General features: G+C 39.3%; 1 protein-coding gene and 1 long non-coding RNA gene across 8 annotated transcripts; one reads left to right on the top strand and one right to left on the bottom strand.

Moving 5' to 3' along the window:
- The first annotated feature begins 14432 nt into the window (after window positions 1-14432).
- On the top strand, window positions 14433-42059 carry LOC130541861 (uncharacterized). 2 transcript variants are annotated; one of them, XR_008955931.1, is made up of 3 exons: window positions 14433-14645; window positions 18431-23181; window positions 41713-42059. It is a non-coding gene; the product is annotated as an uncharacterized LOC130541861 (long non-coding RNA). The 2 variants fall into 2 exon arrangements; XR_008955930.1 differs by having other exon boundaries at window positions 14459-14645; window positions 41762-42059.
- On the bottom strand, window positions 32956-232981 carry FGD4 (FYVE, RhoGEF and PH domain containing 4). 6 transcript variants are annotated; one of them, XM_057303253.1, is made up of 19 exons: window positions 232368-232971; window positions 187105-187272; window positions 184626-184721; window positions 95192-95344; window positions 89012-89195; window positions 83847-84357; window positions 68757-68846; window positions 66360-66505; window positions 65753-65909; window positions 60826-60964; window positions 58332-58390; window positions 57853-57999; window positions 51924-52096; window positions 47980-48010; window positions 47657-47749; window positions 47211-47336; window positions 42783-42923; window positions 40039-40179; window positions 32956-38604 (listed from the first exon to the last, which is right to left on the bottom strand). In XM_057303253.1, exons 1-19 carry the CDS (start codon window positions 232528-232530, stop codon window positions 38347-38349), a joined length of 2976 nt encoding a protein of 991 aa, XP_057159236.1. In that variant the 5' UTR covers window positions 232531-232971; the 3' UTR covers window positions 32956-38346. The 6 variants fall into 6 exon arrangements, with proteins under 6 accessions (XP_057159236.1, XP_026357917.3, XP_044241492.1 ...); XM_026502132.4 differs by lacking the exon at window positions 187105-187272 and having other exon boundaries at window positions 232368-232981; XM_044385557.3 differs by lacking the exons at window positions 184626-184721; window positions 187105-187272 and having other exon boundaries at window positions 232368-232883.
- Between the last annotated feature and the right edge of the window lie 11131 nt (window positions 232982-244112).

Below are 244112 nucleotides of genomic sequence, written 5' to 3'. Positions count from 1 at the left end.
TTTAGATAGATCGTACCTCTCCTCTACTCTAAACCTCCAAATGTTTCTTATCTCGAAGTAAAAAAAAGGTGACATTTGAGCAAAGATCTAATGTAGGTGAGGAGAGGCGTGCCTGGGTGGCTCAGTCGGTTAAGCGTGTGCCTTGGGCTGAGGTCATGATCCCCAAATCCTGGGATGGAGACCCAAGTGGGTTTCCTGCTCAGTGGGGAGTCTGCTTCCTCCTCTCCCTCTGCCCCTCTCCCCAGATCCTGCTCGCGCGCTCTAATAAATAAAAAATATTTTTAAAACATTTTTAAAAATAAAGTGTGTGAGGAGAAAGCCCCTTTCACTTTCTTTATTTTTCTCCATGGTATTTATGTCCTCCTTGTAGGCTACATAATGAACTTGTTTACTCTCTCCTCTTGCTAGATTATCAGCTCCTAGAAAGCCAGGGATTATTGACTGTTTAATTTACTGATGCATTCTTAGCCCCTAGAAAGTGACAAGATAGGTACAATCACAGCCCCATCTGAGTTTACAATGTAACAGGATGACACCTTTATAAATGGGTAAAGTGTTATGACTGGGTATCATAGAACACATAATAGGAGCACTTTTTCTACTCTGAGGGAAAAGAGTGAAAATTCCAGCAAGACTTTCTAGAAATCACCAGACTTATTCTCCGGGAGGGTGAGGACCACCTGCCACAGAGGAAGTTGTGCACTACACAACTGCACTGGGTACCGTTCACCTGCACAGCCCTGCACCGAAGCGCTGAGGAACATGCTCGATTTGTTCAGCAGGACCCACGATAATTACTGAATGTTTGGGGACAAACGAATAAAATATCATGTAAGCTAAGACCTGAAGGCCCACTAGTAGTGTTTTGGCATCTTACCAAGTTTTATGAACATTCCCTTCTCTTTGTTTTAAAAAACAAAAATTTCAGAAACAAAGCCAGACAAAAATTTCAGAACCCAGAAAACAAAGAGCAGACAAGACGTTTATTCCAAATCCCCTTATTTTCTACCAAAGACAATATAATAGTCAGATTTTACCCCCTTTGCTTTTCAGTCCTCTAATGATAGAGATTTTCATCTCTTTTTCTCTGAGCAGTCCGTATTCCTTCCAAGAAGAAAAAGCAGACAACGAGCCTCATGGAGAAGCTCCGTGGGCATAATCAGTAACTGCTTCAGAGGGGCAATGTGCCCGGGGGCAAAAATGATGCAGCTACAACTCTTTTTACCTTATTTGTGGCACCAATAGACATAGTCCTTGCCTATCAGCAAAATTAAAAGAACAAACAGATATGTATTCCAGGAAGACAAACGTCAGGGATTTTGTGTGGCATTATATATTTTCATTTAAATTATAAAATATCTCTTGGGAGGGAACATCCAGAGCCTTATAAGGTGCTTCAGGAATAACAGTGCCTGCTTTTTAATTCTATCTTTTTTCTAGGAGAAATGACCACGTGACCAGTGCTTAAAAGTCCTCCTATTACCACCACCACCAGTTAGGTTTAAGCAGCTTTGTCCAGTACTTGTCTAGACTCTAGAGCATTGAGTTTATTGGGTGCAGAGGAAAAGAAAAGTGTTTGGGACTGCAGAAACAGGAAGCGGTGAGGCCTTGAAGAAGTGTGGCTCTGTTTTGATAACAATAACAACAGCAATAAAACGCAAGGCAGGATACTCTATGTGCAATGTGTTTCACCAGAGACAAACAAAGCAAACCAATATGGGTTTTAACATTTTAAATTCAGAATATTCTTGCTTGTAGGAGAGCCACTTAGCCAATAAATATGACTTTCCTCATCTAAAGTAGGATACTGTGTTTCTCAGTGGGTTGCTATGAAATCACATTAAGCCATTATCAGCTACTGTCCCAAAGGCTTTTAAAAAACAAGAATAGGGGTGCCTGGGTGGCTCAGTCGTTAAGCGTCTGCCTTCGGCTCAGGGCATGATCCTGGTGTTCTGGGATCAAGCCCCACCTCAGGCTCTTCCGCTGGAAGCCTGCTTCTTCCTCTCCCACTCCCCCTGCTTGTGTTCCCTCTCTCGCTGGCTGTCTCTCTCTCTCTGTCGAAGGAATAAATTAAAAATTAAAAAAAAAAAAGAATTTAAAAAAATAAAAAACAAAAAAAGAACAAAAACAAGCAAACAATTCTTCTCCTTTGGCCATCCCTCACTTACCATAGGTTTATGATTTGGGCGGGATTGCTTGGTTGCAAGTCACAGACATTTAACTCAAACCAACTAGCTCAAATAGAATAGATTAGCTTGTATAACCAAAGGGCTAGCATGACTATGGCCTCAAAAATAACTGGAACTGGGGGCTCAGGTAGCATCAGAATTCCCGCTGCCTCTTCTCTCTGCATTATCTACTTCATTGTCCCATCAGGGTATCCCTGGGGACCGAGGAGCAGGCACTGGTGGAAGCTAGAGGGAGCACACTGAGCACGTCGCCTCAGGGCAGATGACGTTGAGCGGACACTAGGTTTCTACCGTTTCCCTAGTGTATGAGTTCCCTATTGCTGTTTAACAAATTGCCACAAACATAGTGGCTTCAAACGACAAAAGTCTGTTATCTGACAACTCTGAGGTCAGAGGTCCAACATGAGTCTTACCCGGCTAAAATGAAGATGTCATCAGGGCTGCACTCCCTTCTGGAGCTTCTACAGAAAAGTCCATCTCCTTGCCTTTTGCCGATTGAGAATGCTCATGTCCCAGCTCTTGTTCCCCTTCCAGCATCTTCGAAACTAGCAATGTCACATGTCTTTGACCCTTCTTCTGCCATCACATCTCTGACTACAGCCAAGAAAGTTTCTCTGCTTTTAAGAACCCATGATTAGATTGGCTCTCCTGACTCACCCGGGACAATCTCCCAGCACAAACTCCATACCTTTAGTCATATCCACAAAGTTCCTTTTGCCATGTAAAATTCACGGGTTCTAGGGGCTATTATTCTGCCTACCATTTCAGGTAGCGAGAGCAGAGTGAGGGAGACAGCATGAGCAGGGGGAGGGGCAGAGGGAAAGGAAGAAGCAGACTCCCCACTGAGCAGGGAGCCCAATACGGGGCTCGATTCCAGGACCCCGGGATCGTGACCTAAGCCAAAGGCAGACGGTTAACCGACTGAGCCACCCAGGTTCCCACCCACCACCCCCCTCAGAATTTTTTAACTTGAGTTAACCCAAGGATTTTCTCTCACTGGTTATGGAATTTTAAGGATGTGAGTCACTGTCTCCAGAGATCATGTTTCCTACCACATGGAATAAATTGGTTTTGGAAAATAGATCCCTTATTCACCATAAAAAAATTCCCCAAATCCAACATTGCCCCATACTTCTAAACGTACGTATATAGACATAATCTAGGAATTCGAATCCCCATATTTAATCACTCCTTTTCCTCCTTGCCCTTTTCACATTATATTATTAAACATTTATTGACTGCTTGCTGGGGGGAAGCAGTGTGCTAAGCATTTTGCAGTTGCTTTGTGGGATTGGTGTACAGAGGTGGCAATCCAGGCTTCAGGGCTTTATTTATAAAGTGATACATTTACAGAGCTAGTATGTAGCAAAACAGGCCATTTGGGAGACTCCTAACCTTTACGCATACTGCGTAGTTCCTTCATTCATTCCCTCACTTATTCAACACATATTTATCACGTACCTATTAGACATAATGGGTCTTAGCCAAGCACTGTATTTGGTAAAGGGAGGGGGTACTGTGGACGTGTCAATAGCGTGCTCTTTCCGCCAGCCATCAGTGAGCTCAAGGAGGGCAGAAGTGTCTTATGTAGCTAGTTATCTCCACTACCAAGTATGATGCTTGTTACATTGTATCACGCTAGTGAAGGGAGGGGCGTTCCTTTTGTTTTACTTGGAAAGCCTGGAATAGCAAGGATTTAAGCAGGTCTGAATTGGTCGAATTGCAATTAGGATTTGCAGTTAAACCCAGCCAAAACATATGAGGCTGGCCTGGCATAGGACTCATCAGAATAGCTGCCAAATTATTTTGCTAGGGAGTAGGCTAGCTTTGTTCTAACTTAATATCCCTAATGAGGGAAAGTTTATTTTGAATTAAATAACTAGAAATTATTTTAACCGCTCTTGCAGATCATCCAGACTTTTTTAATAACATAATTGTCCAGTATCATTTTATGCCCACATTTTGGTCCTCAATCATAGCCAAGCTGCCACTATCCATGCCTTCAAATCCCAGGGGAACACGCAGATCTAATGTTAACATAAAATACACAACTCTGATGGAGAAGCCTCTTTGTTATAGTTTGGAAACTGCCTGTATTTTGCAAAGATAAAGACGACAGCTTTAATCAATTTGCACTACTCCCTAGGCCTAGAGCTTAACACATACTTTATCAGCAGGTGCAGGAAATTGTCCACAGATGGTGGGGCCGGTCAGGTGGTTCAACAGCCAGGCTGTGACAGCCCAGTAGAGGGCAGTGTGACAACATAATTAAGAGTCATAGAGCCGACTCCTCTCCTTAGCAGATTGTCTTCTCTTTCTCCATCCATACACCAGTGGAACTTGGCCATTTTTTTTAATCCTCCCACCCTCAAAACGTATATTTCACTAACCGTTTGAGATATAGAGTGACTTTCCATCACGGCAATGCCAACAGCTGAAAATTACACATTAGACATCCCTGCTCTTAAACTATCTTTCTTACTTTGTCTATGGGAATTTCTCATTGGCCTCTTCTCTTTACAACTGCAATCCAGGATCCTACAATGTGGTTTGGCATTCTTAGAAGCTCTGTAAATCTCCTCTATCGTCTGTTTTTAGGGCTTCCTTTGTGTCCTTCCTACATCTTAGTTCACACTTTTTTGGTGAAGAGAAATCTAGCTTTTCGGCCCTTGGTTAGCTACCTTTGCAAACCCAGAGGCTCGCTAGTACACTGTGGTAAACAAAAGGGACCTCTACTCTGAATTTCTTCCATTAGTAGCCAGGCGTACTATAGACTTTGAACATCTTTCCTTTCTAATTGCCCAACCAGTCCATCTGACCAGTAGTGGGTAGCATGAGTCAATTTGAGTTTATAAGATCCAATTTTCTAAATATGCCACACAATTGAGCTGGATGATAAAACATCAGTGACATGATTAGTAAAATCAGCGAATAAGACAGTATATCATAAAGTACTAAGTACACTATGTATAATATGTATAAAGGTTTATCCAACAGTTAGACTTAATGTTTCTTTCTGATGGATTTGATTCTAATTCTTCTTCAGTTACTGAATTTTGATGAAATGGATGAATGAATGATTGAATAGATGTTTTGCATATTAAAAATACTTCATCGGGGCTAGTCAGAGCCTAACAAGTTATTTTAGAACTAGTACAGAATGATGAAGTTCTGAATTAATCGACCTCTTAAAAAGTTTTACTTACTCCCAACCCCTGACCTATGACATAGCAGTAATAAATATAACTACTAAGGATGTGACCTACCACCTAAACAAAGTGAGTTTTTAAACAGAATTAGCAGTACTAGTAAGTTAATGGAAAGATACAAAACCCAGACAGCAGTTTCAAATGTGTACCACTATTCACACCAGTAGCAAACACAGAAGCAAACAAAATAAAAATTAAAACAAAAAAAAACAGCTATTAAATATTATTTTAGGTACTAAAGATACAAAAGTGAGCAAAACATATCCATTGGCATTCCTCAAAACTCCCCTTTTCTCTTTCCCTCTCCTTAAGAGGCCAGAATTCATCTGAGTCAGCACATAGGAAAGAGACCTCACCCGGGCTTCCTGGATGGAAGGATGAATAGGAGTTGACCAAAGAGGAAGAGAAAGGACTTCCAAAGAAGCAGAAGGAGCAACTCGTGCAAAAATGAAGAGGAAGGAAAGCACATGATGCATTCTCAGTGCTTTAAATAGTTCCATGGGGCTAAATATAGGGCATGAGGGTCTCTACCAGAGTGCTGAGTGGCCAGACTGATGGTTCGTCAGTCAGAAATGACCTCATGAGAGTGAGGAGCTAGAGATGAAGCCTGAAGGTAAGGGAGAAAAGCAGAAGACTGAGCAAAGAGACACATTATGTTATGAATTTTATAAAGGTCAGCCACATCCCACTGGACTGGGATGAGGTAAGTGAGAATGGGAAACCAGATAGGGAGTGTTACGGTAATCCAAGTCAGAGATGATGGTAATGCATACTAGGGTGGGAATAATGGAGGTGGGTTGGTGGAACTGGAGAAATTTGGCATAGATGAACTTGTCCAGATAATATAAAGAAAACAAAACAGCCAAGGGCAGAATGGGCAATAGGAACATCTAAGAGGAGCCAGAAGGATGTCAAGAAACCATAAAATAGTGACCAAAAAACATAAAAGGAAAAATAAAAAAGAATGGCTTGTTCAAAATGTATTTTAACCTCCTTCTTGTAGGCCTTTCTTTGCTTCCGAAGCTAAAAACTACATTCCTCAATATCTTGACAACTCAGTGTTCTATATGTAATTTTAGTTCCATAAAACAGGTGCATTCACTCAAGGCTTAAATTCTGATCTAAATTATGAGAAGATGGACAAGTTACACAAGGCACCCATTTTGCTCATGCAGATATGGGAGGCATGACATGGTTCTAGAGTTAATGGTTCTGATGATGTTTTCTGATTCTCAGATTGTGGCTAAGGTGAGGAGATCCTGAGAGCCAGCTCCTAATTGTGGTAAATGTATCAGTAACTCTTGGTGCCCCAGTTTTTCGGAGTAATTCCTGGATGTCTAGCCTAGAGCTCACTTTCAAGTCATTCTAGCAGATTCATAAACATCTAATTCCATGCATTAAATCTCCTTCTGCATAAACTTGATAGAGCAGTGTATCCATTTCCTAGGGCTGCCTTAGCAAAGTACCACCAACTCATTGGTTTAGGAAAAGAGAAATTTGGGGCCCCTGGCTGGCTCAGTTGTAGATCACGTGACTCTTGATCTCAGAGTCATACGTTTGAGCCCCATGTTGGGTGTAGAGTTACTAAAAAAAGAAAGAAAAATATAAATTTATTGTGTCACAATTCTAGAAGCTAGAAATTCAAAATCCAGTTGTCAACAGGATTGGTTTCTTTTAAACGCCTTGAGGGAGAATCTGTTCCATGCTCTTTTCTAGCTTTTGGTGACCCCAAGTGTTTACGGCAACACTACTCCAATCTCTGCCTCCACCTTCACATGGCAACCTGCTTCCCATGTATGTTCACAACATCCTCCTTCTGTGCATGTCTGTCTCTGTGTCCAAATGTCCTCCTTTTATGAAGACACCAGTCATTGCTGGATTAGGACTCACTCTAATGACCTCATATTAAGAGGTGTCTGGTTGGCTCAGTTGGTGGAATGTGAGACTCTTGATCTTGGGGGTTGTGGGTTCGACCCCTACATTGGATGTAGAGATGTAGAGATGTAGAGATTACTTAAAAATAAAATCTTTAAAAAGAAAAAAAAAAGAGATGACGTAAGGATTTTAACTCAAAGGAATTTTAATTTGATTACCTCCATTAAAAACCCTATTTCCAAATAAGATCTTATTCTGAGGTACTCAAATTAGGACTTGAACATATCTTTTTGGTGGAATGCAATTCAATCCACAACAAGGAATATGACAGGAACATTTGGTGTTCATTTAATATTCAATAGTTCTTGTATTTCCCAGCCTCCTTTGTGGTACGCTTGGGGCCTGTGACTACTTCTCCAAATCGCTGTGAGCAGAGGTAGCGTGTGTTTCTTCTGAGCGGGGTCAGTGCAAAGCCTGGTTCAACCTTCCAGCTCCCTTTTCCTGACTTGGCAGTGTCTGAAGACAAATGTTGAAAGAGTGATTTACCACAACGGTCAACCCTTAGTCAGCCTGGGTCCCTGACTGTCTACATAGAATCAAGTCCTCTGCCAAAACGTATTAGACATGTAATGTAAGCAAGAAATAAATCTCGTGGTTTACAGACCCTCATATTTAGAGGTCTGTCGCAGTAGTTGGTGTTAATTATCCTCATTACAAAAGCAGCCTAACCTTGATGGGCACGCTATTGGGAAAAAGTTTCTATCCTGGGGTGCAGCTTATGTCCTGAAATGGGCTTTTTAAAGCATCTGCAAAAAAGGGAAGGGGGCAGGCGCCTCTCTCAACAAAGAATATCCAAGGATAAGAGTCTAAAAATCTCTACATATCTGTATTAGTCTGCTCAAGCTGCTAAAACAGGATACCACAGATTGGGTGGCGTAAGCAGCAGACATTTATGTTCTCACAGTTCGGGAGGGTAGAAGTCCAAGATCAAGGCGCCAGCAAGACTGGGTTCTGGTAGATCTCTATTCCCAGTTTAGAGATGGCTACCGTACTGTGTTCATGCACAGCCTTTCCTCTGTGCCAAGGAGAAAGAGAGAGCTGTCTGGTGTCCCTTCCCTTCTCATAAGGATGCCAGTCCTATAGGATTAGGACCCACCCACATGACCATTTAACCTTGTTACTTCTTTTACAGGCCCTATCTCCAAATACAGTCATATTGGGGGGGTTAGGGCTTTAGCATACGAATTTGGGGCAGGTAGGGACACAATTCAGTCTATAATAATATCATTGAATAAATAATATAAAATATGAAGAACTCCTCACCTCTTTTTTTTAAGATTTGTTTTGAATTTATTTGACAGAGCACAAGCAAGGGGGAGAGGCAGGCAGAGGGAGATGGAGAAGCAGGCTCCCCGATGAGCAGGGAGCCCAACTCGGGACTCGATCCCAGGACCCTGGGACCATGACCTGACCTGAAGGCAGACGCTTAACTAATTGAGCCACCCAGGTGCCCCTCCTCACCTCTGATCTTACTCTCTAGATGGGAGAGTGAATAGATTCTTTCTATTCTTCATAACATTTTACTGTTCAGACACAAACATAAATTAGATCACACTACATCCATAGCTATTTTCTCACTTATAGTGGAAAATCTCCTTACGATTTTTCTTCACTTACTGCTATATTACAGATCTCATCCCCATATCGGTACATAAAAATCCCAAAATATTCTTTCAAACAGCTGCAAAGTATTCTCTCATAAAGATTGTGATAAGTAAGTTTTTCTCTTGACAAATGATAAATCAGTTCAAATTTCTTATTATGGTCAATGTTGCAGAAGACTTGTGAGGATTTAAAAAAACTCGCGGATGAATCGGCTCCAGTCACTAGCAAAGACAGGATTAGAATTCAGTTCTCAATTTAGGCGGTCCTATATCCTGGATTTAAAACCAAACAACAACAACAAACATCATACATTTTAAAATGTGTCTTTCTGCAGAATTAAAATTTGAAAGCTTTCTTATCAGGCTTTCACAACTATTTTATGTCCCGAACACCCAGCTTCACTGCTTGGTCAATCGTGAACCCAAGCCCTGAAGCCAACTCAAAGCCCCAGGAAGTAGCATTCCTGAGTTTTGCCCCCAGACATGAATTAAATTCACGTAGATAATCAAGTCCCGGGATCAGCCACTCAGAGCTGACCGTGGCCTGGAACCTAATCTATCCGTTCTCCAAAAGCCCCTTTCCTGCCCTCCCCCCACCCACCTTGCCAACTGTGTGTTGGGGATTGCACATCTCACTCTCCAGATCCCATTATAAAACACTGGCATGCTGGGGCGCCTGGGTGGCTTAGTCGTTAAGCGTTTGTTTTCAGCTCAGGTCATGATCCCAGCATCCTGGGATCTAGCCCTGCATTGGGCTCCCTGCTCAGCGGGGAGTCTGCTTTGCTTCTCCCTCTCCCCCTGCTTGTGTTTCCTCTCTCGCTGTGTCTCTGTCAAATAAATAAAATCTTAAAAAAAAAAAAAAAATCAAAACACTAGCATGCTGATAACTTTTAGACTACTTTAATCACACCCAAGCTAGATTTTTTTTTCACCTCAAAGAAAGGGTGGTAATAATTTTGAAAATAATAAAGTGTATAAAAGGGAAGGTAAAAGTCACCTGAACTCTGCTGGCACCTCATCCAATCCCTTGCTCTAGAGGGAACTACCATAAAGGTTTCTGGTGTGTGCTTTCAGAAATTTCCCACACATATGGGAGTAGAATCATACTGTTATATAATTAAGTTAAAGAAATGTTTTCGTTTTCACTTCTATCTTGTAGGCATCTTTCCAAATCAATGTATGTAGCATTATCTCATTCTTTTTAATACCTTTAAACGTATGCATATATGTAGAACACAATTTATGATTTGGTTTGCTTTTTAAATTACACTGGTGCCTCAAAGGCACCACACTGAGAAAACTTGAAAGCTACTGGTGGAATGAGTACCAGTAAATGTTCCTTGACTAACGTAATCCATGTTGGGGGAAAGATGTGTGGCCTTAGATAGGTTACCTATACCTCTGAGCTTCAATTTTCCCACCTGCAGAAAGGGACCAGCACTTTTTGCCAAGAGGATAATGGTAGCATTGATGAGATAATGCATTTAGGGCTACCTGGTGAGGTGGAAATGGTGTTTGGGGGGACAGTATACTGTATTCTTTAGAGCATGGGTTTTTTAGGCAGAAACAACATGTTTGAATCTAAGTTCTGTTTACCAGTTCTAACCTGGAATGAGTGATGTACTCTCTCTGAACCTATTTGCTCATCTACAAAATACATGAGAAAACAGGGGCACCCCGGGTGGCTCAGGTGGTTAAGTGTTCTCCTTTGGCTCAGGTCACGATCTCAGGGTCCTGGGATTGAGCTGGTGTTGGGCTCCTTGCTCAGTGGGGAGCCTGCTTCTCCTCCCTCTGCCATTTGCCCTCTGGCTGTGTCTGTCAAATAAATAAAATCTCAAAAAAAATTTTTTTTACTTGAGAGCAAGAGATAGCTAGAAGAGCACGGGCAGGGGAAGAGGGAGAAGCAGGCTCCCTGCTGATGCTGGGATATTATGACCCAATTCAAAGGCAGACGCTTAAGTGACTGAGCCACCTAGGCACCCAAACAAATAAAATCTTTTAAAATGCATGAAAAAATAACTGTGTGATTCAAAACAAAATAATGCATATAAAGGGCTTAACAAAGTGTGTTTTTCATTAAACGTGCTCAATAATAATGGCAATTACTATCAAGTGTGACCACTGAAACCAGAGAAATCTGGGCTTAAAATCCACCTCCGGCCCTCCTTAGGTCCAAGTTCCTGAGCAGGTCTCTTCAAGTTTCTCAGCCTGACTTTTCTCATCCTACCTTATAGGATCCTGAGGATGAAATGCGATGCTTAGCGTCATTCCCCAAACATGGTACATACAGGCACTTACCACTGTGTTCCGGTCTTTGAATGGGATCACATATGCCGGGTCCTTCCCAGCTCATCGTGCACAGATGAGGTGTATTTATATTTTATTTATTTGTTTTGAAGTAGGCTCCACACCCAACATGGGGCTTGAACTCACAACCGTGAGACTGAGTTGCATCTCTAGGAACTGAGCCAACCAGGCACCCCCAGCTGAAGTATATTTAAACTCCAGGGTAGCTGTGTTGAAGATGAGTTGTTTTTTTTTTTTTTTTTTTTTAAGATTTTATTTATTTATTCGACAGAGATAGAGACAGCCAGCGAGAGAGGGAACACAAGCAGGGGGAGTGGGAGAGGAGGAAGCAGGCTCCTAGCGGAGGGGCCTGATCCCATAATGCTGGGATCACGCCCTGAGCCGAAGGCAGACGCTCAACTGCTGTGCCACCCAGGCGCCCCTGAAGATGAGTTTTAAAGTCAAAACCGTTGCGCCCTTTTGTCATTGTTAAAGTCCTTTAAAATGCTTAAAGTCCTCTCTATGGGCTCAATCTTACCCAACAGTTCACAGGAAGTGTAATGAGATGCAATGAATAGCGATAAAATGTATTCAATCAGAATGTTAATCATGTAATCATTTAAGCACAGAGGACTTCTTTCAAGGCATACATTTTCTCAGCATATTAATTTCTGAAGTTACCAAATAACTAACACCAATTCTATTTCTCTGTTGAATTTACAAGTTCAATAGAAACACAAACTATAATGACATGTGGGGGTGGGGAGTGGGTATGGGAGACTGAAGCAGGGCCCAAAGGAATGCAAAGATGAGAAACATCCTAAGAAGATGTTAAGCTAGAGAACTAGAGATAGCTCTGAAAGACAAGTTCAGCAATCATAGTTCAAGGCCACTTAAGGACAGTGACTTTTAAATTCTGCAGGTCACAGGTCACGTTCCCAGCCCACTAGGAGTTAGGCTATTCATGTGTCTCCGGGAGTTCCCAGTGTTCAGAGATGAGGTAAGGAGATTGCTCCAAGAACCTTATTACTGAATACCACCTATGGACTGAGAACATAACGAAACTCCTCAAGGCCACCAAAGCATTCTGGTTAGATCCTATCTTTCCATTTAGACCCAAAGTGATAGAGCATTGGACAGGGGGACAGAAGAAAAGAGGAGAGCGTTTTAGGGAAGTAAAGGCTGTTGAGCAGAGCCTCTCCGCTTCGGCACTGACATTCTGGATTGGAGAACTGTTTGTTGTGGGGTGCTGTCTCGTGCACTGCAGGATTAGTCCCAGCCTCTAAGCATCAGATGCCAGTAGCACCATCCCTCTCCCAGTGGTGACAAACCGAAAAGCTCTCCACACTCTGCCAAATGTCCTTGCTGAGGGAGGAGAACAGGGATGGAAGACCAGGCCGAGACACGATGTTCTTGGGTGTGAGGAAGCAAAGACTAGGAATATAACCTGGGCATCTGCCTCTCCCTTTCCTCCTTAAAACAAAACAAAAAAAAACTTTCTCTTCTATAAACATTTTGCCTTTTTAGAAAGGCTTTTTATGGATTCCTTAAAAGATCCTTTATGAATCTCTTTCATCTGGAGAGCTATCTCTGTTTTCATCCTAGTCACCCCACGACAGGTTGCGACTTACCCAAGACACCGTTGGTGAAGCCATGGGGCATCTGGGAGAAGAGCGGGAGGGCACAGCGCGCAGGTCGGAACGTAGGTCGCATCGGGACAGGGCTTGTGGCATTGAGTCTGAATGCAACACCGAAAACTAACCTTCTTACCTCAATTTTGACTATCACTGTGGTTCGTTGGTAAAAATGGCATTGAGCAGGTAGAGGAAGGGGATGAATCAGAATCATCTGGGAGAAAATTATAGAACCTCGCCCGACTACAGGCCTGTAGCCCCAGGCACTTCAAAGTCCCAGCAGGCGCATGCGCGGGCTGGGTGTCCGTGGGATGGGCGTGCCTGTTTTCAACAGGCATTCCCTGCCGTTCTCAGGTGTTACTTCTTCCCCCACTCTCCTCCCAGAAGAACCACCTGCCTGAGAAGTTTTCTATGAAGTCGAACCTCAGTCACAGGTGGGCTCTCAATAACAAGTTAAAGATGTTCCTTGGGGTCCCTGAGTTGGAAGAGCATTCAATGCTTGATCTTGGGATTGTGAGTTCCCGCCCCACTTTGGGTGTAGAGATTACTAAAATAAATCAATAAACTTAAACAAAAAATAAAGATGCTCCTTGAAGCATTATCTAAACTAGTGAAAAATACGAAGTAGATTTGCTAAAGAAGTTGTGGTGGAGTATAACTGAAATAATTCATATGAAGTTCCTAGAATAGAGCCTAGCACATAGTGAGCCCTCAAATGTTGACTATTACTATGAAAAACTGCTTTTGAAGGTAGAGAAGTGCTTAGGGTATGATACTGAATGAAAATAGTCAAGACCCCAGGCTACAAATGGTGGATCCTTATTTTTTAAAGAGATACCTATAATTTGGGGAACCAGACTGAGCTGTGACAGTCTCTCCCTTGGATTTCATTATGCCTGGTGGGGAGACACACTTGAAGAATTTCCTCTGATGTTGAGGAGAAATAAGAGAACAGAGTGGAGGGGGCAAAGACAGCTAACTGGGAGGATCACAGGGCGGCTGTGTTAGGGACTGTCCTTCCCAGGAGCGCTGGATTAAGGACCGGGCAAGCAGGTGAGCCCTCCATGTCGCCATTGTACAAGGGAGGCTAAGGTATCGGTGAGCACTAGCCGTGGTGGAAAACAGTGTTTTGGAGAAAATTGCCTTTACCAGAACTCTCAGAGTACAGACGTGGTTAAAGTCACTTGTCACTGTTTGAAACCCCTAGGCGGCGCTCGTGAGTAAATGGCCCTTACACTGCTTTTAGTGAAACTGGGTCCAGCTGATTCCTGTCTTTCATTTTGTGAATAGTTAAGTATATGCAACCCTCTTGCCAGAGCTAGAGAGCCCAGAATACAATAGAAGAGGTTGCCAGCTGCCCCCAGAAGTCTTACTTCTCTGCCCTTCCTCCTTTTTCTAAATAAATGTTAAGCAAGTATTTAAGTAGTATTAGTTTTAAAAGGCACAAAAATATTACTTTCCCTGGAGACTGCATGTCCCTTCTGGCCCTGATCCCAGCCCAGCCCCTCTGGCCTTCTTCCGAGCTCGTAAAGAGCATGATTACTGGCAGAAGCTGAAGAATTTTTATTTGTTGCATTTCGGTTGTTATGTTGGCCAAGCAGTCTGTTGCATACTAAGATCTGAGCAACGTGTTCCCTGTAACTGGGGCTTAGGTGACAAACACTATTGCAAACTGTGGGAGCTGGGGACTCTCTCTCCTGTGTGGGCCAAAGTCACTGCCGGATAAGACCCTGAAGCGAGAGGAAGCTTGGATCTGCCTGGCTGCCCTCACAGCCGGCAAACTGACAGGTGACTGCTACTAGTCGTTGTATATTCTTAGGTGGACGGCAGCAGATCCTTAATAATGGCATGTTTCTTCTTAATTTCTGACTCTATTTTTAGACTTGAGCAAAAAATGAAAGATACGGTGAAGAAAAGTTAAGATGAAATTAGCCAGTATCCCATGGCTTTAAACTTACATTGATCTTTCTTTACCTTGGTTGCTTGAAGTCTGGACTTTGTGCTCTAATTCCATATTGGTTTGATGGTTTTCTTGCTTTGGTTTCTGAATCCTGAAATGTACGACTTGTCCTATTGCACTTTTTCTAATGTCGTTTGAAGACAATAGAAGCTCAGAGCCTCTGGAATTTGGCATTTTAAGAGTAAATGAAATGTGTTCACGGATGTCATTTATGCAACCTCTTGGTGTCTCCATGAGAGGCCCAAATGCACACAGGAAGGTAGAAAGGTCACAGATTTACTCAGCTTGTTATCTCTTTCCCTCTCACACAGTTTGTCCTCCTAAAAATCTATTAGCATTTTTTGGGTCCCTTAAGTAAACCAATCATTAATATATAGCAAAGCAATACTTTTAGTATCAATCCCAGTTCTTTTTATTTGAAATATTGTGTAATTTGGGGCCCCAGGGTGGCTCAGTTGGTTAGGAATCTGACTCTTAAACTTGCTCAGGTCTTGATCTCAGGTCATGAGTTCAAGCCCTGTGTTGGGCCTAGCATGGAGCCTACTTGGAAGAAAAAAAAGAGAGAGAGAGAGAGAAAAAATGTATAATTTTATAACATTCCAGATATTGGTTGGTACATATTTCCACTGTGCTTAAAATAGGATGCTTCTCCTGTTTTTATTTCACTTTATAAATATTACATTAGGTTGAACCACAGCTGACACGTGTGGGGTCAAAACTTTTCCTTACGAATGTTGACATATACACATTTTGTGACATTACAGCTTATGTATTTTTAAAAATTCAGGGCATTTTGTTTACAAGGAACATATCTTCTGATTAGAGGAATGACAAAATATGGGGATAGTTCTCTGTGTGCTCGGAGAAATTTAAAAAGAAACCTGTCAGTATATTCAGAGTAATCCTAGACTTTAATATTGATACAAAAACCAACTAGCATGTAGAAAGCACTCAATTAATATTTAAGTGTTGAATGAATGAATGATTCAAGATAAACTATTTCTTGAGACTATTGTTTTTCCTGGGACAACTTAAAGTTGTTTTATCTTTATATATCTCTATGAGACTATTTTTATTTGTATGAAGAGAGATAAAGAAAAAGAAGGTTGCAATATGTAGGTTGACAAACAATTCTGGAAAATAAAGCACTAGGTTAAACTCCATAAAAATGTTAAAAAAATCTTTTTGAAATACATGTAGACTTACAGAAAAGTTAGAAACGAATTACAGGAACTCTAGTTTATCCTTCATCCAGATTCTCTAGAAGCATTTTATTTCATTGGCTTAATCCCTCTCTCTTTGACTTTCTCGTCGCTGAGCCATTTCTCATTATGTTGCATACATGATGCCTCTTTCCTCTCAAATACTTGAGTGTGTATTTTGAAGAGCAAGGCTATTCTCTTACATAACCACATTGCAATGACTGAAATGGGAAAATTAGCACATACAATATGATGATCTAATCTAAAAACGTTAATTTCTCACCAATTGTCTCAGTAATACCCTTGATGGTAGGAAAAAGATATTCTGGCCTAGGTCCAATCCAGGATAACATACACCTTGCATTTGGTTGTCCTAACTCTTTAGTCATTGATTCTGGAAAAGTTCCTCAATCTGTCTTTGTATATTATGACCTTAACATTTACATATAGACCAGGCATTCTGTAGAATATTCCTCAATTCATGTGTCTGATGTTTCCTAATGATTAGATTACGTTCTGCATTCTTAGTAGGACTACCATAGAAATGATATTGTGCCCTTCTTAGTGCTTCAGATCAATAGGCCCATGATACCAGTTTGTCTTCACTGGTGATATTAATTTGGTTAGGGTGTTGTCTCCAGGTTTTCCCATTGTAAAGGTATTTTTTTTTTTTTTGTAATTAGTAAGAATTTTGTGGGTACAACTTTGAGACTGTATAGATATACTTGTCCTCAATAATTTTTTACCCATTAGAGTGTCCATGGATAATTCTTACCTGAATTATTATTATGCTTTGTGTCAAATACTTTTTTTTTTTTTTTAAGTAGACTCCACGTCCCACATGGAGCCTAATGCTGGGCTTGAACTCACGACCCTGAGATCAAGACCTGAGCTGAGATCAAGAGTCTGATGTTCAACCGACTGAGCCACCCAGGTGCCCCAATGCTATTTTTTAAACTTCATTATTCCGTCTAAATTCGTTTGCATTTTATTGTAGGGAAGAAATTTCCCTTTCTCTTCATTCATTCATTAATATCAGTTTGAATTTATGTGTTCCTATTTTATTGAATGGACTTTAATCCATTACCATAATTTCCCGTGGCCCCCAGGCTTACTGAGGTAAAATTGACATATCACTGGGGCACCTGGGTGGCTTACTCGGTTGAGCGTCCAACTCCTGATCTCCGCTCAGGTCTTTATCTTAGGATCAGTGAGTTCAAGCCCCATGTTGGGCTCCACTACTTTAAAAAAAAAAAAAAGTTAACATATAACTACCGCCATTTTTATTTTCATGTTTGACTGTCCCAGATTTTGCCAGTGGGAGTCTCTTTCGCTGACTCCCGGATCTTCTGACATGTCCCCATCATTCTTTGAACACTTTTCCACTCTCTGGCACAATATAATATTCCAGCCTTATTTTGAATGTTCTCTGCCCCAGCCCTGGAATCAGCTAGTTTCCTAAGGAGCGCTGGTATCTTTTAGTGGAAAATGGTATTTAGAAACCAACATAGATATGCTCATTATTACTGGGGTGTTATTGCTTCTAGGCCCTCACAGCAGACAGCTAGGAAATACATGAACACACACAATCTATATCTATACACATCTATATTCTCAATATCTATATAACTATACCCACCTCGCTAGCTAACTTTATAAAACCATGTATTCATACTGATTCCTGCAATTCTAGTCCAAAAAACAGGATTTATTTTCATGTTCACCCTTTCCATACTGACTTTTCTGACAGTGAGAAATTTAGCTTCCACTATCCTCAACATACTACTTATTTGCTCAGTTCTAAAACTCAGCAAAAGTAATGTTAGAAATGTGAAGCCATACCATTGGGAAAAAAGACCTAGAATTCAATATTTGTTTGTAAGTCTATTTGTCTTTAGTTTAAGAATCAATAGTTTTAGGGGCGCCTGGGTGGCGCAGTCATTAAGCGTCTGCCTTCGGCTCAGGGCATGATCCCGGCGTTCTGGGATCAAGCCCCGCGTCAGGCTCCTCCGCTGGGAGCCTGCTTCTTCCTCTCCCACTCCCCCTGCTTGTGTTCCCTCTCTCGCTGGCTGTCTCTGTCAAATAAATAAATAAAATCTTAAAAAAAAAAAAAGAATCAATAGTTTAAGAGTCAATATTCTGTATTTAGAAGTGTGCATTAGCTAGTTCTTCTAATTTTTATCTTCGGTTTGGCTGTGTTATTGATTTGCTATTATTTGGTACACAGATAGGTTCACTCGCTTGCAGTTGTACTCCATTCTAGGTTTTGTTTCACAATTTTAGTTTTATTATGTGTGTGTATGTAAAACATTAAGATGGTTCAAAAGTTAAAACTCAACAAAAAAGGTATATTTAATAAAGCATCATGACTGCTTTAGCAAATAATTTTTCTTTTTTCTTTTTTCTTAAAGATTTTATTTATGAGAGAGAGTACGAGCTAGCACCAGGTGGAGGTGGGGAGAGGGAGAAGCAGACTCCACGCTGAGCTGGGAGCCTGATGACACAGGGCTCAATCCCAGGACCCTGAGATCATGACCTGAGCTGAAGGCAGACACTTAACCGACTGAGCCACCCAGGTGCCCTGCAAATAATTTTTCTATATTCCAGGTTCCTTCTCCTATATGTATAACTGAGCCTGGGTCCTTTGATTCATTCTCCTTATGTCCCATACCTGCCTGCCTGCTCTCCACTCTTCAAGCATACGTTCACAGATACACAAGCACATACCACGGAGAAGATATTGAAAAACTTCAAGATGATCTTTAGGATGACGTATGTTTCTTCCACCACTGGACGTGATTCTCTGTAGGAACAACAGTCTTCATTTTTTCACAGTATATGATAACAATATAGTTAAGTGATTTAAAATATTATTTCTTGTGAAAATACCATAATGGACTATAAGGTCCAATCTTACTGTATAAAAGCAGAGAGTTTCCTTTACTAAGACAAAGCAACCTGGCTTTGTTTTTCCTTAAATGCAGGACCAAAACAATCCATGAATCACTTCCTCTATGAAGTGACTGCAGAGTAGGCACTCATTATCCAAACCCTGGACCAGGTCCACTCTGCCAGCCCCACTTCCTCAGGACATGTGTCTTTCAGTGCCGCTGGCTCCTTTTGGAACCGTGACCAGCTGCCTCTAATTTCCGCAGTCCAGGTGCTGTGGTTATGGTGGGGATAGTGGGTCAAGACTGATTTTGAAACAAAAATCCATTATGAAAAAATTAAGATTTCCATCATCATATTTTGAAGTCCTTGACTATATTTTAAACACTTAATCAGAAATCTGGTTTTGTTATTAAAACAGTTTAGCCGTATAAAATGTTGATTTCCTTTCCTCTCAGCCTCTTTTCCAAAAGTCTATATCCATAACAATTTGATACTTCGGAAGAAATGTTCTGTTCATTTTATTCCCCTTTTATATAACCTAGCTTGTGCACTGAATAAGTACTTATTGAGTTCTTAAAATGTGCCAGGCACTGTATTGTAGATTTGGGACATCAGAAATCAAAACAGATAAATGGAACTTATTTGGAACTTTTTTTCTAGTGGGTAGAGACAGACATGAAAAATAAATGTAGAAATAGCTAATAATTTTGCTACAAGATGCTAAGTGTTATGGGAAAAATAGATCAGATTAAGGAGGAATGGGCGTTACCTTGGTAGTGAAGGCAGTTGTAATCTAAAATAACATGCTCAAGAGAGACTGAGGTGGTGAGATTTGAACAAAGACTTTAAATTGGCAAGGGTGTTACTCATGCAGGTATCTGGGGAAGGTACATTGCAGGAAGAGGGTACAGCCAGTGTATGTGTTACGAGGTTGCAGTGTACTTGGCTTCTTTAAGGAAAAGCAAGAAAATGTATGGTACAGGATAGTGGTAGTGGGAGGCCACTCAAGGCCCTAGGCTTTTATTCTGAATGAAATGGGGAGTTCCTGGAGGGATTAGAGTGGAAAAGCAACATGATCTGACTTGTGCTTTAACTGACTCCCCTAGATGAATATTTGACAATGGCGGGGGTGGAATGAAAGTCTTGAGACTAATTAGAAAGCTACTGCAGTCATGTAGGCAAGAGATGATGGTGGTTTAGGCCAAAATGGTAGCAGTGAAATTGGTGAGAAAGAATCTGATGTGGTTGTGGGAGATTATGGAAGTCCCCTGTGATTAACTTTCTCAGTAAAGTAGGAAGGAAGGTCATCAGTGGGGACCCAGGATGAGGGAGAGGTGTTGGAGTCTTGAAGGGAAAGGAGATGTGAAATAGTGATCTAACAATAAATTAAAAGTGAGACCAATCCATGTGGTTGTTTGTTTTGGACAGTTGCATAGGCATTGGCATGGAGAAGACAGAATTCAATAAATTAGGTTTTAGTTTTTTGGTTTTTTTTTTTTTTAAGATTTTATTTATTTGAGAGAGAGAGAGCACAAGCAAGGAGTAAGAGTAGAGGGAGAGGGACAAGCAGACTCCCTGCTGTGCAGAGAGCCTGTCTCAGGGCTCAATCCCACCACCCATGAGATCATGACCTGAGCCAAAACCGAGTCTGACACTCAGCCGAGCTACCCAGGCACCACTAAACATGTTTCTTACCTGAAAATCTGTGTGCTGTTTGAGGCTTATGTGAGATAGTGTATATATAGAGCACTTAAAGGACCAAACACTGAATGAATATTCAGTGTTTCTCAGACGAGGCTTCCATCAGGATCACCTGGGGAATTTTTAAAAATATTAATGCCCAGAGCCCAACCCAGGCAAATAGAATTTCTGAGGGTGAGGCCAGGTCATCACTGTTTATTTCTCAGGTGATTCTAATGTGTAGTCAGGGCTGCAAATTTCTGAATTAACTAAACAATGTCTATTAATATTAGTAGTTAGAGGGACTGGAGGGCATATGACAGAGAAGGATTCTGAGGGAAAACAACATGCATTGCAAATCACTCTGAAAACAATCTGAAGACTTGCAAACAGATCTCCCACAGCTGAAATCGTAGAGAAGGCTACATCAAAAAGAGTAGCGGGGTGCCTGGGTTTGCTAAGTTGGTTCAGTGTCCGATTATTGGCTTTGGCTCAGGTCATGATCTCGGGGTCCTGGGATTGGGCACTGAGTGGGGCTCTGCACTCAGCAGGGAGTCTGCTTAAGGATTCTCTTCCTCACCCACGCATGAGCTCTCTCTCTAAAATAAATAAACATACATATATTTTTAAAAGAAGAGTAGGAAGGGCAGGGACATGGTAGGAAACAAAGCCCCCAGTGTGGCTATCCACAAGAAGGGGTTATGTTACAAGAACCCAGGAACAAGGGAACAAGGGGCTCAAGCCCTGGGCATCCCCAGCCCTGGGGACCAGCACCAGGAAGACAAGTTTCCATAACACCTGGCTTTGGAAATGAGCAGGGCTTAACTGGGAAAGCAGGAGGCAATACAAAACAGAGTCCCTGCTCTTCAAGAGCCAATGTACTATGCCACTTGGTCTGAGACCCAGCAGTTTGAAAAGTGCCTATATGTGAAGAAGATTTATTGACTAATTTTAGGATGTGTGCTGGAGGGACAGAGAACTGTAGGAGCTTTCTCTGGAAATGCAAGTGCTCGTGGGCCCCAGTTTTCTTGCCCTCCTTCAGCCTAAACATTTTTGTGGGTCCAAGTTCAGACACTGTCCATCTATCTTGCTAGCGCTCCAGTGTTCCCCTGCAGACCTGCCCCACCCAAACTACCCATCTACCCCAGCAGGCACGCTCCCAAAGGGACTCCTGCTCCACCAGAGCTGGCACACAGCTTCCATCAGGACTGGCATCCTTTCCAGTGTGACCACTACTGTGTCATGCCCAGTGGGGCCTTAATGCCCCTCCAGAGCAATTCCTGCCCTGGGTATGGGGTAGCTAGTCCCACCCACCAGCATGCCTGTAGTAGCCACAGCCGGGCCTCTCAGCCAGCCACTGTGGGAACAAGCCCTGCCCACCACTGCACCTACTGTAGTCGTGGTCGGTCATTGCTGACAAATGGGCTGAAGGACAGACAGCCCTGCTCACCAGTATGCCTCTAGCAGTCGTGACTGGCATAATAGAAGGGCACAGGCGGCCCAACACAGGGGATGCCCTGGAGCACCTGGTTCTTGTGACCAGGGAGGATTGTGTTAGTGGGACAAAAGGACACCTTCTACACAGGCCCACTGCTGTCAAGACCAGGAGAGGTCTCTGACCTACCTCAGATGCAGAAACAAACAGAGAGTCAGACAAAAGGAGACAGAAGATAGGTTACAAAGGAAAGAACAAGATGGAACCTCAGAAAAGAGCTAAATAAAAATGGAGACAAGCAACCTAGTTCAGAAAGAGTTCAAAGTAGTGTCAATGAAGATGCTCACTGGACTTGAGAGAAGACTGGAGGAACTCAGTGAGAACGTCGACAAAGAGATAGACAACTTTAAAAGAACCAGTCAGAGCTGAAGAATAACTGAGATGAAAGATACACTAGAGGGAGCCAGCAGCACGTTAGAGGATGCAGACTAGTTCAGTGATCTGGAGGACAGCTAGTGGAAAGCAGCCATGCCGCAGAGCAGGAGAAAAACCCAGATAATTTTTAAAAATGAGGATAGGCTAAGGGACCTTTGTGACAACCTCCAGTGGACTAATAATCACATTATATGAATCCCAGGTGGAGGAGAGAGTAAGGGGCAGAAAACCTATGTGAAGAAATAATAGCTGAAAACTTCCCTAACCAGGGGAAAGAAACAGACATTCAGGTCCAGGAAGCACAGAGAGCCCCAAAGAAGATGAATCCAGGAAGGACCATACCAAGATGCACGATAATTAAAATGGCAAAAATCAAAGATGCAGACAGAATCTTTAAAGCTCAAGAGAAAAGCACACAATTATGTATGAGGGAGACTGCATAAGCCTACAGCTAATGTTTCAGCAGAGACTTTGCCAAGACAGAAAAAGTGGCATGATATAGTCAAAGTGCTGAAAGGAAAAAAAAACCTTTCAACCTTAAAGGACCCTTACAGCTGGAGAGAAGAACATGGCAGCTGAGGAGAAGGACCCTAGGCTTGTCTCATCCCACAAACACAACAAGGTAACTATCAAATCATTCTAAATACCCCAGAAATTGACCTGAAGGTGGACAGAACAAACTCCACGACTAATGGGAGAGAAGAGGCCACATCAAAGAAGGTAGGAAGTACAGAGATGTGGTTTAGGGGAGGGAGCCATGGTTGTGGAGAAGTGTGTGTGTGTGTGTGTGTGTGTGTGTGTGTGTGTGAGAGAGAGAGAGAGAGAGAGAGAGAGAGAGAGAAAGGGGTGTGGACAGGGGAATGTACAAAGAGAGAATTTCCCCCAAAGCCATTGGTTTGGAAAACAAGAGGTGCTGAATTTCAAGAGTTCTTGAAACCATTGGGACTTAGAGCATGGAATTTTAAAGGTCTGCAGGCTCCATCCACATCATTGCAAATAGCAAAATTTCATTCCTTTTGATGGCTGAGTATTCCATTGTGTGTGTGTGTGTATATATATATATACACACACACACACACACACACACCACATCTTTATCCATTCATCTGTCGATTGACATCTGGGCTCTTTCTGTAGTTTGGCTATTGTGGACATTGCTGCTATAAGCACTGGGGTGCAGGTGCCCCTTCAGATCACTACATCTGTATCTTTGGGGTAAATACCTAGTAGTGCAATTGCTGGGTCATAGGGTAGCTCTATTTTCAAATTTTTTGAGGAAACTCCATGCTGTTTTCCAGAGTGGCTCTACCAGCTTGCATTCTCACCAACAGTGTGAGAGGGTTGGTTCCCCCTTCTCCACATCCTCACCACCATCTCTCATTTCCTGACTTGTTAGTTTTAGCCATTATGACTGATGTGAGGTGGTATCTTGTTGTGGTTTTGATTTGTATTTCTCTGATGCTGAGTGATGTTGAGCATTTTTTTTCATGTGTCTTTTGGCTATTTGTATGTCTTGTTTGAAGAAATGTCTGTTATACTGAGTGAAATAAGTCAAGTAGAGAAAGACAATTATATGATTACACTATGTAGAATTTAAGAAACAAAACAGAGGAGCACAGGGAAAGGGAGGGAAAAATTAAACAAGATGAAATCAGAGAGGGAGACAAACCATAAGAGACTCTTAATCACAGGAAACAAAGGGTTGCTGGAGGGGTGGGGGATTGGGCATTGAGGACGGCATGGGATGTAATGAGCACTGGGGGTTATATAGGACGATGATTCACTGAACTCTACCTCTGAAACTAATAATATACTATATGTTAATTAATTGACTTTAAATAAAAAAATAAAATAAAATAAAGGTCAGCAGGTGTAGCTGGGTTAGAGACCTGAGGGCACTGCCTTGCTTCTGGGGAAAAGACAGGCAAACAACCCAGAAGCAGACAGCATGGAAATAGTGACCTGAAAGACACTTGGGGCACACTGTAGGGAGATTATTTATTCTTGGAGCACATCCCTGAGAGGCAGCATTCATGGAGATGCCACTCTGGGAACAGAGGCACTGGCTGGTGTCATTTCCTTCCCCCACCCCTCTGCATAAACAGAGCAACCAGTGGGAGGCAGTGCAGCACCAACACTGGCTGCCTAACTTGCTTACACCAGGCCCTACCTCTCTGTGCTCTGGCACAACTGCCCTTCTGATCAAGCCTGCCTCAGTCCCAGCTAGGCAGGGCCCTGCCCATACCACGTCTTTAATGCCTGGAGGGTTGTTGTTGTTTAAAGTAGGCTCCATGCCTAGTGAGGAGCCCAACACAGAGCTTGAACTCACTACCCTGAGATCAAGACCTGAACTGAGATCAAGAGTTGGATGCTTGCTTAACTGACTGAGCCACCAAGCACCCCTAAAACCTGGAGTTTAATTTTAAAGGTCAGCAGGCTTGGCTGGGATATAGCCGGGAGGACTCTGCACTGCTCCTGGAGAGAAGGCAGGCAAAAAACCCAGAGGGAACCAGCATGGAAACAGCTATCTGAAAAATGCCTGGGGCACACAGGGTAATTGAGGAGAGGAGATTATTCATTCTTCCCAGAGCACCTCCCTGAGAGGCAACATTCCTGGAGATACTTCTCGGAACAAAGGAGCTGGCCAGTGCCATTTCCCTCCCTGGCCCCTCAGCATAAATACAGAGCCACCTGAGGGATGCAGCTCAGCACCTACCTGACTTGCTCAGCTGCCTAACTTACTTACAGCAAGCCCCACCCCTGCGCTCTGGGAGGACTGCCCTTCTAAGTCAAACTGCCTCAGTCCCAGCGTGGAGGGACCCTCCCCCAGAAGACCAGCACAAACTCCTTCCCACACCATGTCTTCAGGGCCTCAGTTCTGGTGGAGTTGGTGTCAGGTCTCATTTCACAAGCAGACCAGAGCACACCTAGTTAAAAGTTGGAACATTCAGGCCAGGAACCAAAAACTGCCCACAGCATGCAAGAACCTCTGCAGATGACCATCCTTAAGGATAAAACAGCGGCAACAGAACAGCAGCGTGCATGCAGCACACACCAGAGACAATGCCTGGAGTACCAGGCCTTGGGTACTTCATGACCTCTTCTCCATAGGCCATTACTTTCAGGAGCAGGAGACATAACTGGCTTTTCTAACACAGAGAAGAAGGCAGAGACTTAGACAAAATGCGAAGATGGAGGAATTTATCCCAAATGAAAGAACAAGATGAGCCCACGGCCAGAGATCTAAGCGAACAGATAGAAGTAACATGCCTGATGGAGAATTTAAAGCAACAATAAGGATACTCACTGGACTTAAGATAATGGAAGACATCAGAAGAGATCCTTACCACAGAGATAAAAGAGTTAAGAGTCAGAAATGAGGAACACAATAAATGAGATTGGAAAATAGACTTGATGCAATAAATATCAGGCTGGAGGAAGCAGAGGACCAAATAAATGAAATAGAAAACAAAACAGTGGAAAATAATGAAGCTGAACAACAGAGAGAATAATTATGGGACACAAGAATAGCCTTAGAGAAATCAGTGACTCCATCAAACATAATAACATTTGTATTATAGGAGTCCCAGAAGAAGAGAGAGAAAAGGGGGCAGAAAATTTATTTCAAGAAAGAGCAGAAAACTTCCCTAACATGGGGAAGGAAACAGAAAGCCAGATGCAGGAGGCACAGAGAACTCCCATTAAAATCAACAAAAGCAGGCCAACACAAAGACATATTGGAATTAAATTTGCAAAATACAGTGAGGAAGAAAAAAATCTTAGAAGCAGCAAGACAAAAGAAATCCTTAACTTGGGAAGTACATGGGAAGACCTATAAGTCTAGCTCCAGATTTTTCAACCAAAACTTGGCAAGACAGAAGGGAGTGGCATGATATATTCAAAGGGCTGAATGGGAAAAAATCTGCAGCCAAGAATACTCTATCCAGCAAGACTGTCGTTCAGAATAGAAGAAGAAATAAAGAGTTTCCCAGACAAAAACTAAAGGAGTTGGGGAGCCTGGGTGGCTTAGTTGGTTGAGCATCCGACTCTTGACCTCAGCTCAGGTCCTCATCTCAGAGTCATGAGTTCAAGCCCCACACTGGGCTTCATGCTGGGCATGGAATCTACTTAAAAAAACTAAAGGAGTTTGTGACCACTAAACCAGCCCTGCAAGAAATATTAAAGGGGACTCAACGTGCAAAAAAGAGACCAAAAGTGACAGAGAAAGGATGAAAGAAAATCTTCAGAAAAATGACAAAACAAGTAATAAAATGGCAGTAAATACATATCTATCAACAATTACTTTGAGGGGCACCTGGCTGGCTCAGTTGGTGGAGCATGTGACTCTTGATATCAGGTTTGTAGGTTTGAGCCCCATGTTGGGTATAAAGATTACTTAAAAACCTTTAAAAAATTGTTATTTTGAATGTAGATGGACTAAATGCTCCAAACAAAAGAGATAGGATGTCAGAATGGATAAAAAACCAAGACCCATCTATATGCTGCCTACAAGAGACTTTTTTTATTTTAAAGATTTTATTTATTTGAGAGAGAGCGAGCACGAGACAGGGGAGGGTTAGAGGGAGAAGCAGACTCCCTGTTGAGCAGGGAACCCAATGGGGGGCTTGATCTTGGGACTCTGGGATCATGACTTGAACTGAAGGCGGATGCTTAATTGACTGAGCCACCCAGGTGCCCCAAGACCCATTTATCACACAAATGGATGTCAAAAGAAAGCCGGAATAGCAATACCTATATCAGACAAACTACACTTTAAAACAAAGACTGTAAGAGGAGATAAAGAAGGGCATTATATAATCATAAAGGGGACAATCCAACAAGAAGATAAAACAATGATAAATAGTTATGTACCCAACATGGGAGCACCCAATTACATAAAACAATAACATACATAAAGGAACCAATTGATAATAACACAATAATTGTAGGGGTATTTAACACCCCACTCACATCAATGGACAGATCACCTAAACAGAAAATCAAAAAGGAAACAATGGCTTTGAAGGACACAGTGGACCAAATGGACTTAACAGATGTATTTGGAACATTCCATCCTAAAACAGCACAATACACATTCTTTTCAAGTGCACATAGGACATTCTCCAGAATAAAGTACATATTGGGTCACAAATCAGGCCTCAACAAATACAAAAAGACTGAGATCATACCATGCACCTTTTCTGATCATTACACTATGAAATGAGAAGTCAATCATAAGAAAAAATTTGGAAAGACCACAAATACATGGAGGCTAAACAATAATAAATGGGTCAGCCAGGAAATCAAAGAAGAAATTAAAAACATACATGGAAACAAATGAAAATGAAAACACAACAGTCCAAAACCCTTGGGATGCAGCAAAAGGAAAGGAAAGTATATAGCAATACAGGCCTACCTCAAAAAGCAAGAAAAATCTCAAATAAACAGCCTAACTTTACACATAAAGGATCTAGAGAAAGAACAACAAATGAAGCCTAAAGCCAGCAGAAGGAAGGAAATAATAAAGATTAGAACAGAAATAAATGATATAGAAACTTAAAAAAAGCAATAGAACAGATCAATGAAGCCAGAAGCTGGTTCTTCGAAAAAATTAATAATATCAATAAACCTCTAGCCAGACTTATCAAAAAGAAAAGAGAAGGGACCCAAATAAATAAAATCAAAAATAAGAGAGAGAAGAAATAGGGTGTGCCTGGTGGCTCAGTCATTTAAGTGTCTGCCTTCGGCTCAGGTCATGATCCCAGGGTCCTGGGATTGAGCCCCACATCAGGAGCCTGCTTCTCCTTTCCTCTGCTCCTCCCCCTGCTCATGCTCTCTTTCACTCTCTAATAAATAAAATCTTTAAAAAAAAATAAGTAAAAAGAGAGAATAACCAACACCACGGAAATACAAATAATAATAAGAGAATATTACAAAAGCTGTATGCCAACAAACTGAACCTAGAAAAAAATGGATAAATTCCTACAAACATATAAACTACCAAAACTGAAACAGCATTGGAAAATTTGAACAGATTAAAAACCAGCAAAGAAATTGAATCAGAATAAAAAATCTCCCAACAAACAAAAGTCCAGGGCCAGATGGCTTTCCAGGGGAATTCTACCAAACATTTAAAGAAGAGTTAATACCTATTCTTCTCAAACTGTTTCAAAAAACAGAAATGGAATGAAAACTTCTAAACTTATTCTGCAGGGCCAGCATTCCCGATTCCAAAACCAGACAAAGACTCCTTGAAAAAGAGAACTACAACCCAATATCCCTAATGAACATGGATGCAAACATTCTCAACAAAATACTAGGAAATCGAATCCAACAGTACATTAAAAGAATCAATCACCCCAATCAAGTGGGATTTATTCCTGGGCTGCAAGTGTGGTTCAATATTTGAAAATCAAGGTGATACACCACATTAATAAGAGAAAGGGTAAGAACCACATGATCATTTCAACAGATGCAGAAAAAGCACTTGACAAAGTACAACACACTTTCATGATAAAAACGCTCAAAAAAGTAGAGTTGGATGGAACATACCTCAATTTCATAAAGGCCATATATGAAAAACCCACAGCTAGTATCATCCTCAGTGGGGAAATACTGAGAGCTTTTCCTCTATGGTCTGAAAAAACAGAGGGATGCCCACTTTCACCACTGTTATTTAACATTGTTTTGGAAGTCCTAGCCTCAGCAATCAGACACAAAAAGAAATAAAAAGCATTCTAATCAGCAAGGAGGGAGTCAAACTTTCACTATTCAAAGATGACATGATACTCTATGTAGAAAAGACTCCACCAAAAATTGTTAGAACCAAATACACAAATTCAGTAAAGTTGCAGAATAGAAAATCACCATACAGAAATCTGTTACATTTCTATATACCAACAATGAAACAGCAGAAAAAGAAATTAAGGAATTGATCCTCTTTACCACTGCACCAAAAGCAGTAAGATACCTAGGAATAAACCTAACCAAGGATGTAAAAGATCTGTACTCTGAAAACTATAAGACACTGATGAAAGAAATTGAAGAGGACACAAAGAAATGGAAAAATATTCCATGCTCATGGATTGGAAGAATAAATACTGTTAAAATGTCTATATAAACCAAAGCAATCTACACATTTAATGGAATCCCTATTAAAATACCACCAGCATTCTTCAAAGAACTAGAATAAACAATCCTAAAATTTGTACAGAGCCACAAAAGACCCAGAATAGCCAAAGCAACCTTGAAAAAGAAAGGCAAAGCTGGAGGCATCATAATTCTGGACTTCAAGCTACATTACAAAGCTGCAGTGATCAAAACAGTATGGTATTGACACAAAAATAAACACATAGATCATTCAAAGACAATAGAAAACCCAGAAATGAACCCACAATGATATGGTCAATTAATCTTCAACAAAGCAGGAAAGATGGGGTCCCTGGGTGGCTCAGTCGGTTAAGCATCTGCCTTTGGCTCAGGTCATGATCCCAGGGTCCTGGGATCGTGTTGGGCTCCCTGCTTGTGGGGAGCCTGCTTCTCCCTGTCTTCCCCACTCGTGCTCTCTCTAGCTCTCTCTCAAATAAATAAATAAAATCTTAAAAAAAAAAAAAGCAGGAAAGAATATACAATGGGAAAAAGACAGCCTTTTCAACAAATGGTGTTGGGAAAACTGGACAGCAACATGCAGAAGAATAAACTGGTCCACTTTCTTACACCATACACAAATTCAAAATGGATGAAAGACTTGAATGTGAGACTTGAAACCATAAAAATCCTACCGAACACAGGCAATCCCTACCAAAATACCAAGAGTGTTTTTTACAGAACTAGAACAAATAATCCTAAAACTTGTATGGAACTGCAAAAGACCCACATAGAAAAGCAATCTTGAGAAAGAACAAAGCTGGATATATTATAATCCTAGACTTTAAACTACACTACGAAGCTGTGGTAAACAAAACAGTATGGTAGCGGCATAAAAGCAAACACATAGATCAATGAAAGAGAATAGAGAACCCAGAAAGAAACCCATGTGTATATGGTCAATAAATTTACAACAACAGAACCAAAAATGGGGAAAGACAATCTCTTCAATAAATGGTGCTGGGAAAACTGGACAGCCACATACAAAACAATTAAACTGGACCACTCATATGATGCACAAAAATAAACTCAAAATGGATTAGAGACCCAAATGTGAGACGTGAAACCATAAGACTCCCCCTAAAAGAATAGGCGGTAAACTCAAGGACATTAGCCTTAGCAATATTTTTCTGGATAGGTCTCCTCAGGCAAGGGAAACAAAAGCAAATATAAATAATTGGCACTACATCAAACTAATAAATTTTTGCACAGTGAAGAAAACCACCAACGAACAAACAAAGAGGCAACCTACTAGATGAGAGAGGATATTTGCAAAGGATATATCTGATAAGGGGTTAATACCCAAAATATATAAAGAAAACAAAAAAAACCCCACCAAATAATGATTATAAAATGGGCAGAGGACCTAAAAAAGTATTTTTCCAAAGAAGACATACATATGGCTAACAGACACATGGAAAGGTGCTCAACATCACTAATCATCAGGGAAATGCAAATCAAAACCACAATGAGGTATCACTTTAGTCAGAATGACTATTATCAAAAAGACAAGAAATAACAAGTGTTGGCAAGAATGGGGAAAGGGAAACCCTCACACACTGTTGGTGGGAATGTAAATTGGTGCAGCCACTTTAGAAAACAGTATGGACTTTCCTCAAAAAATTAAAAATAGAAATACCATACAACCCATTAATTTCATTTTTGGGTACTTATCAAAGAAAAATAAAACAGCAATTCAAAAAGATGTGTGGTTTTTGTTTATTGCAGCATTATTTACAATAGCAACCTAATATGGAAGCAACCTAAGTGCCCACTGATAAAGATGTGGTATTTATAAATACAATAGAATGTATTCTGCCATAAAAAAGAATAATCCTTGGGGCGCCTGGGTGGCTCAGTTGGTTAAGCGTCTGCCTATTGATTTCAGCTCATGTCATGATCTCAGGGTCGTGAGATGGAGCCCTGCATCTGGCTCCACGCTCAGTGAGGAGTCTGCTTGTCTCTCTCCCTCTGCCCCTCCCCTGCCACGCACTCTCTCTCAAATAATAAATCTTTAAAACAAAATAAATCTTGCCATTTGTAACATGGATAGACCTAGAGGGTATTATGTGAAGTAAATCAAACACAAATACTATATGATTTCACTCATGTGGAATCTAAAAAACAAATGAACAAAAAAATCTCCGAGAACCAGTGGTTGCCAGAGGTGAGGAGGGATGTGAGCAATATGTGAAGGGGATTAAAAAACAACAAAGTTCCAGTTACAAAAATAAGTCACAGGGATGAAAAGTACAGCATAGGGAATGTAGCAAATAATATTGTAATATCTTTGTATGGTGACAGATGGTAACTACACTTAAACTGGTGAACATTTTGTAATATACATCATTGTTGAATCATTATACAGATGCTTTTTTTTTTTTAAGATTTTATTTATTTATTTATTTGACAGAGAGAGAGAGAGAGAGAGAGAGAGAGAGACAGCCAGTGAGAGAAGGAACACAAGCAGGGGGAGTGGGAGAGGAAGAAGCAGGCTCCCAGCGGAGCAGGGAGCCCGATGCGGGGCTCGATCCCAGGTCTCTGGGATCACGCCCTGAACGGAAGGCAGACACTTAACGACTGAGCCACCCAGGCGCCCCCGGAGGCAGATGCTTAACCGACTGAGCCACCCAGGCACCCTGCTAATTGCTTTTAAGAACCAATTGATAAATTAATTCGTTAAGACCTGAACAAGGCTATTAATTTCTAAAAGGATTATCTCTGGAAATATTTTCTCTCTTAAGTCATATGTTCACACATGCCTTTTTGGGATATCTTTTATGTTTTAAATCAAAAGCCAATAAGTAACTGTATGAAACCCAGTGAAGTATTCCATGAAATACTACTTACCAATATAGTGTTTTGTCGTCACCAAGTGTGTTTTTCATGTTTCTTGGAATGACTATAAGAGTTTATTATTGGGACTCAGGTAAATTGTCTAAGGTCACATAATAGTAATAGCAGGACTAAGACTCAAAATGTGATTCCTTTGACTTCCACTTCCATGTCTGTTTCACCACATAAGACTGAACAATGCAGGCAAACACCATAAACTACATAGCAAAGCAGTCATTTCTTGGAGAACAGAGCAGCATGGTTTTTGTGGGTCCTGCAGATCTAAGCCTGGAGTTACCACAGGGAGAAGTCCCCAGTTCTACACCTGGGGAACCCTGGCTTCTGTCACTGGTTTATTCTTGAAAGACTTCCACAGGTTTTGGTGGGGATTGGAGGTGGGAAGGATCATCGGCACTCTACTGGAGTAACTTCTCTCTGAGACAACCAAAATTTCTGACAACCAAAATCATTGTGAACACCTATAGTCCTAACATAACATTTAAGTCTTTATAATTCATTTAAGGATGTATTTATTTACAAGATACAAATGCTTAATATTTAATAGGAATTAAAGTGCTTAATTTTACAATGTTTCCAATTCTATGCCTTTATGACCAAATATACATATGTTACACAATATATACACTATATGCAAGTATATTACATTCATATAGCTAGAAAAGAATTACTTTTTGGGTACACTTTTTCACATTGGAGTTAACTCTAAAATTCTGGTAACATACCTTTTCAAACTGATCAGTCAACAATTCTAAAACCCAGATAACACTTATTCAAAAATATCAGTCAACTGTCACTCACAAAATAAAATGCTAGTTTGGTTAAAAAAAAAAGTTTTATATACAGGCATGATTGCTAATGAATGGAGACCCCCCTCAAATGATACATTCCAACATCCACATCATGTGTAATATATAATGCAATTCTGTTATCATAATGGTCCCCAAGACTATTGTGTTTCTTTCCAAACTGATATATATATACGTATATATATCTCACTCTATGTATTTGGTATTCACTTATTAAAATATGCTACAATGAGACTTCTTGATTTAATTTCTCACTAAATCTACCATAACAAATTTTAGGAAGAAGTATACCATCATGTAACTCTCAGTGACCCCAATGAGCTAAAAACTATCTTGTAGAAGCCATATGCTAGTCCATCTCAAAACACAGAAAAGACATTGCATTCTGACAAATGCTCAGTCCAAAAAGTGGAAAAATAATGTTTGACTTTAGAGGAATTTTTTACCTCAGTAAACAGTGCAGAAAATGGCCCATAGAATGAAAGTATTTTACGCTTAAAGGAAAAAGTAACTAATGGAGAAAAGGCCTGGGTGCCACAGATCCCATCAGTATGCAATTATAAAGATTTCTATTTTATAGTTCATATTCCTTCTGCAGTTCAAGTATTTTTCTCTTGTCTGAACATATACCGCTCTAATCTGGTGATCAGCAGTCTCTGTCTACCTCTCTGTTCACTCTTGCTTATTTCATTTCCTAATTTTTTTATTCCTCTTTACTATATCAGTAAAGAAAGTAATCTCATGAAAACACGATTACGGGGCACACATAAGGATGAATTGTACTAAAAATCCATGTAAATAATTTATGTTAAAATATTTAAGTTAAAAAGAACATTTTCTATAAAAATTTCATTCCTATGGAAAAACAGAATTGGAAATCAACAATGTTTTTACATATATACATATATGCATAAATTCACAGAAAGGGTTTTAAAAGCATATCTAGTGGTCTTTATACATCATACTCATTTTCTAAATCTGAAGAATCTATAGTAGATAGTAATATGAAAATAAAAAGCAATTTGATTCTACTAAAATTGGATGAGAATGAAGAAGTAACACGATCCACTACAGGTGTCAATACAGTTCTATAGAATAAGAACTGGTTAGCCACAGTTTTTATATTATACATTCTTGAAGAATACAAAATTGAAGAATGAAAACATTAAGACATTCTTGCCTTTTGAATTAATTTTAGCTTATAAATACCATGTGCTTAATCTCAGACCCGCTAACACATCATATGATGTAGGAAATTTTAATTAATCTTCTATTCTGCATTATAGCAAGGGTACCTGCAAAAAATAAGACTTTTGTTCCTCAGAAGTTTACTTGCTCCTGTTGGTGCCTTTTCCTCTGGGTATCTCTAGTCCAGAAAGATCATTATTAGAGTTATTACAGACAATATTCTCAGAATAAGAACTTAAGGCTTTAAATATAATCAGAAATGGGATCTAAACTTTGAAAGGAAAAAAAAAATCTACCCTGTTTCCACAAAGTAGACAAGAAAAAGTAAAACAGAATTGTGAACTCATGAAGTATTTTTGATATAAGGTTTTTGGAAGGCATCAATGAATCTTTAACAACCCTGCAGTACTATGAAGTTTGTGGTTTATATACTTATGACTACGACAAGTACTCTTTTAAAAAATCCAAATGTGTATTTATATATGGGGACAGGGCACATTTAAAACGTTATTGTAAAAAGTTTGGTAATTTTTTAGGTTGGAATTTTTTTTTTTTAATTGGGGTAGGTCGCCCAATGCAGTTAAGTATACCAAACTGTATGTTGTATTAAACTTCATGGAAAATGAATGTAGCTGGATAAAGTAGTGCAGATGTGCTTAATTCTCTCACCATCCATACCCTTTGCAAAAGGAAAAATGCTTTTGACAGTTACTTGAATCCAAGGAATAATGCCCCCCATTCCCTTCCCTATACCCAGTAATTTGAGTTATAGTATCATTTCTAAAAGTTAATTCTCTATATCCTTGTGGCTAGGGGCATTCATATTAAAATTTCAGTATAAAAACATACCCTGAAGAATTTTATTGCTTGCATACATGATGGCATTGTAGATGCCATTATTACAAAAGTGGCTGGTGGCATTTTTCATTATTGAGTCCCACTTAAAACCTGGATAAGTCTGCACTACATTTCATACTTAATATACCAAATGGTAGACTTTCAGTAAAAGCAAAATTTAAGTTTAAAACATTGGAATGTTTTAATGAATAGTTTTTATCAAGAAGTATTTTTTAAGTTTGGAGAAAGGGCACTTTAAAGATGACTTGGAAAGCACCAAATTAGGGAAAATAAAGAATAAAGCCTATATGGAATGTTGGTTTTAATAGGAAAGCAATCAATTGTTTTTTTATGTTCAATTTGTCATGACTGCTCAGGTGTCTCGGAAACCAAGACATATATGATGGTTCTTGAAACCAGTCACACTTTGATGTCTTTTGGTTTAGCTGGGTGTTTACTACGTGCCTAAGGGTAGTCCCTTGCCTTCCTCCAAGTAAAAGCATTAGTGATTCTTTATGAGAAACAGGTAAGGCTGCCTCGATGCTTCTCTTTGTGCTTGTCGAAAGAACACAGGGTGGACCATGAAAGATGGTAACTGGATAATCAAAAATTCTCTTCTAGTACAATTATTTCTAATTTTTTTGAGAAATTAAAGATCATGTCAAGAACATGACTATATTCTTTTTACATATTCTTTTGATAATCTAAATTAAATAACATTGATATTTACTGAGCCAAAACTTGAGTGTATTCATGTTACTCCCATTGCAGGATAACAATTTATGATCGGCAAAGTGTACTCTCCTCACTGTTCAGAATAGGTTTCAAAAATAATCTGGCCCATAAATCTTCTAAACCGACCCTTACGTTTCCAATGCTCTAGTCACAGTTTACAAAAGTCATGTTCTCCTGATAATCATTCTACATCTTTATTGCTTCTCTTTTTTGGAGATTCAGAACGCCAATGCATCATCTACAGCTCTAGTGTAAGCATCTCAAAAGCCACCCTGAATACGTATGTTGTACATACACACACACCAGCCCCCACACGATTGGCAACTAGAAAAGAGAAGTGATGTAACATTTCTTTCGGTCTGTCCCTGATTTGATAGGGCCTAAGAAGCTACACCTTTCTTTATCTCTTTCTGATTCCAAATATTTGGCTTAATATTAATGATCATGGCTGGCATTCCTTTTATAGAGAAAGGCAATCTAATTGTGTCAGCCATAACTAGTTTACCTTCTCCTTTGGAGTGGGGGGAAAAAAGGAGAGACTTCAAATATTTCTTAAAATGACAGGCCTGAATAAATGTGTGGCTGTCTCAAATTCTGAGTGAATCCATTCTACACTTAAGGTATAATTCTCAAAGGCCAAGATAGTGGGGTCGTTCTTGTGGATTTCTAGCAGACTTAGGCATTTGAAAGTGATAATGTCTGGGGCATAACAGGATAAATGGGGGGAAAAAACTAATTTGAGAAAAAGATTAAGTTAAATAGCCAACTTAATGTGAGATTTTAATCACAACCACAATATAATATAATGAAGAGCAGCCTTTGTGACAAGAAATCATGTTTTGACTATTAAAACTTCCCCAGATGACAGGGTTTGAAAAAAATGCTCAGACTCTCTTCAAACATCTTGTACCTCCCCAATCTGCCATTAAAATATTGCTTTTGATTATTGTGTTTTCTTCTCCTCTTCTTCACTAAGGTGGTTAGAAGAGTTGAGCATAAACTTCCTCTAATATCTACCTACCCCACAAACACATGTGAATTTCCTTTCCCATCTGACAAAGGAATAGGCCCACACAGTTACCTTAAGTGTTAACTATATATAGTCCTCATTTGACCATGCTTAACAGTCTTACGGAAAAGAAAAACATTACAATAAATGTAGTTTCCATGTGTCCCAGCTCTGTATAAAGTCAGGTATCTTGTACGGTTCAGGTTTCTGTGAACAGTTTTGCACATGCTGATATTAACTGCTACAACAATTGCAGGACTGTGAAAGGTAAAATAACCTGCGTGACTTCCACCATCCCAGTGGCCAAAGTGTATTATCTCAGAATAATCAAGACTGAAGCATTAATTAAACCCTCATTATATATTTAAATAGGTATTATTAGCACCTTCAGAGAGAGGCACTGTTTTAAATAGGCACAGAACGAAAAAATAGTACTTTAAAAATACTGTTGGAACTAATATATCCCATGCCACATAAATTACTGCTTTTTCTTATTATAAAAATATCAATACCCTTAGATGTCAATCAGTTAAACATAAATCACCAAAAACATTTCTGAAGTTTAGAACATTGTTCAATTCCAAGATAAAACATGCTTTATATTTAAAAAATAAATTAGAGACAAATATGAACCTAAAGCTGAAGAGAAAAGCATGTATAATATAATTATATTCATATTTAATACTATATACACATAATTGCTATATACTTGAGATATTTTCTTCTTAGGAATATTTCTACAAAAACAAGTATTATCTTTTCTTAATAAGTTGAAAGTTTGAACACCAACAAGTTGTCCTTTTTGTTTTAAAAGAACATACATTATTTATGCAGCTTGAGCTTTATAAACTAAATTAAATAAGTTAATACAATAGCCTAAACTGTCCCTGTAATTTTTTTTTTCTTTTTTAACCATGGATCTATTTTGGCAACATGGAGGTATATTTTTCAAACTGTTACAAGTCCTACCTGTGAGGGAGAAGACATAAAGGACCTTAGATGGAAGTGGCCTATTCTAACCTGATAGTGATAGAACCCATTGATACTGTTTTCTTCAAGACAAAAGTACATATGCAAGGAATAGCTCATTAAAAAATGCTCTATTTTCACATTATTTCAAACTTTTATCGGTAGAATGGCTCTGCACATCGGTTTCACTAACAGTACAGAAACATAGGAAAATAGTCCCCAAAAGATGCATTTATGAGCCTATATTTCAACATAAAGTGCTAAGAGATGAGTAAGGAGGGCTGGGAATGTCTTGAGCTGTAAATCTTGAGACCTCCACATCGTGGATGGTCCTGGAGTTCAGCATTCTGACTTCTTCCTAGGTTCGGGATGATCATCCAAGGTGGCTGGATGCTTGTTGGGACCATCTGGTGTCTCACCTGTGACAGCTAAGAAGATGATTTTCAGCCACTTCTGTTTCAGTTCCTCACTGTCTGCAGCAAAGCTGTGCACAGACTTGGACTGGGTCAGTTTGAAACTGTGGGGCAGGTCTGCACTCTTTGGCATATCGTCCACCACATAGCCGAGGAGTGGAATGGTGGCCTGGGCTCGGACGTCCTAAGGAAAAAACGTGGTACACAGGAGTGTGAGATGTATTAGCCTGCTATCCATGGCCCTTTGTGATCTGGCTCCCACTAAACTCTTTACCTATCAATGTTCGACACAGACTCGTGCTGTGAGCTCTCTGTGGACAGAGATGGGGATCCAGTGCTTAGCATACTGCCTGGACGTGAGGTCAACACATTCAGTGCTGGCTGAACGAATTAGTGAATGAGAGCAGACACCTAAATCAGCTGGGATTCACGGACCCTACACCCCACCCCCTCTCTCTGTGACGGAGTCCATTTAGCTCTTCATTCAGATGAAAAGGGGAAAGAATAATAGTTATCTTACTGTATAAAACCAGCAAATGTTAATGATGATTTGATTACCAAACACAGTTTTACTTGGTGATCCATTCATTCATGCATCATTTTATTTATGGACAAGAAAAGGGAAGAGGAAAAACAATGAAATAGAAAACAATATATACCTTGGTATTTTAAGTTTCTTTCTTTCTTTTTTTCAGATTTTATTTATTTATTTGACATGGTGAGAGAGCACAAGCAGGGGGAGCATCAGAGGGAGAGAGAGAAGCAGGCTTCCCGCTGAGCAGGGAGGCAGATACGGGAGTTGATCCCAGGATCCTGGGATCATGACCTGAGCCAAAGGCAGAGGCTTAACGGACTAAGCCACTCAGGCGCCCCTAAGTTTATTTCTAAAATAAAATTTCACCAGCCCTTAATGTAGAGACAGGCTAAAATACAACAGGTACATTTAAGATTTTATCTTTTTCCCGGTGAACGCAGGTGTTTTTCAAGCACCACACAATCCACAGTGCCTGGTGCTGCTCTGGTTAGAAGCGACGCCTGCATGTCTGTTGCTCCCACAGACTGAGGTCCGATCCATGCATACATGGCTCTCAAAAACTTGTTACTGGACAATGAAAACCCGGGGTTGATTTAAATTCCCCTTCTTCTCAAATTCCTTTCTTCTTTAAGGTATCTATCCATTCAGGAAAAAAAAAAAAAACCCAACCTATAATAATTATATCCCTCTTCAAACAGCCTCCTTCTCCTCCTTGCTTCTCCCTCTGCTTCACTCCTGCTTCCCATGCCCCTTCCCAATCCAAATCATCCTTTCTCCAATCACTGAACAGGAATGAGAGGGGAGAAGAGGGCAAGTGATGCACGGGGTGAAGAAACCAGAGGCTATATCTTAAAAAAAAAAAAAAAAAAACAAAAAGTTTAAAAAAATAAAAATCAGTTTAAATAAATTTGTATTTTAGTTACTAATTATTTTCAATTGTAATGAAAGACAATGCAACTGTCTGAGCTCTCTTGTTCTGCAGAGGAGTAATGGAAGGATTCTGAGTTCAGTGTCTATTTGCCACCCCCACCCCCGCAACCGCCCCAGGACCTCTGTCCCTTCAGAAAGATGCCGTTTAGATACCTGGGGGGCACCGTACATATACAGCACAAGAGGGTCCTGTTTGGGGATCACACACCAAGCTTTCTGCCAAGGTTTTGACTTCTCCATATACTGAAGAAAGCTGCACACTATGCTGTTTCCAGATACTTCTGCTGATTCAATCTAGAAAAATATAATGGAAAAAGAGTGAGAGAGAGAGAACACAAAATGAACCAGGTAGAGAAGTAACTCACCTTAAGGGAATATTCATAAAGTACAATATATTCATATAAAATGTCTCTTGGGAATGTCCAGAAAGGGTTCATCGGCAATGATTATTTAAATACTCATTTACATCTTTCATGAGCCAGGGAAAATATTTAACTGAATTTTAACTCTTTGTAGTACAAGGCCTCAAATTTAAATAAAGTTAAACATTTACTGAGTGCTTGCTAGGCAGGTGCTTTTCTTATCCCACTATGTGTATTATTTTATTTTATCCTCATACCGACACTAAGAAGATACCACTTTCATTATCTATGAGGTTCAGAGATGAAGTACCTCTCCCCAGATCACACATTTAGGAACCAGCATGCTAGGCATTTGGGTCTGGATCCAGAGCTTTTAACCACAATCTATACCAGCTTCAACTGCAATAGCAAAAAGGCAAATACTGACCAGCAATCTTTGTCCTGGAACCTGAGATAATTTAAAAGTTTTTAAAACTGCAACAAGTCTTTGTAGATTTTACAGTTTTCTGCTTTGTCTCCTGATAGAGACATCTATCTATCTATCTATCTATCTATCTATCTATCTATCTATCTATCTCTGGTCAAAAAGGGAACAAAACCATTTGACTAAATGATAGATATTATTATACACATTATGGGAAGCAAGTGGTTTGCTTCTATTTTCGATTACTCTAATCCTTAGGGTAGAGCTACTCAATGCCATCCACTGAACAGTACTGGTTCAGACTGCTTTGCTACCCATTCAAGATAAAGCACAGAAAGTAAGAGTAAGCACCTGGAAATTTTTAGAGCAACTGGACTTTGTGATGACATGCAACCAACATGATTATGTATTTTACAAAAATATTGAGCTGTGGTGGTTTGGAAATAAAACTGGCCCTTCATCAGAGACGGTTTAAGAAGCACTGGTTGGCAAGCTAGGGCCCACCAGCCCACCACCTGTTTTTGTATGGTCTATGAGCTATTAGAATAGTTTTTATAGATGAACATTTAAAATCAATTTGGTGTCAGCAAACACTAACTCTGGACTCCAATTAAACAAATTGCTATCTCCCCTACCCACACAGAATTCCAGTCTTATTACCATATTATAAAAAGTTATACTAAGTTATTACTGAATTTTGTCAAAACATTGTGAGAACATTTTCTTTCTTGGTATAGAAGTGATAGTCTCAGTTTTTCCTCTTTGCCTGCAAAGATTAAAATAGTTTCTCTCTGACCCTTTACAGGAAAAGTTTGTTGACCGTTGGTCTAGAGCACACAACAAACTCGTTGGCATGCAGCCAGTTTCAAATATATATGTGTGCATGTGTGTGTGTGTGTGTGTGTGTGCACATATGTACTATCTCCTATTGCTGGACCTCACATTATATATTTACTTGATTAAAAGTGTTACCCTGGTAATTTGTCCCCCAAGTATAGGTTTTTTAAGAAAACTACCTAGAGCTTTTTTTTTATTTCATAGATACAGACTGAAATTCATCCCTTAACACAAGTTATTTGACTCATTATAGTATGCCAGTTTCATCAGTTGCTGCGTTTAAGTCTTGAGGCTGTGTTCCTGGGAGCCAATGAAATGTGTCTCCACCTTCCCTGCCAGAGAAAGTGCATTTTGATCTGCCTACAAGCAACATCTATACCCCAGAAGAATTCAGTTATACTTTGAGCTTCTCAGCCTACACTTTAAACTTCAATGGATGCTGAAGTTTAGGGTTCTTTTTCAGTGAACAGAAATGACCTTGGTATGCTTACACTGTATAGATGCTCAATAAATGCTTATTTATTAATAAACCACGAAAATTCTTAATAAACCAAGTATGTCTCTGGCTTTAGATACACAGAATTCTGATCATGAGCCTATTCTTCACAGACTTTCCAGGTTATGTCGAACTTTCTGCCACAAAGGCCTTATTACATAATTTATTCCTTATGTTAATGTCTTTGAGTGTAAAACTCATTTCAGATACAAGCTGCATTATAGTTCCCAGGCTTGGGAGGTTCTGACTTTAGTCTAAAAACATGAGTCCAATTCATTTGCAAGACATTTCAATGATATTTCAATGCAGTTACCAGATTACTGTCACTGGCTATCAAATGATGATTTTAATGCAAGAAGTTGGTAGACATTTTCAGGTAATAAATACTTCAACATGAATTTTAATAATTTCAGGCAGTGGTTTTTGAAGCCAATATGATAAAACTGACAGAAAAGCTTTCGTATTAAAAAATATAAGTCGGGCATTAGAACAAACAAGTAATACTCTAATATTTGACTATAGTCACCTTCACAAAACCAGCGTATTTCACTCTCAAATGCATGTTGATTAAAATACAGCACTTGTCCCTCTTCTTTCTACACAACTGAATATGATCCCCAAATCTAGCAGGATAGGACATGAATCTTGTTTGTTCTTCAAATTGTTAAATAGTAAGAGAAGTAACAAGATATGCTGTTTGTATTCTTCAGGGTTAAAAGACAACTCTATATTCCTTGCATAAAAATTTAAAAGTTATCAAACATTTAGTATTCCATACCTCTAAAATTCCTTTTCTTTTTTTTTCTTCACTGTCTGTGAATCCACTTATTATTTGATAACAGTCTTTACAAACTTTGTTTAATTTTCCACCATCGTACTCAAGTTGAGCTTTGTAATCAGAACACTTCCAACAAACCACCTTAAATTTAAAAAAAGTGAATAATCATAAAGATTTGAGCAATAATCAGAGCAATAATAAATAAGAAGGAGTTAAATATTCAACACAAATTTAAACTAGACTAAGAATACCCTAGGAACATTAGGATACCTGTATCCTAATGGAGTATATACCATGGTATTATAATTCTGTTGAGTATGGGTTCTCCTTGTTCACCCTTGTCTTGCTCACTCTTAAAGGCAGGAGATTTCAAAGGCTTGGTCCAGACGTTTACCCTTCATGCTTCTGGATGTTTCATCAATATACTCCCAAATGAACTAATGATCTTGATTTTCCCTGCCCTCAGATCTCTCCTGACTCACCCCACCCCTCCCAACCTGTTCCCTTCTAGTGCTCCCTATTACAGAAAATAGCACAGCCATCTAACCAGTCAAGGCAAGTCAGAAACCTAGGAGTCATCATCTTCAAAACCTCCCTCTACATCACCCCACAGAGTCACCACATTACAAAGTCCTGATGATTTTATCTCCTAGATATTTTTCAATCTGTCTATTTTTCTACATCTTCCTTCCAAGTCCAAGCTATCAATGTTGTAATTTGGACTATTATAGTCTCATGACTGGTCCTTGTAGCATGCTTACTGGAATTCTTACTGGAGCCTTCTCTAGCCTCTATTTTTACATCCCTCCAAGCTATTTTCCAAACAGCACCAGATGCTGTTTTATACATGCTAATCTGATAGGTTTCTCCTCTATTTAAAATCCTTACAGTTTACCCTTTGCTCTTGGATAAAGAACAGATTCTTCCCCATGGCCTACAACATGCTATACAATCTGCCCCTCTTCCTCTTTGTGTCCCCTATGACACTGGCTTCTTAGAGCCCCTGAGGTGCTATACTCCGTTCCTCTCTCATTTCTGCTTCAGTGAATTAACTCTTGTTCATCCTTCAGATGTTGACTCAAATCTCACTTCCTCAAGGAAGACTCCTCCAACTTCCAGAATAGAGCACTGTCTCTTGTCACCTATGCTACTGAAGTTCCCTTACATTTCTTGATGCACTGATGAGTTTTTAATCATATACTCATGTGATTATTCAGAGTTTATGTTTGTAACCCTCACTAGGCTATAAGCTCTGTGAGAAATTGTCCTTATTTATTTTGCTCATAAGGCACCCAATGAACATTTACAAAATGCCAGTAAATGAATGAGTACAATGCAAATGCATGCTATTTCTTAGCAGTTTGTTTTCTGATTATTATAGGATAACTGTTAGGGAAAAAACCTTCCAGTTTAAAAAATTATCTTCTTGGCCATAGCAACTTCTTACTAGATGTCTCCTGAGGCAAAGGAAACAAAAGCAAAAATAAACCATTGGGACTTCATCAAAATAAAAACCTTCTGCACAGTGAAGGAAACAAAAAAACTAAAGGCAACCGACTGAATGCGAGAAGATATTTGGAAATGACATATCTGTTAAAGGATTCGTATCCAAAATGTATAAAACTTCTAAAACTCAACACCCCAAAAAACGAATAATCCAATTAAAAAATGGGCAGAAGACATAAACAGACATTTCTCCAAAGAAGATATACAGATGGCCAACGGACACATGAAAAGGTGCTCAACGTCACTCATCATCAGGGAAACACAAATCAAAACCATGATGAGATACCACCTCACACCTGTCAGAATGGCTAAAATTAACAATATAAGAAACACCCGGTGTTGGGGAGCATGCAGAAAAAGGAGCACTATTGGTGGGAATGCAAACTGGTGCAGCCACTGTGGAAAACAGTATGGAGGTTCCTCAAAAAGTTAAAAATAGAAGTACCCTCTGACCCAGCAATTGCACTACTAGGTATTTACCCAAAGATAACAAAAATGCTAATTCAGATACATGCACCCAGTGTTTACAGCAGCATTATCTACAATAGCCAAACTATGGAAAGAGCCCAAACATCCACTGACTGATGGATGGATAAAGAAGATGTAGTGTGTACACACGTGTACACACACACACACACACACACACACACACACACACACGGAATATTACTCAGCCATCAAAAAGAATGAAATCTTGCCATTTGCAATGACATGGATGGAGCTAGAGAATATTATTCTAAGCAAAATAAGTCAGTTAGAGAAAAACAAATACCATTATTTCACTCATATGTGAAATTTAAGAAACAAAACAAATGAGCATAGGGGAAAAAAAAAGAGGGCCACAACAAGAAACAGACTCTTAACTATAAAGAAAAAACTGATTGTTACCAGTGGGGAGGTGGGGGAGGTACTAAATAGGTGATGGGGATCAAGGAGGGCACTTGCTGTAGTGAGTACTGGGTGTTATATGTAAGTGCTGAATCACTATATTGTGCACCTGAAACTAATATGACACTGTACATTAACTGGAATTTGAATAAAATCTGTACAAAATAAAATAAATAAATAAATAAAAAATTATCTACTTGCTTCTAGAAGCATGTTTTTCCCAATTTGTAGTAAAGCATTTATGAACACACAAATATTAGTAAAACTTTTAGTTTAGGTTCACAGCATATAAATTCATGATAAAGAACTACTCATTGTTTTCTCATAATTACAATGAAATTACTGTAGGATTTGGAATTAGACATGCCTGCATTTGTACATTCATATCAGCTACTATCTTATTTATTTTCAAATCATATTATAGTATTTTGGTAGTCCACGTTCAAACACAGTTTTGTTTGTTTACTGAAGGTGAGTCTATCAGTCAATACCTAAAATCGTTTCAAACAAACTCAATGACAGATCAAAAGTCTTACCCTCAGGGAGAAAAATAGTTGTTTGCAATCAAATTGAATTTGACCACAAAACTGCTTCACTGAGAGAAAACTCACGATAAAAATGGAAGAATAAATCTGCAATAAGAGAATAATCTAGAAGAACTATCAATAAGAATTGTTTTGCACGTTAGCATACTACTAATATATTAAAGCACAGCCTACCCTTCTCTGTTTACTTGTTGCTTTTTAGAAGAAAGTATATCACCTTCAACTTGGTTTATAAGGCCATCCAAAACCTGCTGTTCTCTCTCTCCTGCCTCATTTCGTGCTTTGTTCCTCCTCACCTTTTCTATATGAAACAACTCAAATCACTGAAAACTTGTCACCTGCCTTCTCTGGCTGGAGGTGTTGAATTTTGTGAGAGAACAATCCTTGCCAGTAAGTGGACTGTGTGTCCCTTTGCATATATAATCGTAAACCTCTAATGGGCACAGAGCAGTCCACACCTGCTCCTTGGGGAGGCTCACTCCCCTGCCCAGAGACAACTATTTCATACTGAGCCCTCTTTCTTGAATTTCCCCCATCTCTCCAACCCTTCCCCCTTTTCTTTCAGCTGATGACTCTTCCTCATACTTCAATGACAACATAGTTATCATCATACTGAAAATTTCCTACCATAAAATAAAAAACACACCCACATTTGCACCCATCATTTCCTTTTTCCTTTTTGTTATAATGGAGGGAAGTTTCCCTCTCCCATTAGAAGCCTTAAATTCCATCTCTTGTTTTCCCAAGGACATCAACTCGTTTGGTTATTATTTACCTCTAACTACTTCTTACGCCACAGTTCTGCATACTCATTGGGCTCCTGCCTCATGACCTCTGGCATCTCAAGAGCAGACCCAATTTTCTCCTATCTCAGGGCTTCTGACATACAGAGCCACCGAATGCCTTTCCCACCTCTCTTTAGGCATCAGCTTAAATATCGACCCTTCAGATAGGTCTTCATTTTTCTTTTCTTTCTTCTTAATTTTTTTTTAATAGGGGGAGAGGGAAGGGGGAGGGGCAGAGGGAGACCGACGGGGGGGTTCCATCTCACAACCCCGAGATCATGACCTGACCCCAAATCAAGAGTCGGACGCTTAACTAACTGAGCCACCCAGGCGCCCCAGGTCTTCATTTTTCTAAGTAAAATTGATTTCAAGTCCTCCTCCATTAACATTATTCTCCATTCTAACTTCTTCATTGCCTCCTTATTGTTTTTATAGTAATTTGAAATGCTTATTTGTCTATTTACTTGACTTTTGTTATATTCTCCAGTAGAATGTAAGCTAGGTGAAGAAGGGTATCATTTCGTTTATCAAATTTTTTCCAGGACCCAGCACAGTGTTTTACACATAGCTGTCATCAAAATAAGTTTATCAATTAGGTGGTTTATTTACTGAATGATTTTTCCCCCTCCTTTTCAAACTTGATGATTATACTACACTTACCTAGTTACTAACAACCTTCATGATCATTAAGAAATCTCACTTACATGTCCACATGCTCGACAATGATGCCTTCTTCTTGTTAGTGCATTGAAAGACTCTTTGCATTTCATACACATTGTTACTTCATTATCTCGGATCCATCTTGGAGCTCTTTTCCCTAGTTCAGCAGTCTAAAATGGATTCAATTTTAATAGAAAATGCTGTCATTTCCATCTATTTATTTACTTATTTACTAATTTATTAAAAAGGACTTTGAAAACACTGCTCATATCATCCTATGAACCTCATGACCTAGGAAAAGAAATAGAAAGTTTAAAGAAGTTTAAGCAGCATAAAAAGGCACTCACTATTGTATTCATGTAAGAAAGAATGAGATTCTGTCTAAATAGCCAGTTCTGACATTGCAAAGAGAAAAGGCAAGATAAGAAAATGATTAGACAGATCTGCAACTGCAAAGAGAAAAGAACTTGAAGACTTTATTTCGACTTACAGAAACCTCTGAGTGCATGTCGTTATCCTTTGCAATTGCATTTCTGAAGGTCTCATGTCTCTGATGGAAAGCATCAATGGTCTGTTGAAGAGCCTAAAATATAAACGAGATTCAAAGCACACATTAAAATATCACATGCAGATTAATGAAAATGCTTTATCGAACAACATCTATGACGTAAGAATGATCTTAAAAATTAAATGACCTTGTTCTGATGACAAATATTATATGACAGATTTTATTCTATCTATTCTATGTGCACGTTTGAGTACACATACAAAGGTTACCAAAAAACAAAAATAAAAAACAGAAATATGGCTTACCTTGATCCATTCTTCTTTGTCTTGCTCAGAACTAAAACAAAACAAAATTCAAGTGAGTACAGAGAAAAGTAATGAGTTATACCTCATGAATAAAACTATGGTTTAATGCTGTTTCAACTTTCTGGAAAATTCAGGGATGTCTAGGGAGGAGTTACATAAAAATTAAACAGAATTGCTGGCAACTGAACAAATTAATTCTTTTTTTTCTTTTTTAAGAAAAGGGGGAGAGACAGAGGGAGAGAGAGAATTTTATTTATCCACACTGGGCGTGGAGCCTGACTTGGGGCTCAATCTCACGACCCTGAGATCATGACCTGAGTTGAAATCAAGAGTCAGATGCTTAACCAACTGAGCTACCCAGGCATCCCTGAACAAAAAAAATTCTTAAACAGAGTTTTATTTTTTTTAATTTTTAAAAAAAGATCTTATTCATTAGAGAGAGAGAGAGGGAGAAGCAGAATCCCTGAGCAGAAAGCCCAATTTGGGGTTCAATCCTAGGACCTGGAGATTACAACCTGAGAAGAAATGTATATGCTTAACCACCTGAGCCACCCAGGTGCCCCTTAAACAGAGTTTTTGGTACACATAACTTTTGACTGGGATAGTTACATTTAGCTTCCATTAATATATTGCCCTGATGTTAATTAAGTTTAACAACCATCACCTAGCTCAATATGTTAGGTAACTGCAGATTTAGCACTGTACCAGACACACAACTAGTCTTCCAATTCACCTTTACGAAAACACAGGAGGCTTTTGAAGGCTACTAGTCACAACGTATCTTAGAAAAGATTACGATTATCCTCTAGAATCTAAAATATCTTTGTAAGGCTTTAGGGAGCTATTTAACATTTCCTTTGATAAACAATTTTGCTAGAAAGCTTTAGGCAATACCGTACTTAAACTATTGGAGATAAAGCAAAGCAAACATTTTAGATGCTTGTAGGAAGGAAGTTTCACAGATTAATGGACTCATTCCAGTATTTAATAATTTTCTGTTGGGACAAAATTTCCTTGACTATAGTCAAGTCTTCTATTTTCCTACTGAGGCAAATTTTCTTTATTTCATCTCCCTTGTAGGTAGCTTATACAGCCGGCTGCTGTCACAGAGTCTATTAGGAAAGTCCCCATTAGTAGGTTCTGGACACAGCTAGATCTCCAAACTGGAGGATTTTGAAGAATGCCAAAAGAGTGGGCTCTCTTTGTTTGCATGTGTTTGGTAGGCTAGGGCTAAGCGTGAGCTCCAGCCTGAACCTCACATGCCTCGCTCCCACAGGCATCACATACGCGTGGTGCTGGCCGGAGCTGTGCTCCTATGACATCATCCATCTTTCCAGCAAATTTATTCTTGAGCATCATGATGTGCCAAGAATGCTGCTGGAATCCGTGCCTGTCAAATGGAAGATTCTGCTTATTGTCCACCTGGGGATCCTTGGACAAAGAGCCTGAGGGGGGGGGGGTTCAATCTTGCCCCTCAAAAGAGACTTTCTACTGCAGGGCCCTGCCTGGTTAAAACCAGTTCCACTGCTCTGGAATCACAGCTATTTCCCGGTTGTTTCTAGCCTTTTCAATGCAAAGAAACTTGACAAGTCTTTAATGCTTTTTGTTTTACTGCCTCGTCTTGGCAGATTTTTTTACTCCTCTAATTTACTTATTACTATGTTTTTTAAAATTAATTTAGCAATATATAAAACCATTACATAAAAACCATACAAGACAAAATACTTAATATTCTTTTAAATATGAAAGAGGAAACAGAGTGTAAAAGGTCAGTCTTAAGGCTGAATCATTTAGCAAGAAAAGCAGAACGCTTTTTTTCCCAGGTGGGTTTGGAAGTGAATGATCTTTAAATATCTCCAAATATATACCCAACTTTGGGCTTACGTAATCACCGTAACACGCTGATGTTCTGAGACTTCCAATGTTTGCCCTTATTCTTGTAAGAATCATACACTAGATGAAAAGTAATCACTTAATTCAGCTTTTTTTTTTTTTTAAAGTTTTTATTTATTTATTTGACAGAGAGAGACAGCCAGCGAGAGAGGGAACACAAGCAGGGGGAGTGGGAGAGGAAGAAGCAGGCTCACAGCGGAGGAGCCTGATGTGGGGCTCGATCCCATAACGCCGGGATCACGCACTGAGCCGAAGGCAGATGCCCAAAGACTGCGCCACCCAGGCGCCCCATAATTCAGCTTTTCAATTCACCATATAATCAGAAATATAACTGCAGCAATGAGATTAGGGAAATAAGAAATTTAAGGTAAAATGACTGTGTTTTCAATACCAACTGAAATGTATCCAATACTGCATATTGGAACTCTACGAAGTGATTACTGCTTATACGTAAGAAAATTCCTCATGCATCAGCCCTATCCTGAAGAGAAAATAGGCCAACCTGCTAATGCATGGCTGGAGTGTCCATTTAGGCAACCCCCAAAACCTTGATCACCTCTCTTTTGCTGCTTCAACACCTCTCTCGGGTTTTTAGATTTGGAAGTATGCTGGATTTCAGAGCAGCAATGTCTTCCTTCATCTGCAATGAAGACTTCTCTGATGGTCAGAACTATTGATGAGAACTCTCTGTTGCCAGAACCATTCACTCAGTGAGTCAAGTACTGAGTGAGGACTCAGGTCAGGAGCCTCCGAGCACAGCATAATACATTCTTCCCTCGGATTTGGTGGTTGGGGCCCAAAATCCCACCATAAGGTAGGAAAACTATGCCATTCAAAGCCAAGTCCTCTACACTTTTAACTTATACTCGAAATGCCACCTTCTAATCCTTAGAGCAGTCCCCAGGCAGCTCCCTAAGTAATGGCAGCTTCAGTATAGATTTTCTGTGGGAAATCAAAGGGCTACTTCTTCAAACTGTACCAGCCTGCCGTATCTCCCTTAACTGTAATTTCACCAATTCCCTGATTCCCTGGGCACAGATTCCTGCTAAAATGAATTATTCTCTTTTAAAAGTCTGAACTTCAAACTTTTATGCAGTCACTAAGTACAAATATCCAGGATGAATTCACCTGAGCAGCCAGAACCATATGCTATTGGTGCAAGAGAACAAAAAGGAACAGAAGTGCTGAGTCTCCAGATTCTAGGGTATCAGAACATCAGAGTCAGGGTTGGTACTTAACCCTCTGATCTGTGACCTTCTGAAGGTTCCCAAATTGCACCATGATATGCCTTTGTAGGATAAACGGAGGGCAGTCTTCTAAGGCAGATATTTCAAAACATGACAGCATTCTATCTTCCAGAGGTTCACCCCAGGGGTAGCCACTGCAGTGGTTCTCATGGTTTTTTCTTTCCAAACATGGTTATGTTAAGCAGATGGATGCCAGAACCCCAGCCCTTCTTTCCAACTCAACAAAGCTTGTATGAAGAACCATCCCTTCCAGAAGTCCTGGTTTCCAGAAGCCATTATAACCCCAATTGCCCCCTTCCTGTATCCCCCAACTTTGGCAGGAAAATCATTACCTTTTCTACTCTGCCTCCTCTGAAAATCCTCTCCATCAAAATGTCAATAAGTCACATGAATGCAGAGCCACTGAAGGACTGACAGTTAATGCTTCAACATTTAGCACGGGACAGTGAGCATCAATAAACATCGCGCACCAAAACGAAGGGTGGAGGGAGGAAGAACCCTTTCCTACGAGACTCAAAACTCTGGCTCAAACGCAACCACTTCATTCTCTGAGCACCTTGCAAATCTAAGAGTCAATTTAATTTACTGAATTCTTACTGTCTGAAAACCACTCTCCAGGCACTACGAAGGAATCAAAAGGGATAACATGATTCCTGCCTTTAAGAGATTCTGTTTCTTTACTTAGGTCTAATCAGATTCCCAGAGGTCTATAGTATTCACGTGGGAAAGATCCTCAGAATTATTCTGTGCTACGACTCATTCTGATGCTTTTGGAAAGCTGTGTGATAGGAAGGCTTCTCTCACCTGGCTTGCAGCTCCAGCGTTCTCTCCTTCCCAGATACCTGGAAAGTGTGTGGATATTCTTCATTGTGAGTCTCCACGATTTTCATTCCATCAATGCCAACCCTCGTTCGAACCGTGAATTTAGAGCCCACCAAGCTGAACCTTGGTACACAGTATAGCAACATGTTGTTGAACTGCAAGGACACAGCGCACACATCAGTAAGTAGGAAAACACAGAGGAAAGAAGGAAGCAACCGGTATTACAAGCAGCCCTAGACAAAAATTCCAAGGAATTTCCAGGGAATATCATACCCTCTATGTGAGCAAGATTATTTAAATACTATATTGAGATTTTACGCTTGTATCAAAATTACCTTATTTTAACACTTACATTTCCCTTTAGTGGTTCATAATATTTTATAGACATTTAAGTAAACAATCATTTTGTACTATGAAAAAAAATTAGTTCAATTAAGTTCAGCAACAATTTATTAAGGACTTTCCATATACCAGGAATTGAAGTTCTCAACCATATAAGCTGAAGCCCTTAGGCAAGAAAATATCTAATTGTTGTGTCTTACAAAGCAAGTCTACAATAGCTAGTTAGAGGAAATGAGTATTATTTAATGATTATTTCTGCCAGTGTGTTTAATATTAAGTTAAAGAAAAAAACGCCAAGTTATTAGTTAAGAACATGTGGGGTTAGCACACTAAACCCTATGGAAAAAACTAATTTATTGATCTACATCTTAAGAATTTGTCATGTATGGATAGAAAAGTCATCTATTTTAATAAGTTTTTAAAGATCTTTACCAGATGTTCTTTTAAAATGAAGGACTTTATTTTGAAACTGAATCAAAGTATGTATAATGCCCCATTTCTGGTCAACAATGAACAATGCCTGCTAATCAGGACCAAACAATAAGCTTGGGGAGACATTTGATTCACTTTTGAACATCTTGAAACATGCAAAAGGAGGAAAGGCTAAATACTTAGGTTAATTTGTAGGCAGATTCCTAAAGAGGGCCCATACTTTTCTTCTTCTTTCCTATTTATTGTTTGACACTGCTTCTAGAGTTACATATAATTTTCAAAGACAAGAACAACTGGGGACTTAAACTCTGTGCACTATGTAACCTCTCATGTCTCGGGATTATTATCTATAAAAGTCACAGGTTGTTCAGAGGATTAAATGAAGAAAAATGTCCTGTTTTGCCAGGTTCCATTTGGCTCCACCGAGCCATCAAGACAAGAGATGGGGATGGATTTTTAAAACATTTCAACCGGTTTATGTGACACTGCCCATTGTACTCATTCTGAAAGCACATTTCTTATCAGTTGTTCTTTGTACGTTATTTTGTAAGTTCCTGTAACCAGCGTCATGAATTTCATTTCCACATTGGATAACGTAGAAATGAAAGGGTACTAAAAATACACTTTAGCAGACGCACCTCAGCACCACATTTCACATTTACATTTCTAGAAGAGAACCCTAATGACCTATCATCAACTGTCCACGGTGTTCTAAGTGTGGCACTCCCCAGCCTCATTATAGTACACAGGATTCAGGGATTTGAAAACACTCTGAAAGGCTCTCATCACCATTCCGCTTAAGGCAAGCGCTTGGGGCTGACTGTTCCTGTTAACATTTTTTCCCTATCTTGTGTGAAGGCCTTCTCAGAAGGGGATTTGGTCAAGGTTGTGAATGATGCAGCAGGAGCTGCAGAGAAGCCACCAACATACACAAGGCTCAACTTTCTCTCTTTTTTAAAGATTTATTTATTTACTTGACATCGAGAGAGAGAGAGAGAGAGAGAGAGAGAGCAAGCGAGCAGGGGCAGAGGCAGAGGGAGAGAGAATCCCAAGCAGGCTCCATGCCCAGCACGGAGCCTGACATCGGGCTCCATCTCACGACCTTGAGATCATGACCTGAGCCAAAATCAAGAATTGAACACTTAACCAACTGAGCCACCCAGGTGCCCCAAGGCTCAGCTTTTAAGACGGCAACCACTACGTCATGTTTCTGCAAACTGAGTGACAAATGTAATGTTACAGCATAAAATTTCTGAGTTATCTGATATGCGCACTCAAGTTCACTTTATAAAGTTCAGCAAAGTCTTGTTATTTTATAGAAACATAGTCCATAAATATGGAAGTTCTAGGCATTTGTTTTTTGTGGTGACACTCATACAAGATGACAGACTATCTTATAAATGATGTTTCCTTTCCATTTTATGCTTGCAGGATTACGCTTCCCCGATTACACAGGCTTCGTAAGTGGGACCTTACATTCTAAACTGTCAATAACTATTTATTAACCTTATCTAACTCATATCACAATCTAATGCTAGTCAATAAATACCCTTTTTCTTCTTCCTAGAGGTCAAAGCATAAGGACATAAAATATTGTTTACAAAGCAGTAGATGCCCTCTGTTCCTTCTGTGAACCTTGCTGCTGTGGCAAAAGCCACCATCACCTTCCCTGTGGGTTTCCGCCGGTACTCAAAGGGGAAGTCAGAGCAACTGGCACACCAAGTAGGTGGCTTTCCCTCTCAGTGCGGGACACTGCATTTTACCGATGGCCAGAAGTAGTTACGGACGTGTGATCTCTGGCTGGTGGGGCAAGCTCTCAAAGTGCTAAGCCAGAAGCCAGCCTCGATTTTATTAAAAGCACAGGGAGAGTCCCCCTTCCTGATCTCCAGTGGTCCTACTACTTATTTCAAGGGTCTTGAAATATTTGAGTGAAACAATTCAATGTCATGTTTCACCAGACACAGTTTCATTAAAGTTTGTTTTAAAGTTCGTAAAAGTACATGGCTGGAGAAAATTTCCAGTGCCTGCTCTGTATTCAAAGTTTAAATGAGTCAAATGGGAAAAAAACTGAAATCTGTCAAGCTATAACGAAATAAAGACCAGAACAACAAAGGGCCAAGAATGAAACCTCTTGGGTCATTCTACGGGATAATTTGGTGATTTTTTTTAACTTTCAGATGTCAGGTGTGTGATTTTTTAATTTAGTCAACAGAGTATCCTGTAGTAATAGAAAAAAGCATGGTGTGGAGGCAAGCAAATGAGCAAACATATGAAGCTCAGCTGAAAGCAGAAATCAGATTCTACATGCGATTTGGCTCTTTAGAGAAATGTAAGATCGCCAGAGTAGGATACAGAAAACTAGCCCTCATTTTCTTCCTAGAGACAGAGACAAATAAAAACGGCACTTCTGAAGTTTCTACGTACAAAAACCCAAGATGTTCTACAGGAAGAAAAGGGTGTTGTGAAGAGGAGAATGTGTGACAAGGACAGTGCGGGGGGTGGAGGTGAGTGGCGTGCAGGGATTACTAGAATGCACCTACAGAAATGCTTCTAAGACGGTCTTCACAAGACGAATGCGGCTTTCCGATAACTCCTGCTCTACGACTCCGTTCTCCTGGGAGGCGATGGCAAGAGAGGTTTGATAGCTTACAATCACTGGAACAAGATGGGTCCTTTCTTCAAAGTCCCTACAGCTGTATTCCCCAAAGGCTCTTTGCCATCTGTCCTCCAAAGAGCTGCTTAGTTTGGCTCTGCAACAAGGTATTCAACCTTAAACTATCTCCAGAATAATTCTCAAATGTGAAAATTAAACCCAGGCAATTGGTTAGACACAGAGCTAGAGCTTAACTGTTGAAACCGTAATATAATCCAGGAGGGGGGAAAGGAGCACTACCTAAGCACCTGAACGAAGGGTCAAGGCAAAGGTAGATGTTAACTCCCATGCATTCTGCCCCAAATAGTAGAGTAAGCCTGTCTTTTTCATCTGTATTTATGATGCTTTGACATCTTGGGGCTTTGCTGACAATGGAGGGACCTGTCCCTCTTAGGGTTACTCACTTCCTCGAAGTCGTAAATGACTCACCTGCATGCCTTTCATACAGAAAGCAGCCCATCCAGAGCCCACCCCCACTGCCTCCTTTCTTGAGCTCTTACTGGGCCAGTATTCCCCTGCTCTCACCCCCCAGGGCCAGGTACCAGACAACAGCCCCCAAAGGCCCCATAGCCTGATGGAATTATTTAAACTAGCAAATCCCAAGCCTGTTTATGCTGCCTTGCCCATTCCTTCTCACTGAACAGACAATAAAAGCTCTTGTTCACATTTTCTGCTTGCTCCATCTGCCCCTTATGGACCCGGCTGCTTTCTCAGGTAACCCCCGTGGTATGGCACGCCTCTCCTTTTGGGAATCTGTGGGTCTAATGATGTTTCTCATGGCAACTCTCTCCTGATCTGGTGGCCTTACCATACCCGAATAACAAAACCTGGATTTCAAAATAAATAGACCTCTGAACCCTGAGAGGACATCACAATCCTTGCTTTACATTTTTAGCTCTCTATAAACTCTGAGAGGTGAAGTACTTTCGTTGAGCTCAAATGAAGATTTTTAGAGCATCTATAAGTTTTTTAAAGTTCTTGAGATGTAATTCATATAATATAAAATTTACCCTTTTAAAATGTACACTTTGTGGTTTTTAATATAGTTGTAAATTGTGCAATCATCATTTCTATCTAAATCCAGAACATTTCATGACTCCAAATGGAAACCCTGTGTCCATTTCCTTTCCCCAGCAGCCCCAGGTGACCACTGCTTCCATTCCGCCCCTCTGCATCTGTCTAGTCTGGACATTGCATATAAATGACATCACACAGTATGGGCTTTTGTGAATGGCTCTTTCACTTGTCACAGTGCTTCCAAAGTTCACCCGTGTAGCATGTATCAATATTCTCTTCTTTTTTATTGCCATATAACATTCTACTGCATAGATATACCTTTTATATCCATATGTCCAAATATTTTGCCTATTATGAATAATTCTGCCGTAAACACCCATAAACATGTTTGTGGAGACATATGTTTTCAATTTCCTTGAGTTACACAAACTTGGGAAAACAGTTGAGTAAATATGGTGACCAAATGTTCTTTTTGAAAAATGAGAGATACTAAACACCCCTATGCATGATATTTAGTTCCTGTTAAGTTTTCCTTTCAAAGGAGGCTGTAACCAGAAAATGAAAACCTGTAAGTCCCCAATTAAACTCATACTACGGCTGGTGGGATGACTGCCCTGCAGCACAAAGTCAGACGTGAGTCACATGCTGAGAATGTATTGTGTGCCAGGCACTGGGCAGCCTCATGACCAACGTGTCTCTGTTTCTGTGACTCTAATAACAATCCTAACAATAGCTAACATTTACTGAGCTATTACTCAGTGTTAGCTTATTGTTACTCCATGTTAACTATCACTGTGATTATTATTATACCAACAGATACAGAAAGGGACTGGAATTAACAGAGACTAAAAACATAATGGCCTGCATGCCCCAGGAAGAGCTCTTACATCTGAGATAAGCCCCAGACTAAATGTCATTTCCAGGAAGTAAAGGAAAGGACAGGGACCTACTCCAGTGAAAAGGAACTATAAGGCAAACTCACGTACTTTTCACAGGGATATTTTAGGCACAAGCTTCACAACCTTGAGTATACATTTCCTCAAACTGGAAAGATCAAAAGTAGTGACCAGAGCGGATTAGGAAGAAAACTCTGGTCAGAAAATGGTACCCATTATTAGCCTATAAGAATGAAAGGAAGGAGTGAAACTGAAACAAGGAAGATTTGAGAAAACATATCATACCTCCCCTCCCACACTGATAGCTAAGATCATCATGGACAGGTCACATTGTCGCAGTTGTGTGCTGGTACACAGAAAAATATTTTTTAAATACTTGAAGATTTGTGTCCTTGAAAGAACAAGTTTTAGTTACTAAGGAGATTCCCTTTTGTGGAATCCTAACAGTGTTGACCAAACCAGGTTAGACAGAATTGCTTTGGTGAGCAAGAAAACAGCCGACTTTTCCAAGATGTACAGAACAACATTTATGAATTATTCTTCTGTGACCAGCTCACACTATAATACTCACTAAGAAAAGGTAGCGTTCTTGTGCTGACGTGTTCCGAGCAGCTAGTTTGAGGATCTGTCCCTCTTTTATTAGTTCATTTGAAGGATTTACAATGTCTTCTTCCTCTCCCAACATTTCATAAATCTCTAAGAGTTTCTTTAGGTTCTCCTAGGAAATTAAAACAAAACACAGCAAGACCAAATAAAGGGAGGTTTGACCTTGGTGGCTTTAATAATACAATGACCTTAGCTAAAATCTGGATGATTCAGAAGGGACTGGGACTAAGCATAAATTTGGTATAAAATGTGTCAGTTATGAGCAAATTGAAACCTGGGAGAAGAGGGGAGGGAATTATTCCACATAACACTAAACATTTAATAAAGAATCTTTTTTGTTCACCTGTATCAATTCATTTTGGTCCAGACCTGCAGGTAACATTAGGCTATGTTATTGACAATTATCTAACTAGAAGATTCCCATCTCCTTTGAAAATCACTTACCATTTTTCTTATTGCACTATTAGAATGGCTTGCTGCTGTAGATATAATTTCAAGTGATTCTAAATGGGAAAAAAGAAAATTAAATGTATTTTGTTGTTCCTACGCTACTAGATAGGTGAATAACATATACTACAATAAGAAGAAATCTGAGACCGACAACCACATCTGACACCAAAAGCAGGGGCAATTTCCATTACAAAACGGATACTTTAACAAGTTCATTTGTAAGTACGTTACTTGGAACATGAAGGGCATTTCCTTGTAAATGGATGACATAGACGGATGACCTACATACAACTATACAGATGATCTATATAACGGACCTTCAAAATCAACAAATGTGTGTACACTAGATTGGCACGAGGCACTTGGCCAGACGCTTTCATATATATGATGTCTCTTCATTCTTACACAACCTCGAATGGAGAGTCTGTTAGCTAGCTCCACTTGGCAGGTGAAACAAATGGCAAGTGATGTGGCCTGGTTAAGGTCATACAACTACGATACTGTAGGGCCACACTGGGACCTACATCTTCTCAGTCAAAGCTCTACAACAATTCAGCAGGAAAACTATTTTATGAGATTTATGAGCAAATTAACCACCAAGCATAACCATCTTTCTTTGGGAAAACACACTCAGAGTTCTAGTCTTGGTCAGTAAAGGGGAATCCTTTGATGCCAATGCTGATGGAAGCTTTGTTGCTGGGCAGGTGGTGGGAGCGATGGGAATGGGAACTGCTGGTATGGGCAAGGGAGGCTCTGGCACTGCTGGTGAAGAGCTGTGGAGGCTGAGGCCTCCTGCTGGATCAACCCCAGGGAATGCCCTCAATCCTAGATCATGACCTGCTCTTTCTTTTCTATCTTATCAATACTGGCCTGATTAATTCTGTTACTGCTACAATCTCATTAATTCTAGACCAAATTCTCTGTTTTCTCTGTTTCATGGCTGAACAGAATGCACTTTTGTTGCTTTCTCTTCTCCTTTGGGTCTCTAAAAGCACCTCTGTGATTTCCTTACAATTTTAGTTTAAGGAGCAACGGGCAACCAAAGAGAGTAATAAAATATCCAACAGTGTTGCTAACTTTCTCATGGCTGACACTGCCACCCTCGGGTAAGTCCAAGTCTTGGAGTATAGAAGAAACTGAATGTTTATTTAGATTTTGGAGGACCATCCCGATTGGGGCAATTCTGTGCATTCCCTACAGGATCCAAGGTAGAGGGAGACAAAATAAAATAACTTGGGATCAGCAGTTTGAGGAGTAGCAGTGGTAACCCCACCTTAAGTCCTACCACTAGAGTTCTGCCACCAAAACCAACCACACAGCCCAGATGAATGGGAAGTGGGCATGAAGTGGAAAGTGGAAGAAGTCAAGTCAGGATAATTCCAAACTATAAAGTGGGAAAGGGAAGAAGAGAAGTTCCTGTGGTCATTGACTCACTTGGGTGGTGGGAGAAATGTAACAAAGAAAGTCTTTGTTCAAAAAAAAAAAAAAAAAAGACCCAGGCTGCCAAGACCAAAGATTGTATTCTGTGTTCCTCATCTCTTACCAGGGTACACTTAAAATAAAAACAAGAAATTATTAGCAAAGTACCAATGTTTCAAGAGTGTACAGCAGCACTGTTAGTTCTTGACACGAAGCCATTTCTATTCCTTAAATTTGTATTCTTCCCTTCAGTTACTTGATTCATTTTTTTTAATTAAAACAATTTTTTTAAAGTAAGCTATACACCCAAAGTGGGACTTGAACTCATGACCCCTAGATCAAGAGTCACATGTTCTTTTGGCTAGGCCAGCCAGCCGCCCCCTTTTAAACTTCTTTTTTTTTTTTTTAAAGTAAGCTATACACCCAATGAGGGGCTTAAACTTATGACCCTTAGATCAAGAGTCATATGCTTTGATTTTTTAAAAGTACATGAGAAAGCTAAAAGTATTGAAACTCCTGAGCCTTCAAAAAACCCATTCGTTAGGATCTAATGAAAAAAACAGAAGGCAACTACAAGAATAGGAATAAAGTTTTCCTGGGAAAATCTTAACTGCCACTAAAAGCATCATTTTCTCTTCTTTTAGGGTAGGTAGAACAACTTTGCTTAGGTTATTTTTACATAGTAAATGTCATTTTAGCTTTCTTGGTATGCATCAACCCATCTAATTAACCAGCAGCACCAGTAATTCTGAATGGTTGTATTCTTCCTGTGAGAAGGTAATTGTGTATTGCTATTCCAGATGTCCCTAAGACTATAGTTTCAGATTCCCGAGTTAATGATTAACGTGAAATCAGCATGAGAAATGTGACCGGCATTGCTCTAAACCTGTGATTTGGGCTCAGATGTGCCTGCCTAGTTGAGATGTTGATGACAACTCCCAGTGAGGTTATTTTTTGGCAGCGGTATTTTACTGAATTGGCTGTGAGACATATCTCGCTCTTCAACCACAAGGCTTCCTGGTCACTTGATTACCCCATAATAGAAAGGGGGAGGGAGAGAAGCATTTACTTTTAGCATCATTCCAGTCCGGAGAATCAGGGGGCAATTTCCTCAGGTAGTCCTTCAGAAGCATCTCATACCGGGGAATTCGCTGAACAGGTTCCAGCATGTGATGCTGCAAAGTCAAGTTCCCACAGATCTTCTGTTTCTACGATGAGAAAGGTTTTTGAAGAAAGATTTAAAAATGAAGGTGGCCAATCTAAAAACTCACTGTCATACAGAACTTCCACCAAGGACAGTATTTCCCTGCAAAATGTGGTCTGTGGATCACTTGCAGTAGATCAATCCACGGCACTATGAAAAATGCAAATTCTGAACCCCATCCCAATCTATGAAATCACAATCTCTGAGGCTAAGGCTTGCGAACGTGCATTTTAAAATACCTCAGATTCTTAACAGCATTAAAGTTCGAGGCCCACCAATCTAGTCTAAGAACAGAAAGAAAAAGCAAGCAGAATTTTAAGGGAGAAAATTCCAGATTGCTGGCAACCACTTTAATTAGTCACATTATTGTGGTCACATTATTGAATCATACTCCAGACATACTTAAAAGATGCATATATTTAATGAGGTTCACTAAGCACAACTGTATTAAAAGACTTTGGACTCAGCAGAAACTATTTAATAATAAGGTACCATAAATGTCATTTCCTTTGAGAACTTAAAGTCTCCACATAGAAGAATGATAAGAACTGAGCATCTTATTATCTCTCACAAAATTTTAATTTTTTTTTTTAAAGATTTTATTTATTTATTTGACAGAGAGAGACAGCCAGCGAGAGAGGGAACACAAGCAGGGGGAGTGGGATAGGAAGAAGCAGGCTCATAGCGGAAGAGCCTGATGTGGGACTCGATCCAGTAATGCCGGGATCACGCCCTGAGCCGAAGGCAGACGCTTAACCGCTGTGCCACCCAGGCGCCCCACAAAACTTTAATTTTTGATTAGGCCATGTCAGTCTTTTCCATTTGAAATTGAACTCTGTAAATAGATCTCCTTTTCTTACAGCAAAACTGAGTCTATAGCCCTTGCTTTCAATAAGCTGTTAACATAAGACAGGGAAAAGATTATTTGAAAAATAAGATGCATTGTTGTTCATATTAAACAAACCAGGAATCCCATTCAAATATTTATTGAACTCATACCATGATCAAGGCACTGCTGGGTATAAAAGTGGTATTAAGACATGATGTTTGCATTCAAAGCGAAGGAGAAACTAAAGCCTTCACAGACAAGAGAGCATTTGACACGAACTCTGATGAGGGCAGCCTCTGGTGGGCAGGGAAGGGAAGACCAGGGGACAAGTGCAGGAAGAGGGACCTTGGAGAGCAGGCCCAAGGCAGCTGGACATGAAACATGTTGAGTTTTGTTGGAAAATAAGATATACATACAGGGAAACAGGTGATGAGGAAGAAAAGGTAATCTGGGGTAATAAGTCAAGCTGAGTTTTGACTTACTTCACCTAAGGTTTTTGTGCAGGAAAGCAGTATCGTTAGATCTGAGATGTATTAAGATTAACCTACTGCAGTGTGGCTTTAGGGAGATGTGGGGAAATTAGTTTGGAACTTAATACTATAGATCAGGAAAAAGGTACAAAGAGCCTGAAATCAAGATGGAAACTGAGGAAATAATAGCTTTCCTTAATAAAGTATAAAATATTAATGTTGTAAGTTCAGTCATCTCATTTGATTTTCTCCAACAAACCTATTGTAAATGTGTATACAAATTGTATACATATACATACAAATGTGTATACAAAACCTATTGTAAATGTGTATATAATATTATATATTATTAGTATATGAAATATGGGAAAATATTACTGATCCCCACATTTTTACATGAAGAAATGGTGGCTCAGAGAAGTTAGTCTTCTAAGGTCCAGTGACTAAGTGGCTGAATTCTAAACTTGGTTGATTCCCACTCCGCTATGACAGTTTAGAGGTAGGAAACGACTGGAAACAATGATCCTAGTGATGGCTAAAGGCTCAGGAACATGAGGGTGTGAAGGCCAAGAAGAATGTGAAGAGTCAAACCTGTACCCTGTCCAGTTTAAGCAAAAGGGGCTAGTAAAAGAATCAAGGCCAGCATTCAGAAAGGCAGATGAGTGCTTAATCATGAGAAGAAGAAAAAAGAGTGAATGGATAGAGGCAGGACTTTTGGGTATGGCTGAGGGAGGAGACTGGCAAAATACTCCCTGGAAAAAGCATCTAGAAAGCTGGATAAAAATGATACAATAACCATTTCAGCAATCTAGAAATTGACCAAAGACACAGAACAATCTGAAAAGAGTTTATGCTTTAAAAACTATTGACCTTTGGGTAAGAACAGTGAGAATTTGTGGCATTCTGGCCTGGGGCCATACCCATTCCTCCCCTAGCAAATGAAGATTCAATGACTGGAAGGTTTAGTTTGGGTGCGACTGGCTGTGAAGACTGGCAGTGTCTCTGCTAAAGTTGAGACAGCTCATTAGATCTGGAGTGGTGGGCAAAGCACACACCCGGCAACACTGTCAGTGAAAGTGAAGGTGGGCAAGTGGGGAAAAGACCAATGGCTCTACTAGCCTGAAGCTGTGGTTGGAAGTGGGAGGAGGGAAGGTTAGATAATAATATTCTTGGTTGAGGCTGTGTGAATGATCAGCAGAGGCAGAAGACAGCTTAAGGCAGCAGAGTCTCTGGGCTTCCCTAAGGCTAATAACATATAGACAGGAGACGTAAAAGGGTCCAATGGACTTGAAAATGCTCCGATCTTTAAATGCGTTCCCCTATGCATAGACAGGTCCATCAGCAGATGACAGTTTACCGGCTCTCGGTAGTTTAGTCATCTGTGTTCAATAACTGACCCCTAACCTAGGTAGACATAGGGGCAATCCCTAGAAGGCTGGGATCACATACACACACACATGAATATTAAACCATATACTGAGTAGAGACATTGGCAACTGCACACCAGAGGAGAGACAGATTTTATAGATCATGTTGAAGCAAGTTACTAAAACAAACAAAACTAACTAAAGCTACTGTCAGTGGGCGAGATCAGAATCCAGAGTTGCTACAATAGGTTCTCTAAAATGTCCACTATTCAGCAAAAAAATATGAGACATTCAAAGACATAGAAAACCTTTACTATTTACTAAACTGAAAAAAGGCAATCAAAAGAAATTGTCGCTGAACACAGATACTGGATGTAGCTGGCAAAGACTTCAATGTAGCTATTATAAAAATGTTCAAAGAATGAAAGGAAATTGTTTTGGAAAACATGAAAAGTGTAACAACAATGAATGCACAAATAGCAATTTCCAAGGAGGAAACAGGCATTATAAAAAGAACCAATGGAAATTCTGGAGTTGAAAAGCACAAGAGCTGAGATGAAAAATGTACCTCGGGGACTCGAAAGCAGATTCCAGACAGCAGGAGAAAAAAAAATCAATGAACTCAAAGAAAGATTAATAGAAATGATACAACCTGAAGAACAAAGATTGAAAAATGAATCATCTCAGAAACTTGTAGAATAACAAGAATACCAACACACGTGTAATTGGAGTAAATTATTTGAAGAAATAATGGCTGAAAACTTCTCAAATTGATTAAAAAAACCCTACATATCTAAGAAATTCAACCCTAAGAAAAATATAGAGCCATATTAGACACATCATATTCAAACTCTTCAAAGACAAAAGCCAAGAGATAAATTTGAAAACAACAAGAGAAAAACAATTCATCACATATAGGAAATATCAATGCAGTTCCTAACTTCCCATATAAAACAATAGAGGACAGAGCACAGTGAAATGACATTCATTTTGCTGAAAGAAAAAAAAACAACAACAATTAAACAAGAATTCTGTATCCAGCAACACAATTCAATAGTGCAGAAGAAACACGGATATTCCCAGATAAACAAAGACCAAGAAAATTTGTTGCTATCCAATTCTGCCTTGCAAGAAACACATCACTTTATGTGGAAAGGAACTTACTTCAGAAATGGTAAATATATGGGTTAATAAATACATTTATAGATCTATTTTTTCTTATATCCTCCCTACATTCAAAGGCATAAAATTATAAAAAATAATAATTATATCACTGTATTATTGTATTTAAAACATGTAAAGGTAATATATAAGAGACTAAAAGCATGGGGCATGGAGGAACAGAGCTACAGTGGAGCAAAATGCCTGTACTCTACCAGAATTTAGGTTAGTATTCATCTGAAGTAGACTGATAAATTAAGATGCAGATAATAATTCCTTCAACAGACAGTAGGAAAAAAAATGAAAAAGTCCGAGAGGAATTAAAATGGTAAAATAAAAAATATTTATATAGCACAAAAGAAAACAGAGGAGCATCAGAATCCCCACCCCAAGAATCTAATGTGACCTAAAGAATTCCTTTTTGATTTTTAAACTTTATCAAGTAATAAGTTATTAAAGACTTTGACTAGAGAATCAAATAAAAATTACTATGGTATTATTAAAGTGTATTATCCAGGTTTGGTGAAATTGAAAAAAAAAATCAGGACACACATATAAAGTGACACACACACACACACACACACACACACACCCAGAATAATAATGTTTGCAGACTGTCAGGGTTTATGGCAATCATTCTTTATGTTCATTTATATATATTCATTCCATCATCTCAATCTCTGAAAGAGAACAAGAGAGGGAAAGAGCTGAATGGGAACCCACTTTATAAATTTATGTGGATCTTTATAAAAGCTAGACTCAAAAGCAAATGGAGAATTTACTGCTCAGCACATGCCACGTGCTCAATAAATATGTTAACTTTGCGGAGATGATTTCTGCATAATTCAGAATAGCACAGAATTTGGCAGTCTCAGACAGATGTCTCAATCTCAACTTTAGATCTAGAAGACCTTATGATTTGTACAGAAAAACTAATTCACAGCCTTGAACAAGAGTCCAATTACCTGAATTTCTTCAACTACTGATTTGAACTGGGGAATACGCTCGGTCATGTTTTTAACCAATTCCATTGCGTTATCAAATCCCTTCACATATTCTCCGTACATCTTAAGGAATGGTGCCAATTTCTGAAGGATGTCACCAATTCTAGGGGTTGCTTCCCTGTACAAAATACAGAAACAGGTCATTAAAATTTCTTACAGAATAAGTGAATTAACAGGACTCCAAATGAAGTGATGACTTTCTACACACTCCCCGTGCTTTATCCAAGCCACCTTGCTGTCAGACGGGTAGAGAAATAAAGCAGCACCTTTCTAAAGGGAGTTTAGGAAAGACATAGTAAAGAGACATGCTATAGAGTTTTTAAAGCTCCAGATTACCCCAATACCTCATCTCCACTAATCAAAAGATTGTTTGGAAAACAGAGATGAAATCCTTTTCAACCAAAGCTAAAAATGTACCACAACTTCTAATCAGTGGTCTTTATGGTAAAAATTTAACACAAAGTTTGGCTGTAGCTTTGTGTAGCATTATTGTTTCAATTTAAAAGCAAATAACACCACATCTAATATGACTGCCTGAGACATATCATTTGCCATCTACTCCTCTTACCATTCTTGCATTCGTTTTTCCAGCTCTGGCAATAGGAATTTACTATGGAAGGCATTTATTGATGAAATATTAGAAAAGATTTTATTCACCATCTCTGCTGGAAATGAGCCTCGATTTGCTTCTTCTAATAATTTGCAGTAAAATACCTGAATAAGAGAATAAAACAAACATTACTTTAAATTTATTGGCTACCACCTAGCACTGTGCTAGGCATATAGTGGGCTCTTAGTAACTTTTGTTGAGTCAATGAAAAGGTTCAGGGTTCAAGGAATAAATCATTTTTGAAATGTCCGAATATATGCTCTGATTGAGAAGAACCAGGAATCAGAATTAGAAAACTTGACTCTAGGGGTGCCTGGGTGGCGCAGTCGTTAAGCGACTGTCTTTGGCTCAGGGTGTGATTCCAGTGTTCTGGGATTGAGCCCCACATCAGGCTTCTCTGCTAGGAGCCTGCTTCTTCCTCTCCCACTCCCCCTGCTTGTGTTCCCTCTCTTGCTGGCTGTCTCTCTCTCTGTCAAATAAATAAATAAAATCTTAAAAAAAAAAAAAAAAGATTTTTTTTTTTATACCTAGGCTACGCCTATGCCTAGGCTATGTTAACCTTTCCTATGCCAGAGAATTTCCAATTGAGGTAAAGGGATTTACTCCTATCTATAAGTAGAGTTTATAAAGATGGAAAACTTTATATATAACAATTGTGGTATATTTCACTCTTATGTTTTGAATGACTTAGATGGCATGTATATCATATTGCCCTTTATTGTAATTTGTTGGCATGAATCTCATTTCCCCTATTTAAACTGTATGCCCCCTTGGGGAGGGAGGGAGGCCATCAGAGTTTAGTTCCCATGGTAGAACAGGTGCTTAATAAGTATCTGGTCAATGGATAAGTGAAAGTATTTTAGTTCACAGATGTCTTCCTGCTTTTAAGTAATAATTCATGATAACTTGAACACTTCTAAGAGGATAAAAAGATCTCTTGTACATAATAATGAGTATCTTAAAAACAATTTAAAAAATTGCAGTCTTAGCTATACTCCACTAGGGCTACTATACCTCTTAATTGCCATTCTGTTAAATGTAGGCACAAGGAGGTCTGTTCCTTCATAATGTCCAGATGGTTGTTAATTTTCTAAATTCACCTCCACTGCATTTTCTTGGGAGGCAAAATGAACACAAAATTATGTCCTTAGAGACTCTAATAGATAGGATATTGTAAGTAATTAAGACTCTAAAATTCTAAAAGGTCAGCTTTCATTCTAAAAGGTCAGTAGCTTCTCAGCTACTAATAAGAAATAGCAAAAAAGAACAAAAAACGAAAACCAAAACCCCATAAAACCTGATAAGAGGAAAAGACATGTCTCCATGATGGGAATACCTAACATTTCAGGTCTGTAATCCCCATGAGGAGAAAAACTGTTTCAGAAGTACAAACCCAATAGGAATCAATGGACTTAAAGTGAAATTCTTTGGAAAGTGAGTATTTAAGTCACAAACTCATTATTTCAAAGAACAGAACCCTTAATTGGGCCCCTTAAGGCTCACTCTAACAGGGCCAGAGTTCATTCTAGGAACCGACGATAAGGAGGTACACCCAGGATGGCGTGTTCCCATGAAGTTCCAGTTTCCCAATGGCAGAAGTGGGGCAATTCTTCTTATAATTAACACTCCAACATGGCAACTTTCTCTTCTAATAAGAGGAGTCTATATTAGCAACCCACCAATTATCTTGTTCTTTTATCATTAAAACAATATTAAGAGGCCTTAGTTTTCAAGCGATTCTTATGATGCATTTTAAAACTTTCTTTGTAAACATACATGTATTTGAAATGATACTCAAGGCTCCACCATGACGAAATACAAAACATGATAAAGTAGAATGTCATTTCCAACAAATATTAACTGTGCAACTTTATACCAGGCACTGTATTAGATGTCTCCTACAAGCTTGAGCAAGTGAACGTTCAAAATTCTTCTGGCCCTATTACTCCATCAATTCAGATGAGTCACATGGGGCTGAAGAGCGCATGAGAGAAACAGAATCAGTGACATATTCTCGTATGAATTAGAATCACCAATCTCTTATTTAGATTATAATGGTAACATGGCTCTAGAATCATAACAAATGGTCAAGAAACATACTAGTGTTTAGTGTTGAAACATACAGATAAAGGGATTTTGTGACTCACAGAGAGTCCTTGAATCTGCTCTTTATGAGTTGAAAACCCTTTGTGTCTAGTGAATTCACTGACAAAGCTAAAAATCGTAAAGATTCCCTTGAAGAAAAAGCTTTCATTGGCCAAAAACAGTCATCCCCTTCTTATAGTTTCTAAAACCCCTTGATGACTAAGAATGATGAACAATGCCAAAAAATAACCCTGAAAGGGAAAATCTTACCTGATCTAAGAGGTCAAGTCGGTTGACGTAAGCTCTTTCTGTAAGCAAAAGTTCGTTGGCTATTTTGTGAAGTTTTTGCTCATTAGTTTCCTAAAAACACAACAGATGTTCACATATTAGTAAATAAAGCCTGGACTTATTTTTCAAGTAATAAACACCTTCTCAAATGCTCAAAATAGTTTTCTCAAGCTTCTCATGTACTCAATTCTTTTCAGCCATGAAGGGCCATCCAACCAGAAATGAACATAATTAAAAATGAACAATCTGCTAGATATAACTTATAACATTGCTAGCCTCTGTCAAAATTGACACTATCACCTCTGTCCTTGAAACACCTTTTATCTTTCTCAGACACTGTATTTGGCTCATTTTCTCCCTGCCTTTCTCAGGCCACTCTTTAGCCATGATTTCATCACTCTCTCAGATATCTTGTCTAATTATTAGCCCTACACACCTAACTTTCTGCCTTTTTAAAAAAACGTTAGGGAAAATTTCAATCACATATGAGTAAACAGTAAAAGGAACCAGTATGTATCCATTACTGAGATTCAACAACTATCAACTCATTTTTCATCTTGTTTCATCTATGCTCCCCTCCCTCTACCCCATATTATTTTAAATACAAACATTTTATTATTTCCTCAGTATATGTTTACTTAGCTCTTAAATATATTTGTAGAGCTTTGCTAGTTCCATGAGATTGGGAACATTTTTTTCTCGATAACTTGGTAACTCTCGTCTACGACAATGCTTCAATAAAATACTGGCATTCAATAAAATATTGCTGAATGAATGGATGAGTAGCAATCACACAAACCTAACTATTGTTGGACATTTACTGACATGCTGTCAATGTAAGACCAAACTCATCTTTTCAGGAAAACCTCTATCCTCCCACCTCCCACCCAGCCCACACCACCCCACCAGAACTTTACCAGCCTGGCAATGGTTCCATCCCCTTCCAATTACCTGGCTTTGGTATCTTAAATCACTCTAAACTTAGTCCCCTACCACAAAATCCAGCTGCTATGAGCTCCTACTCTTACATCATTAGCATCCATCCTTTAAGTTTTCATCACTGCCATCTGGTTTTGCTCATACCACATCTCAAGCCCAGGCCAATCAATAGCTCCCAGTTGATCTGATTTTTTGGCTAGTTAGACCCACCTTATATGCTGTTGTACGAGCAATCTTTCTAACTCTGCTTTGCCAAGATCATTCTACTTTCCATAGAAGGAAAACTTCCAACAGTCCTCTTTTCATCAGCAGGATAAAATCCATCAGGGTTGTTCAAATCTCTCTCTACTCACTTCCTCAGACTTCTTTCTCATTGTATCTTTGCAGGCACCCTTCCCTCCAAACACACCAATCTAATCCACATGTTATCCAAACATGTCCATGGTCATTCCCAAACCTTACTTCTTTCCATCCTCTCTGCATGGCATACATTCTTGCTTTATCTCTCTAGGTGTTTAAGACTTTTTTTTTTTTTTTTTTGGATGGCCTGCTGAATTTCCATTCCTTGTCCATGGAGCCTTCTTCAACTATCCAAAGCTCTTGGGTTTGGTCCTATTAGAACTCATTTTCTATTTTATACCTAAACATCTTTTTGTTGAGAAATTTTGACCTAGCTACTTGCTGAAATACCCTTTTCATTCTAGGCAAGTATGAAGCATAGTAAGGGTTTAGTAAAAACTCTAATACCAAAGCAGGACAAAGTATATTTTAGACCAGTGTCTAATTTGTGCAAAGGCTACATTTGAAATTATGTATAAAATGCTATTAAGCTGTAGGAATGCTTCATTGTGTTCAACATATGAGGTCTACTTTTATGCTTTATGCAATATCTGTTCCTTTTTTTTTTTTTTTTTTTTAAATATTTTATTTATTTATTCGACAGAGATAGAGACAGCCAGCGAGAGAGGGAACACAAGCAGGGGGAGTGGGAGAGGAAGAAGCAGGCTCATTTCGGAGGAGCCTGATGTGGGGCTCGATCCCACAACGCCGGGATTACGCCCTGAGCCGAAGGCAGACGCCTAACCGCTGTGCCACCCAGGCGCCCCTATGCAATATCTGTTCTAATGTGAGAAGTTACCATTTTGCTTTTTACAGCAGCACTAAAATGAGGGATTTTTATGTGAAGTCTTCAGGTAAAGTAACATAATACTGTTTAAATAATTTGTGGTCTCAAAAATACTGAAATAAGAACTATGTAGTCATTAAATCCCACAATTAGCCAAGGTTGTGGTTAAACAACAAATTCAGGGGGGCACCTGGGTGGCGCAGTTGTTAAGCATCTGCCTTAGGCTCAGGGCGTGATCCCGGCGTTCTGGGATCGAGCCCCACGTCAGGCTCCTTCGCTGGGAGCCTGCTTCTTCCTCTCCCACTCCCCCTGCTTGTGTTCCCTCTCTCGCTGGCTGTCTCTCTCTCTGTCAAATAAATAAATAAAATCTTAAAAACAACAACAACAAATTCAGGGTAAAGTATTAGCACTATCGTTCGCCTGTTTGACATCCTTTCCCTCCATTTCTTAATGATATCCAGATCTGTTCAGTGTATCTACCTTACTACTATGTAGCCTTTCCTTTGGAGAAACTACCCTCATTGTCCAGGTCAAAAGACAGCCTAAGAATCAAGAATACACAGAGATTGGTTCAGGAGCCAATGAAATGCAAGGGTATATGCACTATGGCTCCCTCCTCTCGGCCCCACGCCTCTCTCCTATCACCAGCTCCTATTAACAGATCTGCCCTTTTCCAGAATGTTGTGTAAATGAAATCACACAGTATGTGTCTTTTCAGTCTTGTTTCTTCCACTTCCCAAAATGCATTTGAGATACATCCATGTTGTCATTAGGATTGGTGGCTTGCTCTTTCCAAGTACTTAGTTTTATTTTAATAGTGGTACTACTGTATCTTTTTGACTCACTCACATACTTTCATATGTTCTGATTCTGGTTTTGACAAATACCTCTAAAGAAAACCACCCAGCAACGTTTGGGCCATGATAAAATAATACATCTTTCATGAGTCAGAGAATTCATTAACCAACAGGTCATACTGTCTGTTATTGCTATGCAATGAAGTCACTCCTGAGGTCTTCCACATCCTACAGGATCTTAAATAGGAAGCTTATAATAAAGGATCTTTTGCTGACTCTAAGTCATACTTTAGCTGAACTTGGCATATTGTAGGTATCCTGGTCATAATTTGCAAAATCCAAGGGAGATGCCAGCAGTTATTAGCAAAAGTTGTGTCCTTCCACACAGATGGTCTTCTAACGTCAGGTCCCTGACCTTGCCAAAACCAACACAAAGATAAGCAAAAGTAAACTTGCTGACATTCAGTTTAATCACTCACATATAGGTTTACGAAAAGTTACTAGGGATTTTTGTGGTGGAGGTAAGGAAATCACCGACCCAAACAACAATTTCACCAGAACAGCTAACACTATTCACTGATAGGTTGTTATGCACAGACACTGTTATATTTGACATAATTGACTCATCCTTACAATAACTCTATAGAATAGATACATTATTCCTGTGTTATACGCAGCACACACATACAAGACAAAATTCCAAGGCTCAGAAAGGCCAGGTGACTTGCCCGAAGTCACACAGTTAAAAAGTAACTGAATCAGATTCCAATCATATAGGAGAGCATGGGACTTTTTGTCATGGTCAGTAAACCCGTGGTTTTCACTCTAACTCTTCTCTGCAATAAGAAGTAAGACTGTAATAAGTGCCTACAAGGGATACAGACTAACAAAATACAAACCATCCACTTGAAAATGAAATGGGATATCTACTAGGCCTTATAATTTACACATTCCTTCTCCAATATAAATTCTATTTATCACAGGCTTCTCAGCATTTTAGTAATAATTATCAGGTATTAAAATTTAGTCATATTTGATGTAATGATATGATGGCTTCTAACTTTATTATTTCATTTTATTTTTTTTTAAAAGATTTTATTTATTTGAGAGAGAGAGAGAGCAGGAGTGCGGTGAGGGGCAGAGGGAGAGGGAGAAGCAGACTCCCCGCTGAGCAGTGAGCCCAAAGCGGGGCTCAATCCCAGGACCCTGAGATCATGACCTGAGCTGACATCAGAGGCTTAACTGACTGAGCCACCCAGGCACCCCTGATGGCTTCTAACTTTAAAAAATTAGTTACCGAGGGGCGCCTGGGTGGCTCAGTCGTTAAGCGTCTGCCTTCGGCTCAGGGTGTGATCCCGGCGTTATGGGATCGAGCCCCACATCAGGCTCCTCCGCTGGGAGCCTGCTTCTTCCTCTCCCGCTCCCCCTGCTTGTGTTCCCTCTCTCGCTGGCCTTCTCTGCCTCTGTCAAATGAATAAATAAAATCTTTAAAAAAAAATTAGTTACTGAAACTCATCTGTGAGTACATTTAGGGAGAAATACATGATCCATCTGCATGCATGGGTCTCTGCTACTCTATCAGACTTAGGATTAAATAACAAACATATTTTAAAATTGGTGATACACTGGGGATATAGCATGGTACTTTTTTAAAACAGAAAGTTAAATAGGTCAAGTTATATAATATTGTCTCTTATTATTTGCCACTTCAAAACTATATAACTAACCCTACTTTGCGCTTAGCACTATACTAAGTCGTCATATATTCTTGTGCTTTTTTGGAAAATAGTAATGGCTACACAATATTGATTTAATAAAAAATCTTATTTGCCTAATAGACTTCACTTTTTAAAATGATACATATGCTATTAAAAAAGCATCTTACCTTTCATATTCCTCTATAAAATAGATTTTTTCACTTGCAAATTATAACTATGTCCCTATATTGAAAGCTGATTCTCAGAATATTGCCTCAAACAAAAATACAATAGAGTATGTCTAAACGATCCCAACTGAAAAGGTAAGATGCATGCCTCTTGCAGTAAAAGATCACACAATTTACTTTCCTCCACTCTCTCTTACTTCTCTCTGCACAATGCACTTGCGGGGCTAGGACTGTGCACCTTCATGTGTCCAGTAACCTTTCAGCAGAGCTACGCTCCATTCCCACTGGTTAGGCTCAGCCTGGTGGTGAGTCACTGTGCCCGCTGGCTCATGAATGTGCTGCACTGTCGGTTCTGCCTCCTCATTTACAGATGTCCCCCGCTCCTGCAGCTCTTTTCAGACCTTCTGGCATGACTCTTCCATATGGCAGGAGCCCAGACAAAGAGCCCCCACTGCAGCTCGCAGACTTCATTTACTGGGTAGGCAGAAAATGCTTGTGTGGAGCCAGCGATTCATTCTTCAGTGCCATACGCACGGCCACATGCCTCAAAACCACCAGGCAGGGGAGCGAATATTTTGGAAAGAACTTCATAAAGGTTCACCAACAATTAGAGTTTCTTAGAAGATGTTTTAAGGGCAAAGCCTTCAATTACATAAAAATGAAACAGATATTGATATCAGCTTCACTACTCTTCAGTTATGGTTTTTAACTTTTCAGTACATGCTCTCATGATTTCATTTTAAGCAGGAAGAATTTTTTTTTCTAAATACATGAATCGAAACTATTAAAAGTTCTTATAGCTCTTTCCATATATTCATTATAGTTATATTTAAAATAATACGTATATAAGCTACTGGGTTTTATAGGACCAGAATGAATGTTTCTAAGTTCTGGAAGTTTCTACCCAATTAATTAAATTGTTCCATGGAGAAGGCAGATGTGACTTTGTATGAATACGTATGTTTCTGCTTTCCCTAAAGTCCGTTCTTTCATAACAACATGAGTCAACTTAGGGAATAAACACTTGATTTTGTACCACAATTCATGAGATGCATAACATTTTGATAGGTCATTTTTGATGCCTTCCTAGGCATTAAAGTCTTCCATGTGGCTGCAGGTGGTAATTTAAAATGAGATCACAATGATATTTGAATGTCACATAATTGGCCTGTCATCTCAAAAAGCATCTTAAAGTCTCTAACTTGTCTTGACACCTTCATTCCAAAATTCCAGAATTGTACAGATTTTTTTCCTCATGATACTGAGGAACAGGGAAGTCAAGGGAGGCTATCACGAGTGAGCGACAGTGACAGCCCCCGCTATTTAGAGAGTACTTACTATGTGTTAGGCATACCGTATGTGCTTCACATGAATTATCTAGTGGAACCCTACTAATACCCTGAGAAGCAGGTATCGTTATCCTCATTGTATAGATGAGGAAGCAGTGTCTTAACGAGGATGGGTGACCTGCCCAAAATCATATAGCTAGGAAGTGACTGAGCCAGGATTCAAATCTTGGTCTGTGAAAATGAAGTTCTTGCTTTGTTACAGCTCTTTAAGAGAAGTCCCTGTGGATTTGTGTCACAAGAAAATGAGAAGGAAAGGGAATAACATACAAATTTTGTGTTCAATTAGGATCATGTAACAATGTCATAAGGAAGGTCACATGGTCTCAGGGAAGATTTGTAATCAGCAAGAAATTTATCACCAGGTTCACATTACAGGAAAAAGAATACTCACTATGATACACACACATTATTCCTTTCCCAAGGCTTCACTGTATAGTATCACAAGAATAAACAGTTTATTACTTTAGCAGGAGCCTTCAGGAAGCTTTGGGAGAACAGTTCAAGCCTACCTTCGACCCAGCACCAATATTTTTCCAATCTGATGTCCTCTCCACTATTTATTCAGTTCAAAACAGGAGAATAGCCAAGTGTGAACTTTTAATCAGAAGGTTTGTATTATATCCTTTTGAGATACAGAAGGGAGAAGGGCAAAAAAGAGCTTGCACTGAGAAGGACAATTTAGTTACTTGCACAAGATCAGACAGGAAGTAAGTGGTAGCAAAGAGAGAACTTTGTTCTTCTTATACCCAATTTAGTATACATTAGACTAAATTGTCCTTTGCCTTTTGCAGAAATTAAAGACCAAGCACAAAGAAGAATTTAATATATGCTCACAATCAATAACTGAATTAACCTATCCCAAATGTAGGCAGGCCATCAAAGTAATCAGGTCACTAATAAGTATATCTGATGATAGTTCCCTAGAGTTAAAACCTTGTGCATATAAGTGAGTGCAGTATGTGGAAATAACTTATGGTCCTCAAGCAAGAGAAACAAACAAAATATAGGAAACCGGGGTTAAAAAGGAAGTGGCATGCAAAATTTTCTCTGTGCATCCCGCAAAGGAGCACGTCAGCTTAACACGGAACCGACAGCTGCTGGGATATTCACCTGGCAGGATATGTTGAACTTTGGATCTATCAAGGTCCTTCTCAGGTCATGAGTCTGTTCATCTTCACTTACAGAGGAGGAAACAGGATTTTATTTTATGTTTATCTAACTGACAGCTCACATTACGTTTTAAGGCACTGTCGAAATCTTTTACAACGATTCAATGATCTATGCCTCGTAATAACCTTATGATATAGGTATCATTATCTCCATGTTGCAGATGAAGAAACTAAGGTACAGAGAGGTTTAAGTGACCTCTCGAGGTCATACAACTCGTAAGTAAGTGGCTGAGCTGGGTTGCAAACCTAGAAAGTCTGGCTCTTGAGCCTGTCTTCCTGACCACCAGGTTATGGTATATTGCTCGTTTTGTTTTGTTTTGGCTTGTTTTAAGCTACACATGACAACTTCTGTGTTTTTAACATCTGGCCTTTCTGTTTCTCCCCACCCATGCCAAACAGCATCTTGATATGCACTGTGACCTCCAAACACCTCGCTTTCCCAAACCTCCTGATTCATGTCAACATTCTGTTAAACCCCATGTCTGACTCCATTATGATCTTGTTCTCTTGGTATCGCTGATTTGCAGACCTTGCCTCACGCCCACTGCGAAGTTTGATCTTCTCTTTCCTTATTTTTCAGGCCACTCAGCAATTCTGGGGAGACTGCTGATTGTGCCCATTACCTTTGACCTTGGTCCTCAGAATCTTAGTCACAAGTCACCAGGAGAGCTTACCTTCTCCATTGTCCTCAATCCCTTGAGGCTACTCACTGGCCTCTATGGGGGGCACTTCCCAAACTGATATTCAGCACCAAGCCTAAGAGTTACCTCTACACTGTAGTCTTTGTAGCTCGCAGAGTTCCAGACTCTCCCTACTTCTCAATTATGCCAACAGGGAAGAATTCACCCTCTCAGTCATGCTCTGAAACTTGACTTTATCGTCGAGATCTCTTTTCCCTTTTACCTCATGATATCTCAGACAATGGTTATTTATCTCAATACTCCTTTTCAGCTGTTTCCTCTTTGTATTTTCTGCAGTGCCTTGCAATATAAATGTACTGCATTTAATTCGATTACCCAGGTTTTCTGAGCTAGTTAGCAGACTGACTTCTAGTTTCATATTCTAAATGATGATCACTCTTTTAAAGCTCACCAATAATCCTGTGCCCCCTCCCCCAAATCCTGTGGTTCTCATGACATTGCTCTCTCTTCTTTTTCCACTCACACAACTCACTGTGTTCCCCTTTTGATTATGTTTTTGCTTTCTACGGCTCAGTCCCTGCCCTTCTTCCTGTTCCTGCACGTTCTATTTTGGCAATATTAATCACACCATTATGTACATCCTCTTACATTCTTATCCTCTTTCCTGAGCTCCAGATCTGTATTTCCACTTGCTTAATTAATATCTCCAAATGGATGTCCTACAGGTACAAAACTAACCTAATTAGCAACTCTACTCCTTCCCATCATTCCAAACACAATTATGTTCCTTCCTGTCTGCCACCTCAATTATTTCATTAACATATTAAGAAACCAAGACCTGCCGAATTCTGTTAAAGTACCATGTCTGAGGTCACCTAGCTGCTAAGTGACAAAGCTGGGGTTTGAACTCATCTCTTTTAATTCTAAACTCTTCACCCTTAACCAAAAGACCATAACGTGTTCAGAGTATTCCATTTTTGTTTGAGACATCTTCATGAGGACAATCCATAAGCCCCTCAAATTTTGTATGTCTAAACCCAATTAAATTTTTGCCCTCCAAATATGTCGCTCCTTCTATTCTCTTGTGGTTCAGTAGGTGACACACCATCTGGCACCTCATCCAAGCTAGGAGTTGAACATGACTCATTCCCTACCTCCATCAGGAGGCCCTCAGAAATCTCTCCTCTTTGTCCTACCCCTCTGCCGCCTCTGTCCCGGACCTCATCCTCTCACACCTGGATTACTGCAGTTGCTTACAACTGCTCCATCTGTTTTCCTTTTATCTGACTCATTTTTCTAAAACCCACAGATGTATAATCATGTCACTTCCATGCTCTAATTAAGTGCCTCGGAGGCCAGATAGTATTAGGCTTATGGAAAGTTTGAAATAACACAGGAAAACACCTATGTCTAATCCTACAAAACAGGATGCAGAATGACCATACATTAGGCTACTGAAGAAAAAAAAAAATTTTTTTTTTCAAAAATCAGCTCAGCAAAACAAGCTGGAATGTTAAATACTAAAGCAGCTCTCTTTGGGTGGTGGAAATATGGGTGATTTTTGTATTTTCTATGCTTTCTGCATTTTCTTGATTTTCTATGAGGATTATTAATTTTTATCCACAATTTTAAAAATCCACTGTTTTCAGGGGGGAAAGATACAGTTTAGGTATACAAACCCACTGCAATTTGCTCTTAGCTTACATTTTCTTTTTAAGCCTCTTCTTCTACCCCTCATGCAATTCTCCAGCCCTCTGGCCTCTTCTTATTGGGCCAGAAACACCCACAAATACAGCATCTATCCACCTGTGTCTGACTAGATACAGCTGCTCTTCCTTACCTCACCCCATTCCTGTCTATTCTCAACTACCCGGCAACCTCCTCACCACGTTGCTTCACGCTAAATTCAACTGCTTCTCAGGAGCCTGCCCCTCAGTCAGCCCTCTCCCAGGTACAGGTTATTTTTCATCTGTGTTTGAGAAGCACGGATCACACCTGTCTCTCTACCAGGTAGACCAAGGCTTTGGAGGCAGGGTGTGTCTTGTTCACTGGGTTCTAGCACTTAGCACAGTAAGCCCCACATACTGAACTTACAAATGGAACAGGTGTTTTTGTTTTTCGTTTTTTGTTTTTCAGGTACAGGCTCTCTGAAGTTCATTTTCTCATTTTTACTTTCTTACGCCCTTCCAATATACTAAAGGAGTCTCCACAAAATAAAGAACTTTCTAAATTCACCATTCAGTTCTAAGTGAATAAAGAAAAGCTATCCTCAAGACGTTTATGAACTATCCATATGGTTAGTGGGACAACTTTTCTGTTGTTCAACACATTGATTTAAAGCTCGTACAACTTCAGTGAGAACTTCCGCTGTAATACTAGCAACAACAAACACTGATTAGTGAAGCTGGATAATTCGCTGCTTCTGCTGTCTTTCACATTCTTGGAATGGAAGCTGTGTTGGAAAGAGAAGAAATAGCTGAAGAGTAACTGACTATTTGTCTTCAAGTCTAACATGATCTCAACAGCGGTCCCCCTTTATTTTTCAAGAAGTGAAGGGAAAGAAATTTAAAGCCTCACAAAAAAGGAACTTTTAGCCCATAAGGAAGTGACAACCACTGTTAGCATTATGTTTTAACTCCCAGAAAACTCAGGAGTTACATCCTGCAAAATCAACAGTGTTAAGATTCACAATGAAGTAAAATTAAAGGGAAAAAAAGGAAAGTGAGTTAACCTGGATTACAGCATTGGTTTTCTATTCACAATACTCCTGAATTTGATTCTCTGTCATTCTTTTCCTTACAAGATGATTATCTTCTTAATTTTTGAGTATGTTCAAAGGTTATAAACTCTCCAGGCTTGTGTTAAAATATAAGTAAAATGGTAATTAAAAAAAACAAGGCACTAGAAAAGAAAATCGAAGTTTTTAAAAAAGTATGTTTCTACAAATCTCTACGTTATCAATTCTCTATCAGTTGTATCAAATTTCTGTCTTCATCAATTCCTCGCTTTATTATGTAATTTTTCATTTTTGGTGAAATGAAGAACTTAAAATGTGTCTATAATATTCTTGATAAAACTGCTATTATTAGATTTAATACATTGCTTCTGTGAGCTTATGTTGCCAAAAGCAGACTCATAATTTCTATCAACTTTAGTCTCAGAAACCGCACATCTGCATGTTTATATTTGGCTTACAATATGAAATACAGAGGAAAGAAACATTAATAAGTCTCAGGAAGATCTACAAAACAACCTGTGAAAGTATATCTTGGATATTAAAAGGCTCATGAAAACGATAAAAAGAAATGTTTATTATATGGCATAATCAATGAACGCATTCCACATTAATGCATTTCTAATGAAGCCTACCCACTGAAGCACAAAAATCTGAGAAAAAAAAAATAACAATTTTTAAATGAAATTCATTCTAAAATGTCCTGACCCATTTACCTGAGTCTCTTAATATAGTTAAGCTATTTATGATAACCCAAATTCATCATGCCAAACAGGATTATAACACTGTTACCCCTGACTCCCTCAAGTATGAAGGTCCGCGCAGGTCCGTGCAACAGTTTCCGGCCCCCGTCACTTACAGGTTAAGGTTTCCTTCTAATGCATCTCCCCCTTACTAGACTTCAGTCTTTTAATCTCTTGTAATACATAATTAACCTTAATTTAAAGATACCGATAACCCCTTATGGGTTGGAGCTGAAGGTGTCGCAAAGTACTCACAATTTTCCTTTAGTTCAGAGGTTTTTTTAAAAAAACTATCTGCTTACTTTGAGGTGCCTGATTATACTCTAGATCACTGATGCTGCCAAAAGTTTAAGTATTGGAAAAGTGTAGCTTTGCTAAAGTATCGTAAGGACGATAGTTTCAATGAGGTAGGTATTATCTTTTGCACAGTAAAAGTAACAATATTCTGTATTCACCACTGAAGTGATTCTTGATCACAATAACACATCAGATATCAGTGAAAGTTACACAAGCTGAGACGATTTTCAAGTCAGTTCTCAATATTAACAATGACTGTTCGAGTTCTATCTGCTTTTCTGAACAATCTTTGTGAGTCTACTCTGCTCCTACCCCTTCCTCCCCCAATCCCTCCTTCTTCCATTCTTTGCAGGCATTAAGAAATAGCCATTACATTTAATACCGGTTTAAACTTAGCTAAGACTATTGTGATGTAAGTCTCTACATTGAGTTATATAAAGATTGAAGTAATGTTTTTCTGTTGTCTGCATATTCGCCCTGATATTTCATTGTGTCCTCAGAGGTTCAACACATCAGACAGTTCAAGAGGCAGCCGACAATATGGGCTATGCTAACAAAGGAAGATACCCAGAAATAACAACAGAGAATTATTATTACATTATCACTGAAAAGGGCTTTATGATTACACCCAGTTAATATCCTTTAACTAAAGGCACAAATAATTTAATTGATTTGTTTAAGGTCATACCACTAGTTAGTAGACGAGCCAGAAGGAGCACCAAAACTTCCTGGTTCCAGTGATTCTACTATATACTATTAACTCTTTTTTAACATTTCACTTTTTGTTTTTAACTGTGACAAAATGTACATAACATAAAATTTACCATCTTAACATTACTAACATTTATGTTTGCCTATTTGAACAAAGACAATGTAACAGACACCAGAGCAGCAAAGGAGAACATATTATCACCGTGTAGAAATTAAATCTTAATACTCACTTTTATTTTTATTATCTTTTTAAAAAAAGATTTATTTATTTATTTGACAGAGAGAGCACATAAGCAAGGAGAGCTGCAGGCAGAGGGAAAGAGAGAGACGCAGGCTCCCCGCCGAGCAGGGAACCAAACGTGGGGCTCAATCCCAGGACACTGGGATTGTGACCTGAGCCAAAGGCAGAGCTTAACAGACTGAGCCACCCAGGTGTCCCCTAATACTACCTTTAGGTGAGAGACACATGTGGTGTTTTTGTATCAATAGCTCTGCAGAGAAAACTGCATTTTTGTTCCTACATAGAGCATGTGCCATCCAGCTATACTACTCCATTGCACTAGTTTAATAAGAAAGCCCCTATTTAAGTCTCTCCCAAACCAAATACGACTCATCTATGAGAATGTACAGATAATAATATAGGACAGGAAAAAAAAAAGTACTACCCAGCAACCACAGGCATTACCAACGAAAATATTAATAAGAATAGCTCTTACTGTTTCATAAATACTTGCTGGTGGCATCATCCCAACTATAAAAGGACAAATGTAGGAGTCTTGAGCTGCTCGATTCTAACCTTCTCTTCTGTTCACCATGGTTCAAGCACAGCCGCACTAAACTCTGCCACTACATCAAGATGTAGTGAAGAGATTCACTTTGCAATGTCCTGTCTCTTTAACGTTTCAGATAACGTTACCAAGTATGACTCACTTTTCTTCCACCCACTTCCTTATTTAAACTTTCCCTGCCTGACAGTCAGCATTTAAATTTTATTCACTAATTAGAAGAAAATAAATCCCTGGCTTTTTCTCTATTTGGGACCTTTTTCAGGGTCAGTAAAAACTGTACCATAATGTGGATTTCATTTTAGTTAAAGTTGTAAACACATCGATCAATCACTTTTTACTCTGATATTTTAGTATCAGTTCTTTTGAATTTCTCCCATGGTAATGCCACGTAAGGCATGGCACTATAAAAAATCCTAAATAAATTTAGAACTTGGATTTGTCATTTACAGATTTTCCTATAATTGCCAAATTTTCAATTCTCAACTCTCCTACACAGATTGTTATTTATAATTAAAAAGAGAAATTGAGCAATGGGACCTTTTTTTTTTCCTCTTTTGTCTTCAGAGACGTGCACAACTTTCTCTTCCAAGGAACTGTAAAATGATGCTTATATTGCATCTTTGATCTGAGAAATTCCAGGTACTTTGTAAAAGCTGTATTTATTAATCCTTCCAAAGCACCATACTGACATGAATAAAGAATACAAATGCAATGGTCTTGTTCCTCTGTAGCACAGATAAATTATGAATGTATCTCACCAGCAAATCAGCAACTTGTAAGCTTAGATTCTGCACATGGGCAGATACGCCATTGACTCAGTTTCATTGACCTGCAGCCCTCTTTAGAAAGGATCTGAACTTCTAATTTGCCATAGCCCCGCTCTCTCCAGGACACTACTCGTGGATGCTGCATTTGTTGATATTTTCTGCATTTAGGCACTTCAGTTTGTGATATTTTTTGCATCAGGGTCACAATACTGGCCCGTGAGTCAGGGCACCAACGGTCCAGGCTATTATTGTGACCTGAAAAATCATTCAGCTTTCTGGAACTGTCTCTACGTCTATAAATGAATTGCTTAGTTAAGATGATCTTTAAAGGGGCACCTAGGTGGGTCAGTCATTAAGCATCTGCCTTCGGCCCAGGGTGTGATCCCAGGGTCCTGGGATCAAGCCCCACATCGAGCCCCACATCGGGCTCCCTGCTCTGCTGGGAGCCTGCTTCTTCTTCTCCCACTCCCCCTGCTTGTGTTCCCTCTCTCGCTGTCTCTCTGTCAAAAAAAAAAAAAAAAAAAAAAAAAAAAAAGATGATCTTTAAAGAGGCTTCTAAATCCAAGATAAAGTTGATTATTTTAAAACTATCCTAATTAGAAATTAAAGAAAAAAAAACAATTAGAAGCCTGGAAAGAGTTATGGTTACAATCTGTTGAATAATTTGTGAATACTTCCATATTTGTGTCCTTAAATGAAACATTTGCTAGTGCACACTACTCTTCCAGGTCTAGACTAGAAATGTGTGAAAAGCGAAGATTACACAATTTCCTCTTGCTTAGCCCATCAATATTAGGGAGGTAGCCCAAATATCTACAGCAACAAAGAACATTTTCTTCCTCTGTAAGTAAAACAACAAGCTTGTGGTTTTCCTATATTAAAGTCTTCAGAATGCTCTGACTTTTGAAATCATAATAGAAAGATCAACAGAAACTATACCAGAAAAAGTGAAATATTTCCTCAAAGAGTAGGGGACACATCCATTAGCAGCTAAAGCTAAAAAACTGTTGAACTGGTGGTGTGGGTGATCTGACTCATTCATTTCACGGGTGTTATTAAGTAGAACTTTAAAAACAGTGGAACAGTTGGTGCTTCCTCCTACTTAGGAACCAGCCTCACGTTTTACCTTCATCTCGTGGTGCTGGTCCAGCTGGTCCAGTTCCAGAGGACTTTCTCCGTCTTCCCGCTCTTGCACCTTGGCTTCTGTGTCTGCCCCTCCTTCTTCCAGGGGGAGCACCTGGCTGACCCTGGGAGTCCTGCAGCCACTGTCAGAAGCATTTCCATCATAGTCATTTGCTGTGGGGGATGCAGAGCCTGTGGTTGCTTCCTCCTCTCCTTCTCCGTTCACTAAGTTCACAGCAAGCAAGGGGTCAGAGGTTTGAACTGGAGTTTCTGGGCTAAGAGTGGCCACTTTATCCTCTTCACATTCCATCTGGTTTTGTGCTGCCATCACACCATTAGCCACACCAGTCTGTACACCCTGAGTTGGATCTGCGTCATTTTCCGGCTTCGGCGGTGGGTGCTGGGAGAGGAGCTTTTGCTGAGGGGTGGCTGTCGGTCCATGCCTTCCTGGGGTTCTAGGAACATTCAGGTTCACACCAGAGTCTTTCTTCAAATCACTGTAATTTGATAATGCGCTAAAAGATAAAATATAAGAGGAAGCATGTAAACACTGGCATGGAAAAGTTCTAGAAGATAGACCAGCTTATTCCGGCTGAATATTGAGCGAAGACTTTTTCCTCTGACGGTTTTAGAAATGTGGACTGGAATAGTCGGGCATGGTTCTCAGTCTCTTGGGATGCTACACACACGTAAGTAAAGATGGTAAGACTGAGCATTTGCTATAGGGTCTGGAACATTTCCTTGCGCGGCTTGTCAATGTGGCTCATCGGTACGGACTGAGATGTGGGAAGTACTTACAGTGAAAGCCATCTTTTCCCAAGAATTTTACTTTTATACAATTCAAAAACGAGTATCATCAGACCCCAAATTATGAACAGGTTAGAAATGAAAGGTTACTTCTGTTTAGAAAGCAGAACACATTCTCAGAAATGTTGTTACCCCTGCTGCCATAACCGAACCGACCTCTCTGCTTCCAGTCTCCATCCTCTCAAATCCATTCTCTCCAGCTCGACCACAGAGGTCGAAATCTCCGAGGGCACCCTGTACACTTAGAAGGTAAATCCAGCATCCTGTCCCCGGCCTAGGAGTCTGTACACATGAGCCCCCACTTGCCCTGGCCCCGTTCAGTTCCATTTGTCCTCACTCACTGTCTCTTGCCACTCCTGTCTCCCTGCTGTTCCCACACCGCCAACCAGCCAATGTGTGCATCTAAGGGTCTCTGCAGCTGCTCTTCTCTCTGCCCAAGCTGACCTTCCCCAAGACATCGGTGTGGCTGACTCCTTCCATCATTCGGGATTCTGCTCAGCGTCACCTCAAAGAGGCTTTCTTGGATTATTCTAAGTGTACTCTACCAGAAACTACACATCTCATTTTAGTTTTCCTTAAAGCCCTTATTACTTGGTATTATATGTAATCCTAATAGTACAATAAAACCTAACTGCCAATATATTACAATGTCCCCATATAAATATGTGCATAATATTTTATTCCAGGATACCAGGGAGGAAAAACATAAATCTCTGGGCTGCAGTCTTGGAGAGATTCCTATGACCTAATAAGGAGACAAAGCAAATACAGACTAATACTCCGTGAGGGTGCAGACTGCGCCTCTCTTGTTCTCTGCTTTCTTCCCACGTCGTAGCCCAGGGCTGGGCATATAGAAAGTGCTCAGGGATCAATAATAAGTGACAGTAACCGTAATGGTGATCAGGACAGTCACTAAATAACAGCAGCTAGCATTTATTATTAAGTGCAGGAAAATACATGGTATTCTTTATATTATTTATTTCAACCTCATAATAATTCTAAAATAGGACCCCAAAACAGAAAAATTGAAGCTCAGAAACTTGCATAATGAGGTGATGTCACATGGCTAAGAAATGATACAGCTAGAGTCTGACCCTGAAGTCTGACTAAATCCATGGTCTTAAGCCCACATTGTAATATATTAGATCATGGAGGAGGGAATGAGGAGCAGGTGAGTAGCCTGCATACAGAACGTGGGAAGGAAGTCCAGGTCTGACCTCTTCCCCAGTGCAAACAGAGGTTACGGGCTCGAGGACACAGCAGCACAGCCCATGGACAGCGCTCAGATGGGTGTTACCTTCTCCCTTCATCCTACTCCTCCCAGACACTGTTGGTCTGGGATGGAGAACGGCACAGAGAATAACCAACCACAGCTGGCAAGAAAGTTAACAAAAGACATGGTAAGCTCAGCACCACGGGAAGGGAAGGAACAATTTGGCAGGGAAAATGCCATATATGTAAGAGCTGGTGGTTGTCCATGTAAGTACGTGTCACATACTCCACTGTTAATATGTGCCTTCTAGGGGAGCACGCCCCTGGCCTAGATGATTTCTCAAGCAGTCCCTGGAGATCTGAATGGCATGGTCTTCCTTTTCTTGCCCACATCAGTGTCCAGAAACCCAGCAGAAAGATCCTCAGCAGAGCCTGTGAACCAACTAGGCTTGCTTAGGATTTTTGGAAAGGACTGTTCTGGATGAAGGGTAAGAATTTCCTGTAATAAGTGATACCCAGGGGATAGGCGCATGGAGGTGGGATAGAGAGAAGGTGGTGAGAGGTCAGTAAAAGCAGTGGTTGAACCAGTACATATATTCCTGCTGTTTTGTGGGTATCAGACCGTGAGGAAAAACAGATGGCCTTGACGTATTCTTAGGAAAAACCAGGGTTCAATTTTGTGCAAAATGTTATTTTTTTCTAAAATCTGGAAATCGTTCATAGGTTAAAAAGACTAGTTTCTCTTACACTCCAAAAAAGAAAAAAAAAAAGAAAGAAAGAAAGAAAGAAAGAAAGAAAGAAAGAAAGAAAGAAAGAAAGAAACCATAGTAATACATACAGACATATATAATAAGTAAAATTCATGTGCTCCAAATATATCCTTCAAATCACTCACCTTAATATAATAGTGTTACTTGCATTACTGTAAAATTTTTTTCTTTTAAGATTTTATTTACTTGACAGAGAGAGACACAGTGAGAGAGGGAACACAAGCAGGGGAGCGGGAGAGGGAGAAGCGGGCTTCCCGCTGAGCAGGGAGCCCGATGTGGGGCTCGATCTCAGGACCCTGTGATCATGCCCTGAGCCGAAGGCAGACGTTTAACGACTGAGCCACCCAGGCGCCCCACATTACTGCAAATTCTGATACACAGGTAAAATCTTAATAGTGTTGTCTAGTAGTTGGTAACCTATGACCCCACTCTCCCTGTCAGTTTACTGTAGTAACTCGGCCTGCTGAATCTCTATGCCACAAGATGCTACTTGAAGCTGCAACAACTGGGGTAAAACCTGAAGGCTACACATACTATAGGCATACGGACATCACGCAACAGGAAATAAACTTCCCATTCAAATCCTATAGACTCAACGCAATGCTAACCCATTCCCACACTTCTACGGTCAGTTCCTACTGGCAATACCTCACTAAGAACATATAATCATTTTTCATATTGGCAGTAGACTCTGTTACAAGTAACACCCCTTCACCAGATTTGCCAAAATGCTCATGTTACATTCTATCTGCACTTAGAATAAGTTTGCTTAAAACAACACATCTCTCCTTAGATACAACCTTCAAACTTAGTGTCAAAATGACTTTGAATCTGTGAAGTCTGAAAGAGTAACAGAAAACTGGTACTAATAGGTGGAAAAACTATGTACATTTTGTGTATGGACAGGAATGCAAACAGTGGATTACCAACATGGTGAGAATCAGAAGGTCCAACCTTTTCAATACTGACTAATTAAGGGATTCCCGCAGCTCCCCCCAAACCTGGTATGCACTATAGACAGGGGTCAGGGCTCCAGCCCTTCCTGATATTATGCAGTCATTGGACATGGCCCTGAGAATCTGCAAATAGGTAAGGTGACTCTTTGTGCTACTGAATCAACTTGCCCTGAGAAACAAAAAAATTTAAAGTGGAATTAAATCATTCCGGTAAAGATTACTATAATTTAAGATAGCAAACGTATTAAAATTTCTACTTCAGAGGAAGAGACGTTGAAGTTTAAATATTTATGACTCAAGTTCCCACAATTGATTGGGAATGAAAATGAAGACAGGCTTCTGAACTACTTTTCTTCTCAAGAACTTGTTTCTAAATATAGTCTCATTTTAAATGAAGGACACTGCAGTTTTGTACTTGGTCACAATTTCAGAAGATTTTTGAAGTATTTCCAAGCTATGATCCACTATGTAAATAACAATAAATCCTGCAAATAAATAATGCAATCACCTAGCGGGAAACCATTCTCAAATATTACACCGGAATGAATGGAAATATTTGGCTTCAAGGATGAAAGGGAGGTTATATACACTGTTTAATTAAATATAGACTTTTGCTGATAGATAAAATTAAAGTCCTTCTGATAAAAATTTTTTAAAAAATTCTATTTATGTCAGTGATGGGAATTCTAAGAAAAAGCAATTGAGGTCATAAAGGAGAAAAGCAACTTATGGGAGTTTATTTTTACCTTTAAGTGAGAAATTCACATTTTGCCTACCTTTTTTGAAACAGGACTAAAGAATATAAAATTATATCTAATAAATACAAAATGGAAACTTAGCACTTATTTTGCTATTGGCAATGTCTCCTCATAAAACCTAGCAGGATACAAGGGAGTGGGGAGAGGGACTGAATGGGGGCTGAATGGATACTGAAGACTGATGTTAAATAAAAAGTGGGTCAGAAAGAAGGCCACAGGCCGGCAGAAATTACAGCCACAAACGTGCAAAGTGAGAAACAAGGAGAGACAACCTCCTGCTTTCCCAACCCAGACATCTAGCTACCACCGGCATGACCCCGAGGCGTAACACAACGTGACATAGGCAGATACAAAGGAAATGAGGGCGCATATCTATTGATCTATACGGCACATAATGTGATGAAAAAGCTGGCGGCAGAGACCGCGCTGCACATAGAGAATATACAGTAAATGACAATTCATATTAGGGCAAGTTTAAGTATTTTTAAAATTTACTTTTTCTAAAAGCCTACCAAACCTAGTAGAATTAAATACTCACTATTTAGAAAATCTATTACTCTATCATCTTAAACACACACACACACACAGAGAGAGAGAGAGAGAGAGAGAGAGAGAACCCAGCTTTCTTCTCCCCTCCTCTTCCTCCCATTGTAAATTAGCTCTTACCTGCCTCCTTCAAAGCGACTGATGAGATCTGATACCTTACTGGGTTTTTCTTTTGAGACACAAGAAGCAGAGGCAGGTTTAACTTCCTCCATCCTTGGTTTCTCACTAGATAAAGCTTTATGCCTGGGGGTTTGGTGTCTATTGGACAAAGGTGAGTTCTGCAGATGTAATGGCTTTGGAGGCACTGTAGAAAAAGAATGAAAAGAATTCAGTATTTCACTGATATGTATTCCAAAACAAATAAAACTGGTGGCCTGGGTGCAAAAATTTTCAGCATTATCGCTTTTATAAAGGGGTCTGTCAAATTTGTACTGAATTTTAACCAAGGGACCTCTGTCTAGGACATCTGCTGTGTCCTGTGGAAATCCCATCTCCAAGATTCAAGTGGTTCTTTTAATTTTAGGTCATTTTAAAGATGGCTTTATTAAACATCTAGAGATCTACACATTGCTGTGAACTTCCAATGGCTGTTAGAGATAACATAGCAGTTATTCATCTAAATAGAGAAAAGAAAGTACTAAATTTGAAACTAATTCCTAGGGATACACTGCTTGTTATGAAACAGATTTTCTAATTATAGAGTAATAACTAATATAACAGAATCCAGAGCTAGTAAATTAGACATAAAAGCCAACAAAACAATAACAAACAACAGTAATTACTATAGCATCTTCCCATTTAACAAAAGCACCTGATTTCATTTGCTCTTAGATGAAATTTTTCACTTTACAGTCCTTTGGGGTAAGTAGCATTATTCACCTCTTAGGTCTATGAAGGTTCAGAGTGGTTAAGTGATTGCCCTGGAGGAAATAAGGCTGATCTGATTTTATGACTGGTACCTAGACTCTAGTTCCTTCCTCTGTCAGCATTGCTCCTTATCACAAAACCAGAAAAAGGGGGTTATAGGAGTTGTATTATTATTGTTTGCTATGTTAATAGTTGGCTTGCATTAATACACCACCAATTATTTGCTTAGCAGTTAAGTCCTTCCCTCAGTTAACAAATCATTTCCTGAAATACTAAAATCGACACAATTTCTCTAACATGAGAAATTCTGTAGATGACAAAATACGCCCTAAGTGCTTGCTTCATCAGTACAGGAATTACTTCAATTCTGAAAACCAATATAATTTTCCTCTTAGATTAACATCCTGGGTAAAGGATTATATAACATGCACGCATTTTTCTATAACTGGTTCTAACAAATCAAATCAAATTGTTTTTCTTTTTTTAAATCTTTGTCTTGACTTCCCAAGGAAGGGTAAGGAATCATGTCTCCTTCTAATTACATGCCCCATTTTCCCCCAGCTGGTTACCCTGGTTTTCAGTCATCTCTTCTCTTCTATAAACTCGGGTGACACTTGCCTGATGCTCACTGGCCTAGATGTCATCATTTCTATGTGAGTTATCAATTCTTACAAAGAAGGAAAAAAACCCCATATCACAGTAAACTACAGGTATAACAATTAATTTACCTAATTCCCTTTCAACACAAGAAGAAAATCCCAATTAAAAAATGGCAAGCTTCTTTCTATGGAAATGGTGTTATTTTCCAAGAAATGCTCAGGGGGGATGGTTAAACATAGTATCCATTGAGAAAGAAGCGACGTATATAAGTGAGATATTTGTTAATTTTAAGGAAAAATTTCCTGTGTGGAATACACACCAAAATAGCCAACTATGACAATATCCCCCCCCAAAAAACAGTTTTAATATTAGGAATAATTTCAATGTTCCTAATTAGAATATTCAAAAAAGGAAGTGAGCGTGTTCTTTATAATTCTATAAAAACTGTTACAAAAATTGTTATAAAATTGTTATAATTCATCCATCTAGAGTTTGCTCAGTGAACGCTATTTATTACATACCAGACACTGTGAGATGCTTAGAAGACTCAAATAAGATGATATGTATCAGCCAGTTTCTCAGAGATAACTCCACTGACTTTTCCCATCTCAGTTACGCCTACCTCAAACTGTTTCATAGCATTGTGTACTTTTACTGCAAAGTGCTTATAATAAATTATTATGATTAGGTAGTCATAAATAGTATTAAATAAACCAGAAATAAAATATTAAGTATAGTTTGGATGTAAAGCTTTCTCTTCCGCAAGGCTGGAGTTCTGTGAGGATAAGAAATAAGTCTGTTTTGATCACAAATATATTCACAGTAACCATGTACACAGTGCTTGGCAAATCTGTGGAATACATGAAGGAACAAATTAATGTCATCAAGGAGTTCATAGGCTAGTGTGGAGACAGTTTAATGAGGTTGATAAAAGTGGGCATTGGGTACTGTTAGAAGGCATCTCACAAGGGAGATAATCCAAGTGGAAAATAAAGTAAATATGCACATTTTAAATAAAAGAGCACAAATGTTACATGTATATGATAAAAATCTCAAGATGATACATGAATGGCTAAAGTGTCAGAAACACTGCCTTCGGGGGAAATAACGTATGCTTTGGTCAAAAAACAGAACTGATGAGTAAAAAAGACTCTCATCTTCCCCTCCCCTGCCCCCTCTCATCATTTCTGATCTTTTACCCTATGGAGGTCAACATTTCCAAATGCTTTCTGGACATCTCCTAGGTGTTCTATCAGCACCTCCACTGAATATATCTTTTTTTTTTTTTTTTAAGATTTTATTTATTTATTTGACAGAGACAGAGACAGCCAGCGAGAGAGGGAACACAAGCAGGGGGAGTGGGAGAGGAAGAAGCAGGCTCCCAGCGGAGGAGCCCGATGTGGGGCTCGATCCCATAACGCCGGGATCACGCCCTGAGCCGAAGGCAGACGCTTAACCGCTGTGCCACCCAGGCGCCCCTCATGAAACTTTTTTAAACATTAAAGTTGAATGACTGATGAGTGATAGTACATGGGCTCTACAAAACAGACAACTATGGAGAATGCTGTGGATCAAAGCTCCTGAGAGAAAAAGAACTATTAGCTTTAAATGCTAAATAAGTTATTTTGAGTTATGACTAGCATGGCAGGAAATAGGCCAATATTAAAAGTGGTGAACAAGAAGAAAGACTTATGTTGGAAGTTGCTCAGTAATTTATTTGTTTGACGGGTAGGATTGGTATGAAGTGAATAAACCATTGTTTTCCAAGGCTTTAGGGTATTTTCTGAGGCTGAGGCAAACAAGCTCTGACTATTAAAGGAATCCATTTCAAAAGCTACAGGCTCTTAGATTCAAATGGAAGCTTATCTAATCCAAAATTTAGCTCTTTCCTTGTTTTAAAAACCGTAATTGTTCAAAAATACTTGTTGGTATTTTTTAATTGATATAACTGCCATTTAACATTGTATTAGTTACAGGTGTATAATATGATTCAGTATTCATATATATTGTGACATGATCACCAAAGTCTAATTAACATCCATCACCACACAGTTACAATTTTTTTCATGTGATGAGAACTTTTAGGATCTCTTCTCAGTGATTTTCAAATATATATTACAGTATTATTAACCTATAGTCACCAAGCTATACACTATATCCCCATAACTTCCTTACTAATAAACACAAAAATACAAACCTGACCTTGTTCAGACATATTACCACATAATCATCACTAATAAAGGTATTCGATATTGTCCCTCCTTTTAAATATCACTAAATAAATTGTAGCTATGACATTATTAGCACTCCACAGGAGAAAAAAAAAAAAGGACTGAATTACGAGCTCTTTTGAGGATCCAGATCAGTTTCTTAAACTACTGACATTTCAGGTCAGATAACTCTTTGTTTTGGGGGGCTGGCCTGTGCATCCCGAGCCTCTCCCCACTGGCTGCCATTAGAAACTGCCACATGTGGTGTCAAGCAAGAAAGTCTCTAGACAATATCAAGTGCGGGCCATGGGGTGGGGGTGGGGGGGCTGCAAAATTATCTCCAGTTGAGAACACTGATTTAAAATAAGAATCTTCAATTAAATTAGAATTACAGAATGGATCTTGAAGCCTCCGCAGGCTCACCATTCATAATTTGTAAGGGATTTGCCAGGAAGTGGGAATAAAGGTATCAGTGCGATAATCCCTTGATCCCCATTAATAACCCCTTCCTTTCTCTGCCTCGGTTACCCTAAATACTCTTAAGGGTTTGCAGAAATTAAAAGTAAGCTTCTCTCCACTAGAGGGTGGGGAACACTTCTATTTGGTCAAGAAGTAAGTAGTGCCCAATTTATTTGGCAGTTGATCTGGTAAAACCAAGATGTAGCCTCATCTCCCAAATGTTTTTCTCTATATAGCACACATTCTTCCAAGTTTTAAACAAAGAACAGCAGAAACAAAGTAGAGGAAACGTGGCTATGGAGCAGGGAGTCATTCAAGTACTACTGAAGGCCTGCAATGCCACGGGAGACTGGCGGTACAAAGGCAGAAAAAAACTAAGATGGATGAGTGAAACATAGAGTAGGTCAGACTGCCATGAATGAGAAAAACTAAAGTAGGTATGAGGAAGTACGAAATGTCAAAGGTGACAGTGGGGTTAAAATTTTAGCTGGGGAACCAAGGAAGGGCCTGACAATGAGTGAGAGTACTTTTAAAAAGTACGATGTTCTCTAAATCATTTATTTTATACCTGGAAATAGCCCCTATAGTTATGTAAACTTATATAAATTAATCCATATTCAGAACAGGAAGTATATATGTATTTAAATATCAATATATTGACTTTAATATAATTCCAAACACAAAGCAAGATCAAGTGCTATCTCCCTAAAGAATATGATTATTTTGGCACACACCAGCTCAGGAAGGACTGGTGTAATTTATCTCAATGAACTATGAAAAACAATGAAGTAATGCATCTTCCCAAAAAAGGCTTTATAAATACTGAAATTCCTGTTTGTGATCTAGGCGATTACAGAAAACTGAACTGCATTCATTTTTTATATTCTTACTTCATTTGCTCTTTGTCATCTCAGGTCTAATAAGCAAGACGGAATTTTGTATTTTGCAAATAGAACAGCTTAAATCACGTATCAAAAAAATTTCTATGCTCATATTCATATCAATTATATAGGGAGGAATATGGTCAAAAGAAAAGGTTATAAACTCATGAATGAGTCATTCATTTGAATCACCAATTATCTGACCTCACTTGATAGCCTTACTCCATAGCACCACAAATATAGCTAGTAGTGAGAACAAAAAGAAAAATGTCCCACAATCGGGCAGATTCTATTTTAAGCCCCTTTCTATTTAAGCGCCTTTAAGACTCTTTCAGAAATCCTAAAAACATAAGAACTTTAAAGAGTAACACTCGTTCTTTTATGATGTGTTCTCTTTAACTTTTCTTTCAAAGAACAAGAAAGAGACCAAAGTAAATACAATATAAACCAAATAGAAATTTATTTTTTCCAAAGTATTAGTAATTCTGAAAATGCCCAGTATTGTTTCTTGGCTGAATGTTCAGCATTTGGTACAAATAAAAATCTATCAGGAAGAAACTACACACTAAATCACAGTAGGGCTCAGCTTTGTGTTAACGTTTCCAAAGGTCTTACTCTCTGTCATCAAAATTGCAGTTTTGTGCTCCCCAAAGCTAATAACCAGTTCACTAGAAATTTATTGCTAAAAGGAAATGGTCCCTGAACAAAACATTCAAAGACTTCCACCATTATAATTGTTTTTCCCCTTGTTGACTGCTCAATTCTTGAATGGAGGGGCCATTTATTTTAATATCTGTGGATGACTTTACTAAGAAGCCTTTTCAAGCCCCAGTTCCTGAATAGTATAAATCACATTCTTACTAAGTATATTAAGCACAGTTTTACAATTATCTGTTTCACAGATCCTCTGACATCTAGCAAGTCATACTGACTTTCTGACAGTAGTCATTCATTTGTCACACATTTATTATGCAAATAGTAAGTCAGGCCATGTACTAGGTCAAGCATAATGCATGAAGTGACCACAGTCCCCTTAAGGGGACACGTAAACTTCAGTAATGAGAAAAGAACTATATTAGAAAAATGTGTAAGGTGTTTTAGCAGAACAAATACCCAACTCTGCCTGAGACTGATTTTTTTCCCTGAAAAAAATAAATGCACCCAATATTTCCCATTTAAAGCTTAAAGCTCTTTTTTAGTCATTATCATTCTTCAGGGTAGCCTTCATCAATAACAAAACACCCAAACAGATAAAATTAAAAAAAAACAAAAACAAAGCATACCTTGTGGCTTTGGACTTGCAGCTGAGTGTTTCGCTGGCGTTTTTCCATTTATTCCCTGAGCCTCTTCATTACATACATTCTGATCAACCTGTGGGGTTGTGCTTCTCTTCAAACAAGGTGGAACTATATTGATCTTTGGACAGGTACTGCTGCCTGGAAGAGTTCAAAAAGAAAGGACAGGTAAATAGAGAGGTGGAGCACAGCTATGTTCCATGAATTAAATTTCTTCTTACCCCATTAAACAAAAACAATCACAGATACAAGACTAAGCATAGCAATACATTTCCCGTGTGTGGTGGCCTTGACAGAATTTCTTGGGAAAGATCTCATTCCATGTGCTTGAGAAACCCTGTAATGCATACTGACAAGAGATCACTGCACACGCTCGCACGTGTGCATACGCGCACACACACACACACACACACGCTCGCACATAGGCACACCCTCGCCCCCTCTCCCTCCTTTCCTTGCACGGCCACAGAAAGGGCAGAATGCAGCTGCTACAGGGGAAGGAGGGGACAGGAGGGCCCCAGCATTCATCTGTTGCAAGTGTTCCTTTCAGCAGCCAGACAGTCACCAGTCATTGAGTGACTCTGAAGAACAAAGCAGGAAAGCACCGACATGACAGAGACCTAAAGACTCTAGAAGAATCGTTCAGTGAGAAACGAACACATGCCCCTCTCACTCACTAGTTTACTCAGACTCCAGATCTACATATATAAGCTAATACCCCAATTTTTTAAAAAGGATTATACAAATTATACCGTCATATCTATAGCTCAAAACTCTAAAATACTGAGACTAAAATACATTGTTAAGACATAGATGTAGGAAAATAGATAAATTTTTTGTTCAATTCCTGATATAAGAAGTTAATTGTTGACTTTCTGAGACTTTTTAAGAAATCATATGCCACTCTTTTCTCTTTATACTACTCATATTAAATTTCCCTTTCTTCTAGTAGACCCGATTGTTAACTTCTGGTTAACAATAGACTGGACCTTGCTTAGGAGAAAATAAAATTTCTACCAGGAATATTATCATGACTAAATAAAAGTATTCCATTTAAGAAATTTTCACTGTTTAAAAAACAGTTTTATTTTTACAGAATCCAAATATCTAGAGAGAGAACTATAAGAGATAAAAAGCCTTAATTATTCAAAACAAGAAATGTTAATAAAACCCAATCAACTTTTTACTGAGTAAAAAAATTCCTTTATTTTGATTAAACAGTATTAATTAAAAACTGCACATGCTGCTTTATTTTCTGTGTTCTCCTTGAAATTTACCTTGGTAAAACAAATTTTAGAAGATATTAACCATTCCAAGTATTGTCAACAAGTGTGAGAAATCCAGTGCTACAACAGTAAATGGGTTTTCATCAGATACCCTTCTGCTAAAATAGGCTGCCAGCTGGACTAAGCACTGTTTAGCCAAATGGAACAAAGGGTTTGAGTGCAAGATTTACAGATTACTTGACAGTATACTGCGACAAATGCAAACAGAAGAAATAAAAGCTCAAATCTTTAAATGTGTGATCCTATCTACCTTTTTAGATAAACCATGCGAAGTAGGCAAAGTAGAACTCTAAAATCTGTAGCATGATATCCAACTACTAGCCTTTTAGGAGCATTAGGATGTCTGTTCCACAGTGATCCCAAGGATGGCTTCCTGGTCCTAAAGGCCACCAGCGGGGGTCTGGAAGTAGGGCCTTGAGACAGAAACAGTGAAAAGCCAGAGCTTAGCTCCAAATCAGAGGCAGAAACTATAACATGGTTGTAAAACGAGGCACTGAAAGCAAGAATGTGATTTATAGCAACAAAACTATAAAAAGGAGGCAGCTAATGGGTTAAATGAGGAAACAGATTATACGGAATCTTTGAAAAATACATCACATTACATATTAAAAGATGAAACTACTTTAATAATTAACCTATTTAGAAACGAAAGATATCTTGAATAAATAACTTGAAATTAGAAACGAGGCCCATTTATTTCTGGATAGCAAACTCTCAGGGTATGATGGGTTTTCTGCAAGAATCATATTAGAGAGTATCTCCCGTGAATGTGCCAAAATGCCTGCAGTAAGGTTTCCACTACATACCCATTTCTTATAAATGGATTAAAGTCACGTTTACGATTTTTTTTTTTTTTTTGGTCAGTGGCAATGAATCTACAACCAGAAACCTGATTTTAGATCACTGTTTAATACCAGCCTGCAAACTTTAGCCACTATCACAAAGTATGAAAATATGGTGAAAGACACCGAAAACACATCTTTAAAGGGTTAAGGAAAAAAAAAAGCAATGACAAATAGGCAACAGAGACCATTTGTGGCTGCAAAGCCAAAAATATATTTTTTAAAGATTTTATTTATTTGAGAGAGAGGGAGAGAGAGAGAGAGAGTGCACGCACCTGCATGAGCAGAGGAGCAGAGGGGCAGAGGAAGCAGCAGACTACCTGCTGAGTGGGGAGCCGGATGCGGGACTCCATCCCTGGACTCTGGGATCCCAACCTGAGCTGAAGGCAGATGCTTAACCAACTGAGCCAACCAGGCGCCCCAAAGCCAAAAATATGTACGATCTGGCCCTTTACAGGAAAAGTTTGCTGACCACTGTTCTGGATCGAACACATCATGGTAAAGAAATGTGCCATAAAAAAAAAAAAGGACCATTTCGTTAAATACTTCATCTTCTAAGATCTTGGAATAGCAAAACGAAGTAACTTTTTTTTTTGAGTGTTTATGACTGACTCAGCCTACTTACATTTGGAGACAGTTCTTATTTGGGTGCCAATTGCATAACAGGGAACTGAAACCAAAACTGTAACCAGATGGTCCACCCATTCAAGAAATTTAATATTAGCTTTTCGATTCCAACTTACCAAGAAGAGTGACTAAACAGTTAATCTTGGGCACAGGTACAAGTACAGTTACATTATGTTAGTGTGAGGGACTGGGTCCTATTTAAATAATGTCTCTTCCTGAGGACCGATGATCTTTTCAGCCACTGGTCCTACCCATTTTGTAATCCTCTGCCTTTAGGTTACTCATGTATGCTTGCTGGGTCACATCTCCTGTAAGGAATGTCTAGATATATGCTAACTGCAAAAGGCCTCAGATATTTTCAATTAATCAATCCAGCCTCATCTTTGACTGCAACTGGAGAGGCTGCCACTTCGGCTTCCCTTTCATTTATCTGTCTTCATTTGTATCACTTGTGAGTGGTGGATAATCCCTCTTACTGATCAGGGTGACTTTGTCTCCTATTTGCAAAACTTTGCGTTGCTATTATATTTTGCCAAATCATTCTCAAAAAGCTCTTTCATACTCTCTGGCTATCCATTCCAAAGGAAAATCCACTTGGTTCTCTGATTCTTCAGGCCTGCTCTCTTGCCATATTATTCATTCCCCAGATCCCATCTTTCTGGCCTTGCTATGGCCATGTCTATACTGCCTCAACCATTCATGACATCTCTTCCAACTGCACCAAGTCTCTAGTCTGTAAAAGCTCAATGGACTTCCCTCCTTGGGATAAGTGGCTCTCTTGGATTTAAGAGGTAAGAAGTAATGTTCTAGAGAAGACAAACTTTTTAGGAGTACATTGTCCAGAATAAAGAGATACCTTAAAAAAAACACAAACACACAACTTACTTTTTTAAAAAAGATTTTTTATTTGAGAGAGCGAGCAAGCATGCATTGGGGGAGGGGCAGAGGGAGAGAATCTTTAAGCAGACTCCCTGCTGAGCGCAGAGCCTGACGCAGGGCTCAATCTCACAACCCATGAGATCATGACCTGAGTGGAAACCAAGCGTCAGACGCTAAACCAACTGAGCTGCTCAGGTGTGATCCGCACCCCTCGCTAAAACTCACTTTGAAATATATTTAGATTTACAGGGAGCTGCACCCAGGTTCCTAAAATTAGCATCTTATATAATGATGGTATATTTATCAAAACTAAGAATTTAATATTGATACAATACTAAACCACAGATTTAGTTCAGGTTTCATCAATTTTTCCACTAACACCTCTTTTCTGTTACAGCATCCAATCTAAAATATCACATTGCATTTAGTTCTCATTGTCTCCTTACTGCACCCCAACCTGAGAGAGTCACTCAGTCTTTGCTTGTTTTCTATGATGTTGGCATTTGTGAAGAGTCATGGTCAGGTATTTTGTAGACTGTCCCTCAAATAGAGTTTCTCTAATGTTGTTTCATGATTAAATTGGGTTTATGGGTTTGAGGGCAGGACATCATAAAGACAATGTGCCCATCTCACTGTAGTGGATCACTGGGTGTTATCAATGTGATTATCACATATGATATTAACTTTGGTCCCTGGGTAAGGCGGCATCTGCCAGGTTTCTCCACTAAAAATATTAAAAGATATTTTTCAACAATGCTTTTTTATCATCCCTTCAAAAACTCCCCATTTGTCCTATAAATATAAATAAGGACCATATCTCCCATGTGTTAATCAAAATGTCTAGATTAAGAGATCAACTAGTTTTGTTTTGTTGTATTTTTTTTTAATAAACCCATTAAGGTTATAAAACTCATGGTTTACCACTCCTTTGCATAGGGGAACAAATCCATAGCCAGGAAATTTATTTTAGAATACTATTTGTTTTTCCAAACTTCTAGAGCTCCATAATAACTTCTCCAGAAAAATAAGCAAACCATAAAGGATCTTAGAAAAGAAAATATGATTAATCCTGTAAGAAATTTTCTTGGACCTAGGAATTCTACTTCTAAGAATGTACAGAAAGAATCCTGTGTGTGTAAAAGTTAATGTACATATACAAAAGTATATGAATAGTCAATGCAACTTTATGGAATATATGAACCACTGTTAAAAACAGAAAAACAAAAATAAGATTGGGAAGATCTCCAAAACATTATTAAAAGCAAAAAACTATAGAAAAATATGTGCAGTAGGATCCCCTTTAAAAAAGGAAGATGCATACAAATGTGCATAAATGCTTTAGAAAGGGATCTGTCAGTAACAGGGCTAACTCAACTGGGGGAACTGGGAGTAGGAGGAGAGGATGAACGGGAACTTTCATGTTTTGCTGTCTATATATCTGTATCATTTAAATCTTTTATAATGAAAATGTGCTTAGAAATTAGTTATGTAAAAGAGAAAATCTATGAAAGTTGTATGTGTATTAAAGTTTAAAAAAATATATCCTTTATGTGTGCATACCTACGTAGACAGCATTATTCACAATAGCTAAAACATGGAAGCAACCCAACTATCCATTAACAGATGAAGAGATAAACAAAATGTGGCATATATACGCAACAGAATATTTTTCTTTTTTAAAGATTTTATTTATTTATTTGACAGAGATAGAGACAGCCAGCGAGAGAGGGAACACAAGCAGGGGGAGTGGGAGAGGAAGAAGCAGGCTCCTAACGGAGGAGCCTGATGTGGGGCTCGATTCCGTAATGCCGGAATCACGCCCTGAGCCGAAGGCAGACGCTTAACTGCTGTGCCACCCAGGCGCCCCCAGAATATTTTTCAACCTTAGAAGGGAAAGAAATACTGATACAAGCTACAACATGGATGAACATGAGGCCATTATGCTAAGTGAAATAAACCAGTTAAAAAACACAAATACCGTTTGATTCCAGTTATACCAGCTACATAGAGTAGTCAAAATCAGACAGAAAGTAGCATGGTGGTTGCCAGGAGCTGAGGAGATAGGAGAATGGAAAGTTACTGTTTAATGAGTACGGCGTTTCAGTTTTACAAGACGAAGGGTTCTATGGATGGATGGTGGTCATGGTATCACAACAACGCCAATGTACTTAATGCCAATGAACTATACACTTATAATGGTTAAAATGGCAAATTTTATGTATTTTTAAAAATATAATGAAAAGCTTTTAACTTAAAGGTCACCTAGGAACCCTCTTACATTGTTGGTGGGAATGCAAGCTGGTGTAGCCACTCTCGAAAACAGTATGGAGGTCCCTCAAAAAGTTGAAAATAGAGCTACCCCTATGACCCAGCAATTGCACTACTGGGTATTTACCCCAAAGATACAAATGTAGTAATCCAAAGGGGCACCTGCACCCCAATGTTTATGGCAGCAATGTCCACAATAGCCAAACTGTGGCAAGAGCCTGGATTGTCCATCAACAGATGAATGGATAAAGAAGGTGTGGTATGCACACACACACACACACACACACACACGCACTGGAATATTACTCAGCTATCAAAAAAATGAAATCTTGCCATTTGAATGACATGGATGAAACTAGAGGATATTATGCTAAGTGACATAAGTTAATCAGAGAAAGACAATTATCGTATGATCTCATTCGTATGCGGAATTTAAGAAACAAAACAGAGGAGCATGGGGAAGGGAGGGAAAAATTAAACAAGATTAAATCAGAGAGGGAGACAAATCATAAGAAACCTTTTTTTTTTAAGATTTTATTTATTTGACAGAGACAGAGAGAGAGAATATGCATGCACATAAGCAGGGGAAGCAGGAAAGGAAGAAGCATTCTCCCCGTTGATTCCAGAACCCTGGGATCATGACCTGAGCTGAAGGCGGATGCCTAACTGACTGAGCGACCCAGGTACCCCAAGAAACTCGTAATCACAGGAAACAAACTGAGGGCTGCTGGAGGGGGAGGGGGTGGGGGATGGGGTAAACTGAGTGATGAACATTAAGGAGGGCATGGGATGTAATGAGCACTGGGTATTATTTAAGACTGATGAATCACTGAACTCTACCTCTGATACTCATAATACACTATATGTTAATTAGTTGAATTTAAATTAAAAAATTTGGAAAAACATTTCCTAACATAAAATGGATTTGATGGTATTTTAGATGTAAATATATTTGCAATAATTTTTTCAAAATTGGTAGTCTATAAAAACTTATAAAAAGATACAATTAAAGTAAAATATTAAAAAAACTATGGAATAAAACTGTATCTATTGAAAATTAATTTTATAATTTAAAAAATTCCTGCAAAAAAATAAATAAATAAAAAGGCACCTAGCCAGTGGCTCAGTTGGTTGAGCACTGGACTCTTAATCTCAGCTCAGGTCTTGATCTTTGGGTCATGAGTTCAAGTCCCGCACTTTAAAATAAATAAATAGGAACACCTGGGTGGCTCAGTTGGTTAAGTGTTTGACTTTGGCTCAGGTCATGAACCCAGGGTCCTGGGATGGAGTCCTGCATTGGGCTCCTTGCTCAGCAGGGAGCCTGCTTCTCTCTCTGTCTGCTGCTCCCCCTGCTTGTGTTCTCTTCCTCTCTGACAAATAAATAAATAAAATCTTAAAAAAAAAGAATAAATTCATTTAAAAAAGATAAAGTAAAAAATTAAAAGCATATCACTTGCTTAATGAAGAAAAAGTTAAGAAATATTAATACGTTCAAGTTGCCTACTTAGCCTCTCCTCTAGTATGTCTAAGAGCTACCTCACCCTCAATATACCCAAATCTGACACCTTTGTCTCTCAACACTCACCCCAAACCACTGTCTTTATAGTCTTCTCCATCTCAGCTAATGGCAGCTTCACCTATGCTTAGGCTAAAAAGCTTGGAAGCAACCTCAAGTCCTCTTTTTCTCACACACTCCACATCCTATCCATCAAGAAATTCTGCCAATTCCACCATCTACACCAACACTCCATTGCTATTATTCTGGCCTAAATGACCATAAACTTTAACTGGATTAGAGCAAGGCACTCCAGCCTGGTCCCCCTGCTCCTACCCCTCCCCCCTGCCAAGTACAATCCATATTTTCAAACAGGACCAGAGAAATATCCCTTTTAAAAACCAAATCAGATCACATCACTCCTGTGCTAAAAATTTTCCAATCGCTCTATATTTCACTCAGAATAAAAATTCACTTCCTTAAAAGGGCTGACAGGCTCTCCGTGACCTGATCTTTGTCCTCTTACCACTGACCTCATTGCTAGTATTGCCCCCTTGTTCACTGTATGACAGTCATACTGGTTCCTTGCTGTTCCTCAAACGGGCCAAGTACACCTTTGGTCTAGCATTCTCTGCTGGAATGCTCTTCCCCCAGATAATTGCTGGCTAATTGCTTCATCTTCTTCACATCTTAGTTCAAATTTTATCTTGTCAATATGGACTATACTGACCATCTCAATATAACTACTACTCTGATTAGCTGTATAGTTTATTTTTTTCCATAGCACTTATTACCTTCTAAAAACTACATTATTGAGGAAGGCAGTTTAGGATGGCAGCATAGGAAGACCCTGAACTCACCTCCCATGAACAACAAATTTATAGTTACCGATGAAATAAATCCCCGGAAAAAGACCTGAAAACTAACTGAACAGATCCTCTATAGCAAGCAACTATAGGGCCACATCAATATGGGTAGGAGAGACAGAGAGTGTCTCACTAAAAACCTTACCCTTGCCGTGGCAATCCACAACTGGGAAGGATGTCACAAATACGGAGTTTTTCCTTGTGGAGCAAGGTGATGTGCTTCCCGTGAGGCACCTTGACCCTGGGAACCTAACCAGAGAGATGAGGAGCCCTCAAAATAGCTGGCTTTGAAAACCAACAGGGCTTACATTCAGAAGAATATAGGGCTGTAGGAAACAGAGATTCCACTCATAAAGCATTTGACTGCAGACTCATTCACCCTGGGACGTAGCACAAGGGCAGCAGTTTGAAAAGCACCTAGACAACACGTGAATGAGATCCATTTGCTAATCCTAGGACTCTCTCTAGGGAGAGAGGCACTGGTGGGTGCCATTTCTGCACTCCCCTCTAACCTGCTAGTGCAGGTAGGTACACCCTTCACAGGGATGTCCTTTGAGCACCTGGATCTGGTGCCAGGGAAGATTGTGTTTCTGGTCCCAGCAGGTTTGAAACATTGGACTGACAGTTCTTGATGGATTACCACCCCCAGGACACTGTAGAGACAGCAGACTAAAACACAACTCCACTCTCATGTGAAAAAGGACTATTTACTTGTCCTAGAACTTCAGATAGAAGGACACACTTTAGGATTATTACATATTTAAAGGCCACACAGACATGCTCTCAGGGAACGTAGGCCAGGGGACACTACCTTTGTGCCCTCCCTTGGCCTTGCCACAGCTTACCTCCCAGAAATGAGCTTATACACTATTCTGGAGCCCTAGTCTTTCCAACTGTCACCAAGGGGACACTTGCACATTGCCTGATCTGGAGGCCAGCAGGCTTTACAATTGTGGTCCCACAAGACTGTACATATTTGTGTATTTTAAAATCTCCTGCCTGAGAGTTAAGCTTCCAATTTGCCTAAAGCTAGGGGCTGACTGAGATCCCACCTTCTGGAAGACTCAAAGGGCTAGCCACTCCCTCAACAAGTGGGGCCAATCAAGAATAAATCACATTGCTTAAACAATCACAAAGGTTCGAGAGATAACAAAAGGCAAGGTTAGCAATAAGGTTCATCATCTACAGAAGGTCACTCATCCAAGACTGAGAGAGAAAGCTGTCTCACCTAGCACACACAGAAATGAAAAGAAGGTCAAGCAAAATAGGAAGACAGAGGAATATGTTCCAAATGAAAGAACAAGATACACCCCTCCCCTGAAAAGCACTTAATAAAACAGAGATAAGAGATTTATCTGATACAGAGTTCAAGTAATGGCCATGAAGATGCTCACTGAACTCAGAAGAAGAATGAATAAACACACTAGAACTTCAAAAAAGAGTTAAAAATCTGAGTAGCAAACAGATGTCACAGTGCTGCAGAATACAATAACTAAACTGAAAAATACAGTAGAGAGGTTCAACAGCAAAGTAGATGAAACAAAAGAAAGCATCAGTGATCTGGAAGACAGAGGAGTGAAAGTCACCCCAACAGAGCAGCAAAAAGAAAATAACTTTAAAAAGTGAAGATAGCTTAAGGAACTTATGGGACAAGAGATTCACATTCTCATTATAGGAATTATAGAGGAAAGAGAAAGGGTCAGAAAACTCATTTAAAGAAATAATGGCTGAAAACTTCCCTTACCTGGGGAAGAAAACAGACATCCAGATCTAGAAAGCGCAAAGAATTCCCCAAAAATGAGCCCGAAGAGACCCACACCAAGACACAGTATAATTAAAATGTCCAAAGTTAAAGAACCTTAAAAACAGTAAAAGAAAAGTTAACTTGTTATGTATAAGGGAATACCCATAAGATTTTTAGCAGATTTATCAGCAGATATTTTACAGGCCAGAAGTGAGTGGTATGGTATATTCAAAACACTATTCAGCAAGGTTATCACTCAGGTTTGAAGGAGAGATAAAGAGCTTTTCAGACAAACAAAAGCCAACAGAGTTCACCACCACTAAACTGGCCCTACGAAAAATGTTAAAGGGACTTCTTTAAGCTGAAAAGAAAGTACGCTAATTAGTAAGAAAAAAATGGAGTAAAAACCTCACTGGTATAGGTAAATATATGGTAAGGGTAATGGATTAATCACTTATAATGCTAGTACAAAAATTTTAAAGGCAAAAGTAGTAAAAATAACAATAACTATAATAATCAGTTAAGGGAGGGGTGCCTGGGTGGCACAGTGGATTGAGCATCTGACTCTTGGTTTGGGGGCAGGTCGTGATCTCAGGGTTGTGAGACTGAGCCCCGTGACCAGCTCCACACTCGTGGAGTTTGCTTGAGGTTCCTTCTCCCTCTCCCTGCCCCTCCCACTTGTGTTCTCTCTCTTTCTAAAATAAATCAATCTTAAAAAAATAATTAGTTAAGGGATACACAAAATAAAAAGATGTAAAACGGGACATTAAAAATGTAACCATGGAGGGTGGGGAGTAAAAATGTGAAGTTTTAGAACGCATTCACAAACCTAACTTCCTATTGACTTACAACAGACTATTTTTTATATATATATATATATATATATAGGCTGTTATATGTCAGCCTCATGGTAACCACAAAGCCAAAACCTGTAGTGCATACACAAAAGACAATGAAAAAGGAATCTAAGCATAATACTATAGAAAGTCATAAAACCAAAAGGGAAGAAAGCAAGAAAAGAAGAAAGAGAGGAACTATAACGCAGCCAGAAAACAAAGAACAAAACGGCTATAAGTGAATACCTATCAATAATTAGGTTCAATGTAAGTGGATTAAGTTCCATGCCTGAATGGATGAAAATACAAGAACCACCTACATGCTGCCTACAAGAGATTCGCTTCAGATGTAAGGACAACAGACTAAAAGTGAAGGAATGGAAAAAATTATTCCATGTAAGTGTAAACCAAAAGAAAGCTGGGTAACTATACTTACAGCAGACAAAACAGACTTTAAAACAAAGACTGTAAAAAAGACAAAGATGGATGTTACATAACAGTAAAGGGGTCAATCCAGCAAGAGGATATAATACCTGCAATCCCTGCACTCAACACAGGAGCACCCAAATATATAAAACAAATATTAGCAGACACAAAAGGAGAAATTGACAGCAAAACAATAGCAGTAGGGGACTTTAACACTCCACTTAGCTCAATGAATAGATCATTCAGACAGAAAATCAATAAGGAAACATCAGCCTTATAAAGCACATTAGACCAGACGGACTTAACAGATATATACAGAACATTTCATCCAAAAACAGAATACACATTCTTTTCAAGTGCACATGAAACATTTTCCAGGATAAAGCACATGTTAAGCCACAAAACAAGTCTCAATAAATTTAAGAACACTGAAATCAGATCAAACATCTTTTCCAACTATATCAGCATGAAACAAGAAATCAATTAAAAGAGGAAAACTGGAAAAATCACAACTATGTGGAGATTAAGCAACATGATAATAAACAACCAATAGGTCAACAAAGAAATCAAAGGAGAAATTAAAAAAATAGCATGAGACAAATGTAAATGGAAATATAACATACCCAAATCAATGGGATACAGCATAAGCAGTTCTAAGAGAGGTTATAGTGATACAGGCCTACCTCAAGAAACAGGAAATATCTCAAATAAACCATCTAACTTTCCGCCTAAAGGAACCAGAAAAAGAAAAATAAATTCCCAAGTTAGAGGGAAGAGAATAATAAAGATCAGAGTGAAAAGAAATGAAATAGAAACCAAAATAAATAAAAACCAATGAAACAAAGAGCTGTATATAAGACACAAAATTGACAAACCTTTAGCTAGACTAAGAAAGAGAGGGCTCAAATAAATGAAACCAGAAACGAAAGAGAAGTTATAACTGATACCAAAGAAGTACAAAGGATCATAAGAGACTACTATCAACAATTATATAAATATTTTTATAATTATTTATAATTTTTATAATATAAAAAATTAAACAAAATAGTACAACCTAGAAGAAACAAATAAATTCCAAAAAATATACAATCTTCTAAGACTGAATGATGAAGAAATAGAAATTCTGAATAGGCCAATCACTAGTAGGGAAATTAAATCAGTAATAAAAAAACCTCCCAACAAACAAAAGTTCAGGACAAGACTTGTCAGCAGTGAATTCTATCAAACATTCAAATAACGCTTAATACTTACTCTTCCCACACTCTTTAAAAAACAATAAACCCAAAGAGGAAATGTTCCCAAACTCATTATGAGGCCAGCACAACCCTGACACCAAAACCAGACGATGACAACACACACATATAAAATTACGGGCCAATATCCCTGATGAACAGAGATGCAAAAATCCCCAACAAAAATATCAGCAAACTGAATTGAACAATATATTAGAAGGATCATACACTAGTGATCAAGTGGGATCTATCCAGGGATGCAAGGATGGTTCAACATTTGCAAACCAATCAATGTGATATTGCACATGAACAAAATTAAAGTTAAAGTCACTATGATAATTTTAATAGATGAAGAAAAACCATTTGACAAAATTCAACATTTATGATAAAAGCTGTCAACAAAGTGGGTATAGATGTAATGTGTCTTAATATAATAAAGGCTATCTGTACCAAATCCACAGCTATATCATATTCAGTGGAGAAAAGTGAAAAGCTTTTCTTTAAGATGAGGTACAAGACACAGATGCCCACTCTTGCCAGTTTTATGCAGCATGGTATTTGGAAGTCCTAGCCAGAGCAATTAGGCAGGAAAAAGAAATGAGACATCCAAATTGGAAAGGAAGAAGTAAAACTGTCACTATTTGGAAACAATATGATTTTATACATACAAAACCCTGAAGGCTTCCAAAAAACTGTTAGAATAAACAAGTTAATACACAAAAATCTGTTACATTTTTAAACAGTAACACCAAACTATCAGAGAGAGATTAAGAAAACAATCCCATTTACAACTGCATCAAAAATAATAGAACAGTAACAAGCTTAACCAAAGAGCTGAAAGACTTGTTCATTGAAAACTATAAGGCACTGATGAAAGAAATAGAAAAAGATGCAAATAAATGGAAAGTTATTCTATGTTCATAGATTTGAAAAATTAATAGTTAAAATGTCCATCTACCCAAAATAACCTACAGATTCCATGCAATTCCTATCAAAATTTCCAATGGTATTTCTCACAGAACAAGAACAATCAATCCTAAAATTTGTATGGAACCAAAAGAGATCCTGAAGAGTCAAAGCCATCTTAAAAAAGAGGAACAAGGGGTGCCTGGGTGGCTCAGTAGTTACGTGTCTGCCTTCAGCCCAGGGCATGATCCCAGGGTCCTGGGATCGAGCCCCGTATCAGGCTCGCTGTTCTGCTGGGAGCCTGCTTCTTCCTCTCCCGCTCCCCCTGCTTGTGTTCCCTCTCTCACTGGCTGTGTCTCTCTATCAAACAAATAAATAAAATCTTAAAAAAAAAAAAAAAAGAGGAACAAAGATGGAAGCATCCCATTCCCTGATTTCAAACTATATTACAAAGCTATAGGAATCATAACAGCATGATATTGGCATAAAAACAAACCCACAGATCAATGGAACAGAATGGAAAGCCCAGAAATAAACTCATGTAAATACTGTCAATTAATCTGTGACTAAAGAACCAAGAATATACAATGAGGAAAGGACAGTCTCTTCAATAAATAGTGTTGGGAAAACTGCACAGACACATGCAAAAGAATGAAACTGGACCATTTTCTTACACCATACACTAAAATCAACTCAGAATGGATTAAAGACCTGAAACCATAAAACTCCTAAAAGAAAACGTAAGTGGTAAGCTCCGTAACATTGGTCTTGTTTTTGGTTTTCTGGGCTAGCTTTTTTTTTTGAGGGGTTGGGGGGGGGGAATCTAACACCAAAGACAATGGCAACAAAAGTAAAAATTAACAAATAGGACTACGTCAAACTAAAGGCTTCTGCACAGTGAAGAAAATCATCAATAAAAATTTAAACAGCAACCTGAATGGGAGAAGATTTTTGCAAATCATATATCCAATGAGAGGTTATTATCAAAATATACAAAAAACTGCTATAACTCAACAAAAAAACCCCAATGCAATTAAAAAATGGGCAAAAGATCTGCATAGACATTTTTCCAAACAAGACACAAAGATGGCCAACAGACACATGAAAAGATGCTCAACATCACTCATTATAACTCAAAACCACAATGAGATATCATCTCACATCTGTCATATTGGCTAGTATTCAAAGGACAAAAAAACAACAAGTGTTGGCAAGGATGTGGAGAAAAGTGAACCCTTGTGCACTACTGATGGGACTGTATATTTGTGCAGCACCTATGGAAAACAGTATGGAGGTTACTTAAAAAATTAAAAATAGAATACTATACGATCCAGCAATTCCAGCACCCAAAGAAAATGAATACACTAATTTGAAAATATATATATACCCCTATTTCACTGCAGATAATTTAAAATAGCCAAGACATGGAAACAACCGAAGTGTTCATCATTGGATGAATGGATAAAGAAAAAAAAAAAAAACATACACACACACACACACACACACAACGGAATACTAATCATCATTTAAAAAAATGAAATCTTGCCATTTGTGACAACATGGATGGACCCTGAAGGTATTACGCTAAGTGAAATAAGTCAAAGACAAATACTGTATGATTTCACTTATCTGTGGAATCTAATAAACAAAACAACTGAACAAACAAAACTCATAGAGAACAGACTGGTGGCTGCCAGAGGGAAAGGGGTAGAACGGTGGACTAAAGGGGTGAAGAGATTCAAGAAGTACAAGCTTCCAGCTCTAAAATAAATCATGGGATTGTCATGTACAGCATGGTGACTACAGGCAATAATGTACTGCAAACTTGAAAGGTAAGAAAGTAAAATCTTAAAAGTTCTTATCACAAGAAAAAAAATTGTAATGTTGGTGAGGGATGGTAACTAGACTTACTGTGGTGACTATTTTGAAATGTACATAGAGTTATGCTGTACACCTGAAACTAATATGTTGTATATCAATTATACTTCAATAAAAGTAAATCAATACCACATTTATTTTGTTTATTGTCTGTGTTCCCTGGTTAGAATGTAAGCTCTGAGAAGGCAGTGACCTTTGTTCTGATGTGTCCCAGGAACATCACCTGCCACACAGTAGTGCCCCAGCACCAGTACAGAAGTCATCATGCAAAACGATAAAAAGTTTTGAACAAATGAACTCTAGAGACCTTAGGCAAGTTTCTCTTCATTCGCCTACCTTCTTAGTTTCTATGTCACGAGAGATGTTTTCTAAATTTCAGCAGTAAGTAGATATATAACTATTTGAGAGCCCAATTCTATATAAAATTTCAAACATTTCCATTCTTACCTAATTTTAAAACATTCAAGGTCATTTCTACACAAATTCTACGTACCTAGGAAAAACCTTTCACCCGAGTAATCTTTCTCACAACCCCACAGATTTCTAAACATCTGGAATTGTGCAACTATCCAGATGTCTAGATAAAAACAGCAGCAGCTAAAAATCCCAGCAACTGACTCAAATGTTTCCATCCATCATAATCTGTAATTTTATTTACATTTACTAGAGTCACTAACAGTCAATACAGACTGCTAATGTTCCAGACCTCATCAGATGATGCTACCTAAAATTATAGAATTTCATACTGTTAGAGAAAGCAGATTGCTTGAGGTCTTTAAAGTTCAAAAGCAATATGAATTCAAAATAAGCCTTGAAGGTAGGTAACTGTGGTCAATTTTTTCAAGGTCCCACAGCTGAATGAGCACAAATAAAATGTGTAAAAAGGCAACCATTGACTATTGTATTTTTCTTAATCAAATTCAACATTGCGTGAATGCAATGAGATCAAAGAAATGTACAGCCTCTAAAAACACAAAAATGTTTTCAAAATAGAAATATTTATTTTATGTTCCTGAAATAGGCTCCAAAATTATTTACTGAATATTTTTTTTGCAATGCATAAAGAATGAAAAAGATAACATTTCTAAAGAATGCTATTGTCTGCTCCCTTGAAAGTTAGAATTCTGTTAGATGAACTGAAACAAACCACACTAAGCTTGTCAAAATTCCAGGTTTGAGGAGGAGATCACAGCTGAGGCCCTTGGGCATAGTGCCTGTTATGTTGCTGACTCCATTTTATCACTACAATTTAAATGTTGGCTCTAGGAATCTGAATCGGTTTCCCCCTCATTTGTTAGGTCCCATGAATCCCTGCATAGAAGTGTTGAAGTACACATTCCATGATGACTTCTGTACTGGTGCTGGGGCAGTTCTGCTGTGCCTTGGCATGGTATATCTTTAGAGCCTGAACTTCCTCCAGCATCCCCCTGCATCGGGAAGGGAGCTAGAGGTAGATCTTCCACCCCTAAAACCATGCAATGGTGGAGGTTCACTTTCTGATTATATTCAACCAAGAATGTTGGTCAAGATTACAGAAAGCTCTGGCTATTTAAAGCACAAAGATTATTCTGTCTGCAGCCTTGACTAGAGCAGAAGGTGGAAGTAAACAGAAACCACAATCAATGACATGTGTTTCTTTTTGCCCACTTGCAAAGCGTGGTTCTAGTTGACACTGTCCGGAGTTAGAAGAGGCCCGCAGCCTGCGGTGCTTTATCTGGTCAATTGTTTCCAATTTACAACACCCATTTCTTAGCTCCTTCTTCTTACTGTGAAGTGTAACCAGGTACATTAAACGGGGCCCTAGATTTATCTAAACACCCTGCATGAGCTGTGCCAGAACTTCGGCATATTATTTCAAATAAAAATCACTTAAGAGACAGCTTGTGCAAGGACACTCAGATCCTCCTCTGTCCTCTTGAAAGCAGAAGATCTATCCTCTGTGCAGAAGGTACCTCTCCCTGTACCAGGAGGTAGAGATTACCTTTATTATAGAGAGAGGGAATTTATTGCTGAGAGGCTGCATAAACAACACTGGTGACTTCTTACTAATCTGCCACCTCAGTCCAACTTCTGTTTGGGAGCTTCAATGAGTATGGAATTCTAAAGTTTTCTTTGTCCCGTCAATTCCTCACTATTGTCTCTATGCCTAAGAAGCATAAAACCTGCCTGCCTTGGTCATTCCTTTAGGTCTCAGTTTTATTACTGGGCCTTCGTACACACATATAAAAGTGTGGCTTTTTCCCCTATTAATCTGTCTCATGTAAATTTAATTCTTAGTCCGGACTAGAAGAACCTTGGACAGAGGAACATTTCTCCCTCCCCTTGAATACTCAGTGCTATAGGATGTCAGGGTGGCAGATCAGGGAACCAGATCCTTTGTCTCTCTCCTCCCTCCAGCTTCCTCAGGCCGTCCTCGCTTGCCTCCTTCTCTGCCTGCCTTGCCTGTATTTGCGCTGACCCATTGCCTAACTTTTGATTTACTGCCCAGCACTTGCTCATACTGGCTTACTTTCTCAGCACCTGTCATGTGCTTCAGTGCCCGACACTTCTGCTCCTTCCAGGGATGCCCAATAAACCCTTTTCGATCAGTTCAGGCCAAACGATAACTCTCTTGCAAATTAATACAATAATTAGTTAATAAGTACATGGCCTGTTACAAATATCAATCTTTATTCAATAAAGATAACAGTATTAGTAATGATAAAATGATGTCTGACATTTGCTATGGAGAATTTATTACAGATAATTTTAATCCCAAATGATTTAATCATTATCCTTCACCCTTTACCATGATTGTAAATATGTGTCCTGGACTCCATAACCTTTTTCAATTTTCCTCCATTTGACATTAATCATAATTGCTGTTTTGACAATGACTCTGAAAATTTGACAATGAATCCTAACAATTTTCTGAAAAGCACATTTAAGTACTTAACGACCACTTAAAGAAATTCGGTATTTAACAGGTCTGGTCTTTATGCCTCCAAAATACAAAATGATTCTGTCAGCAATGAAGATATCTAATGATCAACTGCAAAGAGATTAACAAAACCCACCAAGTTTCTACTTCATTTCGTTCTTTATTTTTTCTTTCTGTCTCTACTTAAATGTACTGATAACTCCCTAATTAAAAGTGCCTTGGGACTCTGCTAACTACTGGAGACAGGATGGCAAATAAGCCATAATCCTTACCCTCATGTAATTCATGATTTAAAAGAGAAAAAGAGATACGTACAATTCCATGGGTATCTGGAATGCTTGCCTTCCCCGGCTTCCCCCATCCCCCCTTCCTCACTGCACCAGACTGAGCACAGGCTAAGCGCCCGCACGACACCCATAGCAGGGGCTGAAGAGGCGAGGAGCACCTGGTGAGACATCCTGAGACAGCATAGGGAGGGGACTGGCAGAAGAAGAGAAGAACAGAGAGGAGTAAAAGATGGTACTTGCTCAGGTTCCTGGCTAATGTGATAAGCAGTGTCTTTCATTTTAAGTAAAAATGCAAGGATACAGTCGTGTGTGTGTTAAGTTTCAGAAGCCTGTGAGAGTGCCTGAATGAGCAGTACGCTGTGATATTCATTAAGCTCAGCCATTCCTAAACTCTCCATCTGCCTCATTTTACAAACTCACTGTTAAAATTTTCAAATGTATTCCCTTTGATACCTTTTAAGAAAATAGCATTTCATTGCCTTTTAAGGGCGCAGGGCAGGCGTGTGTGCCTGAGGCAGAGCCAACTGTACAAAAGCTCGGACCCATTTTTTGGTTGTTGTTTTTGGTCTAATTAGGGGTTAAATCACTTAACCTTTTTTATATAAGGACTAATTTCCTTAATTTTATTAATAGCAGTAACAAATATGAGTCAAGCGACGAGGCTAGAGGGAAGAAAAAAGAGCAGTTATTGAAAGCCTGGAGAACATTTTCGGGTATTTACTGGTTCCTTCAGGACTCCACAGGGTTCAAGCAGTCCACTCAAGAGCCCAGGTGAAAAACTACAGCACCCTTCATAGCACCTGCCACCTGCCCTAGGGCAGCCTCTCCCAAAGTGTGTTCTGGGAAACTCTGCTCTGGCAACAGGATCTCCCATCCCCATCCCCCCCACCCCCACTCCCTCATCCACTCCATTCCCCACTACCCCCACCACAATTAACAATGATTCTGTGTGAAATACTAATGACCTGCCAAATTTTACTGCTTTACCTTGTATTCCCATGATACCAGTGGGCATGTTAGAGGCTACAAAAAGCCCTAAAGTAGAAAAACCTATTTAACTTTGAACCCAGTATTATGTCCAGGAAAACCTACCACCATAGATTACAAGCCAACATCCCATGGGGCTAATGTGTCCTGGAACACATTTTGGGTGCCCTCATGACCTTGACTCAAATTGAGCTGAAACTCTAACCTGCCCTCAGCTCTTGGAGGTGATGCTGCTGCCCCCAGCTTTGAAGCTGCACGATCCCACAATACAACGTACTGACCGCAAAGCATCACTAGGGGCAGGCCCTGGATGTTTGAGTTCTGCAGTCCAAAACTGGAGTTTTAGAGCCCAGATGAGGTCACAATTCTCTGATTCTGCTACTCCACTTTCTCTCCACCACTCTCCTCTTACCTGCAAAATCCCACAGCCTGGCAGACTTGAAACTTAGCAAACACAGAAAAATCTCCAAAGGGACTTTTTCCCCCTTCAAAGTGGTTATAAAGCGGGATGTAAAGTATTACAATAATTAACCACACAGAGAATAGCAATATGCAGAACGCTGTGGACAGTTTTACTTCACTGAGGAAAGTATCGTAAGACCCCTGAATGTAAAAGTACCTCACTTGCTTTTAATTCTCCTGAGTCACAAACAGATCCAACAGCTCCTTTGCTCTGTGACCTCCCTGGGTTTAAACCCCCAAAGGAGGCAAAATAATGCGTTGGATAGGAAGCCTGATTTCTTCCTGAAGACTTATAACCCATATACCCGACAGGGAATTAAAATAGGCTTACGCTCTCTGGAAGAAAACTAGTTTTCAAAATGGCTTTTTCTCAATTGATCTGTTCTCTAGACACCAAGAGGCATTTGGATAAATGCAGTACAATGCATAGCTTCAGCCAAGGATACACTGATGCTAAGAGACATATCCTTCAGTAACATACACACATTGTTTTCCTGAATGTCACAAAAATATTAACAGTTATAACTTGGGATTTCCTAATCCTTTGAAACTTACACAGTATACAACAGATTTGCTACCGTTAACCATAGTAGTAATGAAACATAACAACATTGTTTATTCTGAGCCAAGTACGCAGAATGTGAGGCACTTTATATGCATCATTTCATTTGCTCCTCTCAAGAACTTAATGACATAGGGGTGCCTGGGTGGCTCAGTCATTAAGCGTCTGCCTTTGGCCCAGGGCGTGATCCCGGGGTCCTGGGATTGAACCCCACATCGGGCTCCCTGCTCTGCTGGGAGCCTGCTTCTTCCTCTCCCACACTCCCTGCTTGTGTTCCCTCTCTCACTGGCTGTCTCTCTCTGTCAAAAAATTAAATCTTAAAAAAAAAAAAGAATTTAATGAGATAAAGGCAGGCAGGCATTGTTGTGTCCATTATGAAGGCGGTAAGTGTAGGCAGCGAAAGACGCAGGTGGTGGTAAATGACTAGGCTGATGTTAGAGACCACAGCTACATAGAGTTTGTGAGTACCCTCTGGACAAGGGCTCCAGCTCATAATTCTTTGGCTTTCACTCAGAAGATCATCAAGGGATTACATCTGTTATATTCCAACCACTTGCCTTGATCCTGTGCCTCTATTTCAGCCAACATTTGTAGCCAGGAGCTTCAAAAAATCCCACTTAAGACATATGAAGTTAAGAATGTGAATTTTGATGTGGGGTAACTAAACAGATCAAGACAGAGTTCCAGACTTCTCTGCCTCTTCCCTGCTTTGACCTCCTTCTCACTTGCCCTTCAATTTTTAGATTTCTCATCTTTTTGCTCTGCTGAGGCCAAGAAGGTCCCTCCTCTATATACTCTTACACATTTTCTCTGAAGAACAGTGGGCATATCCCTCAGGTTCCCTCCATGACAGTCCAGTCCTAGTCAGCGCAGGGCTGCACTGTGGTTCCTGCTCCATTTGACCCAGACTTTGCAAGGAGAGTCCAGGAAAGACCTCATGAGGCACTTTCACATATAGCGCACCACATTCCACTTTCAGCACTGACAGAAGCTGTCATGTAGGTCATGCAGGACAGACATCTCCATGTTCTAGTAAAGTTGGTAAATAGTGGTAAAGCCAAGAATCACACCAGGGCTTTGGATTCCAAGGGCAGTGCTCTTTCCACACAAACTAGGGTCAGGCCCACTGTGTTTTGCACTGCAAATTCATGATCTGGAGCGCTATTTCCAGTATTCGCTCTGTTTTGCCAAAGACTCCACTCACCACATACAAGCACAATAGTGATCTTAAATCCAAATGAAATGAAATATTGTTTTGAAAAACTAAACATACTCTTTAATCACTAACAACACCCCAGTTATTACAAAACCAAGTTTAAGAAATACTTTTTTAAGAGTATTATGCTAAGCAAAATTAGTCAGAGAAAGACAAATACCATGATTTCATTCATATGTGGAATTTAAGAAACAAAACTGATGAACATAGGGGAAAGGAAGGAAAAATAGGATAAAAACAAAGAGGGAGGCCAACCAGATGGGACTCTTAACTTCAGAGAGCAAACGGAGGGTTGCTGGAGGGGAGGTGTGTGGGGGGATGGGCTAAATAGGTGATGGGCATTAAGGAGGGCACTTGATGTAATGAGCACTGGGTGTTATATGCAAGTGATGAATCACTAATAATACACTGCTAACTAATTGGAATTTAAATTTGAAAAAAAGAAAAGAATTCTTTTTTAGAAATAAAGTCTTAGGATCTGCTCTAAGAAATCAGGATAATAAATGTCCTCAGAGCAAATCAGATCTCTATTCACTTTGAGAATTCTACCAAACCCAGCAATTACAGCCTGCCACAGACTTCAAAGTGCATTTTTTCTCCAAAGCTGGCGTATGTGCCAATTTTTCCCCTACTGGAAGACTGGCTATACAGGTTTGGTAGAAGATAACAGAAAAAAGTGTTAAAGGTTGCATGTATACATTAATTCCATAAGTATGCACTTAGCGTCTTGTAAGAGAGGGCACCAAAATAGGATCAGTAGGTGCCAGTAAGTAAGTGGAATGGAGTGATCAGTGTTTAGGATCACTGAGATCCTCCCCCCCCCCCCTCAAGTAGAAGTTTAAAATGCCCCTGAATCAGGGGACCATAAGCTACAGCCCACGAGTCCCTCGGTGGGAAAACTAAAATATACCTGAACTCAAGGTTTGCAATCCACAACTCTCAGGGCAAATCTGGTACACAAAAATAAGTGTATTTTTGTCAATAAAGTTTTACTTAAATATAGCCACACTCATTCTTTTACATATTGTGCATGATGCTTTCTCACTAAATTGGCAAAAGTCAGGAGCTATGACAGAAACCCTGTGTCCCGCAAAGCCTAAAATATGTATGATCTGGCCCTTTTGCAGAAAAGGTATGCAGACCTTGACCTAAATAATCAAGTCAACAAACCACGGATTAGTGGTGTAAGTGCTATATAATAACACTATTATTACTACAGCACTACGTTATGTCAGTACTATAATTTTCCAGAACCACTCTTGGTTCTGTCCCCAGCTAGCAATGTGACGTCTTCAAGTAAAACTTCTAGGTTTAGGAAACTCATTAACAGCATCATGGCACAGTTGATCTAATATTAGTTTATCTAGCACATCTGGGCTTACAGATGACTCTGGGGTAAACTACCAGTGCTGCATGGTATGATCTTTACTTTCTTATTGATATAAATCCCACATGCCTACTATGCTATTAATTCAGTTGCCTTCCTAACATTTTTAGTAAAAATTATCTTCCCCAGCAATCTACTGCATGTGAACCAATAAGCCAACAGGTCATGCTCTTGGTCAATAGTGCTCAACCATGAGTCACCCATGGAGCTTTAAAAACGAAAACCACAATACCAGCGCTGAATCCCAAGTCAATGAGATCACAATCTATAGGGGGTGGGACCCAGGCATCTGTGTTTTATTGTTTTATTTTTTTAAAGATTTTATTTATTTATTTGAGAGAGAGAGTGCGAGCACAAGTGGAGGGGAGGGACAGAGGGAGAAGCAGAGTCTCCATGGAGGGGATCACGACCCAAGCCAAAGACAGACGCTCAACTGAGCCACCCATGTGCCCCAAGGTATATGTGTTTTAAAGTGATGGCAGGATGCAGTCAAGACTGAGAACCACTGTTTCTGGTGTCGTAACAGGCATAGATCAAATTAATATTTGTAGTGGAAGCTGTATGAAATGAATTTTTAAAAATTTTAGCTGTGAAGCTAAAGCTCCACCAGAATTATGTCATAAAATGGGGATACCATGAACATTTAGTGAAATTTTAATAGAAACGATTTAGGCTCACAGCATCAATTGGCTCCTATTTAAGCCACACCCCAAATTTAATCTCAAGAATGAGGCCCTCGTTGCTATGTGGTAGATAAAGGAAGATTATCTGATTTTAGAATCTACTACTGAGGGGCACCTGGGTGGCACAGTCGGTTGAGCATCTGACTCTTGGTTTCAGCTTGGGTTGTGATCTCGGGGTCATGGGATCAAGTCCCGTGACACGCTGTGCTCAGCATTAAGTCTGTTTGAGACCCTCTTTCCCTCTCCCTCTGCCCCTCCCCACCCTGTGCGCATGCACGTGCTCTAAAATAAGTAAATCTTTTTTAAAAAATTCACTATTAAAAAAACCCCAGGGGCGCCTGGGTGGCACAGCGGCTGGGCGTCTGCCTTCGGCTCAGGGCGTGATCCCGGCGTGTGGGATCGAGCCCCACATCGGGCTCCTCTGCTGTGAGCCTGCTTCTTCCTCTCCCACTCCCCTTGCTTGTGTTTCCTCTCTCGCTGGCTGTCTCTATCTCTGTCAAATAAATAAATAAAATCTTTAAAAAAAAAAAAAAACAAACCCCAAAATCTAGACATCCTCTGTGTATATGAAAAGGTATCAATTAGAAGTCTTGAGAATCCAAAAGAGGGAGATTATGTCTGGCCGAGTATGGAAAGCTCTGCTATGGAAGGAGACTTCTAAAACAATAAAATTAAAAAATTTTATTGACTTCACAAACTGTGAAAGAAATAAAAACAGATGTAAGAAAAGAACTTGAAGGGCAAAATAAAGTTGTTTTTTTCTAAGAGCTATAGCCAACTCATTTATTCAAGATGTCTGGTTTATAAATTAACCAGAATCTTGGCTTTTCCTCTTCCTTCTACCCACTGCCAAACTATTTTCCATTTATTCACAATAAATTTATCTGCAGTCCAGAGAGAAGAAGAAAATCAAACTGGCCAGTGTTGCATAAGGTTTGACAAGGATGTTGCTAAGACCAAACAGAATTGTTAATTATCTTAATCACAAGCAACCAAAAACTGACTACCGTTTCTCTTCTCACACACACACACACACACACACACACACACACACACACACACACCATCCTTTTCATAACCAAATTCTTCCTGACTTTCCTTATTTTAATTTTGTACCTGCTTTTCTGACCTTGATTTCTCTAAACCTGATTCCCAACAGCTAAAACATTCCAGCCTAACACTCTTTATTAACGAGTGTCTGCAAGCTTCTGCCTACCTCACGTTGCCTCCTTAAAATTCCTGTTGAACTTCTACTTCTCAGCCCACTGTCTTCCTGCACTTTGTTTTGCGGTTACTGACACTGTTCATTCACTCTTCAAACCTAAATTTAGCTTCACAGCAATCATGGATAAAAATGAACTCTACCAGGGCCTCTGGGTGGCTCAGTCAGTTAAGCGTTTGCCTTCACTCAGGTCATGATGGGATTGAGCCCTGAGCTGGGCTCCCTGCTCTGCAGGGAATCTGCTTCTCTTTCTCCTTTCCCTTTCCCTGCTTGTGCTCTCTCTCTCAAATAAATAAAATCTTAAAAAAAAGTGAAGAACTCTACCGAATAGGAAAAGCTCCTTGGGGCCAGCAAGCACTAATAAATGCTCTAGTGTCATTGCTTAGGTACAGGTCACAGGTAGGTCGTATGTGGACCTCAATACTTCTATTTGAAGAGTGGCAATTTTTTAAAAAAAATCTGACAAGGTAGGTGACTTTCTACAAAGAGTAGAATAGTCTCTAATCTATCCCAACCCACTTTTTAATTGCAATACTCTTTCTTTTAAGACAAACATTAATATAAATCCCATTTTACTAGAAATCTAACGTTTAACAGCTTACCAAGTTAGATATTTGCTTTCCCTGCTGTGTAATCAGACCAGCAGGCCTCGCGGCCTCGTATTTTTCCCTGGCTGGGTTCTAGAGCAAGAGCACAATAGCATTTGTGTGTTCAGATTCTAACAGTGTAGGGGATTGTTTCAGTCATGCAAAACTTAAAAAGCAAATATTCCATCTAGCTTTTCTATTATTTCCTTTTTTTTTTCCTGGCTGACAGAGGAAGAAAGACAAATAAGCCAATTCACCAAATATAGCCACTTTTTTAATTCTGAATTTTAAAACTGCATTATATAAGTCACGTTTAGTTATGTCTAAGAGGATTGTTCCTACAAAGAAAAAGTTTATTTTATTCATTCCATGATATAACCAGTCTTATTCCTCCCCTTGCTTAAAATCCTTTAATGGGACTGCAAGACCCATAGGAAAAACTCTAATTTGCATAAAAGAGTCTTCCCATCAGACATCTCGGCATTAGACATCAGTCTTCCTGTACGGGTTTCATGTCTGTCTACTCACAGCCACACATGACCCAGCGCTCCAGCCACATTCCTTTCTTCTCCATTCCTGGAACATAATTATATTCTTTTCCTCTGTCTCCGTATGCTTTTGCATACACGATGGTACCCTCGACAGTCTTTTATCAGACATATTAAACTAGTTCCATTGTCACTTTTTTGAGGAAATTTCCTTGAATCAAATAGTCAGTTTTTCCTCCTTTTCTGTTCTCCAAACACATATTTTGTATCTATATTATTACATTTGTCAGGTATAGTTACTGCTTTTATCTGTGTCTATGGTGGAGACAGACTTAAACTTCCTTGAAGGCAGGAATATTAAAAGGTTTTTGGAATTGGGTCTAGTGAATACAGGAGTCCCTCCCCCACCCCCGCTGCCCTTATCCACGGGGCATGTTAAGACCTTAGGTGGATGCCTGAAATTGCAAATGGTACTGAATGCTAGCTTTACTCTTTTTCCTATACAATATACCTATGATAAGGTTTATTTGATACATTAGGCACAGTAAGAGATTAGCAATAATAAGAGCAATTATAATATACTATACTAAGTTATGTGAGTACACTCACTCTGTCTTTCAAAATACCTTATTGTTTCATATTCACCCTTCTTGTGATGATGTGGGATGATAAAATGCCGGCATGGTGAGCTGATGTGAGGTGAATGACACAGGTATTGTGACATACGTTAGGCTACTACTGACCTTCTGACGTCACATCAGAAGGATGGTCATCTGCTTGCGAAACCGTGGATGAAGGGAGACTACTGTACAGTTATATTCCCTATCTCTAAGCATGTCTCGTCGCCATTGTCCTGTATCTAAATTAGTTAATGAATTTTAGACTGAAGAAGTATAAAAAATATCTTCTTTGCTCAATATTTTCATTCACTATTTTGCTATTTTCACTCTAAATTAGCAACTCTGATAGAAGTAAATCAAGAAAAAAATTTATTGGGCAATGTTAAAAGAGAAAAACTGGTGATATTCTATATGAATTGGTAACTTCACCAGTTCAATAGTCATTAGGGGGCTTACATTTACAAAGTCACAAAAGTAATCATTTTCAAGCTTTATATACTTCTTTTTATTATACTCAAAATAGATCACATATTCTTAAGAAGTCATGTGACCCAACAATGTATCATTGTTATTACTCAGATAAATATATTAGCATATAGCAAATAATAGTTCATAGAATTTAACTGTTGGTTATAAATTTTAAAATGCAGGTCAATTTTCAATTATCCAGATGAATTTGGAAAGAAACTGGATAAAGACATAAATAATTCTCATACTTTAATCCATGAACTGGTTTTCTACACCCTTTAAATCATGCTTTACAAGAACTTACTAAGAGGAAACATTTCTAGACTGTTACATTTTATTTATCTTCTTTCTTTTCTTATTTTCCTCCTATGGGAGAATTTCAAAGTTAAATGCCTTAAATGCAGAAGGAAAAAAACAAGAAGAGCAAAGCAGGGAAAGCACATCCTTAATATGTAACAAAACATCTTAAACATTTTGTCATCTTGCCACAATTTTCTCCATGCAAACGGTTCCCCCAATTTCTTGGTCTCACACCCTGAAACTTTTCCCACCTATTTTCTCTCTCCAACAAAGCCCTGTAATTCATAATCCAAAACCACTCATTGAGCCCACCCATGTCATCCATGTCACTGTCCTTTTCCTCTGTTCTTTATAACAGTGATCAACTTAGCCTCCAGACTCCCAATGGAAAGACACTCATTACTCAGATTCTGCTTAACAAGGAAGACCAGAAACTAATCAGCAGAATATTTACTCTACGAAAGCAAATTGAGGGGAAGAAATGGAGAACGCTACAAGTATGTATAATTTATTAACTTCTCTATATTCCTGCTCATTTAGCTTTAAATTTCCTAACAGAAAAGGTCATGAGTATTAGAAATGCACTCCTTCATGTAATAAATATTAACAAAGCACCCAGTATATGTATCAGTCACTGTTCTCAGCCCTAGAGATAGAGCAGGGAACCACACAATAAAAAAACACATTTATACAAATGCTGGATGGCATAGAGCTATGAGGAAAACAAAGATGAGTAAAGGAGACAGAGGGCTGTTGAGTGGGGCAGTTCAAGGAAACCCTCCCCCATCAGGTGGCAGTTGAGTGGACCAGAAGAGAATGAGGCACACGAATATTTGGGGGATTAACATTCAAGCAAAGGATAAAACTACAAAAGTCCTAATGTAGTAGCACAGTAGATATGTACAGGAAGAAATGAGACAACATGGGGGAAAAAAAAAGAAAGACAACATGGATAGATAAGAATGAGCAAGGAGCACATTTGGCATCGAGGTCAGAGTTAACAGTAGAGGCTGGAGTCGGGACAGGCAGGACCTGGTCTATCACTGAGAGGAGAGGCTATTCCTCTAACAGAGCTGGGAACCCACTGAAGGGCTGTAAAGCAGAGGAGAGACCATGATCTGTTTTCTATTTTTAAAGGAGCACTCAGGGGGTGCCTGGATGGCTCAGTTGGTTAAGCATCTGATTTCAGCTCAGGTCGTGATCTTAGGGTCCTGGGATTGAGCTCCATGTGGGGCTCCCTGCTCAGCAGGGAGTCTGCTTCTCCCTCTCCCTCTGCCCCCCGACTCATGCACGTGCACGAGTGCATGCCCGTGTTCTCTAATAAATAAAATCTTTTTTTAAAAAAGATAATCTTGTCTATATTCATTCTCTAAGAGGAGAACGAGTGGTTTTCCCCAGGCCAGGTTTTAATAACCACATGTAGAATGACCAACCTCCAAGGCTAACACTATTTTCTTTCTCATAGGCATTTTTCTTCTGCTGCTTCAACATAAGACCAACCAACTACAGACCCTTGGTCAATTAGCAGAGGGCAAATTCTTAGAAGGATCTGATCTAAACAGGGCTTAGAGGTATTGTGGTAGGGCACAACTCAGAGAATTACATCAGAAGGAAGACCTTTAAAAATATATTTCGGGCCAGTAAAAATTGGCTCCCTATTTTATAAACAACAGCGAACACAGACAGTAAAGATTATCATAAGGCAGATCGGAAAGGGGGTAGGGATAAAGTCTACAGGCACCAAGGAAAAGGCCTTTTTATTATTTGAATGAACGGTGTTCTAGTGTCTAAGGAGAACTGGTCAAGTTTAAATCTTACTCTTGGGTCAGAATGTAAGCTACATATATTTTGGATGACCGTGAAATGAAGACCTAATTATGATCCCTGCAAGATTAAATAATACTTCCTACTGAGTCGTTCATCACACTATTTTTCACTTTTCAATTTCCATGTCAGTTTGCCTGTACAGGTTTTAAAAAGGAAAATTTCTTCCAGTCATTAAAAGAAGATAAAACTTTCACAAAATAACATGTACACTAAATATGTGTGCATAAAATGTTTTCTTAGACAACGTAACAGCTACAAAATAAACCACTGGTGTGAGCAGGAAGTGTTCCATTACTGTCCTTTCAGTTGAAAAACCTTAAAAGGAACTTCTAAAGCCCACATTACAGTAGTGGCCACTCACTATGGGGAGACGTCCATCAGAGCAAAAAATTCTAGTAGTTCTCTCTCCACTTAAGAGCTGCCTTTCAGGAGGGGATGTTAATTCCCTCCAATCATCCCTAACTGTTAGAAGATGGAATGAGAAGGGACAGAAGTTTTTTCAAGCAAAGAGAGAACTTTAGTAATGGAGAAAGAAAATACTTCCCTTTTGTCACTTTTAAAAAAATATTTTTGTATTTAGAATATGATGGTAAACCATGGAGAGATGACACAAATCTTGAACTAATTTATGTAGGAGTGGAACCCCCACAAAGGAATCAAAGCATCCCCCTAGATGATGGAGGAAGCAGGGGCAGGCATGGACTGGGCTCCTTAATCTCCAGCAACTACTAGAACTTGGGAACAGAGCCAGCCAAGGCTGTGCAGCTCCGGAAAGGAGCCTCAGCTTCCCTGCCGCAGTACTGTGACCAACCCCACCCTCGGGCTTCCACACTCAGTGCAAGCGCCACTGAGGCCACGAAAAGGAAGGAATGATGTCAGAAGGAAGAGAATCTTGGTAACTATGAAGGCTGCCTGTTATAAGGTGCAGCTCATCTAATTTAGCAATGGACACATTCTTCAGGAGGGTCTATATCCATGCAGAAACAATGGGAAAACAGCTACACAAAATGAACCCATTTCAGTCTTAAAAAATATTTTTAGCAGAAATTTCCTGTCACATGATTATATTTCTACCACAGAGCAGAATTTCATTCGTCTTTCAAAGTCAATTTCCCATTTAGATGCTCTCTAGAATACTGGTGGAAACAACAGTGGCTCGATATCACTAATAATTTTTAAAAAACCAAATCCATGCCTATCTCTACAACGTTATTTAATATGTAACACCCAGAACACTCAGTCCCCTGAATTTTACTAAAACAAGCAGACTGGGATGGTGGGGGGTTGTTTAAACAGAATGCTGCTCCATGCACTAGCACCAGAAAAGGATTAGTGGTAAACATTTGTGAGCTTTGTTCATACCAGAAACGGAAGAAAAAAAAAAAAAAGAAAATTCTTGCTTTCTTTCTCTGCATTCCTCTCCTTACTGACTAAATTTTCAAAGTGTTCTAATGTTAGTAAGAATGAGTCAGAGAAACAGAACTTAAACAAATTTGTACTTTGCTAACCCAGAAGACGCTTCTTGGAAGAGCCAAAAACCTTGAATATAGTACATATTTTAATGTTAAAGTTAAAAAATAACATGAACCTTATTCTTAACATTAAAACAAAACCACACTCGGCCACTTGTCTGTCCCTCGGCATGCTGTATTATCAACTGACCACACACACTATTAAAAAAACAGAAGAAAGATACACTAGAAAATGAAACCACTTACCTTGATCAGTGGACATGACTTCACATATACTGATAATTAGTCTACTTGGGTTTGATACAATGTTTGGCTTTACTCTTTTAATAATCATGTGATAAAATCTCACTCCTGGCTTTAAAGCCTCTGGTAGACTGGAGATCACACAGATGAGCCAGGAGCCCGCACCAGGGCACTGTTTCCTTCAAGGCATTCTAAGACCTTACTGCTCAAAGACACCCTCATGCATAATATGCCACACCTCCCCAGAGGAAGGGCTGCTGCCGTGTTTTTCATGAGACCAAGTATCTGGAGATGGAGAGACTTCTATTTATTATGGTTAAATGACCACGGAGGCACATGGAAGCTTCAAGTGAACTAGAAATACGTTTGGGAATAGGATGGTTTATAAACTGACTAATTCCTTAACTATTAGTAATGCTCTAAAAAAGCCAACATGAAAACAGTCTGTTTCCACTTTAACTGGGTCCATGCCTTGGACCGAAGAGGTTACAGATCCAGGATTCACAGGCTTAAGATGTTAAAATGTCGTTTTGAATGATCACAAATGTTATTCTGCCACTTCGACCTTCCTTTTAGCACAGCTCATTGAGCTTGGTGAATAAATACCACTCATAGAGTTCCTAAGGAAACCAAGTTTCATAGGTTATTTCAGAACACTTTTTAACTGGTATAATATTTATTACTCATTTTTATATATCTTTATAAGTTTGTATTGTTCAATAAGTACTTTTAAAATTCCTGATCCCTTGAAATATTAGAAAATGTCAATGAAAATATTTATAAAATCACGATGAAGTAACAGCTTACACAGACATCACTCTCATGGTTGGAAACATCTCTCCAATCCCCTCCCCTCAGGGTGTCCACACGCAATCGCTGTCACACCCAGTTGCATCAAATCACCTGAATGGCGTTTTAAGACATATGTTTGCCTAATCCCATCTCCAGAGTTGAATTCAACCAGTCTATGGTGGAGCTCCAGAATTTACCTTTCTAACAGGCTCCCAAGCGACGTGGACACTGCTGGTCTGGGACTGCACGTAAGGGACCACACTTGGAGAACTAACAGGGCAGAGACTTGCCTGTCTGGAGTCTCGACTCACTCACTGATGACCTAAAGCTCTGGTTCACTTGGACCTGCTTTGGCATTGCTCAATTCAGAGCAGGAAGGCAACGTTCAGGTCGAGGTATGAGGGGCCATGTATTCATTCAAATGAGACTCACAGTAACTTCCACCTGCTCAACAAGAAGAGGGGGTTATCAATTCTTAATACAAGAAATCTGTTTATATATTAGGTATGAATAGGTTTTACAACTAACCTAAAAAGATAATTAGAAACATGAAGAAAAGGGGTCAAAGGAAGAAGAAATATGAATTATCTTTTATTTCCTTCACAAACTCCACCCATGTGTTTGAATTTCACTATGGCAGGAAAACTGTCTATATTTGATTCCAAGACCACTTAACCTTGGCAAATTTCAGTAATGTAAAAAACAGAACACTTCCCTGTCATAAAAATGCCCTGACTTCTGTGCTTTCTGAGCTTTGATAGCAATGTTTAAATTATAAATTCAGTTTTGTTTTCAAACAAATAAATAGCTTTTATTTTTTCTTATATAGTTAACATTTACTTGGTACCAGGTACTGCTAGGCACTTTCCATGCAGCATTAAGTCCTCACTGTAAGGTATTGATTTATCGCTATTTTATAGAATCTTCTGTAAAAGGAATAATACAGGTAAGGCAGGAAATGGTAATTCCCGTTTTGTAGAAGAGAAAGCGAGGCTTAAGAGGTTAAAAATTTTGGCCAATAACACTAGTAAAATGACAGCCTTTAAGAAATCAAATTCACTTTTTTTTTTAAACTTATTTATTTGGGGGCGCCTGGGTGGCACAGCGGTTAAGCGTCTGCCTTCAGCTCAGGGCGTGATCCCGGCGTTCTGGGATCGAGCCCCACGTCAGGCTCTTCCGCTATGAGCCTGCTTCTTCCTCTCCCACTCCCCCTGCTTGTGTTCCCTCTCTCGCTGGCTGTCTCTATCTCTGTCGAATAAATAAATAAAAATCTTTAAAAAAAATAAAAAAAAATAAAACTTATTTATTTGACAGAGAGAGACAGCGAGAGAGGGTACACAAGCAAGGGGAGTGTGAGAGGGAGAAGCAGGCTTCCCGCGGAGCAGGGAGCCCGATGCAGGGCTTGATCCCAGGACCCTGGGATCAAGACCTAAGCTGAAGGCAGACACTTAACGGCTGAACCACCCAGGCACCCCCAAATTAACTTTTGTACAATAAATTAAGATACAATGGAATCCACTTTTGAATTTTTATAGATGAAAGCCAGAAAACCAAAACATGATTTGCAGCTAGTAAGTGATAATTAAAATAAAGTATAACTATTATCATTGACTCTCGTTGTCCACAAGTGGTAATCTGCAATTATATTTAGCATCTACCACAAACTTGCACTAAATTCTAAGCTACCCAAGGGCTAGTAAGGGAAGTTTCTTACAAAGTTAAACATGCACTTCCATATGACCGAGCAATCACACTCCTAGGTACTTAACCAAGTAAAATGAATACTAGCATTCACACAAAAATCTGTACAGGAATGTTTACATGAGCTTTATTCATAGTCACCAAAAGCTGGAAATACCCACTCATCCTAAAGTAGTGAATGGATAAGCAAACTGGTAAATCCATGCAATGGCATAACATTGAGCAATGAGAAGGAATCAACTTAGGACAACACCCACAGGTGCATTAGAAAGAAGCCAATTTATAAAAATAGAACTACCCTATGACCCAGCAATTGCACAATTGGTATTTACCCAAAGGATATAAAAACACTGATTCAAAGGGGGCACATCCACCCCGACGTTTATAGCAGAGTTATCAACAATAGCCAAATTATGGAAAGAGCCCAATTGTCCATCAACTGATGACTGGATAAAGAAGATGTGGTATGGGGCCTCTGGGTGGCTCAGTCGGTTAAGTATCTGATTCTTGGTTTCAGCTCAGGTCATGATCTCAGGGGTGTGAGATCCAGCCCCACCTTGGGCTCCGCCCTGGGCATGGGGCCTGCTTAGGATTCTCTCTCTCTCCCTCTGCCCCTCCCCACTCCCCCCCCAAAAGATGTGTGTGTGTGTGTGTGTGTGTGTGTATAAACATATATACCTATATATATACATACATATATATATGTGTATATATATATATGTATATATATAGGTATATATGTTTATATATATACCTATATATATATTAAAAAAAAAAGAGGGAGGCAAACCATAAAATGGACTCTTAATGAGAGAGAACAAACTGAGGGTTGCTGGAGGGGAGGTGGGGGGATGGGCTAAATGGGTGATGGGTATTAAGAAGGGCACTTGTGATGAGCACTGGGTGTTATATCTAAGTGATGAATCACGAAATTCTACTGAAACCAATATTATACTATACATTAACTAATTAGAATTTAAATAAAAACTTGAAACAGAAAGAAAGAAAGCCAACTTAAAAGGCTACATATATATGACTCTATATGACATTCTGGAAAAGGGAAGTCTATAGGGACAGAAAATAAATCTGAAGTAGCAGGTGGTGTGGAGAGGGACTAATTGATTACAAAAGGGCATGATAAATAAAAAAAATTTTTTTAAAGAGCATGATGGAATATTCGAAGGAGATAGGACTGTTCTAGATCTTCATTGTGGCGGTGGTTACACGACCATGTGCAACTGTCAAAACTCAGAATTCTACCCTAAGGAGGGTGAATTTTGTTGTATATAAATTATTGCTTAATTTTAAATATTAAGAAGCAAATAAAAGCATCTGGCTATGAAATGGATGGTCTTAGTGTAAACCCAAAACTATGATTTTTTGGTACATTCACTGCCTTTCCCATCAATAGTAAAGATAATCACTGGTTCATTTTATCTGTTTCCTGTGATTTAAAAAAATCTTAAATTCCATTAAAGTCCATTTGGGAACATGGAAGTTTATGACAGTATATTTAAGAGGACTTTTCAAATAAATGTATGGCAATTTCGTTAATTTACTAAGATTATTTGTCACAAATATCAGCCCTGAAAATACCTAAAGTCAATGCTAAACAACTCACAGCTATTCACAAAACATCCTGTGTCCTGGGACCTAATGGGCTGCCCCTCTGCTCTTATTCATCTCCTCCTTAGAGAGAGGTTATTCTTCACAAATTGTTGAATAAGGACTTAGAAAGTTCTGCCCCACATTCACATGTTATTTCATAACCACTTATTTTTTCACCTTATTGACCTTAGTTTACTTTTTGTGTTAAAGGCTACTTCTATTACTTTCAATAGCTTACTATTTCTAATGGAAGTGATCTAAAACAAAAATTTTACCATGCAACTTGCGCTTCCTGAAAAAAATGTATTAATCAGCAATGTTTTTACAAAGGTGGTGGATTAAGTTCTCTGACCTGGCATTTTTATTTAAAGCTACCCAACCCATCATCTGTCACATAATTGAAAACTTCCATGTACTAATGGCAAAGGTGGCTTTAATAATTATTTACTAATAAACATATTCTGGCAATAAACAACGGGCCAGTTATTATACCAAGTGAATGGTAGTGTTTCACTTTGTTTAGATACAACAAGGAATAGGAAAAAATAAGTGCTTGTGACTTTCAATTATCAAGTAAGGAGTAAAATCCTCATACTCATTCTCCAATGTTTTTTTTTTTTAAGATTTTATTTATTTATTTGACAGAGAGACAGCCAGCGAGAGAGGGAACACAAGCAGGGGGAGTGGGAGAGGAAGAAGCAGGCTCCCAGCGGAGGAGCCTGATGTGGGGCTCGATCCCATAACGCTGAGATCACGCCCTGAGCCGGAGGCAGATGCCTAACCGCTGTGCCACCCAGGCGCCCCTCCAATGTTATTTAACTGAGAGGCAACCTCCATTTTCACAGAACAAAACTAATCTGAATCTTTTTTTTTAAAAGATTTTATTTATTTATTCGACAGAGATAGAGACAGCCAGCAAGAGAGGGAACACAAGCAGGTGGAGTGGGAGAGGAAGAAGCAGGCTCATAGCGGAGGAGCCTGATGTGGGGCTCGATCCCATAATGCCGGGATCACGCCCTGAGCCAAAGGCAGACGCTTAACCGCTGTGCCACCCAGGCGCCCCAAAACTAATCTGAATCTTAACCCATTTCGCACTCTTTAGTCTTCTAATAACAATCTAATAATATCAAATAACAATTTGATATTAAAATGATTCCCTTGTTGGCCTAAAAAAACACATTTTAATTTAAAAAGCCAACCAACTGATGCAAAATTTCCATTTTGCATGTCTGAGCCTTAATGAAGTAAGACCTACAAATTTTTTAATATGTGCCAGGTAAATGCTGTTGCTTAAATATTTTTGTACCAAATTATTTTTATAGAGATCTTCAAAGCAAGCCTACTATCCCTGAATCTTTACTCTTTTAAAAAATATTTAATATAAATGTTTTATATTAATTGCACAGTTACATGCTCAAAGTCCCAACCACACAGAGCAGTGTTAAAGTAGACAGCACCCCTCAGACCAGAGCTTCTGGAGGGATGACAATATAATCCTAGATTACATTGCTGTCCATTCTGGGTTCTAACACAATTCCGTTACTTTTCTAATTTGGAAGCCCATGGAAAGCTACACATCTTTCTTATGGCATGTGGATAGGGACAGCTTGTATATTTTAGGTATATAGAAGAAATATTGTACCTGAAATGTCACCTGACTTTAATAACTCTCTAATAAAAATAGATAATCCTAGAGAATAAAAACACTTTTCCCTAACCTAAATTATGGAATTGATCTCCATACCACAATTTATAGCCTGTCTGATTTTATCAGTATGGATTTCCTCCATCACACCACACATTTCACAAGTTCACATACACAGCTCAGCAGTAAACACGCTTTAAGTCGGTGATATGTCTCCCTTTTGGCATTTCCCCCCCATTACAGTCCACCTTCACATCTGGCACGCTTTTTTTTTGTTTAAAGATTTATTTATTTGAGAGAGAGCGTGTGCGCATGCAAGTACAAGTGGGAGGGACAGAGGGAGGGGGAAAGAGAATCTCAAGAAGACTCTGCTCAAGGAGCCCAGAGTCCAAGTGGGGCTCAATTTCATGATCCCAAGATCATGACCTGAGCAGAAACCAAGAGTCGGACCTTCAACCAACCTTGCCACCCAGGTCCCCCCCCCCCATGCTTTTTATCTCATTTAGCCTTTATCCTAATCCCAGGTAATTGGTATTATCTCAATTCAAAGGAGAAACAAAGTTAATTGATAAATACAGTGTTTCTTCTTTAATAATGACCATTATTATTTTTGCACAACTTCTTTGGGTTCCACTTGATCAATGCCAAGTGACTACCCTACACTGGAAGATCTGTGTGTTTCCTTTAGGAAATCACATTCACTTCAGCAACAAGTTAATTCTGAGATTGCAAATTCTATAATCCTCATCTTGCCACCTCCTAGATTCCTCTCTTTTCCTAAACTCTGGAATGAACCTATTCTTTAGCTCTAATAGCTGCATTAAAGAACATAAACACAGCACTTAACATGATGCTGGACACACACTAGCTATCCGTTTCTCTTCTCTGCTCAGTCCCTATCAGCCTTCCTGCCTCACGCACCTCACAACAGAGTCATTCCTTACAAATGCTTTCTCTGGCAGTTGCTTGTCCTTTCCCTGGTATACACAACGTCTACCCACAGGGTTCTGGTGCTGAGGTTGCCATTTTGTGTGAACAAAATACTGTTGCAACTATCTTAATGGATCTAAAATTTCAGTGAGGGAAGATGAAAAAGTTCTAGAGATGGTTGGTGGTGACAGTGGTAGAACAATGTGAATGTATTAAAGCCACAGAACTGACAGTACACTTAAAAACAGCAAAAACGGTAAATTTTATGTTATGTGTATTTTACCACGATAAAAAATTAATTGCAACTAGAACATTTTCCACCAGGAATTTATGACACCCAACCTCAGCCAGCCGATCTCTGCTATGGCCAATCTATTTGTTCATGTTTATGAATTCTCTGTCACAGACTCTCTACTACTTGTACTATTCCTCTGCATTCTTCTTTCTTCAGTATCTGCTCCGGACAGCGGACCCACTTGAAGGCTACAACCCCTCCACTATGCAGAAGATTCTAAAACACCTATTTCCAGGACCAACCTCTTTCAGCTTCATGCTCCCATTTCCATATGTCTGAAAGCGACCTCCTTCTGTGAAGAAGACTGAACTTTATCTTGAAGGACTGGCAAGGTTTTGTCAGGCAGCGCAGCGAAGGAAAGCACCTGATTTCATGCTGTATGGTGAAGACATCTGCGGCAGATTTGCAAACGTAGCGGCTGCTTGCAGAACTGTTCGTCACTTGCCAGCTGCTACCCTCAGTGGCTGCTTACTACGCTCAGAATGAATCCAAACTACAGACAGGCCTAAGTCCCTGTCCCCTGCTTACCTTTCTAGACTCATTTCTTACCACTTTGCTTTCAAAATATGTTCCCAAACCGCGCTCCCTCTATCAATCACCGGTTTTGAGAAGGAAGTCAAGAAAAATGTTTTCTTTTCATAAATTTCCACAGGAACCTAACTATTATTTTTTCCAACTTTGAAAGAGCCATGCAGCTTCCAGAAAAGGCTCCTCTGAGGCTTTAAGAAAATAAAACTTAGGCTTTGCCCTTGGCCCGTCAGATAAAGGGTAAAGTGCAGCCAGTTACTTGCTACTAACTTGGGAGAACAGAGGGAGGGCTTTTGTTTCCCCCTTTTTTTGATTAGCTGCCTCATCCAGATTTCTTTTAAGTACTTGTCTTCCGCTCAAGATCCTCACGCACAGCTTGTTGGTGTAACAACAGCTGATTAGCCTTTTGTATTGGCCCAAATATTCTTACAGAACAAACTCAGAATATGGAAAGAAAAGATAACCTAAATATAATCAGCACTATCCTGTGTGCAAATCATCCGTTCTACTTCTTTTTATTTTTGTGAAGATTTTACTTATTTATTTGACAGAGACAGCCAGCGAGAGAGGGAACACAAGCAGGGGGAGTGGGAGAGGAAGAAGCAGGCTCCCAGCGGAGGAGCCTGATGTGGGACTCGATCCCAAAAGGCTGGGATCACGCCCTGAGTCGAAGGCAGACGCTTAACGACTGCACCCTCCAGGCACCCCCATTCTACTTATTTCTTCCCTTTTATTCCACAGATAATAACACACTTAAACATGCAGTTTCCTGGGGCGCCTGGGTAGCGCAGTCGTTAAAGCGTCTGCCTTCGGCTCAGGGCGTGATCCTGGCGATCCGGGATCGAGTCCCACATCAGGCTCTTCCGCTATGAGCCTGCTTCTTCCTCTCCCACTCCCCCTGCTGTGTTCCCTCTCTCGCTGGCTGTCTCTCTGTCACATAAATAAATAAAATCTTTAAAAAAAAAAAAAAACATGCAGTTTCCTTTTTGATGCAATCTCAGGAATATATTACAGAAATAAAGAAAACTGCAAGGAAAGAAAAAGAGAATACTAGTCCTTCCAAATTTCAGTACGCTTTCGGATACCTTTTTCTGTGGTAGGAAAGAAGATGAAGGATAAAAAGAGAACTTAAAAAAAAGAAAAGAAAAGAAAACAGCCAATTTCCATCATATGGGCCTTAAACTGATGAATGTGTATGTGATAAATTACAAATTTACTTGCTTGAAATTTTTAAATTATTATCCTAGCAATCTGTGTATTATAAACTTTACCAATAATGCTGAAACAGATTTTCGATATTAGACTAAGGATGATAAAATATCCATATAGCCTTTAAGACCTAACAGTTCATACATTAATCAATAGAACTCAAATAATCTCATATTGGTAAACAGCTCACCATCTGTGGAGTATGGCATGTTTATCCTCTACACAGGGTGGCAAAGGCAAATATATTTAGCATCTAGGCACATAACACAAATGGGTAAGGAGACCAGTCTAAAACAGCATGAATTAAGAGTTACTTATGGAAACCTAGAGAATGGATTTTTTAAATTTCAGAAAACATAAAATAACTCAAAAACATTGTGTGGATCAAATAAAATTTTGAGGCATCAATTTGAGGTTTGTTTGGAAATTGTTTTATCCATTTATTCACAAGGAATTTTTGAGCCCCTACATGGGGCTTACTACAGTATACATGGCAGGTTGCTAAGTACCTGGGAATTTTTTAGAAAGTCCGCACCATGACTTTCAATGGCATCTCATCTTCCTTCAACCACACTATTCTTTTCAGTTTCTATGGTCTTAAGGTCTTTCATATGATTAGGTCTCACTATCCCCTGTAGGTTTCCTTTGAACACTTCACAACCGTAATTAAATGAAAGTTCATGCAATGTCCTTGTTCAGCATTTGTCTTTCCTACCATTCTCAAAGCTTCTGGAGAACAAGGACGATGACTGTCCTGTTCATTTCTATAGGCCCTCTGCACCCTGGATCAAATGCTTAATACAATCTCATTAAATGGTCCCTTCCTTGCAAGGAGTCCAAGGAAGAGCAGACAAGTAGAATGGTGACTGACAAGTCTGAATGGGGCCCTGTTACTGCCATGGGGGTAGGGAGGTCAAGGAGGGCTTGCTAGAACAATGATTTCCAAACTTTTTGACGGCACATCCCTCTCAGTATGAAATCCGGGCATTGTATCCCCAAGTGTATATGGATGCATGGGTATCTCCCTGTTAAATGCATTAAACACAAGTATTACTGCACTAAAATGCATACTGTAAAATACAAAAATAGAACAAAGTAGGATGAGGTAAAGATAAAATACTATTTTTGAGGGATCAGTGTGATTCATTCTGCTTTGTTTTTTAAATCTGGGTTAAATATTTGATGATATAGACATTTGAAAGAGCAGACCTAAGCTGGTTTACTTTCATACTTGGTTTTAATGACTTCCCCTAGCTGAGAAAAATTTATTGTTCTAAAGGGAAGAAGTACATCATTGGCTGCACTTACTAAATCATGATACACATTTTTAAATCCCATCTATCAAATATGCAAAAGTTTTCCCTGAAATTCTTCTAGTATATTTCCATCTGCCTTGATGTCTTAGAAAGTGTTATTTTTTTTTTAATTTGGTCTAAAACCTACTATAACTATCTCAAAGATTTTTAAAACAAGCTAAAAATGATCTCGTATTTAAGTTTGAATGTGTATGTAGAAATAGTTTTAAAGGGAATTTTTTTTAAATGATACACTTATATCTATTTTGGTGATGACACAATAATGGAAACATTTCCAAACAGTCGTTTCCAAAAATGTTTTGTCCATAACGCACTTTCCCTCTGCTGGTTGCAGTTACTTTCTCACTCACTCAAATGTTACTTTTACCTCAAAAGGACAGGTTTTGTTTATTTTTTCAAATATATCTGCTAGGTAAGAACCTGTTAAATATGTACTGACAGACTTCTCTCCACATGGAGGGTTAGTAAATGCAGAACATTTGTGGTTTTTTGTAAAAGAAAAAGCTATAAAGGTCTTTGGTCTGACAACTCGTTTAAGTATTGTGCCATTATATGACCTACAAATCTGATGTTTATGATGACTTGCCACCAAGTATTGCCAGAATTCCAATACATTATCTAAGATACGTAATCATCACAATTACATAAGATAATGTAATCTTGGTCTTTTTAACCAAGCGTGCCTAAAATTCCATGGGCAGAAAAACCAGTGATTCCTCAAACATTTTGAAGATTTCTGGGTAAGACTCATTCTTCTCCTCATTCCTTCCATTAGATGCTTTATCTAGCACTTTCCATTTGCTGGACTTTAACCACCTATATGCATAAATTTGATCAACAAAATCCATGACCTCCAGCAGCACCCAATGTAGCCAGGGAGAGACAATAATACATCCAGAACCATCATTGATTTGAGGAGGATTTGCTTAGTTCTTGGGGGTAGGGCTCTTTTCAGAAGTAGAGACACAGGAGCTAGGCGAGGCAGTTACTCTTCTAATCCCATGGGGTGATACCTCTGCTTATCTTCCAATCATTGAAATGGCAACACACAACTATCGCTGGCAATTTAGGTAAACTGCTTAACATTTTTCATTAATTTTAGTTCAGTTCAACAATTTAAGTGTAAGCATGGGTTTTGTGCGGAGCCAAAAGCTGAGGATTTAAGATGCGTCAAATAGTCCTGGCCTCAGGAAATCAATCAAGTTGGGTAGAGAGACAAGATAACAGCCAATTGCAAAATACGTTGATGCGAGATATAACCACAGAGTGCTTCAGGAGCTCAGAGAGAGGAATGCAACTGGAAAAAAAGGTTTACCGAAAGACTGGTGGTTGAGCAGGGTCTTAACACTAAAAATTTTTGTTGTTGTTTAAAAACAAAAACCGTACAACGTATAGCCATTTCTTGCCTCAACATTCACACTGCTTCAGAATTTTATTACTGAAATATATGTAACAAACTAATTTCATGCTTTGATAGATTTTAGATGTTTTACATAAAGATAGATATAAAAACAGCCTTTTTCAAAGCCATTACGCATTTTAGGTAGTCAAACTACTGAATTAGCTAGTGGCTAGTATACCAGGTACAGAGCTGGTTCTTCTGAGAAAGGAAACTACTTTGACAGTTCTCCATGACAGAAAGGCAGTGACAAACTCTAAGGGGGATCGGGTGCTAATTTGGAAAAGGAGTGTCAAATGTTGTAGCTCCATCAGGTAGCTGAAGGCTGAAGCTACATGAACTCAAAGTCATAAACACTCTACTCCTGACAGCTCTCAAAGTGCTCATGACCATGAGTTGAAGATGTACCAATCAGAATTGGTCTAGAAGCTGTTAATCATCACAGAAGAGACTCAATGTATGCAAAAATCAGAAAGCAGAAAAATAAATCAAGGAAGAGCTAGGCTATTGATCATTTTACAGCAATAATTTTATGCCTATTCCAATTTTTTAAATTGGGAAAGTCACCTTTATAGGCTACACTAAGTGTCAACCCTGAGATCAGCTTACTCTTTAAGGAGCTACACCTTTTTCTAATGAACAGAAAGAACATATATACAGTATTACTTTACTTTGGCAGAAAGATGTCCCATCCCCCTCACACGTAAAATTAAAGGTCCTTGGTTCCTGTGTAGTTGTGTGTTGTTTCAAAAAATTTTAATGTCGGAGAGTTAAACGAGCACGTTGAATTTATAGCATAGCTGTTAATATATTAAAGCCATAATTTAACATACCCACCAAAACAAAAGAACCATGCCTGATCATCCTGAAGTTTTCTTCTCAGAATATAGTAAAGGCCACAAACAAGCAGACTGGCTTGACTTTGCTCTTGTTCAATTTAAGTTTGCACCACTTCACTCATCTCACTAGAAGATGAACAAGGAATATACTTCTTCCATTTGGCAAGCCAAACTGGTTACTATCCTTTATCCATAAATGGCCAAATCCAAATCTGCCTTAGCATCAATCATTAGCAGACCTTAAAATGACTTCCATCACATAATCCAATCCCTGGCTATCACACCCTTCAAGATCTCACTCTAATTCATTGCCTCCTGCTTAAACCTACAGATTGTGACTTCTCCCGTATAAGAATTTCACATCTCTTTCACAAAAGCTACTTGTCTTGTGTATCTTCTCCTAACATCGAATTAGGAACTTTTTTTTAAACAATCACTCCACAGTAAACCTGCTTCTCTAACAGAACTTTGGGGATGAAAATGACTTTAGATGCCATCTAACTCTGAGTACGTGACAGATGAATCTTCTCCACAGTTCTTGTAAGTGCTTGTCTGATTTCTATCTGAATACCACCAGTGATAGGAAAATAGCTCTTGAACATACCATTCTGCTTATAAAGAGTCTAATTATTAGGAAATCCATCCTTAAGTTTTTATTACGCAGTCCATAACACAAAAATACACATGAGGTTATATCAGTTACTATTATTTTACCTAGGACAGGTTTATCGTCTCTACCAGATTACAATTTGAGTCATTTTATATTAGCTTATTTTTTAATTTTAATATTACTGTAAGGCCATTGTTAATCATTTAAAATCTACAGACAAGGGGTGCCTGGCTGGCTCAGTAGGTATAGCATTCAACACTTGATCTTGGGGTTGGGAGTCTGAGCCCCACATTGGGTGTAGAGATTACTTAAAAATAAAATCTTTTAAAAAAATTAAGTAAATAAAATCTACAAACAAGTTGTAAATAACAAAAGTGATTCTCAAATATAGTAGTACCTGCTGTTTGTTGTTAATCCCCTCTAGTATTTTTTCTGCATATTATATAAAATGTAACTTAGTACAGTGTGAATGACACATATGCATACTATGTTTCACTGTAAGCACTTTTCTATATTTTTTGAAAACCTTTTTTCAACATTTGTGTAACATATAATCTCGTGACTAAGTCATAATTCATGTAGCCATTTCCCTATTGTGAAACATATCCATAGTTTCCTGTTTCTCTCCACCTGATGTGATGTGATAAATCATTTACTAGATCACTCGGTAACTTCTGGTAGATTTCTAAAATTGGGGCTGTGGGATCAAAGGACATGAACATTTTTAGTGCTAATGATACATGTACCAGGTACGTTCTCATATTGCTTTAACTACTCCCCTTTCAAAGAGTTTCTGTTTCACAGGACATTCTGAGTAGGCAGGTAAGTCAAATGACCTCTGTTCCATGGCCATATCTGATGGGATCATGGGTAAGTGCCTACCAATGCTTCACTATCAGTCTCTCTCCAAGGCATCAGTAGTTGGGACTTTGTTTCTGCTGGACACTGGGACTAGGAAGTGGTGTGATTGAGATTTGGGGTGGCCCTGTTTTCTGCCATCCGCATGGAGACAGAAGAGGCCCGTCTAAGGGAGAGAGAGTGTAACTGTCTTGGCTCCAGGCTCCCGTGAGGCCTGGATGAGTGTACTGTCCCTTGGCTCCAGAAGATAACTTTTTTTATTGTTTCTATACATCCCTCTTTTCTCTTAACTTACAGGGTATTCTTCTATCCCCTGCAACAAAATGTTCTCTAAAATAATACATATTACCAAATTGTTTTCCAATAAATTCTACCAATTTACACTGTCATTTGGAGTGACAATGTTATCTGAAGTAAGGGTGCCAGTCCAAAATATAACCGTTCAGGAAATTTTTGCCAGTGTAATAAAAGAATATTTATTTTGTATATTCCTTTGATTGTCAATTATACAAAACTTTCTTCTCATGTATTAGTCATTTGTGTTTCTTCCTTTTTGAAATAACTGTTCATGTGCATTGACAATTACTAACTAGCCATGGCTTCTTAAAGACAGTAAAACTCATTAATTCTCTCTTCATTTCTTTGGAATCTTATCATTTCTCTACCCCCTCAGCTACTGCAGTATTTAAGTTTCCTGGGTTTGGGGGGAGGGTTTTTTTTTTTTCCCCGGGGTTTTTTTTGCCTATGTTAATGCAATGGTTTTCTAATTTAAAGAAAATTGAGCATAAAAGCTAAGAATATAGGATTGAAGCCAGAATGAACCGGGGTTTTAACCCCAGTTATCACTTAACTATTAGTAAACTTGAAAACAGTGAATATCTCATAGCGAGTTTTATTTGTTCAAACGACGATAAATTCCACTCATCTCAAATGTCTGTTAAACATTAACTGAGATGATGAATGCACTTTGCATTGTTTGACAGAGAAAACACTAAAAGTTGGTACTAACGCAATAGCAGGAATTGTACTAGAGTGCATTTCAACTTGCGTGAACTAATGTGCTTTGCAGACACAGAAATCGGCTATACATGAGTAGCACAAACCGGGTGCTGTACGGAGCTTAAGTTGCGGAGGGAACCTGACCCCAACGCTCATGTGCCCTGTATGCATGAGATAGAGGTCATGAGCCTGCTGCTCCCTCATTTCATGCAGAATGGCCTTTATATGCAGACAAAGTAAATATTTCATCTCATGCCCACACCAAAGCAGTAGCGTTCTCTCTTCCAACCCTGGGAACAAAAAAAACACACACCAAACTCAATGAAAGAGCTGATCTCCAAAGCAATGCCTCCCTAAGGAAATTCTCAAGGACCTTTTTTTTTTTTTTTTTGGCTCTATGCAAGTTTTACTGTAAGTGCTGACTTTAGAATCTAAATATCAAAAGTAAGATAGGATAACCATCTTGTGGTGGTGATCAAGAGAAGAAAAACTCTGCCCTCTGCGGCTGAAGAGAAAGATGATAAAGATGCAAAAGAAGAATTCAGGCTGCCTTGGATATGATTCCTTTCAGTGTTTCCATCATTTAAGCTGCCAGTTATCTTTCTAGACTACAAAATGGAAGATCTACTCTCAGAATATTTAAAGCTACTCAAAAGTTCTTCATTCGTTACAGGATACAGTAAAAACTTCTATGCAACCCAGGATCTGCACTCTCGAATCCCAGCATGCCTTAGCTCAAGTTCTGCGCTCAGCTACCGGCACTTACCAGGCCTCTCCTGCCTCCCTGCTTTTGTCACCTCAGACTAGAATTTCCAGCCCACTTCCCCTGTATGGTCAGTTCCCTGCTCCTCTACCCCCTGCACCTCCTCAGGCAGCAAACACACTGAATGCAACTGACTGGTTAACAGATTGTTAACTGAGCACCTGTGGGCAAAGGCCATGTCTGATCCAGTTCTTCATCCAGAATCTAGCAAGGGCAGATGAACATGCAAAGAGTGTTCTTGTGCAGGTGATAGATATGTTTATGGCATAGATTGTGGAGATGACTTCGCAAGTGTATACTTATCTCCAAACCTCATCGAGTTGTACATGTCATATGCTTTTTGTACATCAGTCATACCTCATTATAGTGGTTTTTTAACAAAAGTGTTGAATAAGTGAATGTGGGAGATGAATGCATGAATGTGAGTGAGAATGAAGGGAGAGATCAAAGAAAAACTTACCCTATAGAGAGAAGGCTAATAGTACTTCCAGGCTTTCACTGCCAAACAGGAGCAAATATTTCAACATTCACGGAATTATTATCCATGCCCCTTAGAGAACATCACAACTATCACCATCACCTTTAGCACTAATAGGGGTTTTGAATTTTACCTCCTTCAGTATCCATGATAACCCTATAAGTTATAACAAATGGGGAAACAGGTGTGGAGAGGTTAAGTAACTCGCCTGGAGACTTCCAGGCAGCCAGTATGAGGGATGGAACTAAATGTAGGCTGCTTGTGCTCTAAACCACTGTACTGAATGCCTCCCAGGCTTGCCCACTAAACTCTGACTTTGGAAAAGAGCATATATTCAACAGTAAGTCCTGAAAGTAAAGATAACATGCAGTGTGCTTTTGAAGTGCTAACGGAACATGGTATGATCCTGATAGGCTCTCCTCAATTTCCTCCTGAATGAAGTGGGGATAACAGCTCCCCCCCCCCAACCCCACTGTACTGTATCATGCTGGCTTCTCATCATTTGTGTCTCAGCTTTATGAGACCTCCTCAGATAAGCATTTCCTGATTAACCAATCTGAAGTTTGCTGCCCTAAAATCCCTCAACACATCACAGTTGCCACTATTTGAAATGAACATTCTTCATTTATTTGTGTATTATCTGTCTCCCCCTTCTACTATATACTGTTCGCTAAAGTCCTTCCCCTTTGTGTTCTGTGCCCTACCCTCTACACCTACAATACTGCCCAGTAGAGAGTAAATGTTCACTAAATGTTTGATGGGTGAATGCAAAGTTATCGCTGATGACCTTAACATACCAAAGAAAGAATGTCTCAGTAGGCAGCAGAGTGGTCCTGGGCAAGGGGAAGAAGGTGGTTGGCATGGTGGAAGCTGAGAAAAGGGAGGCCAGGTAAGTAATCACAGGTTGTATGTCTCCAGCAATGTTCAAAGAGGATGCATTAGCCCACATCAGAAATACACTAGCCAGATGACAAGTGTGCCCTCAAGCGGAACTGTACTTGTCCTCAGAGTGTCCTTCCCCAGTGCTCCACCCCCACCTGCTCTGGGCTCCACAATCACCAAGCAACATTCCGATCATCACTTTACTTCTGCTACAGATATGGATATAAGGAAGAAAACATGCAAACTAAAAAACACAAACATCTAGTTGGCTTGAAAGTTTTAGTTCTCATTTAAATGCCTCAACTTCTGGGGCTCCTGGGTGGCTCAGTCGGTCAAGCATCCACCTCTTGGTTTCAGCTCAGATCATGATCTTGGGGTAGTGAGATAAAGCCCTGCCTCAGGCTCCATGCTCAGCTGGGAGTCTACCGGTGATTCTCTCCCTCTGCCCCTCCCCCCAAAATAATAAATCTTGTTTTAAAATGCCTAAACTTTGGGCGCCTGGGTGGCTCAGTCGGTTAAGCGTCTGCCTTCAGCTCAGGTCATGATCCCGGAGTCCTGGGATGGAGTCCTGGGATTGAGTCCCATATCAGGCTCCACTCAGCAGGGAATCTGTTTCTCCCTCTACGCCTCACACCCTGCTTGTTCTCTCTCTCGCTCTCTCAAATAAATAAAATCTTTAAAAGTAAATAAAACGACTAAACTTTAAAAAAAAAAAACCCTGTATCTGTTTCTCAGGAGCTTGGTTACTGAGGAACCACCTTTCAAAGCTGCTTTTCCTCTGGGCATACTGAAAATCGCATCTGTGAGACTTTAGGGTGACATCCCCATGATCTGCTCCTTACGTAAGGCTTCAGTGTAGCAAGTCAGTTGACTTTACCCTGTATCTTTGCATTCAACATGCAATTCTCAACATTAGCTGTTTCTGCCACTCAAATTTTGTGACCTTGGATATGCGGCTTAATCTTCATGCGTCTCAGGTTTTTCTCTGTCAAATGAGAGCTGTCAAACAAGATGATCCTGACAGATCCTCAAAATAGGTGACAATATGCGAAAATTATGTGAAATTATATGAAAATAAACATCCAGCAATACATAATAGGGATCTAAAAAATCCAATAAATTCCATCTGCTTGCCTTATGGAAACATACCTTGTCGCGTGATTTCATTAATCTGAATTCAGGACCAGAAAGTTGTTTTTAAAAAGTAAAAAGAACACAGGATTTAAGCAGAAAAGGAGGAAGCAAAGGAGGGAAGGAAAGAAACAACTCCTTACAAGGCAAGTCAGTAACTCAACCCATTTGTTACAAAAGAACAATTAGCCTCAGAGTGGGGGTTATTTGTAAAATATGGAACTTTTCTAAGAATAAGGTATTGCTAGACACCCTCAACACAACTCCATCAAGCCACCCCTAAACCTGAAGTGGTGGCAACTGAATGAGAAGAGGATGTGCGTGTGACACGAAACCATTCCAAGGACGTGCTGCTGCCTCCACAGACCCCCATTCATCGCCAATTTATACAAAGTTTGCCTTTCTATTCTACGGAAGCACAGAAGCAGTTATGAACAGAAGAGGAAGCATTTCAGAAGAAACAGCCGCTGATAATCAAAAATAAGGCACACTCATACACAGAAACATCCTGCCAAATGCAACATCTGAGCCATAGCTTTTGGGTGAGCTTGCATCATTCACATACACACTTTAGAGGCCTCGCATCCTGTAGTACTAGACCCCACACAAATACAAAATTTTACTGGTGCATAAAATCAGTTCATTCTAAGCACTTCTTGAAACCACGGCAATACGGAATTGTTGGAGAGGGCAAAAGAGGGCGATCTTCAGTAAATCTGTTTTTAAATGTCCTGTAACAAGCAAACAGCTTCAACACCAAGGACATGTGGACGCAGCATCAGCAATGACAGCACCCGCAGTTTCTTCTCCACTTCAAATCCCTAGTGTTCCATCGTCTCAGACAGCTCAAGGGCCCAATGGACCACAACCGTTCAAAAGAATTAACTTCAAAAAATGGATTCGAAATCTGTACTCCAAAAGCAAAGAGACAGACTCAGTTTAGAAGTTAGAAAGAAGGTGGCAATAAAATATAGGAAGAAAAATGTGAGCATTTCAGGGCTATTTATTAGCTCTGCAGTCTACCTGTTCAAATATAAGTCAGGCAGCATTCCAGCATAAATGTGTTAGAGGAAGCAGCAGAAAAACTTGCCTGCCCTCAACTAGTGGTGGGATGATTTGCTGTCTACTCTGACTGCTACAGGTTTGAATCAGTATAAGCCATTTATTCAGAGTTTCCAATTCATCATCTATGCAATACTTTCATAAGAAATAACTGTGAATAAGGGTTAACAAACATCATAAACTTGTCATTTGGTAAAGTCTTAGGCTGTACCGAAGAATTGAAAAGTCTCACACCGTCAGTTTGAAAAGTCGGAAGAAGGCGCAGAAATCACGGAAATCTAGCACAGAAATCTAGGTAAGGACAGTGAGAACCAGAAAGCCATGCTTGGCACCAGACCCAAGAACAGTCTGAACTCATTACCACAGGACTGTGGACTTGATGGTGGCTGTCACTCCTGACAACATTCGTGAATGGAAGCAAATACTTCACCACCTACAAAAAGAACCACCAGGTCCCAAAGCCATATCGCCCGAAGCGAACTCACACAGTTCTATGACCGCGCACTCCCGTCCCTTGGGTACGCTGGTAGAGATCTCAAGTGCTCCAGGACTGTCCCGGCTATCCAGTCCTACTCACTAATTTCTGAAAGAGCAGCCCTAAGTTTCTTGTCAGTGGTTGACAGAAGAGGTTTTTCAACACATTTGAACACGCTCGTGGCTTTACTATTTATTACTCGGAAAACTCGGTCAAGGGTGATATTAATAAATATGCTTATGAGTAAAAATAAACGACTAAGTGCCTGCCAATATCCTTTGTAAAATGCTAGGAAAAATTCTGACATGAATACCCACTTAAAGAAAACACAATCTTCTAACTTTAATTCAGTAACAATAAAAAAGGTAAAGAATTTCACAAACACTAGAGAACTTGCGAAGTATACGCATTTATCCAGCCTACCTCCACTGCTGAAGTAACCACACCCCAGGCACATGGGTACTCACCCACGTCACACTCATTTTCTCAAAGCCTTTTTCAGGTTTGTAAGATACAAGGTAACTAAAGCAACATGAACACCCTAAATACAGATGCTTTTCGATTATTTCATTTCCTCCCTAAACTTACATTGCTTGTGTTTTTATGGGTGAAATTTCACCCCAATAATACAAGATTAGTATAAAATTTCTTACAGATGCTAAGGAAAATTTCAAGCAGAGGGACATGTATTATTATTGAAAAAGATGCTTTTTAGAGCTAGTACATATCTAATTTAATTCTTCATAGTAAAAACAGTTCAAATAATAATAATGTATATAGATCAGTGAGTGCAAAAGAAGGTAAGAATTTTAAAGTAAACTACAATTAATACCAAGAACCCACAACTAGCAGTCAGGCCCCAAATCCTATTCCTGAAGTAAGACCATGAGTCCTTGACCACTACAAGGTTATCTAATTTTATACTATCATTAAAAAAAGAAAATCAAACAAGGTAGGGCCTATTAGCAATGACCTTTTCTAGCTCTCCAGGCAGCCAGTGACCCACTGACATGAATGTCTAAGATGACAGCAAAACAGCACAATTAGAAGGACTCAGGCTGCATAAGCAAAGCTTTTCTCTGCAACCCTTCCTATATCAAATAAAAATGGCAGACCTAGCCAGACTCACAGAGCCCTGGTGCTATGGTTTAAATAACAGAAAAACACAAAAGGAATATCTGGAGTATAGACGGCACTCTTTTTGTTTTTCACTTTTATATTTTAGGGCACTGTTTTGGGGAAGGGGATACAATGCTGCTTTACAAAGGACATAGAAGTCCCTTGTTTGAGCTACCAACCTCTTAGCCACACAGAAAAATGTCAGTCATCCATTTGTTAGCACCAAAATCTCCTTCGACTGCTTACAATATGTACCACACATTTTAAGGGGCTGTTGAACCAGAAAAACAAAGGAAGCCCTTGAAAAAGAAACCGATCTCCCTAGCTCTGCCCCTGCCCTTATCACTGTGCCTGCATGCCTGCCGGTAAAGCATGGTCACATTGTTTCCACATGCTCAGGGCCCTTGAAACTTGTGCAAAAGCATTGCAAAATAAAACTGCATAAACATCGCATTTCAAAACATGAGCTAGTAATGATAGGTCAGCCATGTGGGCTAGAATAATCATTAATTAAACCATAACCTACAAATGTCCCTGACCTGAGACATTTTCTTATTGGACGAACAGGCATAAGAACACGTTGTGGCCATGGGCGTATTTCAAAAAGAATACGGTATAACTCACTCTTAGAAACCATTAAAAATTATTGTCTCTTTGCCCCTTTCAGAGGTCATAACACAATTTCACAGGCACAAAAAATTTCAAATGGTTAAAAAAATAATTCTGTCATTGTTCCATCAACATATAATTGTACAGGCATAATTAAGCTGCTTAAATTCAACACAACAGAAGTGTGTAATGCTGGAGATGTGTTCCAGAAGAGCTTATAGCTCCCTTTCCTTGGACCACATGGAGATAGTGCCCCACACCAAATGTAGTACAAACGGGATACACAGTACTAGGGTTACTTACCTTATAAAAGCTGGATTTTTTCCTCTTGATTAGAAGTCACAAATGGTTTAAGTAAAACTCCCTTCATTTGTTCTTCCAGTGAGCCAAATCCAGCTTCCCATTAACCCAGTCCATTGCAGATAATTTCACACAGCACACGCTTCCCAGTTCCCAGCCCAGCAAGGATAATCACATTCCAGCGGGGAGTGAACAGATGGTGGATTCCATGGTAACCAGCCCTCCTAAGGCGATTGGTAGAAGAGTGTGACTACAGCTTATTGGGTAACAATCACTGTCTTTGTGCTCCAGCCTTGCAAATCCTAAAGGAAGCAACATATAGCCACTCACATGCGCAAGGGCTTGCCTAGCAGGTGTTTGGCTATTTTAACAAGGCGATGCAGGCCAATTAAAAGCTTTTCAGCGAATCTACCCTTGGCGGTTCAAAGTCCTAATGTTTCAGATAGTGTCCACTGCTCATTCAGGGAGAAAGGTCACAAGAAAGGCTTAACTTGACAAACAGAAAATAACACTTGAAAGTTAACTTGAAAATTCAAGATAAAGCATTCTAGAAATCTAAGCTGCATCAGCAAATCGTTTTCAGATTTGCAATCCACATGAGAAGTGAAACTGGTTTTGCATTTAGAAAGATTTTTTTTAAATATAACTTTTAAAACTGCAAAACTACCTTAGTTTGAAAATAAGTTTTCAAAACCAATTGTTTTATAAATGTGCATATAATCAATTAAAAAAAACTTGTATACATTCATTTTTACTGTGTTTGTGGATTTGGGGGTTGAGGGGAGGGCTACTGAACTTAAATTTTTCATTAGAGCCTTACCCAAATATGGGATTGAAATCTCTTCGTTATGGACTCTCCACAGGTTTAATTTGAAATAAAAGTTAAATGCTGATTCAGCAGGAAAACAGCTTTCCCTCAACCCGTGGTGCTCAAGGAATCAGAGAATAAGTCCTTGAAGGAGCAAAATGGCTGAAAACCAAGTACTATTTCACACCAAAACCAACTATTAGAGGTAATGCACAAATATAAAACACATAAACTCCAGATACTCCAAAAATCCATTAGAAATAAATTTTTAAAAGAACAAAGAAATAATTAGGATAAGCCTAAGGTGAAAACAAAACAAAACTTGTAAGCTGTGACTAGATGCAGGTATTAACTGGGTTACCTCCTATTTTAAATTTAGGAGTTCTTTTCCTGGCAAGAACGTAAATGAGACAGATATTGAGAGGAAAAAGACAAAATTATTTGCAAATGATGATTCTATCTGGAAAAAAATCAGAGAAATCAAGTACGATATTATTAATAGTACCAGAAGCTCAGTGAACTGGAAGCTCAGCCAATAAATCAATATAATTCCTTTAGAAGAGCAAAGACTATCAGAATACCAATGAAAGGGGAATTACTAACGAGGGCAAGGCAAAGTATACAATTCCTGGGACTAGTATCAAGAAATGTGTGTGGGGGCGCCTGGGTGGCGCAGTCATTAAGCGTCTGCCTTCGGCTCAGGGCGTGATCCTGGCGTTGTGGGATCGAGCCCCACAACAGGCTCTTCTGCTATGAGCCTGCTTCTTCCTCTCCCACTCCCCCTGCTTGTGTTCCCTCTCTCGCTGGCTGTCTCTATCTCTGTCGAATAAATAAATAAAATCTTTAAAAAAAAAAAAAAAAGAAATGTGTGTGAACTAACTGGGGGAAAAAGAATGAACTCTTACCAGAAGGAGTAAAGGAAAATGAAATGAAGACACCTAGCATGTTACTGAATACAAAGATCTATGTTAAAGATGCCAAGTCTTCCCAAATTACCATATAATGTAGTAGTAAAATTTCCAACATATTTTAGAAAATAAATTTAACAAAGAGACTCCGAAGTTTATTTGGATTTCAAAAAGATGAAAATAGCAAAGAAAATTCTATATGAGAGGAGTAATAATGGGTAAAATAACTATACCAGTTTTTAAACCATGCTATAAATACAATACTCCCATATTCATAAGTCCAGGAAAAACCTCTTTCCCATTGAATTCCAGACTTCTACATCTAATTACCTATTGAACATCTCTGCCTGGATATTTAATAAATATCTTAAACATAAACCGCCAAAACTCACCTTCTGATTTTCTCCCCAAACCTGCTCCTCCTGCATCCTTCCTTATTTTTGGAAATGGCAACTCCACTGTTACATTCAGTCTAACACCGGAGAGCCCACCTCTGAGTCTTCTCTGACACCTTCACATCCAACCTGACAGGTCATGTCATGAGCTATTTCTTCCAATCTGGCCACTTCTTACCACCTGGTCCCCTTAATAACTTACTAATTAAACTCTGCTTCCATCTCACCTCCTACAGGCTATAAAACCTAAATGAATAATGTCAATTCTCTTCTCAAACCTGACATTCCCATTGCACTAATAAAAGTCTCCTTCTAAGTGACGGCTTAAAAAGCCCTTAATAACCTGGGCCCCACCGCATTAACTCACTTAACTCCTTTCCTACAACCCTCTCCTTGCCTTCCCCAAGCTCTCCACGCAGTCTGACATTTTGTCCTCTCCTCTGCACTTTCTCAGTAACCGGGACAGTGATGCTGTTTACCACAGGCCAGTTATCTGTACACAACTACCCCCAACCCCCACCAGACTGTGAGCCCCTCAAGGCCAGGGACTACCATTCTGAACTCTGTGCTCCCAATGCCAAGCAAAGGTCCTTGTGTATAGTGAGCACTTACTAAATCTGCAAAGAGTAACAGCTTGCTGCAGAATTTTTTACTCCAGTGCAAGTTTAGGGGCAACCTAAGAATCTAATAATAAATGAATGATTACACAAGTAAGAATGGGTACTTGACAGAGTATCATGCGGTTATTAAAAATATGGTCACAAAAAAGATGTGGCATAAGGAGAATGGTGATGGTATATTAATAACAATATACAACTTGCTGAGCCTTTAGTATGTGCCAAGCATTGTAATAAGCACTTCACAAATATTTTATTTAAACTTCACAGGGACTATAAAGTAGATTTTACTACCCTCATTTTGTAGGTGTGGAAACAGACACTCAGAAACTCAGCTCTTGTCTCACAGCTAAGATTTGAACCTCATTTACGACCAAAGCTTGGGTCTAAGTCATTATTGCTACACTCCCTCCTGGAAGTAAAGGGAAAAAAATATATAACTGAATACTCACTATGAACAACTACATAAAAAAGAAAAGAATTCTTAGGAACAAAAGCCTAGGCTTACGTAACTCAAAATTGTAAAAGCAGTTGTGAGGAAGAAATATGGGTGATATTTTCCTTTCCTCTATTTCCCAAAATTCCTAATGTCAAAAATGGTTATTTTCTAAAAATGATATTTGTTCCTACAACACATATTCTTCGATATTCACTCTCCTACATTCTTGGGTGGATCTAGTAAGTAGCAAGACACAATAATCTAAAAATCACTTGACTCACAATTTCTAGAGAATTTATTCTATGGGATTCGTGAGAAAGAAAAAACAGTGGCAGATTCAAGAAAGACATGTCAACAATAGCGTCCTCTTCAGAGCCAAGGTCACCTCTGGGCATTCTGACAATGTCTACAACAGCAGCACCTCCAGCCACACTGCCCGGAACCTAGTAACAGGACCTCCAAACGTAAGCTGTAGGGCCTGTGACAAAGAGCCAACAATCCTCACCAAGGTTCTCAAGGTGAAAAAGAGCTGGAAGCAGAGAGGCCTGATAAATTATCTTCCTCAAATGCTGGGCGGGAAGCAACACTGCCTAGAATCTGTTACAGTAGCCACTGTGCCAGCTAAGTGAGGAAATAACCTTGCAAGGATTGTTCTACTTCCCTTCACTACTGAATGAACCTGGTTTCATTCACCCTTAGTTGACCTTTCTCTTTTTCTTAGTATGAAGTTTTATCCAGGAAGATACTCTAAGGCAGAGGTTCCCAAACTTATTTGAATTATGGAGCCCTTAGCCTCTCATGGCACTCCAGGCCAACAGAAATCCCTAACAGGCTCATTTATTTAGTGGTTAGGTATAAACAACTTAATAACTATTTTTGACCCAGCAACTTAGCACCATTTGAAAAAGCGCATTTCCATATTTTTGGGAAAAAATATGAAGTTTTCTAAGATTTTATTCATTTGAGAGAAAGAGAGAAAGCGTGTGTACATGCACCAGAGAGGAGAGAAGCAGAGAGGGAGGGAGAGGGACACGCAGACTTCATGCAGAACACGGACCCCCGACTCAGGATTGATTCCAAGACCCCAACATCATGACCAAGACCATGACTGAGCAGACACTCAACCGACTAAGCCACCCAGGTACCCTGAAAAATTTCACTCTTAAATCACTACCACTACTTACTAATAGCATGTGGGTGCCTGTTGGGTTTGGGCCCTGCAAAACCTCTCACACCACAGGGTCACAGTAGACCCTGCCATCCTCACTCCTGCTTCACATTGATTTTTACTGGGTGTTTGCTTGTTATCACAATAATCTGCCAGGACCCCAGCTCTGCAAAACTAGGATATCGCCAAAAGAAATACAGTTCAATCAAATACTAAAGCAGAACCACCTAGCGCTAATAGCTCCCACAGTGTTTGATAGATGTCACTGTGCTTCTCCTGAAATGTTAAAATACCCTGCAGTAGCACACCCCAGTGAGCTGGAGGCTGTGCCCCAGAGCACCCAGGTATAGACACATATTCTGGCAACGATGTTTTTAAGCTCTTAGATTTTTGCAGTTCCTGATGACAGAAAGACTCCTTAATTAGAAATTCAGAAGCCTGGACTGCCTGCTTAGCCACTCGTATGATATGGGCATGCCATTTTGCCCTCTCCATCCTGTGTGCTTCAGTCACAAAATGAGGGAACTAGGTTAGATCATCTCCAAAGTTCCCTTCCGTTCTAAAACAGTAAGAATGAATGTTAGAGGAAGGAGGGTTCTTCCTCATTCTTACAAGTTTCAGAGGAAAAGGACAAAGGGCTAGAGTAGCCAGGGATAAGCATTTATTTTCCAGAAGGAAACCCAAACTAAAATGTAGATGCGCCATGATAAAGGTTTGAATGTGAGGTGTTCCTGAAGAACCAGGTCAGCTGGCAAGTGCATCCCATTTGAGTGACCCTGCCACGAGCACCACGCTTTCTGTGCTCTTTCTACTCTTGCCGAAACTCCGTCTGGACAAATGGTTTGTAAGATGAAGTGACTGGGTATTGTCAGGGTTGGAGTCTGACAGTGAAACAGATTCCAATGATCTATCCTGATTGGAGATCAAATTTAACATTTCTGCCCAAGCACCACCAGATTAAACGACAGTGCTAACCAGGCACAGACACTGAAACACAAAATACAACATTTGTAAAGAGGTGATGTTTTCTCAGATATTTACACTGTGTTACCGAGAATTTTGTATTCTTAATTAACATTGCATAAGGTTTTTTTTATTTGACTTTTTTCTTTTGCAATTAGTTTTAAAAAGATTATTCAGAACAAAACTGTAGGCAAGGGAAACAATGGCAAAAATGAACTATTGGGACTTCACCAAGATAAAAAGCTTTTTGCACAGCAAAGGAAACAGTCAACAAAACCAAAAAACAACTGACAGAATGGGAGAAGATATTTACAAATAACAAATCAGATAAAAGGCTGGTATCCAAAATCTATAAAGAACTTATCAAATTCAACACCCAAAGAACAAATAATCCAGTCAAGAAATGGGCAGGAGACATGAACCGACATTTCTCCAAAGATATACAAATGGCTAACAGACACATGAAAAAACGCTCAACATCACTCAACATCAGGTTACTACAAATCAAAACTACAACGAGATACCACCTCATGCCAGTCAAAATGGCTAAAATTAACAAGTCAGGAAATGACAGATGTTGGCGAGGATGTGGAGGAAGGGGAACCCTCCTACACTGGTGGTGGGAATGAGAGCTGGTGCAGCTACTCTGGAAAACAGTATGGAGGTTCCTCAAAAAGTTGAAAATAGAGCTACCCTACAACCTAGCAATTGCACTACTGGGTATTTATCCCAAAGACACAAATGTAGTGATCCGAAGGGCCACCTGCACCCCAGTGTTTATAGCAGCAATGTCCACAATAGCCAAACTATGGAAAAAACCTAGATGTCCATCGACAGATGAATGGATAAAGAACATGTAGTATGTATATATATATATGTGTACACACACACACACACACACACACACACACACACACACAAATGGAATATTATGCAGCCATCAAAAAATGAAATCTTGCCATTTGCAATGACATGCATGGAACTGGAAGGTATTATGCTAAGCAAAATAAGTCGATCAGGAGAAAGAATTATATAACCTCATTCATATGTGGAATTTAAGAAACAAAACAGAGGGGCATAGGGGAAGAGAGGAAAAATAAAACAAGACAAAATCAGGGAGGGAGACAAACCATAAGAGATTCTTAATCATAGGAAACAAACTGAGGTTTGCTGGAGTAGGACGATGGGATAACTGGGTGATGGACATTAAGGAGGGCATGCGATGTAATGAGCACTGGGTATTATATAAAACCGATGAATCACTGACCTCTACTTCTGAAACTAATAATACATTATGCTAATTAATTGAATTTAAATTTAAAAAACTTTAAATGTATTTGTAGGGTAAAGAGTACATTACGAGCAAAAGAAAACACAATGAAGTAAGTGGAACTTTTCTACCCAGTTTGCAAGGGGTTAAGATGATACAATAACAAATGTAGCCTGATTTGATGGAAGCAATTTTTTTTTAATTGCCCATCATTCCTCTGTTGTGGTTAGCATTTCAGAGAAATACTTTCTGGGACCTGCCCAGGTACCATATTGTGAAAAAAACAATGTTAAGGAGGGTAAGTCTATGTCAGGGGGTCTCACATGCTGTCATTTTTCATGAAAGTCCAACTATCAGGTAGACTCAGGTCTACCAATGCCCCCAGAGATTTTTTTTTTTTAAGTAGGCTCCACATGTAACGTGTGGCTTGAACTGATGATCCTGAGATCAAGAGTTGCATATTCTACTGACTGAGCCAGCCAAGCACCCCACAGGGATATTTTTAATTAAAATCAGAAGAATAATGTTATAGTCCAATGAGAATAATGGGATCCAATTTTTCACATCGTTAGATTATCTACTGTTGTCTTCCGTAGGGTAATACTCCCTCTCCTTCCAAATCCTTAACATTGACTCTAAAACAGAGCTGGGAGGAAATTATACCAGCATTGGGCCCTAGTCTGTTGCTTTCCACGTTCTCCGTTAGTACCCACATTTTTTAAAGGAGTGACTCATTTAAATTTGGAATCTAGATATTTTAAATTCCTAAGAAAATTCCAGAAATATATGAAAGTTGGAGACTCTTTACAGGGAGTACATATGTATAACATAATATGCATTTCTGCCAATGTATTAATTATATTAATTACATTAGTAAATATATTTAAGTTAAATGTTTATGAGAGGGTGCAAGAAGTAGAAAACAGTGTAAGAACAAAGAATGTTATGTAAACAAGACACTGGGCTTCCACAATTTGCAAAGTTCCAACCTAAACTCTATAGACAAGGAAAAGGAGATACTGGCTCTTTTCTCTTGAGGAGTCTTCCGTATGTTTAAGAAACAAAGTTTGCAGAGGTGGGGGCAGGTAGGTGCTAACAAGATAGAACAGAGACAGATGTATAGTACTAGGTAAGTGCCAAAGACACCTCACACAAATGTCATTCCATAAAAATTATCTAAATATCAAGATTATGAACGTTCTTTTATTTTAAGAGGCTGAGACCAGGCCAGAGTGAAAATGACAACCCAGGTTTTGTGCTTGTAAAACTCAATGTTCAATAATTAACCCTTATAGCTGAAAACATGAATATCCTGAAGGACCAACGCATGCAAACCACTACTACTTTAGATGAAATTTATACAAAACTGTTGAGCTTAAGTTGTACAGGGTTTCCTTTGTTAGGAGAGAAAGCAAATCCTGCAAAAATAATCAACTGCACACTTGCTGTTGAAACCTGGAGATTTATGTAGGGTCTCTCATATGGTCTTATAAAATCAATTCTCTCAACCTAACTTTATCTTTCTACCTTAAGTCCAAACCTCAGGCAGAGGAAAGGTATTGAAAAGAGTAGCCAGGCTGTGTGAGCAAGAATCCTTTAAGACTAGGACTGAGGTATACTCAACTGTGAACATTTGAAGGTGTGTGAGTTGTTCTGTGTGTGGCAGGAGTGTGTGTGGGGGGGAGGTGTGTATATAAGGACGCACATGTGAGTGAGAAGGGTGTGCGTGGGACATAATGGCATATTCTGAAAGCTTCTTCACCTGCCTTGTAAATTATTTCTAAATGCCCTGGGTTCTTTTCTGAGGTAACCAGAGGATAACCGGTTGAATGGGGGCAGGGGGCAAATCATGGTTAGTTAATGCTGTGAATATAGACTGCCGAACTCTGGGCAGGATGGGCTAGACTGATCAAACTTCTTGCCCCAATGCTTATTAGTGGGGGACTTCTGAGCTACGACCTGAGCTTTGAGACTTGCATCTAAGAAACTTAGGCATAATATTTGGTACCGTCCTCTCAAGAAGATCAAGATCACATAGGTGAACTCTTTTTTGAATACCTGAAAACTATGCAGCTGTAAGAAGTTTTATTAAACATGTTTCAAAGTGTGGTGCTAGGACACATACACACACAAACAACTGTTTACTCTGCGGGCCAAGAATAGCAAAGGATGACTTCCTGTCATGAAAAAAAAAAACCCACACTGAAGTTTCTTTTAAAATAAAAAACAAAAGCCCTCTGAGCTCCATTCATTTTCTTATCAAGCTGTCTAATCTTGTTCCTTTCTTTCTCATTCGCACTTCTCAAAATGTGGGAACTCTACGTCAACTGCCCCCACTTCCTCAGCTCACCTCTGTCTGACCAACACGCACCTGACCCCGTTCCCATCCAGATGAGCCGGGACATTCCAGGTGCCCAACCCACGGGTCACTGTTCAGTTCCCGTATCCCTGCACTTCTCTGCGTGCATCTGACTGTGCTAACCTTCCTCCTGTGCCACCTCACCACCACCTCTCCTGGTTCTCCAGGACTCTCTCCAGCAACTCCTTTCTTCTCTCTCATCAGCAACTCCTTCTCTACCTTATCCCTCCTCAGTCACACCCAATTAATCAGGTACGGTCAATACACGTTCACTGAATAAACATTCATAAAACACACCATAAGTAAATGTGTTTAGATATTATACAGCAATTCACTGGCAAAATATGTAGTTATCAGTTCAAACATGGACCCCATTAAGAGATTAGAAACTTTTCATCTCTCTGTGTAAGAAAAACAAGGTAAATGAAATCTTACTGAGCATATAGCTGGAGGTGAGTCAAAGTAAAGACCTTACCAGCCCTCATAAGCTAGTCCGCTGAGCAGCTGTGTAGGAATTTAAATACTTCCCCACCACAGTCTGATGCCAAACCTCATTCCTGTTTCAGATCCTCTCTGCTTGCAGTTCCCTCTGCCTAGAATACTTCCACAAATTTTCCTCTTGCTTCCATAACACACTTCATACAAGTCTGCATTTATATGCCTCAGGTGGCTCTTGGCTTCCTCACAACCCCATCTCTTTTGACTTTCTATCTATCCCAACACCTTGGTCTCTTTGTCATTTAATAGCACTTATCACTGCCCAACATTAAATGTTGTTCTCTTCCCGCTCATTTTATTTTCTGGCTCCTACCCTAGAAGGTAAACTCCATGAATAAGGGAGTTTTGTTTTGTTTACTAAGGAATCCCCAATGTCTGGCCTAAAGTAGGTGCTCATTAAGTCTTAGTTGCAAGAACAGATGAAAAGAATAAAATGGTAGGGACTAAATGAAGACAATGTAAGTGCGGGCTATACCACTGTAACCCATGTGGGAAGTGGCCATGGAGCCAGGTCACTGACACATCTGAGTGAATGGGAGTGGGAACAGGCGACAAGTTTCTGAAGGAAGTCGAGCAGGTATGCTCGCTAGTCTTGAACAAGCAGTCAGGAAGCCTGTGTCTAGGACTAATGAACTTGACTCGTCAGGATACCACACTTTGTCTAGGACAAGAGAGTAGGGCCCAAAAGGAAGATGGCTGGCACCCCAGGAGATAATAAGGGATCCTACAGAGGTCACTAGTATTCTAAATGCTTTCTGAGGGAAAAGTGCAAAAGAGATGGCTGCCTTAGCAAAACTGTAAATCAAGTTAAAAATTTTTAACTTTCTTTTGGCACTTTTCAATTTTTTTGCTCTCCTACAGGGTGGCTGGACAGTGACTGGTGACTTTGACACCAGATCTCCATGTTCCCTCTATGATGCAGACTTTACCTCACGACCTAAACCTGGCAGTCATCTAAATCCTAACCCTATTCCAATGTGATCACACTATGGGGTTTTCCTCTTGGAAACAGGAGAGTCAGCCAATCTGTGAGTCGAAAGTAGCTGGTCAGTTCATAAGCCTCCAGTTATATTCTCTTCATATGTCTCCACCTTGACTGCCTTGTCACTGGAGAGCAGGGCTGCCTCTATTCAGGGCAGAACCAGCCTTTTACCTCTTCTAAAGCTAGAAGAGGGACGCCTGGGTGGCTCAGTTGGCTAGGCATCTGCCTTCAGCTCAGGTCATGATCCCAGGGTCCTGGGACTGAGTCCCTCGTCGGGACCTTGCTCAGTGGGGAGTCTGCTTCTCCTTCTGCCTGCCGCTCTCCCTGCTTGTGTTCTCTCTCTCTGACAAATGAATAAAATCTTTAAAAAATAAAATAAAATAAAAGCTAGAAGAAATGCCAACTCCCATGCTTGAGTTAAAAAAAAAAAACTTTATGAACTGGTTGCAAAAAAAAAATTATAAGAGAAATAAGCAAAAGGCAATTAAGAAGCTTACTCCCATGACTCAGAGAGAACCCCTAATTACTGTCTTGGAGTACTTGTCCTAAACTCTTCTCTACACATTCACATATCTATACAGATGCATATATCATAAATGTTTTACTTTTACAAAAACAATGTATTATATATCCTGCTTTACCTTTACTAAAAACTATAGCAACTTCAGATATGCACTATGTTAACATGTTTGTAATCATATTTCAATAGGAAGTACAACTTTTTTTTTCTTTTTTTTAAAGTAGGCTCCACACCCAATGTGAGGCTTGAACTCAGGACCTTGAGATCAAGAGGCACATACTCTGGGTGCCAGAGTGGCTCAGTTGGTTAAGCTTCTGCTTTCAGCTCAGGTCATGATCCCAGGATCCTGGGATCAGGCCCTGTGCCAGGCTTCCTGCTCAGCGAGTAGTCTACTTCTTCCTCTCCTTCTCCCCCTGCCCCTCCCCACTCATGCTCTCTCTCTCAAATAAATAAAATCTTCAAAAAAAAAAAAAAGTGTCACATGCTCTACCAGCTGAGCCAGCCAGTCACCCCCACCCCCAATGTATAACCAATTTTAACTGCTATGCTCACTCTGAGAAAATCTTTTAGTTAACTCTTACAAATATTTCTACTAAACAAAAATAACTTAATGACTAAAAAGTAACGTGTTTTTACAAATTAAGAAATTATAGAAATAAAGAAAATTAAAATCACCTATAAAGCAATCATGTAGATATAATTATGATAAATATTTTGATGCATTTCCTTTAAAACTTTTGCATTATATGCATCAGGATTGGGATTTTTCTAAACATTGTGTTCTTTAAGAAATTTTATGAAATCATTTCAAAAGAAGAGTTTGCTTCATCTTTTCTTAATTATGTCAGGGTAGATGGGGTTTAAAAGGCGACTCTGTGGGGCACCTGTGTGGCTCAGTCGGTTAAGTCTCCGACTCTTGATTTCAGTTCAGGTTATGATCCCAGGGTCGTGGGACCAAGCTCCATGTCAGGCTCTGTGCTCAGTGCAGAGTCTGCTGGAGAGTCTCTCTCCCTCCCCTTCCCTACCTTGTGCACATAGGTAAGCTCTCTCCCTCAAATACATAAAATCTAAAAAAAAAAAAAAAAAGAAAGAAAGAAAGAAAGAAAAGGTGACTTTGGTATGTAATTAAGCTATTTAACATGTTGTGGTTGGTACTGCTAAGGAACATAATTTCTGTAACAGTCCAATAAATGTCAGTACAGTCATTTCAAGTTTCTTCAAATAAACAAAACTTTCCACCCAAGAAGAGTTGCCACCCAATTCAGAGGAGACTTATTTTCAGCTGATGTACCATTTTCTTCTGCAGGTTACGCTAATTTATTGTGCAGAGTCGCTATCTGACTTTCTAATAAGGTTTCTAATAGCCTCCTAAATGCTGTTCACTTTGGGGGATTTTCAACTGTTAGCTGAATAATGCCTCCTGCAAGATGAAACTCATGAATTTTAAGCAGCAATGGGGGTGCTACAATTTGATTCTTTCTTTAAAAATGGGCAACACAGGGGCACCTGGGTGGCTCAGTAGGTTAAGCCTCTGACTTTTGATTTCTGCTTGGGTCATGATCTCAGGGTCATGAGATTAACCCCCCCCCCAACACACACACACACACACACTGATTCTCTCTCTCCATCCATCCCTCCCCCCAACAAAATAAATAAATAAAGTTTTGTGGCTTTTTTTTTTTTAATGGGCAACACAGTGTTCAATAGAACTGTAATGCCAGGAAACACACACACGCTGCCCTCTCACAATCCCTCCTCCCCCCCTCCCTATCCCGAATTGCCATTGCTAGGAAGAGGATCAATGTTACTTTTGGTTTAACTCATAAGACTGCAAGATTTACGGTTTTAGGTTAAGGTACCATGTCTGGGAGCAACACAGCACACACTTATACCAAATATGATTTATATGTTCAACCAAGGAAATGCTGAGGCCTTTCTAATCATATAGTTTCACAAACACAAGAAATTAAAGTGCTTTCATTTCAGTAGAGTGTATACATGTTCTGAAATGAACTAGAAGATCGAAGATTCCTTACCAAAGAAAGGTAAAAAAAATTGTTAAGTTTCTCAAGGGAAGAAATTTCTCTACTTAGTACTATGTCATCCAATCAATTCTATTTAACAAACATTTATCAAGAAGGTTATGTCACAGGCAGATAATAAAGATGTGTGAAAGTTATTCCTTGCTCTCATCGACCTCACAGCCTAACACAGTGGTTCCTATGTCCAGCAACATCGTGGCATTCTTTGTTAGAAAATTTTGAATTGCCCATTGAATTTCTTTAGATTGTATGACTACTCAAATTTCTATTTCTTCACAATTTGTTTTGTTTCCTGTTTGTCTTTCCTTTTTTTTAAAAGTATTTTCTAATTTCCATTTTTTAAAGATCTATTTATTTTAGAGAGAGAGAGAGAGATGGAAAGTGCAAGAGTTGGGGGGGAGAGAGAATCTCAAGCAGACTCCTCTGAGCCCGACACAGAGCTCAATCCCAGGACCTTAGATCATGACTTGAGTCAAAATCAAAAGTCAGCTGCTCAACTGACTGAGCCATCCAGGTGCCCTCTTAGTTTGCCTTCCAAAGAAATTTGTCCAGTTCATCTAAGTGGCTCACAGTAACCACTTATTATCCTTTTAATATCTGTAAGAATCCTGATACTGGAACTGTTTTTTATTCTTGATCAGTCTCAACAGAGATTTGTCGATCTTATGATACTTCAAGGAAACATGTTGTTGTGTTTTCACTATTCTCTGTTCTCTACTACATATTTTTCACTTATATGTTTATTATGCAGTTCCTTCTATTTACCTTCACTGATTCTAAAACATCTTTTCTAATATAAGCATATAAAGCTGCATATATTTTTCCGGTTTTATAGTTTTTTATGGCAGAAAAGTATTCCAATACCAATTATTCCATCATGGCCAGAACCAAAAATCTTTCACAGAATGCTTTCTTAGTGCTTACTTAAAAATCAATTTAAAAACCAATGAAACAAAACAAATGAGGGGGGAAAAGTTCCCCACTATGGTGAACATGTAGGTTTATTGAACACACGTAGAACCCACCAGTGAGTACAGCTAAAGAACTGTTTTCAGTGAATGATTCCTCTGATGCTTGTTTTCAACCCAGTGAGAACTATAATCCAAACCCCTGTAATTGTCAGTGTAAAGAAATTTATGGCAAAAGTGCAGCTAGGAAGACTTGGCCTCAAAAAAACACATACATTGCTCCCACCCAGCAATGCAAAGCCACCTCCTTTTCCTTCCCCGGCAGTGATGTATACCCCAATGGTTGCCATTCCATTAATAAAAACCTTTCCCTGACTGGTAAATTCTCTACTCTTTCCTACAATGTGTATAGAGCACTGTACTAGGTGAGACGAGACGAACAGAAAACATGGTCTATGCTTGAGACAATTTAAGGAAAACCATGAAAAGAATTTGAGATGGTTTGGATTCTGGAAATGTCAAATATCAGAAGTCTCCCTCAAAACTATACAACAAAACTGACACTGAGATACAGTGGGCAAAGGACGGTCTTTTCAGTAAATGGTGCTAAATCTACTTGAGATCCATGTGGCACACACACAAAAATTCTTGACCCCCTTTTTGTCTTTTACAAAAACCGATTTCAGATGAATCGTAGACCTAAAGGTAAAACAATTATAAATAAACAATAAGCTTCTAGAAATACTATATGAAAACACCTGTAACACTTCAGATAGGCAAAGTTTTTTAAAAAGAACACAGAGACCTAACTTTAAAGGATGAAACCTAAATTGGACATCATTCGTGAAAGGACACCACTAAATATACAAAAGAAAGCATTACAGGAATAACAAATATTTGTAACTCACTGTTCAAAGAACTAGTATCTAGAATAAAGAACTCAGACAAAAAAAAAGACAATCTGATTTTTTTTTTAATGGGCAAAAGTCTTCATTGGGAACTTCACAAAAGAAGGTCTCTAATAAGCACATAAAAATCATTAATCATCAGAAATATGTAAATTAAAATCACAAAATATCATTAGATACCTGCCATATGGCTAAAATTTTTTAAAACCAGCAGAAAGTATTGGCAAGGACGTGGAACAATTAAAATATTCACACACTACAACCACTATGGAAAACTTTTAGGCTAACATCTCCTAAAGCTGAACATATGCATACCCTATGACCCAATAATTCCACCAAAAGACATGTACAAAATGTTCATAGCACCATTCAGCATAATGGTCAATGTCCATCAAAGGTAAAATGGAAATAAACACGCTTCACAATGAACAAAATTACTGCTACGGTGTGTAATGGATTGGCCACAAGCTTCGGAAATGAATGATCCTGGACATGAATTTCGGTCCTCTATTTACCATGTAATAATATGTAGATATGAGTACATAACCTCATAAACCTGATTTCTCCATTTGAAAAATAGGGTCATATCACCTGTCTTACAAAGTTTTTCTGAGGATTGAAAGTAATGTACACATAACAGCAAGCACTACGTCTAATAGGTACTCAGTAAACAGTAAGTCTAGGATTTAGGAGATGGAACTTCTATCACTCAGGATCCATACCAGACTTTTTTTATACATAAACTCTCTTCCTATGAAGATAATGTTTCACCTGACCTGCCAAACCAGTCTGTAGCATTTCTAACTTGCCAACTCAGTCATCAGTAAGACTACAGAAGAACCAGGTCATGGCATTTTATTATTCAGCTACTTTATGAACCCTTCTGCAATTGCAGCTGTCAGCTCTAATGCCAGAGGATCAAATGAGCTGGGAAGATTAAACAAATGGGCAGGAGAAATGCCAACAATGCATAAACTGGACAGGAGTCCAAATGGTCCAATTACAAAGCTGATCCTTCAAACACTATGCACACTGTATACACACTCTGAAGAGAAGCATAGGTAGATTAGGGTGCCTGAAAAACAAAAGAATTAGTACTACTGTGGTTTTCAGCCCAATTCTGAGCTTCCTTTAGTCTTAAAAATTAATCTATTCATACTTGTTAAAGAATAAATCATATAGGTCCTACAATAATTCTCACTTTGACTCCTTTTTAATGTAAAATACGTGTGTGTGTGTGTAAATGTGGTATTTAGTAGCAATCAGATCCTACATTTTAAAGTTATAATAAATATTAGGAAAATTGACTATTTCTAAATATATACATATTCAGTAAAATGTTTACTCATTTAAAAAGAAAAGTCAGGATATTAACTTACATTGTCATCTAAACTCATAAGGGAAGGTGGAGGCAGGGCAAAGAAAAAAAAATTAGTCTCCTGAAATCTTGAAATCAAATTTCCTGATCCAAAATAGTTCCTTCAAGAGTAAGGCTCCAAAATTTCGTATTTTGACTGTATATGCCTATTACCCTAGCTAGTTCTGGTCTATTAAAATTTATCATAAGGCCTATCAAGTTTTAAAAAGAAGATACATTTAAGAATTTATGAGTAATTCAAAGTAACTCTAAACTCAGTTCCATTCATTCCACATGAAAGGTCAGTATTCCATCTTGGTGCAAGTCAGTGACATAGGGGCTCTATACAAAGGGAATGAAGAACAAGAAGCTTTTTCTTTCTTCTGTGGCTGAATTACTGGGAGAATCCCAGGCCATTTCTAACCTAGTGAAACAAAGAAAAACTTTGGCCAAAGCCTTGTGAACCTGCGTTTTTCCAGGCGCCATATTTTCATAGGCCATGCCTGATTTATTTTGTTCCATGGATCTAGTTTTCCACTCATATGACGTTGTGCATAGAACAATCAACCTTAGTTAGGCAAGTCCTCTTTCAGTTTTCCTCAATGATCCATTTATTTGCAAAAGTTCTACAGATTCCACTCCAGTTTGTCTCTCTAAAGAAAGCAATGTCACCCACATTTGCAAAACAGCTAGCACATAGGCTGTCTGCCACACAGAAGCAAAAGTTTAAAAAAAATGTGAGATCCATAAGTTTAAACCAACGTGGCACCCCACACTTTTTTAAAATCCTAATTTAATGTTTGCAAGTGCAATTCAATTGCAAGTGCAATTCAATTACTGCACTTTGCAAGACAGTCTTTTAATTTAAAATGATGGTATTCTTAGTTACTTTTAATCCAAAATCTTGAAAAATTTTAAATATCTAACAATAGAGGACATGTTAGCTAAATTAGAGTACCACTTTTTAACAGAACCATCAGCTATTGAATTTTTATTAAGAATTTTCAGTAACAAGAAATAATTTAATGTTACATAGGAAGGGAGAAACATGATTTAAAAAAATCAACATAAATAGGACCTCAGCTTCACAGAACAAAGAGGAAATACACATCAAAATGTTCGTTACACCCTGATCTTTATTTTCTTTCTTACTAACCAAGAATAATCTGTTTAAAATGGTTTTTCTGAATAAAGACATTCAGTGGCTTTTCAGTTAAAATTCAAAAGACCTCGAGAACATTATTCAGCCACAACGATAGAGGATCTAGTCAACTAGAATTCAGATTCTAGGATGTAACTTCAAGAAATCCTTAAACTTGCACATGACCTATGTACCTTGCTAATGTTTTAGAAGTAGAGGGAATTTTGTCCCCGAATAACTGATGACTAAGAGAATATTAAGTACACAAATAAGTTCTAAGAAATTGACTAAAGTATAGATTTTATGTATTAGAAACAGAAGGAAGAAAGAAATGGATATTAGAAATAGATGGCAAGAGGTTATAATAAAAAGTCTCAGAGAAGGGACAAGAGTTTCACTCAAAGCATAGCTCACATTCACCACTCTCAGGGAACACTGCTATGCTACGAATCCCAGGGAGAAAGGCCATTACCTCAAGGTATCATACAGGGACCACGAAAAACAGAAAAAGTACTTCATGCTAAAACCACACCATGAAACCATTCTAAACAAGAGCCATGATAATTTCAATAGTGACAGACATTACTTGTCATTAAGTAGTAATCAAAAAGACAAATCCCAGTTACGTCATCTACTCATACACTTTGTATATTCAAAAGTTTCAAACACTTTTAACCTGAGATATCTCAGAAATAGAAATTGCAAAAACAACAATACTCACAGCCCCCCATAAAGGATTTTTTTCCAACAACATCCAGCAGTGCCTTTTACTCTTCTGATTAATCATACTTAATTCCTGCTTGTGGAAGAATTATTTGGATCTGTGATTTATGGGTAAAACCTACAGGTCTGTATTTAGACACCAGACGTGCACACATTTTCTGTCTGACATGGTGAAGAACTAACTAATGGGAAGTGCAGAGCTAGGTTTCATAACTCTTCTAGCACTGATGCAGCCTCAAAGATCTACGCAAGTATAGCATTTCAAAATTCCATGAAGGTATTTCAAAATGCAGTGAGATAGTTCTGTGGTACCGGGGTGGAATGGGAAGGATGAGGCCAATGGCATGTGATTTTACTGGGCTACAGCGTTTAGATTTATAACAAACAATCCTTTAAGAATAGGTTTTAAAGGGTCTTAGGATTTTTTTCACGTTCATCAGAAAGTCATAAGAAATGTTGAACAGCGAAACACAGTGAAAACAGTGTTTATGCTCTCCGTTTCCTGAGCAAAAGGGCCTTTACTTCCTTCCTAGGTTACCTAACAATGCCAAATAACTTCATAAAAACATCAGGATTTTAAAGGAGGAGAGGTACCAATGAGCAAATTTCTCATCCTTGCCACGTGTATCAGAGACTATTACTGATTGAAGCCAATGCTTTGGCTAATAAATCATAGACTTCTCAAAACACTTCATGGTTTATTATCATGTGGATTCAGCATATACATAATAATCCAAATGCTAATTTCCCTTTTATGTGATATTTAGATATTGTCAGAATCAAACTCTAATACTGAGACTCAGTTCACTTTTGCTATGTCACTTCTTCAAATTACTAGGTCTCTGAAAGAACGACAAATTGCAAATAGTGTATTACCTTAAAGAATTTGACAATACGTGAGGAAATTTTGATGGACAGAAATAGCATTTAACGTAGCTTATGAACCAACAAGTGGAAGTATGAAGGAAACTACCTGGAGAAACTCACTAAAATCATGAAGTCCTAGAAATTTAGAAATCCTCCCATTGTATGGGTGAGAAAACTGAGGCCATGGGTGTCAAGGTAGATATAGCCATACTGATATATTAGGAAGACAAGGTATATACATTCCAGATCTTTTTTTTTTTAAATTTTATTTATTGCGGGGGGGGGGGGGGGCGGAGACAGAGAGAGAGAGAGAGAGAGAGAGAGTGAGCATGGGGTGGGAGGTGCAGAGTGAGAAGCAGGCTCTCCGCTAAGCAGAGAGCCCAATGCGGTGCTTGACCCCAGGGCTTGATCCCAGGACCCTGGGATCAGGACCCACGCCGAAGGCAGACACCCAACCTACTGAGCCACCCAAGTGCCCCTCCAGATCTTCTGACAGATTTTTTCCAGTATAATTTCCATAGCATTATATTTCTAAATTAGTTCTTACACATGTTGTTATCCACTAGAATCCTTTCAAGGAGTGGTGATTTTTAAGAGCTAGTAACCCCCATGCAACAATCTCTTGCTATCGATGAATGTTATTACCAGCTCTGAAAGTTGAGCTCTATGAAGTGAAAGGTATAGTAAAAGAGACAAGACATGTTCTGGTAGTGTGGATACCAACTAGCTGAGGGCTTCACCAACCCAAGCCACCATCCCCACCCAGATCAGCCACGGGCTGGCGTGTCCTCTGCAGTGTCCGGGTACGTTTTATACAGGAAGTGCTGGTGCATGTACTCAGGCTTCAGTGATGAAGTCAAATGAGGATGTCAGCATTTTTGGTTCCCTTCACACTGACCACATGCCAGTAAACTATTGGCTAAAACTGCAACTGTCCTCCTCCGCGACTGTGTCCCAGGGCCAGAAGGATCCTAATGAGTACGTGGGCTTCAGTTCTTAACCTCTTTTTCACTGTTTTAGCAGTGTGGTAAGCAAGGAAAAAGAAAATTCATATAAAATATTTCCTGATAATTTGACCCTGTATATTGTAGATTTTTATATGTCTTTATAAATAACTAAGCCTCTTCATCACTGTTCATTAAGACGCCATGTGGCCAAAGTTGTAGAAACAGGTTGCAAAAATTACACTGAAATAACATTTCTCTCGTAAATGTGTGGGCTTTTTTTTTTTTTCTCCAAGTTTGCTGCTTATATTTTGGTCTACTAGATTTTATAAGAACAGATATTTCTGCCTTGGCTTCAAATCAAGTGATTTGATTAGTTTAGTCATACTATATACATGAATTACATTTGAGAATGGCTTTAGAAACCGTATTAACCAGGGGCGCCTGGGTGGCACAGTCGTTGAGCGTCTGCCTTTGGCTCAGGGCATGATCCCGGCGTTATGGGATCGAGCCCCACATCAGACTTCTCCGCTAGGAGCCTGCTTCTTCCTCTCCCACTCCCCCTGCTTGTGTTCCCTCTCTCGCTGGCTGTCTCTATCTCTGTCAAATAAATAAATAAAATCTTTAAAAAAAAATGTTTAAAAAAAAAAAAAAGAAACCATATTAACCAATCTGTTACAAAGCTAAAATTAGTACCCTACCTCTGAAAACATTACCTAAATATTTATCTAAAAATAAATCTTTAGAGAAGGAAAACAACAAAGCTATTTATCTGTTCCTAACGCCATCATTCTGTTCCATGTCTTGATAAAATTAACTACAGCTGTATACTTACGTGTCCTTCTCATGACAACCCTGACAAACAAAGGTCATTATAGCCCCGTTTTACAGACGGTGAAAGTGAGAACTCACGTGAGGCAGCTTTCTCAGAGACGAAGTGGCAGGGCTGTGACTCAAAGCCTACACTGTTGAACTTCAAAACCTGGTCTCTAAAATCCAAAATGTCTGCTTAGTCTCCCAAAGCTTTCTCAAAGTTATTAACCTTGGATACTTTCACTCTGAGTTTTCTTGTATTTAACCCCAAACTCAAAACCTGAAACGGTTTATACCTGGTAAACTTCTGCTTTCTACTCCATGTGATCTTTTCATAACCAAATTCCTCAAAACTTTGTATTTAATCTACTTGTAAGCCAACAGTTTGACAAATAATCCTCCTTTTGTATAACTCACCCCTTAGTCCACCCAAGCAATAGTTAGTTTTAGCTTAGTTTGCTCATTGGTTATGAGAATGAGAAGAGTACATTTGTCAGTTTCTCAAGGCCACTTTGAGCCAGAAATATAATTCTGGTCTAAGGTCTGGTTGCTAAACCACGCTTCCTCTGCAATAGTAAGCTACTATTGGTAGGCTAGTCATGAAGAAACAAAAAAATAACAAGAAGTATGGGATATTTAAAATACTTTTGCTGATCTCTTTCTCCTAACTTGTTCCTCTCCTCTATTTTGCCCATTTCCTATATATTCTGTATTGTGATTATGGAAAGAAACTACAACTGCTTTGGCAGATAAGGAAAACACTTTATTCCTATTTCAAATATGAAGCAAAGTTTCATTTCCTTTTCTTATTAAAATATGGGATATAGCCTCAAAAAGTACGATGCTTTCAAAAAGTGTCCTGTTAAATCCATTTCTACTATTTAAATTTTATTGGCACAGACCATTATCTTTTGATTTATAAATTTAAGACAGTTCACTAAGAAATGTGTTGGTACCCATGTATATGGCAATCCGCACCGTCAACTGAATTTCTGCAATGATGGAAATGTTCTGTATTTGTGTAATATTAAGGTAGTCACATGAGCACTTGAAACATGGCTTGTGCGACCAGGGAGCTAAAATTAATTTTATTTTAATTAATTTAAATTTTAAAAACAACCAGCGGGTAATGGACAGCATAGCTCTCAGGTCTGGGTGTCTTTTTAAATTTTTATTTTGAATTAATTATAGACTCACAGGAAATTGCAAAAATAGTACAGAGAGGTCCAGTTTCCCCTAATGATTACATCATATTATATAACCATAGTACAATCTCAAAACCAGGAAACTGACACTGGCATAATGTGTGTGTTTAGTTCTGTGCCACTTTATCACTTGTATAGACCTGTGTAAGCACAATCACAATCACGATACTGAAGGATTCCAGCATCACTAAGAGCTCCCTCATGCTACCCATTTCTAGTCATCAACACCTTTCTCTTCTTCCTAACCCCTGGCAGCCATTACTCTGTTCTGTTTCTATGATGTTGTCATTTACAGAACACTGTGTAAGTGGAATCACACAGTATGTGACTGTGACTCTGAGATTGGCTTTTTCCACTCAGTGTAATGCTCTCGAGGCCCTTTCAAGTGCTTGCATGTATCAACAGTCTGTTCCTTTTCTGTTGCTGAGTAGAATTTCATGGTGGTGGTACCACCGTGAGTTCAGCCATTCACATGTTAACGAACATCAAATTGTTAACAGTGTTTGACAACTACAAATAAAACTGCTATGAGCATTCTGTACAGGCTTAGTGTGGATCTAAGTTTTCATTTCTCTGGAATGAATGCTCGGAAGTACGACTGCCAGATTGTATGGTGAGTGTCCACACGTGCTTACTGCCATTTGTTACCTGTATGCCTTCATGGTGTTTGCCCACTTTCTAATTAGGTTGTTAGGGTCTTTCTTTCTTTCTCTCTTTAACTCTTTCTCTCCCCCTCTCACTTTTTTTTTTTTCCATTCAGTTTTGAGAGTTCTTTATATATTCTAAATAGAGTTCTTTGTCAAATATAGGGTTTTCAATTTTTTTTCCAGTCTACAGCTTGTCTTTTTGCCCTTTTAACAGTCACACAGCCAAAAGATTTAAACTTTGATGAAGTCCCATTTATCATTTTTTTTTCTTTTATGATTTTCATGCTTTTGGTGTCATGGCTAAGAACTTTTTGGTAAGCTCTAGGTCTAAAAGATTTTCTCCTAGGTTTTCTTTAAAAAGTTTTACAGTTTTATCTTTTACATTTAAATTGATGACCTATTTTGAGTTAATTTGTGTATAGTCTAAGGTTTAGGTGGAAGTTCATTTGGGGGGGGTCCATAGATATCCAACTGCTCTAACACCATTTGTTAAAAAGATTTGCTGTATTTGCACCTTTGTCAAGAATCAGTTGGCTCCACTTGTGCGGGGCTAATTCTGGGTTCTCAGTTCTGTGGCACTGGCCTATCTGTCTATCCCTCTGGCAATACCATCACCTTGTTTGCCATAGCTATATCATGTCTTAAAATTAGAGTGATTTTCCCAACATTATGCTTCTTTTTCAAAAATGTTTTTTTAGCTGTTTTGGTTACTTTGCCTTTCCACATAAATTTTAGAATAATCTTATCTATACCTACAAAAAATCTGGCTAGAATTTTAACAGGAACGTTGTGAAACCCATACATCAATTTGGGAGAACGGTCATCGTCACTGTATTGAGAGTACACAGTATCTCTCTCCATTTATTTAGATTTTTATTTCTTTCATCAGCACTTTGTAGTTTTCATGAGTATATCTTTTAAGAGCAGCCCAATGACCTAGAAATAGCTTATAAATGCCACCAAAATAAAAAGCAATAGTCTAAACAGGTTTTGGAAGTCAAAGTGATCTGGGCTAACTAAAGTTAAAAATAAAGAATCACACAAACACAAGTATATTCATTTGGGGCAAACAAGCAGATTTTGCTGAAAGACTGGCTTCCCAACATTTACAAAGAAATAAAAGGGCACTACAGTTAATTCTGCAATTAAAACAGCACACAGAACACATTGGAAGTTTAAAGGATGGAGTACATACCTTCCCATTATAGGTAGCACTTCTTCCCTTTTTTGATTTTATTTTTTTCTATGTATCAAAGATGTGCGTTACATGTGAAATAACAGTGCAAGACGGGGGCTCTAAATTACATATTTGCAAAGGTCCGTTCCAAGTCCTATAGTATTTTATTAATTTTATTTTTGAAAAGTGATAGAAAATAATGCTTTTTGAATGCTGCTGCTTAGATATCTACAGAGGGCGGGTCAAGTGGAAAAAATTCTGTTGGATAGTAAATGTATGTAACTATTTGGACAATCTATGAAAGCTGCAGGGAAAAGTGAGATACAAGAAAATTTTGAAGAGATTAAAATTATTTAGCCCAGAAATGAGAATTCTGTGAAAATACCTGTAAGGCAATTAGGAAGTTATGTACCTACCCAAGGGAAATGAACAACTAAAAATATACACAAGAATACATTCTTAATAACTGGAGTTCAAAATAGTGACAACACAGTATGTTGCACAAACCCTGAAATAAGTAAGGTCCTATTCACGATGAGTATAACTGTGAAGTACAGCTGTGAAGGTAGGAGAGCACCAAGATGATTCAGAGACCATCAACATTCTGCAAGCAAAAAACCATGCCCAGGTTTCAAAGCTGACTGAGAAAGAAGAATCTGAAGACTGGAGACTAAGAAACAACAGTGACTATTTCCTGCCTACCTCTGTGTCTCCTAGAATGCTCTATCAGTTCACACACAATAATTGCTTGATGGGCTGATGAGTACCTAGGATATCCCAAAGCAAATGGAATTATCACTGGTGGAGAAACAGAGGAAGACAATTCTGAAAACCAAGAGCTTGAGCATCATTTTCTAAACTGTTGGTCGTGATTATCATGCCAGGGAAGTTGGACAGCTAGAAGGATTCTTCTACAGACTCAAATACATGTATCATGATCATCTTGTCCACACTATCCATAATCTCACTCCAGAATGGGTTACTGCATCAGACTGGACAAGGTGTGAGGAGAACAAAGAAGAAAAAAACAAACAGAAGAACCAAGGAGAGGGGGGGAAAAAAGAGGAAGTGCATTATTAGTCAGCTTGACAACTACTTAGATGTAGGAGAGTAAAAACTAGTAAGGGAAAGTAAGGGAAACTAGTGCTGCCCCAAACATTTTTACAAATGCTCAAATTAAAGAAAAAAATATTCAAGTTATTTTATGTTTAACAACAGCAGTACTATCACGATAACGTATAACCAAAACCAAAAGCATTCAAATGTTCGATTCCAAGCTAAAAATAGGAACTAAAGGTCAAAGATCTAACACCAGATTCTTTTAATTTTAAAGCTACAAGCTGTATTTAAACTCTCGAATCACTATTGTAATAAAGCACTGTTTTATTATTTTTTTAAAATAGAGGTCCAGTTTGCATAGAGAAAAATCTACTAACATAATTGCTTGACAAATTCGGGAGGCCATTTACTAGCCTATATGAGCAAACCTAATACATGATTCGGGTGAATAAACAAAATCAGAGGCCTCTTCTGCCAGCTGTTTTGTCCTCTTACCAATCGAAACAGCTGCGCACAAAAGTTCCAAATGGTAGAAAATCTTGGGACTCTTTCATGCCATTAGTCACTTCTGCCTTTACCACAATCATTTCTACAATGCACCCAGAATCTGCCTTTCATTGTTCCCAATTCCCGAACAGCATTTAGTCCCCATTATAAGAAGGAAAGTCTGTAGAAGGGGGTTATTTCTCTACCTTTGGTAATATATAAGGCAATCTTTACTAAAAATAACCAGTTCCGTTTTCAGACCATTAAAATCATTAAATGATTAAAATCATGAATGCATTCAGACATCCCTGTCACATTCAAATGTGGACAACAAAGGTGCTTAAGACTATATTCTGTTAATGAGGAATTTAAATTTAATTCTACCAAAAAAAAGTGACTTTTGTTTACCAGTGAAATGCAACATTTAAAATTTCCACAACAGATACTGAGAGGCTCTTTATATGTAAATGTTTCTTTTAACCTCCTCCCAGAGCTTGAACCTTTCTCCAACTAATAAACAATTACTAGTCATCAACTTATAACTTATGCCAAGTGCCTTTTCAGTACTACAAAAAACAAAACCAAAACCAAAACCCCAAAAACAAAACCCAAAAATATCTCTAACAGATTACAGTGGGTTAATGACAGCCACAAATTCTTTGCCACTATTCCCACACCAAGAGGTGGGATCTATTTCTCCTCCTCCTTGAATGACTATCCAACAGAAAACAGCAGAAATGACATTGCACCAGTTCTGAGCTAAATCTTTAAGAAGCCTGGCAATTTGTTTCCTTTTTGGAGTCCAGCTGCCATGTTATGAAAACATCCAAATAGCTACACGCATGAGAAAGGCCTACATGGAAGAGAAAGAAGGCCCAGCTGATGACTCCAGCTCTCCAGCTAAAATCACAGTGGACAGCCCCAAGCTGCCAGACCTGCAAGTGAGCTACCTGGAAAGAAATCTTACAGCCCTAATCAAGCCATCCCAGCAGACAGCACACACACCAGAAATGAGCCATCCTTACCAAACCCTGGCCAGATCCCAAAGTTGTGAGCAAGAAAATTGTTTGTTAAGATTTATTTATTTGACAGAGAGATCATAAGCAGGCAGAGAGAGAGGGGGAAGCAGGCTCCCTGCTGAGCACAGAGCCGGATGTGGGGCTTGATGCCAGGACCCTGGGATCATGACCTGAGCCAAAACCAGACGCTTAACCGACTGAACCACCCAGGCGCCCAGAAAATAGTTGTTGTCTTAAGCCACTAAATTTGGGGATGATTTGTTAGGTAGCAATAGACAACCAAAACAAAGGCATTTGGAACCAGAAGAGGGGCTGGAACAAAAACCTAAAATATATACAGGCTTTGGGTCCGGGTGGTGGGCAGAAGTTATAAGAATCTCGAGGAGACAGTTAATAAAAATCTGAAAAAGTAAAGAAATGTGACCGGTGGCTGAAGAAAGGGAACCTACATCACGTGCAGGCAGAATACTTGGCAAACCCAAAGCGTGCAGTAACATGGAAATGGAAAGGGCACCTAATGAACTCACAGATCTAAGGATAATTTCAGGAAGAAGGCTGAAAGTACCAAATGGTTCGTGTTAGCCACCTATGATACAATATGGGAGTAGTGAAATGAACTAAAAAAGGGGACAGTTTGGTTCCTTTTCGAGTAGAATTTAGAGGAAATAAAAAGGAGCCGGACTTGTTGGCTTCAAAAATAAGCCATTCCTCATTTCAGCATCTTAGCAAAAAGCAAGCTCAAAGTAAGACATGGCTCAAGGCAAATATCACATCCTGTAGTGGCAGTAAAATGTGGCCTCAAAACCTTTGTTGAGCCCTCAAAGATTTTAGGTGGTTGGTTCCTCACAGACTATGTTAGACCAGTAGTTCTAAAACTCCGTGTGCACCAAACTCAGCTGGGGTTGAGGGGGATGGTGTTAAAACCCAGACTGCTTCATCTGTTTGATTCAGTTTGATTCAGCAGGTCTGTATGGGGTCTGACCTGAGTTCCCAGGTGACACTAGCGCTGCTGGTACAGAGACCATACTGCAAATCACAGTGCTAGACCAAAGGCTTTGCAGGATTTTAAGTGTATCTTAAGAACCATCTCCACTAGACAGTAGAGTTTTTAAGAATTTTTTTTAAAGATTGTATTTATTTATTTGAGAGAGAGAGAGAGAGCGTACAAATGGGGGAGAGGGGGAGGGGCAGAGAGAGAGAAAAGCAGACTCCCCTCTGAGCAGCACCCAGGACCCCCAGATAATGAACTGAACCAAAGGCAGGCACTTAAACCAATTGAGCCACGCAGGTGCCCTGAGCTCGTAAGAATCTTAATGGTATTTTCACACAATGCCCTGACTTAAAGGCAGTTCAAGGTAGAGCCCTGTCTCAAAGAGATTTGTGGGAATGGTTTTAATCCAATGTTGTGAACCCTAAAGAAATCCATGGGAATACTCATAAAAACTCTAAAAACATATCAATGGAAAGACCATCAATCTGAACTAAAAAAACAAAGTTCAAAAAGAAAAATACTAGGGCCCTTATTCAGACAGGAAGAGGCTACAAACATAAGTCATTTCTTATGGAAAAGTAAGATTCAGAGGACACAAGTAAGAGGCTAGAGAGTAGAGACAAGAGCCACGAAGACCCACCCAGATTATAAACTAGTCCCAGGGAGTTTGGGTGGCTCAGTCAGTTGAGCATCCGACTCTTGATTTCAGCTCAGGTAATAATCTTGGGGTTGTGAGACTGAACCCTGCATCAGGCATTGTGCTGGGTGTGGAGCCTGCTTGGGATTCTCTCTCCCTCTGCTCCTCCCCACCCCCCTAAAAAAACCCAAAAAACAAAAGCAAAAAAACTAGTTCCTGAACAAGTAACTATTGACATTTACCTAGCTGGATTTTAGACTGTTGTGGACCAGGGATTACTAGGTGTCTCCTACTTCTCCCTTACATTTTTTAAAAAAATGAGTTCTATTGTGCTATAAGTCACATACCATACAATTTACCCGGTTTGCAACTCAGAGGTTTTCAGTATATTCACAGATACAATCAGATAGCTTTAAAACATTTCCATCACCTCAAAAACAAACCTATACCCTTAGTTATCATCCCCATACTCCTATGCCACTAAGAAGCTGCTAAACTACTTTGTAGATTTACCTATTAAGGACATTTCATACAAACAGAGTCATACAATATGTGCTCTCTGTGACTAGCTTCTTGTGCCTAGCATATTTTCAAGGCTTATCCATGTTGCGGTATATATTAGTACTTCATTCCACTGCACAGATATACTAGATTTTATGTTTCTATTTATCAGTTGATAGATACTTGAGTTGGTTCCACCTTTTGGCTATTGTAATGTTGCTATGTTGTATTCATGTACAAGTTTTGGGTGGGCATATTTTTTCCTTTGTCTTACGTATACACTTAAGAAAGGTATTGCCAGGTCAAATGGTAACTCTATGTTTAACCTTTTATGGAACTGTTTCCAAAGTGATGGCACCGTTTTACATTCCCACCAGCAGTATATCAGTGTTGTGACTTCTCCACAGCCTCTGATACCTTTTTGAAGGAGGCTGTCTATTGCAATTTTCCTGTCCCTGCCTTGCCATTGTATGTTGGGTGGGGGGAGGACAGCAAATAATTTGTGCCTTTAGTTCACAGGTATTTGGTTTGAGATTAGCCATACCCAAAGGGCCTCATCTGCACCTGGACCTGATTAAACGAGCTCCTGGACTCAAGCTAACATAGCAACGGAGTGAGGCTTGTGGGGCTCTTGTGTGTGGGCGAGTGGAGTCTGCATGTGTGAGCGGCCAGCGAGCACACTGTGCTAAGTGGTCATTCTGGTGATCACCTCCAATGAACCACACTTGTGGGTATTCACGTCCTTGTATAGTCCCTTCCCACAGGGACGCTGGGCCAGGCCTATTACTGCCTAAACCCTTTGAATATGGCAGGAATGATGCAGTGCCAGTTCTGGGCCTAGCCCTTTACTGGCTGGGCAACATCTACCTCTTCATTTTGGAACCCAGACACCACAACGGTACCTAAGCAGCCACTGAGTCCCAGCTCCCAAGCAAGCCTCAGAGGACCACAGCCATCCCAGCATCCAGCTGACACCACATAGAACAGAACCTCCTGGTCGAATCACTGAATCAGGAGATAAGTTGCTGTTTTAGACTATCAGGTTTTGGGGTGGTTTATTACACGGCCATAAATAACCCGGACAGGTTGCTTTTAGTGGTATCAGTGGTATCAGAAGCTTCGCTTCTCTCTAGTCACACTAGGCTCCTTAATTGTGAAGAACTGCAATGTGCGGTAAACTTCTGTTCCCTCTAAAAATTTAACTTATTGTACCCAGGATCAATTCAACAATCATTTGAGCAAAAGGAATATACCTTCTAGGTCTCAGAAGACTTTTCATGGAGTCTGTGTTAGAGTCCAAGTCACTAAGAGTGACAAAAACTTGAAAGTTTCCATTTTCGGTAGAAAGCAATGAGCAGCTACACAAGGCATGACAGAGGCCCGGCTGGGGATGGGAATCTCAGCATTAGCGGACGTCTCTTGGTGCCCAGGGAGGCACACCAGGAGCACAGACAAACCTGAGGAAAGGCCCTGCGTATCAGACGCATTCACCACGGGAATTCAAAAGAGAGGCAGGGGACACACAGATACCAAGCAGTCTGTGGTGACAGCCAGGGAATCCTCCAGACACAGGGTTAAGATAGCAGGGCTTCTGAAGCCCGTTGTTATGGCAACGGGCGAAGACTTTTTTTTTTTTTAAACGTTGGTAACACCAGTAAGAATTTCTCAACTCTGCTTTCTCTAATGCTGACACAGCTGCTGTCCTTCTGCTTAGCTCCTCTAGATTTAAAAGGGTGGCTGCCCCAGTCACCCCTGTCTTTCAGCTTATCTTAGGGATGGTCCTGATGGCATGCAAGGATCTCGGAGGCTTTCTGCATCTCGAGAATACAGACAATATAAATCCCTCATAATACAGAATTATTCTAACTTTCACAGGCTAATGCTTAGAAAAGGTCCAGACACATAGTCAACTCTCAATATATCACACTATCAAAATATTTCATGTGGTAACTTCATTCAATTGTAAGTGCATCTGCCCTAAAAACAATGATCTTCAAGGAAAAAAAAATAACTGTATCGACTCACAAGTCTATTAATAGAGAACAGGTTTAAACAAACTATAGTACAGTGAAATACTATGCTAACTTGAATAATAAAAGGAAGAGGACTTTGAAAAATTTGATGTGGAAAATTTCCAAAACATATCAATGAAAAACCAAGTTGAAAGAACGTATAATCCCATTTTTAAAATAAGTCTATACTGCTTATATATGCACAGAGAAAAATCTGGTAGAAACCACCAGACTAACTAGACACCACAATTTGGGTGAGAATTTCACTTTCTACAGAATATATTACTATAATATTTGGTTTTTTAATAGTAAGCACATGACTCTTATCATCAGAAAAACATGAATAGAAAGGCACACAGAGCCTTCTTAAAAACCAGCACTCTTTTACCTGAATCTATTCACGTGGTCTTCAGCATTCACTCCTCTTTAGCACTCAGAGTGGCTCATGTCTGTTTTTAGAACAGTATCAGGAGCTGCTCTATGACCTATTTCCTGTATGGGGCAGCTATTTTTAATTAATGAACATTTCGTTGTAAGAGTTCACTGGAAAATAAAACCACCACCATTTCTGCAAGTCAAACGAAAGAAAGGCTTACTCTCTAGAGTAAAATGGAAGATTTCAATTATAAAAACATACTCTAAAAGGTATTAGATGGTACATAATATTGAGTATTAAGCACTTCATTTCCATTGTGATACTAAGATTCATCTCATTTAAAAATTTCTCAAGGGAATCTAAAACTTTTATTTACTTCATTTCTCCTAAGGAAAAAAAAAATAATACAGCATTCTTCATTTCACCGGCACTCAAATGTGAGCTGTAGAGAACATCAGAAGTGAGAGAAAAAAGAGAATGAATACAGAAAGAGACTAAAGCTCTCCAAACATTTACTGAGCAAGTAGGTGCAAAGCACTGTTCTACACTAACGAGAAGAATTAAAACTGTGGTTGCTCTATCTGTAAGTGTGTTAGCAGCAAAATCACCCCTTCCTCATCATGAGATTCTCCCAAGGTTTATGAGACAACATCGCCCAGAAGACAGCTGCTATGTAAACAAGGTGTTTTTCTCTATGCAGTTCTTCAACCCGTGGCCTCGCAGCACCACTAAGGAGTCCTCTCAGGGAGCCAGCAGCAGGGCCAGCAGGTAAGAATGACGTAGCAGAACCAGAGTTCCAAAGGCCCCACCGAGCCACTCCTCCCCAGAATGAAGACAGGATTTTCCTGCAGATCTAAGAGAAGGTTTTACGATGCAGGCCCCGACACACACACTGTGTATGGTGATGTGCAGTCCGGTCACAAAAACAAGGGTTTATTGTTCTCCTGCCAAACTGTACTCCTCGTGACAGGTGGCGATACACCCATTTACACTTAACTCTACCCACACCCTCTCCACTCACCACTTCCTTAAATTCCTTGCATTTGTAAACTAGGACACAATTTTTTAAAAAGATCTTATTTATTTGACAACCAGAGACAGAGAGCTCACAAGCAGGGGGAACAGCAGAGGGACAGGGAGAAGCAGGCTCCCCGTTAAGCAGAGAGCCTGACATGGGGCTCAATCCCAGGACCCTGGGATCATGACCCGAGCCAAAGGTAGATGCTTAACTGACTGAACCACCCAGGCACCCCTATCACACAATTTTAAAAGTACCTTCCTACCTGTTAATTTGATTCAAACAGGTTATAGAATTTCTACCTAATACACTGAACAAAAAGTGCTGGCATTTAAGAGATGTTCTGAGGATGAGGTGGTAAGGGCCCTAATGTCCTACGAAGGCCTTGCCTATCGCACACTCCACAGACGGGAGAGTGTTTTTGGATAAGATTAACATCTAAATCAGTGAATTCTGAGTAAACAGATTGCCCTCCATAGGTAGGCCTCATCCAATCAGCTGACAGCCGGATAGAAAAACAACAACAAAAAACTCAGCCTTCCCAAGAGAGAAGTTTCCAGCAGACTGTCTTCAGACGTCATCTACACCACTGCTTCTCCCGGGTCTTAAGCCTGCTGATTTGGACTTGCCAGACTCCATAAACACATGAGCCAATTCCTTATGATACATGTGCACACATACACATGCCCACACACCCCACTGGTTTTGTTTCTCTGGAAAATCCTAAATACGGGGATCCCCTTTGGGACATCATAGCCTGGCTACCGGCAGTTTAATATCTAGATAGGAAGAGTCATTCCATGAGGGGAAAATGGCTTCTCCTGACCAGAACATGCCTAACCCTCTTCCAATCCTGGTGCTCTCCAGCAAATCGTGCTGTTTAGGAATACACGAACATGCCTGGAATATGGATACAGCTAGCCATACCTTATGACCCCTTGCTTACTAGATTCCTAAGAAGAGAAAGAGTCCTGAAGGCAGCTTATACTCTGCTCAAAGCTTCAAAACACAAATATAAAAAAATCACATAATTAGATAAATTGGCCTCAGCAATGACCTGCTGAGGCCACGTGGAAATGAATGGAAAACGGGAAGTAGAGACAACAGACACGGGTAGAAAGTACACTGATCTTGGTTTTGGAACACCACACACATTTTTCTCCATTACAAATGACTGAATTATTCATGCTTGCCTCAAAATACCTCAGTATTACCAAATATCAACCTAAATAGTTACGGAACTTCTCTACCCAGTTCTCACTCCCTCCACCAACATTTGCCTGCTTAAGCAAATGACCCACTGTAAACATACCACCTGTGGTTATGCTTCACTCTAACTTCCCCCACTACCGTCAGCCTTCTCTCGTCTTGCTGCTGTCTAATGTGGCCTGCCCCCACTGAGCAGCGGCACCCACAGGGCACCCCTGTACATCCATTCTCTGACCACTGAAACCGCTACTTCTCCTCTCTTCTTACGGATCCTCCCAACTCATCTTCCCATGAAAGTGGTACCTGCAGCCTTCCCTGACAGTTTCCATGTTGGAAGAAAAGTAACCAACATTTTTAAGTATTTCTTGCATGTAAACTTCTTAAACCTATACTTTCTAGCACTTTCTACTGTCTTTACCTCCTCATCGCCTCTCGTTTCCGTAGTCTATCCTGCTCTAGGACCACTATACCACTCTAGTTTTTAATCCTGATCATAAATTGAAGTTGTAGGCAGAATAGATACTATACACAATTTAGAGATGAGGACAAAAAGGTAAAAAAGAGATGAAATGACTTGTACAAGTTCAGACTCTAAATTAATAAAACTACAAATTAGGACCCATTTTTCTATTAACTTAGTTTAATTTCTTTTACACAAGGAGGCTATATAACACTTACCCAAAGCATTAGATCTCAAGTCAGATTATACCTGCCCTACCACTTATTACAATATGACCCTCAATTAAATTTATGAAGCTATTAGTTTATTAGCCTTGGTTTCCTCATGTGTTAAAACCAGAATAGTATTGACCTTCACTTGGGTTTTGAGGAAATTTCATAAGATAAAATGGGTAAAACCTCTGACACAGCCTGACACATAGGAAACTACTAATAAACTTTATCCATTCTTATTGTTTTATAACTGAATCAGCCTTTCAATGGTTATGATATATACGCCCTACTCACACTTATCCTTTTTCTTAGATCTTTTATAGAATCATGAATTTCAGCTAAAAGAGCCCAAGTACATTTAAAAACCACTGATAAACCCAGTGTTTATTTACATTACACGCTTTATTGGGTCACATGCATGTAAGTGCTTAGCAAAAGCTTTAAAAGAAAGTTGGGGTGGGGGCACCTGGGTGGCTCAGTTGGTTAAGTGTCTGACTCTTGATCCCAGCTCAAGTCTTGATCTCAGGGTTGTGAGTTCATAGCCTTACGCTGGGCTCCACACCAGGCATGGAACCTACTTAAAAAAAAAAAAAGCTGGGACAGAAAGGAAAAATCACAACTCCAATAACATTTCTACCTGTTGAGTTGGCTGCTTATTGGCTATGTGGAATAGTAGTGCAGAACTTGATTTTTCTGTCATGGGGTCACTTCATAGAACATTGACCAAATACAGTCTTAATACAGCTACATTCTAAACTTAAATGGAAGTACATTGCGGGGTGCTCTTCCTCTGCCATTTTAGACCTTGGGCCTTTACCCAAAACATTCAATTACTCTGCCCACATGGCTTAGTGCTTCTCCAAAGAACTCGGCAGGTGGTCAGAAGATCCGAGTTCTCATTTAAATTCTCACATAACCTTTCCAGATCTCAATATTGCCAACGATGATACTACTGGCCTCCTTACTGTACAGGTTTTTCAGCACAAAAACAGTCAAGACAAACCATAAAACACAGGCACAGGCTTCCCAGTTTGCTGCACAGAGGGAAATAATCGCCTGTGGGGCCGGTATCAATGTTCCTCCCAGTGAAGGCATCTTAAATATCTGAAGTACAAAGTCTTCAAGTACAACGTAAGAATGGGTTACTTGCCTTTAAACAATGATAGATGAGGGATACTTTCTTGTGCTATGTTAACTTGTTTCCCAAAGAATTAGCATTTTAATTTGTATTTAATCCACAAAATACTTTTGACACTGACATTTCCAATTTCTTATTATAGGTTTTGGTATCAAGATTTTTAGTAATAAGGCAGACCCGGGTTGACGCTTTACCAGCATCTCCTCTACTAGTTATGAGACTTCGAGGAAGCTAACTAACCTTGCAGATCCCTGGGTTTTGTTTGGTTTTTGGTACTGGTAGTCACATTGAACAAAGAAGACAATTTCATATTTTCTCTCACGGGATTATGAGGAGCAAATGAGGCCACACCCACCACGTTATGAACCAGGGAGCACCAGTCAACACCGCTGCCTACTCCATCAGCGGCTGACGTGCACTCTGTTTCCGTCACACCTGAATTTCCAAAGCTTTCTCAAGTGGATTTGCTAGGTGATGGGAGTTAACACAAGCCTGCTGATTCAAGAACTGCAAGAAATACGTTTAAAACCTACCCACAGAAGAAATACAGGGTGAGTAAAAGTTTTAGCAAGACTGTTAGCTGTGATTCACAGTACCTATATTGCATTTTCTTTCTGTTCTCACTGCCTTGAATCATAGCTCTGGAATGAGTACGTGTAGGGAGAGCTGATAAAAATGACAAAGCCCCATTTGAACCTCCAAGGTCTACGACCCAAACTTGCATGTTTCAAGCTCCTCTTCTGTAGGAGTGCTGACAATACCGACTCCATCTTGGGCCTCCATCTTGTTCGTGTTTGCTCAATTACCTCTCTTGGGGCTACTTGTCCTGGGTTCCTTGGAGATTAATATACATACCTTAGAGATGTCTGCCAAGACTGGGAAGGATTGTTTTGGTCTCCCAAGAATCTGTTAGAAATAACAGTCTTCCTTCTTTCCTGAAGCACAGGTGGTGCCACAAGATCTAATTAAAGGGTAGCTGTCAGCTGGGTGCATTCGAGCCCTTTGAGGTGGATGTGAACCCTTGGGACTCACTACAGTGCCCTTCCGCGTGTCCCGTCGCTCTATAAAATCTGTGGACTAGGGTCTGGACTTTGTGAGAACAGCTGTGCAGCTGCCATAGGTCTTCCTCAGCCCGATCCCCCCCGTCAGTCAGTGACCCTGAATAAGACTCCGTGTAAACTCTATGGAGCGGCTTGCTTCATTTTCTGGTCTCAAAGTGTCTTCTCAGTTTGGGGGACACTTTACTGTCCCTTCCCCACCTTCTAAAAACATTCTCATTTTTAATCTGGCCCTGGATATTGCCAATCCGCCAAAAAAGAATGTTTTCTTACCATCTTTTTCTCTAAGGCATAAGATTTTTCAAACAGTGGTCTCATTCTATTAGCGGGTCTGACAGAAAATGCAGTTCTGTACGCACACAGAAAGGATAAGTTTTATTCCAGATGCACACATGCGTGTACACCATAGTGTTATACTGGGTTGTGGTTCATAAGTTTGAAAACCACTATTCAAAAGCACAGTTCCTGACTGCTCTCCTTTGGAAACTAAGTAACTGATGGTAACACTACGTTTTAAAAGGTCATTGCTATCACAAAAGACAGTTTAAAAGGCCAGACTGTTAAGAAGAAACTTCTCCCTCCTACTTTAGCATGTTGGTCCAACTGATCACTAATAGGTCCAAATAACTGATATATCTTCAAGTCAAGAGACAGATATGAAAAGAAACATTAGGGAGAGGGCAGGTACAGAGGAAAAAACATTCATTAATTCCAGGTATGGTGTTAGATTACGCACAAGGCACATACTTAGACTTCCCCCTTACATCCTCCCAATCCTGTAAGTATCATGAGGCGGTAGCTACACTTCATAGTTCCGCATTTTAGGTGGTCCTAATGAAGGTCATTTTCGTATAGTCGCAGGACTGACAAGTTTGGTCATGACCACCCATGGACCAGCAGTGCCTGGTTCGGGCAGGATAGGGCCTACCTTCAGGATTATGGATAACCAGAAGGTACAATTTAGAACATCCTCCTGTCTCTAGCTTTTTCTGTGAATAGACAGCACTTATAACAATAGCTTACTTGGCACAGAACTGGAACTCGGTGAGCAGGAACAGCCAGTGACTTGCTGTAAGATCTTGGGAAAGTTGACTTCTCCACGGACCTCTATTTGGGTATCTACAAAGTAAGTATAACAGTGTCTTAACTCCCTGATCACAGAACTTTGCAAGTTTTTGACAGCTAAGATTTTATGATTTGTGCCTTTAAGAGGACACAGTCTAAGTCATAAATGCCATCACCAGAAACTTTATCAGAATTAAAATAAGGACAGAATTAAAATAAGTAGCAGAGACATAAACTTCAGGGCACAAATTCTTTCCCTTGAGACATCCTGACTGGCTGCGCGGCCCTCTCCCACCCTCGCAGGTAGGGCTGACCTGGCTTCCTAACCTTACAGGTCTGTCTAGGACTCTTGCCTGTCCTGCCACCTAGTGGCACCAAGGATTCACATGACCAGAGCAAAAGACTCCTTGTGTTCAAGAGCCCTTCCCTCAGCCAATCAAGTTTTTTCCTCAGTCCCCTGCTGACACCAAGCCTTTCCCCTTGGCCCCTAGCCTTCGGAGCTCACAAAGCCTGTCTTCATTAGGACAAACGTCACTTCCAGAGGAGCCATCAATTGAGAAGCCACTGTATTTGCTACCATTTGTTTAAATGGTAAAACATACAGATGGGATTTGAGAGACTTAAAGACCCATACAAGTAGAAAATGATCTCTACTCAGAAATTATCCATCTGTTAGATTCAAGTGCTGTGCTACACAACTCTGGGTTCCCGAAGGGTCATTCACAAGCTAGCCTATATGAATGGCACCGCACAGACCATTCACATATGACCAAGGGCCCTCATGAGACTCACCACTACTAAATACATCAAAGCTTGCTAACCAAAACTTAGCACAACTCCCTCTTACTTCTCTCTTTGCATCAGGAGCCACCTGGCCTATATGCAAAGCTAAGCTCCAGAAACACACACTTATTAAAAAAAAAAAAATCTTCAAACCAACCCTTCCTTAATAGCCCTTATTATTACGGGGTCAAATGGCCTCTAGCTCTCTACAGCTCTTGTCAGCTCCCACTTACACTCAAAACAGAAAAACTCTCTGTGGGGGGTGGGCAAGTAGGTGAAGGGGATTAGGAGGTACCAACTTCCAGTTATAAAATAAGTCATGGGGATGAAAAGTACAGCACAGGAAATATAGTCAACAATATTGTAATAATGTTGTATGGTGACAGATGGTAACTACAATTACGGCGAGCATGGAGTAATATACAGAGTTGTCGAATCACTACGTCATATACCTGAAACTAATATAACATTGTGTGCCAACTGTACTTCAGTAACAGGAGTTAAAAAGAAAAGTCTCTGTCTATGGACTATGAGAAACAAACTGAGGGCCTCAGAGGGGAGGGGGGTGGGGGAATGGGATAGGCTGGTGATGGGTAGTAAGGAGGGCACGTATTGCATGGTGCACTGGGTGTTATACACAACTAATGAATCATCGAGCCTTACATCGGAAACCGGGGAAGTACTGTATGGTGACTAACATAATATAATAAAAAATCATTAAAAAAAAAAAAAAGAAAAGAAAAGAAAAGAAAGTCTCTGTGAATCGTCCCCTCACGCTGAGCCCAAAAGGGATAAAGCAGCACAAGGCTATGTAGCACATTTCCTTTCTTTTAATCAAGTTGCCCCTTCCCCCAAAAGGGGGAAACAGCAGCTAATTCCCTTGGTGTCTTTTTTTTTTTTTAATTGTTTCAGTGAAAGGTAGAAAAGTTCAGAAAAAGAGAAAGGAGAATCTACATTTATTAAGAACCTACCATGTGACAGACACCACGCTAAGACTTTTTCTATATAGGTTATCTTTCTCAAGAAAAATTAATGCAATGGGACCATAGTCAGAAATCAATCCCACTTTGTCAGTTACTGGGGGTACAACCTTGAAAACACATTTAAATTCTCTGAAGCCTAGTCTCCTCCCATGTAAAATGGAAATAACACATTCCATAATGGGTACTACACAGCTACGCGGCCGTGCGGGTGTGTTGGTTATATTCTCTCCCTTATCGCGGCCCTGGTTACACTTTCTTGAAACAATGGGAGGCATGGGGCGGGGGGCGGGGGCAGAGCAGCTTAGCTAAGGATCTAAGTAGAGTCCCAAACATTTCTGCACTTACAAACTGCCTCCAGCTTTTAAAAAATACTTGCAAACCTATCTAGATGAAAATTAAGTTTCATTTGAAATACAAGCATACAGTGGCGTCCTCATAAATGAAAAAGAAATATGCAGAAAAAGAAGTAATGCATTATCATATTTGACAATTATCAAAAAAGGCAAACCATGGAGTAAGCTGTGAAGGCATTTAAAGCCTTTATGGAGAATGGAAAAATAATTTTTCTACCAACGTTCCTAGGACAGATATGCAGTGTTTACTTGTTATTAACCACCTGACATTATGCAGAAACCAAACCAAATCCATAACAAAAAGGTCATAGTTAAAACCTTTAGGGGCGCCTGGGTGGCACAGCGGTTGAGCGTCTGCCTTCGGCTCAGGGCGTGATCTTGGCGTTGTGGGATCGAGCCCCATATCAGGCTTCTCCACTGGGAGCCTGCTTCTTCCTCTCCCACTCCCCCTGCTTGTGTTCCCTCTCTCGCTGGCTGTCTCTATCTCTGTCGAATAAATAAATAAAAATCTTTCAAAAAAAAAAAACAAACCTTTAAAAAGACAAAGATAATAATAGTCACAGGGCAGAGGGCATAAACTGGGAACAAGCAGATACTCCCATTTAAAAAATACACAACATTCTTGAAATTCCCCCAGGAAGGCTTCTGTTTGCTTTACAGCATCTCTCAGGGTTCTGTGCAAATATGTGGACTCAAATTCCACTTCTGCTAGTTGTATAAATTCACAGTAAATAAATAAAGTACCTGGCAAAAAGACACCAAAAGAACTGGAGAAACAGATGAATCAAGGAAAATATTACTACTAAACTCATCAAATAAAAGCCTCTTAAGCTCTGAGGCATTTTTCTTCACCTTGTTAGCTGCTAAGACTGAAGAAATCACTTGAAAACTTTTATTACAAGCCTGGAGATACATTAAGGAGCCATGAAAACCTTCATCTAACAAGGGCTTAATTAAGTGTATCAGTAAATTGTATATTTACATCAGTTTTAGTTGCTTGAATAGTGCTTATGTTTTTTCCCCCATATGTGCCTGGCACATATGACTTTCCAAAGGAAAAATATTTTTTTCCTAACCGGGTATTCTATTATCATACAGAAACTTAGAAAAATCCATGTTAACTTCAAACACGGTGAATAAATGTTGGACCCTCAGACACAGGAACAACAGACATCATATATGGATTAGATGTTTCAAGTAGGGTTCCTATTAATACAACTTCATTAAAAATTCACTAGTAATCTACTGGAAAAAAATGGGTTACTTGTATTCTTTATCTCAGTTAATAGCATTTTAAAATCCCTAGGTATTCGAAGCAATATGTAGAAAGCCCATGAATTTTTAAGAGACTTGGGCTGAAATACTCAATCTGTAATACAGTAATTGTGATCTCGGGCAAGGTATTTCATTTCTCTGAACCTCAGTTTTGCTGTCTATAAAATGACAGTATCTGTTTCAGAGGAGTAATGTTAACTTATCACCGAAAATATACAAAGGACACCATAAGGTCTACAGTACCTAGTAAGAATCTAAGTAGATCCTCAGATCACCGACCCTCCTTTGCTTTAGTTTTTCAGCATCTTTCTCTAAACCAATCCTCTCCAGTTTTTTTCCATACAACCTATTAAAACTTCTGACTCTGCACCCCAGGAGATGAGCATTTATAAATTATACATGGACGACTATACTAAGATATTATAAAACACACAAAAATAGAACTTTTAATAAGAGGATATAAAGGGAAAATGAAAAGCAGTTTTAAATATTGGCTTCGTAATATTACTTAATATCTCAAAGCATGATAAAGCTAAGCCAAAGTTCATATTTCACACAAGATGTACATCCAGACTTCAGAGAATCTTTGTGATGATTCTGATTTTAGTTTTTTGGCACGCTCTTGTCCTATCAGGTTAAACAGTCATTGTTTTTGCATCATAATGTGACTCAGAGCTACTAGAAGTGTAAGTGCTATTTACTTATTGTTCACTTGCATTTTATTGTTAGTCTTATCTTCAAATTGTGGTTTCCTTAAGAGTATTTTTGCACTCATGTATCATTTTGTAAGAGTTTAAAGCTAGCCAATATATTGTGTAATCCACTGAACCAAGTACATACGAACTGTAACATTTAGCAAAATACTAAGAGCAAAGACAAAAAAGCCCTGCCATCCCCTCTGAGTCACAGAGTTGCCTTTCTCCTTTCAGGAAGCCTTACCTAACACATGGGTTGTGACAATGTAACATTCAGACAAGGAAGTCACCATCAATAGATGTAATAACTGAGACGATTTTTCAACATACATAAAAAATGCTGGTAAGGATTTTTTAAAAATAAACAAAAGTTCGAAAATTTTCTACCAATACCTGCACTGTCTTACATACCTCCAAGTATACACACGTACCCTACACCCTACTTGACCTTCAACTTTTAATACAGCTCCTCCATGTTCTACATGGCTTAAAACAGTTACCTTTCTAAATTATAAGTCTGATCATGTTACCCACTCCCTTCTCAGATATCCTCATGGCACTACAACTCCTTACAGGGTAAAATCCAAACCCTTTAGCCTTGCATAAAAAGCCTATGATATGGGTAAGGATATTATCTATATTCAGCTTTATCTCTTACCAATGCCCACACTAAGCCTTATCCTGGAGCAAATGGTCTTGCATATCTTCACTCATTCAGCAAACATTTATTGGCTACCTATTATACACCAGGCATTGAAGAAGATAAAGAAGACCCAGTCATTCATTGCCTGCAAATGCCCAGACGCCCAGCACAATTATCATATAAATAAGATTACAGCATAATATGAAAAATACTCTAACAGAGATTTATACAAAGTATTATGAAAGCTTGGGGTCAGAATGCTTCCCAGCTCCTATCAGGTAGGTGTTCCCTCTTTCACCCAGAGTATAACTACGTCCCGTATTCCTTGTTTGATATCCTCTTACTAATCCTTCCCAAATCCAGTTCAAATGTCCATTTTTACTTCATAAACTGTCCTGGAAAGATTTCATGGCTTCTTCCCAGCAGTTCCTAGATCACTGCATCATATTGCTATAAATAACACTTACCACTACATTATTACGACATTTTCAATACAAGTTCTGTGGAAAGGTAAATCTTCAAATGTTACAAAGAGAGCTGGGCAAAGCTGCAAAATAATGATTCAACCTAATGAAAACTATCAAATGTTTAAAGTTAAGATAAGCCATTCAAGAAATGTATTTGCTCCACAGGGGTTTTTATTTACCCCCATTTTTAATGGAAGTGCAATATAATAGAGAAAGTGCGCATACGGACAGAGTCCAGTAACCTGTACCAGCCTTAGGCCTTTTAAGTCCCAGCAATAATCTGAATATCTGTATTCGGACACTATAGGAGCAATAATCTAGTTTTTAACCAGAACTCTTTTCAAAAATAAAAACTCTTTTAAATATCAAACGTCAAAGAACAGAAAAATTATAGCAGGAAAATATTTCAGGAATAAATAAGACACTTTAAATTGAGCCAGCTGTACAATCAATGTTTTAATTTTTCATACCGATCTGATACTGTTTCAAAACTAGTATCTATTTTCCTTGAAAATACTTATAGATTTTTAAATGCATGCTTGCTTTTTCCAAGCTTTTTGTTGTTGTTGTTGAAGGACATATACAGATTGCACTGTAAATTCAGTTAGTACTCCCAAACAGTTAAATGGAAAGAAGTGATAAAGGTTAAAAGAAATTTTGAGTTGAAAAATTTTAATGAGGAAATGCTCTTCATTGTCTAACAGAAAGGAAAGCAATCCTGTCCTTACTGAATTTAATTATTAATCATTTGATTATTCAGTTTTATTTATTTTATTTATTTTTTTTAAAGATTTTATTTATTTATTCGACAGAGATAGAGACAGCCAGCGAGAGAGGGAACACAAGCAGGGGGAGTGGGAGAGGAAGAAGCAGGCTCATAGCGAGGAGCCTGATGTGGGGCTCGATCCCAGAACGCCAGGATCACGCCCTGAGCCGAAGGCAGACGCTTAACCGCTGTGCCACCCAGGCGCCCCTGATTATTCAGTTTTAAAAGCGGAAGTCTTCACCCCAGCTCCTGGGAGCAGAGATGGACGATCAAAGCACTAGATACTCTCCAAGGTCCCTTTAAGCCCTAGGACTTTGGTTTCCATTGAAATCTGCATTCTATCTATACATGCTATATGTTCTGGGCACAAATAACAATGCAGTATTTGTAATAATGCCCAATAAGCTGACTATTTTAATGAAAACAGCCCATTCCACATAAATGTACACATACACACACACATAAACACAAACCCACAAAATACAACCCTGGAGGGCTGGGTCCCCTGAAGATATCCTTGAAGCACACTTAATGCTCTAACAGTACATTGTTTTCCATATTTGACAAACCAAGGACAGGCCATGTTTTCTTACAAAAGATCCTAGCAGTTAGATATTAGAAATTTCACTCCACACACTACCAACACTACAATATATTTATAATGTATACTTGTAGCGTGTGCTGGATAGATCAGTTTCAAAATGAGGACAGCTGTAAATGTTAAGGAAAATTATCGTTACTGCAATTCCCCATCTTAAGAGGACCAAGACATCTTTTAAGCATTATTATTTCAGGTGTAACAGTCTTGAATTAAGTTAATGGACAAAAATAACCCTAGATACACTTAGGCTAAAATACATAATGTTTCACAAGCATTCTCCTTCATATAACTCTGATTTCTAGCACGCCTTGGTCGGTTAAGCTCCGCATTCAGCTGGGGTCACGATCTCCAGACTGAGACTCACAGCAGGCTGTCTGCTCAGTGGGGAGTCTGCTTCTCCCTCTCACACTCCCTCTGGGCTCTCCCTCTCTCTCTCCGACTCTCAAATAAGTGAAATCTTAAAAAAAAAAAACCAAAAAACAAAAAACTGGTTTCTAGTTAAAGAAAAACAAGAAACTAAAAAATGTTAAAAAAGAATACTTAAAGAGACACTTTTTCTTAGTAGAAACTATGTTTTCCTATAAGCAACTTTCTAGTGACATAATGTAGAATACATGAAAAGTTGAAAATAGAAGCTCTATTTTGCTTCTAAAAATCCAAAGATTTCCAGATACTTTAATTCCTTCAAGTACATGCCTGCTCATTACAGAAGTCAGAACAAGTTATACCAGTTCAAGTTCTCCCATTTCCATTTTGTCCCAAGTATCACCCTGTGAATGCAGGAACAATAAGCATTAAATGAACATTTAAAAAAATGCAAAAGAAGCCCAGCACATTAGGTGACTGAAGACCTTTGTGTCTCAAAAACAAAAGGGGAGGTAGAAGCCTCAGACCATTCAAAAGAGAAAATGCCAGATTCTACGTTCAGACTTCATTTTTAAAATTAAAAAAAATTTTTTTAGACTTCCATTTTTTAAAGGACTTTATCCTTTTGTGGAAAGAGAACCACTGGACTTCTTTAGAATATATGGTACTCCAATTTTCTTTCACATTTATCAGTTCTTCCAGCATTTGGTTAATTCTTTCTGGATTAAGTACATTCGAGGTCAAAAGAGCATGACCTGAACTTTATGAGGTTTGGGCTGAAACAGATCCAAAATTAAATTAATATCAATCTCATAAATAAGGTTATAAATAAATCTTCCCACAAGTTCCTTTGCCTCCTGAACCAACTTTTGAGCTTTGAGCAGAATACATCCTAAAAGTAGCAATTCCAGGAAAACCCAGGGGCGTTATTCTTTACTATATTATTCTCATCCAAGTTGCTAAATAGCAATTATTCAGGGGCCATGAGAACAGGAAAAGAAAAACAGACCAAGGAAGGCTGTTCACCCACCGTCCCCCGACAACACATTCACAATTCCTGTTCTCCTGAAGCCAGCAATAGTTGTATGCCATGAGCACATTTTGATCATACCCAAAAGTATAATTACAATGAAAATACTAACATAATGTAAGGTCTTGAATTCCAGCCAATTTTAGATAGCGTTTAATAGCTGTAAGAGAGCCATAACATTTGCCAATAACTTTAATCAAATGATACTTAACACTTAATATAGTATTTTAGCAAAAACACCAGCTAGAAATAAAAGTCCCAAACTACTAATGAAAGTAATGCTCAGAGAGCATTTACATAAGAAAACTGTGATCTGCAAATGGAAAAGTACTTCTCCATTAAAGTTATTAATTCCTTAGCTTTCTCAATCATTAGGCTACTACTATGGCAATCACAATAATTCTTTTTCCTTTTTTAATTACTCACAAAAGAAAACAACACAATCACAAGATCTCCTTCTCTAGGAGTCTGTGACTATCAGTTGTTAACTTGTTCCCGCCGTAACTTTATAAATCAGGGGGCAAACACTTTCATACTGAAAAGTTCATAAAACGACAAAGGACCAAGTTTCCTTACTGAGGATGCAGAAATTTCACTAGATCATGCTGCCTCCTAGAGGCCAAAGTACATAAAAATAGGACATTCATCACAATTGTCTAGTTTCCACAACATCCCACAGCCTCAAGTTCAAGTGCTGACAGCCACCAAACAGAACGTGCCCTGCTTATTTTTTACTTTAAGTGATTCTCATTTCTGTGTAAATATATACCTGCATTAAAAAAACCCAAAAACTGAAATGGAGGGGCACCTGGGTGGTACAGTCAGTTAAGCATTTGACTCCTGGTTTCAGCTCAGGTCATGATCTCAGAGTTGTGAAATCAAGCCCCGGGTTGGGCTCCATGCTCAGCTCGGAGTCAGCTTGAGATTCTCTCCATCTCCCTCTCCCTCTGCCCCTCCCCCTGCATGTGTGCTCTCTCTAAAATAAATAAATACATAAATCTTAAACACCGCCCCCCCCCCAAAACTGAAACAGGTAAAAATGTCTACTGCAAATGACCGAACCCTGAAGAGATCAAGCAAATGACCTAAATATTCTGCTGTCAATCACAAAAAATGGAGTATTAAACAAATGCAAACACTGAAAATGTACACTAAGTTTAAATACAATGACCCAATCATCTTTAAATATCAAAAAGGTTACACTGCTATATTTTATAGAGCCACACACCTAAGAAAGCTGAAGTATAAAGTAAAATTTTACATGAAAGTAGAATGTCCTATTAAAATGACTAAGGTTGTTTCTCACCACAGCAAACATACTGAGAACGAACACATGTGCAAGCAACTGTTGTTGCAAAATCCTTGTTCAGGACATTACTGACAATCTGTAGAAAACACTAGATGAATAAAATGTCTTAATTCAAGGAAGTCAAGAACAATACAATCTTCCTCACTGCTTTTTGGCTACATGCTGCTTCAGTGTGTTCGTGTAATAAAAGATCTGGCAAGTGGGAAGTTTCAATGCATTCACACGGGGCAATTCTGTAGCAGAGTCACCCTGGGAATAAACATGCTCTCTAGCACAAAGAGCCACACTAAGTAGGCCAAAACACCGCCAAACGATATTTAGGATCACCAAGCCTTCATAAAAGACTTTCATGCTGTCACATCACCCAAAAGGGAAGAAAAATACAAAAAATCACAAGATATATTGTTAGAAACAAGAACATTAAAGATTATAAAAAGAGCAACTGTTTAAAGATTTAAATTTTCTAAGATTCTAAATTGAAGTCTAGTCAATTAAAGATATTTAGCAACAAAAATATTTGGTTAAAAGCATGCGTACGATCCTACTGAGTTGAATAAAAGAAAATAAAACCTAATAAAACCTAGGCTAGAACTACAGACCCATGGAAACCAAAACTTGTTCAAAACAAGCATTTGGTATAGACTCAGAAGCTGAGAAATAGCACACTGATACTGGTTTTAAAACATTCGTGATAAGGGGCGTCTGGGTGGCTCAGTCAGTTAAGTGTCTGCCTTCAGCTCAGGTGGTGGTCCTGGGATGGAGTGCTGCGTTGGGCTCCCTGCTCAGTGGGGAGTCTGCTTCTCTCTCTCCCTCTGCCCCTCCTCCCTGCTTGTTCCCTCTCCTAAATAAATAAATAAATAAATAAATAAATAAATAAATAAATAAATAAAATCTTTTTAAAAAAACACACTAGTGATTTAAAAAAAGATTTTAAAAGGCTTATAAAAGAGTAGGGATTCAAATACCAAAACACAAATTCAAAGGGATACATGCACCCCTATGTTTCTAGCAGCATTATTACAATAGCCAAGATATGGAAGCAACCCAAGTGGCCACTGATTTTTGAAGGAAACAGACAGACACACATACACAGAGGAATATTTTTCAGCCATAAAAAAGAATGAAACCTTGCCATTTGCAATAACATGGATGAAACTGGAGAGTATAATACTAAGGGAAATAAGTCAGAGAAAAACAAACACCATGATTCCACTCATATGTGGAATTTAAGAAACAAATGAGCAAAGGGGAAAAAAGAAAGACAAACAAAAACAAAGACAATTAGAGAATGAACTGATGTTAGCAGAGGAGAGTGGGGTAGAGGGATGGGTGAAAGAGGTGATGGGGATTAAGGAGGGCACTTGTGATGGGCACTGGGTGTTGCACCCATGTGCTGAATCACTATATTGTACACCTGAAACTAATAACACTGTATGTTAACTAACTGGAATTAAAAACTTTTTAAAAAAGACTAGGGATTAACAAAAGAGCAAAAGTCAAAGATTCTATCTAATACCGACCAGAGCATAGGGGCATCTTGTGGAGGATGCTAACAGTCCATGTGGAAAACCCTAAGTTCTCCAGGACCCTTACACCAACACTGTGAAGCTCTTGCCACTCTTCTCTTCAGTTCTTCAACAATTTCTGGCTGCCTGGGCATTCTAGATACTGAGAAAGAGAACTAACTTTAAAAGCTATAGCATCTTTTTTCTCCCATGACTCAACAGAAATCTAAGGGCTTATAGTTCAGAAAACCATGATGCATGTCCTAAATAGATGACTGGCCTAAAAATGCTAAATCCTCTATTCTTTTCTGTTCTTATGCCTAGACATGACAACCCCAGCGTAACTTACACTAAAATAAACACGAAATTAGGGTTTCTTTTCTGTGTGTGACAAGTATCCAAAAACACGTTGAAAAGAGGTAAATTTATTCTAAAGATGGAATGGTTTCTCACAGACTCGAAATGCAGCTCTGCAACTCAATCTCAAGAAAGACTAGAACTGGGAATTGGAAGGCCACCAAAAGCCATGGGAATGTCTGCTTCTCACCTCCATGTTTCATCTCATGAACTATTCTTTCTGTGTCCACAACCTTCTATGTTATTCGGTTCCCCTGGGCTACTACACGTAAGCCCAATTTCACACAGTAACATGATTTTCTCAGTTCAAGTTTCACATTCCTAGAAGGATGTATTTAAGTTTTTATTTAAATTCCAGTTAGTTAACATACAGTGTAATATTAGTCCTAGAAGACTAATATTTGGATTGGCCCAGGTAAGGTCTGCCTATTTATGATTAAGTCATCTGGGCCCAATCAACAGGGTACTGGGAAGCCCATCTATTGAGGATGAATTCTTACGCTTTTGTACAGCTGAAAATGTCTAAAATGTTTTTACTTCACCTTTATTTTTGAAAGATATTTTTAGTGATATAGAATTCTAGGATTTTTTTGTTTTGTTTTCGTAAAGATGTTGCTCCTTTGTTTTCTCACCTGCATTGTTTCAGATGAATCTGTTGTCAAAGACACTTATCTTTATTCCTCTAATGTGTGGTATCATTATGTATGGTATCATTTTCCTGCTGGCTGCCTTTTTTTTTTTTTAAATTTACGTAAGCTCCACATATAACGTGGGATTTGAACTCACAGCCCTGAGATCAAAAGTTGCATGCTTGGGACGCCTGGGTGGCTCAGTTGGTTAAGTGTCTGCCCTCAGCTCAGGTCATGACCTCAGGGTCCTGGGATCGAGTCCCGCATCTGGCTCCTTGCTCAGTGGGGAGGCTGCTTCTCCCTCTGCCTCTGCTACTCCCTCTGCTTGTACCCACTCTCTCTGCCAAAAAAAAAAAAAAAAAAAAGTTGCACGCTCTACCTACTGATCCAGCCAGGCGCCCCCCTCTGGTTGCTTTTTAGATGTTCTCTTCATCATGGATCTCGAGCACTGTGATGATGATGTGCTTCTGTGTAACTTTCTTAGTGTTTGTGCTTGGAGCTTACTGAGCTTCTTGGATTTATGGATTTATTGTTTCCATCAAATTTGGAATTTTTTTGGCTATTCCTTCAAAATGTTTTTCTGTCTCCACCCCTTTCAAGGATTACAAGTAAACTATATCAGGCCACTTAAAGTTGTCCAAGGTTCGCTTACCTTCTTTTCGCTTTTTCTCAGTCTTGTCCCCCTACCCTCATTTTATTTCAGATAATTTCTATTATGCTCAAAAGTTCCTTAGACTTTTAGAGGCTCAGTCATTTAGGCATCTGCCTTTGGCTCAGGTCATGATCCCAGGGTCCTGGGATAGGGCCCCACATGAGGCTCCCTGCTCAGCAGGGAATCTGCTTCTCCCTTGCCCTCTGCCCCCCCCCCCCCACAATGCTCTCTCTTACATGCATGTGCCTCCTTCTCTCAAATAAATAAAATCTTTAAAAAAAAAAAAAGTTTCTTAGTCTTTTCTTCTGCAATGTCTAATCTGCCATTAATGCCAGCTGGTGTGTTTTTCATCTCATATTATGGTTTCCATTTTTAGAAGTTCTATTTTGGTCTTCTTTTCATCTCCCAGGTCTGTTTTTAGTATGTTGTTGTTGTTGTTGTTGTTGTTTTAAACACATGTAATACAGGTATAATAACCTGTTTTAATGTCTTCTGATCATTACAATGTCTGTTAGTTCTGGTTTGGTTTCAAGTGATTATCCTCCTCATTAAGGATTATGTTCCTGTTTCTCTGCATGCCTACTAATCTTTGATTGAATGTCAGACATTGTCAATGTTATTCTGCTGGATATTGGATATTTTCATATTCTTATAAATACTAAGTTTTCTTCCAAAATGCAGTTAGAAATTATGTGAAAACTGTCTGTACCTCTCAGATCTTGCTTTTATGATTTGTTAGGTAGGTCCAAGGCATTGCTCAGTCTAGGGCTACTTATTGTGTACTATGAAGGCAAAAATCATTCTGAGTATTCTCCCCAAGGTCCCATGACTCAGAAAACAATACTAAACAATACTATTCCCTTTAAGCACTGGGCATTGTTTCTTATAATCTATATCAGTGGTTTATCATGATAAACCTTTGGGTGGTTTCCTTATATGCAAACAATGATCAGCATTCTATAGAGGGTCCCTCTGCAGATCTCTGGGGATCTCTTTGCAGCTCTCTTGTCTCTGGTACTCTGTCCTACAAATCCTAACCACAATGATCTCTGATTTCTCAACTCAGAGTCCTCTGGGCTCCTGAGATCTTCTCCTTCCCTGAGCTGTGGACTAGAAGCACTCTCAAGGCAGTAAAAGTTGAGAAATCTTAGGACTTGCCTCATCTATTTCCCATCTCCCAGGGATAACATTTCTGAGGATCATTATTCTTTGCTACCTATGCCATGTCTTTTGTCTGTTTTGTTTGTTGGTTGGTTATTTTTATTTTGTTTAAATGGGAGGGTAAATTCAGTTATCCCATCTTAGGCAGAAGCATAAGTTAGAACCGATCCATTTGGAGAGGGAGAGAAGAAACAATTCAGAGACTGACTGGTAGATACCCCAAAAAGTATCTACATTGCATGGATTCTATAATAAAGAATACTCAGGAGCACATGGAATTTATCAAATCATGCCAGGCATACCTGACATTTACTGATTTTTTTAAACAAATATTTATTGTCTAAAGTATTCCAGATTGTCAGGATGTACAAGTGAAGAAAATGTGGTTTCTGTCCTCCTGCAGCTTATAATTCTATAGAGAAGACAGAGACTAAATAAACAAAAGTTCATAGGTAATCTGGGATGAGAGTGACAGATGACCCCATAGTGTAGGGTCCTGAAATGAATCAAACCTCAGAAACTAAAATAAGCAGTAAATGTAAGGGTGTGGGGAAAGGACAAAATGGGTGAAGGGAAGTGGGAGGTATAGGCTTCCAGCTATGGAATGAAGAAGTCACAGGGATGGAAGATACAGCACAGAGAATATAATCAATGGTATTGTAATAGTATCATATGGAGACAGATGGTAACTAGATTTGTTGTGAGCAAAGCGAAATGTATAGACTTGTTGAATCACTATGTTATATGCCTGAAATGGACTTAATGTTGTATACCAACTATATTTCAATTAAAAAAAAGTAAGTGTAGGGAACATTGAAGAGCTAAGAAATCTTGTCAGAATAGACATTTCAAAGCCTAGTTTTAGAAATTTCTTATTTTAAACTTTAGATGAAGTAACCAATTGCCTTATTTCATCATTTACTAAACTGATAAAAATAGCAATAAGAAATTATGTTTAGTACCTAAAAAGTTTCCCCTTTCACATTCCACAAGGAAGTGGACAGCCACTATTGTGGTAGGATTACGATTAAAACTTTTAGAAGCCAAAACCAAAGAAAATTTTGAAAGCAGCAAGAGAGAAGTAAGTCGTCACAAAAAAAGTATCCTCAATAAGACTATAAGCAGATTTCTCATCAGAAACTTTGGAGGCAAGACGAGAGTTGGTCAATATATTCAAAATGCTAAAAGAAAAAAAAACCTCTCAACCAAGAACCCTATATCCAGCAAAACTGTCCTTCAAAAGCCAGGGAGAAATGAAGTCATCCCCACACAAATAAAGGCTGGGAGAGCCTGGGACCACTAGATATGCCCTGTAAGAAAGTCTCAAGGAAGTGAGTACTACATGGCAAAATAAAAAGAACACTAGACAGTAACTCAAAGCCATATGCAGAAAAAAAGACTTCAATAAAGGTAAATACATGGCAATAATAAAAGTTGGTATTATTTTAACAATGGTTTGTAATTCAACTTTTTGTTTTCTACATGACTTAAGACACTAATACATCAAGGAAAAAAACAATTATCAGTACAAAAGCTAAAATTACTGTAACTCTGATTTATCACTCAAAATCTTGTTTTCTACATGAAAAACTAATGCATTTAAAAGAATTACTAGTTTGTTTTAGGGCACACAATATACGACGATGTAATTTTTTTACATTAACAACCCAAGGTAGTGAAAACGGAGCTGTAAAAGAGCAGATTTTTTTTGTATGTCATTGATGTTAAGCTGGTATATTCAAATTTGTGTTAAAACTTTAGGGTTAAATGTAATCCCCATGGTAACCACAGAGAAAATAGCTATAGGATATACATAAACGGAAATGAAAAGGCATGTAAACATTTCACTACAAAGAAAAAATAGGTCAACCAAGGAAGACAGTATGCAGGAAACAAGGGAATATAAAAGCTACAAGGCATACAGGCATATAGAAATAGCACAATGACAGGAGTTTCTCCTTATCGATAATTACTTTAAAAGTAAATGGATTAACCTCTCCAATCAAAAGACAGATTGGCAGAGTGGATCTCAAGTAAGTCTCTCACAGATGGCATATAATTGGATTGTGTTTTTATCCAAAGACACAAAAAGACTGGAAGTGAAAAGATGGGAAAAAGATATTCTATGCAAATACTAACCAAAAGTATGCAGGAATGACTACACTAATATCAAAAAACATGGACTTTAAATAAAAAAAATTACAAGAGACAAAAAGGACATTATATATTAAGAGGTTCAATAGAGCAAGAAGATAAGAATTATAAACATTTATTTACCTACAGACAGACCATCAAAATATATGAAACAACTACTGATAGACTTGAAGGGAGAAATAAAATGTTCTACAATAGAAGTTGGAACCACCAGTCAGATGTAAGGCCATCAAGGTCTTAACACAATAAACCAACTAGACATATACAATAGACATATATAGAACACTCTCCCAACAACAGAATACACATTCTTCAACTGCACAGGGACATTTTCTAGGACAGACCATATATTAGGACAATCTCAAAGATTTTTTTAAATATCAAAGTATATTTTCTGACTACAATGGGATGAAGTTAGAAATAACACTAGGGGGCACCTGGGTGACTCAGTCAGTTAAGTGTCTGCCTTCAGCTGGGTCATGATCTCAGGGTCCTAGGATGGAGCCCCACATCGAGCTCTCTGCTCAGCGGGCAGTCTGCTTCTCCCTCTCACCCTCCTTCTGTACTCTTCCCCTCTTTCTTGCTCTCTCTCAAATAAATAAATAAAATCTTCCAAAAAAAAAAAGGAAAAATCAGAAAATTCATGATACCGTGGAAATTAAACACACTTTTGGAGAACCAAAGGATCAAAGAAGAAATCACAAAAGAAATCAGAATACTTAAAGAATGAAAATAAAGGCAAAATACAAAAACTTATGGGAAAGCAGTAAAAGCAATATTAAGGTAGAAATATATAGCTGTAACTGCTTATGTTAAAAAACATGAATGATTTCAAATCAACAACCTAATTTTACAACATAATGAGCTAGAAGAAAAAAATGAACTGAAAGCAGAAAACATTATATACAGCAGAGCTTATTAAAGAGATTAGAAAAGTAACAATCAGTGAAACGAAAAGCTGGTTCTTCAAAAAGATGGATTAAAGTGATAAACCTTTAGCTAGATGAACCAAGAAGAAAAGAGAACACTCAAAGTACTAAAACCAGACATTAAAGTAGGGATATTACTACCAATACTACAAAAATAAGAATGACAGTACTATGAACAGTTCCACACCAACAAACTGGATAATCTAGAGGAAATGCACAATGCCTAGAAACACAAAACCTATCAAAACTAAAGCACAAAGAAACAAAATCTGGCTAAGCCTATAACTACTAAGGAGATTGAATCCCTAATCAAAAATCTCCCAACAAAGAAAAGATAGGTTCACTGGAGAATTCTACCAAACATTTAAAGAAGAACCAATACCAATCCTTCTCAAACTTAAAAAAAAAAAAAAGAAAGAAAGAAAGAAAGAAAGAAAGAAAGAAAGAAAGAAAGAAAATCAAAGATGGAATAATACCTAATTCATTCGAGGAGGTCAGCATTACTCTGATACCAAAACCAAAAAGATATTACAAGAAAAGAAAACTACAGGCCAATACCCTTATGAACGAACACTGATACAAAATTCTCAACAAAATACTTGCAAACAATTCAGCAACATAATAAAATAATTATATCATGACCATGCTAAATTTATTCCTAGAATCAAGGATGGTCCAAAATATGAAAAAATCACATCAATAAAATGAAGGGGGAAAAGCACATGATCATCTCAACTGATGCAGAAAAAGCATTTGACAAAATTCAATACACTTTCATGATGATACTTAACAAACTAAGCATAGAAAGAAACAACCTCAACATAATAAAAGTCATATATAAAAAACCAATAGTGAACATCAGACTCATTTGAGAAAGACAAAGCTTTTCCTCTATGATCAGGAACAAGGCAAGGATGCCTGCTTTCACCACTTCTATTCAACATAGTACTGGAAATTCTAGCCAGAGGAATTTGGCATGAAAAAGAAATAAAAGACATCTAAACTGAGGGAAGAGGTAAAATCATGTGTTTGCAGATGATGATCCTATTGGCCATTTAAGAAACCCTAAAACCCTAAAGATTACACACACACACACACACACACACACACACACACACCTGTTATAACTGAAAAATAAATTCAGCAAAGTCAACACACAAAACTCAGTTCCATTTCTGTAAACAATGAACTGAAAAGAAAATTATGGAAATACATTTGCAATAGCATCAAGTAGACTACTTAGGAATATTTGTACAATGAAAACTATAAAACATTGCTGAAAGAGATTTTAAAAGACAAATGGAAGAGCACCTCGGTTGCTCAGTCAGTTGAGCATCTGACCCTTGGTTTAGGCTCAGATCATGATCCTGGGGTTGTGGGATCAAGCCCCACATCTGGCTCTGTGCTCAGCCTGCTTCTCTCCCTCTCCTTCTGCCCTCCCCCTGCTTGTTCTCTCCCTCTCTCTCTCAAATAAAATCTTTAAAAAGTATATTGGTAAAATGTCACTACTACCCAAATCAATCTACAGATTCAATCCCTATCAAAATCCCAATGACATTTTTTGCAGGAATAGAAAACCCCGTCTTTTTTTTTTTTTAAATGATTTTTTATTATATTATGTTAGTCACCATACAGTACATCCCCGGTTTCCGATGTAAAGTTCGATGATTCATTAGTTATGTATAACACCCAGTGCACCATGCAATACGTGTCCCCCTTACTACCTATCACTGGTCTATCCCATTCCCCCACCCCCTCCCCTCTGAGGCCCTCAGTTTGTTTCTCATAGTCCATAGTCTCTCATGTTTCATTCCCCCTTCTGATTACCCCTCCTTTCTTTATCCCTTTCTTCCCCTACCGATCATCCTGGTTCTTATGTTCCATAGATGAGAGAAATCATATGATAATTGTCTTTCTCTGCTTGACTTATTTCACTTAGCATTATCTCCTCCAGTGCCGTCCATGTTGCAGCAAATGTTGAGAAATTGTTCTTTCTGATAGCTGAGTAATATTCCATCGTATATATGGACCACAACTTCTTAATCCAGTCATCCGTTGAAGGGCATCTCAGCTCCTTCCACGATTTAGCTACTGTGGACAATGCTGTTATGAACATTGGGTGCATATGGCCCTTCTCTTTACTACGTCTGTATCTTTGGGGTAAACACCCAGTAGTGCCATGGCTGGGTCATAGGGTAGCTCAATTTTTAACTTTTTAAGGGACCTCCACACTGTTTTCCAGAGTGGCTGTACCAACTTGCATTCCCACCAACAATGTAGGAGGGATCCCCTTTCTCCACATCCTCTCCAGCAATTGTTGTTTCTTGCCTTGTCTATTTTTGCCATTCTAACTGGCGTAAGGTGGTATCTCAGTGTGGTTTTGATTTGAATTTCCCTGATGGCTAATGATTTTGAACATTTTTTCATGTGTCTGTTAGCCATTTGCATGTCTTCATTGGAAAAGTGTCTGTTCATATCTTCTGCCGATTTTTTGATTTATTTGTTTCTCGTGTATTGAGTTTGAGAAGCTCTTTGTAGATCTTGGATACCAGTCTTTTATCTGTAGTGTCATTTGCAAATATATTCTCCCATTCCGTGGGCTGCCTCTTAGTTTTTTTTACTGTTTCCTTGGCTGTGCAGAAGCTTTTTATCTTGATGAAGTCCCACAAGTTCATTTTATCTTTTGTTTCTCTTGCCTTTGGAGATGTGTCATGAAAAAGGTTGCTTTGGCCAATGTCGTAGAGGTTGCTGCCTATGTTCTCCTCTAGAATTTTGATGGATTCCTGTCTCACATCGAGGTCTTTCATCCATTTGGAGTTTATCTTTGTGTATGGTTTGAGAGAGTGGTCAAGTTTCATTCTTTTGCATGTAGCTGTCCAATTTTCCCAGCACCATTTATTGAAGAGACTGTCTTTTCTCTACCGGATGTTTTTTCCTGCTTTATCAAAGATTAGTTGCCCAAAGAGCCGAAGGTCCATTTCTGGGTTCTCTATTCTGTTCCATTGGTCTATGTGTCTGTTTTTGTGCCAGTACCATGCTGTCTTTGTGATCACAGCTTTGTAGTACAGCTCGAAATCTGGCATTGTGATGCCCCCAGCTTTGTTTTTCCTTTTCAACAGTTCCTTGGAGATTCGGGGCCTTTTCTGTTTCCATACAAATTTAAGGACTATTTGTTCCAGTTCTTTGAAAAATGTCCTCGGTATTTTGATCAGGATAGCACTGAAAGTGTAGATTGCTCTGGGTAGCATGGACATTTTAACTATGTTAATTCTTCCGATCCATGAGCATGGAATATTTTTCCATCTTTTTATGTCTTCCTCAATGTCTTTCAAGAGTGATTTATAGTTTCTAGAATATAGGTCCTTTACGTCTCTGGTTAAGTTAGTTCCAAGGTAACGTATGGTTTTGGTGCTATTGTAAATGGGATGGATTCCCTAATTTCTCTTTCTTCAGTCTCATTATTCGTGTATAGAAATGCAACTGATTTCTGAGCATTGATTTTGTATCCTGCCACATTACTGAATTGCTCTATAACTTCTAATAGTTTGAGAGTGGATTCTTTTGGGTTTTCCATATTAGAAAAACCCATCTTAAAAGTCATATGGAATCTCAAAGGATTCTGAATATAGCTGCTATAATTTTGAAGAATAATAACTGGATAACTCACACTTCCTGATTTTGAAACTTACTACAAAGCTACAATAATCAAAACAGTGTAGCGCTGTCATAAAGCTATTTAGACCAATGGACTAGAGCAGAGAACTAAAAAATAAACCCTCACATATATGGTTAAATGATATTTGAGGGGCGCCTGAGTGGCTCAGTCGTTAAGCATCTGCCTTCGGCTCAGGGCGTGATCCCAGTGTTCTGGGATCGAGTCCCACATCAGGCTCCTCCGCTGGGAGCCTGCTTCTTCCTCTCCCACTCCCCCTGCTTGTGTTCCCTCTCTCGCTGGCTGTGTCTCTCTCTGTCAAATAAATAAATAAAATCTTCAAAAAAAAAATGATATTTGACAAGGATGCCAAGACCATTTAATGGGGAAAGGATGGTCTTTCCAACAAAACGTGCTAGGAAAACTAGGTATCCACATGCAAAAGAATTAAGTTGGACCTTTACCTAACACCACATGCAAAAATTCAAATGGGTCAAGAACCTAAATTCAACACCTAAAACAATAAAAGTCTTAGAAGAAAACACAGGACAAAAGATTCACAACATTGAGTTTGACAATGATTTCTTGACAGCAAAGCAAAGGCACAAGTAACAACAATAAAATGAACAAATTTGACTTCATAAAAATCTATTTTTGTGCATAAAAGACACTATCAAAAGAATGTAAAAAGGCAACCCACATAATGGAGAAAATATTCACAAATCTGACAAGGAATTAATATCTAGACTATATATATAGAATTCCCAAAACTCAACAACAAAAACCTAATTCAATAACAAAGTACTTGAATAGACATTTCTCCAAAAAAGATATACAAATGGCCAATAAGCACATGAAAAGATGCTCAACATCACTAATCCTTAAGGAAATGCAAATCAAAACTACAAGGAGATACCATCTCACACCCAATTGGATTGCTACTAACAAAGAAAAACAAAACAAAACAAAAAACCAGAAAACAAGTGTTAGTGAGGGTCTGAAGAAATTGGAAACCATGTGTACTTTTAGTGCAAGTGTGCAATGTAGAAAATAGTACGGCAGTTCCTTAAAAAAAAAAAGTTAAAAATAGAACTACCATATTATCCAACAATTCCACTTCTGGGTATGTACCCAGAAGAATTTAAAGCAGGGTCTTGAAGAAATACTTGAAGAAATACTGATGTTCATAGCAGCATTATTCCCAGTATCTTTAACATGGAAGCAAACCAAGGATCCACTGAAAGATGAATCAATAAGCAAAATGTGGTGTATTATATATATATAATACACACACACAATGGAATATTATTCAACATTAAGAAATTCTACCATATGATACAACATGGATGAAACGAGAACATTACGCTAAGTGAAATAAGCCACATGATTCTATTTATATGAAGTACTTACAGTAGTCAAAACCATAGAGACAAACTATGGTGTTGGAGAGAGGGGTACAGAGAATGGAAAGTTGGTGTTTAATGGGTATAGTGTTTCAGTTCTATAAAAGATGAAGGGTTATGGGGATGGATGGTGGTGATGGCTGCATGTGATTGTATTTAATACCACTGAATTGTACACTTAAAAATGGTGAAGACAACAAAATTTATGTTATGTGTATTTTACCGCCATTTTTGAAAATGGAAAAAAAGTTCCATAGATGTCCTGAGCAGACAGGGAAGTAAAGAAGAATACTACAAAATCAGGAGGGGAAGAAATCTTGCTACATAAAGTATCTTCTTGAACTCCTTTGACTAATTCAGGTTAACAATCATCAGTGCAATAAGGTTTTTTTTGTTTTACTTACATTTGGTTAGGCCTAGGGGAAAGTTTTTTTTTTCTGAAAAGAAATCTTAATAATTTTACAAAGCAAAGCGAGAAATGGAATAAATTGTACGTAGGCAATGATAAACGGGAATCCATGGGAAATTTCTCATCTGCCACATCACAGACAAAGTTTACATACGCACGATTGCTTTAATAAATTATTCTGAGAACCTGGCAGGCTAAAAGTTTTAAGTCCCATTTCATTAAAATTCAAAGGGTCTTAAAAAAAAGACTTTGTAACTTAAAATCAGTTGGCCATATGTTAAACGGCAAAGCTGGGTGATAGAGGTCATACTCTCTTCAAACTTAGGCGAAGTAGAGATTTTCCATAACAAAAAGTTAAATTGTTCATTTAGTGCACAAGGTGTTAATACACTTTCAGCTATTAAGGATCACATAGTTCCACAGGGCAATGATGGGCTAGAATTCAGAGCAGGGAGAATGCTCAAATAATTCACTCACCATACGATGCTTTGAGTTCTCTACCTTTTGCTTCAGGGTCCCAACTTCCAAAGAGCAGCAAATACAACCAATCCAGCCAATTATATTACTTTGCAGTATAACTGTACCTCACGTGATATATCTACATGTATATTGATAACTTCTTCTGCAGCTCCCCACACCCCCCCCTTTTTTTTTTTACCAACATGCCATTCTTAGACAAATGAATTTGTTAACTTGTTTTTGGATGAACAGTGATCTGTCCACTCATGGGTGCACACTGATTTCTAGATTCACTAAGAAAGAAAGATGAGATCTGAGCAGTGTCTGGTACATACTGACACTAAACTCCTCTAGAATTACCATGTACCATGGACATATATACAAAACCTTTTCCTATAAAATTGTTCCCCAAATCACTGAATAATGAAAAAGGATGGCTTCTCAGAAGTGCTTTTTCAGGACAAACTTAAGAATGGAAAATGTTAAGGAGCAAAATTTAAAAGAACCTCAATGTCAGCATGCTTTTTAATCAATCAGATTGGCAATCAGTCAACACTGTTCAAAGTACCCACATTTACATAAGCTTCCTACAAAACGCGTAAGTCCACACAAGAAAAGAACGTCCAGGAAGCTCTGTTTCACAACAAATTGACTTATTTGTGAAGGACTTCCAAAGGTATGCAGTTCAGGAAAGTAAGAAACCCTATTATTGTTATCTTTAAAAGACAGGCATGACCTTAATTAGTAATTTCCTCCTCATACGTGCTTAAAAGAAAAACAAGTCTAAGGAATGACACAAATATAAATCAAAAGAAATACTTGGTAATACACCAAGGGTAATGTCTTTGTATAATTTTTAAATTAGAGGATCACAGGGTGCCTGGGTGGCTCAGTTGTTTAAGTGACCGACTCTTGATTTTGGCCCAAGTCATGATCAAGCCTCAAGTCAGGGCTCTGCGCTCAGCAGGGAGTCTCCTTGAGAGTCTCCTCTTCTCCCGCTCTCTGCCCCTCCCCCCACTTGCATGTGTGTGCACAAGTGTGCACTCTCTCTCTAAAATAAATAAATCTTTAAATAAATTTAAAAAATTAGAGGATCACAAATATTCTAATTTATATTGCAATCCATGATAATGAGGATTACAGAAGAAACTGGTTCTTACATCTTTGCCTTTTATATTGCTATACAACCATATGGCTTCACTACTTCTACCACAAGCTGAACAATAATGATGTATATAAGCATTATACAAGAATCGCAACATCCACACGTTAGTACATTCACTGCTTTTGTACAAAGTACAAAACAAAAAGAAACGTACCTACATGCAAAAACTGAGCAAAAAATATACAATTTAAGATTAGGACAGTACAGGCAAAGCTTTATCTAAAGTGCAAGAAAGGTAAACCTAGTGCCTCCAGACTTCCCACACTTAAAATCAGAGTCAAGCCCAAGTTCAGTCAAGAGGGTATCCAAATGTCGGGGTCAACATGGCACAGTATATTAGAGCCCAAGTGGTACGAGGACAACAGCACAGAGGGAGAGGGGGCAGCAGCAATGAGAGCCTGGGTATGTACAGCAGAACTGATCAAATAAGTAAATACATTAAGGATAACAGGAGCCAGAATACCCACTTTCTGAAAAGAAGTTGCAAATACGGCAAGGGACAAAACTGGAATGAATCCTGTGGTGTCAGATTAGAACTAGCTATATCTGTATGAACGGCTCACAATTGTTAGATCAAGAATGTATGTATACATGTAAGTGCATAGACTCCCCTAGCTGAGAAGCCCTGGGGGCTTCCAATAGTCATCCCAATAGTCATGATCTTGGTTTCCATATACTGTTCTCCACTAAGAAGAACCAGGACTCCCTGGAGAATCACTGATTCCAGTGCCGATTCCAGTACTGAGGGGAAAGGGAAGAACAAGATGACCTTGGAACATCTTGTGCCCACCCGAAGGACTTAAAGAACTATGGGACCTTGTCAAAAAGGAACAAAAGCCAACTTGAAAGGAGTGTAACAGATAAAAACTTACCAGGAAATGATGCATACACACTACTGCAACCAAATAAATTTAAAGTTTGATGAGAAAGGAGATATTTACAGTCTCAAAGTACTCGACCACAAAAATACTTTGTAATTAATTACAAAGAAAGACATTTGCAGTAGAGAAGCCTGGCAGGAACCACCTTAGCCAAGGGATCAAAGTGAACAGCATTAGTAATGAGACAGAGAAATCAGTCCTCTTAGGATTGCTAAGATTCAATTAGAAGAAAAGCAGTGTAAGTCTTGTGACATGCCTGTCAAAGACAACTAAACTCAATCCCACCATGAGGACACTGCAGACAAACCCAAATTGAAGGTCATTCCACACAACAGCTGGCCTTCAATCTTGGGAAGCGTCAAGGTCATGAAAGTCAAGGAAAGACTAAGATTCTGCTCCAGATTGTAGGAGATGAAACAGGGCAGCTAAATGCAAGGGGCAATTCTGAACTGGATCCCCTGCCATAACGGACATTACTGGGGCAACTGGTGAAACTTGAATGGGGCCTGAGGATTAGATGCTGTAAGCAATTTAACATCCTGATTTTGATGGCTGTATTATGAATATGTGAGTGAATGTCCTTAGTTTACAATAGACGTATGCACTAAATATTCAGGGATGATGGGGTATCAGGTAGACAACTTACTATCAATCAGGAAAAAAAGTTCTATGTACTATATTTTCAGTTTTTTTGCACATGTGATATTGTTTTAAATTTTAAATTTTAAAAAAGACACAGAATTCATACTTAGTAATTACCCTAAACACATCATCTGACTTTGATTACCTCAGCTTCTCAGTCTACAAATGGAAACAATACTGCCTATTCTTTCAAGAGTGTTATGAAAATTAAATTCCATAAAAATACAAAATTTAGTTTACTGGAAGAAAGGTTATAACATAAAACTACATTAATTTATAACCCTACTTTAGAAAATCTCTGTCTGGAGACATCTTATGGTGTCAGGTTTTCCCCAGTTTTTCTTTGCATCCCTCCCATAGATTTCTTCCCAAAATTCAGCCTACAGGAAGTGATCCCCAGTGCCCTAACTCTTCCTTCCCCTTACTCAACACACATTCACGGTTTTTTAAAAGATTTTATTTATTTATTTGACAAAGAGAGAGATAGCACAAGCAGGATGAGCGAGCGGCAGGGAGAGGGTGAAGCAGGCTCCCCAAGGAGCGAGGAGCCTGACGTGGGGCTCGATCCCAGGACCCTGGGATCATGACCTGAGTGGAAGGCAAATGCTTGACAGACTGAGCCACCCAGGTACCCCAACAGACATTCCCATGTCAAGACCAAGCTCAGGTACCTCTTTCTCTATGAGCCCAAATGACTCTGCTCTATCTGCCCAAGAGACGATGACTCTCTTACTTGCATTTCCACTATTCCTTCTATATATATATATTTACCATAATGCCTCTAACATCATACAGCACTGTGATCTGCTTCTGCTCATTTCTCTACTTAGATGATGGTCTGCTTGATGGTATGAACCTGAATTCATCTTTGCCACCATCATGCTTAAGCCAGGACTTGATACCTAGCAGGTGCTCAATTAAATGAGTTCTGAATAAATGAATTAACCAAAGTGAGTGAGCAAGTGAAGGCAAAAAAGGGGCCAAGATTACAATTTGCAGCACCTAAAGATTTGGGAACAGATCAGGCAGGTATCCACTTTTAATTTTTGCCACAGTTCTGTCTTGTACCTGTGTCCTTCTCCTCTTAACAAGTGTTTGGCTTTGAGTCCCCCCCCACACACACTTATCAAAACAAACACTGAAAATACATATCTCTGTCTCTTCTAGTACGGGGGTGGGGGTGAGGGGAGATTTCTACATTGATTTCATCCAACAAATATTTGAGAACCTGCTATGTGTGAGGCATCATACTAGGATTCCAAAGTGAACAAATCAGACGGTATACTTGGGGGGCAGGGAGACAGCATTTGTGTGTGTGTGTGTGTGTGTGTGTTCCAAATCTTGCCGTATCAGGTATTTAACCTGGCTACACGTCTCTATTTAACAGATGAAAAACATCACACGTCATTCAAGGTAAGTGACTAGCCCTATGTCACTGAGCAAGTTAATAGATGACCCAGGACTGGAAAGGTTAAGCCCTTCAGTTGTAAATTTAATTCTAGTTGTGTTAGATTATTTCCCATGTTGCAAATGGAACAGATAGTCTCACTTAATACAATCCAATAATTCATACAGCATACTGGAGTCACCTTAAATCAGAAATCTAATGCTTAACAGTAAAGACAATGAACATGAATTCCAGGAAAGTCAAAGAGTGACTTCAATAACCCTGAGTCATCCAACCACACCTCAGGAGACTCCTGAGAAACATAAAGGTGATTCGAAAATATGAAAGTCCAGTGACTTTCCAGTGAAAAACAAAATTTAAGGGACCGAAGCCTTCAGTTCTTCTAGTACTGAGCCAACGTCCTCTTTACTTAAAAGTAAAATATGTGATGTTTTAATTTCAGCCAGTGATTCCCCAGATGAGAAATGGGTACCTACTCATAGGACAGCAGCCCCACCACACAGGAGAGTTTTTAAGGATCAACTACCTGGTCAAGCGAGGGGACCTGTCTTAAAGCTGATTTTTCTTATTTTTGAATTTTCATATTCTCTTTTAACCTACACTGCATGACTCATTTTTGAAAGGCTGGGGGTAAGGGGGCTCACACGGATTACGGGAAGGGCTTGGCTTTATCGTCATCTCCACAGCAGAAGGCTGGCGGCACACTGAACCAACCACCACTGCCAGTGACAGGCCTGTGCTTCCCCCCCACCCCAGCAGGACGCGCGCCCCTCACTGACCCCCTTCTAAACCCGACCCGCTTCAGGCCCCAGATCAACGCCGCCCCCTCTCTGCGCTATTCCTCCGCGTCCCGCCGCAGGACTCCGCACGGCCCTGCGCTCCAGGCTCGTCACTTTCCAGTTTGTAGAACGGGTGTTGCTGTTCTCTCTCCACGGAGGACACAATCATGCCCGCACCTCCTAGGCCCGAGAGCGCACACGGCTAAAAATAGCAGGTTAGTCTGGCCCACAAGACACAGTAACATTTTTTTCATTACTTGCAACCCTGAGAAATTTTTATATACAATTCCAGCCCCTAGTCTTCTGTAGAAAAATTGGAAGTTCCACAGGCAGGAGGTCCTTACGGAAGTTTTTTTTTTTTTTAATCCATATTTAGCAAAGAAATTTTAAACTCTTGTAAAGAATATGTATCTTATTCACAATTCACAGTTTAGCCCGACTCCCAGTCTCAAATTATGCCTTATTTTCAGTGATTGCTTACATGAAATGTGTAAGTTCAGTCCCAAAATAACTAATGCTTAAAGACCTACTGATGAAATGCAATAAATAGGTTTTCTGCCATTTTCAGCACCCACAGAAACAAAAGATTTTATTCAATAATCCTATCATGAGCTAGCTGTTTCCTTCAGTCCTTACCCATATAAAAAGCCATTGTACTACAGGCAACCCCCAATTTGCAACCTAATCATTTCTAAGCAATGGTCAAAGGGTAAGAATTCTGTAAGTCAAAGTTCAATATCCTAAATACCTATTTTATACCACAGAAATAGCAAAATAAATTGAAAAGAAAACCTCAATACAGGCTTTTACAAATATTAAGCATGTAAAAACTCACTTTTAAAGAGCTATATTATGAAGACTGTATATTCTTTTAAAGGATTTGCTTCTTGTAAGGACTAGACAGATTTCACTAATCACTGGACATCAACTTTTTCTAATAAATCTCATTATGCCAAGTGCAGGTTCTCCTATCTCTTTAAGAACCTTTGAACCACTTTCATACTTCATTTGTCTCACATGCTTTCATGGCCAATTCATGCACACACCCCAAAGTCTTCAACTGGGAAGTGTTAAAGAAAGCAAATATTTGCATAGGAACTTACTAATCAATGACCCTTGCTTTTCTATCTCAATTTGCTAAGCTTCTGTGAAAGATATTCTAATAAGCCAACCATGCCTATATACATTATCGATCACCATTTCAGATGTTATGCAATTTGGAAGAAAGCACTTAAATCATTACAAATTTGGGACAGAGTGTCTTCTTAAAGGTTGCCAAAACTTTCCACTGAACTCTGAAGAAATGCCACAGATTTTTGTTTGATCTTTGCCTTCATTCTTACTTTGACATAATTAAGCACTTCTGAACAGAGAAAACTCCTGTCAGAAATCACTGCCTAATTCAGAGCTCTATGGAACTATACTGAAATAATCGAAAGTTTTTCCACCTCAGAAGTCAGCCTATCCACTTTAAATGGGTAAAGTGTATAGTATTTCAACTATATCTCAGTAAAGCTGGTTTTTAAAAAGAGAGCCTGTCAATTTTCTAAAAACAACAAAAAACAAAAAGCACAACCTCACAATATATTACTCTGGTTTGGTTTCAGGCCCTTTCAAATACTGTTCCTTCTTCAAAACTGTCATCACCATCAAATGAGAAAGACTAAACTTCAAGACTGTGGTTCATTTTCATTATTTTTGATGACGACCAGTACTGATGTGGGAAACAAAGGCAAAAGCAAATTTAAATTTCCTTACTACCTATAGCCCCCTGGCAAGTCCTTGAAACAGGCAGAGTAACATTCCTCTAGGAACTCAGCTGCCTCAATGTTAATAATTTGTTAAGAGCAAAATGCAATCTTTTGCAGGATCCCGTAAGTCTACTTTAACATATAAAAATTGCTTTGGAAACTTCCTTTATCTCTATTCTCCAAAATATATGTTGGCAGTCATCCCCAAAGCATATGACCCACTGATATATATCAGAAGGGTCTCATGACTAAGGTTTTGTTAGACAGTAATAAATGACCTTTTCCTAACAATGGCTAGCCCCCTCGAGGTCCTGGAAACCTTGCTTCCAAAATTCCTTGGAGACTTACGCTATCCTTAACCCCCTCCCAACTTGAAAGTATTTATCAGTCACTTGTCCCAACCCCAGTGCATCTCTTTCTGCCCACAGGTCCTGTCCCCATGCTTTTTTTTTTTTTTTTAAGATTTTATTTATTTGAGAGAGAGTGAAAGAGTGTGCACGCAAGAGAGCATGAGCAGGGGCAAGGGGCAGAGGGAGAAGCAGACTCCCTGCTGAGCAAGAAGCCCAGTGATGTGGGACTCAATCCCAGGAGCTTGGGATCATTACCTGAGCTGAACGCAGACACATCCTACTGAGCCATCCAGGCGCCCTGTTCCCGTGCTTTAATAAAACCACCTTTTTGCACCAAAGAGTCTCAAGACTTCTTCTTGGCCATCGGCTCGGAACCCTAACATCTTTCCTACATCAAGTACTACAGCTCTCCTAAAACAGGTTTTTTGACTGGACGTTCTATTTCTCACAAACCCTTTTCATAGTCATAAGGCAAGAACACTGAGGAATGTAACAGTTTACAAACAAGGATGACGCTCTGAAGATAAAACTTTTGGCTAAGGAATAGCTGGGGACAGAAATGAGCTGAGCCACTGTGGCCAGATCCTAGGGCTAATGGTTCAGTGAACTTTAAGTAGGAGGGACAGAGGAATTTATCATAAAACATTCCATAAAACCAGAGGGCTACTAGCTCATGAATTGATATCACCAGAAGTAATTCTCTAAGTACTGGTCCAGAGATTTATGAAGATGGCAGTGGGCAGAAACAATGGTTTGAGACATGTCTGGGTGATTTATACATTTATCTTACCAAAAAGCAACAGTTAAACCATGTATGTAATCTCCTCCTTACAAATACCTACCTAGATGTGTGTCCTGGTTCTACCATTCACTAGCAGTGAGACTCTGAGGAAGTCAGTCACCTTTCCAAGACCCTGGTTTCCTGATCTATAAATGGTGCATGCCTAAGCAATTTGGAAGGAGGATTCCGTGAAGTTGCATATATAAAGCTCTCTGCTCTACGCCTGGCATATGGAAGACATTCCAGCACTATGTATACAATGTCCACTCCACAGCACCAGCGCTTAAAGCCCTCTCTGATCTCCCATGTGCTTCTTACACTTGGCACTTGTTCCTGGGCCTATTCAGAACTCTCCCTCAAAGCATTCCCTGCAGCCCCAGCCTTCTCTGGTTCTCCTGCCCATTCCCTTGTCCAATTCATGCCTCTGTAAAACCAGAACAAAAATGATAGAACTCTTGATGGAATTAGGAGGAAGAAGAAAAAAATGAGAAAGCCAGGCCTTCAGCACCCTCTGTGGCTGGCAGGAAGCAAAGGCTGGCAACATTCATCTCCCTGGTAGATTCTCTGGCACTTTGCCCCACTTTGTCTGCACAGATCAGCATATCTACAGAGACTGGTTTTAAGGGTGCCAGCTGTTCTAGGGCACCAGCTACAAATCAGGCAAGTTCCAAATACTCTTCAACCGGAACTTGGCATTCTACTAAGAATGACATGCCCCACCAAAAAGTCTAGAAGCTTCAATAATGAGAAGCTAAAACAATGATGTATACTTCCCTGTATGAGTCAGAGACATCTTTTTCAGTACTTTAAAGTCACAATAGGGACAACATAAAACAAGTAAGAAACAAATATCCAACATAGGCAGTTCTTTCCTCGTTCAACAACAAAAAAAGTGAAAATAGAAGGTACCCAAAACCACCAAAAAGATGATGGTGACTGGACATTTTGCACAACTAAAACAACATCAGCAATGATTTTGGTTTTAAGTTTATCCCTAATATAAGTACACTTACATTAAACCAGTGATTCTCAAGCTGGGGCAATTCTGGCTCTTGATGGAAAATTTGGCAATGTCTGGAGCCACCTGCATCTAGTGAGTAGAGACTAGGGTGCTACCAAGCATCCTACAATGCACAGGATGGCCTCCACAGCAAAGAACTATCCAGCCAACGTGTCAATAGTGCAGACGAGAAATTCTGCACCAACTAAATTCCTTACTGGCGGTACTCTTGAACACCATAGTTGGGCCTGATAAAGAAAATCCTGTTTACCAACCATTAGCATTTGAAGAGAATTTTAAAACCCATTATCTACACTGTTTGCTTTGATCTCACAAAGACCCAAGACATAGGCCAATGGAAAGGCGGGAGGGGCTGGGGGCTGGTCATGATTTAACAGCCAGAATGCTATTTCTATTACGTTACACTATAATCCTAGTCTGGTATATGAAGGTATAATTGAAAACTACTATGGTTGAAATTTTAAGGAAATTATATACCACTGTTTTCTACTATGTTGAACATTATTTAACATTTTTGATGAAAAGGTACATTTGTGAATATCCATTGGTGAAACACTGGATAGTATCTAAATTTTTTCTATTCTTTATGTCAGATTGTCAGATAATTTCTGCTGTATTGTCAAAAGCACACTCCTGTAGTCACTCCCCTGCAGACCTACTCTCTTGCCTCTCCAAATTTGTGGGTTTTCATCTGCCATGAGCAGTGGAAAAAGGAAAACCAAGCTTAAAGAATTTGCTGATGAAGGCTAACATGAATAAAGTTCAGAGCTTTCAACATTATTTTAAGAGCAGATACTTTTTCCTTTTCCAACTTGGGGTGATGTCCTAATAGTTACTACTGTTATTTCAACACTGACATATAAGAGGTACAATGTTGGTAGGTGTTGCGTATTTCCAAACAATTCTTATAATGCAAATGGGAATGTACTGTTTTCTAAGATGAAAACATCTTTTCTGCGTACTCCTACCCCCAACATTGGAGAGCAACATTATGAAAAATAATTTTCATGGTGACAATACATCGGTATTATATAACATGTGGAGAGAACGACAGAGTAAAATGAGTGAAATTATGTGCAATAGTAAGATTGTGGGTCTACAAGAGAAATTTCACTTGTGCTGAAAATGAAGACACAGGTCAAATGTGAAACATCCAAAAGGGTAACAAGGGATTAATAGAATATATATATTTTAAAAAAACTTTGTAAGCATAACTTTGTAAACATAAAAACCGATTAAAATCTTTGTAAGATTTTTAGGAGCTAATAAAAACATTTGCTAATCTGCTGGTTCTACTTAAATACTGTGGGTATCTGTCTAGAAGTTTTGCTACATTAGTTTCAGCAGACATCTTCCAAAGAGCCCAGTCCAATTCTAATTACCAATTAAAATGCACACACAACCATATATATACTACATATACTATACACACACACAGTCTGTATATAATTTGTAGCTCCCATTTATTGAGCACTGAATATGTAAATGTACCAATTCATTTAACCCTTTACGACCTTATGAATACTTTCATTATTCATTATAATCAATTCTGATTACAATGAAAGCCTTAGGGAGGTAAGACGACTTGCTCAAAACAGTAAAGCATTAAAGTCAGGATTTGAACCCAGACCTGTATGATTACTGAGCCAGATCTCTTTTTTTTTTTTTTTTTTAAGATTTTATTTATTTGACAGAGATAGAGACAGCCAACGAGAGAGGGAACACAAGCAGGGGGAGTGGGAGAGGAAGAAGCAGGCTCATAGCAGAAGAGCCTGATGTGGGGCTCGATCCCAGATCGCCGGGATCACGCCCTGAGCCGAAGGCAGACGCTTAACCGCTGGGCCACCCAGGCGCCCTTGAGCCAGATCTCTTCACCAGTCTTACCCCACTTTCAAGAAACGAAGCTACTCCTCTCAGAAATTTCTATCATTCATCATTGTATTGAATTTTTTTTAATCTTGTCCACAACTCCATGAATTATATACAGTGCAGAGACAAAATCTGATCAAAACACCAAATGATGCCTCATCACATTGTACAGATTTTTGTATTAAAATAAATCTGAACCCTGTTCATAAGTTAATCATTTTCAAAACGTCAGTATCTACAGAAGTTTAAAGCAGTTCCCTTTCCCTAGCATAAAGCACTGAGAAGGCAATTAAGTTAATTATACCTATAAAGAAACCAGAGTGGGCCCAGATACACAAAAATCCTAATTTACATGAAGGAAGTGACCTTCCTATAGACAGTATAATTAAAGCTTTCTTCTTTGAAAAGGCCAGACTATTATAAAGGAGCTAAGAAATGAATTTAGCCTATGAATTTAAAACTATTTTCATGTGCATGAAATTTGTGGGGAGGAGAACAAAACTATTTAAAATATTCCAGCTATAGAGAGTTTTGTATTCAGACTACTAACTCCTCACCTGCACCTCCAGTTTTAAAGGATCACCAACTTTTCCGTGGCGAAGGAAGATGTACTACAAGCTAACACAGAACAAATTAGCGTGGCTTAAGGTCTTCCTCCATCATATAAATGTAGACGGAAAGTTTTAGAATGTACTATTAAATGAAAAAGCTGAAGGAGAAACCTTTCTAGGTCCTGTGAGAAACCTCAGAAAACCAAGGGAAAAGGCTCAGCTTGTTATGTAGTTCAGGTTAAATGTACATTATCAGATAGCTAATCCCCCAGCTTTGCCAAAGGATTCTTTCCGTTTCACCCCACCCCACCCATGGGAGATTTTCAAAGATATAACTCTGTCTCAAAGAAACAATTCAGAGATATAACTTCAGTAGCTATAATTAAAGGATATTTTGTACATCAAACAAATATACTTTTAAAAGTTATAGTTATACACTTTTAAATTGAATCACTTCTCAACAGCACCAAGAAAACTTACTTACTTAAAAGAACTCTATTTTGAAAAAATAAGGAAACTGAGTAAAGAAAACAAAGTAAGATGTGAAAAAGCTTGTGTATTAACTAGATTTCTAAATATCGGGCTGGCATAAAATATGCACTTTGAAATCCTATGTTGAAATGCTACATATTTATCCTCTCAATTTCACAAAAACCCAGTAAACAAGGAACTCTTCTAGGTGCTAGAGAAATAGGGAGGGACCAAGACCAATAGAGTCACTGCTCTCATTACACTAACATAAAGGTTCGTCTTCACGTTAAAGGGATTCAACAAATTACTAAAAGAGGTGATGAAGAAAGCTTCTCTGTATATACAGTCTCAACTTGATGAACTGAAGGCCTCACACCAATCCTGTCTCTACCTTATTCTTAAAATCAGTTCGACCCCATGCTCTACCTCCACCTGCTCCCGTCAAGACTTCGGCCAACAGTGTCTCAGTTGCTGCAATCACTGGAGCTCTGGTGCAAAGGGCCTAGGTCTCACACCCTACTGTTCAGGTCTGTCCAATGATTACTTCCACCACCCACCCCAAACACACCACCACCTACCTCCCTGTCTCATAAGTCCTCAGGCTTAGGATAGGCAGTCTCCACAATGGGGACCCTGATGGTACCCTGACTTCGGGAAAAAGAATGCAACAGACAAAACTTCCTGCTCCTGGGGCACCTGGGTGGCTCAGTCAGTTAAGCATCTGCCTTCCGCTCAGGTCATGATCCCATGATCAAGCCCCAGGTTGGACTCCCAGTGCAGCAGGGACCCTGCTTCTCCCTCTCCCCCTTGCTCATGTGTGAGCTCTTCCTCTCTCTCTCTTTCTCTCTCATAAATAAAATCTTAAAACAAAAACAAAAACCTCCTGCTCTCATTGGAGTTCAGTATATGCACTGTGTCAGGGGAGGCAGGGACAGAAAATAAGATTAAAAAAACAGAGAGAGTGGCAAGTGTCGTAGAGAACAAAAAAAGCAAGGAGAGGAGTATGGGAGTGGGGTTTCCAACATTAAATCAGGTGGCCAGGGAGGGGCCTCAGAAAAAAGGCAAATTTAAGTAAATACGTGAAACCGATGAATACTTTTTAAACATTAAAAATAATGTTTCAAGTGACTGAAATTTCCTATTAGTCAAGACTTTTAGGCCTACAATAGGTTGTATCACTTAACACCTGAGCAAAGAGAAAATATTAGAAGAAAAAAATAAAGGAAAACGATTTCTTCATCTATTCTTGCGGGGCGAATTTCTGGATAAAAAAAAATAAGAAGATATAAACTATTAAGCTTTTCCAAAAGTCCACAACAAAGCCTATTTTTTGAATGAACCACTATAACATTTGTAGGAACTAACTGTAAGGAACTGGCTTTGAGACCTTTTCCAGATGGAGAAGTATAAATAGTGAGGCCCAGAAATCTCTGCCAGAAATGGACAATTAACAAAAGATCTGCAGGAATGAATATTCTGAAATGGGCGTTTAGGGCAATGATACATGTAATTGTCAATATAATTTTCTGCAAGTTACAGAAATGAGCTACCTTCAAGACCATGGGGAGAGAACACAGCCCTGTCGACTATGAGAAACTTTCATGCATTATATGATGACAGCTGCCCAAAGAAAGTAGGGATTATATAAATATCTTTTAATTTTCGAATTCTGTGTTCTATCTGCCCAGTGCCCACCATGTGGCTAAAGCAAATCTCCCAGGTTAACAAAAACATGCAAGTTGGTCATTCAGTTCCAAACCTTGGAAACAGGCATTAGTTCTCCATTGAAAAGGCGCTTATACTGGGCACCACATTGACTTCCGAACAATGATTGCCATCATTGGCAGTTTCCTCCTTGCTTCCTCCTGAATCCTTCCCTTCCCTTCTTTTCACTGTTTTCATAACCAGTGGCCTGAGTTTACCACTTTCTATAAAAGGACTACAGAGGGGCTCTAATTAGCACCCTTGTCAGTTCCCTAGTTCTTTCACAGTGGCGGGCATCTGAGTGTGACTACTCACACCCAGTTTTTTATTACACTAAGATGTTAAGAGTGGGGGAGAAGGAGCTATGCATAATTCTCTTCGAAAAATTAAAGTCGCTTGCTGGCAAATACCAACAGGATCATGATATTGATATACTAACATTAGACATAAACATATATCGTGTATAGTAGATATATTCTATTATAACCATATACTATAGTTCTATTTTTTAATTAGGTAGGAGAAATGCAGTTTTGCCTATTTGCAGAACATCTACAAATAACAGGATTCTTGAAAATTAATACCATTCATATAACTTCAAAGTTCAGTAGGTAACTATCACCCTACTAAAGATAGGAAATAATCTAGTCAAAATTTCCTAGAAAGAAAGCAGTAGAGGACTTGAATTAGGTAAGTATTCCTGGGTCTGGGTGCAAGCAAAGACCAGGAAGCTCTTTTTGTTTCCATCTTGTTTGCATCTCCAGAATTTTTTCTAAGAATATGTTTCTCTTTCTCTTTGAAAATGCCTTTTTTTTTTTTCCTTCCTTGATAGCTACAGTGGGCCAGAGCATTGCTTTTGTTTTTAATACTATGGATAAAGTAGATAAAAATATCAGGGAAAAGTGTTCTCTTCTTTACTCAAGATTAACAATTAATATCTTTATGTTCAGAAATGTTAAAAACTGGCAATAAGAAATTAATGGGAGATAGAAAAGTCCAGGGGTTAAGAGCATGGGTTTACGTCCTGGCTCCCCCCTGGCATATGAACTTCGACAAATTATTTAATCTGCCTGGGCTTCTGATTTCCCTTTTGTACAGTGGGTTTTACAGATTCTACTTGTAATGACTGAGTTTATGCACCAAGTACTTAAGACAGTGTCTGACCAACAAAGTAAGTGCTCGATAAATGACAGCTACTATTATGACTCTTATTATAGTAATTATAATTAAGGGGGCTGAAGAAGTAGCCAAAGATATGTACAGATAACAATGCAAGGTATGTTTCGGGTTTAGAGGAGAAGAAGAAGGAAGCTGTTACTCGACATTCTCAGTTATATAATCCAGGAATATATTTCATAATCTTTACTATTATTTAGAGACAGTAAATACTGTGTAGTTACGTTTTAAAATTCAGGCCAATCTACATTTCAACATCTTACAATTTTTAAATGCCATCAACAGAAAGCATCCCAATTTCAGAGATGTTAAAATGCAAAAAGGTATATGTTTTAGATCTGATGAAATACATTAAGATCTGGGAAACAATACAGAGATATTTCAGGTATCAGCTAGAGTCTCATCTTTTGCTATAAGAGCTGGAAACTAAAACCTTGCTTCTGATCATACCTAGGATCTACCACTCAGATTGCTTTTTAAGACAAGCCTATTAGATCTGGGCAGAAAGATAATGTTTATTAAGAGTTTTGACTTTAAAAGCCAAGTCCTAATCGGGAGAAACCCAATAGGCAAAAAAAAAAAAACGGGGGGGGGCCATGAAAGGAGGACAGCAGGAATGGGAAACGAGAGACAAAGCTAGAAGAGAACAAAACTTCTATCAACAAAGCACTCTGGGTCTTCCAGTGCAGAGCAACCCAGGTCCTCCAAACTCCAATGGTCTCTTAGTTGAGACATATCATAGCATCAGAAAGAATGCCAGGAGTAAGCACAACTGGTAAACTAAAAAGGACACCTAGTCCGTGAATTCTCAACAAGACCAAAGTACACCACTCCCACACCTTCCCTACACACCACTACACAGACTGCTACATGTTGCTGATAGGAGCATACGAAATGTGTAGACTCAGAAGCAAAGCAGAAAAGCACTGATGTGAGAAGAGTCAGTGCACTGGGTGGGCAGGCCAGAGAGACAGCCCATCTCCTCTACAGCTCAGCTACTAAGTCACCCAGCCTCTCCTTGAGCATCCTCATTAATAAGGAGCTCACGACCAGCAAAGGAACCCAATTTCATCTTTTGACAGTGTTGCCAGAAAATTCTTATGTTGAACCATGATGTGCCAAGCCAGTTTGGGGTTCTTCTGTTTACTTAATATTTATTGAGGCCTCAAATGGACTTCGAAGGGCACCCGAGGATTGATGGCAATGGATCATCAAGTTAGGGACTGGGAGGCAGGTGCAGCAGACAAACGTGAAGACCTTGAGCTGGTTGGCAAGAGTGAATGCAGGAAGATTTTTTTCTAGGAACACAGAGGACAAACAGAGAAAGTTGAGGGAGGGCTGGCCTCACATCCTGACCAGGAGCTCTGTGGATCATGCAAGATGACCAACTGCCATTTGAGTCACCAGAGAATCAGCATGAAGAGGAGAAGGCCAGGCTGCAGGCAGGAAACAGAGGTAGAGGGTGGTGGTTCTGTGACGCAATCCAGGCTTTTGGGAAGTTTAACATGAAAGTGGGGCTCAAGACAGCACAAGAGAGAAGACGGAGGACAGAAGCCAGCCGTGAGAGGCACTTCTGGCAGGGACTCAGGCAGGGGAAAGGACTAAGCAGGAAGGGGATGTAAAGGACAGAAGACATGTGCCCAGCACAGCCTGCACCTTGGGCAGGAGCTTGCACTCAGTGGGTACAACTGTAGGCAACCCATCACGATCTTGTGAGACAGCGCTAGAGTAGAGGGACACAGAAAACGAGAAGAGAAAGCCAGACTGCGAGGCTCGCGCTTGTGTTCATCCCAACAAAGATACTGAAACTTACCTGAACACTTCCCAAGCACTGTTCTAAGCCCTTTAAGAATATCAATTTTTATTCTTCCAACAGCTCTATGATGTAGGTAATATTAATATTCCCATTTTATAGATGAGGGAACAGAGCCAAAAAGAGCTCCAAATCAGTGGGTTAATTACTAGAGGAGGATTTAAACCCAGCCTTGATTTCTAGGCCCTGCCACAATGCCTGATCCAGAGTAAACACTAAATATCTGTTGAAGGACTGAAGGATCCCTAGCTTTTATGGGATTATAGGAGGCAAACTCTGTAATGAAGGAGACAGGGATTTGAAAAGAGAACAGAGATATAGATGAAGTTACTTGGCATAGGGCTCTGAATAGAACTTGGAGGTGAAATCGTTTTTCCAACCTGGTATAGATTTCATTCCTCTGAACTACAAGCACACTGATTACTGCTCTTGTACACAACACTAACTTACACCCTGGTGTTTATCACACATCCTATTCCTCCTTCTAGGATGGAAATCACTAAAGGTCACGGCATTTGTCTCATTGCATCTTTAGACTCCCAATATCACTTATCCGTATGGTATATTGTCAGTATGATACCATTAAGTAGCATAATTTGGGGAAAAAAGTATAGGTTACTCATCTTTTTACAGGGGAAATGAGATCACTTTGCCTATAAAAATCCTTGATAGAAAAATAAAACATTCTTAACTGAATGTGGCTAGAATTTGATAATCGCATACTTGACATTGTACTGTATTTGAAACTATAAGCAGGACCCCCTGTATCCTTCAGTTAGGGCGTCTTATTTATTTGGTTGTACACACTGACTTTTCATCTCCAAATATACTCACTAGCATACATTTTAAAAATACAAATAACCTTTTCGTAAAGTCATGGCACTTTTTAGGGCAACTATTAACAAGCAGCCTAACAAAATCTTGTTAGAGGCCCCAGAGAACAACCCAGCCTTGCAGAGCAGCGGGAGAACTGGTCTGCAGCAAGGCTGCACTGGGGCTCAATGCATTCCGCAGAATGCTGACAGCAACGTAGTTTCTGCAGATGCTGTAGCTGGAGTTGAGAGTTTAATTTCAGTGCGTGGGTATGTATGAGGGGCACGGCAGCTGGGTTTGTTTTCTCCACTCTATTTCCGCATAAGTGAGGCAATATGAAATTGATTATAGGTGCCAGAATACTTGTTGGTGATGTCCATGCTATCAACGACACTCCAGGAACAAAGAACTAATTCTAGACAATGCTCTGCAAACCATGCCAAATTTATTCCTGAAAATAAACACATAATTCCTCAGGTGTGATCAATGCATGACTAGTCCAACTTTCGTAGTTCAAATAAGAGTTAATATTTGCATGAATTTTACAAGGTCCATCTCCGTACTGAGAGGTTACTGGTGAAGTTTGACCCGCAGTCACCAAGGTGATCATCTGAGCATACAGACATCAGTAACAGGCAGTTGGGGAGCCACAGAAGGCTTCTGACAATGTGAAGATTATGATTAAGACCCAGATTTAAGAAAATTAATGAAGGGGATGGTGAGGTGCATAATAACACCGCTGGTGAGAAGCAGGCCTGAACTAAGACAAAGGCCACCATCAAGAAATGAAGGTGGGGGGCGCCTGGGTGGCACAGCGGTTGAGCGTCTGCCTTCGGCTCAGGGCGTGATCCCGGCGATCTGGGATCGAGCCCCACATCAGGCTCTTCTGCTATGAGCCTGCTTCTTCCTCTCCCACTCCCCCTGCTTGTGTTCCCTCTCTCGCTGGCTGTCTCTATCTCTGTCGAATAAATAAGTAAAATCTTTAAAAAAAAAAAAAAAAAGAAAGAAATGAAGGTGAGTCAGTAAGAAATAGCAGATGACCAGGTGGCAAGCAGACAAGAGAGAAGAGCAGATTTAAAATAAACTTTGAAGCCTAAAGGTCAGTAATACCCCCAAGCAAAGTCGGAAGGAGGGGCTACACTGCAGCAGAAAAAGAAGTCACACTTTCATGCCTTTAGCACATTAACATTTATTAAAAGCCGGTTCTTGAAAACGCAGAGCAGTAGAGATAAGCTAAAGAAGCCCGGGGGGCGGGGAGGGGGGAGAATGACACCACTAAAGGATAGAGGTGGCAGGAAATAATGAGACAGAAAGAAGAAAAATGGGCTAGCCAGAGGAAGAAACCTGGAGATCTGGTGCAATAGGAAAATCAGATCTCCAACTATAAATATAAAGACCAAGAAAAGAGCTTTAATAGGAAGCAAACACGGGACACCTGGGTGGCTCAGTCGGTTAAGCCTTTGGCTCAGGTCATGTTCCCAGAGTCCGTGGATCAAGCCCCACGTCAGGCTCTCTGCTCAGCGGGGAGCCTGCTTCTCCCTCTGCCTGCTGCTTGTGCACTCTGTCAAATAAATAAATAAATACTTAAAAAAAAAAAAAAAAAAGAAATGAAAAGAAAAAGGAAGCAACCACCACAGAGAAATTAAGAAAAAGGTCCAGAAACAGCCTATTGGATGATACTTGGGAATCCACTCCTGACCTAGATTACCTACTGATTGAGGGTTGGGAAGAGAAGCAAGCCGAGAAGAAACTGAAGTGGGGAGAAGGACAGGGTGACCGGGGATGAAGAGGTGGAGGCAGCAAGGGAAGTACAGAGTAGTTTAAGGAAGAAAGCTGTTGGGCCATAGCTCCAAAGAACGTCCACGTGTAAAGTGTAGGCAGACCTCATCTGGAGGGAAAAGAGGGGGTGGGGGACAAGCCCATGACGTGATAGTAAAGATGCATGCAGCCCAGGCAAGGTAACGGGAGAAATGCAGCTGAGCACTGGATCCATCCACCAGAATAAGAAAGCGGTCAGCTATCAAGCAGAAAGAAGCCAAGTCTGAGGTTAAAGGAAGGCACATGAGTTCACATCAGATTATCCAGTCAGATACAAACTGTATATCTGCATAAATTAAAGTCTACTTCAAGAGGGACAGGATGGGGCTGAGAAACAAGAGCAAAGTAGAAAAGACCTATAACACATGTAAAAAAATGCAATTAAGAATCAGCCAGATAGGGGCATAAAGTTTGCCAAAAGGTACAGAGGGCCCAGATGATGTGCTCATTGAGGGACCATCTAGATTATTCTTTGCTTTGCACCTGCACATTTCGGCTGCCTGTGCTCAAGACTGAAGGCAGGGTTTACCCACGTTTGGGAATGCACAGTAGTTCATAAAGCTGGTTACACATCAGAATCATCTGGGGTACTTGTTAAAAATATGGCTTCTCTCACCCTACCCCTGGAGATTCTGACTCATTATACCTAGGGTGCGGCTGGGAATTTCTAATTAGCACTCCGAGTAACTCTGATGCAGCCAGCAGGAGAACATTTGGAAACCAAACAGATCATGAGAATTATCTGATGAACTTTTTTTTAAAGTACAGGTTCATGAGCTTCTGTCCAAATCTAGGGAATCTCACACTACACTCACAAAATTAAATGCACCATGTTTGACTCCTTTTTCAAACACCTTTTCAGCACATGCATGTAGAAAATAATTTCAGTACAACCCTGACTACAGAAGGAATGAATCCAGTGTCCCGGAAGTCCAGGGCTTTGGGTACACCCTTAATCCCCTCCCCAAAAGTCCCACATCCTCTTCTGTCACCGGTTGGATCCATGAACCTAAGTTTCCATCAGCAGAGGAAAAATGCAAGCAAATAAGAAAATGTAGAATAAGTCTCTGAACGTCCTCAGGTTCACAAGCTGGCATAGCTGTTTGTTAAGAGATGACTAACTGCTCTTGGAAGGAAATCCAAGTAAGAAAATGCTTCCTGGTTCCTCTCCCTCTGAAAGACTTTCCTATTTCAAAGTCCATCTTTAAGCAGCTTCCAAGAAACAAACAATATTGATGTACACTGCTATGTTATTATAAATCTTCAGATAAATTATTTACTCAGATCACTGTATTCATTAATGTCACGAACAATAGCCCTAAATACATAACACGTTGTTGCACTGCACTTTGCCTCTCAGAGCCCTGGGACACCTTGAGAACTAGTGTGCCGAGCATGTGAGCACTGAAGCTAGAGACGCCTGGTTCAAATCCCGCCCCTGAAGATTAGGCTGGTTGTAGAGCACTGTAGTTAAGATTTTCTGAAACTTGGTCTTTCTTTTTCTCTAAACAAATAATATAATCTATGTTACAGGCTTGTCATAAGAATAAAAAGTGTAAGTAAAACACGCATAGTCCTGGTTCAGAGACAGCATTCAATAGACAGTAAGCCCTCATCACCCACCCAAATCTCCATCCCCCCTCCCCCAACAACAGTGACATTAGTGTTCTAATGCACTCAAGATATTGGAGTGTTGAAAATCTGAGTATTCCAGCCATGGTGAGAACTAAAGAAACTCTACTTATTGAAAGCTAGCACACCATACAATGTGAAAAGTCCTTCACCACAGAGCACCCAGATGATGAATACATCACAACAGATACGCTCTGAAACGTGGTTTTATTGCTGAGATTATAAGAAAGGACGTTCCCAAGGACAAGAGAAAAAAAGAAAAAGAACAGTAAATCTAAACCTGAGTAGCAAACTAATTTATAAGCCCATGTTACCCTGGGGGCAATACCATTCCCAAGATCCTAGAGCCTAGGAACCCAGGGGCTTGCAGGGAAGGGGGGAGACTGGCCTTGACCTTGTGAAATGGGAAAGGACTGAACCTCATACCAGACACCAATGTTCCACACTGAAGGACCTACACCTGAATAAAAAGGTGGCCTAGGAAAAAGCTGCTATCAGAGCAAACTGGTGAGAAAGTCTCTACCTACACCAAGCTTAAGTGGAAAAAATGATGATACAGGTGCCAGTCTCCCCTGAGCAAGCCTGAACTCAAATTTACACTATCTTCAAGTCAGGGAAATGCTTGGCTAATAAAAGTGGTACTAGGTTGAAAGTAGGAACAAATATATTCTACAGGAATGCATCTTCAATACAGGCCTTTCAGGATTCCCATAAAACTAAGGAATTAAGGAAATAAACCGCCTTGAATGATAGAAAAAAAAACAACACTGAATAGATCAACTCTTCTCCACCCTCAAGGGCTTCCAATATTCAGAATATGGGGAGAAGGGGGAGAACAACATAAGAAAATTTTAACCCTACTTTGTGTGTGTACAAAATATCCCTTTAAATTTATGAGTTTTTTCCATAATGGAATTATGTGCTTAATGTTATGTGTGTACAACCATCACCTTTGACTCTAGGCGCACTTGAATTTGAATCCCACCCAGTAAACCAAGTACCAGTTTTAGGATCCCAAGCAAGTTAGTAAAACTTCCTGAGCTTCAATTTTTTCAGCTGTAAAATGGGCATACTACTACCTACCTATTAGGATTGTTATAAAATAAATTCATACACATTTACATGTGTGTCTCATATAGCACAGTATTTAGTGCAGAAAATGCACTCAATAAATAGTTATTATGAACATTATAGGGGGAGGGTATTCATTCATTCAACATGTATTTATTAAGTGTCCTACTGTCAGACTCTTTGAGACGGAAGGAGAAAGATTCCCTGTTATGATACTATCTGGAATGCTTGTTTTGTGCCATTTACTTCTATTATCTTTTGAAGTACTGTTCTCTCCATTTTCCAGATGAAGAAACTGAGGAATTAAGAGACTTGGTGCAATTCACACAGCTAGTAATAGAAGAGGAGTTAGAACCTGGATGTTATATGATCCTGAAGCCTATATCTTAATCATCAGAACTCTCTGCTTCACCTAGACAAGGAGATTCACAGCCAGATATATACAGCAGATGCAGTTGGTAGACTTTTTTTTTTTTTGGCCAAAAATCAGAAACTCTAAAATTAGTGGGTTTCACAATCATAGATATAACACAATACCACTAAACTGAATTTTCTGTTAAGTTCTTGACCTCTCAGTTTTTGTTCCTTCTTTAAAAGGGAAAGTAACATTTCAATTATGAGTAATGTCCACTCTGTATGTAAAGGGTCTAAATGTTGCCGTTTCATATATAAATACTTTCCTAGGTGCTGCAGTGAAACTGGCACTTCTTGCAAATTTAAACCTGGTTTACTTTTTAATTTGGAGAGGATCTCACTTATAAAATGATGGTTGGATGAGACTGAACAGGGGGACAGATTTGATTCAAAGAAGGAAGCACTGTCTAAAATGTTTTTACACTACCCAATCAAATAGGGTGTGGTCACTCAACACGTGAAGACCACCTGTCAGAACATTGGATCATTCTCCAACAGATAACTATGGATTATATCACGGTAAAGAGGAACAATCTTACCTAGGAAGATAAAGTCATTTTCACTTTTCAACCCTGAAAATAACAGCAGCAAGAATTTTGAGTTTTTGTAAACAATATTAAGACAATGTAACAGACCTAGGAAAATTATTGCTATATTCTACATATCATCTTATTTAAAGATTTTATTTTTAAGTAATCTCTACACCCAACATGGGGCTTGAACTTATAACCGGGAGATCAACAGTCACATGCTCTACCACCTCAGGCAGCTACGCAACACTACATATCATTTTAAAAGGAAAAAAAGGGGTGCCTGGGTGACTCAGTCAGTTGAGTGTCTGACTCTTGGTTTCAGCTCAGGTCATGATCTCAGGGTCATCAGATTCAGTCCAAGGTGGTCTCCATGCTCAGTGGGGAGTCTGCTTGAGATTCTCCTTCTCCCTCTTCCCCTCCCCCCACTCACTCTCACTTGCTCTAAAATAAACATTTTTTAAAAATTCGAAAAGAAAAAGAAACAAAAAAGCGTTGTGGGGGCACCTGGGTGGCACAGTCAGGTAAGTGACCAACTCTTGGTTTCAGTTCAGGTCCTGATTTCAGGGTGAGATCAAGCCCATGCTCGCCTGGAGTCTGCTTCAGACTCTCTCTCTCTCTCTCCCTCTCCCCCTCTCCCCACCCCCTCCCACCCCATGCACATGTGTGTGAGCTCTCTCTCAAAATAAATCTTAAAAAAAAAAGTGTTCTGGATTTTCTCTGAAGAAAAAAAGGGCTGTTTCTTATATAAGCACAGCTGCTTTGTAGAAAAGATTTATAGACTGTCACAACTCCATTCATTCCTACTTTTAAGGAAGTCACTTCATCTTTTGCACACCTACTCAGTTTGGAAACTAAGACTGTGATTTTAAATAAAATGATGATGTAAAAAACTTGAATCCTATTGCCCTCAAAACTGAAAACAGCCAATGATTAAGAAATTTGGTAGTCCAGGGCACCTAGCTGACTCAGTAGGAGAACATGAGACTCGACCTTGAAGTGATGAGTTCGAGTCCCATGTTAGATATAGAGATTACTTAAATTAAAAAAAGTTGGTAGCACAATATAAAAATTCATAAATAACTTCAAAACAAAGCAAAACATTTTCACTAAAAGAGGAAAACACTCTACCATTCATTTTAGAGTGAATCACACCTAAATCTAGAAGAGATGATTTTACCAGTGTCTTCATTTTACAGAAGAGGAAATTGAGAGGTGAAGAACTGTAATTGTTTCTTGTTTACATTATTTTCTCACACCACTATTTTTGCGCTTAGCTAATGTGGCTATAAATTTGCAAATCATCCATCATATTTTCTACCCTATGACTACTAACTACAACTTCAGGATAAGACAGAAAAATTTTAAAACTCTTAACACTTATCACATTGAAATAATCATAACAGCTTTGCTTAATCAAAACAAAATGAAAGTGAATAGAAGTATTTGCATTTCTGCTGCAAATGAGGGTTTTGCCTCATAACTGGTCTACATACAAGACATTTCTGGTTAGAGTATGATAGGAGCACAAAAAAGGGGGGGCGGTTAAAGTTTAACAAATCAAGAAAAAATCTCTAGTGCTCCACATAACTTCAAGCTCCCCTCTGAAGAAATGCTATTAAAGAGCGACGGAGAATATGTGGGCTTGAACACATCTTTAGGATTTCTTCTAATACTAAGATTCAATGAGAATTCAGAACTCAAAATACCGCATTACTGATAGCTGGATTTTTAAGAGCAATAATAGTTCCGTTTCTTGATATTAGGAACATGTTTTCCTTATGAGAGACGCAGCTTTTCACACTTAGGGTGGGAGTCAAGCGTATTTTTCAAAAGCGAAAACCGGAGCGCTCAGGATAGCTGGTCGGAGGTTACTCAACGCTACCGACTAGGATGAACATCAGCCTCCGCCAGTTACGGAACTAGTCCTTCACGAGGTCTGCCGAAGCGGGAATTTAACTAAGAAACTTAAACTTCAGTGTCTAGAAAATGGGCATTAATTCTTACCCAAACTTTTTTTTTTTTTTTAAGATTTTTTTATTTGAGAGAGAGCACGAGCAGGAGGAGAGGCAGGCAGAGGGAAAGGGGGAAGCAGACTCCCCACTGAGCAAGAAGCCTGATGTGGGGCTCGATCCCTTAACCCAGCGCCCTGGGATCATCACCTGAGCCGAAGGCAAACGCTTAACCGACTGAACCGCCCAGGAGTCCCTTAGCCAAACTTTCATAGTAGTACCTTTACTTTCAGAATTCCCTGGTAAGTGACCTCCAGGACAAGCTCAGCCGTTTCCGAGTTCCTGCGCAAGGTCCTTTGGGGGAAGGGACACAATCGGTACGGGGCGGGTGGCCCGGCTCAGCGCTCCGGAAACTCTCCCCAGCTGGCTCCCTCAGCAGCCAGGAGACTGGGCGCACCTCCAGGCGCTCGGCGAGTCTTTGGCCGGTGGCAACGCCCCCGCCCACCCCTGCCCCGCGAGGCACTCACCTGGGCCGTCCGCAGGTGCCTGGCTCCTGAAGGTGGCCGTCTCGGGCCGTCCCACGTGTGACGAGGGTCTCCAGGGCCGAGGGGTCCCCAGCGGCAGGTAGAAGGGATTGGACTTCCGCCGTATAGCCGCCCGCCTGAAGTTGTAGCCGCCCTCGCCGCTCATCGCGCTGGGTTCGCTCGCAGCTCCACGCTCTCTCCCACCCTCGTCCGTCAGCAAGTGTGCGCTCGACCGGCTCCTTCGGGGTCACCGGACCTGCGTGCCACGCTCGGCGCGACTCGAGAAGGGCGACTGCGGGCTGCTCAGCGCCGGCGCCCCCTCGGCGAGTGCCCGGCCGTCCCTTCCTTCCTGGGACGCTCAGGGCCGCGCTGAGAGTTTGGCTCGGACTCCTGCCGCAGCCCCGACGCCTCAGTCTCTGCGGCGCCCGCACTCACCTGACGCGGCTACTGCAGCGGCCGGCGGGGCGGTGTCCAGCCCCCTCGCTGGAGCCGATTGCCCACAAGCCCCGAGGGCGGAGCATAGAGGGCGCAGAGTACAGGCTGTTGGCGCTGCCGCCGCGGGCGCCGCCTCCTGCCGGGGAAGCAGCCAAGGACTCGCAGTACCACTGGAAGCGCCCTGGGCGCGGCTCCGGAGCCAGTTTTCTCCGGACGGCTCCGCCCCTGTCCCGCCCGACGCGCCGCGGGCTCGCCCATTGGCCGAGAGGAATCGCGCGGGCGCGCACCTGCGGCGCACACCTGGGGTGCTCAAAAGGTCCGCCGCGCTCACCTGCGGGCGGTGCGCGGAATTTGAGAAGGAAAGATAATTAACGGCTACTCTGAACTCTGCCCAGGGCCTTGCCATTCTAGCATACCCCCATGCCAAGGGTCATACATGCGTATCATGCCGCTGTGCTGAGCCCTTGATAATTATCTTATTTATGTCGTAGAGCTGCCCAGTGAATTAAGTATTTCAGGTCAGGAAACCAAAGCGCGGAACCTACAGTGGGTCACTGCAGAACCAGAATCCCTACTCGAGTTTCTGCATCAGGGTCTTGTCCTTATCTCACTGAATCAAATTATCTTACCAGAAGCATCAGACTAGAGAAGATGAGGGATGTGTGGAAGTAAAAGAGAAAGGTGGAGCTAACCCACCTTTCCAGGTGCCTAAGGAACATGGTTTCCAGAAAAGCATCAGACCTCCTCATAATCATGAACACTTTTAGGACTTTATTAGTAGTACACTTTAGAATCCATTTAATTTGTTGTTTTAACATTAGCTAAATAGCAAATTGAAGAAAATACATGTTAAATTGGTTTATGTGCATTTAAAAAACTCACTACTCTAATAATGAAGAGGCTGTGTTCCAAAATCACAGAGATGGGAGATCGCATTTGAAGTACCCCAACTCAAGCAGAAAAAGTTCCCCAGCCATCACTTCCACCTTAGAAGCCACTCCACATTTACTCAAATGGTCCTTCCCCCAGGTAACATCTCCAGCAACCTGAGGTTAGCCCTTGATCCAGTCCTCCTGAAGAAACCTTTGAGGAGGGCAGTTCAACTGTCTCAGTCTCCTTGGCTGCTACTTCAACAGACATACACCTGAGGAGAAGAAAATAGCCCCAATTTTTATTACATCCTTTCAGATCTTGTTGAAAGGAGGTTTTGCTCTCTTTGGATTTATTATGCATATCGCTACATTGCCCCTAATTATTGTTTCTCTTTTGGTGTAATTGCAGTGTTATCTATTGCGCCATATAGTCCTGGAAATAATTTAAACAAGTAGTTTCAAATATAAATTCATGTTGAAGGAGGTTTTACTCCATAGTTAACCGTAAATGAAAAACAAATTGGTAACTTAATGTATTTGGTTCCATAAAAAGGTGGTGTTGCAATCAATACTACTGTACTAGCCACCTGTGGAGTAACCTTAGAATAACCTATTTTTTAAGTGGGAAGATGCTTTCAATCTTCCTTTTTTTTTTAGATCTATTTATTTATTTATTTATTTATTTATTTGGGGGGGGGGGGCGTGCCGAGGGAGAGGGAGAAAAGTGGACTTCCCACTGAGCAGGGATCCTGAACCCTGAGATCATGACCTGGGCTCAAATCAAGAGTTGGACACTTAACCAACAGAACCATCCAGGTGGCCCCTGCAATCTTTTTTAGAGAACTGGTTACTGATGCAGTCACCCCCCCCCCAACACACACACAGTGCACACTCATTCGCTGGCACACACAGAGATACTTTCTCTGTAGAAAGCTCGTTCTTCCTGTAGAGAACTGCAGTAAACATATCTGTTTGGAGCAAAAAGGTATCTTACCACAAGTATTTGCAGCAGGACTTCTATGCTTCCTCATTTGGATATTTCTATTTCTTTCTTGGTTCAAAGTTGTTCATATTTGCCTAATAATATAATACCAGTTCACATCAGTGGATGTCTGTATTTTCAGATAGGATGTTTTATAACATATATATCATCTGAAGACACGTGGGTGGCTCAGTCAGTTAGGCACCTGCCTTCGGCTCAGGTCATGATCCTGGGGTCCTGAGATCGAATTCTGCATCGGGCTCCTTGCTCAGCAGGGAGACTGCTTCTCCCTCTTCCTCTGCCTGCCATTCCCCCTGCTTGTGCTCTTTCCCCCCTCTCTCAAATAAATAAATAAAATCTTTAAAAAAATATATTTCTATAATCTGACATTACCTCTATCAATGTTACTGCTGTTGCTATTTTCTGATAGAAACTATTTCTAACAGACTTTGCATTTGATGGTTGTGGCCAAACTAAATGAGTGGGTCAAACCACCCCATTTGATTCCAAGTTAGGTTAGAGTAGAACAAAATATTGAATGTCATATTGTACATATAGCCTTCATATACTGTTTTATTCATCTATATAGCTAATAGGAAGTTTGCCACTAACACATATTGAATGAGAACCATGCTGGATACTGACACAGAGATGTTTCCCTTTCCTTTTTTTTTTTCCTTAAGATTTTATTTATTTATTTGAGAGAGAGAGAGAGAGAGAGAGAGCATGAGCTGGGGGCAGGGAGAGAGAGAAGCAGGCTTCTCGCTGAGCAGGGAGCCCGACATGGGGCTCAGTGCCAGAACTCTGGGACCATGACCTGAGCCAAAGGCAGACACTTAACTGACTGAGCCACCCAGGAGCCACGAGATGTGCATGTATCACAGATACTTATGCACGACAGCTCTCTGTGACTGAGAGCGCTGAATGCGAACCAGATTCTGCATCATTTTCCTTGGGCACACACTTCCCTCGCAGTTAGGTGGACCTGTGTAACTACTGTCTTCAGAATTTCGTGGACAGAAGTGGTATGTGTCACCTCAGTAGTGTGTCACCTCAGGCCTGGCTTCTTCACTCTCACCATGAGACTCTCTAGTCCTCTTCTCTAACTGCCAGCTGGAATGCAGAAGGACCGTTGGAGGAATCTGGAACCCCACACTACAGTGGAGCCACTGCATGGAGAGGAGCTGGCAGCCCAGAATCACCTCTTTCCTAGGAATTAACATATAAGATCAGACTAGAAAAATGCATAGGAAGACGATAGACGAATTCATGTTCTTTAAATTTTATCTTTGTATTTCCCAATGTAACAAAAATCGTATGTATATTGATATAATGTCTTTTAGTTCTAGTTTAAATGTTTTAAACAAATATTTGATTTAATTTTAGCAACCTAACCAATCTCCAATTGATCTAGTCCCTAATAAGCAAGATAAAGCCAAAAAAGAATATTCAGGAGAAAAATTATGAATCAGTAAGCTGCTTCAACTACTGAGAAGACATCATTTCCAAAGATAGAATCTAAGAGAAATCAACACTTTGTAGCAAAGTCATTCTTATTTTTATCTCACTAGAGAAAGATAAAACTTCTCTCATTTTAATAATAAATTGTGTTATTTCCTCAGTAAATAAATTAGAAACGTATTAGTTATTCACTTTGATGCTATCACTGGGTAGGAATTTATATAAATGTCATTAAAGTAATAAAGGTCACTAAAAGCCATGAACCATGCTGACTTTATATAGTAGCATTTACAGAAGATAATTTTATAAAAATCTAATTGAAGAAGATGATGCATGTGACAGGAACTTAGTAAACAGTATGATATATTGAGCTGGCACGAGTTGAGGTTTCAGTAGTTCCATATATATGAACCCATATATGTGAAATCACACGTTAGAAATTATACATAGATAATTTCATATGTATTATTTAATGTTAATTAATTTCCATGTTACTTTAATTCCCACATTTATATTTTTTTTAAAGATTTATTTATTTATTTATTTGACAGAGATAGAGACAGCCAGTGAGAGAGGGAACACAAGCAGGGGGAGTAGAAGAGGAAGAAGCAGGCTCATAGTGGAGGAGCCTGATGTGGGGCTCGATCCCATAACGCCCTGAGCCAAAGGCAGACGCTTAACCGCTGTGCCACCCAGGCGCCCCCTACATTTATATTTTGACCAGGTGTTGCATATATTAGTAGCCTGTGCAAGGAAAAATATATACACACCTCTTAGAAGATTTGCACGAATTTGAGGTGTCACCTGAAACTGTCATAGTACAAGTTTGGCCTTCTACTTAAATTGGCCACTTTTGCTCTTTGAAAGGAAGTGGCTAGTCAATGTCTTTTTAAAACCACTTGGTAACTGGAAAGAAAGCAGTTACTTTCTAAAGTACATAGTCCCTGGCTTCATGGGGATTATAGTTCCATGAGAGTAGGAGAGGGGCACACAGCTTGAACCTGACCTATCAGGAGAAGTTTCCTAGGAGAAGCCAAAATAAACGGAGGGGCGCCTGGGTGGCTCAGACAGTTAAGCCTCTGACTCTTGATTTCGGCACAGGTCATGATCCCGGGATTGTGAGATCAAGCCCCACATGGGCTCCTCGCTGAACATGGAGGTTGCTTGAGATTCTCTCTCTCCCTCTCCCTATGCCCCCGCCGCTGCTCGCACATGCGCACTCTCTCTCTCTCTCAAATAAATAAATAAAATCTTAAGAAAAAAAAACAAAAAAATTAAGGGAGAATGGAAAGGTGAAGACATAGCCTAGTGGAGGGGATAAAGAGCTATCCATGACAAAATATTTTAATGATCATTCAGTGAATCTTGCTACTGTCAAATTACTTTTATCTATTCTGAGGAATTTGACAATTTCTCCTACTTCCAATTGTATTGCTATGTATATGATAGAAAAATATTTAGCTTATCTGAAGAAATAATACAGCTTTATCTACTTACAGGCAACTTCTTAAGTCCCATAAAAACTTTTTTTTTGGCAAGGAAATATGGAAATACAGTCATTCCTCCAACAAATATTTGCTATATCCCATTTGCACCCAATACTAATGTTACTAATATCACATTTGCAGCCATTGTTCTGTTTTTGTACCTTTGTGTATACACTCTAAGATTTTTTCCTTGATTCCACCTTACAATGAAATTTCTTTGGAGACTTTTTTTTTTAAGTAGGCTCTACATGGGGCTTGAACTCACAACCCTGAGATCAAGACCTGAGCTGAGATCAAGAGTCAGATGCGGGGCGCCTGGGTGGCACAGCGGTTAAGCGTCTGCCTTTGGCTCAGGGCGTGATCCCGGCGTTATGGAATCGAGCCCCACATCAGGCTCCTCCACTATGAGCCTGCTTCTTCCTCTCCCACGCCCCCTGCTTGTGTTCCCTCTCTCGCTAGCTGTCTCTCTCTCTGTCAAATAAATAAATAAAATCTTGAAAAAAAAAAGAGTCAGATGCTTAACCCACTGAGCCACCCAGGTGCCCCTCTTTGGGGGCATTTTAAATGCTTTTAAAGCCACCACATGCAGACCTACAATGCACAAACTCAATCACTGATCCTGAGGCATCTAAAGCAGCCAAATTGTTAGAAAGTAGAATAGTGGTTGCTGGGGCTGTTGTTCAATGGGTATAGAGTTTAAGTCTCGCAAAAGGAAAAAGTTTGAGAGCCTATTTTATACACCTTAAATATACCAACTCATAAATTATTAAAAATTAAAAGAATGTGGCAAGCACTCTTGGCCATCTACTCAACCACCATTCCTACATTTCCTTGCTAACAAAACCCAATGTCATTCAAATGTTGGCAGCAATATGGTCAGACAAGCTGTGTTCCTTCATAGGAAAAGCCAGATGGGGTGAGATGATCATGGTAATCCATTTTCTTTGCCAGTTGATGATTTAAGGCGAGAGCATACATGAATACATGACTGCATTTGCACTGTGGGTCTTAAGGGGAAATCTGCTGTGGACTTCTGGGAAGAATTTTCCTCCTCAATAAAAGAATAACCTATTGAAAAGAACCCATTCCCTACCCACCTCCTCCATGCTCCTTCTGCTTGTCAATGGGGCTTTGTAAGGGTACAGGAGTAAGTCCTGAGCTGCCGTAGTCATCTTGTGACCAGGAGGGGAGATGTTGCTGGGTTTACTGAAGGTGGCAGAACGGAATGACGGAAAGAGCCTGGGCCATTGTGGAGTTCAATGTGCTGTGCAACCAACCCTGAAACTTCCTACGTCTTGAATCCTTGATGCGCCATAAGATAAATTGTCCTTCAACTTAAGCCACCATTAGTCATACTTTCTTGTTACCTGTAGCCAAAAGCATACTAATACAAGGGAAGTAGTTGATCCAAAGTTGTAAAATTTTAAAGCCTCATATTTAATCTTTGAGTATCGCTGCTTAGAAAGGTTTTATTTTAGAATTTACACAGTTTTTGACACCTGATACAATGGAAATAAGAAACCTACATAAAAGTTTTGTTTGGTTTTGAAAAATGATAAAACTATTATCAAAACCTGTCTTAATTAAGCTCTGCTATATGATGCGTTTTTACATACCCTAACAATGTCAATGGAAGCTGACACACTGAGGCTGTAGGACAGTGTGCTCCTCTATAATTGCAAATTTACAACTTTCCGCAATGACACCATTGCTTTATCACCAGGCTCGTGTCTATAGGCATTTGCAGTTGCCCACATAACTCTGCACCGTTAGGAAACAAAATAACCATACTCAGATGCCTTGAAATTTCTCATGGAAAAGAGACAAACTACAAACTTGAAGTCAGTGATATTATTTACACAACACATCCAATAGAGGTTTTTCTTTCAAAGTAGACACACAGATACACGATAACATTTTAATGAGAATATTGGCAATCAGAAATGCTTTTTAAAGCAGGGGAAAACATCTTCATGCAAAGAGATTTCAATTTGTCATGAGAAGACTCCTCATTTTTGAGTCTCCAAAGGGCAAATCAAAACCTTTGTTCATGGACTGTACCCCGTTCTGACATTTATTACAGTCATGTATACTTTTGTCTGAGTTTCCTTTCTAAATTGTAAGCTTCTTGATGGTGAGCTCTGTTTAATTCATATTTGTATCCTCTGTAGCTCCTTGTACATGATTTCTATATAGTAAAATGCTCAGTGAAATTTACTGAAGAAAATGCATTAAGGGGAAAACGTGCATTACCATTAACAGTAATTTCTCTTGAAGGAAAGGATCCCAAGTAGAGAGTCAGAAATTTAGATGACAGTTTCTATATAAGGATTTTAATGGCATTATTATTTATAATAGTAAAAGTCTGGAAGCAATTTAAATGTCCCAAAATAGGAGAGCATTTTAAAAAGTATAGTTTATTCATTCCATAGAATATTATAGCAGCCTTAAAATGACATAGTTGAAAACTTTTGATACCCTAGAAAAAAATTCACCATAAAATGGTAAGAGAAAAAAGCGGGATTCAAAACTGTATATTCAGTATGATTCAAGGAAGGGCACCAAGGTATTATCAGCAATTTTATTGAGGGATGACTATGGGTGAATTTTATTGCCCTCTTTCTACTTTTCCACATCTTGCAAATTTGCTAAAATAAACATGTGTTGCTTTTATTACTGGGAAAAGACAAATAAACGTTTGGGAAATAAATGAACGGGGTTGGCAGAACCGCATCTGTGACCAGTCTGAAGGAAAATAATCTGATTTATTCCAGCTGAAATGAGTTTTTTTAAAATCTTTTTTTTTAAAGATTTTATTTGTTCATTTGACAGAGAGAGAAAGAGAGCACAAGCAAGGGTCGCTGCAGACAAAGGGAGAAGCAGGCTCCTGGCTGAGCAGGGAGCCTGACGAGGGGCTAGACCCTAGGATCATGACCTGAGCAGAAGGCAGACGCTTAACCAACTGAGCCACCCAAGGTGCCCCCTAAATGTATGTTTTTATCCTGAACTGGTCAGGTCTCTGGCGAACTTCCTGGTTGCGAGGAAGAGATGTAAGCAACTCCCATCCAAGGACAAAGAGAAGCTCTACTGGTATGAATTTACTGAGCAAGCCTCGGCTGTGGGTGCAATCGCGAACGCAAAGAGCTGACACCGCGTCCACAGCCTCACTAGCGTGATCCTCACTTCTCCCCCAGTTATCACCCTGCGTCTGTGCTGATCTAGAGTATATTTAAGAACATGATCAGTCCTTACATAATTTGTTCAATACCTTAGGCGCAATGTTTCCATCTGAAAATAGACACAGGCTCTCTGTGCTTCTTTTCAGACTTTATCTCATGTATTCTGGTGAATGTTTTAACTATGTTATACTGCATTCATATGTCCTAAATGATAGGACTGCTCTAGAAGCATCGGTATTGTTCAGTACAGGGTTGCATGCACCAGGAAATTGCCATTACTTTGGCATGTGTCCCAGCTTTTCACATGATAGTATAATTTTGCTCAATGAAGTTTTGAGAGTTCAGGGATACATGTAGTACGTGGTAAATAAATGTTCATTTAATGACTGCGCAAGAATTTTTTGTAGTAACTAAACAGTTTATAAGAGAAAACTGCAGTTTTAATGATCACATGCAATGTTACAGAGAGAACATAAGACAGGTTGATGCCTACACATTGAACTCATCTAGTTTTTATTTCAACCAAAGAAGAAACATGAAGTTACTCCATTTCTCTGGTCTGATCTCACTTTCAAAGTTCTAATGAAGTATTTTGAGCAAGAAAATAGCCTTTAAATATAAGGTAAATATCTTTAAAACTATGTAGAAACTGCATAGTACTGTGTACAACATATTCCAACGTGGACTCTGGAATTGTCAACATCCGGTAAGAATGTGTTTCTGAAGAGTACTTCTGAAAAATCTCATTTTTCCTATCAACCACTAGATGTGGAAATGAAATGACACTACTGATAATGGTAGGCTGTCACCATCCAGTCCAAAGACAGCCATTTACCAGATAAAATGCACTTTTAAAGAACAGCCTTTGGTTTGGTGTGTGTAATTAAAACCGCATTATCATAATTATACCTGAATTCAAGTCAGCTTTGTTTTTGCATCTGCTGGAAAGAAGTGACTTTAAAGAACTCTTCACAGGAGATAATTAGACTTTTAGTAGGTAATATTTTCATCAGTTGGATTTTATTTTCATCTTTGTTTGATATTTATTAAGTATGCATCCTTACCTAGGTTTGTAATTTGAAGAGACTTTCCATATTACATAAGTATATTCAGTAACATGGACTTTATTTTCTAATAAAGTAACCCAGGATAAGGGCAACTATTCATGAGAATAAAGAGAAGGCTGACTTCAAAATATTTATTACTTTCTGCCAAGTCTAGTGAAATAGCCAGGCTTGAAGTCTGAATCTATACAAATCTAAGAAGAATGGTAATTCTCAGCAGCAAGCTAACGCAAAGTTTAACAATGTGACAATATCTTTTTTCTTTTAAAGATTTTATTTCTAAGTAATCTCCACACCCAACATGGGGCTAGAACTCACAACCCTGGGGTTAAAAGTTGCATTCTCCACCAACTGAGTCAGCCAGGCACTCCGTGACAATATCTTTCTTTTCTTACCTTCGTATTAGGAAGAAAGTTTGTGCAAATGTATTTGGGGGAGGCTGCAAATGTATAGGGGTGTTGCCAATATATTTTTAAAAGATGACCTTACTATTATAGAAAATTTGGATGAAAGGGTCATTCAAGGAGAGAGTTGGAATTAACAACTAGAAGAAAAAATAGTTTATATATTTCAATATATATCTCTGGTTATATATTGAAAAACGAGTTCTCTTAAGGATTATTTATAGGGTCAATTACAAGTTCATTAGAATTGAGTTACCAATAAGCCTGGTGAATAAAATTATCTGACTCAGATTTTTATTGGAGAAGCGTAAATGGGCATGTCCTAAAGCTTCAAAAAGGCATGATAACTATTTGTAAAATAACTATTGGGATTTTAAGCCAACATTGTCATGAAATGAGATTTTGTAATGCTCACTCCAAATTATTAGAACATCTTAAGAAACTAGTTTTTGAAATGCTATTGCTTAATGTTCATTGCAGTTGATGTTTTTAGATGGATAATAACGTTTACAAATCTAAAGAACATATGTAATTTAATAATTTAAAAAACTGAAACAATCATGATGTGAATAGGATTATATTTGTCTTCTTCCGCTTTTTTAATAAGGCCCCACCTGCCCACCCCATTTAATATTGTAATCTGTTTCACCTTCTCCCCACCCCAACCCAGCATAATCTCTTTTCCTGGTTCTGCTTTTTTTCTTTTTCCATAAGAGTTTCACTGTATAACATACTTTGATATTTACATTTTTATTCCATTTACTGTTTTTTGAATATCTCCCTCATCAATGCAACATATCCGATACAAACTTTAAAAAGACATGAACCTTCTTTATTTTGTTTTCTGATATATTAAGCCCTTAGAGCAATATCTGGCTGAAAACAGTTTCTCAGTAAATATTTGCTGAATTAATGCATGTATAAGTGAATGATGAATTTCATCCAGATAAGACTCCAATAGTCTAAGCATTATTTTATTGGAAATAATATTAGCTATCAAAGGCTAAACACCATTTGAAAGAAGTCACATATGTCATTTCCTTTAATCTTTGCAATAATCTTGCCAGGTGGGCATTCTTATCCTCATTTATAAAATGAGACAGTTGAGGCATAGAGAGGCTACATACCTTTCCAATGCACAGAGCTTGTAAATACCAGGGCTTAAATTTGAACAAATTCCATGTTTTTCAAAATACTTCTGCTGACATTGCCTGCTTTAGAACAATTATTTCTCTAGAATTCATGCTAATTTTTATTTTTTAATTATTATTACCTTTAAAATTATTATTATTGTTTTAGATTTTATTTATTTGAAAGAGAGAGTGAGCATGAGCAGGGGGAGGGGCAGAGGCAGAGGGAGAAGCAGACTCTCCGCTGAGCAGGGAGCCCAACACAGGTCATGACCGAGCCAGAGGCAGACATTTAACCAACTGAGCCACCAGGCACCCCACTAATTTTTGTTTCTGACTTAGTTGTAAAACTTTTGAGAGCCCATATTTATTTTTTCATTTTTGAATAGATATTATATTTCCATGGTTGAAAGAAAAAGGCGTTCACCTCCCAGTGAGGAATCTGGCTCCCTTCCACCATACACTTTGCTCTTTTACAGGTAACCATTTCTATAGGTCTCCACTGTTACTTTACCAAAAACAAGAGAAAAATTAATATATATTCTAATTTTCTCCCTTTCCTTCATATAGGGTAGCTTAGTAAAACATGAGCCCATATACTTTCAATACCAATGGATCTCAATGAGGTAACTAATTACTTTCCTCTTTGACTTATTTAGAAGTAGATATAAATCACTTATTAATCTTGGGCTATTAGCTCTTCTAAATGATATAAATCTTCCTGTGATATTTGA

This window comes from Ursus arctos, unplaced genomic scaffold, assembly GCF_023065955.2.
Source record: "Ursus arctos isolate Adak ecotype North America unplaced genomic scaffold, UrsArc2.0 scaffold_26, whole genome shotgun sequence".
Classification (NCBI taxonomy): domain Eukaryota; kingdom Metazoa; phylum Chordata; class Mammalia; order Carnivora; family Ursidae; genus Ursus; species Ursus arctos.
The sequence above is the reverse complement of the archived record's forward strand: the minus strand, read 5'-3'. Positions and strand labels throughout refer to the sequence as shown.

Bases quoted from the DNA above. Each gene is read 5' to 3' on its own strand.
- FGD4 (XM_057303253.1), bottom strand. From the start codon at position 232,530: ATGAGCGGCGAGGGCGGCTACAACTTCAGGCGGGCGGCTATACGGCGG. The intron at 84,358-89,011 runs GTAAGAGCTAAT...TTTATCTTTTAG, and splicing joins AGTCGCTTTGAAGGAGGCAG to CGCATTATCAAATTACAGTG. The intron at 40,180-42,782 runs GTATGGAATACT...ATATTTTTCTAG, and splicing joins AAAGAAAAGGAATTTTAGAG to ATTGAATCAGCAGAAGTATC.